The sequence below is a fragment of the Balaenoptera acutorostrata genome, chromosome 19 (genome assembly GCF_949987535.1).
Source record: "Balaenoptera acutorostrata chromosome 19, mBalAcu1.1, whole genome shotgun sequence".
Classification (NCBI taxonomy): Eukaryota; Metazoa; Chordata; class Mammalia; order Artiodactyla; family Balaenopteridae; genus Balaenoptera; species Balaenoptera acutorostrata.
The window spans coordinates 23,826,779-24,115,136 of NC_080082.1; positions in this window are offsets into that span (position 1 = coordinate 23,826,779).

Consider the following 288,358-nt stretch of genomic DNA (forward strand, 5'->3'; position numbering starts at 1 on the left):
CTAGGTTTACATTCTGGTTCTGCACTGACATAATGTTTAGTCTTAGAAATGTATAATCTTGGATAATATTTTGCACTGTGGTTGTTAATACTGCAACTCTTGGTGAATTTTGCAATTTCTGGAAAGGGCATATAGGCTCAGACCTTCACCACACAAAGCCAAATGCTTGCTAATCAATAAGCAGACAGAATAAATGAAGATGGTATAAATCTTTATTTTCTTTTCCCCTCTGATGGTTTATAGTGCCAGTTTCACTTCCAGTGGAAGCCAGAAATCTCCTTCTCTCCCAGCATATTTAGACCATTTACAGTTAATTAAAATATTGATATTTTAGGGCTTAAATATGCCTCTTTTGTTGTGGTGGTTTCTGTTTTTTTTGTTTTATTTTCTTTTTCTTTTTCCTGCCTTACTGTCAATACTTGAACATCTTTTAGAAATGCATTTTTATTTTTCTATAGTGTTCATGAGTTTATATCTTTGTATAGCTTTTTCAGTGGTTGATAAAGTTAATACATATCATGTCAAGTTTCCTGGTGTCATCATTTTACCACTTCAAGTAAAACTTATAAACCTTACCTCTGTTTAGGTTTCTTATAAAAAATTATCTTAAATATTTTTAAAAAATACATTTTGAAGCACAGCAGACAGTATTACCTGTTGTTTCAACCATCAAACATAGTTTAGAAAACTCAAGAGGAGGATAATTTTGCCAGAGATAGAATACTGAATTAACAGGTCTTTTCTTTCAGCATTAGAAAAATGTTGTGCCACTTCCTCCTGGCTTCCATTGTTTCTAATAAATCTGCTGTAGTTCAAATGGTTTTTCTCCTAAACTGTCATATCTTTCTGATTTCAAAGTTTTTTTCTTTGTCTTTATTTTTCAGAAGTTTGATTACTGTATTCTTGGTGTGGAGTTTTTGAGGTGTATGCAGTTTGGAGTTTGCTCAGCTTCTTGTATTTGTAGGTTTATATTCTTCAAAATGTTTCAGAAGTTTTTAGACATTAATTTTTTGAATACTTTTTGTAGCTCTACCCTCTTTCTTCTCTCTTTCTGAAACTTTGGGAACACGATTGTCAGATCTCTTGTTATATTTTCACTAATCCCTGAGCCTCTGTTCTTTTTCTTTTCATTTTTTTCTTTTTGTTCTTCAGATTTTGTAATTTTAGTTATTTTATCTTCCAATTTGCCAATTCTCTTTCTCTGCCCCCTTCCTTCAGCAGTTGAGCTCATTTATTGTGCTTTTAATTGTATTTATTGTTTTTCAGTTCTATAATTTCCATTTAATTCTTCTATATATTTACTTATTTTTTCTGAGATATTCTATTTTTCTGCTGAGATTTTCTAATTTTTTTTCACTTTTCAAATGTGTTCTTAATTACTTATTGAAGTATTTTTATGATGACTGTTTCTAATATTTTGTTCATCTTAGTGTTGGCCTTTAGAGATTTTTTTTTAATTTAGTTTGAGATATTCCTGGTTCTTGGAACAATTCATGATTTTCTGTTGAAACACTCACTTTTGGGGTATTATATTATGGGACTCTGGATCTTATTTAAACCTTATCTTTTAGTTGGCTTCCTCTGTTGCCACTCTGGCATGGCATGGGGGTAGGTGCCTCCTAGTTCCTAGTTCCTACAAGGTGGAAGTAGAACTCCAGGTTCCCTACTCAACCTCCTCCACCAGGAGGAGTTGATACCATGTACTTGTGTCAAGTCTCAGCCAAAACTTTTGACCTCACTTAAGTCATGTGCACAACACTATGACTGGATAACTGGCAACTCCAAATAGACAACATGGAATTTGGGAGAGGTGGTTTTCCCATGGAAGAGATCCCACAAATACACACTATTCTCTGGTGTCATCAAACTTTTAAAATTCCTAATATCCCCCAGAAAATAGGATTTTGCATGGTAAAGTATACAGGGTATGATTATTCCTCTTTTGTGGCCAGATGAGTCTTGTAATAGCCAGCAAAACTCTTTCCAGTTCATCTTTCTCACAGAGCAGTGGGTTGTTTGTTTTAACCCATGCTTCTCACTTACTGCATTTATCATCTTTTCTGTGCACTTAGAGGAAATGTCAAAAGAAGAGGAGTGTATTTGTGAATGTGTGTGTGTGTATACACACATACATGCATTTACGTACATGTGCATGGTAAGCATGGTTAAGAGAAGTGAAGTAAGCTAACATCCGGTGAGCATATATTATGTCAAATATATACCCATCTAATTTTCTACATATCTTTGCTGCACATAGTTTAGAACCAGATTGGCTAATTTTAAACAAATCTAGCCACCATCCCCACAATGGCCCATACAGTCACCTTCCCAATTCACAGCCCCTTTCATAATTTAGATCAGATTGCAATTATCCCAGGGCAATTTCATTAATAAACTAGATATATCTCTTCTCATTCCATCTACCTGAAAGTTTAAGTGCATGTGCCTTTTATTTTCATTATTTGATAATAGCTTATTTTAATATATTTTTTATGTATTGATAATTAAATTTCAGAAGTGCAGTCTTCTCCAAGACCAGCTAAAGCCAATTCATATTTAACTCACCTTCTAAAAGGGCCTTCCAAGTACAACATACCACTTTCACATAGAAACATCATTGTCATGTCCCAGTATCTTTCAAGCTATGTATAGTGCCCTCCTACTTAGTTTCTTATTCACCCCTTTTCTCCAAACCATTAACAAAAACTGTTGAGTCTACTTTGAAAACTTATTTGTATCAAAGTTTTCCTTTTCCCCACTATAGCTAACACCATAGTTCACTTAACAGAAGCACATACAAGATCTCTGAAATCTCATTCCTTTAGGAGAGTTAACTTTTCAGTTAGTTCATGGAAAGTCAAAAAAGACCAACATTCCCTTGATTTCATCAAGGGGAAAATAAGATAAATGAAGAGTCATACATTTCTACAAAGCTATCTAAGGAGAGTGGATTCAAAGAACTCTTAATGGAATAAATTCCAGAGAGGGATGAGCCCTTCATAGACCTTTGCAACAAGAAATGCAAGTTTCTTACTTGAAAGGGAATTGATGCCAGATATAATCTCAATTTCTGCAAGAAGGAATGAAGTACAGTGGACATTTGAAATATGTGGATAAATATAAAAGATTATTTCTTATTCCTTTTCTTATTTTGTTTTAAAGACAATTACTGATTTGATGCAAAAATAAATGCAGTATATTTTAAAATTTATAACACATATGAAAGAAATACATATGAGTAATAATAGCATAAAGGATGGGAGAAAGTAAATATAAGAATACCATCATAAGTTTCTTATTTAACACATGTAATAATATAAATAGTTTAACTCACATTTTACTGTGGTAACTTATGGGTGAATTTTGTAAACCCTAAGAGCAAGTACTAAAAACTATAAATAAAGCAAACAAATTTAAGGAAAAGAAGAAATATAGCTAAAAAGTCAAAATAGGAGAAAAAATGGAAAAATTAAAAATGCCAAATATTGGTGATTTCATCAAGAATAGGGGCTCTTATACATTTCTGCTGGGAATATAAAGTGATACTATAACTTGGAAAACTGCCAGTTTCTTACGAAGTTAAACACACTGCTGTACTATGGCCTAGCATCCTGACTCCCAGAATTGAACATAGTTGCCCAAAAGACTTACACGTGAACATTCATAAAAGCCTTAGCTCAAAACTAGAACAATACCAAATGCTCATCAATAGATTAATGAGTTTAAAAAATGTTGTGATATTTTCATTTACTGGAATACTGTTCAACAATAAAAATCAACACAATACATGGATAAATCTTGAAACATCACTTTGAGCAAGAGAAACCAGACACAAAAGTCTACATATGATATGATTTCTGTATGTTTTAACCACAGGCAAAATTAATCTAGGCTAATTTTTGTCCACCATCGAAACCAGAAGAGTAGCTGCCTTTTGGTGGGAGTAGCTGTAGGAGAATGACTCTCTGTTGAAAGGAAATGGATCTGGTGGAATTCTCTGAGATGATGGAAATGTTCTATATCTTTACATCCTGATTTGGGGTTTGATTAATGGGTATATACATTTATCAAATACTTATCAAAATACATTCCAAATACTTATCTAACTGTAATCTTAAGAGGTGTGCATTTTTACTGTATATAAATTGTAATTCCATAGATTTAAAAAACAAGTTAAAAAAAAAGAAAGTTTGCTTTGACTCATAGCCTTATCTCAATCCACTTCCCCCTTCAATTACTATTCTCCATCTTCTAAAGTTTCAGGACATCTATGCACGCTGTTCTCTCTCTTTGATGCTCTTAGGGCAATTCTGTACATTCCTGGTTCTTCACATTCTCTGAACTTCAGATTAATTTTCACTACTTCAGAGCATTCTCCAATCATCCAGACAGAAGCTGAATTATAGAATTCTGTATGAATTATTCAGTGAATTCATCATATTTTGAAATTATATTACACACACACACACACACACGCAGAGTCTTAACTTTTCAATTGAGTTCTACAGTAACCATATCTGTTTTGTTCTTCATCATAAAACAACTCCTTGTGCAGTGCCTGTCACCTCAGAAAGGTTCAAATGAGCCTTGAGAGCTAAGAGAACTGAAGCTCATGGACATTGAGTAACTCACTCGAAGTCACGGGCAGACAAGTCATCCTGCACGATATTTTAGACTTCTTGGTGATGAGGTTGGATGTAGACCCTTACTATGTAAATTAGGAGAAATTAAACTGAGGTTCGGATAACCAGGTTTTCAGTCCTTGCCTCCTTTTACACTGAGATAGTTGTAAGAGAAATAATATCTTATGTCCACATAAAGAATTGCACAGAAAAGTTCATAGCGACTTTATTCATAATAGCCAAAAATTGGGAAAGAAAAAAAAGGTGACCATCAACAGATTAAGGAATAAACAAACGGTGAAATATCCATACAGTGAAATGCTACTCAATAATAAAGAGGCAATGAGCTTTTAATATAGTCAAGAACATGAATGATTCTCAAAAATATTATGCCAAACAAAATAAGTCAAATATAAAAGAAAATATACTGCAAGGTGCTGTTTACATGAAACTTTAGAAAAGACCAAACAATTCTAAAGTGATAAAAAAGATCAACAGTCACTTGGGCCAGGAGTGGGTGGGGTTGACTGGGAAGGGGCACAAAGGAAACTTTTGCAGTGATGAAAATGTCCTAAAGCACAATTTTGGTGGTTACACTGTGAATACATGGTCAAAACACATAGAACTCATACTGTACTTAAATTGGATGCATTTTATTATATGCAAATTACCTGAATAGAATTGATTTTTTAAAGATGAAAGGGTTGGGTCTGTGATCTTTAAAAGCTTTCAACTCTATCATTTTGGTTCTATTACACACAGCAATAATGTGTGAAAAAGCCCTTAAAGAGTTTAAAAAATGCTGAATACATATTAAGGATAATTATTAGCAATCATGTTGGTATTCATTCAACAGTTTTGAAATGAATGTATTTATTAAAGGGAACAAAACACACTTCCCAAAGTTCAGACCTCTGCATAATTTTGGACAGATTAAGAGGAAAGATAGCTTGTGTGTTTGTGTTAGTGTAAGAGTTTGTGCACGTTCATGTTTGTTTTGGCAGACCCTGGGAATCTGGGGCATTGATATTATCTACAACGTTGGTGACTTTTTGTAACTACGAATGAATAAGAACCATCTTGCAATTTCTCTTAACATTCAAATCGTTTTCCCAATTAGAAAAGAAAAGTGTTTGACAAATTCTATTTGAGGTTTCATCAAATTTGCAATGTTTGAAGAACAGATCAAGATGTTTGATGAAAATAAACAGCAGCTGGATTTGCCCTTCCCTGCCACACACACAGTTTGTTGGGAACAGCTCATAAATCCTGCTCACCGACTCTGGGAACAGATGGCTCTTGGAGACCACATTGATGGCCAAGAACTTATCACATTACTATTGTGAAAAGCATCTTCCAGTCTTCATTTAGATGAATGATGCAGTAGTATTTCTATCTACTCCAAAGAGGTGTAAATTAAAATGAAAAGGCATTTTTTAAAAAATTGAATCTTGATGAGAATCAGAGCATCACCAGGCTCTAAGATTTCCGATCCACACCACCCTTTGAGATACTTGATTTTAATCTCCAATTTTAATTCCTTAATCTGAAACTAGACATGTTGGCCCCCATCTGTCATCCGACCTTGCAAACATCCATCATCAACCATATCACAGATGCTCGAAAAAAAAAAATGGGAGAGGAACTAGCTCTATTGAGTGCAAGATAATTTATATGCATTATTACATCCTTTTTTACATAAAGATGGAAATGCTTTGGCAATCATGACTGTATGCAAGTTTTAAGATAAGTTTCAAACTAATTTAAAACTAGTTCTGAACATTTGCTTTGCTTTGAAAGTAACTAAGGCAATCTGGTTTAATAAAATGTAATGAACTTTGGAATCCAACTGACCTGGCCTCAATTCATTCTACTTTACTAATTGTTTAACCATGAGAAAATCCCTTACCTTTCTAAACATCAAGTTATTCATCTTTATAGTAGGAGAAATAATATATTTCTTAGGGTTATGAAAATTTTATGAGCAGGCATGTATGTGAATACATAAACATGAACCTGGCATATAATTGGCATTTATTAATACTTTGTACCCTTTTGTTTGAAAGCTTGTTGCTAATCAAATCAACCAGCAAATAGCAAGTATTAATAGACTGATTTGAAATCCTAGTTAACTTGGCTAATTTCAGCAACTTAATAGAGGCTTGCACCAGAGAAAATAGTATGATTTGAGAAGTTCTGTGTGACAAAAGTCTTGGGTTCAAGAGGCAGGTTGGTGAGTAATGATGCTAAAATGATAAGTAGAGGTTAAGACTGTGAAGAGCTTTGTGTGTCATATTAAGATTTAGATTTTATATGTAATAAAGTGTTATTAATCTTCACAATGGCCTTATGAATTAGAGAAGGTATTATCCTGCTGGAATGATATTATCAAAACCAAATGCATATAGTTACTTATGCCATCTCTGTAGATTGAAGACAGTAAGGTTAACCCCTCTTACCATTACTAACAAGTATGGTGTGATACAAATGTTTCTTTATAACTCAGTGGTTAATAACATTAAACTTGTTGGAATACCTAGATTCAATTCACCACAAATAGTTTATAGACTTGAGCAAGTTACTTACCCCATTAAGCTTTTTTCAGTTTTTAATTATTATTTTTGTATCTACCTGCTATGGTTTATGTGAGTTTTAAATGCTCAGCATTGTATATCTAGAACCAAGCAAGCCCTTAAAGATTTTCAGCCACTTTACAAAGTATCATCTTGTGAAGTGGTTTTTGAAAGCAGCCTTTGAATCAGATGACTTGAGTTCAAATTTTGTAAGTTAACTCTTCAAAGCCTTAAGTTTCTTTTCATTTAAGAACAGGAAAGATTAATACAACATTTTTCATTGGATAGCTGAATTAATTAAATGAGAGATTTCATGTGAAATGCTTATCACTGTGCTTAGAAGTGAGTAAATTTTCACTACTCATGATGCCATCCTTCCCTCTATTTAAAGAATCTTTGTACTTATTCTATTGTGCAACCTTTTGCTTGAAGGTAGTTTGTTAGCACATGTTCTTTCATTTGGAACCCTCTTAATTCCACACTTTGCCTACTTAATCCTTCCTAATTCTTCAAATTTTAGCTGAAAAATAACTAAATTTTTAGGAAATATTGTCTGAAAACTTGCAGAAGCGTTGCAGCACTCTGTATTTCCCTGTCTCACGTCGAGTTACTTGTTTGTAACTTCCAGTGGAGCGATTTTATGTCCATTGTTGTCTCACAACAGCCTCAGTGCCTAGGATAGTGCCTGGTTTATACAGACAAAATGTAGTTTATTGTTTGGATACATAAATATAAAGAAAGAAATAGTCCAAATCACTGTGTAAAACATTTTATCTTACAATTTTGTCAGTTATACCTCCATAAAGTTGAAAAAAAAAAAGAGTCAAAAAGAGGTATCTGTTGATAAAATAATTAGGACTTAAAAACAGGTAACAATTAATACAATAAAAAATACAGGCATGAGACTTTGAAAGATTCAATGGCTCTGTCTCTTAGGGAAATTATTACTTTCTCTACTACGTAATTTAGTCATATTGTGTGTGTGATATGTTATTAAAATTGAAGACAATCTCATCTTTACCTTCACCAACAGGTATTAGTTGGTTGATCCATCCATCCATTTATCTATCTAAGAAAGCTTTAACTCCTTTAAATGGGCCTGACACTGGGATGAGCTTTTGAGCTACTGAGAAACATAGAATGAATGATCACAGTATATTAGAATGTCCCAGACTCTTCGCTGAAGTACGATGAGTGGTAGAGGTGAATGAAATAATTCCTCCATGATTACTTGCTATTTAATTATTTTTTAAATTCTTGAATCTTAGCTTAAAACTATGATAATCTGATGCCATTCTCCTTGGTAAGATATCAATATGCATTTTAGTATAAAATATGTTTTTAATTAACTTATCATCAACAAAGTGTTCTCAGATACCGGGATACTTTTTCCTGTGTCTTCATGTTCTCTGAGGAGACATGATGGACAATGACTGCTGTTTATTGTTTTTTTTTTTAGGAATTTTTATTTATCTGGTTGTGTCAGGTCTTAGCTGCGGCAGGCGGGCTCCTTAGTTGTGGCTCCAGGCCTCCTTAGTTGCAGCTCAGTGGCTCCTTAGTTGTGGCATGCGAACTCTTAGTTGCAGCATGCATGTGGGATCTAGTTCCCTGACCAGGGATCGAACCCAGGCCCCCTGCATTGGGGACATGGAGTCATATCCACTGCACCACCAGGGAAGTCCCGGACAATGACTGCCTTTTGAGAAGAGTTGTTCTTGTTGTACCTCAGCTATCATGCTCTCAGGTCTGATTTTGTGCACTTCTGTGTACAGCTGTTTGCTTCAATAGATCTTAAATTTAATTTAGCTCAGTTTGCCAAACAGTTATTGTGAAATAGTAAAATGAAAGGGACACAGTTCTTGCCCTGAAGGAATTTACAACACAACAGTGGAGATAAATATAGGCACAAATAAATAAATTATCTGAGCTGATCTATGCTGTCTAATAGATATATCAAACAAGAGAACACTAGCACATATGTTATTTTTTTTTCTCATGAGTTGTAAGCTACCACAAATATTTAAAAGATATAATCAAAAGATAATAGCAAACGTACAAATTAGTAAAGCAAAATTATTCATATATGAGGAAGCTTTAAAGTCCAAAAATCAATCCCTTTCAAAGTTACCATTTTCACTTATTTTCTTTCTTTTTATTTTAACCATGCCACCTTCAAACTTTCATAGCATCTTAAGTCACTTCAGAAAGTAGATGGGAAGTACCATTTGTTCCTAATGGGTTTTCAAACATAGGTGCTTTTAAAAATATAGGTCTTAGGGAATTTGTCTTTATTTCAACATAATCAAACATCAAAGATCAAAATTCTGATGTTACAGAATGATTTCATGGAGTCAGAAGCTGACTGCTTACTAACTGACATTACAATTTTGCGTTGCATTAAAAAACATAGTATAACATTCTTCTTTGTAATACATGTTCCCTGTTAATATCAATTAGGAATTGCTGTGTAACAAGGCTCTCCAAGTCTTCAGTGGCATGCGCCACTAAGGATTTATTTCTCATGCATCTTTGAGGTTCAGCTGAGGTAGCCAAGGGACATCTGACATTTACTAGTCTCACTTAAATTTCTGCACATCTGTTGAGCTGCACATGCATCTATGGGCTGACTAGTTGCTATGCTTCACACGTCTCTCATTTTCTTTTTTAGACTAGTAGGTCAGCCTTGTGATGTTCTTATGGTGTCAGTGTCCTAAGAGTAAGGGTAAGAGCAAGACCCAAAGTGAAAGCCATTTCAAGTCTCTGCTTATGTCACATCTATTAACATCTCAGTGGCCAGAGGATGTCACATGATCTGGCCCAGAGCCAGACTGGGCTGCAAAGTGATATATCAACATGACTGCATATGTGAAGTACTGAATAATTGGGATATTTAAAAAATCTGCCACATTTTTTTTCATAATAAGCTCACTGACAGATGGTTTCAGGTGGCCACAGTCCTGAAGTAACAATACAGTATAACTTATAAAATATAAAATTAAATAAAATAATAAAATTGAGACTGAAATAAAATAGTAAAGTATTTTAGATTTAGGAGGATCTCATATTATTTACACATCTATCTTCTCATTTTATAGGTAACTTACCCATCGAGGCTGTTCATTGCCAAGTATTATAGAATGATGGGCAGTCCAAAAGTAAAGGTGTGTCTCCAAATTAAACTATAATGAATTATACATCTACTCATTCTTTTTTTATTTTAACTACAATTATATACTTTTGTCTAAGCACCAAGGTTAGAGCTTTCTAATTCCGCTTCCATAAAGAAGCAAAAATAAACAAATGACAGCAAAAACAACTTTTCAAATGTGACTAACAGCTCAGTGAATTACTAAAGAGTTATGAATTCTAAGATACATTCAAAGAAAATTTTCATATCTGCTATATATTGATGTATCTGACTAATTGCTTTTGATACTTACATTGATATTGAAATTGGTCCTGTATTTATGCTAACTGGCTTGTCCCCCATACCCATTTCCACATTCCTCCCATAAAAGGCTTCATTGCGTCCCCTGGCTGCTCCAGACACTCAGCTACGATGCTAAGGAATAAAGAGTGAATACAAAGCACATGGAACCTACTCGGTGGCATTTACATTCCAGTGGGTAGGAAAAAAACCCCAAACAAACAGTGAATAAATAATTGTAAATTGTAACTAACCTACACAGGAAAAAGAAGTAGCTTGGATGGAGAAAAAAGAGAGAGAAATACTTTGAAAGGGTACTCTTAGAAGGTGAATATTAATCTGAGAAACAGAGAAAAGGAAAATGCCAATAATGTGAAGTAGAAGGAACGTTCTAGGAAATAGGAATGTCAAGGAAAAAGACCCTATGAAAGAAAGGACCTGGTTTGTTTGAGTAAACATGACCGGACTGTAATGAGTAAGCTGGTGTAGATCCAGAGCGTGTAAGTGATACAACATGACTTTGGCGAGCAAGCAAGGCAAAATGTATTCATTTATTTCTTCCTAATTCCAAGGCTTCTGAATTTTTTTTTTTTCTTTCTGTCTGAGAATCCAAGACTACCAGGAGAAAAGAACCCACTTGTCTCTTTTGCAATCATTACATAGGTTTACTTTACTACTTTGTTACCCCCAAAAGTAGGCTATTAGTCCCACCCCCTACATTGGTAGTCACTCTTTTTTTTTTTGAATTTTATTTTATTTATTTTTTATACAGCAGGTTCTTATTAGTTATCTATCTTATACATATTAGTATATACATGTCAATCCCAATCTCCCAATTCATCCCACCACCACCCTCCCACCCCCACCACTTTCCCCGCTTGGTGTCCATACGTTTGTTCTCTACATCTTTGTCTCTATTTCTGCCCTGCAAATTGGTTCATATGTACCATTTTTCTAGGTTCCACCTATATGCGTTAATATACGATATTTGTTTTTCTCTTTCTGACTTACTTCACTCTGTAGGACAGTCTCTAGAACCATTGGGGTCTCTACAAATGACCCAATTTCGTTCCTTTTTATTGCTGAGTAATACTCCATTGTATATATGTACCACATCTTCTTCTACCGTTCATCTGTCGATGGGCATTTAGGTTGCTTCCATGACCTGGCTATTGTAAATAGTGCTGCAATGAACATTGGGGTGCATGTGTCTTTTTGAATTATGGTTTCCTCTGGGTATATGCCCAGTAGTGGAATTGCTGGGTCATATGGTAATTCTATTTTTAGTTTTTTAAGGAACCTCCATACTGTTCTCCACAGTGGCTGTATCAATTTACATTCCCACCAACAGTGCAAGAGGGTTCCCTTTTCTCCACACCCTCTCCAGCATTTGTTGTTTGTAGATTTTCTGATGATGCCCATTCTAACTGGTGTGAGGTGATACCTCATTGTAGTTTTGATTTGCATTTCTGTAATAATTAGTGATGTTGAGCAGCTTTTCATGTGTTTCTTGGCCAACTGTACGTCTTCTTTGGAGAAATGTCTATTTAGGTCTTCTGCCCATTTATTGATTGGGTTGTTTGTTTTTTTAATATTGAGCTGCATGAGCTGTTTATATATTTTGGAGATTAATCCTTTGTCCGTTGATAAGTTTGCAAATATTTTCTCCCATTCTAAGAGTTGTCTTTTCATCTTGATTGTAGTTTCCTTTGCTTTGCAAATGCTTTTAAGTTTCATTAGGTCCCATTTGTTTATTTTTGTTTTTATTTCCATTTCTCTAGGAGGTGGATCAAAAAAGATCTTGCTGTGATTTATGTCAAACAGTGTTCTTCCTATGTTTTCCTCTAAGAGTTTTATAGTGTCTGGTCTTACATTTACGTCTGTAATCCATTTTGAGTTTATTTTTGTGTATGGTGTTAGGGAGTGTTCTGATTTCATTCCTTTATGTGTAGCTGTTCAGTTTTCCCGGCACCACTTATTGAAGAGACTGTCTTTTCTCCATTGTATATCCTTGCCTCCTTTGTCATAGATTAGTTGACCATAGGTGCATGGGTTTATCTCTGGGCTTTCTATCCTGTTCCATTGATCTATATTTCTGTTTTTGTGCCTGTACCATATTATCTTGATTTATGGCAGCTTTGTAGTATAGTCTGAAGTCAGGGGTTCTGATTCCTCCAGCTCCGTTTTTTTCCCTCAAGACTGCTTTGGCTATTCAGAGTCTTTTGTGTCTCCATACAAATTTTAAGATTTTTGTTCTAGTTCTGTAAAAAATGCCACTGGTAATTTGATAGGGATTGCATTGAATCTGTAGGTTGCTTTGGATAGTATAGTCATTTTCACAATATTGATTCTTCCAATCAAAGAACATGGTATATATCTCTCCATCTGTTTGTGTCATCTTTGATTTCTTTCATCAGTGTCTTATAGTTTTCTGAGTATAAGTCTTTCACCTCCTTAGGCAGGTTTATTCCTAGGTATTTTATCTTGTTGCAATGGTAAATGGGAGTGTTTCCTTAATTTCTCTTTCGGATCTTTCATTGTTAGTGTGTAGGAATGCAAGAGATTTCTGTGCATTGCTTTTGTATCCTGCAACCTTACCAAATTCATTGATTTGCTCTAGTAGTTTTCTGGTGGCATTTTTAGGATTCTCTATGTATAGTATCATATCATCTGCAAACAGTGACAGTTTTACTTCACTTTTCCTATCTGTATTCCTTTTATTTCTTTTTCTTCTCTGATTGCCATGGCTAGGACTTCTAAAACTATGTTGAATAATAGTGGTGAGAGTGGACATCCTTGTGTTGTTCCTGATCTTAGTGGAAATGCTTTCAGTTTTTCACCATTGAGAATGATGTTTGCTGTGGGTTTGTCGTATATGGCCTTTATTATGTTGAGGTAGGTTCCCTCTATGCCCACTTTCTGGAGAGTTTTTGTCATAAATGGGTGTTGAATTTTGTCAAAAGCTTTTTCTGCATCTATTGAGATGATCGTATGGTTTTTATTCTTCAATTTGTTAATATGGTGTATCACATTGATTGATTTGCATATATTGAAGAATCCTTGCATCCCTGGGATAAATCCCACTTGATCATGGTGTATGATCCTTTTAATGTGTTGTTGAGGATTTTTGCATCTATATTCATCGATTGGTCTGTAATTTTCTTTTTTTGTGGTATCTTTGTCTGGTTTTGGTATCAGCGTGATGGTGGCCTCATAGAATGAGTTTGGGAGTGTTCCTTCCTCTGCAATTCTTTGGAATAGTTTGAGAAGGATAGGTGTTAGCTCTTCTCTAAATGTTTGATAGAATCACCTGTGAAGCCATCTGGTCCGGGACTTTTGTTTGTTGGAAGATTTTGAATCACAGTTTGAATTTCATTACTTGTGATTGTTCTGCACATATTTTCTGTTTCTTCCTGGTTCAGTCTTGGAAGATTGTACCTTTCGAAGAATTTGTCCATTTCTTCCAGGTTGTCCATTTTACTGGCATAGAGTTGCTTGTAGTAGTCTCTTATGATGCTTTGTATTTCTGTGGTGTCTGTTGTAACTTCTCCTTTTTCATTTCTAATTTTATTGATTTGAGTCCTCTCTTTTTCTTGATGAGTCTGGCTAATGGTTTATCAATTTTGTTTATCTTCTCAAAGAACCAGCTTTTCGTTTTATTGATCTTTGCTATTGTTTTCTTTGTTTTTATTTCATTTATTTCTGCTCTGATATTTATGATTTCTTTCCTTTTACTAACTTTAGGTTTTGTTTGTTCTTTTTTCTCTAGTTCCTTTAATTGTAAGGTTAGATTTTTTATTTGAGATTTTTCTTGTTTCTTGAGGTAGGCTTGTATTGCTATAAACTTCCCTCTTAGAACTGCTTTTGCTGTATCCCATAGGTTTTGGATCATTGTGTTTTCATTTTCATTTGTCCCTAGGTATTTTTTGATTTCCTCTTTGATTTCTTCAGTGATCTCTTGGTTATTTAGTAACGTATTGTTTAGCCTCCATGCGTTTGTGTTTTTTACAGTTTTTTCCCTGTAATTGATTTCTAATCTCATAGTGCTATGGTCGGAAAAGATGCTTGATATGATTTCAGTTTTCTTAAATTTACTGAGGCTTGATTTGTGACCCAAGATGTGATCTATCCTGGAGAATGTGCCATGCACACTTGAGAAGAAAGTGTAATCTGCTGTTTTTGGATGGACTGTCCTATAAATATCAATTAAATCTATCTGGTCTATTGTGTCATTTAAAGCTTGTGTTTCCTTATTAATTTTCTGTCTGGATGATCTGTCCATTGGTATAAGTGAGGTGTTAAAGTCTCCCACTATTATTGTGTTACTGTTGATTTTCTCTTTTAGGGCTCTTAGCAGTTGCCTTATGTATTGAGGTGCTGCTATTTTGGGTGCATATATATTTATAATTGTTATATCTTCTTGGATTGATCCCTTGATCATTATGTAGTGTACTTCCTTGTCTCTTGTAACTTTCTTTATTTTAAAGTCTATTTTATCTGATATGAGTATTGCTACTCCAGCTTTCTTTTGATTTCCATTTGCATGGAATATCTTTTTCCATCCCCTCACTTTCAGTCTGTATATGTCCCTAGGTCTGAAGTGGGTCTCTTGTAGACAGCATATATATGGGTCTTGTTTTTGTATCCATTCAGCGAGCCTGTTTCTTTTGGTTGGAGCATTTAATCCATTCACGTTTAAGGTAATTATCGATATGTATGTTCCTATTACCATTTTCTTAACTGTTTTGGGTTTGTTCTTTTAGGTCTTTTTCTTCTCTTGTGCTTCCCGCCTAGAGAAGTTCCTTTAGCCTTTGTTGTAAAGCTTGTTTGGTGGTGAATTCTCTTAGCTCTTGCTTGTCTTTAAAGCTTTTGATTTCTCCGTCGAATCTGAATGAGATCCTTGCGGGGTAGAGTAATCTTGGTTGTAGGTTCTTCCCTTTCATCACTTTAAATATTTCACACCACTCCTTTCTGGCATGTAGAGTTTCTGCTGAGAAATCAGCTGTTAACCTTATGGGAGTTCCTTTGTATGTTATTTGTTGTTTTTCCCTTGTTACTTTCAATAATTTTTCTTTGTCTTTGATTTTTGTCAGTTTGATTAGTATGTGTCTCAGCGTGTTTCTCCTTGGGTATATCCTGCCTGGGACTCTCTGCGCTTCCTGGACTTGGGTGGCTATTTCCTTTCCCATGTTAGGGAAGTTTTTGACTATAATCTCTTCAAATATTTCTTGGGTCCTTTCTCTCTCTCTTCTCCTTCTGGGACCCCTATAATGCGAATGTTGTTGCGTTTAATGTTTTCCCAGAGGCCTCTTAGTCTGTCTTCATTTCTTTTCATTCTTTTTTCTTTATTCTGTTCCATGCCAGTGAATTCCACCATTCTGTCTTCCAGGTCACTTATCCGTTCTTCTGCCTCAGTTATTCTGCTATTGATTCCTTCTAGTGTAGTTTTCACTTCAGTTATTGTATTGTTCATCTCTGTTTGTTTGTTCTTTAATTCTTCTAGGTCTTTGCTAAACATTTCTTGCATCTTCTCGATCTTTGCCTCCATTCTTTCTCCGAGGTCCTGGATCATTCTCGCTATCATTATTCTGAATTCTTTTTCTGGAATATTGCCTATCTCCACTTCATTTAGTTGTTTTTCTGGGGTTTTATCTTGTTCCTTCATCTGGTACAAAGTCCTCTGCCTTTTCATTTTGTCTGTCTTTCTGTGAATGTGGTTTTCCTTCCACAGGCTGCAAAATTGTAGTTCTTCTTGCTTTTGCTGTCTGCCCTCTGGCATTCACCCTCTATGCTAAAGAGAAAGCATATTTTTATCTATTGCCATGTAATGGATTATCCTAAAACTTAGTAACTTAAAAAAATATATTTTCTTTTCTCAGTTTCTGTAGTTTAGTAATTTGCTTGTGGCATAGCTGGCCTCAGTGCATTAGGGTCCTCACAGGTTGCAATCAAGATGTTAGCTTGACTGGGGAAGGGTCTCATTCCATGATCATTCACATGGTTTTTGGAAGGATTCGGTTTCTCAGGAACTGCTAAAAAGAGTGCTCTGGTTCCTTGCATTTTACTGGTTAAATGTTACTTACAGTTCTTTGATACATGGGCTTCTCCATAGGGCAGCTTGCAATATGGCAGCATGCTTCATCAGAGCAAGTAAGTGAGAAGAACTAGCCAGGCAGAATGGGTGAGCCAAGATTGAAGACAGAATCTTTCATAACCTAATTTTGGAAGTGACATCTGATCACTTTTACCATATTCAGTTTATCAGAAACAAGTCACTAGATTGTTCCTACATGCAAAAGGAAGGGATTACATAAAAACATGAATATCAGAAGGTGGAAATCACTGGGAGCCATTTTAGAAGATGTTTATCATAGAAAGTTTCTCGCATACTTCTAGTATTAGACATCTGCCCCAGTTTCTTTTAAAATAAATTGAAACAAGTTAGAAGGACTTTGAAATTACAGAGACCATTAAGAATATCATGAACTAATATTTTATTTGTGTTGACCACATGTATAGCCACCCTACAAGGCTAATGAGAAATGTCTTTGCCATCTCTATCCAAATTTCAAGAGGTTTATATTATATAAATAATAAGCCATGGCACATGAGTTGGTAAATTTTTCATAGGGTCACATAGTAAGAGATCTGAACAAGAAACAAGACATAATTTAGAATATTCAAATCATATAGATGAGAAAAACACATAGATATCCCCAGAGAAATCAAATTTCCATTGTCTAGAATTTTCAAATTTGAGGCAGAACTAGTACTAGAACCCAGGTCTCTTTAAATTCCAGTGGTTTTCTTTTTGTATGATATTGCAACACTTTGTTGTGCTTTGAAGACCAAAATGGACACTGAAATCCCACAATATTCATTTTTTTCTGGGTACAGACTGAGGAAAGGCAAGGCAAATATGTGACTTAAAATTATGTGAATAAACAAACTGTTTTATTTGCTAATGTTATTCTGATATTTTTGATAGAAATTACTTTCAGTCAGAATACATTCACATTATTTATTCTGAGAAATGCATTAAAGTAAAATGAAAATTTGTGGACCCTTAAACTGGAATAATGAGCTAATTTGGTCTATGCATAAGGAAAGTAAGGTACACATTCTCAAGGTTACTGTCCCACAGACTTCAATATTTTACTGCTTAAACCAGAAGATTTCTTCATGAGGACTATTGATAAATCTGTAACAAAGCATGCCTACATACAGACACATACACACGCACACACTTTCAGGGTAGCTAAAATCACCACTATTCTAAATTATTTTTTTCATAACAAAGATGTCATATCCAAATGGGTAATTTCCACCACTTGAAAGTGATACTTGACGTGCATTTCTCAAATCATTAAACTGGTGTTTGTATAAGGTGAAGACAAGAGAAGTAAAAGTATGTGGAAAGTGCTAAGGAGAGGTTGCAAATATAGATGCATGTTAGCACATCCATTCCAGTAATCACTTTCTAAAGTGACTTAACATGTCTTTTTGGTGAATGATGGTCATGTTAAACTTTAAAGCAGGCACGGATCTCCTTATCATCAGTGAGCAAGGGGTTTGGAGTGACAGTTCAATACACGGTGTTATATTTTATTTATAATTCACAAATGGCTTTGAAAATTTGACTTTACCCTTTCTACTAGTTCCTGTCAGTTTCCAGTACAGCTGATGTCTAAAGGGCAAATTGGGTACCTCAGTAAAAAATAACAGTTTGCCTTCCTTGAAACAGAGATTTCTGAAAGCAGGGGCAATGAACCTTTGAAATGAGGCCCTGAGGAATGAAACTTTGATGGAAAAGAATGTTTTCTTTCCAGGCCCATTCCCACACTTTTTGCATGTTGACCACTGCCTCCCTGGCACTTTGGACCTACTATGCCTGTATTACATTTTGTTATAGAAAACTTGATTTTAGAATTCTGACCATTCAAGAGAATGATTAAATATACATTTCCTAAAAAAAAAAAAAAAAAAAAAAAAAATAACAGTTTGCTACATCCACCTTTGATGATGTCCCCAGCTTATCAGACAAATATGGACCTTCTTGCTTCTAAAGGTCAAATCATAGAGCTCTATGTCTTGCAGTTGGATATGAATGATGCCTTTATTTTAAGACCTTAATTAACTCTTAATCCATACTTTTTTTTTTAGCTTTTTTTTCCTTCTTCCCAAACTTCTAAAATTTGGACACATCCAATTCCAGCCAAATTTCATAAATACTGCATTGAGTTTTGGGAAAATAGGGACAGCAGTTTAACACGATGAGGGGCCTGGCAGGAAACAGAAGGCACACTCAAGAGAAATAACCAAGGGAGCTGAATGAAAGGAGTATATGCAAAGGCAAAGACAGAGTTAATGGAAACCAACAAGATGATGAAACACATATAGGCAAGCAGCAGGAGGTGTTTCTTAGCGCTTCTAGACCTAAAGGTGTAGGGGAGGGATTGTGTCATGGATTGAACTGTGTCCCTCCAAAAAGTATAAATTGAAGTCCTAACCTCCAGTACCACAGAACATGACCTAATTTGGAAATAGTGTCCTGGCAGATGTAATTAGTTAAGTTGAGGTCAGGTTGGAGGTAGGGTGAGCCCCTAATCCACTGTGAGTGCTGTCCTTATAAAAAGATGACCATGTGGAGACAGAGAGACATGAGGGGGCAGGCTACAGGGAGAACATCACATGACGAGGAAGGCAGAGATTGGAGTGATGCATCCATAAGCTAAGGGATAGCTTGTAATGACAGGGGGTATGAAGAAAGGATTCTTTCCTTCAGGTTTCAGAGGGACCATGGTCCTGCTGATACCATGATTTCAGACTTCTAGCCTCCAGAACTGCGAAACAATACACTTTTGTTTTAAATAGCCCAAATTATGGTATTTTGTTATGGCAGCCCTAGGAAACTAATATAGTTTGGTTACTGTAACTCAGTTACGGTGTACCTCTGGGAGATAGGGAGGCTTCTGATAGGAACAGTGGTCTTTGATAGAGGAACACATGGTCTAGCGGGGCAGGAGGAGGGATAATAAATATTCTGACCCATCTCTTCATCGTTTTCTCATGTCCTGTCCATGCCTTGCATTGGCTGGATCTAATAGGAAGCTGGGAACAAGGATATCTGGTTAATGTAGACTAACAGGTCAGCCTCCCAGGTCCCAGATAAGGGTGGAGAAGGATGGAAAAGGGTCTGGAGAAAGTAAGATTAAGAGTATGAAAAGTAGATGGCTCCTAAATGGAACAATGTTATCAATATTACCCTCCAAAAATAAATAAACAAACAAAACCCTTGAATACTTTAGCATTGTTTCAGTATTATACACATTGCTTTCCTTAAATTATGTGTTTTAAGACAAACTGTATGTGAGCCACTGCTTTGGGTGCTGAAATGCAAAGATAAACCAGAAGATCAAGGCCTTTGTCACCATGAAAGTTATATTCTAGAGAGAAATGGCCACTAGACAAATAATTATACCAACAATTAATTAAAATTATTATCAGTGCCATAAAAGAGGAATTCAGAGAATTATGAAGATTTGTGCATGGGTCTGTAGATTTAAGAATCTGTAACACTGCCTACACAGGTTGCTTCAACATGACATCCGGAGTCGATGGTCCTGGCCCAGAACTATAATACATACACACACACACACACACACACACACACACACATACACACATACACACTCTCTCTCTGTCTCTCTGTCTCTCTCTCTCTCAGGAAAGACAGGAACAGAGTCAGGGAAATTAAAGATCAACGGGACCTAAACACCACAGGAAGAAAATAACACATATCATACACAGACACATTTCTTTCTTTTAACCAAGTGCGATTGACACATTCATCAATTCTATGAGGAAATTATAAGTTCATTTCGGAACCACACTCAGTAATGTTGGGTAGCTTGCGCTGCATTGTAATGTTGAGGTATAGAAGTTGAAGAGAGAGATTTCCCTAGTTCTCACACTAGTGTGTGAGTGTAATTATTCCAGCTTTTGTATCTCTGGCTCAAAAAATCTGGCCTGGATTTACTGCCCCCAATTCTGTTCCTTCTAAAACTGTTGATTTTAAGTTTCTTGTTGCTGGGCGAATTTTAGCATTTCTGAGTATACCCCGTTACAGAAGCACAAAGTAGGCACTCAGCTAATGATAGTGGACTCCGAATCTGAAAAAGGAATATACAAGAAACTACATAGAAAATAAGAAAAATACATGTTTTTGCTTTTGCCAACAGCTGTTCCCCTTTCCATCTAGATTTCAAGAACTAATTTAATGCCCCTTGGCAGATAATACATGATAAAATAAAGCCAACAGTCAAGAAAAAAGTTCACCATGATAATGTGGTATAATAAAAAGAAAGCCAATTACATAACTAGAAGAAAAGGTATAAATATGCCAACTTGAACAGTAACCAGTGTAAGTAATGTATAGCTTCAGTAACAATATAAATAAGGCAAAATCGATATTGCTGAAATCAGCATGTATTATAAAAATAATCAGATTTTATTACTAATCCTAATAACTACTATGCATTTATTTGGAATTTTAGTGCACTGTGTTTAATGAAATATCAGAGATTTCATGAATTTTATGAAGTACTCCATCATGTTAATATTACATCCCTTTCATATAATTTGAAATAATTACCAAATATATCCAAACTACATTTATGTGAGTAAATCCATCACCTTTGTGAGGCTGAAGGCTTTGCCACATTTTCTACCACTTTTGAAATGTCAACTTTCTGATTTAATTTGTTTATTCATTGGAAAAAATATCTTAGGACATGAAAAGTGAAACAGACAGTTTATCCTGTCCTTTTGATGACTGTATTCTATGCAGCTCATTTACTTGCAAAGCATTCCCCATAGTCATTTTTCTTTTCCTTGACCACTAATCCCACTTTAGGGCAGATTCTTTCTTGCAATCATCCAAAGTACTTCAGTAATCTCCTAACTTCATTTCCTGTGTTCAGGAACTTGGTACTAAAATCCAGGCTTCATATGGTCACCAGATTTATCTTTGACAATGTCAGTACATATTCAAATACTATAAAAGACATCTCACCACCTGGAGAATGGTATCTAATCCCATTAGAATGCAGTCAAGAATATAAAGTTCTTACAATCACCTTAGCAAAGCTTCAGTCAAGGCCAAACACCTGTGGTAAGACTGTCCAGTATTGTGTTGAAACCCTAAGCCTGCCTCTTAGTTGCTTTTTGATCTTTTCAAATATCCTCGTTTCATAAAATGTATAGAATTCCTGTTTTTATTGTTGTGAAGATTAAAGGAGACAAACATGGTAAGCGTCCAATAAATGTTTGTTTCTGTTATCCTTCAAGCATTTTTATCTTCAGGCTTCTATTCATGGTGTTTTATCCAGTTTCACTATCATCTGTATTCCTTCCTGCCACAATTTTATGCTCTATTTAAGACTCGGATCTGGTTCTTTCCAGTCAAAGAAAAATGTCCCGGTATTAACGCTCTGATTCATTCTCTGAATTTTTTTCTAAAATTTTGTTCATGCTGTTAGTTCCCAAATATGCTTGTGTAGCAGCAGCTCTTAAGGAGGTGGTTTACTTTTCTTTAACAAAGCTTTGTGTTGCTTCATGTGTCATGGAGAGGAATTATTGGGGATTAAAAATTTTTATGTAAATTATATATATGTATATATATATTTGGGAAAATTAACTAATATCTCTGGTCTCAGTTTCCTTTTCTGTGAGAAGGGGATACTAGACAGCTCTAAGGCTATGCACAAGGATGGAAAAAGAGGGCAAGCTCTGTGAAGTGGCACTGTCTGTACTTGGCTAGGTGACTATTCAGCAAGTTCTCTTTTTTTGCCTCTGTTCATGACACAACTATCATTTTTTAAAAACTTTAAATCTCTATTGATTCACTATTCCCTCACCTACCTATTGTGTGGCAAATGTGTCTTAAACAAAGCAAAAGATCTAGAAATGATACCACAGAGACACTTAACCCCCCCATGGTTGACAGGGCTGCCCACTGAGTTCAAGTTATAACTGACACTTCTTTTTCCATTTTCTGTTAGGGAATTTCTATCCACATGGGGACATTAGAAAGTGATGGATTTTAAACTCTGCCTCCCAGGAACCTGGGTTATGTGTTCCACATCCATCATTCACAGACTATTAGTACTCAGAGTCTTCAATGGTAGAATGAAGTACATGAGACCTGCTATTAAATTATTTCTGATAATATAAAAGGTAAAGTGGGGAATGGAAGAAAGCTTAAAATATATAGTGATCTCTGGGTACATAATCCAGTGACAACTTTTTTAAAGTACGACTTGGTATAATGGGCCTATATTCATCATGTTAATTTTAACTGACAGAAGAATGACTGAAAAGATATGCAGGGATGCCATCAAAGTTCATAAAATTTAACATTATTTCTGAAGTGGTTATTTTTTATTTTATTATTATTATTTTTAAAATTTTTATTGGAGTATAGTTGATTTACAATGTCATGTTAGTTTCAGGTGTACAGCATAGTGAATCAGTTATACATATACATATGTCCACTCTTTTTTAGATTCTTTCCCCATATAGGTTATTACAGAGTATTGAGTAGAGTTCCCTGTGCTACTCAGTAGGTCCTTATTAGCTTTAAGCGGTTATTTTTTAGAAAAATAAGTGACTAATTTTGCATTTTAACAAGTTGATAAATATGTATAACTTATTTTTGGCAACTGAAGAAAAATTTATGACATTCTCTGATGTGGTTCTAAATGTACATGGAGTAAATATTTAAGAAAAATTATATTAAAAATGGAGGGTAAAGAGACTTAAAGGAAGGTAAGGTTTATATGCTTTGTGCAAATTGGTAAAATGATGATACCATAGACTGTGATAAAATATGTGTGTGTATATATGTGTATATAATGTAATATTTACATTCAGCAACCACTAAAAAATCTGTACAAAGAGAGAAAAACTCAAAGACTATAGAGAAATCAAAATGGACGTCTAAAAATTTTCCAGTAACCCATAAGAAAACAGGAAAAAGAAAAGAGAAAAATAAAAGAGAGAGCCAATAGAGTCTAAAAATAAAATGGCCCTCCATATCAATAATTAAATGAAAATGGTCTAAATACACCAATTAAAAGACAAAGATGGGCACAGTGGATTAAAACACAAAACCCAACTATCTGCTATGTTCAAAAAACTTACTTCATATATAACGTGATAGGCAGTCTGAAACTTAATGGATGAAAGGAGACATATCATCCAAACTTTAATCCGATCAAAACAGGAGTAGGTATATTAATATCTAATAAGGTAGACTTCAGAGCCAGAAAATTTACCAGGGACAGAGAATGACATTATATAATGATAAATGGGTCAGTCCATCAAAAAGAGCAATTCTGGGACTTCCGTGGTAGCGCAGTGGTTAAGACTCTGTGCTCCCAGTGCAGGGGGCCTGGGTTTGATCCCTGATCCAGGAACTAGATCCCACATGCATGCTACAACTAAGAGTTCACATGCCACAACTAACCAGCCGGCAAGCCGCAACTAAGGAGCCTGCCTTCCACAACTGAGACCCAACACAACCAAACAACCAAACAAACAAATAAATAAATAAATAAATAAAAGGCATAGCAATTCTAAATGTGTATGCAGCAAACGACAGAGCAGCAAAATAGGTGAAGGAAAAGTGGATAGAACTGGAAGGAGAAATAGACAAACCCACAATTATAATTTGAGATTTAAATAGCCCTAACTCAATTAATAAAACAACTAGACAGAAAAGCTGCAAAGTTGTAAAAGAAGGACGTCATCAACCAACAGGATCTAATTGACATTTGTAAAACACTCCACTCAACGGATTCTTTTCAAGTTCCAACAGAACTTATTATGAATCATAAAATAAATCACAACAAATTTAAAAGAATTGAATCATGCAGTGTATGTTCTTGAATCACAATAAAGATAACAGGAAAATATTCAAACATTTGGAAACTAAATTTTAAATGATTCCTTCATGAAAGTAATAATCTTAAAGGAAACTTAAAAAGTATATTGGACTGAATGACATTGAAAATACAACATTAAAATCTGTGGGACATAGCTAAAGCACTGCTGACAAGGAATTTTATAGTATTATATTCATGCGTTAGGAAAGAGGAAAAGTTTCAAATAAATAATCTAACCCTCACCTTAAGATACAAAAAAAAAAAAAAAGAAAATCAAATAAACCCAAAGGCAAATAGAGGAAAATATAATAAAGATAAGATCCAAAATCAATGATGTTGAAAGCAGAAAATCAGTAGAGAAAATGAATAAAACAAAGAGCTGATTCTTTGGAAAAAATTAACAAAATTTCAAATCTTGAACAAGTGTGATAAAGAGAAAAAAAAAAGAGAATATACAAATTACCAATATCTGGAATAACAGGGATCAGTAGTGACTGATCCTGCAGACCACAGAAGGATGAGGAATACTCTGTAAACTCACATAAATTTCATCTTAGATGAAATGGACCAATTTCTTAAAAGATACAAACTATCATAACTCACTCAATATGAAATGAATAATTTAAATAGCCCTCAATCTATTAAGGAAATTGAATTTAAAATGAAAATTTCCCAAAGTATAGAAATCACACCAAGGAGGTTTCACTAGAGAATTCTAACAAATGTTAAAGAAAAATTAATACCAATTCAGAAAGTGGAAGAGTGCAATTCCCAATTCATTTTACAAAGCTAGTGTCACTTTAATAAAAAACAAAAACAAACAAAAAAAAAACACAGTACAAAATAAGAAAATTATAGACCAATGTCCCTTAATAATATAGATGGAAAAATGTTTAAGTAATTATTAGAAAATAGAGTTTAGAAATATGTGAAAAGAATTATACACAATAATTGTGGGACTTATTTCTGTGATACAAATCCAGTTTAGCATTCAAAAATTAAACAAAGTAATCCACCGTGTTAACAGACTAAAAAAGAAAAATCACATGATTATGGTAAACAGTGTAGCAAAAACCATTTTACGAAATTCAACACCGTTCATAATATAAAGCTCAGAAAATTAGATAGAGGGGCACTTCCTCAGTTTGATAAAGAGCATCTGCAGAATGCTGCAACTAACATTATACCTAATGATGTTCAGGAATAAGGCAATGATAAGCACTGTTATTTAGCATAGTGCTGGAAGTTCTAGCCAGTGCAATAAATAAGAAATGGGAATAAAAGTTATGCGAATTAGAAAGGAAGAAATAATTCTTACTGTATTTGCGGATGACATGACTGTGTGCATAGAAAATCCCAGGGAACCTTCAAAAAAATTTTTTGGGAATAGTAAGTAATGTCAGTAAGGTAACAGGATACAAGATAAATATACATATATCAATTGTATTTCTATAGCAATGAAGATGTATATACCAGAATTAAAAATACAGTACTATTTATAATCACTCAAAAAATGAAATAATTGAGATGTAAATATAGCAAAATGTGTATGGGACTTTGTTGTTGAAAACTATAAAATGCTAATGAAAGAAATTAGAGAAGATTTAATTAAATAGGTATACTATATTAATGAGTTGGAAGACACAATGCAGTAAAGATGTCATTGCTCCCCAAACTGATTCACAGGTTAAGTGCAATTCCTACCAACATTCCAGCAAAATGTTTGTAGACATAGATTTATTATTTAAAATTTATATGAAAAAGCGAAGGAACTCAAATGGATAAAACAATTTCGAAAAAGAAAAAGTGGGAGGAATCAGTCTACCTGATTTAAATACTTATTATATAATTATAGTAGTCAAGAATATGTGGTATAATTAGAAGGAAAGACACATAGATCAATGGAATGGAATAGAGAACCAAGAAATAGACCTACCCAGATTTGCCCATCAGATTTTTGCAAAAGCAATTCAGTGGAGGAAAGATAGACTGTCAACAAAATGATGCTAGAGCAGTTGGGCCACCCATAGGCAAAATAATGAACCTCAGTGTAAATCTCACATCTTGTACAAAAAGTAACTCAAAATGATTATGTTCTTACTGTAAAAATATTAACTCTATTTTGAAAAGTAGGACAAAGTCTTAAGTATCTAGGGCTAGGCAAAGATTTCAGTCCATGTCTCCTAAAGGTCTTATATCCAAAATATAAAAAGAACTCTTAAAACTCGGAAATAAGAGAGCAAACAACCCAATTTAAAAACTGGGAAAAGGGCTTCCCTGGTGGCGCAGTGGTTGAGAATCTGCCTGCCAATTCAGGGGACACGGGTTCGAGCCCTGGTCTGGGAGGATCCCACATGCCGCAGAGCAACTGGGTCCGTGAGCCACAATTACTGAGCTTGCACGTCTGGAGCCTGTGCTCCGCAACAAGAGAGGCCACGATAGTGAGAGACCCGCACACTGCGATGAAGAGTGGCCCCCGCTTGCCGCAACTAGAGAAAGCCCTCACACAGAAATGAAGACCCAACACAGCCATAAATAAATAAATAAATAAATTTTAAAACTGGGAAAACAATATGAACATATATTTCATTAAGGAAGATATACAGATGGCAAATAAGCATAGCAAAAATGTTCAACATCATGTGTCATTGGAGAATTTCAAATTAAAACAATGAGATGCCACTTTACACCTATTAGCATGGCTATTATCCAAAAAACTGACAACAGCAAGTGCTGGTGGGGGGTATTAAGCAGAAGGAATCCGCATTCATTGCTGGTGGGATGCAGCCACTTTGGAAGACAGTTTGGCCATTTCTTACAAAGCTAAACATAGTCTTAGCATATGACTCAGCAACCATGCTTACTGGTATTTACTGAAATTAGTTGAAAACTTATGTCCACACAAAAATTGCACACAAATGTTTATAGTTGTTTTATTCATAAGTACCCTAAACTAGAAAAAACAATCAAGATATTCTTCAGTAGGTGAACAGATAAACTCTGGAACTGTGGAACATCCAACCAGTGGAATATTATTCAGTAATAAAAAGAAATGAGCTCTCAAGCTATGAAAACACATGGAGGAACCTAAAATAAATATTGCTAAGTAAAAGAAACCAGTCTAAAAACACTGTATAATGTATGATACCACTGTATGACATTCTGGAAAAGGCAAAACAGTAAAAATATCAGTGGTCGCCAGGGTTTGGTGGAAGTGAGGGATGAATAATTGGAGCACAGGGGATTTGTTGGGGGACCGTGAAACTCTGTACGATCCTGTGCTGGTGGATACATGCCATTATATGTTTGTTTAAACCTATAGAATGTATAACACAAAGAGTGAACCCTAATGTAAACTATGTACTTTACTTAATGTATTGAAATTGGCTCATCAATTTTAACAAATATATCACACAAATGCAAGATTTTAGTCACAGGGGAAACTGTGGGGGAGGAGGTATATGAGAACTTTGTCCTATCTGCTCAATTATTCTGTAAACTCCTCTAAATATTAAATATTATTAATTGAAATAAAATGCAAGTCACATTAGTCAGCTTTGCCTTCCTGAGAAACAGTGCATGAAAGGTAATAGAGAATTGCAGGGTAAATCTTCCCCATAGAAAGAACTAGACTGCAGTAAGAAAGAATCAATATTAGGCAAAGGGGGAGAAGGAGGAGTGGATTTTGAACTAAAGATATTAAATACTTGTCAGGGGCTCTCTGTTACTTTGATAACTTGTAACAAATGATAATACAAGTGTAGAAGACCTCCTTATTTTAGATATTAACTAAAAATTAATTAACTTCTCTGACTAGCTCATAAACAATGACTACATATAAGCAATTGATTTAAGAACTAGGAGAAAAAAGACCATATATGCTGGTGGTGCAGTTTAAAGGCTAGAAGACTTGTATGCTAGTCAGGAGATTTAGGGTCTAGCATCATGTTCATCTATGAGATCTTAAGTCATTTAAAGTTTTGGGACTATAAAATAAAAGGTTGATATAGAATTTATATTTTGCAAATGTTTCACCATAAAGATGTTTTTATTACCTTTTTACCAACTCATGTTTTACTTTTTCCTAGCAAGTGAACTGTATTTTAAATCAATGTCTATTTTTCTCCATTCTTATTTTTTAAAAGCATGCACATATATCATTCAGAACATTTAATTACCATGAGATAGATAACCAGAGTTTCCATATTGAATTGATAGAATTTCTTCCCCCAAATTTGAAAGATGCTATTTTATTTAACCCATGTAACTATATTGTGATTCTCCCCTAGGCTTTAAAAAATACTGACAATTTATCCTGGGAATTGCATTTACTTTATTGGATTTTTATGAAGATTAATGAACAGTTGCTAACTTTGCAAACAGTTTAACCAGTCACTGAAGCCAACAGGAATTTTAAATATTGAGAATTTTGTTATCATCATCATAATCATTACCATCACCACCACCACCACCACCGTAGTCCTTCTCCTCCTCCTCATCATCACCATCATTTTTTATTTTTCTCTCATTCTGTTTCATGAACAGTTAAACATAGAGAAAGTTTCACATAACTACATGTACTGCTTTGTCTCTGATAAAACCAGATCACCGTTTTTCTACACTTAATGTTTACTTACTTTAAGACTAAGCTTAAAAAGTCACCACCTTTGAATAATGTTGTCCTGCCCCTCCTAAATACTCCCAGAGCACTCCAAGTTTTTCTTTCTCATATCTGTTGATGAAAAATTAGTCAATCTAAGAAAGAAATGAAAACTTTTATTTGAGCTAAATTTGAGGATATAATCCGGGAAGAGCATCTTAGAAACTCAGAACTGTTCTGCTTATTAGAAGTCAAAACACAGTTATATAAGTTTTTTGAGACGTCAAATGACATATTATTGACAGTTTACATAATCCAGATCTAAGCGTCATTGTGGTGGGTCATGTGACCCCTTATAAGATCAAGAGGGGATGTTATCTTTTAAGGCATTGTCTTGTTGTTGCTAGGAGGATGTTGCTCTTTAGGGTTGAACAGATATTCCTGCCAATGGGGGAGGTCTGGTCGATGCATAATGAGGATACACAATGCAGAGTGGGGGGAGGGGGAGGCCAAAGGGCAGAGAAGAATTTTTATGTTTACATTTTTCTTGTCTTGCCATAAAATATGAATTTTATTTCACGTATCTTTCAATGGTTTAGTTCAAGAAATACATGCGAGTACTAACTGTCAAGCTTGTGCTAGTCGCTGAGACAGCAGGGTATATATATCACCCTATATATCGTTATAATCATATATAGACTTTCAAGAGTTTGTGGTCCAATATTAATATCTCATCCACACGAGTACTTTGTTAACTCCAAATGATCTGTTCTAGAAACTGGAATTAGAATATTACTTTTTGTTTCTGTATCTCACTGTCTTCCTCCTGTATTTACTATTTAGTAGGTCCTCACAAATGCTTGTTTATTGACAGAGGAATGGAAGATGTACTACTGTCTTTCCTTTATAAACACCTTTCTTTAAAGAAATTAAGAGAAAGTAATTTCTTATACCCAGAGTGTCAGAAAATTATGCCTCTCCCTTATACATCTATTCCAGAAAGTAACATCCTGGGTATCATCTTACAGTGAATGTCTTCAACTCCTTGCTGAAGAGGTTTTGCCATTTGTTTCTATTTCCTCTGTTTTTGCTATTAAAAGTACAGCCTCTGGAGTCTGCTTGAGATTAGCAGGGGCTCCTTGTCCACCTTTTGATTGTGAAATAAATGTAGCTTTTGTTTCCAGTCTTGCCTTGTCTGATTTCCTCTTGTGTTTTTCTCCTCTTGGCTTTTTAAATTAAAGTGCTAGTCCCTGGGGTTGTACCTCTTGCCTGAAGCTGTCATCCTGTCCAAAGATAACAACACTATTTACCATCACAAAAAAAGAGAAAATAACATGAGAATGAGAGAATGTTTGACCTATTAGTGATAGTGTCTTTTCATTATAAAATAATAAACTGTTTAAATGATAGATTGAGCCAGAGATTTTACAGTTTTTAAACCCATTTCCACATCTTTGCTTTCAGTTCATTTTGCTGAGGTTTCAAGAATAAAAGGACATTTTAATCAACACAAAGAGATTAACTCTTGGTTAAAATGGAAGTTCCATACTGACCCCCCAAAAAAAGTCTGTGTATGGTTGGAGCAATATTGTTTAAGAAAAAATAGTTTAAAATAAAAAAACAGGTGACAAAAATGGATCAGTTTATTTTTAGACTCTGTTTTGTCAAAGCTCTAATATATTAAAGGGCATATTTTATGAACTGTGACAATATATAGAAACTAACTGTAATTGAAGACTCTCGGGGTAAAAACTAAATGAATACCTATTTATAGAAAAAAACTAAATGAATACCTATTTATAGAAAATAAAATAAAATTTTACCAATTACATTCCTTTTTTTTTTTTAATTGGATGCAGAAGTGTGCTAGGTATATTTAGAAATATTTTAATTGCAAACAAAGTGCCAAAGACATTTTTACATGTAGTCATTTTCAATAGCTACATGCTTCTTTTGTTTAATTCTACACTCCAGATATTTCTGAATGCATAACAAGTCACATTGCCAAATGATAGGCTTAGAGGATAGAGCTATAATCTATATTATACATTAGGATATTAATGTCTAAGAATATATATTACAATTGAGACAATGGAAGCATAGGGAGATACTAACAGGCTGATTATGAAGAAAGAGAACTCACAACCTGAACGATTTTATTTTGTCCTTCAGGAAGCAGAGAAATACTTAGAAAGAATATCTTTGTCTCTGAAACCACTCTCATCTCTGCATTATGTCTCTACTCTAGTCAAGGTCAATATTGGGTTTACTTGACAATAGTTTTACTTAACAACATTAAGGAACATGGTAACAATACAATGGTATACTTAACAAAAGTTTGATTACTGGGTATTTAGAATTAGGGAAGACAAAACCAGGATACTTTTAAAGTGAAAAGTTTTAGGATTGATGAGCATTAACAATTATGTAGGGAGGAAAACAAAAATCTATAATATTCCAGGCAAGGATGAATGATCATGCTAGGCTCCTGCAATAGCTAGTAGAAGTAAAAGGTATCTCCAAAATTGGTAATAAATTAGCATTATCAGGAACTATGAAGCAATATGCAAGTGATGCTTCTTTAATGGACACAGTTTTAGTTATTTGTCCCAACACCTAACATTAGGCAAAACACCTGGACGATATTATCATTGGCTGAAGATTGGCCCTAACAAAAGAATATACACAAAACATGACCCTGAACACGAATGGTGAGGTGTGTGTGCGTGTGTCCCTGAGTTGGGGGAAAATGGAAGAACATTATTTCTCCACATCTAATTCAACAGTAAATTGAGAAACAGAGAAACACAGAGCCATTTTTCCTATTGCCAAAATAGCACCAGCCTTGAAGACATTAAACTTTCTAAACAGACTCATTTAAACCCGGCATCAGCATAGCCGCCACCACCACCATCTCCAACAAAAACTATTTGTGCCACAGTTTTATATATATGTTCACACTGTGTTGATGCATGTTAATCAAGAGAATTCTGTGTCCCTCAGAATCCTGTCATAGGACAGTCATGCTGAAAGTGACAAATGGGAGACCAGGAGGTATGGCATCGGGGCTGGTATCACATAAAATCTGGCTTCGAAGGTAGAAACCTGGTCTTCAGTCCTGTCTTTGTTGCATGTTAGTTCTGCTGAAGTTGGGAAATCCATTTAATCTACTTGGGATGTAGAAGTCCTTATAAAATGGAGATGATAATAACCAATCTCACCAGACTATCTGAAGGATGACATGAGATAAAGTATGTAGGTTATAGTATGTTAGGCCTGGTGAGTTTCCATACACTTTAGATAGTGTAAATATTATTTTGCTGGTGGGATTTATGGCCAGGCAAGTCATTGGTCATTCTCTACTCTCCCGCACTGTTCCCGCCCTCTATTCACACACACCCACAACAGAAATACAAGGTAACATCAGCACTTCAAGGTACAGTTAGCACGGCAATGTGGAGGAAGACCTGCCTTTGCTAGGTGTCCTTATGATGTATGGAAATCTGCCTACTCTCATTCTAGCCTTCTCAGACACCCACAGCCAGCACCTAATCAGAACCAACTCTAGGCAGTACAGACTTATTCATGACCTCATTCTTATACACTCTGGGATACTCTCAAAATGCATTTATGTTTATGCCTTGATGGTATATCCTTGGAATTCTTTCTCTCCATTCCTCCCTCATAAATGGTGTTGGTCATAACAGCAGCAAATCAAGGGCTGATATTCTATATGGAAATAACCAGAATATAATGCAGGGTCCTATAGTGTTTATATCATGTGTTTTGAATCAATTTTGATATATGTAGATTTCAAGGCAGTGTTCTATCACTACCTGTCTTCAAAAAAATAAGAGAATCAAGTGGGAAGTGCTAGTCTAAACACCTACTTTGGGTCACAATGGTGGAAGGCATTTGCTTTCTTGCCTTTTCACTTTTTCAACCCAAATTCAGCCAGTTGGGAGTCTGTCTCTCTGTCTGTCCTTTTTTTTCCCTTCCCCCAGTGCTCAGTGAAACTAGCATGATATCTTAGGCTTTTAACTCTTTTCTGTCTTGGTCTTTTACACTAAATATGGATATTGTCTTAGGATGAATAGCTGTTTGGCAACACAGTTAGCCACATAGAACTTCTAACATGGCCCAAAAAACCCCTAACAATGCCACCCAACTCATCATCATTTTATTACTTCAATGGGATTAGTGTCTAGTAGGTTAAATTGAGAAATGAACTGTTATTATTATGTTTTATTATTTATTATGTTTTATAAATTCTAAGATGAGCATGCAAGGTGTTATGGAAATATAATTTGGATATCTGTGTCATATTGGATGGTGCTGGTTATAGATGGCTATCTTAAGAGGTATTATTTAAATTCCATTTTGACGGATAAATTTAAAAAAACCTACAAGGAGAAAGAGTGGGAAGAAACTCATTCTAGACACATAGCATGATACTTCCTGCTTGAATGACCTTAGGCATGTTTCCTAACTTACCTGGGCTTTATTCACACAGAAAATAGAACTAATTCATACTATTTTACTTAGATTTGAATGGAATATAAAGTTTCTGTTTCTGTGAATGAAGTCTGGGATTGAATCAAAAATGTCCCATGCCTTTTCTCCCTTAATTTTGGAACAACTTGTTTTTTGCCTTATGTCTTATCATTGACCATTGCTAATCCCTATATTATTATCTACTTTAGACTCTTAAATCATATGCCAGCATATTTTCTCCAGGACAAGAGAGAGACATTTAAAGCTAGATTTAAGGAACTGTAACTGGGAATTAACTAAGAGTAATAGATATAAGCCAAATGTCTATAATAATTTCATTGCTGAGATTTGGAATTTAATATGCTCAAAAATTTCTCAAAGACATCGAATAGCCAACATTTCCAGAGACAAATCCAGTTTTTTACTTCTTTCTACATTCAGTGAAAGCTGTGGCCTGGTACTTTCCTTAGATCATAATTTAGATGTCAATCTTTACTACTCTAAAATAGTGGCCCCGGAGTTTTAGCTCTACTTAAAACCAGCTTCCAAATATAATAAAAAATAGCTATGAAATCAGAAACCTCTTAATAATTCTACTGGCTCACAGCAGAACCACTTGAAAAGTCACTCAATATAGGAAAGAAATAAAATGTGCAAGGTTTAGAAGGGAATGTCAAAAATGAAGTTGAAATGGTTGGAAATTTTGTTTTATACCACTTCCTCCTTAACCCTTTAGTGACATTTCAATGAAAAGTTGTGTTTGAAGCTCTAAATTATATTCCATTGAATATTGCAACTAACTTTCAGAATATTCCTCTTAAGTGAGTGAATTTTTACAGATTCATGGCGATGACTTAGAACAGAGGTCTGCTCACACAAGTGTGGCCAATTAGATACAACATGGCTCTTCCCATTGTGAATCTTGAGCTTTGGGGAGTGACCTAGTTTCACCTCCTCATTTTAATCACAAAAAATGTTGATATGGTACCTCTATAAAGCCAATACTGTATCCTGCACTATCCTGTCATTTTCAGAAGGTGATCATCTTGAAAGTGGGGAGAAGATGGAGGCTATGAGTCATGGAACGTGGACACTTAATCCCTCCTAAAGTTAGGGACATACCAAATGGAACTGAATCAAAGTCTAGCACCCTTTCCCTTCACAATTAGATAATTTTAACACAAACAAGTAATGTCAGTTGAGGTCAATATTAAATGAAGACTGTGCTTGTCTTATGATATATTTTATAAGAAATGCACACTAATGAATTGGCTGCATTTAAAGTGACTCTTTGTTCTTCATAGTTCTTAATTTGTTTATTAGCATTAAAATTATATGCTTTGTTATTTTCAGTGGAAGAAATATCTAAAATTTATATCAGGATTCCATGCTTTCTTACGTTTTATAAGAGCAGAAGAAAGAATCTAGATTTGGGATTAGAAAACTTTGTGTAAGTCCTGGCTTCCATTTGACAAGTTTAGTGGCCTTGGGCAAATTATTAGTTTCCGTCAATTTCATTATTAAAATGTATAGAGCAGAAGTGACTATTTTCCCAGAATTTTCCTTCCATTGATAAAAATAAATACCATTAATAAAGATATTGTATTTATATTTTTGTCAAATTATGACAATTATTTGTTACACTATTCTTTAGTAAGTTCATGGGCTGAGAATCTACTGAGGCACAATTGTCAGTTTTTTCCAAGTGTTGTTTAACTGCAAATATGATGGCCTCTTCTTTGAGTTTTCTTGTGATTTTTGGGGGGGGGGGGTTGTCATTGTTTGCTTCTTTATTTATTTATTTAGGATTGATTTTGTTCTGCCTCCTTCTTTATGTTCATGTTGCCTGGTGTCTTGTTGCTGAGTCCATTGTTTCTGTTTTTAAAAGTCTTTTCCCCTTCTTTTAATGTCCTGCTTATTGAAAATTCAGAAATTTTTTTAGATGTTTATCAAATAGGACTAATTACCTCCTAGGTAAAATCCTGGATGTGTTTCTTGTTAGCAATTGATGAACTTTTCTGTATCTGTAGCTGTTTGGACAAATCATAGATCTTGATTTTGGATTTTTTTTGCTCCTTCAGCATCTAAAATTGGCCAGTAGAATTGAATACCAGAGATTATGAACATGAATAAGACATAGTTCTTATCTCCAAAAGTTCACAGTCCAGTAAGGGAGAAAGACAATTACATTTAGTTAATAAGGACTACAACAGAGTAAGTGCTCAAGGCTCTGGGTCCTCAGACCAGGGACATTTAACACCTAGAGATGTTACAGAGAGGGATTTGGTTGAAGCAATATCTAAGCTGATATCTGATGGAAGAGAAGGGATTAATCTAAAGGAGAAAGAGGAAAGTCCTCTTAGGTGGAGGGAACAAGGTAGAAGCACAGTTCTTCCTGTACAACAAGCTGCTTAAGGTGAGTAGAGGGCACAGTGCAAGAAAAGGTCATTTTGGTAGTGGGCTGAAAGTAAACTGGGTACATAAACCAGATTTATATACTGAAGGAGCTTGTAGAATACAGTTAAAAATGTGTTCTCATCATAAGGATAATCAGCTAGGTAAATTATCTTCAGGTAAGCGAAGAGTTCTTGTTTTTACCCTGCCCCCACTTCAGTCTGCATTGTTGAAGGAGCTCATGTTGATCTTTCGTTAATAAAGTAATAATTGAGAATGTTGATGAGGCTGAAGTTTGTGTGTGTGTATGTGTGTGTGTGTGGTGAAAGTAGTGAAAATAGTCCACGAGCAGTTAATGGATCAATGACATAGTGAGTGGTGCAAAGAAGGCTTGAAAACATTACATTAATTTAGCAAAAGACATACTCTGTCAAGGTTTTGGTTAAAAAGGGATATATTTAGTCCATGGTTTTGAGAACTTCTTGGGCACAGAGTACCTGTCTGTTGTTTTTCTTTTGGAATGACCTTTTTGTGGCAAGAGAATGTATGAATATGCTATCTTGTATGTCCTCTGTATTAGTATCACTGATGATGTCAGTACCAGTCATGGTCTGGATGAATTAACATAGGGCTAGAGTCACTATTAACCGTGGAAGCTTAAACCCTCAATGGATCTCTCTGTTCCTTGATATTTCCACAAAGAGCCTCAACCATCCAGAGGGAGGAGATAGATTTCATGAACAGGGGATAAAGGACAGATACTATATTCTCAACGAGTGGGACTATAGGTTATTTCTAAAGTAATTATGGAAGGTTATCTTGGTAGACCCGTGTGAACTATCACTTCAAACATTCATGGCATACAAGTATGGCAAATAAAACAAAGATCAGAAGAGCTTGGCATGGGAAAGGGGAGGATTCAAATCAAGGGTTTTTAAGTTTTTTAGAATAAGCAAAAGAAGGCAGATTTTTTCTTTTCTCTTGCAACATTGCTTTTGCATGCAAGACTTTTCCAACAAAGTTATTGTTATCCCTATATTCAAACTGGGGTTTGGTTGCTAAATTGTGATTGACACTTTTGGCAGGGGGTTGGGGATTACATTTTAAGCTACACTGGTGATGAGATATAATAGAGATAGGATCCTAAGATAATGCAGTTTAACTAATGGATTTATCGTGTACTGTAGATACACTTTTTAAAGAGAGAAAATAAAATCTGTAGCTATTAATACCAGCTAGATTGAAGTTACTGCGTGATGGAAATCAATTTTGTGAACTGTAAGTGGTTGAGATCATTACTGAAAGGTTTTTTAAAGTTTACAGTTTGATGAATTATAGTATGTACTTTCAAATAAAAACATTAAAAAAATATTGAGCACTTACAATTTTTATTTTAGAAGTTGCTTTTAGAGGATATGCACACACATGCATGCGTGCACGGCACAATACTTCTCCTCAAAGATGAGTTTGGGACAGGAAGTATAAATATATGACATGTTAAATAAAAATACTTAAGTAATGCAAAGATAACACAAACATTTATTAGATAGCTTGCAAAAACAAGTGACATATAAAATAATGTCACACAGAAGGACATCATCTGAACCCAGAAGAGAAATTCATTGTAAATTGCCTTGACATGATAAAGATTTAAATATTTATAGGCTTAAACTGACTGCAAACCTGTGCTCAAGAGGTTTCTAGAGGATTATTACATTCTTTGTAATTATCTGTTAATTTATTAATCTTTCCACTGGATTTTTTCTCCTTGGGGGCAGGAATTGTATCTTAATATCTCTTAATGTCCAGATTCCTAACATTGTACTTGGCATCTAAAAGGCCCTAAATAGATGGTTTCTTAAATGAATGAATGAATGACTGTCTTTATGCAGGCAGGGAAAGGTGGATCATATTATAGCAATAACTAATTGCCTTTGTCCAAGACCATGCAAAATATGATATCAATAATACAGAGGCCTGGGTAAGGCGCTTGCTTGGTAGTCCTCTCTCAAAAAGAAGTGAGAGAGGGACAGTCCAGGTGAGGATAATGACGTGAAGAAGGCATGGCTCTGAAAAAGCCTGGTGTAAATATTGTGGCTTAAAGAAGTACTAGATAGCATAGTTCCCCTGACTCTATATGAGTAAAACACAGAATATTTTGGAGCTGTGGAATATCTCAGATTCTTGTATAGTGCAGGTTGTAGAGAATCCTAATCTGTTTAGCAGATCAGGATCTATGGTTATTAATGGCATCAGGAAACAAACAGATTTCAAAGTCTCCATCATGAAAGTGATGGTCCTTAAGTCAAGATAAGTCTGTGTTGAAGCAAAGATCATTTCCAGGAGAGCCAAGGGCATCCTTGTGTGTTAAAAAGAGCACTAGATTAAGAGTGAGGAGATTTGACTTCTAGGTTTGATTCTGCCTCTAGCAAGCTGCGTGACTCTGTTTCCTTGTTTGTAGAACGGGAGGTGGCAGGTCCCACAATCCCTTGTAGCTATATTGTAAATTGCTCTATGACTCTGTGAACTAAGGGGCTTCCTACTGTCGTGGGAACAAAGGGAAGCAGAAGTGCAGGAGATGGATGCCTTGTCTACCTTCTCCTGGAGGCACTTTCATGTATCAAACTGTGGGTAGAAACAACTGGCAGGTGAAAGTATGGTCAACTGGTTAACAGCATTGATTTTGGACTACAAAGAATCTAGGCTCTGGGCTCAAATACTGCAGCCACCTTCGAAGATGTCAAATCGTCTGTAAAGTGAAGATTTAAAAAAAAAAAAAAATCTACCTCTCAGGGCTGTCTGAGGGTGGAATGGGTCGATAATACCACTTACTCTCCCCTGAGATGAGCACTCTTCTCTCATCCTGCTTCTCCCTAATCATGTCCTGATAGTTTCTAGGATGGAACAATATCTACTTTTAATCCTAAAATATGGAAGGAAAATATTGCAAAACGTGTGGGGTGGGGAACACAGAGTCTGTTTGGAAGCCGTTATACTAGGAACGTAGAAGATGGGGCTGAGTCCTTGATGCAAGTTTTGGTATTCCCTCATATGCTTTTGTCTATCAAAGAGCTGCAAGAGGGAACAGACAGGGCAGAAAAAGATGACTTTCTGATGATGCTGGGGAAAAAACAAAAACAAACAAACCCAAAATTATAACCATACACTTCTTTGTTATTATCGATAAAGAAGTGTGGAGTCACCTCTTATGGTCTGTTTCTTCCATCTCTATTCAAAGTTATTCTGATGACCTTCCCTACTTAATTAACCCCGAACCATCTCCTCTTACAAATTAGAACAAAATTCAAATTCCTCCCCATAACTGGAAAGGCTTTGCCTAATGTGCCTCTGGTTTCTTCTTGGTCCCGTCTCTATCATGTTTCTCTTTGCTACCCCACTTGAGCCTCACCGATCTCTGAAGCTCTTCCTCTAATATGCTAAGCCAGATCTTATCTCAGGGTGCTTGTTGTACCTCCAGCCTGGAAGACCTACCTCAGACCTCCACTTGATAGATTCCTGCTTATCATTCAACTTGCAGCTCAAGTGCTGTTCTGCCTAGATGCCTTCCCTGGCTCTCTTCTCTAAAGCAGTCCCACATTCAGGACATTCTCTATGTTCATGAACCTGTTGTGTTTAATTCACAGCACTTTCCATTTTTTGAAATCGATTTGGCTGATTGATTCATTGGCTTGTTCCCTGACTAGTGTACTTTCTGTCTTTCCCACCAGATGGCGAACTCTCTGAAGACCGGAGCCTGTCTATTTGGTTCACTGCCATAGCAGGCATGTCTAGAACACTGCTTGGCACGCGGTATGTATTCAATTAATATTTGCTGAATACATACGTGGATGGATGGATGGATGGATAGAGGTTCACTTCAGCACTATGCTATTTTATTTCAGAGGTGAGAAACTCATCCCTCTTCAGCCTTGTCTTTGTCCCACTTAGCCACATCTGGGAAACAGAAAGTAAATGAGTCTGTTTCCTTAAAAGTGGTTTTTTGCACTTGTCTGCAAAATAACATTATTTGTGGAGCTTTTAAAACACAGATGCCAGTGCTTCATCCACCAATTAAATAAAAATCTCTGTGGGTGGGGCTTGAGCATTGGTACAAACAAACAAAATCAGCAAACACAATAAGCTCCATGGGTGTTTCTAATGAACAGCTAGATTTGACAACTACTGGCATACCTTACTCATCCCCAGGGGAACTGTAATCCGCTTTTAGATTCTATGAAATGACATTTGGAAACAAAATTTTAAAGTTTGCAATTTGTATTACCTGGGAATCTACAAAGAAGTATAGTCTGGAAAAGACACTATTCTTAACTAAAGAAAGAGAGAAATTTTCAGTAAAGAGGGTCTGAAGTCTGACCTCAGTTGGATTAGATTGTCCACTTTAGATATCCTGTCCTTGATTTTGTTTGCACCATTCATTAAACCTCTGGGTCTTTTGCAGGTAGCCTTTGTCCTATGATCTAGGTACTGTTTATTCTGCTTCCTTCTTTCTCTAAGGATTGTTAGGAGTTCTCTTACTAAGCAATGGTACAGTAGAAGAGGTCCTTGGATGACAGTGGCGTTGTGCTCTAACATATTTCAGGCAGATAAACATGGATATGATTTGAATGAGAGTTATGTAACATTGTTTTTTTTAATAGTAATCTTTTATTTATTTATTTATATTTATTTATATTTATTTTTGGCTGTGTTGGGTCTTCGTTTCTGTGCGAGGGCTTCCTCTAGTTGCGGCAAGCGGGGGCCACTCTTCATCGCCGTGCGCGGGCCTCTTCACTATCGCGGCCTCTCTTGTTGCGGAACACAGGCTCCAGACGCGCAGGCTCAGTAGTTGTGGCTCACGGACCTAGTTGCTCCGCGGCATGTGGGATCCTCCCAGACCAGGGCTCGAACCCGTGTCCCCTGCATTGGCAGGCAGATTCTCAACCACTGCGCCACCAGGGAAGCCCTGTAACATTGTTGAAAGAGCCTAGGTGTTTAAAGCAGCTATGGCAGAGACTAATGAGAGAATAAAGTACAATTGAATTTTGACATCAATTTATGCAGACGTCGAAAGGTATGCTTTTATTATCTCAATATCAGGTTCTTCCTCAAAGTTCCCAAGCACATGAATCCTGTTTTACATGAATGTATAGGCATTGCTTTATATTGACTTCTGAAGACAGAATCAGTTACATTTACATATTAGTCAATCCTGATGCAGTGGGACACTGTAATTACTGAACATTTGGAATCCAAATTTTGCTGACTAGAATTCTGAAATGACGATTTATTAGAACAGCGTAACGATTCCAAATGATTTCCTCAGGAGAAACCTCCCATTATTAATTATTAGCAAAAGTTGCTCCCTAAGAGCTCCCCAAAGGAGGTTGGAAAGAAAAATAAATAAATAAATAATTGCACAAAGAAGCAGAGAAAGATATATTGATGTAATTGTATTTAATGTACTATGCATCATGACCAAAGAGTGCTTTTTATATCTCTTATTTTAAAAAAAGAAAGAAAAACACTAATTTAATTTTAAATATCTGTGAGAAAAACTCTAAAGCAAAAACTGCAAACAGATATTGCCAGGCATGAGACCTTGTCTCTTTTGTGACATGAACCTGTTTAGATGCTCACTTTCTTCATGCCCCTGCCATGACTTTTCCCCAGTGGTTCTTCAACCATGCTACTTAAAATTAGATAGATATGATTAATTTGTCTCTGCCCTGGTCTGAAAAAAGCATACTGCATAGGGGCTTTGATCTGATCACACAGGGAGGTCTCCTTATGGTCCAGCCATACTGGGTTGGAATCAGAGCAAAGGCTCGTATGATTATATGTGTCATTGTTAATTGAGCACTAATGTCAGTATTGATTAGGAACAAAGCAACATGTGGCACTGCAGCCAGGGCTAATTTTCTCATTAACTGTAATAACATTAAGAGGCACCTATGATACCCAAATCACTGTGTAACTTCATGGAAAGGAGCATATTGTTTTTTTATGTGGTTATGTTCCTTCAAAGGGCTGGAAAAATTACTAGAACTCCATCTGGTATTGTTAAATAGTCATTTGAATATAATTAGTTTAGGATCATGCCTTTTGCAGAAGGACACCTGCGACTAGCACGATTCAGATCATAGTGATTTGTACCTTGTCCTCTCGCTGGTGATCATACGCTGGTTTTCTCTTGGCATTTGAGGTTGTCATGCATATGAGTCTCCCCCACCCACAATTCACCCCTCAAAGCTTTTGTGAGAGATTTCTAAGCCTTTCTCTTCCAACTGTACCTATCCCTGCCACTCACCTTCACCCTTAATACCAATGGCAGAGATGAGCTGTCAGCTGCTTTGAAGCATTGTCCTGCAAGCCTGTGATTTGGCAGATCTGAAGGAAGTGGTCTTTCTGATGACAACAATGCATGATGCAAGCTCCTAAATACAGGGATGTGCCATGGCTCTCAGGTAAAAGCCGCTTCCCGTGGACCAACTTAGGGTGATTGTGATGAGCTCTCTATAAAGTGCTTTTGTGTTGAATCATCTAGTTTGGGTTATAAAAATGAAAACAAATATCACATCCAGTTCTGAACTCAGCTTGAAGTCACAGCAATGAAATGAATAGGTTCTGGGGTGGGAGGTGGGAGGGAGGAAGCAGGTGGGAAGAAGGACTTAAAGATCCATTGTTCTGGAGGGAAAAAGATGTCAAGAAAGATTTTGTCTGCGAAGGGACATACATAAAAGTAGATGATTTTGAATATTGTCTTTAAATGCTCGAGTCCTAAAAATGGAAAAAGAAAAGCTTTCTAGTAACTCGGTTTGGGTCATGATGAGAAGTAGACACTCTTTCTAAAGGGACAAGTTAGGTTGGCTGGAAGCTTGGGGTGAGGTTTAGCGGTGAGTAGCGTGAACCATGATGAGTCAGAAAAGGAGGTAGGAACGCATAACTGTGCTGAGTTTCTAAGCCTGCAGAAGTGGTTTTAAGAATCACTGCCTACCTTCATCCTCAAAAGGAAGGAGAGGAATTAGACATGAAAAAAATAGCAGGTAGTCTATAGATTACTAGTTTCTGCTTGTCTGAAGTAATGTAAGAAAATGAGTATCAAGTGGAGTCATCGGAATTAGAGAAGAGAAGAGACTGAAAAAGAAAGGAGAGGAAAAAAACAACAAAAAGTTCCCCAGCTTAACCTGAAATGGAATAGCTCCCCATATGCACTCTCCCATTTAACCTTTTTTCAGTATCTCCAGCCCCATGCATTTGAATGATGCTACTTTGGCCACCATGCACCCTGCACAATGTGTTCCATTCACCACATTCCAGGGAGAACTAGTCAATTTTGACTCTGTCTTCAGAACTCAGAGATGAGGTCTGGGCTACAGTCATCAGTAGGTGTACGGATGCAATTCGATGACCCCAGTTTGAGTAAGAATTTTAGAGGGTGAAATTGAAAGGAGGAATCACGTTGAACTCTGTGAAAGGCAAAGATTTAAAGGATGTGTGTGAGGAGATGACCTGGAAAGGAGTCAGAGATGGAGAAGGCAGGGATGCAGGAGAAAAACCAGAAAGGGGGTGTACAAAGGGCAGAAATTAATAGTCAACTCAATACTGAGACTATGGAGAGGTTAAATACATGGAGGACTGACAGATATTAAGTGTATTTTATCACAAGGTATCATTATGGATTTCTTGTTTTGGACTTTATCTCTGTAAAAAGAGAAATGGACTCTTTTCAAAATGGAGAAATTCATAAAAGTGAATAAAAATGTAGAACTTGAGTGCAGTTAACACAACATATAATTTCATCAGTACTCAAAAGGTTTTTTGACACATGACATTGAACTAGGATGTTTAAATGTGTGCCTTTTTGGTGTTATGTCATTAATAACAATGATATGACAATTATGACTAATTGTCATATTTTATTTGGCATAAAATTGATATTGAGAGAATTTCTACTTACTGAGGATATCCCAGATGGTGGGCTTTGTATAGGCACCACTCAGTACAAGCATAGAGACTAATGGCTAACAGTGAGGGATCTGGAGATGGACTGCCCTGGTGTGAACCCTGAATTTACCAAACACTGTGTTACCTTGGGATGTTCTCTAAAGAATGGCGAGAAAAGGAAAGTCTGGTAAAACAAATAGAAAGGGAGCAAGCGATGATGAAGTATTTTCCTCACAGAGGTTTTGCAAGGATTGAGGCACATGATGCATGGAAAATACTTAAAACAGTTTTTGACACGTAGTAAACAGTATATGTTGGCTCTCATTGTTATGATTATTCAATTATTTTAACAATTCCATAAAAATTATCTCACTATTCAACATTCTATAGAGAAGAAAATTGGAAGAAAAAGATACTCAGGTAAGGTGCAATCATGGCAGGATTAGACTCCTAATCTCTCTGACTCTGAAATCCACGCTTTTTCCAATACACTGGAAGATTCCAGACTGTGTTCTGAGATTCCCTGTTTGTCAGAGAATGAACTGTAAGGGTCCTTTGTATGTGGGATTCAAGAGGAGGTAAGTGGGAGAATTCAAGAGAATTGTGAGAATGAGACTTTTGTTTCGCTTATTTGAAACTTTTATTTTCTCTGTTATGTAAATTTGGTTCCTATGTAAGATTTCCTATGAAAAGCACTCTGCTGCTAAGAATAATAATAACAGTATGATTTTGGAAACATTCAGAATAAGCTGTACACACAGAGTACTTTCTCATCTCCCACCATAATAATCCAGAGTTCAATTTAACCATTTTGACAATTTATCAATGAGTTGTTGAATAGTGTCAAGGTTCTCAAATTAAAAAGGATAGAAGACCTTCTATAGTTTCATAATCTGGGCTACTTTATGCCTTTTCTGAAGGAAGAATGCAACTCTCAGCTTTTAAATGTCTTGTTTTTAGGTAAATTCTGTGTCCTAGTTTAGACCCTGGTGGTCAACACAAAGCAAACCTTTGTGAAAATTCAGTCAAACAGTGGCTTCCATTGATTTCTCCCTGTTACCACTTAACCAGTCTGGAAATGGTATTGAGTTGTTTTTGCAAAGCTTCTGAGGAGAAAAAAAAAATAGAATTAGACTAGGAATATTCTTTTAGTTTCAATACCTGTTCACAAGAAGTGAGAAACTGTTACACAGACTATTATATTGTTCCTTGTTCTCTGGAGCATAATATTCCTTTCCCAGTAAGACTTTTTGTGATATATTTTATGTACAAGGTCTTCTGCTACCCAGTGAGGCAGTTATTTTAATCCCTATTTTGCAAGGACAGAAAGTTTATGTAGCGTACACCCCAAATCAAAAGGCTAATATGTGGGAGACATGGCATTCCAAACCAGATCTTTCACATCTTAAGGTCATTGCTAAGAATCTCTGCACTGTTCAAACACTCCTTTCCAGAACTCTCTGCTTTTCCCTATGTGACAGTGCATACATTTCAAACACCCAGAAAGCTCAGTATACTTATCCATTCCCTTAATTTGAAGTGTTAACTGTTGAGAATGTTTGTTCATACAAGTGAGTTTATATTTTAAGCCTCTCTCTCTCTAAATCCCAAGTGTTTATGGTGCCTTGGGTGATGTGAGGGGCAACAAAAGCTACGATGAGATATGCTGCATATTCCCAGCTCTGTGTAGCTGCTTTGCTTGCGTTAAGATTCTATATCCATGTTAAAAACAATCAAACAGCAACCAAAAACATAGAACCTTAATGTGTATCTGATGTATCTTCCTCAAATTCTGTAACCCACGAAAAGCACATTAGAAAGACATATAAGTAAAGGGGCCATCACAAAAATACTGTGATGGAGATAATAGAAATATTTAAAAGCTTTGTTGAAATAGGGAAAAAATGAGTGGATATGCAAGAAGGCTCTGCAGAGGAGGTGCCATCTGAAACAGGTCTTAAGTTGTAGCAAGTATTTACCAGAAGAGAAGAAAAGAGAGGGGATTCCAGATGGAAGTGTAGGGGAGGAAAATTCTTTTCCTCTAAACTTCTTGATTCTTTTGGCTGGTCAAATGATTAATAATTGACATAAGACAGATTAACAGGGGAAAATTAATTACGTACATATGGGTGTCCCATAAAAATATGGAACCCAAGGGCAAGTGGGGCAACTGAGACTTATATACCATCGTGAGCTAAGGAACCGGGATAGGGACCTGGGGCTTCAAATGGGAAGGGGACAATTCACAGGACAATAAGAAGAGCAGATGTTTGGTAATTAGAAGTTTGTCCTGTCATGCAGGTAGGTCATTCAGATAAAAGTTACCTCTGGTGATAGCTCTCTCTCTGAACCAGGGCCCTTATCTAAATTATTTTAAGTAGTTAAGGGGGAGGTAAAAGTTTTTCTAGTCTGTGGGGCCTTAATTGCCTTCAGTTCAGAACAATCTACATGCAAAAGCAGCATATCTTGGGGTCACATATTCTGCTCCTTTTCAGAAGGAACAGCATGTATAAAACCAAGGAGGTATGTGTTGGCATATTTTGCTGAGGAACACATGAGAAATTCTGGAAGGAGAGCATCATGTGCCTGGAGGGAAGTATTAGGAGATAAAGCTGAAAACTCAGCTTGGAATCAGATCTTGAAGAGCCTTTAAATGCCAGGCTAAAACGTTTGCACTTCATTCTGTAGGACGTAGACAACCATCCTAGGGTTTCAAGTATGAGATGCCATGATTAGATTGATCTGAGAAGATAAATCTGGCTCTGTGTGGAGGAAAGACCAGAATAAAAAGAGACAAGAAGGAAGAGAAAAATAATGAAGTTCTCCTCTTGAGAGCAAAGTGCCATATTTATTGGGTGAAATATTGATTTATCTCCTTGAGCCCTATCTTACAGCTCTCAACACGCCTCATTTTAGTTTAAATGTGAGTGCTGCATTGCAAGTGAACGGCTTTTAGGTAGCTTGTTAGGTGTCTTAATGAAATAAAACCTAATTTATAAGAACAAACAATCCTTAAAATACTTGAACATGCAAGCATTTTGATGAGCCTGATGGATAAAATCATAAACATAATTTTCGTACAGGAAACAAAAATTATTATCCATAGAGGAGTTTCACAAGCATGCTGTTTCACACTTTAAGGATTGATCTGTGTGGGAGACCTAATATAATTTAGCAACAAGGCAAAGTTATCTGTGCAGTACTATGAATCAAGGCTTCTCCTAAGTTAGTAGCCAAAGATGGGCAAGAGTGTCAAGAGAAGACTTCATATTTATAAATTAGAGGACCCATTATAAATCTTACAACTGTGGCTCTAAAATAGAAGGAAACTTTAAGGAATCCACCTACTGTGAGAAGGTACAAGAATATTTTTGCTGTGGACCAACAAGAAGAAGTACGGGTATTACCACCTCTCCAAGGCAGAGTCTTTGTCTGATCCACTGTCTCCTGTTGCTTTATACTTTGTGGGTCTGTGGCTTTATTAGCTTAGCTTTTTTCTTCCTTCTAATGTTGTTTATATACTGCAGTGGAAATTTTGCTCTGTTCAACACAAGTGTCACTAAAATCATCCAGTGGCATACTGATAGCTTTCATATGTCATATTTCATGCCTGGCATGAAATATCCCGTTTCTTCAGTGTTGACCCCTTTAACTGTCCAGTCCATCTGCTCTGTCCATTTTAAGCTCTTGACATCTCTGGCTTGGACTTCCTAGATGGCCTCTCACATCCATTCTCATCCTCTCTAATTGCTTTTCCTTGCCATAAAGAAAAATGGTGACTTCAAAATGCAAAGCTAACTGTTTAAAATTATTAGATGACATCTCATTGCTCATGTAATAAAGACAAAACCCCTTACCTTGGGCTTCCTTATGGTGCAATATATCTCCCTCATCTCATTTTGGACCATTTTATGCCTTCTCTATGATCCAGTTACAGGGATCCTCCAGTCACAGGGCCTTTGCATATCTCGTTTTCTGCCTTAAGTATTCTTTCTTATTTGCCTAGGCAAATCTTGTTCATCCTTGGCATATCAGATGAAATGGTATTTTTTCACTAAAAGCCCTCTATAATCTCCTGCAGTTGTTCAAAGCTTCCCTTTACAGCTTATCCTGATCATATGTGCCTCTTCTTCGATGTAACAAATTGTAATTTCTTGAAGTTTACAAGAAATGTCTTATTTCCCACTAGACTACATTATTTTGGAAATGTCTGTTTTTCCTACTAGACTATAAGTTTTACCAAGGCAGAGAGGAGGGTATATTTCTGCTCTCTCATTATTTTTTCCCATTTACCTACTCAGGGACTAGCACAGTGACTGACAAATTCAACACTCACTAAATTATCTTTGATTTTTTTTAATGAATGAAAGAATGAATGCTGGGCTACTGGATATGAAGTCTTGACTGTACTCTGCGTTTATAACTTACCAATTGTGTGACTTTGATTAAGTAAATGATTTTCTCTGATTTTCACTATCCTTAGATGTAAAATGAGAATATAATACAAGTATTTAGTGTAAAAGACTGCTAAAGAAACAGAGGAAATGAAGCAGGAGTGGAAGGAAAAGCAACAACCTAGCACCTGCAACACAGTAATTACTCAAGATCACAGCTTGGGTTCCCCAGAAGCAGATGATGAGATGTAGTTTGGGGTGCAAGGTGTTTCTTACAGATCATTACATGCAAAAAGAAGATGAGGAAGCAGAACTGGGCCGAGGGAGAAGTTGAATTACAATGCAAACCTGGTAAAACCTCGGCCAACCCAGTCCTGTTCTGCAACAAACTAAAATGGCTTGATCTTTATACCCTGCCCCTCTCAGTCCCTGGATGCAGGCAGCCCAGGAAGGGAGTGAGTTCAGTGAAGCAGCTCCCTGGAGCTGAGGTTGGCCCTGAAGGAGCTGACCATACTCCCGGCTGCTTGCAGGAAGGTCTGTCCAGCGCACATACACGTTTCCACTTCCACTCAGTGCTTTTTATTCATGGGGCAGTCACTCAGACAATCAGTCACTCTTCCATAAAGTGCCCACACGGACCCCCACAGCCCCTGCATTTTACAGGGGTTCAAAACGAGCAGTCAAGAACACTGATATTAAACCTTTCCTGATCCATGACACAAGCACACAGGAGACGCAGAAGGAAATGATGGATGCTGAGAAGAGGGAATTAGAGAGAGAAGTGCCAATTAATCTCGGGCTGGAGATCACAAAGCATAGCAGGAAGTGAGTAGGTCTCTTTTTGAGGTGACTGGGAAGTAAACTTGATTGTACCACTTCAAGTGATTATTTGCATTTACCAAGCACTTTTTACTTGTCTGTGTTTCTGAAATTTGAATAATGTGTACATGAACTTGTTTAAAAGGAAGAAAAAAAAAAACAACACATGCTGATTTAAATTAATTTTACTATAAAGTTATTTATATAATAAACATAAAACTAGTTAAGAAAATTCATAGGCTTATAGCTAATAAAAAACTACAAGCCACAAATTTATAATTAAATACAAAAAAAACTACACATTAATAAAATTCACATTAACAAGCATGACTTTTTCTTGACAAGAGAGATTGGCTGAAATAAAGTCCCTGCTTGCCATATGATTGCTACTGTGTCACAGGTTCTTTTGCAATTGAAATGTCAATTCTACCATGTATGCTGGGGGAATCAAAACTATGATCATTTTTCTCTGTTCAAATTATTATAAAACCATTGTCTCTATAGTGTGGTGTGATGTAATTTGACCTTCATTAGGCATGTGTATATCACTCATGTAGTAGAATTGACACAATTCTTCATTACTAACTAACAATTAAAATGGTGCTATTTGTTACTGACAATTTTATAAGCAGGAATACAAATATGAGTGCTGAAATCTTATGGAAATATTTTTAAATAAAATGGTCATTCAGATTTATCCATAAGACAGACATTAATATTTTCTAAGTTATTTTTTTAAATGAAAATAATGTTATTGTTGTTTTTTTTTTTAGTATTTGCTTTAGATTTTATGGTATTTGGTGCTACCAGGTTCTAACATCTATTTTCCCTTTCATCATTGTTCCAGAATCATACTTTTCAACTGGGCACTTTACTGCCCACATAATAGGGTATATTTTCCAATGTTTCTTGAAGCTAGATGAGGCCATGTGCCACCAAGAGAGATATCATTGAAGGCTTTATGGCCATCAAGGATATCCAAAAAGAAGACGATGTATCCTTCTTTTCCTTTTTTTCTCTACTCTGCCACCTGGCATATGGATCTGATGGTTGGAGTAGTGAAAACTATCGCTGGAGTACTGGAAACTATCTTGGATTTTGAGGTCAATAGGCATACAGTAGGAATATTGGGGTAGAAAGCTGGGATTTTCATGAACTCTCATGACCATGGAGCTGCCACATTAAGTCTTGGCTTTTATTTCCATGAAAGATAAATATAATTTTATTTTTCAAGTATCTGTAAGGCTTGATCCTGATGCAAAATTATGTTATAGACTTGTTCAGATTTCATCATATTATCCATAAAGTTCCTCAAACCATCTAGCCTCCTTACTTATTCATATGGAAAATAGGCAAGAACCTATTGTATAGAGCCAGGATCAAAAGCCAGGCTCAGCCATCTATAAGCTGTGTGACCTTGAGGAATTCGCTTAATTTCTCTAAGCATTAGTCTCCCAATATGTAAAATGGGCATTAAAAATATAATAGTGGTATTGCTGGGATTAAACACCATCATGCACATAAAGTGGTTATCAGACCAGGTGACATAAATAAAGTAAATAATGACTTGAAATTGATGATGGTGGTGATGATCTCTGCATAAACAGGGGCAGTTACCTCTCATCACACTTCCCATCCAACCCAAATGGACAAAATGTGAAAGAAACAAGGGTGACGATCTTTCTAAAGAATTCTAAAGAGAAACCTGAAAAACTCTATACATAGCTCAAGAATAAGCAGTTTGAGGCTTCATTGAATTTCAATACAAAACTATAATCTTTCCAGTTGTACAAGAGAGGATGCAAACTCTTCATTCAGACTGTGACTTTTTGCAAATAATTCTCCCCCTGAGAACACGTGTGTTATGAAGCCATCCAATACATATGTTGCTGATGGCCTGGCATGTCCCTATCAAGCACATGAGCCCCTCTCACTGCACCTTGAGGAATTTAGCATATGGTTCTCAACATCTCAGGATTGTCCAGAGTGCAATTCAGCATGAATCTCTGTTAAAATGCAACCGATTAAACATTTCATGGCATAATATTGCATCTAATGGAATTAGGATGTTATTTTATTTTATGGATTTGCATCTGTCCCTGATCAACATATGCCCATCTCTTCCTGCCCCCCTTGAAAACCTTGTCAGACATTCCCGCTGATATAGCAGGTTTTGGAAGACAGACTTCATTAGATTTCTGATACACACCTGGAAGAGAAAACACATTGCAAAAATCTTTTGAATTTCAGCACTTTTCTGGTGTGGTAGCAAATGAATATTATGGCATAGACTCAAAGTATTTACAACTTAACGTGTAGAGATGAGATGATTCTAGTTATGACCTCAAAACATGCATGTGACAAATTAATCTCTTCTATGGTTATAAAAATGTTAAATAGGTGAAGAGAGCTAGAGTTTTTACGTGTCTTAATGTGCCAGATGCATTGCTAAGTGATTTACAAATAGAACATTGCTTCTTTTACTATTTAAAATAATGTGAGAGAGGCATTATTTTGCCAGCTTTGTAAGAAAGGTTCTTCAAGGCTCATTGCTAGTAATTGACTGCGATCTCACACCTAGTAAGTGATGCAGGCAGAATTTATTTCATGTATACCATGCTCTAAGTAGCATTTGAAAGATAGATAAGCAAGACGATTAAACTGACGTTTCATATTTCATACATTATAATGCAAAATTGTTATTAAAGTAATAGGTAGGTAGCTCTGAAAGACCAGTCATGTTGTAATTAATTGTTTATTAAACATTTTCTGAGGCGTTTTTATAGGTGATTCCCAAAACAATGCTCTGGTGATGTCATCATCACCTTCAGGTTATGGATGAAGAAACTAAGATGACATCTTTGTGGTACTCAGTACATCTATTAGCAAATCAGTCAACCTTCAATAAGTTTCAGGACTAAGTATTCCTCAGGCAAGGAAACTGATCTCATTAGCTATTGCAGGAGAGGCTTTTGCTGTCTCTTGTCCTCTTATGCCTCTGCCATCACCACGAAAAACATATGCCCCAGGTAGACCATAGTCCCAGAAAGATGAAGCAGCACTACAGCCAAACTTCGTCCAGATCAAATGACCCTCACGTGACTTCCTGGCCCCATCTAGATTCTAGCAGAAAAGTGAGTAGAAAGAAAGGATAGTGTTTTAAGCCACTGTAATAAATATATATTTGTGTGTATGGGTATGTGTAGATTTCTGGCACTGGGCTAAAATTTTCTATATTCAAAGGAATCTTAATATTTTGTGGGGAGAGGACACAGCATCTAGTATTACCTCTTTCAAGAGGAAACGCCTTTCTGGAAATAGAGATGAATCTAGTCTTATGAGAAAAAATATCACATCCTAAAGCCAAGGCATTGAGTTGTCAAAAGGAGCCTTGAGAAATTGTTTATTGTTCCATTTGCTAAGGGGAAAGCCAAAGGCCACAGACCTCAGGCTATGACGATCATTTCATTTAAAACAGTGTAATCACTTTTTCTTACAAAATATGTTTAATCCCATTGTGAGCCAACTAAAATCAAAAGTTGTTTTGTTATTGTAGTGCCTAATTACCTCCTCTCTTTTGCTTTTTGTGTTTTAAAAATACATGCTTATACACATACCCGAAATAATAATACAAAAAGAAAGCCTTATCCTTTGTAACAGTCAAAAAGCCTCGATGAAACATAGTGGTATTTTAAAAGTCTCCTGCAAGCTTTTGTTGTTGTTAAAAGGCTTCAAGAAAATAGTATTTTTAATTTTTTTTCCTCAGCAAAAGAGTTGAAATGATTCAGACAGTTGTTATGTGCTGAGTGCCTTTTTTGGCTTGGTCCCTTTTCTTTGTGCTGGCACAGGGGTAGAGACTTTTCCGTGTTCTGTGCCTCTTTGTTTTGTGATTTTGTGTGTAGGGCTTGTCAACAACAGTAATCCAAGTCTTGGATTTTACTACTTCAAGGGATCAGAGCTGATGTAGTACACGCGGCAAAGAAAATTTGACATATGTGCATGTTTGGATCAGTGGTTGTGAATGTCCAGCCATTGAACACCCCACGCACAGAGAGTAAGACCTTTATAAATTCCTTTAGATTGATTGATTGGTTTTTATGTTTGTTAGGCTACTCTTTCTCAGACATTGCTTACGTGTCACTGGAAGATCTTGTAAAACTGCTGAATTAGATTCAACAGTTCGGGGATGGTGCCTGAGGGTCTGCATTTCTAACACTCTTAGATGATATCACTGCCTGTCCACAGACCACACTCAATAGCATGGCTTTAGGCCACACCTGACATTGAGAATTCAAGAGTCACTTACATCTTAGCATTTCTGCCTGGTGCTGCTGTTAACCTGCTATTTTATTTATCCAAGAAATATTTACTGGACTGCTACTATATACCAAGAACAATGCAGCTGCAGAAATGGAGTAGTGAAACAAAATCCTTATCCTCTCAACACTTATATTCTTTTGAGGACCAGGGAGAGAGAAAACAAAAAGTGTATTAGGCAAAATGATGCCCACATCCTAATCCTTGGAACCTGTGAATATGTTAAGTTTATGGCAAAGGGGAATTATGACTATATGCGGAATTAAATCTGTTAATCAGCTGACCTTGAGATTGGGAGACCATCCTGGATTATCTGGGCAGGCCCAGTGTAATCTCAAGGGTCCTTAAATGTGGAATAAAGGAGGCAAAATTGTCAAAGTCAGAGCGATGATGTGAGAAAGTCTCGACCAGACATTACTGGCTTTGAAAATGGAAGGGGGTCATGAGCTAAGGAATGCAGGCAGCCTTGAGAAGTTGGGAAGAGTAAGGAAACACATTTTCCCTAGAGCCTCCAGAAAAAGATTCTAGCCTTGCCAACACACCTTGATTTTAGCATGAAACCTATGTTAGGTTTCTGACATACAGAGTTATAAATTTGTGTCTTTTGAGCTGCTAAGTGGAAATTTGTTACAGCAGCCATAAAAAAACTAATACAACAAGCAAACAACAAATTAAATAATATATTCTTTGGTGATGTTTTATAAGGGGAAAAAAAAACAGTAAAGCAGGATAGAGGAGAAGGAAGTTTGAGAGCTGCAATTTTATATAAGTCTCTCTAGAAAGTCATAATAAATAATATATTCTCTGATGATAAATAGAATGAGGGAAAAAGAGTTAATCAGGGTAAAGTGGAAGAAAGTGGATATATATATGAAGATGGCTGTAATTTTATATGGGGTTTTGGGGAAGTCATCTTTAATAGGATGACATTTGGGATGAAATTTCAAAGATGCCTGGTAGCGCCTGGAGAGGCTCTATCCAGGTGGGTGGAACAATGCACCTCAAGTGCGGGAGGTGGAAGCAGACTTTTCAAGTTTAAGAACTAGGAAAGTGACCAGGCAGACAGGGTGGAATTAACTAAGGGAAGATTGGTAGGTAGGAGGTGAGGTCAAAGAAGCAGGGAGGGGGCAGGACATGTATCCTGAGGCCATTTTAAGGCTTTGGGCTGTGGAATATGGGGAAACATTAGAGAGCTTTTAGGAATAGAGTGATATATTCTGTACTAAGATTTAAAAGGATTACTTTGGACAGTTTGTTAAAAATAAATTGCAGGGAATATACTTGGAGAAAAAAGAAAATCAGTTAAGACGTCATTGTAGTGATCCAGGTGAGAGATAAGAGTGGTGAGCTCTCATCTAAGCATCCAAGTGGTGGCTGGGTGAGCGCTCAGAATCAGGATGCAATTCACAGGTAAAATATTTAGGACTTTTATATGAATTTTGAAGAGAGAGAGAGAGAAAAATTTTTCTGGAACACTCTAAGAATTGCCATTTACAGAGTTGGAACATTCAGGATGACCAGGTTTGGGGTCTGGGCTAATCATTAATTTTGTTTAAACTTGCGAAGTTTAAAATGTCTATGTAATATCCGAGTGAAGGTGTTTGAGAGATAGTTGGATATATCCTTCTAGATTTCAGGGGAGATGCTGGTGCTAGAGAAAGAAATTTGGGCATGATTAGTATAGTTTTCTTGTTATTGTTTATTTGGTTTTTCAGATAAAAGATTGGTGAGATCAGCTAGCAGCAGAGAGTGAATATAGCTAGAGAAGGGAAGGGGAAGGGGGGGTGCTGGCAGAGAGGAAAGGGAAGGGAAGGGAGGAAGTCTGAGGACGGAGGTAATGCGGTGGAGAAAAGTGCTATTTTCGCTAACACTGTTAAATTTTCTTCCACTGCACTCAGGAACACTAAATTTTTCCTGTCTCCCATATAGTTAATATGTATCACTTGACTAAATTCAGCCAGTGAAATACAACTGGAAGTGTCTTATGCCATTTACCATGTGGACCATAAAACCCCAGTGTGGTCTTCCAGATTTTCTCCTTCCATGTTGACCATTCTGACTCATTGGACCATGATGTACATGGCATGAAACTTTTATGTTTTGAGATATTCTTTTTATTTTTACAGCAGTCAGCTTACATTAAATAATACACTGTCCTTATAGGCCTTGGAGATGTCTAATAAGCACAGAAGGAAAGGTTAAAAGATTTCAGGGGAAGGAGACCACTGCTTACGCAAAAGGGAAGGCTGATGAAAGGGCAGCATAGGGATGTCTATATGCTTGAATCTTGGAGTAAAAGAGACATGGAGACCTAAGTCTGGAGGGTTAAGAAGGTGCCAGATTGTGGAAGAGCTTTGGATGCCAAAAGAAGAAAGGCATTTGGGGACCTATCCAGTTTTTGTTCAGGGAAGCACAAAGATTAGAGCTAAAGTTTAGCTCTGATGCCAAGATTAGCTTGGCATCAGCTTGAGAGAGAGATCAAAGGAAGTAAGAGGAATAAAGAACCAAGCCATCGGAATAACTAAAGAGAAAGTTAACAAATCAGGTGATGAGTTGTGGGAATGATAAAAAATAGCTGACATTTATTGAATGTTTATCCTGTGCCTGGCTTGGTCCTCAGCACTTTAAAAGTACTAATTCGTCTTCACAGCATACCAGTGAGGCTAATGCTAGTACTTCTGACTTTATAGTGTATTTTAAGTACGATATTCTGAAAGTTCCCATGAGGTGGAACTGCAAAATTTAAGCATCAGTAATTGACTCTGACAACTTTTACAAAATTTCATTTAAAAAACTCATTGATGCTTACTTGATTTTGTGATATATATGTATGTACACATTTAATATTGTATGTTAATGTGGCATAATATATGATATATTCATATAATATATAATTAAGCTCCCATAATTCATCTTGTAATTACTTATTTCATTTAATTTTCCTACAAATATGTCCCCATTTCAAACTTACAGGTGAGAAAAACGAAAAGTTTAGAGAAGTTAAGAAACTTGTCTAAAGGTACACAGTGAGACAGGGCCAGGGTGGGAGTTATCTGAAACCAAGTTTTCTTACACCATATTCAGTGCTCTTTTAACTACATACGAAGAGACTTAAGAACAAGAGAACAGTGAGAAATGGGGGTTGGTGGCATACATTGGTATGGTTAAAATAGATTTAAAAAAATATTTTATATGATAAAATATTTTATATATTTAAAATGAATATTTCAATTTTATAATTTTAGTTTTGTGTTCTTATTAAAGAGAAATGTGTTTACATTTGTTTGTGTATGTCCTTGAGTTGCTTAAGGCAAATAGTCTAATGATATTTAAAAATACCTATCAACCAAAGTAAATAAATACCTATATTTTCCACACTGTGCTTTAATAAATCTTACAAAGTCCCATTCTGCTCCTTCCTCAGAAAAAGGTGATACTTAGGGGAAGTGTCCAGCCATTAAGATCATGGCCTAAGTTATATCATCACAAGCAATTTAGTTTAAGCCAATGGTCATTAAATTTATACAGTAGGGCAGATTCCAGTTACTAGAATAATATCAGTCACCTGTAAAGTTGCAAATGATGTGCTTTCTTGGATGGAAGACAACTGGAGAGGTATTAAATACCGGGTGTGGGAAAGTGCACGTAACATATTTGGCAATTCCACAATGTTTACAGAGCAACACTGTTATACTGTTATTAGCTGTTGAAATTTCTAATTGTGCAATGTATTTCCTTGCAAAGCTATTGTCGACTTCGTTGACATCCAAAGGAATTACTACTCATGTGAACTTCGTCATGTCTGAAAAGGCACAAATAATTCTTCAGATCCTCTGGGAAAGTACAATTTCCCTTCTGTCTCAGAAACTTACATTTCTATAAGTGAAGTGGCTTAACAGCTTCATAGGCCTTCTTTTATTACACTGATGTTTTCATTTTAAAGTTTTGCCTAAAAGGACAAAAAAAATATAGAATCGAAGGAATATTGGCCAGGAACCTTATGTTTCAACCACGAAGCTTCTGTCTAGAAGTTTTTCTCTTTTAGAAACAAGAAACTAGGCTAACAGAGATTTTTGTAGGCTTGTCCGGTTTATTTCAAGACCAATATCCTCTTTTGAAAATAGGGGTCCATATGCCTTTATTCTCAGTCCTTAACTATGGCCACATAGACATCCATGACGAACCATCTTCTCTTTTCTTTTCATTTCTATACTTTAGCATGTCTTCAATTATTTTGTCTTCACGCGCACGCGCGTGTATGTGTGTGTGGTAGGAGACTCTTCCCGTGTAGTCATCCTGGAGGCCAAGGATGACAACTTATCCTATTTCTGTTTCTCTACTACAATACCAATCATGCATGCAACTCCTCTTAATTAATACACTCCCTCCTTCCTCATGGGTTCTTGAAGTCCTCAAACTTAACCTCAATTTGCATAGTCAGCAGCACACACTGTCACTGATCACAGACTTAGTTCTTTCCTGATTATAATAACACTTTGTACTTTACTTCCCAAATTACCTCTCCTCCCAAGCTTGTCACCATTCCTTTCCTTCCCATGCATTTTTGTCTGTTCATTGATCTTGGTTTGATTTTGTTCTTTGTAGCTGGTGCCCTGCCCATGATTTGTTTCCCCTTTTCTTGTAGTTTGTTACTAGAACTCAGCCCCTTTTCCTCCTCCACATTTAGCCCACTGTACCATTTCCATGGGTGGTATTGCAACTCAATTTGCATTAATACCAGGTATGGCTCCCAGGTACTATTTGTTGGCAAGAGAAAATAAAATACTTACTAATAAAACATATATTGAGCACGTGCTTTTTGTCAAGCACCTATAATTTAGTAGCAACAGTTTCTCTACTTGTCTTTAATTGAAAATTCCCTGTTCAGCTCTCAAAACCATATGTCATCAAGTTCAGATAAACACTAACTTCCTAAAAACATGCCTTTTCATTTATGCATTTTAGCCAATGATACATGAAATGTGTCAATATAAATGAGTGCACCTAGGGGCATCGGCATATTTCCTCTTGGTTTAAACTTGACACACTAAAATTTGGCAATGTCTTGGCAATGATCTCACCTAATTTTGACACAAGGCTTATTATGTGTTCAATACAGTTATGGATGTACAGATTATGGGGGCTTATGAAAAATCGATGTAAACAAATTGACTCTACACAGTAGAAAACCCTCTTTTTCACTACATGAGTTATTCTGTAATGCATATGCATGTACAAAGACATCTAAAGTTTTTTTTTTCCCAGCCCCACTTTTCAAGGCGCTCAACCGTTACACTCTGAGACAGCTAAGCTCCTGGCTTCTTTGGTCTACACAGGTATCATATTTGTAACCGTTAATATGCAGACAGGAGGTGATTAAATGCAGGTATGATAGAATGTGACACCCCATAATAAATGAGAATGAAAAAATGAATTTGTAACCATAAATCATGTATTAAAATTTATGTCACAGGCTTACATTGATGAAGACAAGGTAGAAATAAGATATGAGATAGACCTATTTTAAAAAATTATAATTAAAGGCATTTAAATTTTATGATATTTTTTCAAATCTTTATCTTAGGTAGAAAGTTTGACTTCTTGCCCCTGAAGGTAGAATGTTCAAAACCTATGGTTTAGAATAAGACATTGGACAGTTACCAGTTTCATTATAATGCAGATTTTTAACTTTAGCATTTTAAATATGAATGCTCTTATGCATCCAAGACAATGAGCTACTACCGTTTTCTCAGAAAAGGAGAAATAAAAAGATACAAAATTACTGAAGTTTAGTCTTAACCACATACTTTACTTAAAAAGAATTTGACTCTACAATTGGCTGCCCTGTTGTGTAAAGTTTTACAATTTCATAAAACTTTAAACTTTAAGAGAAGAACCTCACAAATTAAATGATATGAACTTTGATTAGAAACATTAAATGAACAACTGAAAATTTCCAGGAATCCAAAATACAGCCCCAAACCCCATTTAGAAAGCAAAGACATCCAGGGCATCATTATAAAATATCAAGAGTTGTATTGCAATAAACTAGCCATAATTTGAATTTCAGATGGATGATGTTCCTTCAAATGTATCCCCTGAATTCAAGTTCTAAACATGACGTTTATCCCCTGTGTGACTTTCGGAGTAATTTTCCTCAACCCTTTTTTTTTTTTTTTTTTAATTTCTGCTTTACTTTTTTTTTTTTTTTTTTTTTTTTATTTATTTTTGGCTGTGCTGGGTCTTCGGTTCGTGCGAGGGCTTTCTCTAGTTGCGGCAAGTGGGGGCCACTCTTCATCGCGGTGCGCGGGCCTTTCACTATCGCGGCCCCTCCCGTTGCGGGGCACAGGCTCCAGACGCGCAGGCTCAGCAGCTGTGGCTCACGGGCCCAGCCGCTCCGTGGCATGTGGGATCTTCCCAGACCAGGGCTCGAACCCGTGTCTCCTGCATTAGCAGGCAGATTCTCAACCACTGCGCCACCAGGGAAGCCCCTCCTCAACCCTTTTTTTATTTGAAAAATATAAGGTAAAAATGTTATTCTCACAAAGCGTTGCTGGGAATTAAACACCTAAAGCTGTTGTCTGGCTAGTTATAGATGCTCAAAAACAAACAAGCAAACAAAAAATGATTGTTACTTGTCATGAAACGTCTAATCCTTACCATCTTCAGTTACTTTTGGTGCTAATGATTACATATAAGTGTATATGTGTATGTGTGTGTGTGTGTGTGTGTGTGTGTGTATATATATATATATAATTTTTTTTAATTAATTAATTTATTTTTGGCTGTGTTAGGTCTTCGTTTCTGTGTGCGGGCTTTCTCTAGTTGGGGCAAGTGGGGGCCACTCTTCATCGCGGTGCGCGGGCCTCTCACTATAGTGGCCTCTCTCGTTGCGGAGCACAGGCTCCAGACGCGCAGGCTCAGTAGTTGTGGCGCACAGGCCTAGTTGCTCCGCGGCATGTGGGATCCCCCCAGACCAGGGCTCGAACCCGTGTCCCTTGCATTGGCAGGCAGATTCTCAACCACTGCGCCACCAGGGAAGCCCCCTATATATATATAATTTTTTGTCACTTTTATTTTTACATGGGACAAAATTATATTGACTTAGGGAGATGAAGAAAACTTTAAAAATAATTCAGAACTGTGGGCTCATGCTCTAGACTTGTGTGAAACTATGGGTGAGTACACATGCCTGGGGAGGTCTGTAAATTAAAAAAAAAAAAAAAAAGAAGAAGGGATCCTTGCTCTACTGTTTTTACATTTACACTTTGAAAAACATGATGCTAAAGGTGATATTAGTTGAGCAAAACAACATAATTTCAGCTTCTCTGGAAGCTAGTTGACAATAAGTAGTCCCTTGAGGCAAGATTCTACGTAGCAGCATTGTTCACTACAATATTTGTTCAAAATTGAGGAGTGATTTGTAAGATCTGTCCCTTCAGGGAAAAAAACGGGGGGTTATGTATGCCATATAGCTAATGCAGAATGAAAAACAACAACAAAAACACCCCCAAAACCCTCAAACCAGAGAAATGGACATATCACCACCTTCCATTTTTCCTTTGAGTGAAAGATTCATTTTGTAGCGTGTAAGTAATCCCCAGCGCAATCTAGCTGAAATATAATAGGGGAAAAAGAAAGAAGAGTAAATTTTCACAGGAAGAGCTTTGGCGTCTTAGTGAGCATTTATTATTTCTTCGGCATATTGAGTTCTCTTGAGTTTAATCAAAGAACTTCCTTAGACAGCTGTTCTAAGTCCTGTGTTAGATGGTAAAGAGGCTGTGTCCAACAGTGTTTCCTGAACATCTGTATCCCACACCCCTCAGTCACCTTGTTGTTATTGTTATTATTATTATTCCTAGGTTTCAGAAGAGAAACCAAGGGTCAGGTAACTTCAATGATTTTCCCATAGTATAACCTCTCATAATGAGCAGAACTTGGTCCAAAAGCTCATGAATGTGTTGCAAGGACACAGGGGAAGCAGTTAAGACTTATTTTAAGGACACAGGAGCCAAATGAAGAGGCACAGAAAATGTTTGTCCTCAGGGCCCCTTAGAGAACGTTATTTAAGATACCATAGCAAAATTACATTGTTCCAGTCGCTCAGGAGAGGTCATGCCATGGAATGGGTAAGAGTAGAGACTCTGGGATAAGACTGCCTGTGTTTAAATCTCAGCTCATTCATGTATCGGTTCTTTAAACTCGAGGAGGATGTTCAATCTGCTTATACTTCTGTTTCACTGCACGTAAAATTAGAATGGTGAGATGCGTATTTCATAGGTATGTGATAAAACTACATTAATGTATTCAGGACAGCGCCTGGCTATTGCAAATCTTCCACAACTGTTAGCTGTTGGTAGTATTGTTATTTGAGTTTCCCTGTCACAACTATCTTATGGTTTTGGCTTATTCATGGTTTCTACTCCCTTACAGCTTTTGCTTACTCCCTTCACCCCATATGTCTCTCAGCTGCTGTGGACACAAAAATATCTCTCTGTATGCCTCCTATTCAAATTTCTCAAGAAAGTGAGTATGATTGGATTGGTTAGCCACTCTCCAGTATTACTATCCCTTTAGAGCAGACCATTTCTGTAAAACTACACTGGAGGCTCAGGTACTGATCCAAGTTAATCAGCTCCCACCAGAATTGTGTTGTCTTACGGAATAAAATATGGCAAAATATAGGTAAGTAAAGCCAGCAGTAGGGTTTTTTTTTTCATTAATATATAGCTTGAACTTTAATATTTCTCCATTTTATTTTATTTTATTTTTTATTTATTTATTTTTTTAACATCTTTATTGGAGTATAATTGCTTTACAATGGTGTGTGAGTTTCTGCTTTATAACAAAGCGAATCAGTTATACATAATATTTCTCCATTTTATTCTGCCTCCTTTACCCTTACCCTATGGAGAACACTGCAATTAATATTCTCTCCTGATGCACATCAGAAAGGTGCCAAACAGACCACTCATACTTCAAACCCAAGATTAAATGGAAAACTAGTAATATAAAGAAGAAACCATGTTAAACCAGCAGGCACTACTTTTGCAAAGCGAGTAGTGGGATGCATACTTGCAGATTAGTGATTGGATTTATCCCACATGGTTTTTATCTGGAGCAGAGACTGGAGTGATGCTGATTGCGTGTATCAGGTATGTTAAAGCATTTGGCTAGACCAGAGCAGTGTAGATGCTTGTGATAGCAAAACAAAAATGTGTCTAATTTCTCTTTACAAATGAGATGGGATTTTCCAAATCTCCTTGCAAACATCATGGTTGTATAGTCTCAATCTGGCCTGTAAATTAAATGCAACTCCTAGCAAGCCTCAGCTGCCTACCTCCTCACAGATGCCAAGAACTTGCAGTTCTCAGTCTCACGGTCCTTTACCTTCAGCCTCCTGAGTCACTCTGAAGGTGTCATGCAAAATAATTATGCATATGTCCCGCCTACCATGTATGTCTTTTTTCACTCTCTAGTAATACTGATTTTCTTCTTTTTTTTCTACTTATACTTAAAGGAATTGAATGACCAAGTGCATAAATTAGAAAAAAATTGATAACAATAGCCAAGGGTAAAGCCATATGTTTCCATTAGGAGCATTTTCAAAGCAACAGTAAATTTTTATTAAAGTGACTTAAGCAAAAAGTGATTTTTTTAATGATTTAATAAGAAGTGTCTTGGTAGATGATTGCTGACAGAAGTCGAGTGGTTTATTGACATTCGGGCTGGCAATTCTGATTCTCTCGGTGTTCCCTTATGTGTGTACTTCACATAGTCACCATATGATGTTGTAGTTGATGTTCAAAGCTAAAAACACTGAGGGGATGTTTCAGGGATAGAAGATTGCTTTCCAGAAACCCCAAATGACTTCTCCTTACATTTCATTGGCCAGGACTGTGCCCCCATGGTCTCTCTCATATTGATGAGGGAAACTGGGAAAGTTAAAATTTCTGCTGGGACTTAGTATGTCATTTTCTTGTACCAAATAGGTTTTTGTTTTCAAGAAAGAAGATAATAATGGTGAGTGATTAGGCAACCGACAATGTATATTATATCATGATGGTAGAATTTTGTGTAAGAAAAACTTGGATTTGGTACGAGTTTACTGTATAGTAGATGGTCAGATGTGCAGTGACAACTGAAAACATGCCAAAACTTTGGAGAAGACATTCATTTTGATGTCTGAATCATACAATGAAAACTGTGTTTTAAAGGTTAGGCTTGCACGAATCTATACATGTGATAAAATTGTATTTTAAAATGTGTGTGTGTGTGCACACATGTACATATGAACACACCTGTCTTGTGCCGAAACTCAATTGGTAGAAGTTGCCTGGATCAATATATTCATGGGTGTTCTGAGGCTCTCTTTAGGCTCAGAGAGAAAGGGTATTGTGATCCAATATTGATGAAAATCATTGGTGAGGGAGTGATGAGAGATAGATATATGTATTATGTCTGTGTAATTAAGGGGTTTTTACCTCTTATTTAACTGGAACTCTATTGGCCATGCACGGACTCAATACTTATAGCAATTTGACCATCTGAGTACCACTATGGAAAATACAATGCAACGCAATACAACCTAGTACAATGCAATACAATTATCTTGCTCTGGATTTATCTCCTTGGTTTTGAAAATACTGAACATTTTCTCTTCAGACACATATTCAAGAAAAGCTGCTTTTTTGTGGACCTGATAGAGAAGGAGCTGGCAACATCAGCAGATAAACCTTGCAACATGTAGCCCTGGAAATGGTTTGGGAGAACATACCCTGGTACTCTAAGGAGAGGAGAGAAAGAAGGAATTAATGTAATAACTTGAGTAACTCGCAAATGCAGCTGCTCAAAATCCTACCTTAAAATTTGGAAAGATGCTCACCAAATGCTTCTCCCTTTGTTCTGCTGATGTTGCAGTTCCAAAGGTCTATTCTCTGATGTTTCCACTGAATCTGTTCACTGAGGTTGTCACTGGGTTTGTCAGTATTACTGCAACAAGTGCTTCCTGCAAGGAAGGGACATGCAAAAACGACCACAAAGCTTGGATATTTTATGCTGCTGCTATTTACTTCCATTTGAGGAGATTAACATTTATTTGGCACCCAAGGGGTCTTAGTCTATTTGGGCTGCTATAGCAGACCAAACATATAAACATATGTTGTATGTTTATAAACAACATATATGTTATAAGCAACATAAATTTATTTCTTACAGTTCTGGGCGCTGGGATATTCAAGATCAAGGTGCCAGCAGATTCAGTGGTGAGGGCCAGCATTCTGACTCATAGATGGCCACCTACTTGCTGTGTCCTCACATAGCAGAAGGAGGGAGTTCTCTGCGGTCTCTTTTATAAGGGCAGTAGTCCCATTCATTGAAGCCTCCACTTTCATAACCTAATCACCCCCTGAAGGCTCTAGCTCCTGATGCCATCACATTGGGGATTAGGTTTCATCATAGGAGTTTTGGAGAGATACAAACATTTAGTCCATAGCACAAGGCATTCTAGGTTTCTGCACACTTTATACAGTCTCACAGGTATTATATCCTCAATTCAGGATTTCAGTCCAGAGCTCTGGAATCCAAAGCATGTTCTGTTTCTATTTGACATGACATTTCAAAAGTACACTGAACACACACACACACATACATACACACACATTAATTTAACTATATCTAGGCAGGTTTTATCCTCTTCTTATAGTTGAACTCCTTGATGACAGAGAAGAGCTCTCTTCTTGTTTTTATGTCTCAAAATGCCTAACAATATGCTCAATAAATGAACAGTCTCAACAAATAATTCAGTTCTCATGTGTTCCAGTGTGTGATATAAAAGAGTATGTTACGTGAGTATGTTCAGTTTGTGAATGTTCATGGTACTATGTACTTATGGGCTGTGTATATCAAGTATGTTTATTAAACATCAGTAAATAATTTTAAAGTACTCACTTTCTGAAGTCATTTGCATATTAACAATAAGCATTTGAGCCCAGGAAGCCTGCTGGGCTCCCAGACCCATCCCCTGTCCTCCAAAGCCCCCTCCAGGTCTCGTGGGTCCTTGGGGGCATAGGAAGGAGGCAGAGGGGAGAACAGGAGAGGCAGGTAGGAGGAGCCCTCCAGGAGGAGCGGGAGAGGAGTGGAGGGCGATTGCCCCACCCACTTGGGCCTGGGGAGCCTGCTGAGCTCCCAGGCTGGTCCCCTGCCCTCCAGAGCCCACTCCAGGCCACGGAGGTCCTTGGGGGCATAGGAGGGAGGCTGGGGAGATCAGGAGAGGCAGGTGGGAGGGGTCCTCCCAGACCAGAGGAGCAGGAGAGGAGAAGAGGGCATTTGCCCTGCCCACTCAAGCCCAGGAAGCCTGCTGGGCTCCCAGATGAGGTCCCCTGCCCTCTGAGACCAGGGGTGGGGGGCACGTCTGGGCCCTTTCTGTTCCTTGAGCCTAAGCCCCACCCCCCCACAGCCCCCAGGGCCTTTTCCAGCCCTGTGGGTCCTGAGCATTGGCCCCGCCCACTGCCCAAACCTCACAGTTGCTTAGGCCCCACCCTCCACAGCCAAAGCCTTCTCCCCCCCCCCCTTTTTTTTTGGTCCTTTTCCCTCTTATTTTACTCTTGTGGTACTGATGCACCTTCCAGTTGTTGATTCATCTATATTTTTATTTTTATATTCTTCCCAACATATCTGTTAGATTCCTAGTCTAATTTTATTTTTTACTTTGTTGTTGTTCTTTTTTTTTTTTCTTGCTGCCCCAGGCAGCTTGCGGGATCTTAGTTCACAAATCCGGGGTCAGGCCAAAGCTCCTTTGGTGGGAGCTCTGAGTCCAAACCACTGGACTAACAGAGAACCACAGACCCAAGGGAATATTCATTGGAGTGAGGTCTCATGGAATTCCTCCTCTCAGCACCAAGACCCAGCTCTAACCAGTAGCCTACAAACTCCAGTGTTGGAAGCCTCAGGCAAAACAAGACAGGAACACAATCCCACTCATTAAAAAAAAAAAAAAAGCAAAAAAAAAAATGTCACAGATGAAGTAGCAAGGTAAAAACCTACAAGACCAAATAAATGAAGGGGAAATAGGCAATCTACCTGAAAAAGAATTAAGAGTAATGATAGTAAAGATGATCCAGAATCTTGGAAATAGAATGGATGCACGGATTGAGAAGATACAAGAAATGTTTAACAAAGATCTAGAAGAACTAAAGAACAAACAAACAGAGATGAACAACATAATAACTGAAATGAAAAAATACACTGGAAGGAATCAATAACAATAACAAAGGCAGAAGAACGAATAAGTGAACTGGAAGACAAAATGGTGGAAATAACTGCCAAGGAGCAGAATAAAGAAAAAAGAATGAAAAGAATTGAAGACGATCTCAGAGACCTCTGGGACAACACTAAACACACCAACATTCGAAATATAGGGGTCCCAGAAAAAGAAGAGAAAAAGAGAGAGTCTGAGAAAATATTTGAATAGATATAGTTGAAAACTTCCCTAACATGGGAAAGGAAATAGTCACCCAAGTCCAGGAAGCACAGAGAGTCCCATACAGGGTAAACCCTAGGAAAAACACACCAAGACACATATTAATCAAACTAACAAAAATTAAGTTCAAAGAAAAAATATTAAAAGCAGCAAGGGAAAAACAAAAAATAACATACAAATGTATCCCCATAAAGTTATCAGCTGACTTTTCAGCAGGAACTCTGCAAGCCAGAAGGGAGTGGCAGGATATACTTAAAGTGATGAAAGAAAAATCCCTACAACCAAGATTACTTTACCCAGCAAGGATCTCATTCAGATTCAATGGAGAAGTCAAAAGCTTTTCAGACAAGCAAAAACTAAGAGAATTCAGCACCACCAAACCAGCTTTACAACAAATGCTAAAGAAACTTCTCTAGGCAGGAAACACAAGAGAATAAAAAGACCCACAAAAACAAACCCAAAACAATTAAGAAACTGGTAATGGGAACATATTGATAATAACCTTGAATGTAAATGGATTAAATGCCCCAACCAAAAGACACAGACTGGCTGAATGGATACAAAAATAAGACCCATATATATGCTGTCTATAAGAGACCCACTTCAGACCTAGGGACACATACAGACTGAAAGGGAAGGGATGGAAAAAGATATTCCATGCAATTGGAAGTCAAAAGAAAGCTGGAGTAGCAATACTTGTATCTGATAAAATAGACTTTAAAATAAATACTGTTACAAGAGAGAAGGAGGAACACTACATAATGATCAAAGGATCAATTCAAGAAGAAGATATAACAATTATAAACATATATGCACCCAACATAGGAGCACCTCAATACATAAGGCAAATGCTAACAACCGTGTGTTACGACAGTAGCACAATAATAGTAGGGACTTTAACACCCCACTTACATCAATGGACAGATCATCCAAACAGAAAATATATAGGGAAACACAAGATTTCAATGACACAATAGATCAGATAGATCTAATTGATATTTATAGAAAATTCCACCCAAAAGTGGCATAATACACTTTCTTCTCAAGTGCACATGGAACATTCTCCAGGATACATCACATCTTGGGTCTGAAGCCTCAGAAAATTTAAGAAAAATAAAATAATATCAAGCATCTTTTCTGACCACAATGCTATGAGACTGGAAAGCAATTACAGGAAAAAAACTGTAAAAAACACAAATACATGGAGGATAAACAGGGTGCTACTAAATAACCAAGAGATCACTGAAGGAATCAAAGAAGAAATAAAAAAATACATAGAAACAAATGACAATGAAAACACAATGACCCATAACCTATGGGACGCAGCAAAAGCAGTTCTAAGAGGGAAGTTTATAGCAATACAGTCTCACCTCAAGAAACAAGAAAAATTTCAAATAAACAATCTAACCCTACACTTAAAACAACTAGAGAAAGAAGAACAAAGAAAACCCAAAGTCAGTAGAAGGAAAGAAATCATAAAGATCAGAGCAGAAATAAATAGAAATGAAGAAAACAATAGCAAAATCAATAAAACTAAAAGCTGGTTCTTTGAGAAGATAAACAAAATTGGTAAACCTTTAGCCAGACTCATCAAGAAAAAAAGGGAGAGGATGCCAATCAATAAAATTAGAAATGAAAAAGGAGAAATCATAACTGACACTGCAGAAATACAAAGGATTATAAGAGGCTACTACAAACAGCTATATGCCAATAAAATAGACAACCACGAAGAAATGGACAAATTCTTGGAAAGGTACAATTTTCCAAGACTGAACCAGGAAGAAATAGAAAGTATAAACAGACAAATCACAAGCACTGAAATTGAAACTGTGATTAAAAATCTTCCAACAAACAAAAGCCCAGGACCAGATGGCTTCACAGGCGAATTCTATCAAACATTTAGAGAAGAGCTAACACTGATCCTTCTCAAACTCTTCCAAAATATAGCAGAGGGAAGAACACTCCCAAATTCATTCTACGAAGCCACCATCACGCTGATACCAAAACCAAAGATACTACAAAAAAATAAAATTACAGACCAGTAACACTGATGAACATAGATGCAAAAATCCTGAACAAAATACTAGCAAACAGAATCCAGCAGCACATTAAAGGGATCATACACCATGATCAAGTGGGATTTATCCCAGGGATGCAAGGATTCTTCAATATACGCAAATCAATCAATGTGATACACCACATTAACAAATTAAGGAATAAAAACCATATGATCATCTCAATAGATGCAGAAAAAGCTTTTGACAAAATTCAACACCCATTTATGATAAAAACTCTACAGAAAAATGGCATAGAGGGAACCTACGTCAACATAATGAAGGCCATATATGACAATCCCACAGCAAGCATCATAAGCAATGGTGAAAAACTGAAAGCATTTCCACTAAGATCAGGAACAAGACAGGGATATCCACTCTCACCACCCTTAAATCAACATAGTTCTGGAAGTCCTAGCCACAGCAATCAGAGAAGAAAAATAAAAGGAAAACAAATTGGAAAAGAAGAAGTAAAACTGTCACTGTTTGCCGATGACATGATACTATACATAGAAAATCCTAAAGATGCCACCAGAAAACTACTAGAACTAATCAATGAATTTGGTAAGGTTGCAGGATACAAAATTAATGCACAGAAATCTCTGGCATTCCTATACACCAACACCGAAAAATCAGAAAGGGAAATTAAGGAAACACTTCAATTTACCATTGCAACAAAAGAATAAAATACCTAGGAATAAACCTGCCTAAGGAGGTGAAAGACTTGTACTCAGAAAACTATAAAACACTGATGAAAGAAATCAAAGAGGACATAAACAGATGGAGATATATACCATGTTCTTGGATTGGAAGAATCAACATTGTGAAAATGACTATACTACCCAAAGCAATCTACAGATTCAGTGCAATCCCTATCACACTACTAATGACATTCTTCACAGAATTAGAACAAAAAAATTTTACAATTCCTATGGAAACACAAAAGACCCCGAATAGCCAAAGCAATCCTGAGAAAGAAAAACGGAGCTCGAGGAATCAGGCTTTCCAACTTCAACCTATATACCACAAAGCTACAGTAATCAAGACAGTATGGTACTGGCACAAAAACAAATATCAGTGGTACAGGATAGAATGCCCAGAGATAAACCCACGCACATATGGGCACCTAATTTATGACAAAGGAGGCAAGAACATACAATGGAGAAAAGACAGCCTCTTCAATAAGTGGTGCTGGGAAAACTGGACAGCTACATGTAAAGGAATGAAATTAGAACACTACCTAACACCATGCACAGAAATAAACTCCAAATGGATTAAAGACTTAAATGTAAGACCAGACACTATAAAACTCTTAGAGGAAAACATAGGAAAAACACTCTTTGACATAAACCACAGCAAGATCTTTTTTGACCCACCTCCTAGAGTAACAGAAATAAAAACAAAAATAAACAAATAGGACAATTAAACTTGAAAGCTTTTGCACAGCAAAGGAAACCATAAACAAAACAAAAAGACAATTCTCAGGATGGGTGAAAATATTTGCAAATGAAACAACAGACAAAGGATTAATCTCCAAAATATACAAACAGCTCATGGAGCTCAATATCATATTTCACCAAGAAAGATATACAGATGGCCAAGAGGCACATGAAAAGATGTTCAGCATCACTAATTATTATAGAAATGGAAATCAGAACTGCAATGAGGTATCACCTCACACTGGTCAGACTGGCCATTATCAAAAAATCTACAAACAGTAAATGCTGGAAAGGGTGTGGTGAAAAGGGAACCCTCCTGCCCTGTTGGTGGGAATGTAAATTGATACAACCACTATGGAAAACAGTATGGAGGTTCCTTAAAAGACTAGAAATAGAACTACCATATGACCCAGAAATCCCACTACTGGGCATATACCCTGAGAAAACCATAATTCAAAAAGAGACATGTACCACAATGTTCATTGCAGCACTATTTACAATAGCCAGGACATGGAAGCAACCTAAGTGTCCATCAACAGATGAATGGATAAAGAAGACGTGGCACATATGTACAATGGAATATTACTCAACTATAAAAAGAAACAAAATTGAGTTATTTGTAGTGAGGTGGATGGACCTAGAGTCTGTCATACAGAGTGAAGTAAGTCAGAAAGAGAAAAACAAATGCCGTATGCTAATGCATATATATGGACTCTAAAAAAAAAAAAAAAAAGTACTGATGAGCCTAATTGCAGGGCAGGAATAAAGAGGTAGACATAGAAAATGGACTTGAGGACGTAGGGTGGGAGGGCGAAGCTGGGGCGAAGTGAGAGTAGCATCGACATATATACACTACTGAATGTAAAATAGTTGGCTGGTGGGAATCAGCAGCATAGCACAGGGAGATTGGCTTGGTGCTTTGTGATGACCTAGAGGGGTGGGATAGGGTGGAGGTGAGGGAGGCTCAAGAGGGAGGGGATATGGGAACATGTATATGCATATGGCTGATTTGCTTTGTTGTGCAACAGACAGTAACACAGTATTGTGAAGCAATTATACTCCAATAAAGATCTATTTAAAAAAAAAGACATGCAAAAAAAATAAAAAATAAACATACAACACACCACACAAAAAGACCAATTACAGGTTAAGAAACAAACGTCATATCTGCAATGACATGTGCAGAGAAAATGACGTTAACTATGGAGTTCTTAAAATAACAAGCTATGAAGCATAACCAAATCTGTAAAGTTAAGGGAAATTTACATTCTATAAAAACTGTTGAAGTTGTTTTTACCATAAATATCTATGAATATCTTCAGTAAGACTGATATAAATGTGTCAATTTGTCTATTTTGGATTTATATGCCACATATTGCCTTGGAGAACTTGAAACAGTTTACACTGGTAACAGTGCATCTCTGAGAATTCTAAATGTACTTACCTTGTACATTAAATCAGCAGATTTCAAATTTTTTTTGATCATGACCCTTAGTAAGAAAATATTTTATACCCAAGGCCAACACACACACATACACACACACACACCAACACAGACACACATGCAACAAAAGCAGTTGTTTTACAAAAAGAATAATGATTACTGTGTTACATTATTTTAATTTTCTCTCTTCTATTTGTTGTACTTCTATTTTATTTGTTTCACTTCTTTTCTCTTTAATTCTTTTCTCCATTTTATAAGACTGTGTCTCCAAAACTACAAAACTAATTTCATGGCTCACAGAATCAAGTGTTGGCAAACATTTTTCTCTAAAGGGCCAGAGTAGATAGTATAGACTTTGTGAGCCATACGAGTCTTTGTCATAACTACTCAATTTTGCTGCAACTATTCAACTCTGCCATTGTAGCGTGAAAACAGCCATAAGTAATATGTGAACAACTGAGCATGTTTGTGTTCCAATAAATCTTTATTTACAAAAGCAGGCTTTTGCTCAGATTTGGCCCAGAAACATTAATTTTTCCACTGTGGGATCATAATGACTAAGGGATCATAGGCTCAGTTTGAAAAATATTTCTTAAAAAGTAGCTATTCTCAAACATTTGATCCCAGGACCTCTTTAGCCTCCTAAAATTATTGAAGCAAACAGATTTTTATGTGGGTTATATCCCTCAGTATTTATCATATTAGAAATCAAAACTGAGAAATTTAAATATACATTTATTTATTTATTTACTTAAAATATATTTCATGTTAATGTAAATGCTATGTTTATGAAAAAATAATTGTTTCAGAAAACAAAGAAAATGATAAGAGTGGTATGCTTTTACATTTCAACAAATCTCTTTAATATCTGGATTTAAAGAACAGAACTGAATTCTCATTTCTATTTTTGCACTCAATCTGGTGAAGCACAGCACATTATTTTGATTAAATTATATGAAGAGAATCCAGACTCACACTGATATGTATTGAAAAAGGGAGGGGTATTTTAACAGCCTTATCAGATAATTATGGATATTCTTTTTTGATATTATACCAAAACTTCATAAATGGTAGTTTCTTAAATGTTAGTTGTAAGAAAGAATCTGAAAACCATATTAACAAATACATGTTAATATCATCATTGATTTCTCCAGAAAAGTCTCTAATTATTGGGAAGCTTTCAAACTCATGGTAGTAGATACACATTTTTCAAAGTATAATGTTTGCTTGAAACTTTAATTTTTTCTCTGGTAACACATACTGTCAATTATTTTCATTGAAGCGACAGGATCATTTCATTCATTTCTGGGGAAAGATCTGCCTAATACCCAAGTCTGAATACCATAATTTATTTATGTGTAGTAAAGAATTTAACGTTGCCCTAAAAGAAGTCTGACCTGTGTTCTCAGGTTCTTGCCCTAAAAGAGGTCTGACCTATGTTCTCAGGTTCTTGCCCTAAAAGAGGTCTGACCTATGTTCTCAGGTCTGACCTATGTTCTCAGGTTCCAAGCTCTTAGACTGTCATGCCTATATGAGTGTTATTGTTTACCTTGGGACCTTGGACCATGCCAGATAATAACAATGTGATATAGGGTTGGGGCTTTGGGTCATACCATATGAACCTGATCTTCACAGGGCTGGAGATTGAGTTTATCCATGTGGGCAGCCAACCAGGTATGTATGACCAATAAAGACTAGACACTAAGGAAAGAGTGAGTTTCCCCGGTGGGAAATAGTCCATGCATATTGCCACACATTGATACCAGAAAGTAATGCTGTCCATTACTCCACGGGGAGAAAACACTGGAAGCTTTGTGCATGAAATTTTCCTGGGCTCTGCTATATGCATCTCTTCTCTTGGCTGATTTTAATCTGTATCCTTTAGTTCTAACAAACTGTAACCATGGATATAACATCTTTCAGTGTGTTCTTTGAGTCCTTCCAGCAAATTATTGAACCTAAGGGTGGTCTTGGGGACCTCTGAACTTCAAATTTGTCTCAGAAGCTGGGTGGTCTTGTAAACACTGTTCTCTCTAACTTCACGATTTGTTAGTGATTCTTTCAAATGAAAACAGTGTTCCATGACAAAGACAGCTAGTTCAGTTCACAGACAGTTGCACAAGAGTTTTTCCTTGGGGCAATCATCATACTTCAGGATGCAGCAGAAATACCTTACATATGACACAAATGCTATTCTTACGGGAAACTGGCTTTTTTAACTTGCAGATGAATGGCAATGAAGAATATATTGACAACTAGTGTAGTTTAATGTTACCACCTTTATGCTGTTTCCCATAGTGTTATGCACCACTGCTCTTGCACCATCAGTGCAAGTGTCAATGCAGTAAAATGAGAGAACATCTTAAATGTATTACAAATATAATTATGAACTCACAGACCCTCTAAAGTGATGTCAGGGACTCCCAAGGATCTGTGTACCTTACTTTGAAAACTATTTCTATAAAAATAATGCTACATATATCATATTATGTATATTCCAAGAATTTTCTACTTAATAGACAGGATTTCACTTAGTTACAAGAGAGAAGCTTAATTGGAAGTACTTCCACTGATTTCATGTTTCTGAAATGCTTCACTCTTGGCTTGGGTCTTTCATTACCTTTCATTTTAATGTTTTTCATTTCCTGGAATTTCTTGCTTGCCTCAAGAGTTTGCACCTCTGCTTGCAATGTTCTTCTCTTACTTTCCACAACTCTGATTGTTCATTCATTCATATATGATCTCACTTTGATACCCACTTATTCCTCCTCTAACACACTTCACATGCCTATATTCCTCTCATTCTTCATTTCTCCTCTTTATCCTTTAAGTCACTTCTTTAAATACCTTCCCCTCAAAGAGACCTTCTGTGATTATCCTATTCCCTTTTTCTTTTATTTATTGATGTATTCCCCATTATAGCCTAGCATAATGCCTGGTAGTTAGGGTACATAAAATCCCATGAGCTGAAAAAAAACTGATGATTGAATATAAAGAACCTGATAAATTCAGTTGTCAGCTATCATTTCACAGCTAGGTGAAATGTTCTAAGATCCAGCACATCACCCTTTGACTGAAGCTGTATGTCTTTACTTATTTATGCATAGATAGATAGATAAATATATAGATGATAGATAGATAGCTGATACATACTGAATACATACACCCCTGGATAGCACAAAGTGAGCACCATTACAGACTTGCTGAATGTATGCATAAAGAAATCAGCCATCTGTTAAAGGATATTCAACTTTATGCTTCAGCAAAGTCATCAAACATGCTTTCAGAACATTCACAGGTGTTTCTTGATTTTCTGTCTTATAGAATTGCATTATTCTTAACACATTTTTCCCTTTAAAATACTTGAGTAACTAGGGTTCTACCTTCTTGTGTAGATTACAGACTTCCTTGACTCAGTTAGCAAAGTTCTTGCCTTCAACCCCTCTTTCTTGGAATGGGTGTGAGAGGGAGGAGGTATGGGGGATTGTGGATTGTTGGAGTTGAAGGAACAAATGAATAGGGTGATCAAACACCAGACATTATTAAATCTATGAAAACAAAAGGCAAAACCAACAGGAAGAAACACAGAGTATATAAAGGTGGAGACACCTGTGTAGATTATCTAATCCAAGTCCTTAATTTTATGGCTGGGGACACTGAGGCCCAAAGGAAAGTAAGTCCACCCAGAAAATGCTAGAACCAATTTTCCTGATGCCTAGTCAAGGCCAGTGTTTGGTATTATTGGTCTGTGTTGCACTGGATATACTAGTTGCATTTCTACGTTTATTTTTATACCTGTGTGTGATAGTTTTTTCCTGAGTCCCAGCCACCTTGGGAGGAAGCTGCAATATAGAGCTAAAGATATCTGCTTCCTGTCCTCTGCACTTCCCCCTAAACTAACTGCAGTGGAGAGAACCATTTCTGCACATGCCTGGCATGAGGCACAAGGCTGCCATGGACCCTCTATTTTTCCAGGTCCAGGAAGAAGCCAGGGAATCAGGTTTGGATGAGACGAAGGACACAAAGTGATTAATACTTGAAGTCTGGGTTCCTCTTAACACCTCCCTGTTTGCTCTTGAGTATGTCTTACCATAAAAATAAAATAGAGATCTCCTGCTACAAAGCAGTTGGAGAGAGGCAAAGTTAAGAATATAAGAATCTTGGATAAAGCTAAACAAGCTTTTCTCTACTCCAGTTTTTTTTTTTTTAATTATTTATTTCTTTTATTTATGGCTGTGTTAGGTCTTCGTTTCTGTGCGAGGGCTTTCTCTAGTTGCGGCAAGCGGGGACCACTCTTCATCGCGGTGCGCGGGCCTTTCACTGTCGCGGCCTCTCTTGTTGGGGAGCATAGGCTCCAGACGCGCAGGCTCAGTAATTGTGGCTCACGGGCCTAGTTGCTCCGCGGCATGTGGGATCTTCCCAGACCAGGGCTCGAACCCGTGTCCCCTGCATTGGCAGGCAGACTCTCAACCACTGCGCCACCAGGGAAGCCCTCTACTCCAGTTTTTGTTTGCAGTAACCCAAAGCCCCAACATCATACAGCCGAGCTAGCACGCAGATTATTTCATTCCCAGAAGAGTGCTCTTTTCACATCTCTCAAGACTCCATGATATCACAGTGTGTGATCAAAGACTGACTTGCTTCTGATGAAGAAGAGTATTCTTTAAGTTCCTTCCTACTATGTACATCTGTAAATGCTTCTGTTAGCCAGAAAAGGCAGAGCCCCACATTTTAGATAAGAATATCTTAAGTAAAATTTTATTCCCACATTGGTTTGAAATTTTTTAAATACATAAGAATATTTAAATTATAATCTACTACTTCTTGCTTTGAATGTACTTATTTTGGTTATGGGATTTACTTATGGACAAATAATACAAATAAGGAAAATACTCTGGCCTTTTTTGCAACATTTTATTTCTCTCACACTGTTCATTCTTGTTTTTTTTTCTCTTAGTTCAATTTTGAATCCTTAATTCTTATTGGTTTTACCCATTTGTGACATTTTCTGCCTACAGCACACTTTCTCAGTAGCACCTGGATACCCCAAGTTTCATCTCCTTGCAAACAAACAAAAAATCTAACACAGCTTCCAGACTCTGCTTCTTGACTGCACTATAATCTCTGGAGGAATCTCAAATTCATTTGTCTCCTCCAAGAAGAAATAATGCGTATGATCCTCAGGTCCAAGAAAAACAGTGATAGTAGCAAATGCTCCAATTGGCATGGAAAGTCTCCCTCTTTTTTTTAGTTAGAATTGGAGATTTTCAGCATAAGTATCTACAGATAGTCTTATTAAGACTAATGTGTAGAAATATGTTTTATTTTTGCCCTCTTTGTGACTATTTGATGGAGGAGGTCATCAAGAAGATATGACAGCCAGTTGAACCACAAGCTGGACCCAGGCAATTAGAGGCCCCTCTTCTTAAAATGTGTACTCTGCTTGCCTTCCCTGTTCCCAGAAGCTGCTCCAAAGACACAGCCTTGAGATAGAATTGTGGTGTTATGACTATAGTCATCTAGTACTGTAGTCATGTAGTACAAGACTGAACCCAGTTAAGGCCTCTTTATACATTTTTAATATTTGAAAGGCAGGTGCAGAAATCTACTTGTCTTGTGACTGCTCAAGACAAACCTCATAAGTAAGTTCTCCCTTGCTTATTAAACCTGCCACCAACCAGTTGAGAGTGGTCTGCCTCTTTATTCAGTCCCTGTCCTCCACATACCAGGCGGCCACTTTCAGATTATACCTGGGAAGTTCCCGAGGAGGTTTTAAAACAGTATGGCATAGTTCTGCCCAGTTACCAGATGTGAGGACCACAATAAATCAAAAGATTTTTACTAAAAGTTAAACAGTATTTTATTTTTCCCTCTGTTAGCATGTTTGTGAATTATTCTTATAAATTTGCTACTGCAGTATATAACTTATTAAGAATTTGAACGGGGTTGGTATTCCAGCCAAATCTATCTATAATTTATTACTGCATATATTCTTAAGTTTCTGTTACATGAACATTCATATCTGGTTGTTACCGCCAGAAATTGTGTGGCCAATGGGGGTGCTGTCCATGGTGCTGATGTTGAGATTCAGGGGATCGCAAGACTGCAGCAAATAGGGTAACATGTATGTGTATGTATATGTGTCACACATACATATATAAATATACATATATACATATGTGTACGTATATTCCTCTTTCACCCCCCAAGAAAGGCTGATGCAGCAGAAGGAGAGACTAGGTTATGGATAAAGAAGTGTAAAGAACATTGGCAGAGAGACATTCTGAACACCATGCTTGAAAGGTGGGGTGATATCTTCCTCGCAATTCAGCTGCAGGATTTGCTGCGAAGCAGGAGAGAGTGAAGTGGAAGAAATCATGCAGGGACAGTGGTTCAAGGTTAAATCTGTGAACAGCACCAGCAGGCTGGTGTTTCCCCTTTTTATGTATTGCCTGAAAAGTGGTCCAGAGTATTATGTAGGACAACTGAAAGCCACCTGAACTTTCTGGACAAATATATCTGTGAAGGGGTGTTGTGACAAATTGTCAAGGCAATGTTGAAAGGTTCTCTAGTTTCTAAGGACTTGTCGTTATCAAAACAGAGTGGAGTAAAGTTATATGGCCTTGCCATCTCTGTTCTTTTTCTTTGCTGAGTGAATTCAGCTTTTTTTTTCCTTTTTTTTTTTTTTTTTCCAATACTGAGCAGCTATGTCTTGTGGGCTCCATTTGGCTTCAGATCATTTCCTTCACTGTTGGCCCGTAGATGGACTATGTCACCGAACAGCTTCTAAACCAGTCATCTCTAAATGCTGCTCCACTCTGGTGGGATATAATTCTCATCATTCCTGTTAAGGTACTTTAGGGTCTCTCCAAATGTGTCTACCAATCTGAGCTCTGTGTATGATGGCTTTAGATTGCTGGAAAGGAGAGCTCCTTCAGCAGGCAGACAATTATGTAATATGCTGAAATGGAGCTTTGGGGTGGAGAGATTTCCATAACTATTGAAGTGATCAGAGAGGGAACAATAAACTGAGCTGTTTAGGCTGGATGATGGGCTGTATTGGATGATCTATTCCCTGGTCTCCCACCATGCCTGTCCCATTAGCTGTGGCCATGAAAGTATAGGGAGCCCTCAGGAGTTTTTTGGTTTTGCATTTATTGCAGCTTGTCTATATGAATTGTACTTTGTTAAGAACAAAAAGAAACAAAATGCATTCTAAATGTAAACAAGGTTTATGGTGATCGACTCTGAGTGGTAGTATTATAAGTATTTTTATGCTCACATATCGTTCACATTCAAAAATTTCTACAATAAAAGCGCATTACTCTAATAATCAAGAGTAAAATAAATAAGATGAAAGTAAAATTACACAAGATAAAACTTCATAAAAAATCTTGATTGGTATTTGAGTAAAGTTGTCATTTCGCCTCATTACCACTCCCCAAACTAATATACCCACAGAGAATACTGGTCTGTCTAACTGATTTTCAGTCATTAACAGAGGCAGTATTTCAAACTAGTGTAGGGATTTTAAGTTATGTTTTGTTGTTATAGATGTCTCTTAGCTAAATGCCTCTTTTGTTTATTTGTTTATTTGTTTATCTGTCTATTATAAATGAGAGATGTGACTCAGCTTCCCAATGATGTTTGAAAAAATAGTGTATGGAGGCATAGGGTACATTAATATCAGGGTGGCCAATGACTGCCAAGGGGCCTCAGACTCCTGTGCATATGTGCATTACCCATTGTCTTGAACTTCACTTTGTAGATCCATCTCTCTGCCTTGCTTATCAACACTGTGATTTTTAGAAAGCTTCTTAATCTAATTCCACTTCAAATTTATCATGTAAAATGGGAAAAAGTATTTGCAACACAAATAGCAAAGACTTAACACATTATAATTTATATGTATACATATATATATGTATTATACATATATATGTAATGGTTTCACTACCAGAGAAAATATGCAAAAAAAAAAATTGTGAATTAGCAATTTACAAAAAAGGTAAAGCAGAAGTTAATAAAATGAAACTAACTTCCCTGGTATTGTAGATTTGCCCGTCAAGAGTTCCCTTTGTTTTGCTGGGTAGATCACAAATTTGTTGTATTAATTAGATGATTCATTTCTATAATAGGCCTAAAATAATACCTAACATAAGAAAGTTGTTTGCTAAATGATTTATGCCTTTCAGAAGACTTTGGGAAGGGGAGATATATGGTCCAACTACTATTTCTGGGTCCAGAGATTAGGGTGTGACTCTTGAGAAGAAGAAAATAGATTGCTGGCAGGGGGCAGAAATGAGGAGGAAATGTATCATATTCTGGTTTTCAGGACAAGACCCCTGGGGGCTACTAATAATCTGAAACCAAGGCAGAAGTCCAGTTTATACAATAATTATTCACAGTATAAGTTCATCTCTTAGTACTATGTTACTAAATACTCCTGTTCTACATCCTTCTTCACTTTTCCTCCCCGCTCCCTCCCTCTCATTACCATCAATATATTTTCATTATAATTACCTTTACTTGAGTCCCTTTATGTGTGACTTGTACTGCATTAGAGCATATATATATATATATCTATCTATATGCTCTAATATAGATTATATATATCATATATATGATATATATGTATATATCAGCTAGTATTCAGAACAATCTTACAGGAAAGATATCAATATCCTGACTTACGGTAGATAATGAAATCACAGTCCAGAGTGCTTAATCAGGTTTCTTGAACTCACCCAGTAAAAAACATGGTAAAGCTGTGATTAAAAGCTTAATGTTTCTGGTGCCAAAGCAAATTATTTTAGGTTGAAGAGGAGAACCTCACATTCCTACCATAAAGCAGTGGGACTCACTGCAGAACACAGTTGTAGGTGAGAATGAATGTTTGATTACACAGCAGGCTTATTTTAGGAATGGGATGAGTCAGGGGCAGTGCCTGGGCTAGGGGTACAGAGTGATGTGGTCTCTTCCAGGACAGTAGAGATTTCAGCCTTGCACCAGCTGCAGACTCTCTCCACTTCTGGTGGAAGGTGGGATTTATATTCTCTTTCAGGAATGTCTCAAATCTTTGTATTCTTCCTTGGGCATATGTAAACTGATTCTTCAAACCTGTAAGCGAGCTGGGTAAATACTGACAGACTAGCAAGCAGAAAGCAAAGAAAAGGGGAAAATGTCAATCCCTTACATATGAAAAATAAATTGAAAAAAAATCTTTTAAGACATTCTAAAATGTTGCCATATTAGCAGCTCTCAAAACTGTGGAGTAACATTAACCTATGCACGCAGAACTGAAAGCATATTTCCTGTGGTGTCTCCCTGCTGTTCAGTGGCAGAAAGAAAGTGAAGAAAGCATCTCACAAATTTGCAGAGGGAATTATTTTTAACTTAAAAAAGTATGTTATTGATAAAATTCTAAGTTTTCTTTCATTTTTATGCATGCCCCCCCATGTACCCTCTGCTCAAGCCACAGACTATTTCTTACCATTCCCCAAACATGCCAGACTCTTTCATATTGCATGAATTTGCACATTTTTTTCTAAAAGAGATACCCTTATAACAAGTTCTGCCTACTTCAAATTTAAAAGGTGTATTAGATGTTACCTCCTCTGTCTGACCGTCCCAAACGGCTTCAGGGCATTGGACATCCTCACTTCATGTTGTTCCTACCTCTGCTACAGTGTGTATCTTTTCATCTTTACAACAGATGTATTTCAGTAAAGTTGCACTCATTAATCTGAGTTTCCTGAGCCTAAGGATTGTATCTCTTACATTCTGTCTTCTGGGGTTGACAATTAGTGTGACTCAACAAATATATACGCAAATACACATACACACAGATATGTGCTGATAAATGAATTTCAACTCCTTTCCCAGACCTTCCTTGCTTTTTATTCAGGAGAGAATCACATTTTATAAGTTTTTTATTGTGTGGTAAGCTCCTGAATAGGAAGTGTGAGGACTCCAAAGCAAGTTACGTTTTTGGTATGTTTTCCATCTCAGAAAGAGTGGACCATCTGCCATCCATGAAATGTAATAATTTCACCCTGATTCCATACTTTATTTTGATTACGCAGAGCTGTGAGTTCCAATCCTAGCTGTGGTCTTGTAAGCTGTAACAGCCTGCCTGCTTTACCTCATTGCTCTGACATCTCATATCTCCATCTATAAACTGGGAATGATTCTACTTGTGCCATAGAGATTTAGTGAGGATTAATGGGTGTTTGTCACATGGCTGGAGTTGAATATGTTACAGACAACTGTTTTGGCTATAAGGGAATAGTCAACCCTTGGTTTCACCCATAAGTCCTGGAATTGGACCTCTGCTGATGAATGCACTCAGTATATCTGGAAAAGAGCTACATCTTTTTCCACCAATTATGTGGCACAGTGGTGTAGTTGAAAGAGCACTGGACTAGGAGTCAAAGGCAGTTGCCTTATTTTGAGTGAAACTATAACTGGCAACATGTGGGGATGGGTCTTGCACAAGTCTTTGCAAATATGAGCATTCAGATTCTGGTCCAGCCTTTCCAAAAATTATATTTGTGATCTTGGGCAAATGAACTCTTTTTAATGGTTCTATTTCCCCACTTGTTAAATGAGAATCATATCTAATTCCCAGCAATTTTTTGGTCATTAAATGATAGTCTAATAATGCTGTTTACTGAATGTTTTCTGTATGTCAGGCACTGGGTTAAGCTCTGTGCATGAATCATCTCATTTAACATTACAGAAACTCTATGAAACAGATGCTATTACTATCTATTTATAAATGAGGACATTGGGCTTACTGGGATATCAGTAATACATCCAAGGAAACACAGCCAGTCTACTTGTATTCAAAGCTTATACTTGCAGCTGCTAAGCTGTATTGTTTCCCTCTAAATTTAATTTATTTAACAAACATGTAATCCAGGCTTACTAAGGGAAAGATATGGAGGTTAACAGGACAAGTAAAGTCTCTGCTTTCATGAAAGTTGCATTCTAATGAGAAAGAAACAAAATAATATAGTTTTATATAGTTAGTGATTTGGAGGAAAAAAAGAGAGCAGGATGATGTGATGGCCTGAAAAGACAAGAACAGCCCTTTAGATATCATGGTCCAGGAAGACCTTTCAGAGTTGATAACATTTACTATGAGAAGTAAATAATGAGAGAATGTATATGTTAAAGGGACTCAATAGCATCTGGGGCATAGCTCAACAAATAAATGCCGAGTGTAAGCAGAGATGAATCATTGAATCAAGCGATCTGTCTGCCAATCAGCCAGCCTACCATTAGACTCAGCCCTTCTCAGGTTTAAAAACTCCTCAGGGGATTCTAATAATCAGCCCTGTTTAAGAATCACTAATTTAAAGAAAGGTATTTCATATCTTTGAGCCTCATTTTCTTATGAAAAAGGAGGGGGAAAAATGAGCAGTCTCTAGTACAGAGTAGACCTTGCTATTCACCAAGTGGTCCTCAAACCAGCAACACCAGCATCATTTATAAAAAATTCAGACTTGTGGGTCCCATCCAAGACCTAGTGAACTAGAATCTAGATTTTGACAAGATCCGTAAGCGATTTCTAAGCACATTGAAATTTCAGAGGTACTGGGCTAGATTATGCCAAGAATTAAAGCTGCCAGATAACCAACGAGAAGGGGAAAGTAAAAAACAATTATCCTTAAACCAAGGAGGACAAGAGTGGAAAATTCCCTTACTGTCAACAGTGAATTCTCCCATGCTAAAGCCAGAATGGTTTCCACAAGTTGCTCTGAGAAACAAGCCATTTTTGGGTTCCAGAATTCATTTGAAAAGATATCTCCAAGAAAAGCTTGAGATAGATTTTATTTTCATGCTTCAAGATACTGCTTTGAACTTTAACCAAAACTTTCCCAACTTAAAGAATAAATTATGAATAAGGTCATAAATCTCATTAAAATCTAATGTTCAGCAGAGCTGCCTGGTGTGTATGCTATGGAAAATTGGATTTTACTGTAACTGGAGCCCTACGTATCATATTGCAAGTTAATTACAGAGGTTAGTTTTTCAACACGTAGTGATAGCTTATACAGGCTCACTCTCTGTGCTACCATCAGAATTTAAGTGTTCTTAAGAGACCAAATTTCATAACCGTTCACCTATTCAGGTTCATAAGACTAAACAATTCCTGGGTAAATAATAATTTACGTTTTTTTGGTAGAGATAAAATTAGTAGATTAATAAAGTCTCCAAATATATGCACACACAAAAAAGAAAGTTCTTCTTACAATATATGTTAAGTTAGTCTGACTTTTAAAATTCTCTCATATAGTACTTAGTCTTTGATTTAAAGGTTTAGAAAAATTGCTGTTATTTGGTTATACAGGTGGTCCCTTTGTGTGTCTGTACACCTTTGACCTGCAAATGGTTACTCAATCTGTATTATTTGAGTTGATGACATAATCACAATAATTTTATTGTTTACGTAGAGTACAATAAAAATGTAAAGAGCCAGGTAGCAAGCATTAACTGATTGTGCTTCTTCTGTCTGTTTCTGAAGGAAACTGAACAATGCTTTCCTCTTATAAAACAGCATCTGTAACACCACAACTATGCAGAGGTACACACACACACACACACCCCACATGCCCACACACGCCTATATTCTTTCCTCAATACAAAAGGAGTACCAAAGTGACAGAGTGCTGTATCTGTGTTTTGTTTCCTTAGCTAAATATGGTTTTGGTTCAATTAAATCAATATAGTAAAGGATAATTTAATGAAAAGAAGACACAAATTATGTTTTCTTGTTTCTCTGAAATACATTAATTCACAGGGTGCTTTATCTTGTTTAGAAGTTGTCTTAACCCAGGAGATATCACTGAATAATCTTTAATGTAGAAAAATAAACTCGGCACAGTGCAGGTATACATTTAGATAGCATTGATAAATCAAATTTAAACATCGATACTTCTTAGCATTCCTTTAAGTGTGCCCTCCTCCCAGCTAATGAAAACCAGGAGAGATTCAGAATGCCCCCCTGTTATTGATTACCGAGAGTTCTAATTTCCCTCCTGAGATTGCTCTCTGGCCAAAACTTTCATATTTTCCAACTAAAGAAAGTAATAATTATAAATTAATGATATCAATTATATTGAAATGCAATTACAACAGTTTCACTGAGAGGAAAAAAAAATCTCAGCTTTAGCAAAGCTTCTATCAACATCTTGATTCCACAAAGCCATTTGTATTCATGGCAGAAATGGACTTTGAGCTATTGGAATTGTGCACCTCGCTTTTCAAGTTCATCTCACTAGCTTTGCTCACCAGTGGTGGAAATATTAACGGGCTCTTTCTGAAGTCATAATGAGAGATAAGGCGGTTGCTGGTTTAAATAATAAATAGGCTAATTTAATATCATGACCTTAGGCAATTGTGCAAAAAAGGAGTCAGTAATGTGTGTGTGTGTGAGTGTGCATGTGTGTTTGTCTTTTTAGGATAAGAGGCAGCCAGTTTTGACATGAGAGTACAAGCATCACAGCCTCCCGTTAGCATCCCGGCTCCGCACTTTCTGGCTGTGTTCACTCTGGCAGCCCTTGCGTGGGAAACAGTGTGCAGTGCTCCAATGTTTCCAGGTCTTTCACGTGTGCATTCTAAGTGGACACTCTGAAAAGTCAAAACTATTATTTTCAAATCCAAAATTCATTTGCTGTCTTGTATCTTCAGGTACAAAGTTCCTTTAAGCATTTTCTATCTACAAAGACATTCAGCCTTATTTAGCCTCAAATCCAATTTTTAAGGATCTTCTAAAGTCGATATGAATATGTTAATTTAGCTTTATCATCATAACCACATAAGTGCATATAAATATCTGCGGGAACCACATGTAAGCATACATATTTTAACATTATCGAAAGCCTTCTGAAATTGTCGAGTTCTTAGAATTGATTATAGTTTCCAAAGAACTCTGAATTATACACAGAAAAAAATACAATCTATTAGACTCCAACATTCTCCAAACTGTATTTATTATGTTATTAGTAGTAGTTTATGTAGTTAATGTGAGACTAATAATTCTATTAAAATGGCACTATGTAGTATTATAGTATTGCAGATTATAAGTGTTTTATTTGATAGCATTTTTTCTGAATATCACATTCTCTACACCTATTTTAAAATAATTTAGATTTTTTGGATGCATCCATCATTCTAAGTTTATCTAACAACTTTCCTCATTGAAATAATCAATGCCTTTTAAAATTAAAAGATATATGAAAAATCATCCCAGAAGAACTCTTTTGCTTTGAAGCAGACCTAATGAAAATTGAGATAGGAAAACCAACTCGTGTCCTACTTACACTTTAAAGCATTATGACTGTCATAACATATATTTACACTTTAAAGTACCATAGCATATCAATTAGCAAACATGCTTATGAAAATGTCCATTTAAAGGAACATTCTTACCATGTACATGGACTTGTAAATTCCAAGACGCTGACAACATGATATGCCAGCTGCAGACAGAGAAACTGATGAAAATGCAGTAATTCTGAATTTTAATATAATATAAACCATGTCAGCAACATTTTTGAAGAGCAGCTGCCAAGATTTCAATCCAACTGAATGGATAATGTTATTTTTACATTCTGTTCTCTTCTGGCAAATCATACTTTTTCCCTTTTTTTCCTTACGATTAGCTTCAACTTATCAACAACAACAAAACTTCTGACTGAATATCATGCGATGAGTTATCACCCTGTTTAAAATGAACAACTAATGATAGTGATGAAAAATATAGACACTACAGCACTGCTAAGGAGAAAAATTGCAACAAAATATTATTTGTTATTTGAGATTTGATATATACTATTGCAGGGATAAGTCACGTTAAAAAATCTGTTTTCTGTTCAAATTTAAATTGCAATACATGGCATCTTGCTTACTAACTCAATTTCTTGTAAACCCCTGTGAAAAATAAATTTGACAGACTATTTTGTGTTGAGTCAGATTCCCTAGTGTTAAGCTAGTCTCCTGGGAATGTATAAAAATGCAAAATAAATGGACTGTGGCACCAAAGATCTGGCTAAAATGATTTGCCACAGCTATCAAGATATCAGGACGCACTGTGGCTCAGGGATTCCACAAGCCGATCTGGACATCAGCCGTTCAGCACCCTCCCTCCATCCACAATCAGAGCTGATGAGCCCTGCTAGGTGGTGATCATTTATAGTGACTTCATTATTTATAATGTCCTCACCCCATCCTCTACAGTGCTGCTGCAATGATCTTCCCAAAACATAGGCAGGTGCAACATACCCGTTTAAAGCTATTCTACAACCTTCATAGACTTTGGAAGAAAATCACAATTCCTTAGTTCTTCACAATTTGGCCCCTGACTACCTTTCATCTCATTTCTTGGTACACTCCCCTGAATTACCCATGAGCTATGCTCTTACCATAAGGACGATTTTTCAATTTCTAAAATTTACTCCTTTCTCCTGCACCTCTCTTTCTTGCACAAATCTCTCAGCTGGAAAAATCCTTCTGTATTGTAAATTTTGTCAAATGTCAGATTTTTTTTGATGGCTCAACATCCCCACAATCTGTGGGCATCCTGGCCAGGTGACCAGGTGCACCGGTGTGATAAGGCGGGTCCCTACCACAAGTTCCCCTCTTGCCCTCCCTATGATATTCAAACACACCAATGAAATTTCTTCATGCCTTTGTCTTGTGTACTCCGCCCTGATCTCCAGTAAAGGCACTTGCCCATGGCTACCCATTTGCTTGGTTGATCCTACTCCCTTGGTGCTCCTCTGTTATGGCCCCTTGCATGATATGCCATGCCTCCTTCTTCTAAGACCTGTCAGTGTGATAAATCCTTTAATTTCATCTGCTTCTCCAGGTGTAACTTCTATGGTCTTGTTGGAGTGTTCCTTAAAGACCCCACAAGGGGGACTTACTCTCCCATTTACAATGTATTGCATTGGCCAAAAAGCTTGTTCGGGTTTTTCATAAGATCAAAAAGAAAAACCCGAACGAAATTTTTGGCCAACACAATACCTTCCCTTGACCTCCTAGGCACCCTCTCCTTTAGTAAGCCTGAATAATCTTTAATGTAGAAAAATAAACTTGGCACAGTGCAGATATACATTTAGATAGCATTTAGATAGCATCTCCTGAATTCCAGGCTGGGCCCATACTGTGTTCCATAGACTCCTACTACTTCCTCTAACTATTAGGGCACTTCTCACATTCTGTTGCTCTTACCGATGACTATGTAGGAGTTTTGTGGTTAAGAACATAAGCCAGGGTTTCAACCACTTACCGGACTTATAACCTTGGAAAAATTATTTAAACTCTCTAAGTCACAGTTCCCTTATCAGAAAAAAAAAAAAAAATGAAGTTAAAACTAACTTTCTGCTTGACAGAGTTATTGGGACCAAAGATTGAGATAATCCCTGTAAAGCCCATGGCAACTGGCTTAGTGAATCATCCCATAATTTTGGGTCAAACTATGGCCTGTTTTAATGAAACTTGCAATTCTATCAAAGGATGTTTTTGTCTTTAAAAAATTACTTTAAAAAAGTAATTGAGAGATTACTTTTCCAGAAATTGGCATGAGTTGGTAAAAAGATATAATTATACGTGGTGGACATACAGACATATACACACACTCAAGCAACTGAACAAAACCACAAAACTAAGAAGGAGTTCCCATAATGACTAATATGTAAGTAATGTGACCACAAGCAAATTATTTTACTTTATGGACTTTAATATTCCAGGCTAAAAAAGTAATGGTAAATCTAGTGATAATTTAGCTACGTTTCAACTCCATCATGAGACTTGAGTCGTGAATTCAACATCAGTACAGGTCTTCCAATTATTGATTTGGAAAAACTTTAAATTTCTTCCTATTTAATTTGCAATAGTTTGTGAAAGTTAAGTACCGCTGCTCTTTTTACTTTTGCAGTGGGAACATTTGACTTAAAAGATGAGGCACTCTTACCATCCTTAAGAAGAGTATATTTGAGAAGAGTGGCAAAATCTGTTAACATTTCCTCATGTTGAGAAAAGCAATGTTTTTGGTCTGGAAACGGGCAGTTTCAAGAATCCATGGAATTGTGTACCTCAACAGCTTGCATTCTGGCTGTTTGTCTCTTCAGAAAACTGGTTTTGAATGGAATTCAAGACAACTGAGAATAACAGATTGGCTGTGTGGAAGGACATTTATTGTGCCTGTAGCACTGAGTAAGAAGGCCAATCACAAAGAGCCTTGTATGACGTTTGAGTTCTAAATGCTATTAAAGAGACCCAGACTCCTCTCTGTTTCCCCACATTAAGCCTTAAGAAATGAATCATTCCAAACTGCATTTTAAAATGCAGTAAGAGCTTCTGCTGATAGACGTTTTTCCTTTGGAGCCCACAGTCTCTAATTTCACTCTGATGTTCACTACTCACACATCAATCACTTACAAGGAACGATTTCCACAGGGCTGGCCTTGAGTCTCCTTCAGCCTGCAGGGTTGCCTCTGTGTCTATTCCAAATTCGAACCCAGCCTTTTAATTAATGAATTAGATACTAGAGGTTTTTTTAAATTGAGATATTTCCACTCAATTAACAGAATGAAGGAAGAGATCATACTGTACCTCCCTTTCTTTGTAGAATTGAAAAGTGTTGGGCATTTCCCTGGTTCAGTTGAATTTGACCTGATCAAACCCTGATTTATTATAATCATGTAGTTTGGTATCAACTGCAAATAGCTGAGGAAATAACACACATTGCTTACAAGCAAAACAAAATAGAAATATAATTTGATCACAATATCATATTTTAATATCAGTTTATGTAATTCGTGCTACAAGAAAACATAGAGGTGAAATACTGATGTGAGTTGACAGTTTCATATATTCAAATGGGGACCTAAAGCATGTAGTGTTTGCTTTAGTAAAGATGCTGTGATCTGAGCCCTGACTACCTGTTCATCCCCATCTCTGCCTTCCCTTGCATGCTGTGCTGCTGTCACAATGAGCATTTAGAGTTCTCTGAAATGCCATATTTTTAGAGTCATGAAGTCTTATTCATGTTGCTCTGCTAAAATTCACATTCTCAGTCATTTATTAGACACAGTCCTATTCAAACTCCAAAAACCAGTGTAGATGTTTCTTAATTGATGTAGAGGTCTGCCTCCCAGTAAACTTGAGAATGAGAGTCATACGTTATTTATTTCTATGATTCTAATACCCAATGTATATAGCTTGGGAAAAGTATGCATGCAATGATAAGTTTTAATGAATGAATAAATAGATGAATGAATGAATGACATTGATTGAAGAGAAAAGACAAAGACACTCAAGGACAGGAGTGGGAGAGTGGGGGGAAAAAGCAAGGGGATAGGCTGATCCCTTGTACAGAAATGTGTGAAGACATGATTAAAATAGTGTGCAAGGTTGAAATGCAGTGGGCTACAAGTTTGTATGGGTCTTGGATGCAATGAAATTGCATTCAGAATTAATGTACTAGGTTCTAGACAGTCAAAGAAGATTCTTGAGCAGATAAAAGAAATAATAAAACATTATTTTTTGATGAATTCATTTTTCTGGTTGAATAAAGCCCTTGACCCTGCAAAGAAAATCAGAGTTGTTTAATACAATCTGAAATGGGACAATAAGAAAATGACGGGGTTGATATCACATGACACTCACCTCAGGCCTGTTGCATATAGATGGTGACTCTTGCTTTGAAGTGGTAATTTATAAAATGTTAACCTTGAGACCTGGGTAAGTGAATGTCATTTGCAGGGCATAGAGGCTGCACTCTGAAACTCTGTCTCATTATGGCAAATAACAGAGCAATGAAGGAAGCACAGAAACATTCGACTACTGGAAGTCAAAGTTCACAAGCAAAATGCCTCCATGTGTTTGTCACTGTCCATTTGCATTTTATATATCATCTTATTTTTCCACTGTGCTTTAATAATCATTTTAGTTATTTACTTTTACCCATGCAAAATTCACAATTTGCATCTGCAAATATCTGCTCCTAGATACATCTGCCCACCTGCAGCATAATTAACTAACTGAAATTCTTTGACATTCTAAGATGTAAACAGTTTCCCAGCCTTGATGTTGGTGAGGCTGCAAATATTAAAAGTTGATGCTTGATTCTTTTTTTCTTTCTTCCCTTCTTCCTCCCTCCTTCCCTCCCTCTCTCCTTCCTTCCTTCCTTCCTTTCTTTCTTTCTCTTTCTTTCTTTCTTTCTTTCTTTCTTTCTTTCTTTCTTTCTTTTTCTTTCTTTTTCTTTCTTTCTTTCTTTCTTTCCTCCTTCCTTCCCTCCCTCCCTCCATTTCCCTTTCCCCTATTCCTTCCTTCCTTCCTTCCTTCCTTCCTTCCTTCCTTCCTCCCTCCCTCCCTCCCTTCCTTCCATGTGAGAAAACTTGCATAGCATCATTCATTTCCAGAAGTTGGAAACAGATGAGATGCAGGGCTAAGGGAGATGAAGGAGTTAACAGCACTAAAACTACCTTTCATGTAAAAGTCATTTCAAGATATTCAATTGCTTTAGGGCAATAATTTTGAATAGTAATTGTATTTGTTATACTGTAGGGCATTTGCTTATCTGGCAAAAAAGAATATCCAAATGCCTGTAAATTCTTGATTTGGCCAGGACCAAGTTATTATTATTTTTTTAAGTATATTATCTTTTGGGAAAAAGAAGTCTTTAGATTCACAGTGCTACATAGGTATAAGTTATTACTTTTGCCACTCGACACCCCAACATAGTGAATTTCCTGACAGAATATACTCAGTGAGTAATTATTAAGTGAATGAATGAGGAGAGCTCATCAGGTACACAAAATAACTCTTTGAGATAGGTAGAAACTTGAGTTTTCTTCTGTTAGTAAGGAAACAGTTTGAACAAGTTGCTTCTGTTTCCCTGCCCAGCATGTAACCTACTGTAACTTGAACCCAGGTAATTTTTTTCTGAGTTAAAGGCTCACTTAAGTACACTGTGCTGTATGGTTAACATAATAGATGCTGCCACCAACCCACTAATAAAGATTAACTATATTTAACAAATCCAGTCAGGTAAAATGGAAAAAAGGAAAAAACAAAGCAATACTCTGGTGGCTCAAGATTGCAAGTATTCATCTCATGTAGGTGTGAAATGTGCTGCTTCATTTCATGCTGTCTTGTTGGAATGAGAGCGCTAGCAGATGTGCCCCGCTCAGCTGTGACATGCCATGGCAGACGTTCACCTGAGTGTGCTCCAGGTGAGAACCTTCACCACCTGCAGCCTGAGTAAAAGGCAGAGCACCCGGCTGAGAATTAAAAATGCTTCTTGTGTCTGAGGGGCTTGTTGCCTACATATCAATTCAGAAGCAGATACACTAAACAGAAGCCAGGGTCTGAGAAGTAACTGTCCACATCAAAGAATCTTTTTGGACATAATGAAATTCCATAATCCACAGCCTGTTACTCAGATGCTATATTTGTAATTACTGTGCTCTTTGAAATAGATCTTCCACACAAGATATTATCTGCGTTTCTAGAATCATGGTGGTATTTATTGTAGGAAGGGTGCAAGGCCTGTAGACGTGGATTCTAGAGCTGATTACTTCTGCCATCAGTAGCCCTGTGGGTTTAGTCATATTTTAACATTTCTGAGCCATGCATCCATATCTATAAATTGACAAGAGCAAAACAAGATTATTTCTACTCATTCCGTTACTAAGATACTCTGAATCTGACTTAAGTCTTAACTAATTATTTACTGTCTCTTATCAAGGGCTTGGCACTTCCTGCAAGAGGGAAAAGGATGCTGGACACAGAAACAGTGCTAATTATGTTTCGGAATTGAAATAAATTGAATGAGCATTTTAACAAGATTAATAAGGAATTAAAGAGGTGTCACTTCTGTAAATGTTCCATTTTCTCCCTTGCCCCCACCCAGTAGACATACCAGACACACACACACACACACACACACACACACACGCACCACGGCTCAATCTGGATTATAAGAGGAATAAGCTTTAAAAGCAACAACACCTAGAAAATCATCAAATTGTCTTCTTATATTATGGTGTAAACAATTAAGTATTTATTGCACAACCTGGAGGAATACAAACAGAATCGAGACAGAGTTACTAGCCTTAAATTCCTTCCAGACCAGATATTAAACAAATGCAATGCTGTTGGAGAAGATAAGCCATGAGGGTGTTGAAATCATGTCATTTTTAGAATCAATTTCATTATGTTACAACATCAAAATAAAGGATGTCCATTGCCTTGCCGATTATAATTGTCCTTTTGTAGTTGGTTGGTATTCGGTGGGTTCTAATTTACTTGCAAATTAGTCAACGTGGTCATATTTGCCAGAAGAAAAAAATAGAGCAAATCAGAGAATTATAATTACTTGTGCAGCTTATAAGTGACTGAGCCAAACTTCAAACTGTATGCCTATAACCACTACAGACACAGTCTCAGACCCAGCTGTACCAAGAGTTAGCATATTTCACAGAGCATATCCGTCATTACCACTTTAAAACTGGTCCCAAAATACTTAAACATGAAAACATGCCATTTGCTGAAGTCGTCTGACAGAGTGCTAGTGTGACCTAGGCCATCTTTGCTTTAAAGAACGTGCTGCCATCAAAATAATTAAGCAGTCAGCCCAGCCTGTAGAGTCATCTGCCCTGGAGTGCTCCTCCTATTGTGCTTATAATAAAATCAGAATCACTTAACTAAACTCCAGCATGCTTGGACATTTTTAACTAGAGAAAATGTATAATTAGGCCAAACTTCCTAACAGCCTGTTAGATAAAAGATTTGAGAGTGTGGACCTTCTATACTGTCTTTAGTGCATCTCAATTTTTTCTTATTTACCAACTGGTGAATTTTAAAGAAGAGGAAAAAAATGAAAATGTTAATGAACCCAGCAAACACTGGACTTCTAGAATGTTGCATACATGGAAAATATATCAGTTGGTATTAAGCTGGGACACTTTGTGAAACATAATCCTTTGAATATGCATGAGTTTTGCACAGGGTGGGGGTAAAGCCTTCGTTAGAAACAATATTCCTTGAAAATTTGTCTAATTATGGTTTTAATAAACCAAGAAAGCTTAACCAATTCATTTGAATATAATGGTGAGTCTGCTGTAAAATAAAAAAAAAGGCGTTTAAAAGTGCCCTGGTTCTTTGAATTGCATAATGAATCACACATCTTTAAAGGAAAACTGTGATTTCCAGATTAAAACTAAGTCATTGTCTACTTGTTCTGAAACTATAATAAAAGGGAATTTGGAATATAATATAGAAGATTCAGGGGAAAAAGTATAGTCAGATTGAATGTTATAGGGCAAATTGATATTGAGATTGATAACTTTATTCCACCGTATTTTTAAAACTAAATATAGGTATCATGGCTGTTTTCTCAAGAGTTCCAATAGACTGTTTTAAAACCAGTACTGTAAAAATAATAATATTCTTACCACCAATAATAGTTCCTGAATTTATTCAGCATTTACTATGTGTTAGGCAATGTGCTTAGTTACATGATCACATTAAATATTATCAATGACGCTTTGAGTGGATATTCCGATTTTATAGCTTTTTAGCTTTGACAGATTAAATTTCCCATTGTATTACTGCCAGTAAATGGTGATGCCAACAAATGAGATGATTTCTGACCTGCTCAAAATGCCATGCTGCCTATCACAGCTTTATTATTAGATGATGTTTTGGGTTTTCCTGCTGGAATGAATTGATTTGGTGTTGGCTTCTACCATCAGGGAAAGCTCAACTTGTTTTTCTGACCTAATAAATCACCTTGTACAAGGGGGAATGAGTGAGATTGAGAGCCACCCAAATCCCCAACATGCCTTCAGGCCATTTGCAAACTCCTTAGGGCTCTGAGATAACTACTACTATGGTCCAGCAAATTTGTCAAATGGTAAAGGTGTATACTGCTATCCAAACTACAATCCTCCCTCCCTTTTTAAAAATTGAAGTATAGTTGATTTATAATATTGCATTAGTTTCAGATGAACAGCATAGTGATTCAGGTTTTTTTCTGATTATGTTCCATTATAGGTTATTACAAGGTATTGAATATAACTCCCTCTGCTATACAGTAAATCCTTGTTGCTTATCTATTTTATGTGTAGTAGTTTGTATCTGTTAAGCCCATACTCTTAATTTGTCCCTCACCTTCCCTTTACCCTTTGATAACCATGTTTGTTTTCTATGTCTGTGAGTCTGTTTCTGTTTTGTATATAGATTCATTTGTTTTTTTTTTTTTTAGATTCCACATATGATATAGTTTTTGTCTTTCTCTGTCTGACTTACTTAAGTATAATATTCTCTAGGTCCCTCCATGTTGCTGCAAATTGCAATATTTTATTCTTTTTTATGGCTAACATTCCATTGACAATCCCATTTTTTTTAAAGAGTGCATCAACATCGGAGAAACCTAGGTTCAGATTCTGACTCTTATAACTTACTACTAGTTTGACCTTGAACAACTTAATTAACCCCCATAATCCTCAGTTTATTACTCATCCATAGCGTAAAAATGAAAATACTGACTCCTTATGCATGTTGGGAATATTAAGTAAGGTAATTTTTGAAGTACTCAGCATCGTCTGCTACACTAAAAATGTTTTTCTTTATTATCAATCTTAATTTTTAACATTTCATCAAAATATATTAATAGTAAAGGAGGAATTTATGGAGGTGGGAATGGCTGAGGGAGTTCACAACAGTTATGGCTAATATTCATTGTCAGTGGTTTATTTTCTCCTGTAATCTCAGTGTTATACCAAACCTTTAGTATAGTTTTGCTACTTAATAATTTGTGTTAATGCTGCCTTGAAACATAAAGGAAGAGGGTTTATTTACTTTTGTAGGGGAGGGGGACAAAGTTGATAGCAGCAACTAGGAGATGAGCCAATGATTTGGTAATATCAGAAGATACTTTTTTTTTTGGCCATGCCACACGGCTTGTGGGATCTTAGATCCCTGACCAGGGATCTAACCTGTGCCCTCTGCAATGGAAGTGCAGAGTCCTAACCACTGCACTTCCCCACTGCCGCCAGGGAATTTCCCAGAATATACTTTGAAAATATGCTTTCCACATTGAGAGATCCTTAGAAATCTTGATTACCAGATAGACTTCCAATAGTAAATGGCATGGAGTTATGAGCCATTTTAATTGAATATTAAAGCAAATGAGGATTCCAGAGAGCCGAAATACAGGGGTTACCCATTCAACAGGCACCTCGGTTAAAAAGCTGTCCATACACAAACATATTAGAATTCCACAGTCAATACAGCTGAGACTCTACCTCATGCGAATAATAGAGCACAGATTGTTTCCAGATCACAGACTTCAATAGTGGGAAAGAAAAAAGGGAAGTTGGAGCAATCAAAGACTGACTTCATAATTTTGCTCAGAGTTTATTCACCCTGTTCTTTTTCTGAATAATGTTTGACCATTTGCTATTTCCCTTTTTTCCCCAGTCCTGAAATGGGGCAACAGTCCTTGATTATTTAATTTTCTGAAAAATGGCAAAGGGACATAATGACCTAGAAACCCACAGTGGGGCTGGGTAGGGTGTTGGATGCTTTTTGATAAGGCGAAGATAATTATAGAAGCTTAATAATTTGTTCAGATAGTAAATGTGGGAGATGCTCTTTGCTGACCTTGCCATTTTGTTTTGGATTTGTGAATAATGAATAATTTGTATTAGGGCATTCAAAGGGTTTAAATGTCACATCCAAGACTTTGACCCTGTCATTTTTAAGTGCCTGGTTAGATAGAATAATCATTGCTAAGGCCAGTGGGTGCTTTCCTTAAATTAAAAGGTTTTCAGAATATGTTCAAACTTGATAATTGTTTTGTGAAAAATATTTTAAGGAATTATTACTTTAATAAATGTTAAGGATGAAATTAAAATGTGTATTCTTATGTGAAATGAACGCTGTGGTAAATTTTGTCTTATAAATGTGACTTTTAATGGAGTCTTCTGTTGAAAAAAATGTGGTCATGATTACATAAATACTCTTGCAAAAGTATTGCATTTATCCATATGTGTTTCATGTCATTGGACTAATGTGTTTCCTTATTTAAAAATTTTTTATTATTCATTCGATCTACTATTGTAGAAAGGATTTGAAATGACTCACAATTAAAAAAAAAGTAGAATCAGACATTTGAAATAATGATAGAAGGGTAAAGGTGTACAGCTGGGGAGTCAGGAAACAGGACAATAATTATACCAGACACCTTTTCTGAAGATGGTTTACAGCTAAGAAATTAGCACAAAATTCATGTCAGCCAAGGCAAAAAGAGAAAAGTGGTGAGTGTTGCATTTCCCTCTTGTATTCAAGTAGAAAAAAAAAAAAAAAGAAAAGCCCAGATTTTCAAATAAGATTTTTCCATATTCTGAGCTCTCAGAGTTTATGACATGTATCCTTACTTAAGGCATATAGGAGTTAACGTTGACATCTCACCCAGATCCTCTTTATGAGGTTAGCGTGCCCATCCCAGAACCTCTTACAGCTGCATCCTTCTCTGGAGGATTTCCACTGACTGACAGAGACCACGAAGTCCAGAGAGGCGTTGGAGGTGTTATGCTAACTTCTTCCTGGGATAGTTCATGAAAAAGAATGAACTGATATAATATATAACAGCCTCTTAATGGGCAATTTTGTAGAACAATTCACACTCCAGAGTCCCTTTTGAGAGAAGCTAAGGCTAACCTTCTGCTGACACTACACGTTTACCCACCTTCTTTCCCTTGCCCAGTCCTATTTCCCTTACTTTCTCCACAGGTTTCTCTTGAGAATACTCCCTCAATAAATCATTTGCTCAAGAACCCTCCTATGAGAAGGCAAAATACATTTAAAAAATAGAAGTAAATCATTTTTAATAAAATGTTGCTTGCAAAATTGAGAGTAGCATTTTCCTCAGGTAGCTATCTCTTGACCCTTCTCTTAATAAAACCTGAGGGAATAATATTAATTCATAATTTTTTAAAGTCTTGATACAAAGTGCCCTTGATCTTTTTAAAAAAAGTTTTATTGGAGTATAGTTGATTTACAATGTTGTGTTAGTTTCAGGTGCACAGCAAAGTGAATCAGTTATACATATGCATATGTCCGCTCTTTTTTAGATTCTTTTCCCATATAGACCATTATAGAGTATTGAGTAGAGTTCCCTGTGCTATACAGTAGGTCCTTATTAGTTATCTCTTTTATATGTAGTAGTGTGTATATGTCAATCCCAATCTCCCAATTTATCCCTCCCCTCCCCTTACCCCCTGGTAACCATAAGTTTGTTTATTACATATGTAACTCCATTTTTGTTTTGTAGATAAGTTCATTTGCACCCTGTTTTTTAGATTCCACATATAAGCAATATCATATGATATTTGTCTTCCCTGTCTGACTTCACTCAGTATGACAATCTCTAGGTCCATCCATGTTGCTGCAAATGACATTATTATTATTATTTTTCTTTTTAAGGAAATGCCCTTGTTCTTGTTTCTAATCCTCGCTTAGATTTTCTCTACTTGTCTTTTTTTTATTGTGTGGCCCCCAGATGATATTTTCTGACTTTGACCAAAGAGAAGATTGATTAGTATTTGTCCAGGAGGAAGAGGCAGTTTGAATATAGAGATCCAATCAAAGTCAAAAGAACTGGGATTAGACAATTTGTTGGTCAGAGAGTTTGAGGCAAGCAGGGGATTCTGAACAGAAAATATGTGCAAGGAGATCTCTAAACCTGTGTTTAAACTCAGAAATCCCCTCCATATGGCTCAGGACTTTCAGCAAATAAAATAATCTCTGTGTATCTCATTTTCTCCATCATTAAACCAGGTGATAATAATGCTTGCCTGTGTGGATTGTAGCAAAGATTAAAATATAATATATTTAGCGTCTCTCATAGAGTAAATGATAAAATGGCTGATTAATAGATATCAGTTCAATTATTTCCTCAAAAGCCACCTCTTCAAGTAAACACATGTAATATTAAAGAACACAGGGACAATTGCAAAAAAATATTTCAGAAATGGAAGAACCTATATATAGGAGATGTGTCTTGGAAGAAGGAAAAGTAAAATTTGTGTGTGTGTGAGAGAGAGAGAGAGAGAGAGAGAGATTTGGTCTAGAATGAGTTCATAATAGTCCTTGATTATATTTGCCTATGGATTCAGAAATAACAGAAGTAACTAGTCCAATAAGGTACATTTTATTTAGTAAAAATATTTTACACATTAGAGGGAGAAAGGAAAGAGTCATGTTTTCTTCCAATAAACAGCACAAGGGACACAGTTGTGTGTTTTTTTATGGATCCCTAAAATACATGTTTACAGTCTTTAAAATTAGCTGTTTCTTAAGTAAAATTAAAACAATTCTCTTATGAGCTATTTTTAGTGAGATAGTTGTTAAGGTGTTTGTTTAGCAAATGAAACTTCTTATATCTACTTCTAAGTGCAAAGATTAGAATGAAGGAATCTGAGTAGTTTGATATCAATGGGAAAGCCGTTCATTGTCTGGCTTTCAATTTAAGCCACAGCAGTGGTCCAGACAATTGCTGTGGGTAAAAAGCACTTCATAGCCTCACCGATGCCTTATCAAGAGCTCAGAAAGAATTCTGAACACTTTCCAACATTTCCTGAAGTGTATCTCATGAAGTGCTTTTTAAAAATAGGACTCCATGATGAAATGCTTGGGAATATAGAACACTATTTATTTGTAGATTTCTGATACATATTAAAATGCATATTAGCATTTTTAAGGCTCTGAAAAAAAATCCTGTATTAAAGATAATTTTTAATTGGAGGTTGCTTTGTTTAGTTTATAGTTTGAGGTAAAAGTTACATATTACCATCAATCTCAGAATGGTAGTGATAGCAGATAACCTTCTTCATTATACACCCAAAATTTTTGAGAGTTTACCAGTTCCCAACAGGAAGAACTAAACCTGACTCATTTTAATCTCGGTATGGAATGCAGGAGCATGGATGCTGAAGGGAGCCTTCGTGGAAAGTAGAGCTTGAAGGCAAAAAAAAAAGGGGTAAATCCTGGACTCCCACAGCAGCCACAATATTTGTTAGAAGTAGGCAGCTGCTATTATAAAGGCTGGTGGTGTCTTTTACTAAAGTTCAAAAACTTGTCAACTAGTTAAACTCGTTTAATTCCCTCCCTCAGTATTTCTAAAGGCTTATTAGCTGCCTTGGCATAAGGAGAATAGATCAGGTTTTATGTCCACTATCCTCAAAATTATGCTTATGGGGATGCTTGTTACATTGGACCACTACTGCTGAGTGCTGAAACCCTCACTGTGCAACCAGGGACTCAGAGCGCCAGTGGCACTTGAGTGTCTCTGGTGGAACAGATGGGGCTCCCCAGTCAAGTGGCGAGGGTGAGACTCTCTAGTGGAAATTATGGTCTACCAAGCTCTGAAGATCTGAGCACACCTGTGAGCCTGTTCCTGAATAGCGGGCTGGAGGTGGTGATACAGTTGAATCCTTCTTTGCCTGCCATAGTGAATACCTTTCAGTGGTAATTGAAGGGAAATGTGACCATCACCCAAGAATGCTTCATGAACAAAAGGCTGAACTCTAAACGTTCTAGCTCTTTGCACTCAGCACTTGCGGTTCACATGTAAAGCCACTTCTCTGAGTGCCAGCCAGCTCAGAGAGCACCACGTCATTCCTCATTCCTGAATCAACTATCTCACAGACACAAAAGGCTCCCTCCCCGTCGCCGTACATTTCTTGGTCTCTGATGACCAACTTCTACAAGGTTAGAACCATCCTTTTACTTTGTTCTTTGTTTATCACCTAAATTTTTTTGACAGTTTTGTCTCAGGTAAGTGAAGCCAACTAAACTAATATTGAAATATCTAAGAAAAGCCATTCAACTTTTTATTTGCAAAAACAGGAAGTCTATTCCAAGGTTGTTTTCTGTCCTTGCCCATCTGTGAAGTCTTGACAACTCTTCTAGCTAAGAGAGATAAAAAAAAAAAAAACAATTTAATCTAGCATATCTATTTTTAGAACTCCCCCACATTAGAGTTTAATTATATTTAAACTAGAGTTTTCCAAACTTATTTTGGCCCTTTTAATATCCCCTCAAACTGGGTTCTGCAGAGAGTAATCTTTTAAGTGCTTGACTGCAAGGTGCATTATTTGGTATTTGCATCTTATAAAAGTATGTAGAGTAGAAAAATGAGAGCAGATAACTAAACTTTCCCATGCCTCATTTCCCCCATCTCCTAAATTGAATGAATAGAATCTGTCATATTTCTTTCTGTCTGTGACCTTGGGGAGTTTCAAGTAGAAATGACCTGTAAAAAGTTTTTATATTTTGTATATTCAGTTACTCTTTGACAGGCAAGTGAGGTCAAAGAATGATGTACTTTAACTGTAAAGCTTCCTTCAAGTCTTACTAAATCATGAATGACTGTTCAGATAGCTTTCCATCAGTATGATTTTGTCAGGGAAACTGAGGCAGAGTATTTGTATGCTTATAGTCATTAGAGAATGAATTGATACAAGAAATATGATCATCTCCAAGAATGAAACCTCACACTACAGGTCTGTGTCTCGCTTAAGAAAAAAAAAAAATCTGTTTCTCTCTGAGTTACCAGAGATTTGCAATGCAGTGTTCCTGAATTCTCCCTCCTTATTGACTCATGCAAGCTCTGCTCAGAAGCCCAGCAGTGACACATGTGTTAGAAGGAAGGGATGAGTAGGCTGGGCTGGGAGAACTATCCGGGCTATTGTTCTGACTTCTCAAGTTTTAGGAATATGCAAACAGTCCAATTCACAATCTTTAATATGGCATTATTAGATTTCTCTCTTCTTATGCCTCTATCTAAATGCTTGATCAGTCTGGGGAGAACCATGGAAAATCTGAACAGGGTCAGTTCTCTAATTTAGGTGTTTGGCAGCAAAATGATTCCAAGACTTCTCTTTGATTCAAAAAGAAGACCATAGTTTTGTTAGCTAGTAAAAATTAAACAACAATTTGAGATCCTTGTAAAGAGATTTGTGTTCAAGTCAGAGCCTGGAAGGCAGAGTGGACAGATAAGGGTGCCTGAATTGTTATGTGTAAGCCAAGGCAAATAAAACTACACAGAGAAAGAAGAGATGATTCAGAATAGGTAGCAGCTTATTTTGCAAACACCCCTTTCAACTAGGAACATTGTGTCTCATGATTAGGACATGGATCCAACCTACTGATTGTCCAGTCTTCATTAGGAATGAATCAAGTCCTGGGTGGGTGTGAAGTTTGTAGTACCTATAATTATTTACAATTTAGGCAGTCAGATATCGATTCTTATCTTCATTGTGAGTCATTTTTGTACCTGTAATCATTGCAATACGTACAATTATTAAAACAGTGTTTGTGAGTTAAGGAACTATTTATTTCTTTTCATATTAGGCTTTTGCAACTTAATTTTTTTAATGCTCTGCAAGCTATATTGTTGATAAGGAATAAAGGGTAAGGCATTTAAATGATTGATTAAAGTTGTATTACCCCCAAAGCTTTTACTTGTTATTTTTCTAGCTATTGTTTTCTTGGTTCTTTTGTATTAAGTAACACAGGTTAGTTCATGTAATCTAAACGAGAAGTACAAATCCTTCTATGTGTCTACACAAAATATAGTGATTACCATATATGTAGCTCACAGGTCATGTATTCCAGTTAATAAAATTCCTAGGAAAGTATCCGTGACTATCATGCCTTTGGACCGCTTATGTAATTGTCAGGCTCTACTCTCTTTCTCCTTGTGATGTAACCATAAGCTCTTATAATCCTCTAGTATTTAAAACATGATATTAAAGACCTGTATTTTTCAACATCTCCAAACTGAAATTCCTATTTCAGTCATCCACAATTCACCCTTTTCAATTACAACACAAATGGGAAAGGCTGAATATCAGCAGATTTGGCTCTGAAATAAAGCATGCCACTGTGATGTGGTGTCTGGTATGATAGGAGAGATCCTTGAATACCTGTTTGCCTTCCAATGGTTACTTTCCCGTTTATTCCCCAGCACCACATTGATTAAATCTAACATAGCACCTCTTGATTGAACTTGCTTTATTCTGGTCCATCCTCAGCTCCTTTGAACCGGAGTCTAAATTTGGACTTATTTCCATATATTTGGCATTACAAGTTTCTAGAGTGAGCTCTGTACATCTTCTTTCAGCTTTCTTTGGCTGAGATTTTACAAATCTACTTAGATCTTATCCTACACAGATGGGTCTTATTATAAAGGGTCTGAGCCATGAAATAGGTATTGACAAGTCTCTGGACATCTTCATACAGTCTGCTAAAGGAGCAACTCAGAAGAAAGAAGTTGCATGGTTTGGATGTCATAATAAATAGGGATACTGTGATAAACAGGGATTGCTAAGTATGAAAACAGTTTCAGTAGACATCTAAGTTCCTGCATACCCAACATTCCTCCTCATGAAAGATTTATCTTTCAACAAGTGGAATCCTGGTTCCATGAATAGAATAGAGGGATGTTTACTTTTATTTCTATGATTTATTTTTCTCTCATAAAAGAATCATGGCCTTTTTCTACTGAGTTTTCCAAGGACCTCCCGACATGGTTCTAACCTACCTCCTCACCAAAATACACCTCTATTTAATAAGAGCTTTTTATATGCTATTTTGCAATTGCATAAATAAATGTTCCTTGGCCATATCTCCCTAATGAAATGGCAGAATGTTTGAGGACAAAGACCATGGGAGGCACATTTTTATAGTTTTCTACAGCATTACATACGTAGTAAGCCCTCATCACATTATTATACAAATGAATTTGAGGGAAAACTATTTTTTTCTTTACGTTTTCAAATTAGATTGGCAATTGTCACCTAAATATACTTCCTACTGGAAAACATTACATTTTCTTTTCTTTTTCAGAAAACAGTTAGTCATTAAGGATATCAAACCCCCAAGGGCAGGAAAAAATTAATTAATCCTCACCGCATGTGGTTTGAAACAGGATTTTCTAACTGGGGGGACTAATCAAGCATATTGAATGTTCTAAATGTATTTTCTATTAAAGAGGGACTGCTCTAAGGCCAACTGCTCACACCCGTGTCTTTAGACTCATTAATTAGCTGCTGTGCAAAATTCACTCTGAAGAAATAAGTTAACTCAAGATAATCCAGAAATGAATTGTCTGTTAGGACTAGAGCCTTGAATCCTCACCACATGTCCACATTGTGAAATGATAGTAGAACTGCAAGGATAGTGTTTTGTGAAATAAAAGGGATGATATATGACTGAGAATGTGTGTTTCTTATGGTGCTGACTTCATCTACACAGATCTTACCTTCTTGATTTAATTCAATTCAATTCTTGGTTCAATCAAATTTTTCAAGTTGTTTACTTAAGTAGATGATTAAGTCATTTAAATGTAGGAACCAACTAGGCAATATGAATTTGAGTAAGTAATTCCAAAGAAAAATGCTAACTATGCCTGAGATTGCCTTTACATTTCTTGTGCAATATTTCAGTCCTTATCTTGTTTCTATCTCTTTTGCCATCATAGATTCATAATTGGATCTGCTAGTGAATATACTTTCTCATAGACATACACATGAAAACCAATTCTTGTGTCAAATCTGATTACAGTAGAATATTCAGCAGTAGTCTTTCCCTTACCATCTGGAAGAACTGGAAACTAAGGTCACTGTGCCACATGTTCATTGACAGAACTGGGGGACATTGCCCAGGGGTGAGTCCTACTGCTTATGTAACATCTCTTTTCTTTCTTCCTCCGTCTCCCATATTATTATAATCTATATTGTTTTTTGACCCTGCGACCGTACCCTAAACCGAAGTTCTCTTATCTATGAGTTTGATAACGGGGCTTTTGGTAGCTCTTATTAGAGTTCAATAAGACTGCAATGTGTGGGGGGGTGGGGGGGTAGGGTGGGTACACAGTCATGTGTTTGTGTATGTGTGTGGGTGTATACAGGTGAGGAGATCAGAGGTTGAATCTGATTCCCCCTTGTTCAGTCATTCCTGGAGTCCTCCTGTGAAAGAATCTGACTTATATCATGGAAGTTCTTGTTGGCATGTTCAGATGATACTTGGTGATAATGTAGCGTGCTCACTGATATATATGGAAACTGCAAAGCTGCCAATTGCATAGCTGCCTTTAGTAGGTTACCACCTTATAATTTGCATATTATATATCCATGAGAATAAACGTGTCAGCTAGTCTTGAAATCATCCTGTTTCCTTTCCTTGGATCACAATTTCCAACACTGGGGCCTTTTAAAAATCTTACTGTTCAAGATAACGAAAAATAAAGTCACAACGGCACATATATATGCAATACCAGATGGGACACACTTTCCAATATGGTGCTTTCTTCTCATTCTTTGTCCTCACACTGGCATTTAACTTTCCTAGACACAGAGGTGTGAATCACCATCACCATGTGCTATCTGCCTGAGAAAAGTGTGAACTGCTTTTACATACATTAACTCATCTTCAAGAGACTATACAAAGCATTATGCTAGGTGTTTTTGCATGTATTATCTCATTTATCTGGAAACCACAAAGCACTTTTTTATGCAGGATTTCCCTAATTGTAGGAAATCCTGTTGTTAAGTCTTATCCATTCATTTTACATTACATATGTCTATATCACTTAAAATCCCCTCTTAAGACCAGGAAATGCTACTATGGAAGGATGGAGAGTGCCAAATAGGAGTTGGAATGACAGAAGGACAGAAAGTATATGGGATAGAAGAAAGAGTCAGAAAACTTGAAAATAGAGAGGAGCATAGAGGTGAGTGTTTTTGGCAGTAGGAGCTATTTTTCTTCTCACTTAATTCATTTCCAAATATAGTTAGCAAACTTGAGACTGACGCACTTATCAGTATAAAATGTTTCATTCATATGGAGAACTCATGACAATTTATTCTTCATTATTGCTCATCTAAATCACTAAAAAGAGAGTATCAAAATTATCTAAGGAAATACTATATTCCACATGAATGTCAGTATAAATCCTGATTTGATAGGTAGATGGACAGATAGATAACTAGGTAGGTAGGTAGGTAGATAGATTTTTTTTTTTTATTCAAGGATTTCTTTAATGTTTATCATAGGAACATTTCAATAGCAGGTTTTCTTTATATGAAGAGAGATAATGCTCCTTTTTTGCTCCAAATTCCTCAATGGTTTCCAACTGAAAAATAGTAGTATTTAAACTTCAAAACCAGGTCTACAAAGTCCTTCATGCTCTCCTCCGTAAATTTTTATCCAGCCTCATCTCCTGGTCCTATTTGTTCCTCCAGATCTTATCTCAAACATTTGTGTCCGGCAGCACTGAATTCACTTCTCCATAACTGAACATACTAAGACCTACTTCCTACCTCCACACTTTTCAGCAGTACTCCCTATGCCTACAATTATTTTTCCTTTCTTGTTCAGTTATCCCCACCTATCCTTCAAAACTCAGTTCAAATGCTACTTCCACTTTGAATCTACTTGACACCTTCCAAAAGATTGAGGCTCTTCCTCTATGTCCCTCTTGTGCAATAGGTCTATTTTAACCAATCACCTGGTGTGCAGTGGTTTTAATATTTGCAACTCTGCCTCCCACTAAAGCTTAATTCTGAATCATGGACACTGACTTCTTATCTTTGCATTCCCAGAGTCTGCTACTGTCCCTGCGATATCGTAAGTGCCTTACGATTTTTTTGCTGTCTAAACAAATGAAGAATAGATGGATGGATTGATGGATGGATTATGACTTTAAATGTATAAAGCAAGCGAGTCTTTCTAACAAGAGAGTTTTGTAGAATGTGAGATTACTGCACTTGTTGGCAAGAATAGAAGGACCTGTGGTATAGTTATAAAATTTCAAAACTTGATCACATTGCAAAAATCATAGATTTCAACATTGTGAGACAGAGAAGAAAAGACAAAATAAGAAGTATTTTCTATGTCATAACAATTCCTTATAATAATATCTAATGCTAGATCATTCTATCACCCTACGAAAGTAAGCTATTGGACACAAATTTTCATTTTAAATTATTTTAAACTATTACTGATTTTTTTCTAAAACTGAATTGATAGCATATCTCCTCACTAGAAGTATTTTTAAAAGTGTCCTAAGAAGAGTTAAATAACATATGGCTCTTTTCTTGGAATTGGTAATCTGTCCTAAAATGTAATTAATACTGAAAATTATGAGAGGAATGTTCATTTCAAATAATGGTAATACATACTGTAATCAAGGTTTTCTTTTTTTTCCTGCATTTTTTTTCTCTCAATAAAAAATCGTTTTATTGCCTCTTTGGGAAAAAAAAGTGCTCATTTTCCCTATGATTCTTAATTAACTTGCTTTGAAAAACCTTTTTTAAAAAAAACATTTTAGCTGTTTGCAATAATTACACACAGAAAACTAATGCGAAGGTCATTCTCCAACATCTGGAAATGGAAACAGAGATTCTTGTTAATTAGGATAACTTATAGATGGAGTAAAATCTACTTTGTAAGCAGGTATTTGGTGGTATTCTGGGATCAGGGGAGGGGTGAGAGGAGAAAAATAGGACAGAGTGTTAAAAGCATGAGACAAAAAGAGATTCTAAATCTGAATGGCTTTCAAAAAAGGCAATCTTCAGAACCATGGCTGTGAACAAAGCAGAGGATGCTTTTAAAAATGCTATCCTCCCAAGTGACTCTTTCCTCCAAGAGAAATGAGCTACATCTGTAGTGATAATAATGCACATCCAGGAGGATTCGGGTCTCCTGCAGACTGTCATGCTGATATGTGGAGCATCAGTCAACACTGTTTGAGAAGATTCAAGGTAACGTTAACCTACCAGTTCTTCCTCAGTCGGTGCCTTTGTTCAAGGCCCCAGGCAAGCCCAGATTCCCAGTCACTAACAGAGGTGTTTGTCACTCCTGGGGTGCACTCTGCCTCAAGCCCAGCAGCTGTTGTTTAGTGATAGATCAGTGAAGCAAAACATTATGCAGTGATGAAAAATAGGTCTTGAGCTACCGTTCCCGTTCTTACCCCTTTGTTCTACATTAGTGACAAACCTCTGGGATTCATTTAGCTGTAATCATTTGTTACTGAGGAGCAACTGTCTTTCAGACGATGATGGAGTCACCTTTGAATCAAGTGCAAATGAGGAGAAATCATTTTCCAATATACTCTCTTAGGATTGCTGTAGATAAACCGGTGCTTGCTCAGAGCAGCTGCCCAGAATGTAGATTATATCCATCGATAAAAAATGAGAAACTTTGACTTTTTTTTTCTCTCCATAGGAAGTTAATTGGTTTATATTCTGGAATTTCTAATAAAATTTAATTCAGGAGATAAAGTATCTGAAATAAAACATAAATGTGTGAAGTTTTAAGGGGTTTTGTGTATAGTGATATCCTGATATATTTTATCACATCTTATTTAGTTTGCTTCACTTTATTTTGGGGTGAAAAATCCTGGTTAAATCTCATGCACTTCATTGAAAATAAAAGTGTTGACTGCAGTCTTCTAATTCTCTAAGATAAATCATTTGCAAATTTAATAGGACTATTTCCCCTATGCTCATGCAACCCCCTCTAAAGTCAGTGACTTTGGTACAGACTTTCAGATCTCAGTATAAGTAATTTCCATCTCAGCTTTGGAATGATGATCAATATTTTGTGATTTCTTCCACCTAATTTAATCCATTAGATTTATTGGCAATGCCAATGCCAAACATCAAATCTTTAATGAAAATGAAGATTAATATTTGGCCAAGTAACCTCAAATCAACAAATGTCTGAAGGATTTGTGTTGCCTGCATTGAACATTGATTTCTCTCTCCTGAAAAACAATCTTGCACAGTGGAGAACACTTACCTGAATCATATTCCTTTCCACATGAGTAGGAGGAAAGTGCTTTGAAAAAGGTATCAGGGAACAGGATGTCTTTGTATCTCAGCTATGCCTTTGCTAACAATGCAAGCCCAGGTTAAGAGGACATTTTACATTTCATATGCATAATCTATTTTTTCTCCCAAAACTCTCATTGAATTAGTTAGAGCAGACATTATTTTGTTTTAATTTGTTTCATTGTGTTGATTTGTGTGTGTGTGCTTGTATTAACCAATTTCAATGTACAATTTGATGAGTTCTGACAAATGTATATAGTGGTGTAATCACCACAACAGTCATATAGAGATAATTTCTGTCACCCAAACTGTCTTATCCTGTCCCTTTTGCAAAATGTCTCATCTTTCCCACCATCCCCTGGGCTCTGACAAATATTGACCTTCTTTAGATCACTATAGTTTTACCCTCTTTAAAATTTCATATAAATAGAATCATGCAGTATGTATTTTTTGTTTCTGTTTTTCTCACTTGGTATAAATACCTTTGAAATTCATCCATGTAGTTGCAGATCTCAATATTTCCTCTGCTTTTATTGCTGAGTAGTATTCCTTTGCATGGATGTACCACAATATTTTTATTCATTAACCAGGTTATGAAAATGTGGATTGTATCCAGGTTTTAGCTATTATAAAGAAAGCTGCTGTGAATATTTGAATATAAATCTTCATAGGTTTTTATAATATCTTGGGTAACTACCTAGGTGTGGAATTGCTGGGTTCTATGATAAGTGAATGTTTAAATTTGTAATGAACAGCCAAACTATATTCCAAATTTACTGTATTGGTTTTTATTCCCACCAGCAATGTATGAGAGGCTCTGTTGCTTTACCATCTTGCCAAAACTTGATATTTTAAGTCCTTTAATAGGTATATATTACTATCTCATTGTAATCTTTATTTGGATTTTACAAGTGACTAATGATACTTTTAATGTGTTAATTTGTCCTTTGATATTTTTTTTTATGAAATGTCTCTTCAGATCTTTTAGCCATTTTTTTTTTTAACAAAATCAGATCTTATGTTGTTACTGAGTTGTAAGAATTCTTGTAATTCTGGATACAAGTTCTTTATAAGATATGTGTCCTGCACTTATGTTCTCTGTTTATGGTTTGCGTTTTCATTTTCCTAACGTCTTTTGAAGAACTAAACTTTCAAATTTTGTTAAAGGCTAATGCATTACTTTTTTATACTTCATGCTTTATTTTCTTATTTTAAAATGTTTTTTTCTAATACTGACTTTTTGTCATTTTTTGCAATCTTTCTTCATGCAGCCTTACTAAACTCACTCATAAATTCTAGCAGAATTTTTAGATTCCCTAGGATTTTCTATATAAACAAGCCTGTCATTTGTGAATAATGACAGGTTTTATACTTGATTTTGAATCTTTCTGTTTTCTGTTTCTTTCTCTTATTTTGTGCTTGCTGGGACACTCAGTACAAGGTTGAATAGAAGTGATAAGAAGGGGTGCCCACTGTGTTCCTGATCATAGGTGGAAAGAATGAAGTCTTTCATTGTTAAGATGATGCTAGTTGTAGGTTTTTCATTGATTCCCTTAACCAAGTTGAAAAATTTCTCTGTTGCTCTTTTGTTGAATTATGTCAAAAACTTTTTTGCGTCTATTGAAATAATAATTTTTTAGCATATGAATATGGTGAATTACATTGATTTTTGAATACTAATCCTTCCTAGGATAAAACTCACTATAATTTATTTTTTTATGTATTACTCAATTTGGTTTGCTCAAATTTTGCTAAGGAATTGTTCTTTTATATTTATGGGGGGTATTGGTCTGAAATTTTATTTAAATTACTTCACCAAATTTTAGCATCAGAGTGACACTGGTGTCATAAAAGTGTTAAAAAAATGTATCTTCTTCTATACTCTGGAAGAGTTCGTGTAGAATTGGTACTAATATTTCTTATATATGTAGTAGGATTTGCCAATGAAGCCACCTGGGCCACAAGTTTTATTTGTGGGAAAGCTGTGAATCAGGATTTAATTTTCTTAACAGATATAGGACTATTTAGGTTATTTTGTCTTGAGTCAGTTTTGGTAGTTTGAGTCTTTTAAGAAATTTTCCATTTCATCTAAATTGTTGAATTTATTAGCATGCTGTTATTCATAGTATTCCTCTGTTATCTTTTTAATGTCTGTGGGATCTGTGGTCATGTATTTGCTTTTATTCCTGATACTGGTAATTTGTATCTTCCCTCTTTTATTGCATTGTGGTTCAGAATATGGTCTATCTTGGTTAATGTTGTATGTGCAATTGGAAAGAACATGTATTTTTCTTTTTTGAGGCTGTATGGTTTTTACACTTCAATTAGGTCAATTTGACTGATAGAGTTGGTCAATTCTTTGAGATTCTTACTGATTTTCTACTTATTTCTTTTACCAAATATTGAGAGAGAAGTATTGAGATCTCCAGTTAATGTTGTGGATTTGTCTGTCTCTCTCTTTTCAGTTCTTTCATATTTTGCTTTACTTTGAAACTCTGTAATTAGATGCATACATATTTAGGTATGTCCTGTTCTCTTGATGAATAAACTTTTTTCTTTTATCATTATGAAATGTCACTCTTTATCTGTGGTAATATCTCTTGTTTGAAATATACTTTGTCTAATATTAATACAGATACTCCAGCTTTTTCTCTTATTATTTTTATGGTATAGCCTTTTCACCCTTTTATTTTAATGTATTTGTGTTTTAAAGTGGTTTACAGTAGGTATTTTTGTAGACATCATATGGTTTGATCTTGCTTTTTAAAAATCAGATATGGTCATCTCTTTTAATTTTATTTAATTTTTTGTACCAGTGGATTTTAAATCTTTCATCTTGCTACTCATTTTTTAAACTTTGTTTCCCCTCTTCTTTGTTCCCTCTCTTCTTTGGTTTGTCTTCCTTCTCCTCTTTGTCCCTTTCTTTGTTTCCAAAAGAAGGAAGGAAAGTAAGAGCCTATTTTCCTTTCTTCTTGTGGATTAATGGAATTTTAAAAATTCCATTCTATTTCCACTACTGACTTTTTAGCTATAACTAAAAAAGCCTGAGTCTGATGAGAAAACAGGAAGGAGAACATGGGTGGACCAGATGTTGATACTAAACGAAAAAGGCAGGAGCCCATACTACAAATGGCATATGGGAGCAAAAGCCAGAAATCAGATGAAAAGCTAGCTGAAACAGAACCAGGTCAAAACAATTAAGAATGGACATTGAAGAGCAATACAGAATTTAGTGGCATGCTGGTTATGGCTAATCTGTCATGACTGGTGAATGTGGTGTCCCTGCATTCTGTGGGGCTGGACTGAAAAAGATAGCAGCAATATGGCTGATATAATAGGTTAACAACAACCATGAAAATCTGTTTAGCTAGATTAGTCTCTGAAAGATTAGAATGATTAGCGTTTTGGAGAGAATTGAAGAATGGTATTCCTTTTAAAGCTCAAGGAACCACAGGATAAAATGCTTGACAGGGCAATATTATAATAGAAAATAACACTTCTCTTAAAAGAAGTTTCCTTTTTTTCCCCTTTATACAATCTCCTTTACAACTTGAAATAGATAACCCCTTGTAGAGACATTTTGAGTGGCAGGTTTTGTGGTGCTATTGAAGATCTTAAAAAAAAAATAAGAAAGAAAGAAAAGAAAGGAAAGAAAGAAACGAAGGAAGGAAGGAATAAAAGAAAGAAACGAAAGAAAGAGAGAAAAGAAAGAAAGAAAGAAAGAAAGCAAACTAGTGCCAATTCACAATAATGTTTGGTTAGCACATAATGGCCATGCAGGTGAGCAAAGAGTGGGAGATCAATAAGATACTCTGTCATTGCAAAAACTAGGATCTAGGGTAAATTTATTTTCTTCGCTACATGGATTTCAAGTTCATTTCTCTGTAGGATGTGTTAAAAATATTCTGGTGCACTAACTTGCATTGTATGTACATCCTGAAGGGGAGAAACTTAGCAAGAAAATGAATAGTTTCCAAATTTAATAAATGACTGGTTGTGAATGGGCTGTATTTCTAAAGATGAAAATGTCAAAAATTTTAATACTCAATTACTGAAATAACAGACCATATTTCATAATTTAAAAAACCTACTTCATTCCCAAGTATTAAAAACTCACAGAAATATATATGCAGATATATATTTGTATGCACAAATTTATTTATGTATGTGTGTATAGATAATATTTTACTTAGTTTTCCATGGTTAGATGACCTCAACTATGCTGAAGTTTGTTAATTTTCTCCTATAGATTATTAAGTGAAGGAGAAAAACATTATCACCATGCTAATTAATATATGTGGAAGTGGAGTTATTGTAACATCTAAAAACTTATATTGGGGTTATTTATATTTTCATTCACTCAGTTGAAAACCATCAACATTTTGAAAGTCACTTGAAGAACTGAAAAGTTGATCAAGATACAATAATGAGTTTCCCTGGGCTTATCATCTTGGTGGAGTGCTCAGGTATGCATTCAAAGCCTTTTCTGTGAAACAAAACACATGCTATGGGATTTCACAGTTCATCCAGGGTATGGTCACTTGTAGATTGAATAAAACAAATGGTTTCCAATGCAGAGATCAGATAGAAGCAAGTCTACAAAAATTGGAAGAATTTTTTTTCTGACATCATTCAATGGGAATTACACAATACCACTTACATAGTGTGTAACCTGAAATAATTATGGAGGAAAAAAATATGCAAATCCAGATTGTAAGACATACTATAAGAAAACTGGCCCAAGATACTTTAAATAGTCAATGCCATGAGAAAAACAAACAAACAAATGATGGAGATGAGGTTATTTTAGCTTGTGTGATCCTTGATTGGATCCTGAATTAGGAAAAAAAAATTTTTTTTGGACTATTAAATTTGCATATAAATTGAATATTAAATAATAAATCAACATTAAATTTGTTTGGTGTAGTCTTAGTTTTGATTCTCCCAAGATGAGAGCTTGAGACAACTTGAATAGTTGAATAGTTGAGACAACTTGAATAGTTTATTTTAAGGGTGAGTCCAGGAAGAGAAGTGGAGTGGAGAAAGTGAGAGAGGGAAGAAGAGTCTTCATATAAATGGTGCAGCTTTAATGTAGCTGTTTACTGTAAGCATCTGGGTAACTGTTCTTCTAGAAATTCTCTGCTGAGCTGTGTAGAGTGCATTCCAGAAATGTAAGTGAAAGACAAGGGGCTAGGATATTTACCCACTGCTTCAAGACTTCTGTTGGTTGAGAGTAGCTTCCTGTGGGTGTATGTCACCTACATTTCCAAGTACATTTGCTAAAGTAAGTTCTGAAGGAGAAAAGTGTTAAGATATATGGCAAGGTGCATAAAATGGAAAGCTTTTAGTGTAAACCAGAACCACCTCTCATAGTAGTGACTGAAATGAAAACTGGATTGAAAGGTGTAATGATAATATTGTGGTAAGGTAAGATAATGCCCTTGTTTTTATGAAATAAATATTGTGTTATTTAAAGGTAGAGTGTGAAAATGTCTATCACTCAACATCAAACGGATTTTGGGTGTGTATGCACATGTGAATGTGTGTGTGTGCCTATGCATGTGGAAAGGAATGAGGGCAAAGAGAGTTAAAGCCAATGTAGTAAAGTCCTTTGCACCTTTCTATCAACTTCAATGGAAATTTAGAATTTTTTAAAATCAAAAATTGGGAAAAAAAGAAAGAATAGAATTTTAATAGATGAATTTGGAATAGGAAAGGGTACTCTTTGTTCAAGAAAGCCTAAGACTAAAAAGAGTGATAAGATGGGAACCTACAAAGTAGAAAAACATAAAGCTGGGTGTGTGGAGTGTTTGAAATGATCAGTTTGAAATGACATGAGTATTTCAAATTAATTTTGTAATTGATGACAACTACTGGGAGTTATAAAGAAGGACTGAAAAAATGTGTGTATATGATATAGGATGCCTCTCTCTCTCTCCCTCTCTCTCTATCTCCCTCCCTCCTCTCTCTGTATGTGTAGTGATGAAGGTCAGAGCTTCACTGTAGTACTGAATCAAAGTGGAGAGTACTGGAATATTAAAGACGTGAAGAATTAAAGCCCTGAACTTGGGTAGTAATAGTAGTTTAAAAACTGAGATGAATGTTAATCAGAAAATATTTTACATAAAGAATTGATGTCTTCTGTATAATTGGATTCCAAGATGGTGAGGGGAAAGGAATCTTTAGTAACTAAACTCAGCAGCATTTTAATCTTTTTGTCTCTGACCCCACTGCATAGTTGATCAAATTTTGATAAATAAAAAAATACGGTATACTTTGCATAACAAGGAAGAGCTTTACAGATTCAACAAAAATAGGAAAAAAGAGGAAAAAAGAGGAAAAGAGGAATTTCTGTGGACAGGAGAAAGTCAATGAGGTATTGAATGTTATGATGTTTTCAGGGTGATGCCCATTCCTTTCAATTTTTAGGATTGGAGTTTTTATAAAGCCTTTTGAAAGGGGAACTATGTGCAAGAATAGGAAGATGGTATTTAAACAGTATTTTAAATGGACCAAGGGTTTTGGTGGTAATCGTTAAGGATCTTATTGGATGGGGGTGGGGCACTAATGAAATGCCAAACTCCAAAGATGTAAGACACAAGCATTTTATTAATACTCACACAGCAGAGGATTCTGGGGATTGCAGGGGTGTCTCCATTAGTGGAGTCTGAGGCAAAAAGGGAATTAAGCCAAGTTCAGAGGCAAAATTATTAATGTGTCTAGGGAGAAAGGAGGACAAGACGGATCAGGTTAAAGTTTGATTGGTTTATGTGAATCACAATTGTGTAAGCAAATCTGTGGCAGTCATGACACATCATTCACACATTTATCACAGCATACTATCAGGGCTTCTTGTCAAATGAACAAACTTGGGGGTTAGGGAGCAGAGATAATCAGAAAGGGCTTGGGAGAGAGGCCAGTGGGAAGGATTTTGTGGGGCTTAAGGCACTTGTGTCAGTGTTAATTCAAATAAAGTGGAGTTTATTTAAAACGAAAATGGAGTAGCTCAGACATCACAAATAGATGGTTCTTCTCATTACAAACAGGAGTGAGCTTTTTACCATGGCAGCAAAATGTCAGTAGAGCAAAAGCAGTAAAAATAAGGGAGGTTAGTAAGAAATTACAAGGATGCAACAGGAAAGAGAAAGCATCTAACACTGAGGATGCTGCCAAATAGAACAGCTCCTTCACCATATCCCTTATTAAGTGTGATGCGCAGACTTCAGAAGGGTTTATGCCATCAAGCCCATTCTTTATTTTAGAAGGGCTCACATAGCAGCCTGTCAGCTTCCTCTGTGGAGTAGTGGTTAAGCCAGTGGGCTTTGGAGTCAATACATTTGTGTTTGAATTCTGGATCATGCACTTACTAGTGTTTGTAGTATTAAGTCATGTAACTCTATAAACCTGTGCTTACTAGAATGTAGAGTAGGAATAATAATAGTACCAAAATAGAAGGCAAACACAATTTTACTGTATTTATTCCAGAAAACAACCTATGAGGCAGATACAGTTTTGAAGGCTATTTTACATATAAGAAACTCAGACATGAAGAGTTGTTACTTTTTCAAAGTTACAAACTTGTAGTTAGCAGAGCTGGGATGTGAAACTAGGTCTGCCTTTATTTCAAATTTCACTTATTAAATTAACATATGATATAATATACTCTTTTAAATAAAGACTGTGTCAATCAGAAGGGGATTGCTTAGGAAAAGGAACAAAGAATAAAGAGGAGTCAAGGATATCAAAGTAGACAGTACCCATTCAAAGACCACAGTGGGAAGTGAGTGCCTGGGACAATGCAATGCAAATATAATTGTCCCATTTCAAGTCAATTTCCATGCAGAAGCAGCTGAACTGCGTTTTCTTAACCAGATGTCATGAAACATGAGAATAAGAACACATAACCCAATCCTTCCCTGCCCCTAATTTCTTATCCACCAAACCCCTTTCTGATCAATTTTTCTTCTTAAAAAAGCTTACCAATGGAGAGCCGTATTGAGTTTCCAAGGTAATTATATGTCAGAGCATATATAAAATAAGTATTCAGTTCCATGTATTCATCTCTTCTGAGAGTTCTTGTGAGAAACACTAAATCCTTCGACTCTGAGATACTGCTGTAATGTTTCTGAGCCAGAAACGCTTCACATCAGGCTCTGGAAAGCAGCAAAACCCACAGTTTCACCCCCTTTGGGAAGGGTTCTAGTCAGCTACACACTAATTAGATACACCCTCATTTACTCTTTAAGAGGCTATTATCCCATTTTGAAGATGAATAAATTATGGCTAAAATGGGTAAGGTTGCTCAGTGTCACACTGTGATTTGGTTAGAAGAGTTGTGCTTTGATCATATCTCTTTGGACCCCAAAGTCCATTTTATTTCTACTGCATCACAAGAGTACTTCTATGAAAATCCAGGTTCTCAAGATAACTTCGGAGAGAACATTTTCTGCTTTCTCTTTTTCACAACACCAATAATGGCAGATGGAAAGGGCTTGAGACACACTCTAATTATTTTGTCATAATTAGAGATTATTCATATGAAATCCAAATTCTAGCTGTTACGTTGTCTCTTTGCCAACTCTCTGACTTGCGCGTGAGACGGGACCAAGGCCATTTCCTCTGTAATGCTGTGTCTACATTGATGCTAACTGATTCAGTTAATTATGTAGCTACTAGTTGAACTATGACTGTGGTGAAAGGTCAGGACTTAGAGCTTTCACTCTAATTTACTCACCTTCTCACTTTCCTCCCTTCTTAGTTTCTTTCCTTTTCATGCATTCATTTCTCTTGAGCTGTCTTCCTCTGCCACCTTCATCAATGAAGTTATCTCTCAGAACAATGATTCCTTTAGGTTTTCCATGTTTTGGATTCTGACTATACTGGCATGCTCTGGGTAGAAATATAAAAGAGCCATGTAGAAAAGTGAACTTATTTACCAGTGTCAGGCACTTTCTAACTCCTGTTTTACAAGTATGAAATAAAGTAACATGCATGGACTCCCAGTTTTTAAAAAATTAATTAAAATGATTTTAGTGAGATGACTTTTCTATATTTCTTAAACACTGAATTATTTTTTCTTAAAATGAAATTCTATTTAAAATTGGAATGGAACACCCTCACTACATTCTTGTTTCCAAGTACACCCTAATATATCCATGAGTGTTTTTAACTGTTCTTTGAATAGTTCTAGTGACAGATCACTCCTAATCATATCAAGCAGTTGACTTTTTTCTTGGATGAGATTACAACTTCTTTTAGAATGTGCTGGAAATTACATCCTTGTAATTTTCAGCTATTGATCCAAATTTATGATTAGGAGCATCAGGGTAATAACCCTAATCTTTCTACTAACAAACAATCTTGAGATGCTACTCTTTGTGTTGAAAGAGTTGGAAAACTTTTACTTTTCTTTATAGGATTGTCCTTAAAGTCAGTCAGACCTCATGTCTTATTAAATCAAGTAGCTGTTAATCCACATATTCCTCATCCTGTCACTAACCTTTGGCTTTACTCCTTCCTCCCTCCCTCCTCTCTCTCTTTTCCTTTTCTTCCTCCTTCCTTCCTCCCTCCCTCCCTCCCTCCCTCCCTTCCCTCCTTCCTTCCTTCCTTCTTTCCAATTGTCCTTTCATTTCAAACGCCAATATAGGAGTATATAATTCTTTAAAATAAATACCAGTTTGTTGGATTGAGGTCATGATTTCTGCTTGCTATGATGTATATAGTTTCTAGTTAAAGGTCATTGCGTATGTGTTTTCTTTTGTTGTATGATCATAACCATCTGTCCCAAATTAGTGGCACCTGCCTGCATTCTGTCTGGTCCAGTTCTGAGTAAATCATTGCATTCTAGGAGGTAAGTCAAGGGTCTAAAGTTAAGATTCAGGATCAGTTGCCACATCTGATGAAAAATTAAAAGCCAGAAACAAGAGGTAAATACAAGCAGTGAGAGGTCTGTTAGTGGAGTGGGGAGTGGGCCAGGGGGGCTAAAGAAGTAAATCTTAAGGACTTCCATTATTAGAGCTTACTCTTACTTTTAGATAATTATTTAGAAATAACCTACATTATTCAAAAAGTACATTTAAATAAGTTAATAAATATACAATATAGACAGGCAGAAGAAATTAAAATCAACTTAAAAAAAAATCAATGATAGAAACAACTGGGGAAGCCAGGAGCAGGTGAATCCACTTACTCTCATTGATGCTGACCATGTGTGTCTGGGAGGGTCACCTGGAGTCCCAAGACCAGCAGGGGCAAGGCCATCTCTCCTGGTTTGTTATTACCTCTGGGCACACTGAGGACACGTGTGGCATCTCCTCCCTGTGGAGCCGCAGCTGTGGCAGTTGCTGCGAAGTGAGTATTCATGAACTTCTCTGCATCTCAGTGGCAGAGGCAGGCAAGAGCCCACACAGAGCGTGTTAGCCTCACTCTTATACTTCCTGCAGGAGAGCCATCACGGACTGTTCTGTTCTGTGACAGAAACTGTTATCTTTGTGTCTCTTTCTCAGTGCCTGTGGCAGTGAGGGTTCTCTAGGCCACCTCTCTTAAGTTTCTTGGAGGTGCTACAAAATGAGAGAAAAAAAAAGGCCTAACTGCTGCTTGCAGAGTAGTTTAAAGAAGGATCGCCTGCCTTCCAATTTATTACCCTGGGTTTGACTTCCAGAAAGATTGTCAAACCTCTTGGTTCCCATTTTCAGTAGCTTATTCAGTGTGAAAAGTCACAGAGGGTCCTAAATTCTCAGGAAATTGGTGATACTACTCAGAAAGATGTCAGAGAAAGTGGAGGGGCAGTGATCTTGAAAGAGATACAAAATTCACAATGTTCAACATTTACATAAAACATTCTCAAGTAACCTCCAAGCGGTTCACTTTTTCTTCTCTGATAAAAATTGGAAATAGAAGAAAGTTCCGGAGAGGAATTCACTATGGCAATAGAGATGAAAAACAAAACTTACAAAAATCAACACTGCATGTTGGCATTGCAGTTATGCCTGGGTTAGGAGCAACTATTGCAAGAACATTTTATGCCTGTATGGCTTCCTGTGATTTTTAATGTTCATGATCTGATGACTGGACTTCTCTCTGCTCCAGAATGACATTTCTCTTCTTACTGTCAATGTCTCTTCATATACCAGATGACAGTATCTCTTGGGTGCAAATAAGAGATAGTAAACGGGTATGTTTGATCTTGCAATGATGCTATTTTACAGGAAGGGTGATGTACAAAGTTTCAGGTCATGAAAGACCCTCCTTTGTTCTAATCTTTGCATCACACATGCCACCCTACATCACTCTCCTTTCTCAATGCTTCCTACAGCTGTTTCACTTACAGGTGTGAATATCACAGTAACCACTTATTTTTCTCTAATTTTACCTTGTAAAACTGGAAAATAAAGTCACCAATTTAGGCATACATTGAGCAATCGTTAGTACTTCTAAAACACTGTGATAAAAATATTTTAAAATGCTTTAAATCAAGAGTCAATTATTGTCTTCAATCTTGAGTCAGCCTGATTTTTAAAAACCTAACTGCTGAGTTCTGAAATAATGTCATTACATAAAACTACTAACAACAAAAACAGCCAAAAAAAGCATACAATTTAGTAATAGCTTCAGGATTCATATTTAATCTGTTTCTTCTGAACAAGCTGCACCAAGAAACTGCTATAAGATATTGGACAGACTTCTGCCTTCTTTGTGACAATGAGTTTGCTTTGCAGACATTCCTCTGAACACTTTGGATAGGAGTCAGTGAGTTTTGAGAAAACTGTTTTGCTCCTATCTAGTAAGAATCTGTTGTGTAACATTTGCATACCTTCCAAGTAAGACTTGCATTCCTTTGGTAGGCGCATTTGAAATTGATGAGCTTCTGAAGAAAGAAAGCAGTCTTTGTCATCATCATCACAAAGATTTCAGTGCCTGGTGAATTTTTTGTCACCTAATGAAATGTTCTGTATCTCAGCAACAGTATGGCTCAGCAGGTGTTGGACCTGAAGTTCTCTGAGAAAGAGATGTGATAAATACTTTTTCAGTGGCTTCCACTCTTTTGAAGACTAGATTAGAATGTTGGCAAAGTATGGTGCCCCTCAATGCTGAGAATGTGAATCAATCACCTGGTAATATCAAATACAGTATTTTTTTTTAATTGAAATACAGTTGATTTACAATGTTGTGTTAATTTCTGCTGCACAGCAAAGTGACTCAGATATATATATTCCTTTTTATATTCTTTTCCGTTATTGTTTATCACAGGACATTGAATATAGTTCCCTCAAACACAGTATTCTTAGAACACTGGAAATAATCAGGACAACAGAAATTCAAATTTTACAACTAGACAAAAAAGAAAAGAAAAGAACCGTTTAAGAATCTAATATGTGGCAGATACTTGCTGTACTTTCCATGTATCAGGTCACAATTATTGAAGTTGGCTTCATTAGAATTTAGGGGCCTGTTTCCACTCCAAACTTAAATGAATGGGGAGTGGAGTCAGTGAGGCTCTGAAGTTAATATTATAGCCACCCATACAGCATGTCTTTAACCAGTAACTATTAGTGTTTTCAAATAGTTCACCCTTCCCCTTATTGAGGTACAGTCACTATTTCTGTGAATTGGTTTATTTATTGATAATGGAACTTGGTGAGGTTTCCAAGATCTATGATGTAGGGTTTTTTTTCCCCCTTTCCTTTGGTAAGAATGGACTAAACATGATAGGAGGGCGAGTTCCATCACCAATGTTCTGACATTAACTAGGTGTCCTACAATATAATTCAATTCTGACACTAACTAATCATAGTTAGCACTGACCTCACAGGTTATGGGCTCAGTTTCACAAGACTGTGCCCACTTCACACACCAGCCTCAAGTTTTCTGTGACCCCAAGTCACCTGCACTCTTCCCCAGCACGGCTACAAATTCAGGGGTTCCTATAACCCCCTTCAGGTTTGACAGTTTGTTATAATGACTCACAGAACTCAGGAAACTGCTGTACTTAAGACTGGAATTTTATTATAAAGAATACAAGTGAGTAGCCAGAGAAAGAGATACACAGAGTGGCAAGGCCTGGAAAGGTCCTGGTGTCGGAGTTTCTGTCCGTATGGAGTCAGGATGCACCACCATCCCCATGTCCGTACATCAGTGTGTTCTCCAACCAGGAAGCTCTCTGAGCATCACTGTTCAGAGTTTTGTTACATAGACATGCTTGATAAATCATTGGACACATAATTGAACTCAATGGCCAATACCTCACATTGAAAGTTCAAACTCTAATTTCTTGTTAGTTTGTTTGTTTCGTCAACCAGCCCTCATCCTGAACTTTTCTAGGGGCCCTGGCAGGAGTCACCTCATTAAAATAACAAAGATACTCCTATCACACAGGAAATCCCAAAGGTTTTTATAGCTCTGTGCCAGGACAAAATGTAACAGATAGCTAGCTAGCTAGATATTATATCACAGAGGGTAATGGAATATTGTAGTAAAAATTCTTTTCCTTCTTATTCAGAAAAACCGTTTTTTAAAGTCAAGGCTGGATATGTCTATTCTTGTTCGTATGATATTCAAAAAGGAAATTTTTATCTCTATCTACATCTGTCTATCTATCTGTCCATCCATCCATCTATGGATTCCCTTAGCAAATCAAATCTTCTTTCCTTCTTAGGAATCTGTGACCCTAAATGGTCATAACTATGGTAAAGGCTCTGTTGGCATCAGCAACAGACACTATTATATATGAGGAGACAAACTTAAGACGGTTAAGTAATTTTTCAAAAATTCTATAACTGAAAACTACATGAAAATTTAGGCTTTGAAAATACAAAGCCCATGATCTTTTTAATAGTCATGCAGTCTTCCAACACAGAGTTAGCCCAGGATTTATTTATTCAAGGTTACAGTTTCTTGTAGGCCAGCTAAAAGGAGAACAAACACGAACAGGTATTAGAGTAGCTGGTCCCGTGCAGAACTGAATGTGATTCAACCTCAAAAGAAATGCAGAAGGCCACAAATGTCAAGTAAGAGAAATATGACATCTGCTCTTAAAGTATTTCTTTTGATATGTAAAAATCAAGTTAAAACAAACCTGTTATCGTATCTCAAATCATGTTTAATCTTTACAAAGGCTCTGTAATCATTAGAAATTATCGGTGTCTACTATACGTTCTTATTTGTTTCAAAATTATTAGTTGAAGGGGAGTAAATATATAATCAGGAATTCATGGGGAAAACCAGATTTTTGTAAAGATATATTATCTGCAGAGAATTCTTAATATAATACATTATTTCCCTGTTATTTAAATTCAGGCTTTTAAAATCCATTTTGCAGTTCTATTAACCTGCCAATTAATATAATAATTAACTCATTACCTTAATGGTACCATAATTATCTGTTAGCTATGATTGTATTTTAATTTTCCCAAAGTCAAAGCATAATGGTTTTATCTATGCTCCCCATATGTAATTTTCTCTCCGTGCCCTTTCCCCTGCAGGTATTAAGTAGGACATAGAGAAGTTCTATGATGAGTTATCTAATCCCTGCCACACCTAGGATAGTTATTTTACTAGAGCTATGGTGTCTCTAAAAAAAAAGCAAGAGCATTTGAAAGAAAAGCCCCAAAGGGGTTCTCTGTCTGATTATTATTTTTCCTGACCTGGGATGGAGCTCCACACTTTCTCTGGGGAGGTCTCTACCTCCCAGATAATGCTGTCTTGCAGTTTAATGAGCAGTGTCATAAAGAAGATATGATGGGTTAATGAGTTCCTGTCATTTCTCTGGGTGTATCTCTTACCTGCTTTCAGGTGTCTTAAGCATGCTTATTTGACTGGTTTGGTAATCCAGCATTGGTGTTTGGACAAGAAGGAAAAAATAATAATGTCCAAGGTTGGTTCAGCACAGCTTAACATAAAAGAAACTTCAAATAGATATTAAAAAACAAGGCCAAATAGTCAACAAAGGGTCAGCTCTGCTGTCTCAAGAAACAGTGGAGACTTTCGTAGCAACTGTTTATTGAGTGTGTGTAAATGCTAGGTGCTGAGTGATTTATTTTGATTAACCCTCTGATCTTACAATAACTCTGTAAGTTAGGTATGATTATTATCTCAGTATTACAGGTGAGACTTGGAAGGGTGATATAATTTCCCCCAAATCATAGAGCTAGGTGGTGATAGACATCTAGGCAAGAATGCAGGTTTTTAGACCTCTCAATATATTAAAACTTAGGTCCTATCATATTCACAATGAAGAGAAAACAGGTCTAAATCCAAAGTCCATATTTAAGAAATTTTTTCAAAAATCACCTTTCCTGTCTCTTCCTCCAACACACACACCCCACACACCCCCACACACACATCACACGCACACCACACACACACCCCACACACAAACACACTACACACACACCCCACACACACACCACATACACACCACAGACACCACACACATACACACCACACACACACCCCACACACATACCACGTACACACCACAAACACCACACAAACACACCACACACACACACCCCACACACACCACATACACACCACACAAACACACCACACACACACCCCACACACCACACACATCACACACACACCACACACACCACAAACACACCACACACACCCCACACACATACCACATACACACCACAAACACCACACAAACACACCACGCACACACCCCACACACATACCACATACACACCACACACACACCACACACACATCACACACACCACACACACATCACACACACCGCACACACACCACACACACACACCACAAACACACCACACACACATACCACATACACACCACAGACACCACACAAACACACCACACACACCCCACACACACACACACCACATACTCACCACACACACACACACCACACACATCACACACACACACCACACACACCACAAACACACCACACACACCCCACACACATACCACATACACACCACAAACACCACACAAACACACCACGCACACACCCCACACACATACCACATACACACCACACACACCACACACACACACATCACACACACCACACACACATCACACACACTGCACACACACCACACACACACACCACAAACACACCACACACACATACCACATACACACCAGACACCACACAAACACACCACACACACACCCCACACACACCCCACATACACACCACACACACACACACACCACACACATCACACACACACACCACACACACATCACATAACACACCACACACACATCACATACACACACCACACACACACACACTGCACGCACACACCATACACACACCACACACCACACACACAAACACACACACCACAGACACACCACACACACCACACAAACACACACATCACACAAACATGCACGTCACTCACACACACACCACAATGCATTACTTAAAAAATCAATAATTGTAGAGGAACCATTTTTCTCTTTAGTCAAGACAGAGACAGTGCTATTAGAAGAATAGATTTATTATTTGACAATTGAGTCATAAATACATAGTTGGTCCAAGGAGTTAAAGCCTGTAAGGAATAGCTAAGCTAACTTCTTTATTTTATATTTCATAGACCTAGAGACAAATTTCTATAGTGTTTGGGCCTCAGCAATAAATGCACAGATTCTGTAGCTTTGCCCTGATTAAAGTCTTGTTTGTAAAAATAAGAAAATATTATCTAGTCCAGTTGACTGAATACCAGTGAGTGTATCCACCTCATGTTTGGCCACTGCTATAGGCTACATTGTTGAAAACCTAAGGAGGTTCATCTGAGGTTGAGATGATTGTTAGAGCGAAATGCTGGAGACAGTATTTACAGGACAAATCAAGATGCCTTGATTCATCTAAGTTCCCGCTTCTTCCAGATCCAACTTGATTCCAAGTTGGTGTTTTAGGAGGAGTACTACATATAAATAACAACTATCATGCCTGTTTCCCATATCTTCTCCTCTTGAGACCTCACTCTTAGTTTCTTACAAGAGAAAACTCAAATTCAAAACTCAAATGGAAAGCATATTTTTAACCATTCTGAGCAGCAAAAGCAAACACTGTCTCTGTTAGACAGAGCTAGTGACTTCTTCCAGGAATTAAATGATGACATTCTTACTAACACCAGTGCCCAGTGACCCCAGGCATCAGTGACGGTGACAATATTGATGGGCCCCAGCTGCAGTGGTGCTTTCAAATTGCATTGGAGGCATAGCTTCTGTGTTTAGCATTGACAGTGACAAAAAATGTCATTGCAAGTAATCAGAACACAAATTAGAAACAGGTTAGCTAAAAGGAGCAGTCTGTGCTCAGAAATAGAAAATGTAGAGCTGAGACTCACACTTATGTGTATTTGACTTTAAAGCTCACAACATACTAACTGGGTACACAGAAAAGTTACCAAACTACTCTGTCCCAGTTTTTTCAGCTCTGCATTGTTGAATGCATAGGGCACTAGAGAGGATTATGAATTGTTAGCCTCTGTGCTGTGTGCTTTATGTGCTAGTTCTCCAAACATTGTAGCTGGTAGTTTTAACATTAAAGTGGTATGTCTTGGGGCTTCCCTGGTGGCGCAGTGGTTAAGAATCCGCCTGCCAATGCAGGGGACATGGGTTCAAGCCCTGGCCTGGGAAGATCCCACATGCCGCGGAGCAACTAAGCTCATGCGCCACAACTACTGAGCCTGCACTATACAGCCTGCGAGCCACAACTACTGAGCCCACGTGCCACAACTACTGAAGCCCACGTGCCTAAAGCCTGTGCTCCGCAACAATAGAAGCCACCGCACTGAAGAGTGGCCCCCACTTGTCGCAACTAGAGAAAGCCATGCACAGCAACAAAGAACCAAAGCAGCCAAAAATAAATAAATTTAAATAAATAAATTTAAAAAATACAGTATGTCTTATAGTCTTGGGATAACTAGAGAAAGGTTAGAATCTGCCCCCCCCCGCCCCCACCAGCATGGATAGGACCATAGAATACCAATCTGTGAATACACTTGAGTTGATACTTGATTCACTTTTATATAAATTGATCCTTTTCTTTTAAAATAGGGGTTTAATCCTTTGGGCTTTCCCTAGATGGCACATCTTCAATGCATTTCCTTTCCGCATTTCTTAAACGCATTTAATCAGGTCTGTGTCCTGGGTCCTCTTATGTGAGTGAACACTTCCGGTGACTCAAAGAAGATATCTCAGTGTCAGTTAGGACCAATTATGGTCTAACAGCAGTTAAGTGTAGGTTTTTTAATGAAGTGGAACTGTTTCTCCTGTGCATCAAGTGCCAAGTAAAATGGCTGTTGGCACGAAAGGATACTCAACATCACTAATCATTAGAGAAATGCAAATCAAAACTACAGTGAGGTATCACCGCACACCAGTCAGAATGGCCATCATCAAAAAATCTACAAACAATAAATGCTGGAGAGGGTGTGGAGAAAAGGGAACCCTCTTGCACTGTTGGTGGGAATGTAAATTGATACAGCCACTATGGGGAACAGTATGGAGGTTCCTTAAAAAACTACAAATAGAACTACCATGCGACCCAGCAATCCCACTACTGGGCATATAGCCTGAGAAAACCATAATTCAAAAAGAGTCATGTACCAAAATGTTCATTGCGACTCTATTTACAATAGCAAGGACTTGGAAGCAACCTAAGTGTCCATCGACAGATGAATGGATAAAGAGGATGTGGCACATATATACAATGGAATATTACTCAGCCATAAAAAGAAACGAAATTGAGTTATTTATAGTGAGGTGGATGGACCTAGACTCTGTCATACAGAGTGAAGTAAGAAAGAGAAAAACAAATACCATATGCTAACACATATATATGGAATCTAAGAAAAAAAGAAAAGGTCATGAAGAACCTAGGGGCAAGACGGGAATAAAGACACAGACCTACTAGAGAATGGACTTGAGGATATGGGGAGGGAGGAAGGGTAATCTGTGACAAAGTGAGAGAGTGGCATGGACATATATACCATGGTATATATATATACCATTTGGTAGAATATCTGTTCTACCAAACGTAAAATAGATAGCTACTGGGAAGCAGCCGCATAGCACAGGGAGATCAGCTCGGTGCTTTGTGACCACCTAGAGGGGTGGGATAGGGAGGGTGGGAGGGAGGGAGATGCAAGAGGGAAGAGATATGGGAACATATGTATATGTATAACTGATTCACTTTGTTATAAAGTAGAAACTACCACACCATTGTAAAGCAATTATACTCCAATAAAGATGTTAATAAATAAATAAATAAATAAATAAAATAAAATGGCTGTTGGCTAACCAAGTTAATGAAGTAGTCCACATTATCACCTATGTGCTGATAAAATAGGCATGTCAGGGAAAAACAGAGAGGTTTTAAATTAGTATAGAATGCCATTGATAAGTTATGTTGAATGGATGCCTTCCTTGGAATTTAGTTTCACATAAAGCAAGAGGTCATAAGATCACAAGGTCCGATAGTCTGTGAAGGTAAGTTTGTGATGGAAGCTTGCATTAGAAAGTGCTTTTGGAAACTTATCTTCTGCAAACCACAAGTTGACAGGACTTTTACATCATCTGTTAAGGGTCACTTGGAAGACAAAGTAAGGCATCAAGGAGTAGTTAAGTCAACACAAGAGTACATTTCTGCGGTTGCCCTTGAATAAAAACATAGACCATTGTGCCAACTCGTCTAAAAATGGTTATGTTCAGTATTTATCAGTGACCTCTGGGTATGTCCATGAGCTAACAGAGCTTTCCTTCAGAACACACTTCACACTTGCAAAGTCTAAATGATGTCAGAGAAGCAATACAAATATATCATAAAACGCTATCATCCTATCAGGTGAAATTACCTCTACAGGAAAGAAAAAGTACTCAAATGCAGTGATTCATCTCTGAGCTCCCTCCTCTTCCATATTAAATAATATGAGATCAAATATAAAATGTTTACTCTTTAGGGGATTGACTGTGTGTGTATGTGTAAATAGAAGTTTCAGGAGTTATCAAGTCTAATACCAAAACCATATATTCCCTCCTCTGTGTAACCTTTTACAACCCCTCTCCCCTAACTAGGGCACTAAAATACCTTCCCTTCCATGATGCACACCAGATTTGCTACATGGAATTAAGAATTATTCTCCTAGCTTCTAAAGGTGCTAAATGAAGATGTCTCTCAGCTGTCAGCACTCACTGGGGGACTGACGTAGTTTAAAAAAAACTTTCCTTGCCCGAATTCATACCTGCTTTCAGAGGCGGTCTACATGACTGATCAGTATGGGGGTATAAAGACTTCACCTTAACACTGAAGGAACACTGCAGTTCCAGGGTTCTTTACGGGTTCAGTCTACACTGCAGCTTAATGACTTCTGCCTGATCCTGTGTTTGCTTCTTCTATTCCACAGATGTAAATCCTCAAAACACTCCTTTAGTAAATATGTTGAGTATCAATCTCCAGTTTTTGGACTGCCTCCAGAGGGACTCAATCTGCAACACCTGCTTTTTGTCCCCACAGAATTTTTATAGGTATTTGTTTTTCTATGACAGACATCCACCAATTTTTATAATAGCTTATGTTTTCTTACATGTTAGCTCATTTACTTTTCCTGGTGGCCCTATGAGGTGTGGATTATTCTCATCCTATGCCAAACGAAGCTTAGAAGAAGTTAACAGCTTGTACACTGGTAGAATTAAAACCTAGGTAATATTCTATGCACAGTGAAAACCACTCATTCCCACAATAACTGACCTTATGCAAGTCCACTTCTCCCAATAGGAAAAAGACCACACCTTCTTCACCCTTTTATATTCACTGTTGAGCCCAGTGTCTGACCCCAAATTTGTAAATTTTGAGAATTTGGAAAAATGAACAACTTTGTTAATCTGTAGTTTCTTCACCTTTAAAATGGATAAATATTATAAGCGTTAGGCTAAAGCAAGATAAATTATGTAAAAGGTATAGCATTCAATTGGATTTTGGTCCATAAGTTACCCATTAGGCCAGCTAATATTATGGGAAGTATAAATTAGGCATAGTGTAGGGATTAAAAACATGAGTATTGGAATATCAGGTAAGTCTGGTTTCCAGTTAAAACTCTGAGACTTACTGCATGCCCGACTTTGGGTAGCTTTTATGATGTCTCTGAAACTAAAATTAATCAGCCATAAAGTTGTTTAATTCTCATAACAATTCCATAAGTTCATCCATGTAAAAATGATATCAGAATGCCTGATACATTACTGGCCCTTAATAAACAGAAGCTATCCTGTGAAGACACATGCACATACATGTGTTTGTGTCAAATAAATGTGCTAGGACAAAAGGGGGGTTAGAGTATGGAAGAGATGAAAAGAGCAGCTAATAGGTCTCAGGCACTAGTTGGTTTTGATAAATTATGCAATTCAACGGAAAATCCTGGCATTAGAAATAAGGAAACTAAGTTCTAAGAAGATTAAATAACTTCCTTAAGGTCACATACTTGGTAATGAAGGAGCAGCTTGTTCAAACCCAGGTCTGTTGACTATAGAGACTGGGGAGAGGAAGAGAGGAATAGAAAGTATAGAGAAATAAAAAAGGAATGAGGGGAGAAATAATAAAATTACTTATAAAATACATATGTCTGAAAATGTATCAAATGAATCCCTAAATTACTGTACAAAAGAGAATTTTGAATCTTTCATCGATCACAAGCTTCACAGAATCTTCTTCACATCAATTCTTTAATCTCTCTCCACTGAAAATGTCCATCAGTCTGTGGAATATGTTTCTTCCAGATCTCAAAGTACAAGTGTTGTGGTCTCCACTGATTGACTGCAAACACCAGAATCCAATTTGCCTGAGAGTTCTTACTTCCTCATTAAGCACATATCACCATTAAATGCTCACTGTCAAAAAGTCTCGTCAGGCTTTTAAAGCTTTCCTGCACTGCCTGTGAGGTGCTCACAATACTGGAGATTACCAATAAAGGCACTTTCACGTCTACAGGGCTAGTTGTGGCAAACAGCAGAAATGTACTTTCTGACATAATTAAGACAATTATCCATGAGATCACTTCTAGGTAATGTGAAGGTCATTCCCACTGCAGGTTATTCTTAGATACAATCCTCTATCGCCTCTATCCCTCAAGAAAAAAAAAAGCTGATGAAAAATTGTATATCAAATCTGAACTATCTTTTATTGATGTAGCCTTGTAAGAGATGATAAAAATTGGTCATTCAATAAAGAGGTCTAAGTTTGTAAATGCAGTCACCCCTCGGTATCTGTGGGGGGTTGGATACCAAAATCCTTGGATGTTCAAGCCCCTTATATAAAATGTCATAGTATTTGATTATAACCTTTGCACATCCTCCCAAATACTTTACATTAGCTCTAGGTTACTTATAATACCTAATACAATATCAGTGCTATGCAAATAGTTGCCAATGCATGGCAAAGCCGAGTTTTGCTTTTGGGAACTTTATGGAACTTAAAAAAAAAAATCTTTTCAATTTGCGATTGGTTCAATCTGTGGATGTGGAACCCGCGAATACAGAGGGCCAACTGTGTTGCTAATTGCTCTGCAATATTTCCCATTCTTATATTCTTATTCTGCACACGGTCTTTAAGGCATGCCTACCTGCTCAGGATAAGGACTAAAATGACAACTAGAATTTGGGTTGTACTTATATTAACCTGAAAGAGGATTTGTTCTGATACTTTTATCATCAAAATTAAGGAAAGTTAAATTGCCTTCACTAGGGGTTTTTCAGCAAGCCAAGAATAAGCCTTCCTAAAGAGACATACTACATTTGGTACATGGAGATTCATATTTAACCCCTAACTATTCCAAAGTATTGTACTTGAGAACACAGACAGTTGTCAAGAATTCCATAATGCTCTTACAAAAACTGAAATAGTCTATTGTATCAAGAGAGTCAAACCTATTTGATCACCCTGAACAAATTATTAGCAAAGAAATTCACTGTAGGTACACACAGGAAAGGCTCACTGAGTAAACTGATGGATATCTTCACTATCAAGCTTAAAATATAGTACAGGATTCAGAAATTCATCTTTTTATTAGGCAAGTATTTATTTTGAATCTGTAAAATAACATAGACGGTGCTACTGAAACCGCGTGTAATAATTAGTCAAATCTATTTCACCTACCTTCACTAATCAAGGACTTGCATGTCTTGCAAGAGGCATGTAGCCTAAACAATGAGATGATTGCTGGAGCTGTTTTCTAGGAACTTAGAGTCAGCTGTGTCTAGTTGGAGCTGAGCTGGTTAAGACTGGACAGGACCATTGACTCTCTAATGACATGCGCGCGAGCGGCCGATTGGGGAACTTTTGAGGTCAGAGGCGGGAAAACTCGTGGTTAGCGCGTGCATTTTGGAACATGTAGGGGCCCGTAGCTTAGTTACGCCTGCGCAGGAGGACGACGCCTGCGCAGAAGGACGACGCTTGCGCGTTTTTCCAGTTTGCGCGTGCCTCACGCTCATCATACCTCAGACCGCTGTGCTTTTTTTATTCCCCAAATACCTTGAGCCTCTTGTCTTCAGGGAGGCAAATCTGAGGTTCTGCTGTCGCTTGGCTGCCTTGTGAATAAGCCCTCTGTTTGCTGCAAACCTCGGCGTCTCCGCGTTTTGGTTGCTGCCCGTCAGGCGAAGCCAAGCTAGTGCGGTTAACACCAGCACCTGAGGAGTTCACAAGTGGTAAGGTAGGAACCGTACTCTGCTGACACTAATTCACATGCTCATATATTAATCTATTTAAAAGAAATTTTGAGTGACGACTGCTACTGTGAGCAGTCACTATCTTGGTGAGCAAGACGAAGTATTGGTGCAAATGGAGTTTACATTCTAATGAAGAAGAGTGTAAATAGATTAAACGATAAGTATCTAAAGGTGCCTTTCACATACTGGATGACGATTTTGTTTTGATAATAACGCAATTGTGACTAATACGAACTAATTATAAGTGACATCATATATGTGATAATTGCAATGCGTTATTATTATAAATGTTGGCATAGAAACACAGGTCTCCTTGGGAGTAGAGAAAAATAAGCGAAAAGAGATTGTGACATTTAACCTGAACCTTCAAGCGTGACTTTTCCAAAGAAACAAACAATTACTGCAAGAAGAAGAAACAGTAATTTTAAAGCTACCAAGTCCAGAAAAGATGAGGTATTGATAGAACTGCAAGTAGCTCAGTAAGACCTGTCCTTGTATTCACACCTTCTGGCAGACCCTTAATCCTTTTGCCCCTTTCTCCTTCTATTATGCTTACCTGGCAAATATTCCTACCTAGGATAAATTTCACGACTGCACTAAGCAGGTAAGCTTTGCTGCAGAGAAGCACAAAACTGCACTACATAATCTCACTTAAAATTTGTGGTCACACATGCCCAGTGAATACAGTATTGCTGAACAATCCAACTATACATTCCTTTTTTATTTGGTCTTCCCACTCCCCACAATTAATTCTTCACAGCTCCTCATCTCTCCTCAAGACTCATCTATACCAGTCTTTTCATCCTTACTCTTAAGTTTATGATTTAAATCATGATCTACTGAGAAAACAGAAACAAAACATGCCCGGTGGCTTTGGCAGGCTGTCTGGAGCGCGAGTGGTCTGCACTGGGGGCCAGTCCCTGGGAGTGCTGTGCCCCCGAGACCACCTTGGCTGTGGGGTTAAAGCTGGACCCGTTCTGGGTGGTGGGCAGCCCCTGGGGAGCCCTGCACCCCAGGCTCCGTTAGCAGGACTGCTGTGGCTGGAGCTGGAGCAGGGAGACCAGAGAGGGCTCCCTGCTCATTTGGCAGAAGCTCTAGGGTTAGTAAATGGATTTTCTTCTCTGTAAAGTCTAAGTGCCCTTTAAACTGCTGTTTTTTCTGTGTTGCTGGGTGGTGAGTCTTCACTTAGGCCCCTCAGCTATATTTCTCCCAGCTGCAGGTCACTGTGGCAGGGTTGGCGTTCCCATGGATATGGTGTCTCCATCCTCCCTACCCTGTGTGCAGTAGCTGTTCAGTCATCCCTCCGGTCTTCTTCAGGAGGAACTGTTCTATATGTTGGTGTACAATCGGTGTATCTGTGGGAGGAGGTGAGCTCAGGTTTTTTCTATACTGCTAACTTGCTCTTCCCCACCACCCCTTCTTTTTTTTTTTTTTTTTTAACATCTTTATTGAAGTATAATTGCCTTACAATAGTGTGTTAGCTTCTGCTTTATAACAAAGTGAATCAGTTATACATATACAATATGTTCCCATTTCTCTTCCCTCTAGCATCTCCCTCCCTCCCACCCTCCCCATCCCACCCCTCTAGGTGGTCACAAAGCACCGAGCTGATCTCCCTGTGCTATGCGGCTGCTTCCCACTAGCTATCTATTTTACATTTGGTAGTGTATATATGTCCATGCCACTCTCTTACCCTGTCACATCTCACCCCACCCCCTCCCCATATCCTCAAGTCCATTCTCTAGTAGGTCTGTGTCTTTATTCCCGTCTTGCCACTAGGTTCTTCATGGCCTTTTTTTTTTTTTTCCCCCCCTTAGATTCCGTATATATGTGTTAGCATACTGTATTTGTTTTTCTCTTTCTGACTTACTTCACTCTGGATGACAGACTCTAACTCCATCCACCTCATTACAAATACCTCCATTTCATTTCTTTTGATGGCTGAGTAATATTCCATTCCCACCACCCCTTCTATCTGTACTTTTTAGAAGTTGGCTCATATGCGCTTTTTGGAGATCTAGACTTGGCATATTTGAAAGCAGCTTTCTGGAGATATACAAATCCATATATTTGAAGGCAACTTGTTATATGCTGGACACTCGGAAAATACTGGGAAGAGAGAGTCAAACTTGCTATGTCACAGGGAAAAGTTTAGATAATGTGGTGTATGGATGACAGATCCAAAAATATCATTAGAGTCCTTGAATTCCAAATGTAATACTGTTGTCATTCCATCAGTTCTGAAAATTCTTTAGTCGTTTTGCAAGTTGAGACCAATCACCAGGTATCTAGCTGCAGCTGATCTTAGGGCTCTTTCCAATCCCACTCCTTACATTAATGACCATGAAATTAGACTTTGGAATATCAGTTTAGACTTGCACAGATTTTTCTTACCACTGTTCTATCATCCCATTGCCTATTTCCTGGACAGACACTACCATAAATAGTAGAAGGGCATTAATCAAAATTTATTAACAAGGGAAATATTTTGTTATGCTGTTCTTTATATTCTAAAAATTTATGAAACTGATATTAAAGAACAATCAGTCTCTCCTTATGCATGAGGACAGTTAATAATGTCCAGTCACCAAATATAAGGGAATGCATTTGAGAGCCCACATTTAATTACATTCTTATAAGTTACTTGACATAAACAAAAATAACAGATGGGTTTAGTTATGACTTTTACACCAAACAAATTCCATTACATATACCTACTAAAAGATTAATTATTAACTGAGAGCTACAGGAACCATGTTTATTTTAGTAATATATCTGTATTATAAGCTTACCAAATTCTCCTTTGCTCACTAATTTATTTGCATAAACTTCAGGTTATTGTCAAAGAAAAACTATTCAAACGTGCAAGCATCTAAAAAAATATATGAATAAAAGGCTCTTTTTTCTCAGTTTCTTCTCCTGAGTTGAGGTGAAGTAAAATTCAGATTTACTGAGCAAAATTAGCTCCTGGCACAGTTAGCAATGTCTAATTAGAAATCTGAATGAGATTAATTTATAGGTTGAAAATGTTATTATGCACTACTTCTCCAAAATTCTCTTTTTTAATGGCCATTCATCTTAATATTTGACTATTGGGCCACATACTTATAATTTAAATGTATGTATTACATGTAGATTGAAAAGTGCAGTTGTTCTAAGTGGACCAACTTTTGCCTAAGGAAAATCTCAGTACTTGGTGGTGTTCAAAGATCAGGAAAGGTTACTTGCAGCTGTCAATCACCAATGTATTCATACTAACTATAGTTGCAGGATTTAAAAAACTTTCTTGTTCTATTAATTTCGTCTTTTCATTTTCTTCTAAGCCACCCCATCCATGTCTGGGATTTTCAGCACAAACTGAAATTATTTTGTCATCCAGAGGACCATATATGAATAAATTAAGAATTTGATTCAACAAAATATTCCAGGGAATATGTAATGTGGGAGCACAACCTGACTTAGGACATGTTGCTTTGAAAAGAATATAGCAGGAAAATGTTCAACTGTTTTCCACTAAGCAGTTGGGTGATCTTTCGTTCTTTTTTTCCTTCCTTTTCCAAGTATATATTTATGGCTAGGTAGTTCTGTTTGTTGAGTATTGTATGAAAGAGAAAATGCATTTGATCAAGACTACACTATATACATATGTTGATACCTGGAGGATCTAGCTGATCAATACACATAGCTCATAAGAACACTTTTCTGTGAAGTGTATATGTTTGAGCTAAAGCAAGCAGATCCTGGTTATTAGGTCTATGTGCAAGTGTGTGAGATTGACCTCCCATTAGTCAGAGATTTTACTTCATCTTTAATGATTTAAACACACACACACACACACACACACACACACACACACACACACACACACACACACACACACACACACACACACAGTCTCTCTCTCTCTCTCTCTCTCTCTCTCATATACATATCTTGCCCAATAAGAACCAGAGGAGGCCGTCAATGTTAACACACTGATACTTAAATGTGAGAATTATCCCAGGTCATATTCAAAGTTTCCCACTCACTCATCATTATAATGTTCTTTCTATTAAGATGGCTCATTAATATCCACATTATTAAGGGTTTAATTTTTAGTCACATTTGTTTTCTTTTGTTGCATTTTGAGGCATTTCTCCTGGATAATATGTTTATCTAATTGGTCACAGATTATATAATATTTTCTTGATACAGTTGAATGTAAAATCATACAGTGACATATAAACCCACCATCCAGGATTCTCAGTTCTCAATATTATGCCTATGTTTTTAAAGTATCTTTTTCAGGAGTCATTTTTATAGTCTTCTGGGCTTTCTATCAACATTGATTAAATATGAGTTGATGATGAGGTCTTGTCACTAAGCTTTCATGAAAACTGTGTCTTTACTAATATGTAGGAGTACTACTGAAACTTGTTTGATTTAGCAGGATCCTATAGTTACTAAATGCAGTGGGATGGACCATTGTTTTTCAAAGGTTATACATTTAAGGCAAAGACTGATTTTTTCATGAACCCAAACAAAATTTTCTTTAAAAACTGTTATCAGTTTTGTAATTTTCACATATATGTTACCAACACACAAGTTTTGTGGGTCAATTTAAATTCTAAAACATTCCTAATGAAAAGGAATTCAGAGATACTGAAATATGTATAAATTTAAACATCTGAAGTCAATCAGCAGAAAGTTATTTTAGGTGTGGTATTGTCAGGATTGCATTCACCTTCTATTTTCATCCACAACCAAAATACCTACTCTCCAAATTCCTTTGTAAAATAATTGGATTATAGTGTAATTTCATAGCCCTGTAAAATAATTTGTTATAATGCCTCTAGTTTCTCTGTGAAATCAAAGCTTTAATTTGCTTCTTTTGTATCTTAATTTAGCTTGACTTTTTAAGGTACTGATAGTCAACGGAAAAAAGGCAGGCAACATGTTAAAATGTCATCAAAGCAACATTCTATTTTAAAACAAAGATATATATTCTAATTCCAATGACAGCGATAAAGCACTCCAGGGTGTGCTTTAATGGGCCATTAGTTTTCTTCTCTGGTGGTTGAAATTCTTTGGCCTATAGCCTTCTGCTCCCCTGAGTCTCTGGGCCTCTATTAGACCCATTAAAAACTCCCCAGAATGTGGTTTTTGTCTAATGTGATTATTATAAAAATGTCCAAGTTATGCACTTACTCCTCTATTTGCAATGGCACTGGCATTTCACTTGCTTGAATGTTGACATGGGGGTCTTCAGAAAATAAAGTGCAGATGATCAATTAGTAAAAAAGATACTTTTTTTCAGGCCCATGTCATTGGAGGCAAGGGGAAGGAAGAGAAATGTTTGAGTAATTTAAGTGAGTGTGATTTTCACACATGTCAGATGCATCGTGGTTTGAACCACGTTGGCAAAGCTCCACAAATCACAAGTTAGATATATTATCCGCAGCTTAGTTTTTCAAATGATGTTTCACTGCTTCTGCTTTGTGATGGACAGAGTCTCTTTTTTTGCTTTCTTTACTCCTTCAGTACAAACACACATTTTATTTTATAACCCTAATTAGAAAATAGATCCCTGTAATGAGAGAACTGACTAGATCCCATCACCAAAGGCGAAAGAGTCCAGGAGTGGTATGTTGTATTTCTTTTCCCGCAAAATTGCTTTGGAAGAAGCATCCTTACCATTAAAGATGGTTGTGGTGGAGATATCAGTATGGCCCCCTTTAAACAATAGAGTTCAACCCATCATACATCATGAGCAAATCAAGGTAATTGATCTACCTGCATACAATGATCAGTCTTAAGGTGATATCCAAAATAGGACACATACCCTTCCCCACATTTGATATCTGGGAACTTGGAGAAATATAAGTATCCTCCACTTCTCAAAGGTTTGCTTTATGCCACTTTGCTTTTATGAAGGACATACATAAGTATCTGTTTTTGCTAACTGAAAGAAATTTGAAGAGAATTTTTGTTTTTATGAAAAAAGGCACTTTGTTATACCTTTCTGAGCCCTGTTCAGAAACTAACACACCATTGTAAAGCAATTATACTCCAATAAAGATGTTAAAAAAAGATAATATGAATTTTAAAAATTTAATTTAATTATTTTTTATTTTTATTGAATTAAAGATTCTTCAAATTCTTTACAGTTTTCAAAAGTTTCACACACGTGATTTCATATATTCCCGTTATAACCCGTTTTTCCCCCTACCCCTGTATTTCCTCTCTCCCCTTCCCTCTCCCCACTGGGCACCACTAGTTTGTTCTCTATATTTGTGAGCCTGCTTTTGTTTTATTCACTAGCTTGTTGTATTTTTTAGAGTCCACATATAAGTTATATCATACGACATTTGTCTCTCTCTGTCTCACTTATGTAACTTAGCATAATGCCCTGTTGCTGCAGGTGGAAAAATTTCGTTCTTTGTGGCTGAGTGGTATTCCATTCCATATGTGTGTGTGCTACATCTTCTTTATCAATTCATCTGTTGGTGGACATTTAGTTTGCTGAAAGGCAATATGAATTTATACATAAAAAACATGTTGAATCTCATAAACATACTGTTGAGCAAAAGAAGTCATATACAATAAGGTATTTACTGTATGATTCCTTTTATATCAAGTTCATATACATGAAAAATTAATGTAATATTATTAGAAGTCATTATAACAGTTACCTTGGGAAAGAGGTTAGTGACTCGAAAAGAACATGAGAGCAATTCCAAGATGCTGTTAAAGTTCTGTTTCTTTTTGTTTTTTTTGAAACACAAATATGGGTTTTTTTTTGACTTTTTTTTTTTTTTTTTTTTTTTTTTTTTTGGCTGTGTTGGGTCTTCGTTTCTGTGCGAGGGCTTTCTCTAGTTGTGGCAAGCGGAGGCCACTCTTCATCGCGGTGCGTGGGCCTCTCACGATCGCGTGATATATTATGATCATTATTTTGAACTCTGTCAGGTCAATCACTTATCTTTATTTAAGATCAGTTTCTGGAGATTTCTCGTGTTCTTTTGTTTGGAACATATTCCTCTTTTTTTCATTTTCTTTGACTCTGTGTTGGTTTCTGTGCAGTAGAAAAATAGCCGCCTCTCCTTGTCTTGATAGACGTATCTCATGTAGGAGATGAACCTCATCAGTCAGCCCAGTGTGAGTGCCTGGTTATCTCTGAGATTTTTGTTACCCTCCTTCTTTGTTCTCAGTGGCTCACAGAAGTCCAAAATATGCCAAAACCCATCAGTGTACCAATGGGGAAGATCACATTCAGCACCTAGATGCAGGCTGATTGGAAACTGGACCCTGAGGTAGCAGCTGAGAAAGTATGTAGTTAAGCCTCTTCCAGGGAGAAAATGGGAGATGGATGTTTTTGCCTGTTCCTTCTGTGCTGGGCTTAGTTGTGTAGCCATGAGGTGGTGCTCCTGCATCCATTAAGAACTACTTCTTTGTTTGCTGCCATCCTGGGGAACTTGTAAATGTAAGCTCTGTTGGCTACCAGAGCCAGGCAATCTGGGTCCCATCTCTCAGGCAGCAGCTACAACTACTGGGGCATCAAATATCTGTACAAGCTCCTTCCTGGAAGATAACGGCAACTTGGAGCAGGATAGAGGGTGAAGGTGGGGCAGGTGTTTGCCAGCTTCCCTGGTTTCCTTGGAGGATCATAGCCAGCCCCTAGAAGTATGCTAAATTAGAAGCCTTGACCCCGAGGCAGCAGATTTTAAAGTATGTAGATGGACCCCTTTCAGGGAAAGGATGGGAGATAAGTGTTTTTATGTGCTCCCTCTACACTGCCTCTGCGGGGATAGCTGGTTAAAACCATTTCTTTGTGTGATCTGTCCTGTGGAATTTGTGAATATAAGTCCTGTTGGCTCTCAGAACCAAGTCATCTGGGGACTTGTTCTTCAGGTAGCTGCACAAAAGCTGGGATGCAAACTTGTGTACAAGCTCCTTTCAGGGAGATTTTGGTGACTTGGATCAGGCTGGGAGGAGATGGCAGGGAAATTGTCCACTGGTCTCTGGGGAGGATCACAGAAAACACCTAGATATGTGCTAAATTAGAAGCCTGATCCATAGGCATCAGCTTTCAAAATATGCAAAGGACCCCTTTCAGGGAAAGACTGGAGGATGGGTGATTTTGTCCACTCTCTCTGTGAGTGCCTGTTAACAACTGCTCTTCGTTTGTGGATGCAAGCCTGGTTGGCTTTTCAGAGCTGGGTGTTTGGGGTCCTATCCCTCCGCTGGGAGTCTTAAAAGTTGGGTGCTAAATATGAGGTCCAAACCCTTCATTCCACAGGGAGCAGCTGGAAGTTGCGAGTCCCCTCCTGATTATATGGCACTGTGTGTGTGTTTATGATAAGAGTGTCTTAGTCTTTTCTATCCATTTTAATATAAATATTTTCTCAGTTGCCCAATGTGTGGAGTCGCTCAGCTAGTTTCTAGATTTCTTTCAGAGATGACTGTTCTTTGTTTAGCTGTACATTCAAAGTGTCTGTGGAAGGAGGATGTTCAAGAACTTCCTGTGTCACCATCTTTATTGACCCCCACTTAGGGAAGTTTCTTAAAAGTGTAGTTTCCCAAGCCTGATCACCAGATTTTTATTGATTTATTTATTATTTTAATTATGGCAAAAACACATAGAAAAAAATTTACCATCTTAACTATTTTGAATTGTACAGTTCAGTAGTGTTAACTATATTCACAGTTGTGCAACAGATATCAAGAAATTTTTCATCTTGCAAAACTGACACTATATGTACCTATGGAACAACAATTCCTTGTCTTCCCCTCCCCTCGGCCCCTGGCAACCATTAATTATACCTTCTGTTTCTACAACTTTGACTACTTAGATACCTTATGTAAGTGGTCTGATTTATTTTACTTAGCAAAATGTCCTTAACGTTCATCCATGTTGTACCATGTGGCAGAATTTTCTCCTTTTTTAAAAGGCTGAAAAATATCCTTTATCAGTTCATCCATGGATAGACATTTGGGTTGCTTCCACCTCTTGGCTATTGTGATAATGCTGCAATGAACATGGATATGCAAGCATCTCTTTGAGATTCTGCTTTCAGTTTTTTTGTATAAATATCCAGAAGTAAGATTGCTGGATCAGATGGTAATTCTAGTTTTATTTTTTTGAGGAAACTGCACACTGTTTTCTATAATGGCTGCATTATTCTACATTCCCACCAACAATACACAGGGGTTCTAAATTCTCTGCATCCTTGCAGAGACTTGTTATTTTCTGTTCTTTTTATAGTGGCCTAGATTCTACTAAGCACAGGTGATATCTCTTTGTAGTTTTCATTCACATTTTTCTTATGATTAGTTATGTTGAGCATCTTTTCATATGCTTGATGGTAATTTTTATGTCTTCTTTGGAGAATGGTATAGTCAAATCCTTTGCCCATTTTTTAATTGGGTTACTTTTTTGTTGTTGAGTTGCAGAAATTCTTTACATATTCTGAATATTAACCCTTTCTCTGATACTGGATTTGCAAAATGTTCTCCCATCCTGGAGGTGGCCTTTTTATTCCGTAGATTATTTCCTTTGATGTGCAGAAGTTTTAAAGTTTGATATAATCCCATTTGACTATTTTTGTTTCTGTTGCCTGTGCTTTTTGTGTCATATCTAAGCCATCGTGGTCACATCCAGTGTTTCAAAGCTTTTCCTCTATGTTTTCTTCTAGGAGTTTTAAAGTTTTAGGTCTTACATTTAGGTCTTTAATCCATTTTAAGGTGATTTCTATGTATGGTGTACAGTAGGGGTCTAATTTCATTCTTTTGCATGTGGGTGTACAGTTTTCTCAGTACCGTTTATGGAAGAGATTGTTCCCCATTGCACAGTTTTTGCACCCTTGTTGAAAATCGTTTGGCCATATATGCAAAGGTTTATTTCTGGACTCTCTACTGTTCCATTGGTCTATATATCATGACCTTATGACAGTACCACCGTTATAATACTACAGGATTCTATAATTGTCTGTATTTTTTCTTTACCAGAGAGTCTTTATTTTCATATTTTTTTCCTGTGGCTATTTAGCATACTGTTGTTGCAACTTGAAGGATTCCCTTTATCATTTCTTTTAGGACTGGTCTGTTGGTGATGGACTCTCAGCTCCTGTTTATCTGAAGAAGTCTTAATTACTTCATTTTTGAAGGACAGCTTTGCCACATATAACATTTTTGGTTGACAGGTTTTATTTTTATTTTTTAGTTCTTTGAACGTATAATCTCTCTTCCTTTTAGCTTGTAAGGTTTATGATGAGAAATCCACTGATAATCATATACTGTTGATCTCTTGCATGTGACTAATCACTTTTTTTCTGCTGTTTTCAAGATTCTCTCTTTGTGACTTCAGCTTTTTATTATAGTGATTTGATTATAATGTGTCCCTGTGTGGGCTTCTTTAGGTTTTCCGTAGTTGGAGTTTGTTGAGGTTCTTGAAATTATATATACACTTTCTTCCTCAAATTTGGGACATTTTTGGCCATTATTTCTTCAAATAGGCTCTCTGCATTTCCCTCTCTCTCTCTCTCTCTCTCTCTCTCTCCCTCTCTCCCTCTCCTGAGACTTCTGTATATTGGTTGCTTGTTGGTATCTTATAAATCTCTTTGGCCCTCTACACTTCTCTTCATTCTTAATTCTTTTGCTCATCTACCTCAGTAATTTCAAATAGCCTCTCTTCAAGTTTGCTAATTCTTTTCTTTGATCAATTCTGATTTGAACTCTTTTAGTGAATTTTTCAATTCAGTTGTTGTATTCTTCAGCTCCAAACTTTGGTTCTTTTTGTAGTTTCTATATTGTTGACATTCTCATTTTGTGTTTGTATAGTTTTCCTATTTTTATCTTGTTATCTGTGTTCTCTTAGTTCGCTGAGCATCTTTAAAACAGTAACTTTGAATTCTGTATCAGGTAATGTATAGATATCTGAATCTTCAGTGTTAGTTTCTGAAGATTTATTTTGTTCCTTTGATTGGGCCATATTTTCTTGTTTCTTTGTGTACCTTGTTATCATTTGTTGAAACTTAGGTAGTTGAAAAATAGATAACCCTCCCATTCTTTTTTTTTTTTTTTTTAAATTTTTTAAAATTTATTTATTTATTTATTTATGGCTGTGTTGGGTCTTCGTCTCTGTGCCAGGGCTTTCTCTAGTTGCGGCAAGTGGGGGCCACTCTTCATCGCGGTGCGCGGGCCTCTCATTATCGCGGCCTCTCTTGTTGCGGAGCACAGGCTCCAGACGCGCAGGCTCAGTAATTGTGGCTCACGGGCCTAGTTGCTCCACGGCATGTGGGATCTTCCCAGACCAGGGCTCGAACCCGTGTCCCCTGCATTGGCAGGCAGATTCTCAACCACTGCGCCACCAGGAAAGCCCCCCCTCCCATTCTTTACTGACTGGTTTTGCACCAGGAAAGACTTTTCACCAATCATCCCACCTAGAGATCCTGGAAGCCTTTCAGACCTTTTCTAGGGATATGTCTTTTCTGATCTTGTGTGTGTATTCCCCTGCTAAATTGTTCTGCCATTTATTTTTCAGGAGTTCATAATCTTTTGCTCCTCCCAGTATCTTTCTGCAGTTATACAGTCTCTCTGGTGCTTCAGTAATCCACTATACTCACTTTTGTTCTCAGCAGCCCCCAGGAATTCAAACTATGCCAGTTTCCCTTAGTGCTCCAAATCAGGCAAGACAGAAAACAGACCCTTGGGCAGTCCCTCAAAATGCCAGAATGTTGTATGCACATTCCACTCTTTCACTCTTAAGGGAGTAGCCATGAGTTGGGAGTTTTCTTGTGATTATACCACACTACTGGCTAGAGGAAGGGCTATGGTAAGTAAATGCAATGAACTTTCTTCCCCACTTTGATGCAGTTATTCTTGATTTTGCATTGCTTTGGATACTGCAACCTCTTAACTGGTTTCTGGAGTTCTCACAAAGGTAATTTGGTCCATTTTTTAAAAGTTGGTGCCTCCATGAGGGAAAGAGAGTCTGGGGCTTCCTATTCCATCATCTTAGTGATACCACTCCTGACCACCAGATTTTGGTTCAGTATATTGGGTTGGCACCAGCATCCCAGATGATGTTGATGCAGGAGATATGAAGAACACATATTTGAAAATACTGTTTCATAACAATGGTTCTTAGTATGGATGGCATGCTGGAATCCCTGGAGATGCACTGATGCATAGGGTCCACTCCCAAACATCCTGATTTAAATGCTCTGTAGTGGAGTTCAATGTCAGAAGTTAAAACACTTCCCTGGTGACTCTAATGTGCAGCCAGTGTTGAGAACCATTGTTCTCATGCTGCTTATAGATTAATTGATTAACTCTAGGAGTCTATTAGGGCAGCTCATTTCTCCAAGGAGTTAACTTAGATATAGTTTAAACATCAGTGAGAACTCCATTTAGCATCAAAGTCTTCTTCAGTTCAGATCTCCATCCTTCTGTTATTAACTAGGGTCAAAACATTTAAAGATAAATGTCTATTCGAAAGGGGCTATAAGTCTAATACCACTAGTAAAAGAAGCTGCGACTCAAACCAATTAAAAGGTGAAGCAGTTCAGCCTAAATTGCTGAAAAGAAACAACTTACATCTCTTTCCGGATGAGTCTAGGGAAATGACAGGCAATTTTAACTCTTGGCACCACACTTAGGCTTATTAGATAACACAGTGAAGACAGGGAGTGTCAGAAGTGCTCTTTCTTTGGTGCCTTTTAGCAGATTTCCAAGTGACATTTGAATGTAACTGCAGCCCTCATACTCTTAGCAAATCCAGAGTTCTATGAGGATTTTATAAATCCTTCCAAATAGGTATTTATTTGGACATATCTTTTAACTTAGAAAATTTCAACAATATTGAAAGGAAAGGGAAGATAAGAGATTACTCATACAAGAGTGAGTTCCTTAAAAAAAGGAAGACATAATCTCTAGTTTTTACTGCCTTATCATTCTAATGAATAAATTATCCTAAATTGTCTCCCACATTGACGATGGGAGAGTGAAAGAGAGAACAAGAGCTCTCCCAAGGTTTCCAAGTATAAGCTGTTTGGGAGTTTTATGTTACTAGAAGCATCTAGAGTGCTGGAATTATCTCACGTGTAGAAGAGATTCAGTAAACATTTACCCAAATAATGAACAATATATAGATATAGATTGTTTGCAGGAATCAACCAGGACACCTCCCTTCAATTCCAAACTGTTCTTAATCCATGTGTGGCCTCCAGGACACTCCGGTCTTTAAAATTCCAACTGTCTTCCTATATATAACCTTCCCAACCACAAGCAGACTTCATAACTCCATCCCTTGGATCCAGTACCCCCACTTTTCCAGGAAGTTTTTTGGAAACAGTATAGCATAAACTATAGTCAGTGTTGCTTTGAATTTAATAAGGATAAGTAGTCTTCTTTTTCTATTTAATTTTAAGATTAAATGAAAGTTAATATAAAGTTTTGTTGGTGCGGATATCTTAGAAGCATTATTATTCAAGCATGTATTTCTGTACCTTTAACATAATGTTCCTTTTCATGGAGTTCATCCAAGATCATGTACCAGCCTTAACCAACTCATTAGTAAATTCTGAAAGACCTAGTCTTGTTCTCTTCTTCATTATGTAACACCATTACCTACACAGTTTTTCCAGAATTCCTTCCAGGTTATTTGCCTGGAAACATTGTTCTATGACTGGATTGGAAAACCTCTCTGCTGTCTGTCCCCTTCAAGAATTATTTGAAAAAGTGGGTGAGAGGTGAGATAGAGATTTTGAGCACAAAATTATTTTTAATGGTTTTCATTTCTTCATTCCTCCAAATTTTGTTTTGCTCTTCCACCCCTGCTTCTTTCTAACTAGGCTATAATTTCCCTTTTACAAAAGCCTAGGACCTAAGCTAGGTGAGAAGTCATAAATATTACTATGTAAGTAAACCTTGACCTCTGCAAAACAAACAAGCATAGTGACCCAAACTCAAGCCAAACCAAAAACCAATCAAACATAGACTTCCTTTCTCTCTGATACTTTAACAGTTTTCCTGCTTTGACCATCAAATTGCTATAACATAATTTTTTGCTTATTGACAGGTTTTAAGGATTAAAAACAGCATAAATTGAAGCAAATTATACAGCTCCCTGACTATTATTGAAACTTCAATTCATATCAAACTGACAGTTGAAACAAAGCACTTTTATATCACCCTACAAAAAATCCATCTAAAATGAACTTTCTGAATAATTGATGAGGACTTTTTGTCTTTGTTGCAACTTTCTAAGGTGTGCACACCACACTGTAGCCATATTACTCCAATGGACTGTGCAAAGCCTAATTTGCAACTGTTCCCATCAGCATTTCTGTAAGTGGTGACATTTGTTAGGAAACTCTACTAAAGCCAGAATAGATGAGGTAGTTTTAGGACATAGTCTATCTGTTTCACTTACTTTACAAAAAAGCCCATTGTTTGAACACTGTCCAATATGCTGTATAACAAATGATGAAAGTCAGTATATACGGGTCAATTTTCCTCTTCCTACAGGTTAGTAGAATTCTAAGCAAAGGCAAATGATAATTTAAGTCAGAATTTCCATAATCTTTCATACGTGAAGGTAATGTGCATTTACAATCTTTTAATGATAGTTTAGTTGTGAAGAGTAAATGCAATTGCTAGTATACTCTATGACCAGTATTTATTATACTATATACAACAAAAGAAGAAATAGCCAAAGAAATCATTTATAGTCACCTAATCTGAAAAGTGTGCCTGCAAACTCTAGCTAGTCATATGCTATTAACTTATTGTGTGAATGGTATTCCTGATTTAAAAAATATACATATATACACACATATATATAAATGAAGCAGAAACTAATAATAATCACCTATAATTATATCACCCTGCCTTAATCATAGCCCAAGGAGATTTTTTAATAATTAATAGATATAAATGTAGCAGTAGGTAATTAAATTCTATGGCTATGCTATTCCTTCTGTAACCATATCAATTATTAAATATGTTTTCACAAAATAGGGGTCATACTATATCCATAGTTTTATATTCTTAAAATTATTTTGTGAAATATTTAAAATATACAGATAGTGACTTCCCTGGCGGTCCAGTGGTTAAGACTCCACGCTGCCACTGCAGGGGGCACAGGTTCACTCCCTGGCCAGGGAACTAAGATCCCGCAGGCTGCGTGGCGTGACCAAAAGAAAAGTAAAATATACAAATATTCACTTTCTCACTAAATTGAATCTTAACATTATGCTATGTTTACTGCTGTTCCATTGTTTTAGAAAAAATATGGTAGTTGAGACACAGTTGAAGCCCCCTGGAAAAATCCTTCTGATTCTGTTACCCTCTACCAAGGTAATCACAAACATGAATTTATTGTTTATCATTCTCATGCATATTTTAATATGTAATACAATACGTATTTACATATTCCTAAACATAATATAGTCTTGTGTTGGAGGATTTGAAAGTTTAAATAAATTAAATGATACTTAATATGGCACTCTGCAACTTGCTACTCCTACCCAATATTAGGTGTGGAAATTTATCTTTGCTGATAGATGGATCTCTCATTTGGTGGTTCTTGCACTTTAGTGCGTATCAAAATCACCTGGGGACCTTGGAAAAACTACAAAGGTCTAAGTCTTATTCTGTTGCAACAAGCCTGAGTCTCTGAGTTCTTTATTACAGGTGCTGGCTAGATGATTCTGATACATACCAAAGTATGAGAACCACTATTCTAGTTTGTTTCATTTGCATTATATTGTATTTTGTTGTATAAATATACCACAATTTATTCATTCTCTTTTTACTGCACATTTTTTGTTACTATTATTTTTTGCTTTTACAAGTAAAATACCATGTGAAATGCTAAACAATGCAATATTGCCCTTTAGAGTTGTTATACCAATTTATGTTCCCACTGCTGTGACCAGCTGGTTCTGATTTGTCTGGAACTGCCCCCCTGTTAGCATAGGCATCTAGGCAGACTGGTATAGTTGATTATCCTAATGAGAGTGGATATCTTCACATACCCCAAAACATTAATATTGTCACACTTTTTTAAAACAATATTTTTTGGTCAAACAGAGGGGTGGATAAAAAATGGTAACTAATATTTGTTTTACTTTGTATTTTATTTTATTTTATTTATTTATTTTAAACATTTTATTTATTTATTTATTTATTTTTGGCTGTGTTGGGTCTTCGTTTCTGTGCGAGGGCTTTCTCTAGTTGTGGCAAGTGGGGGCCACTCTTCATCGCAGTGCGCGGGCCTCTCACTGTCGAGGCCTCTCGTTGCGGAGCACGGGCTCCAGACGCGCAGGCTCAGTAATTGTGGCTCACGGGCCTAGTTGCTCTGCGGCATGTGGGATCTTCCCAGACCAGGGCTTGAACCCGTGTCCCCTGCATTGGCTGGCAGATTCTCAACCACTGCGCCACCAGGGAAGCCCTACTTTGTATTTTATTGATTGAAAGGGTGACTGATTACTTTTTCCTTCAGATTTCCTCCTCTATGAACTATCTTTATTCTTTTTTCTAATAGGATGTTTATTCTTTCATATAGACACGAGTTTTTATGGATTTTCAGCATTAAATATTTATCAGTCACATGTGTTACAAGTACTTTATGGCAGTCTGTGCTGGCTTGCTTTTACACGTCTTTTATTTTGCACAAATTTCATTTTTGACATAATCAAAATTTTTAATCTTTAATGTTTTATGTTTTTTTTTTGTATCTAAGAATCCTTTCTGTATACTATGGTGATAACTTTAATTTACAGATTTTTTTCTGACATTTTAGAATTTTACTTTTGACATTATATCTTTAGTATATCTAGAGTCGTGAAGTTGAGCTAATTTTACTTTTCTGCATATAAATAATAAATTATTCCAGCACTATATATTAAACAGTCTGTTTTTTAATCACTGATTTATAGTATTATGTCCAAATCTAGCTTTTTATATCTTTATTGTTTCTGTATTTAGTTCATTTAGTCTATGTTGTAACCTCTATTCCTTCCCACCCCAGCTAATTTCTCTTAATTATTATAGTTTTAAATTAGGCATAATATCTGGTAGAATGAGTGATTTCAGTTGTTCTTTTTCAATAGTCTTCTTGCTGTTTGTGACCCATTGTTCTTCTGTTAAAATTTGCAATAATGCAGCTCATTCAGTTGCATTAAAATGTGATTTTGATTAAAAACACATTACATTTATAGAATAATTTAGAAAGAATTGCTGTCTTAACAAGTCAGTGTTCCCATCCATAAACGTGGTATATCTGTCCATTCAGTCAATTCTTTTACTTCTTCAGTAGTTTTTTATTTCTCCTAGAAGTTTTACATATATTCTTATATTCTGTTGCATTACGAATGAATGTTTTTCCTCTTGTGATTTTCTGATTTTTTCATACTGATGTCTACAAACACTAATTTTTTGTCTGCAGGTTATATTTTCATTATAAAGTGAAATGTCTGAATATATGTAGATAATCGTATATTCCAAAAATTGAAAGGGTTTTTAATTTTTTTTTTCTAATTTATATAGCTGTGATTTCTTTTACTTATTCTATGTCCATTCAGCAAATGTAAAATAGAAATAGTAATGAAAGCCAAACTTCCTGTGTTTTTGAATTACTGAGACTGCTTCTAAAGTTTCCCCACTGAGTAGCAGATGGGTTAGTATAAGTCTTTAATGATTTAAGAAATTTCCCTTCCACATCATATTTTTAGACTGTAAAAATGTTTGTTCTTTGTAAATCATAAGTGAGTACAGCATTTTGAAGACTTTTGAACACATGCATTGAAGTGATTGTATTTGCCTTTTAGCTGTAGTGGTGGGCAGCTTCTAAAACAGCCCCCAGTGATTTCCACCTCCTAGTATCTATGCACTGTATAAGCTCTCCGGCACAATGATGGACAAAATTTGTGAGACTTTCCATTCTTGCCATGTTTGCAATCTTAAAAAGTAAATATTTATTCTTTCACCACTGAGCATTATAATAGGTATGTTTATTGTAGACACTGTTTATAATAAGAGTATTTCAAATTTCATTCTATTCCTAGCTTGCCAAATGCATTTCCTTCATATGTTGGGATGATATGTTTTTTCAAATATTCTATTAACATCATGAATTACCTTGGTTGATTTTTTTTTAAACATTAAACTAACCTGCATTTATGCAACTAATTCTACTTGATCATGTTGTATTAAACTTTTTATATGTTGCTGGATTCATTTTACAGTTTTTATCAAAAGAATTTGGACCTATGCTTATTTCGGTGATTGGTTTGTAATTTGCTTTCTTTGTAAGGAGCTGTCCTGGTTTTGTGAGTGTGTGATTATCATAAAATGAGCCTGGAAGTGTTCCTACTTCTATATTCTGCAGGAGTTTTATGGCTTGGTATTATTATTTTTTCCTTAAATGTTTGATATAATTCTCCATTAAAGACATCTGAGCTTTTTGTTTGTTTTTGTTTTTATCACAAACAGTTATATACGTATTATAATTGAGTTGATTAAATTTTTCTCACCATTTCCAGCTCTCATGCCTTCCATTTGCATTTACTTTTATTCATATCAAAATATATCCTTCATGGGTTTTTTTTTCTCTTGAATTTCTGTGGGTAGAAAACCTTCTTGTGTGTATATGCCTGAAAATATCTTTATTTTGCACTCTCTCATGGGTCCAGCTCCTGATGCTGAAGCCGGGTTGATAAATGCAATGAACATATTGGTTTCTTTATTTTAGCCTTATCTCTGAAGTCAGGAAACTCCCATCTCAGACCATGACTTGAAGCAAATTGAGCAATTTTCTTTCTGCTTTACCCTGTAGGACCTAAACTCTCCAGTACTGCATGGTTGCAGATACAAGGAACAGAAAGACTGTATTTTTTGTTTGTTTGTTTGGTCTGGTAAAAATATACTTTACTTGAATTTGAGTGCAGTTACATTACTTTGGTTTCCTCTTTTCAAATGTCATCCATCATTGCTAAGTGTTTGGATCAGAGGGTCTGTATATGTACTCTGTTTGCTATTTTCACCCAGGAGTGGATCATGCAATTTAATACTGCACTGCAAAAACTCTGTATCTGTATGTCACTTCTACTAATTGTATCTAGGTATCACTGGTAACTAGACTGTGTCTTTTATTATAAACCTATCCACAATTGCTAGTGGCATTTGCCTATGCCAGGTACAAGACACTTATTGAATACTTACTATATACTAACCACTCTTCTAAGTATTTTGTAGCTGTTAATTCATTTAATTCTAACAAAGACCACATGAAGTAGCTACTATTGTTAATCCCTATTTAAAAGGTGAAAAGTATGGAATATGGAATATGCAGAGATTAGGTGTTTTTCCAAGGTCAAGGAGGAGTAAGTTGCCTAGCAAGTGTTGAGACCTGAGTTGTCTGACTACATCACTTAGATGTTTGAGGAATGAGGGAGGAACAAACAGGTGAACGTTCCTGATGACATCTGTCCATCCTGGCCTACCTCTTAGTCATGACTCACCTTGTCCTGTTCCACTAGTTCTGGGCTCTTGAGAGCAAGAGACATACTTTATTTGTTTCATTATTCCTAGCACTGAATTTAGAACTCTCTAGATTTGCTGCAAATGGTTATCATGGTTCAGTCAGACCTGGGTAAGGATTCTTTTCTGATAATTCACTCTATATACTGGTTAAGTGGAGACAGTGCCTTTCACTATTTTCTTAAGAAGCCTATTCATACTTATGAAACATTCTATTAAAAATATATTTTAAGAAGACTAGCCTCTGGGGATACTGTAAAGAGACAGTTGTTTTCAATCAGCATTTTAGGAAGTGTTAGGGAAAGAAGCTTTGGGAGGACTAATAACTGGAAAACTTTCATTCATATCAGAGTCTCTTTTTTAATAGATGTACAAGGAAGTGAAACATATTGCTATTTCTCCCCAGATAGTTTGGCCATTTCTCAGCATGAGCTCCATATAATTTTATATACAAGACTTCCAGATAGAAAGAAAAAAAAAGCACCCAACATGGGCAGATTTGACAAAACTTTTGTCTTAAGATGTAGTACTATTCTGGTTATTCAAAAGAAAAAGAAAAAGAGAAATAAAAACATTTAATTCTCTCCAGTGTCATCCAGAATGTGGGGACAAGTTCAAAGTGAGCATCTCCCAATTGGAAATAAAGTCTCTGGGAAATTACTGAGGGACAGCAAGAAAAACCTGTAGCAAGGAGATTTAGGATGCACATCTGTGGGAAGGTCTGTCAACATCTATTAATTTTTTAAAAAAAGAAAGAAAGGATACTTACTAGAACAGAGCAATTAGTGGCCACTTTTCCAGTTTCCCTGCTGAGAAGGCAGCCCTGTCAGCTGCCTTATTACTGCAGAAATACTCAGTCCCAATGGTCAGCACTCGTCTCGTGGGTTGCTTTTGTCTACAGATTGATATGTTGTTCGCCTTAAATGATCCAGCCCTGAGAACGCCTTGGGTTCTGAACTCTGATGCTGGCTTATCAGCGTGGGAATATACTATGGAAGAATCCCTGCTTGGAGAGGACTGTCTCATTTACAAGTGAAGCTGCACTGAGCAGCCAGATTGTGTAAAAAGAGCTGAATATTTGGACAGTGAGCTTCAAGCCGCCATGCTATCCAGGAGGCTGTGGGTATGAATTCAATTTATGCTTTCATAAATTGACTGGTTCCCACCAGGGAATTGAATAGTTCCATTCTCTCAAGTATATTCTGAAAGAGACTGAGGCTTACATCAGTTAGATGTTTGTCTGTCTCTAAGTAAGTAGAAATGTTGGTAAGAAGAGCTATGCAAAATCAAATAAATGCCTCTGCCCTGTCAATCTGGCAGATAATGGAGATACAAGCAGAATCCTGTAAACTGAACCAGTGGGAAATCTCGCCTCTTCCATCACTAGAGAATTTTATTCTGCATGATCAGTTAGTTTCCATTTAGATCAAGTTGCAACCTATGAAGAGGTTTACCCCTGAAATATTTTAACAAATGGTAATTCCATAAACCCCTAACATAACTTATGACATGACTGATAAAAACTGATAAGATATAAAATGTAAAAAGAAGACATAATCTATGAACTTTTGCCAGTGAGACACAGTAGATGAATAAGAATCACAGAGCCTTTAGAGAAGTTATATATCCTGACTGGTCCTAAAAATCAAAACCAACAAAAACTGGTTAATGAAAATTTTTCACCTATATTTGGATAACCTAGGTAATATGAATTTAACAAGAATAAATATATATAAACTTTTTCTCAAAACATACCCTCCTCCTATAGATATGTTTCTGTACCCTGCCTCCTTTTTCTGTCATAAAGCAGATGCTAAAATGGGAAGTGGTGTTCCGATGCATAATGCATGATGGTTAGCAAATCTAAATGGCCAAATTACCAATCTGGAGTACGTGAAGCCAACACTATGATTCCCCTAACCTCAGATATTGATATATGTCCATAAAAACCAAATCTAATATGGGATAGATGCAGTCAGGCTCTACTGCATCTCTGTGTTTTTGGCTGATACTAGGTTAGGTAAGAGAAAAAAAGTAGGGAAAAAAAGAGAGGGGCAAAAACAGAAGGCTTATAATCAAGTAGCTAAGAACATAGGAATTGGAAGGATGCTAAGCAAATAAATGCAATGCTTTACTGGTCAAAAAGTGCTTCAGGGAATCACTGGTCACTGGATCCTCTCAACAGCAATGTGAGATGGCTCCTGACTGGTGGCATTGCTTACACGTTATTTGTAAGGATACTGATGTTCACAGTAAGAGTGAGAGGCCCCAAGCCACATTGCAAGTGGTAATCACAGAACTAGAACCCAGGATTACTGAATCTTTATCCAAGGATAGACACATGATACCTCACAAAACATGTAGTATGTGAGGATCAAATTTATAATTTATAGGAAACATTTGTAATTACAGAAAATAAGCCCCAAAATATCAGATTATTGGAGCAGTTCACTAATATCACTTTGTTGCAATTGGAATGCATACCCCAAGAGGGGAGGGAGTTTTTTTCTACTTTGCTTAATGTGGGTGATGACTAGCATCTAGAAGTCACACGATAAATATTTTTTGAATGAACATTTAAAGAAGAAATGGTAATGCTTTCTCTTCAGCAGAAATGTTGAAGCACTGAGGAGTAATTGGTATGTAATATGGCATAGCATTAAGCCCTTAGAACAAGAATAGACAGTTTGATAAACAGACGGTGCTCTTAATTCGTAAAATTGCTTAAAATTTCTGACCCTCAGTTTCTATTATGTAAAATGCGAACAACAAAATAGTTGATCTGATTTCTGAAATGTTTTCAAGATCCAATGGAATTTTACTTGTAAAATTATTTTTATTTTCATTATTTGAAAGTTCTTTAAGGCTACAACTGTTTTAATTGTGTAAAGAATTATAAACATTACACACTTCAACCGTGAGTGATGATGTATTCAGATATTTTCTCTAAACCCAACCTTAACTTCTGAATCATATTGGGGCATCTGTTCTCCAAAATAGTACACAATTCTAAAAGTATTCCCAAATTGACCAGATAGTGAATTCTTAATGTTACACACTGTGTCTTATTTATTCTTATATCATCAGCACCTGAGATGCTTGGATGAAACTCACTAAACTGTGGATAATTATTGTGGTGGTGATGATGCTTTATCATCACACACACCCGCTTTTAGGAAAGTTACTAATCTATGATATCTAATCTTGGATGATTCAGATTCTATTTTAGGACAGCATCAAAATATTGACATTAGAATTTCTGAATGTGGACCACATGTGGTCTCTATATTTTAATTATTCATAAGCTAGTACAAACTCAAGACTGATAGTTTTTGTTTTATTTTGTCAAGTTTTCCGTATTTAGTATGGAGCTCAGAATTAGTTTCAGGCACAAGTTGTTTTATCTTAAAGCTTTTTATTACCATTTGAAAGTAATATTTTATTTTCCTTTTATTTGGGAGGAAGATGTACATTTTCATGATGAGTAAAACATGTCTGAAGCTTCTCAAGTAATTTACTCATGGTCGAGAATAAGCAGGGGTGATTAGAGCTTCAAATCAGAAAACTTCAGAGAGCCAGAAGCTATCAAAATGTGCAGCTTTAATGAACGATTTCTCACTCATTGCTGTATAGCAGTCACCACTGACACACTCTCTGGTTTTTTCCAAAGCATATATAATTGGACAAATCATCTAAACCCTCACAAGCAGGCAATTATTCAACTACATTGATGCAGAATCACTGGGTCCAACACTTCATTAGAATATGCCATAATCCCTTGTTCTTGTCTTAACCTTCTCTGTGAAAAATCTAATTCATCCAAAACTGACAGCGTCCTGTTGGTTATGCAGATAGTGGTGGTACAGGAGATGGGGTTTCAAGCTACTCTTCTATCTTCAGTCCCATGTGTAGGGCTCTTATCCAAATCTTTAAATAGAGCCTATGAGTTCTAATAATTATTCAACTAACATATATAAGCTCCCTTTGTGCTTCTTTTTGAAAATGTGCTTATCTTTTTCTCTTACAGAAGAGAGAAAGGGACATTGACAGAGAGATTGAATGGCACTGCCAACACCAGAGGAATAGCTGGGAAAGAGAGCAGGAGGGCACTTTGGTGCAAGGGAGATGATAAGAAAAGTATAAAGCTACCAGGGGGAGGATGGTCCTGCCATCTCTCTCCTCCTCTCCATTTTCGTAGTCCAACTGTCCTTTCTGTTGACCCTGTCTTTGCATTATATTGGAAAGAGCATGACGTTGGGTCATCCCCACCTGGGCTCAGGTGCCATTATCTGTCGCTGACTAGAGTATGTCCTTGACCATATTATTTAATATCTCTGAGCTCATGAAAGGTGAGAAGAATGTGCCCTGGAAGTCTGGGACAACTAGTACAGTGCCAGGCACGCAGCTGCAGCCACATAGACCACCTAATCTGATGAAGGATGTGACCCCCTGAAAAGCAATGAATCTTTCATAAACATCTTCTATTTCTAAAGGGGTATGACTTGAGAAGCATGATAGCAGGAAGTTTTGACAGAACTTGATTGTTTCATGGGGCCTGGGGTAATATACTTCTGGAAAAGCATATTCCTTTAATCCTGAGTCATGATTTCAATTTACTTTTTTCTAACATGCCAGCTTGTGATTCAGATCAAGTAAAGCTTTACAGTATTAACTAAAAATTGCTGTTTTATGCTTTTACTTAGTTTTCATGAGACCTCAGAAGCAAGATTAGGGGACCCAGTGATAACCTAGTCCCCCATTTTCTTAATAATAACAAGAATAATGACAGTTTTACATTTTAGTGAGTGCATACTATGTGGCCCATGTACTGATATCTATTAAGTATTTCATTTAATCCTCACAACACCCTGTGACCTCATTGCTGTTTTTATCCTCACTTTACAAAAAGCTTATGGAGATTAAATAATTTGGCCTAGGGTACACAGTTGCTAAATGGCTGAGTGAACAGTCAAACTCAGGCACTCTCTATATACCTAACCAGCCTTCTGTCCCAGGTAGTCTGCCAGCTGCTTGCTTCTCTCAGATGGTCAGCCCTCTGATCTTGCTCTTTGTTCTGCTGAGCAAAACTGCTGCCATGAAGCAAATCACTATCTTTCAGATCGCATAAGAGAGCTCTCAACTTGCTTCTAGTTAGACCTAGCAGTCTCACTGGCTCTTTGTAGAACAGTGGTTCTCAACCTTGGCTGCAGAGTGGAATCATGCTGGGAACTTTTATAGTGGTGTTTGGGCCCCACCCCCAGGGTTTGATTTAATTTGTCTCATCTGGGCTAAAGCAGTTTTAAAATGTCCTCAGATGATCCTCATGGGAAGCAATGTTTGGGAAGTACTGCTCTTACACACTCTTCTTTCTGACTCTGCAGCCAAGAGGAATCTTGCAGGCATGGTCCTGAATTGGAGTTATGCGGCATTTGAGTTGAGTAAGAAATATAAGTTTGGGAAGGATGAAAAGATGAGGGTGATGATGATGTTAACCAGTTACCATTTACTGACTGTTGTTCCATGCTAGTAATTTACATATATCATTAATTAGGCTACATAACCACCCACTTGTTGTGGGTGACTTCAAACCTCTGCCTTTAATTGCATGATTAAAGCCATGAAGGAGGAAAGGATGGACAGGTTTGAAGACTGATGATGATTGTTAAATGACTTAGGGACAATTTTATGCAGGGGCTTCAAAAATGGTTCGGTGGCAGGGTGAAGTGGAATAGGAGGAATGGATTTTAGTTCCAGTCTAAACTTTCTTTGGAGCAAAGTCAGTTAACAACAAAGAAATTTGCTCTTGGATGCTACGAGCCAAATGAGTTAGAGCTGGCAGCAGAGTTACTGCCAGGAGGAAAGGCAACCCATCAGCCATAAGACAGAGATCAGAACACGGAAGGACAGGTGATGGGGAATGCAAGAGAAGCCAGAGAATCAACTTTTACAAAACAGAACCTGTAGGTATCTGATGGCCAAAGAGAAGAATTTATTTTAAAAATAGAGATTATTATTATTCATTGACAAGGCAATCAGTGAGCTGTCAGGGAGTGAATAAGCTCAGGCATAGTTTATGAACATCCTCTGATGTTTATAAATGTCTCTCTATGCTTAGGTTTGCTTCTTTATTAAAACCAAACAACAACAACAAAACACTAAAAGATAAGATGAGATAGAAAGTAGAAGCTTTGGAATTTAAGGAAACGAAGAGGTCCTCATGAATTCCAGGATATACAATGATATTTGAGGGAAAACATAAATCTAGGTTAGTACTCTACCCAGAGTACTAAGAGGAGACAGTCATTTCTGGAGAAATAACAGTGGAATTACAGCTTAGAGAAAGTGTATTAGTGGGCTTTCAGAGATGGCTGTTTCAGCATAGGGCACCACATGATCACCTCTAGATGATATTGTTAAAGAAAGTGTAGTATTAAAGGTGGGAAATTTGAAAAATAATAGTCACTATGACAAAAGTATTTTGTAAATCCGTATATTGCCCTTTTCATAGTATTTTATATGTATTTTTTAAATTGATGTATAATTGACATACATTAATTTCAGGTATACAACATAATGATTCTATATTTGTATATATTGTGAAATAAATCTAATTAATATCTGTCACCATACATAGTTACAGAATTATTTTCCTTGTGATGGGAACTTTTGAGATCTACTCTCTCAGCAACTTTTAAATATGCAATATAATATTATTAACTATAGTTGCCATGCTGTGCATTACATCCCCATGACTTACTTATCAAGTAACTGGAGTTTTGTACCTTGTGACCCCTCATCCATTTGGCCCACCCTCACCCCTTACCTCTGGCAACCACCAGTCTATAACCTTGTTTTGTTTTGTTTTGTTTTTAATTATCCACAGACAGGTGAAATCATACAGTATATGTCTATCATTTTCTGACTTATTTCATTTAACATAATGCCCTCAGACTCCATCCATGTTGTTGAAAAGGCAAGATTTCATTCTTTTTAATGGCCGAATAATATTCCATTGTGTATATATACACTACATTTTCTTTATCCATTCATTTGTCGATGGACACTTAGGTTGTTTCCATATCTTGGCTATTGTAAATCATGCTGCAGTGGTATATGCAGGGTGCATATATCTTTTCAAGTTAGTGTTTTCATTTTCTTCAGATAAATACCCAAAAATGGAATTGCTAGATCATGTGGTAATTTTATTTTGAGTTTTTTGAGGAACCTCCATATGGTTTTCCATAGTGGCTGCACCCGTTTACATGCCCACCAACAGTGCACAGGGTTTCCTTTTCTCCATATCATCACCAACACTTGTTTCTTGTCTTTATAGCCTTTCTAACAGATGTGATATCTCATTGTGGTTTTGATTTGCATTTCTCTTATAATCAGTGACATTGAACATTGTTTCTTGTGTGTTTTGGCCATCTGTATGTCTTTGGGAAAAAATGTCTTCAAATTTTCTGCCATTTTTTAATTAGACATTTTTTGCTATTGAGTTGTATGAATTCTTTACATATTTTGGATGTTATTGACCCCTTATCAGATATATGATTTGCGATTATTTTTTCTCATTCAGTAAGTTGTGCTTTCATTTTGTTGATGGTTTTCTTTGCTGTACAGAAGCTTTTTAGTTCTATGTATTCCCAATTGTTTATTTTTGCTTTTATTGCCTTTATAATTATAAACTTTCAACATACTCTGAGGTAAATTGAACAGATGCCTATTTCATAGATGGAAAAAAAGCAAGTCAGTAAAGACAAATGCCAAAATACACTAGTGATGGGCATGTGAGCATTGCTGTCCTTTTTTAAGACCTGTCTTTGGCAGTGTTTAGCCTTCCAGTGGAGAATGATCCTAGATGATCTTTAGCAACGCGAGATGGCATCCATGGCAGATGAATTTATTGCAGGCTTGATACTGCCAGTACTTATTCCAAGGGCTTTTTCGAGTCTCTGCATATTTCTCAGTGTATTTTAGTGTGAAGCCTTTCAGAGTCAAACTGTAAATATGAAGCTACAAAGCTTGGATTATCTTTTGGTAAATAGAAGTCAGTATGTAATACCTACATTGAAGATTTTTAAGACCTCATAAGCAGACCTTGCAAAAAAAAAAAATGTTAGAGAAAAAGACAGGATGGGGTAACAAATAAATGATTGGAGAAAAGTACACGTATGTTAGTACTGATAGACTGACCTTAATCCAGTCCTCATTACTTCTGTTATCCCCTTGTGATTTTTATTTTTGGCATGTAACCTTCTTGGCTTTGGCTTACTGTATTATGTCCTGTGTGTTGGCAGAGTGCCAGTTGTGCATCCACAGATACTGTTGCTATAAATGAGGAGGAGCTTGACACTAAGACTGGTGTGATCAACTGCAAAGCCTGGCTAGGACATCTCTACTTCTTTCTCTACACCTTTACTGAACTCAGCAGAAGAAAACAGTCACCATACTCTGAATGAGTTCAGTACAAATGGGTTTATATTCTGCTCACATTTCCCCATTGTCTTCATTAAATTCTTCATTTTTGCCATCAAGAAATGGGGCTACAAGATGTCAGTAAATGTCTCTTTCAGATTTTGCATTTTATATTTTTATAAGTACAGATTTGACTACTAAATTTATTTTTGTGCTAAATAGTAAAAATACTAATGCAGTTGGTACATGTAAAATATACACTAATAATTTTAAGGCTCATATATTTTATTTTATTTTATTTTATTTTATTTTTTTTTTATTTTTAAAAGTATACCTAACCTTTATTTCTTTTCTTTTTTTTTTTTTTTCCACACACACACACTGTATTTTATTTTTACAAGAGATAAATAGACTGACACCAAGCATTGTACATGGATGACCACAACAAAAGCAACAATGATTGCAATTACCAAACATGAAACACACTCATACTATGTCATAATATTGACATTCAGTCCAGTAATCCTCCACTGTAACAGCTCCTTTACTTTGCAGTGAAAATTGATTTGTATATTCTTTGCCTCTGAGTCCTTGTGGGATTTTTTTTTTTTTTAATTCAGACAGAAAGTCACAAAAATTATACTCATCCTCATCAGTTCACTCAGTCCCATGTAATTAATTTTTTTTTTCATCTTGATCTTTTGTTAGCACTTTTATGAGTTCATCAGTTTTTCATTAGAGTTCTGAAAATGCTTATTCATTCAGTTCAGCAGTACAGTCAGTTACCAGAAACCTGTACTTGTCAGAGTCTTTTCCATGAATTTCTTGAAGATGAAACCCTTTTATAGGAACATACTTGCAAAATCATCAGAGTACACCCAGAACTGTCTGTAAATGACAGAAGACTTAAAAATGACCATGGTTAAAGATTTGATGAAAGTTCATAATAATGCAGTTGACAAGAAAATTAGTTATTTCTGAGATATACATTTTAAAGTAATAACTAGGATTATTACTTATAACCTTATACCAGAACATATAAGATTTTTAGAAGTTTCCTGTAATGTCTGAAACATTTATATTAACATATTTCCATACATATTTCCATACAAATACAAATATAAGATTTTTAGAAATTTCATGTAATGTCTGAAACATTTATATTAACATATTTCCATACATATTTCCATACAAATACAAATATAACATAAGGCTCATATATTTTAGATTTTATGAGTGAAGAGGGTTTCTTCTTTGAATTTGCAATAGATTGTGAAAAAAATTTAATAATCCAAAAAAATAGTTTCTGTTGAAACACTTGACCAAAGGACATCTTTAAAATTACAATGGATGCTAGTTCTTATTTGGTAGAAGTTCATAAAATGCCATCGAATTTTATGCGCTGATAGTGCCCTGGAAGAAACAGTGACTCAGACTCTTCTGGGTTTACAAACTAGTCTAGAGAGGGTCAGTGACTTGTCAGAGGTAACAAAGTCAGTAAGTGGCAGATCGATAGCTAGAACCTGTCTCCTGATTCACATTCTAGTTCATAGGCACCCTCCATGTGTTATATTATTGGATAGTTACCATAACCGAAGAAGCCAAGTATTGTTATTACCTCCACTTTACAGATAGAAATGTAAGTAAATGATTAAGTAAGTAAATGTAATGTAAGTAAATGTAATCAAAATGATTAAGTAAATTATTCAAAGTGATAGGAGTGGGATATAAAACAGGGCCCTTTTTCACTTCAAAATACATTCACTTATGTAAGACATTTACTGAGTGTCTCCTATATTCTCTGGAAAAAAAAAAGGAAATTAAAACTAAAACAGTTCTCTGGAGGTTTCCAATAACACCTCAACTGGATATAACTCAGAAACAAACCACATAGGCATGTATAAATAAAGTATTACATTATTTTTTTCTTCTTGACAAATTAATTTCTTAAATGGACATTAAATCTATTCACCCAGAAATTTCCTCAATTCTGCATTTTGCTGGAGTAGCAGTCAAACATTTATGAGTAACTCCCACTTCTGTCATTAACATGCTAGCAAGATACTTCAGCTCTCTGAACTTCAGTTGCCTCACCAGTAAAACAGGCTATTGGGTTAGGTATGTGGATTTCTAACTGTGATGTACAGAGATTTAGCATTCCTGGAAGATACTTCACGATCCAGTGTGAAGTAAAAGGGTGGCCCAGTAATTTGGGATTTTGGTCTACCTCTATAGTTTTGAGCACATTATCTACTTTATGTAGTAAAACTCAATGTAATATGTTATTGACAAAATTTGTTACAAAAATTTTGAAAGCCACATGAATTTACTCTTAGGATCATCTTGGTCATATATGACTTTTCAGTACCATCCTTCAAGCCATCCATTATATTTTCCATACTGAATATCTGTAATCCTTTGAACCAGAGACACATTTCTTGAGCAGCCCCTGTGGTCTTAGGAATATACCACTCTTTGTTTCTCTATATGAAAGTACCTCCTTTGTTAGGACAATATGAATTTTTTCCCCCAGCTTTATTGAATATTAATTGGCAAATTGAAGTTGTATCTATTAAAGATATATAACTTGTATGTATGATGTATGTGTACATTGTGAAATTATCATTGCAATCAAGCTAATTAATGTATTCATCGCTTTGCATTGTTAAATTTTTCTTTTTTCTTTCCTGTGGTGAGAATGCTTGAGATCTACACTCTTAGCAAATTTCAAGTATACAGCACAGTATTGTTAACTGTCATCACCATGATGTACACTACATCCCTAGGATTTATTCCGCTGGCATAATTGAACTTTGTGCCTTTTTACCACTGTCTTCCCACTTCCCTTCCACATTGCCCCAGGTAACCATCACTCTACTCTCTGCCTCAATGAATCTGACTAGTTTAGATTTCATATGAGGCTTTTTTTAAATGGCATACACACAGTCTGCTTTAGATTATAGAATATTAGTGGAAAGAAAAATTCTTTGGAATTAACTTAGACCTGATGTTGAATCATGATTCCACACTTTATTAGCTATGAATGTCTGTACAAGTCACCTGAACTCTCAGAGCTGCAATCGAGAAAATACAAATAATTATGTGTGATTATAAGAAATAAATAAAATAATGTATTTGAATAACTCAGTATAATTCCTTACCCATAACAGACCAATAGGATATTTTAACACTGTTTTTCTCAAAAGTAAACCGTAAAGTAATTATCAAAGAAAATATTTCTTGATAGAAAAGGCAAAATACCATATCCAATGAAGTGTCAAAGATCATTTGTTGGTAGGTATTTTCTTCATAAACTAGAAAAGCACATGTGGCACAAACTATTGGGAGACAATTTTCCATGTGTCTCTTGTGTTTAACATCTCCTGAGTATTGTCACTAACTGCCTTTTTGTTCTAGGCTGTCTGTTCAAGGATTTTGTACAGTACATAGTCTTTGAAGATATAGATAGTGTCTACCTCCAAAGCAAAGGGGAGGTTTGTTTACTCTGCATTGTAACAGAGAGTAACGTTTCCTTTCAGAGCAAAGTTTGGGCAGGCTTATTTGCAGCTCATTATAAAAGATTTGCATTCCCTAAGCTTGAGGTTCTTCAGATGTGATTCAAATCTACTCCATGCACAGCTCTACTTGGGACCCTCTGTTTTGCTTCACGGGACTTGGAGGGCAAGGAAAACTGCAGACTTGACACTCATGCTGATTGCTGTGCCATGTAATGAAGTCCTGTGTCTCTGATCCAGGGGTCTCATGTCTTCTCCCAGCATCCATAAATCTACAATAGGCTAAATTGTTAGCTTTTAAGTAAGGTAAAATCTTAGACCTTTTACTGTTCTTGGGACACCCTGGTATAATTATGATTATGTTCTTAAAAGTGAGTTAAAGAAAACAACCTAAATATCCATCAACTGATGAATGGTTAAATAAAATGTGACATATCCATATAATGGACTATTATTCAGCCATAAAAAATGAAGCAATGTTATATACTACCACATGGATGAACCATGAAAACTTTGTTGTTGAAAGAAAAGACACATTTTTTTTATAACTCTATTTATACGAAATGCCCAGAATAAGCGAATCCATAGAGCCAGAAAGTAGATTAGTGGTTGTTAATAGATTATATGAGGTGGGGAGGGGGGATTGGGACTGATGGCTAATAGGTACTGGGTTTCTCTTTGGGGTGATGGAAATATTCTGGAATTAGATGATGGTGATGGTTGTACAACATAATGAGTAGTTAAAAACCACTGAATTGTATACTTTTGAAATAGTGAATTTTATATTATGTATTCTTTTTTTAAAATTAATTTACATTTTCTTTTTTAAAAATTTATTTATTTATTTATTTATTTGGCCACACCGGGTCTTACTTGCACAGGATCTCTTAGTTGTGGCATGTGGGATCTAGTTCCCTGACCAGGGATTGAAACTGGGCCCCCTGCATTGGGAGCATGGAGTCTTAGCCACTGGACCACCAGGGAAGTCCCTATATTATGTATTCTTTATTTCGATAACAAAAATGTTGAAAAAGGGATAGGGGAAAGAGAGAGGAAGAGGAAGAGAGAAGCCTTTCCTGTTACTGAAAGACCGTGGCTTGGGACTAGCAGACATGGATTTGAATCCCAGATCTCCTTTTTACCATTAGCACCAACTTCATCACCTCTCTGCTTCATTCTCCATATTTTATAAATGTTCAATATATTACCCACACAGGCCCATTGTGGAGAATAAACAACATGTGAGAATGCCTTAATGGCCGACCCAGAGTTGATGTTCACTAATTGGTAAATATAAATATGACAGTGGCAACAATTTCTTCAGAAAAGAAATAAAAAGAAAAACCAAGCTAACCCTCTGGGATGTGCCACTGTATGCTTACAAGTACAAAGCTGGGGCTACAGTGAGTCCACTATGCTATTTATGTTTCCACAAGTAATTGGAAGTATCCTTCCTCTTGCACAGTTCTATAGTAAGAATACTACATTGTCAACAGAATTTACATGCAAATAACTTCTTAGTGTACTTTAGTGGGGAGATGTTGGATAATTAAATCATACTGAGAATATATTTCTAATAGCTTCTCTGGCTGTGGACCATGCTCATTTTTTTTTTTTTTTTTTACAATGTATAAAATGTTTATTTTATTTTTATTTTTTAATTTTTTTAACATCTTTATTGGAGTATAATTGCTTTACAATGGTGTGTTAGTTTCTGCTTTATAACAGAGTGAATCAGCTATACATATACATATATCCCCATATATCTTCCCTCTTGCATCTCCCTCCCTCCCACCCTCCCTATCCCACCCCACTAGGTGGTCACAAAGCACCGAGCTGATCTCCCTGTGCTATGCGGCTGCTTCCCACTAGATATCTGTTTTACATTTGGTAGTGTATATATGTCCATGCCGCTCTCTCACTTTGTCGCAGCTTACCCTTCCCCCTCCCCGTGTCCTCAAGTCCATTCTCTAGTAGGTCTGCGTCTTTATTCCCATTCTGTGGTATATTGTTTTGTTGTCAAGGTGACAATATAAGAAAGCCTCGTTTTATAAAAACAGTTTTCACTGCTTCCTTAAAATAATGACTTTTTTTCACTGATAAGACTAAGATTCTTTGATGGAATGTATTTCATGAAGGTTAAGCATTACTGGAAGGAAAGGATAGCAAAAAGTAGTTAGTGTTAGATGGTGGGACATTTTAATAAAGAATACCTGAAGTCATTAAGATACTGACACTGCATACATTCTCATCATTATATGAAGCTAAGCCAACTTCACCCACCTTCATTCTGAATGAAGCACATTTTTTACACAGTTGTGGAAATCCTAAATGGGCCTTACCCAATCAGTGCTTTTAAAATATTTAGACATTATTTGAGAGTATCATAAATGGTAGTTATTCTTCATGGCATTTGGGATGAGGCCATCAGAATCCACTCCTTTTTTTCCCTGTAACACCACAGAGAAGAGCAAGAAAGTGGTGAGTGAGAAAAAGATAAGAATGTGATGTGCCTGGTTAGCAAAGGTTGAGATAAAGAGCATCAACGGACTTTAAAAGATGCAGAGGGCAAGGAAGATCAACATGTGAATCAGAAGTTGTGGGGAAATAAGTCAAAAATTTTAGAAGGTGAGGAATGTATTTCTATTTTTTCTCTGGCTTTTCTCATTCAAATCCCCTTTCTCTTTTCAAGACCCCCTTTCTATTCATCCTCTGTCCTTTACCTATTCCATTTTCTCTCCTCTCAGTGCCTCCCAAGTTACCCTATGCTGTCCTTGTTTCTCTACGTATCATTTCTCACCATATAGTCTCTTCTTTCTGTTCCACAGTTATTGCTTCAAGCCAATTTCCCAAATTGGATCCAGGGGCCCAACATCTCACTTGGGAGTGTCCAGGCAGGGGCCCAAGCTGGACGCAGTCAGGAGAGAGGGGCGTGGGCAGGGACTCCATACCTTCTTCAGCTCAGTGCTGCTTGAATGCAAGCAGCCCTTGGGCCTGTAGGAAAGGTCCTTGGAGAGAGTTGTTCTGTGTCAGTTATAAATGCTGTCTAGGCCTTGGCATTTCAGTCCCTTGTGCAGTGAATGCAGATCCTGATGCAGTTCCAAATATACGGAGTTGAATGAATGCAGTTTCAAAAGAAGAAGCAGCTGCTTGGGAAAAGGCTTTGTGCCTTGGTGCATGTGTTCCAACTACACGTAAAGACTTAACTTTCTTAGCTGACGTTCCAAAGTCCTTTCACCCAGCGCACATTGTAGAAGTCTGAGAGGCAAGAATTTTTTTTTAAGGTACTACTAAAAATTTTAGTAGGTTTATATTTATTTTTAATAATTGTTTTCTATATTGCAAGTGAAAATGCTTTTGCAGTTAGGGTAGAGTATGTGTTTGTGAGGGCTATTGTAACAAAGTACCACAGATGTGGTGGCTTAAACAACAGAGAAAATTTACTTTCTCACAGTTCTGGAGGCTAGAATCCAGCATCAAGGTGTCAGCAGGATTGGTTCCTAGTGAGTCACAAGGGAATGATCTGTTTCTCCTTGGCTTGTAGATAGCTTTCTTCCTGTGTCTTCACATTGTTACCCTCTGTACATGTCTGGGTCCAAATTTCTGTTTCTTATAAGGCAAAGAGTCATTTGATTAGGGCCCACCCTAATGATCACATTAGGTCACATTCTGAGGTACTAGGGGTTAGGCTTTCAACATAGGAATTTTTGTGGGGGAAATAATTCAGCCCGTAACAGGTAGTGATATCAAATTTCATTTTAAATACATTTAAATAAATTTTTATTCAAAATTATTAAGTAAGAATTAAGTAAACATAAAGCACATTTATCCCTGTCAAAAAAACACGAAATAAGGAATAGTTCCTCTCTCTAATATTTCAAAAATCAGAAATGCAGGGGAATACAAGTAATGAAAATTTTGGACATACTGATCTAGTGAAATGTAGTATTTAAAGTTGACTCAGTGCCTGAAATAGTGCCTGGCCCACAGTAGGCAATCAATAAATATTTGTTGAATAAAGAGATCTGTTGGGGTGAGATGGGGAGAAACTAGTGAGGATAATGCTGAAATTAGGAAAAAGTGTTCTGAAATAGAAAAAAGTTGACTTCATTCAAAGACCTTCAATTCAAGCTAAAAGAGGAGTCATATCATATATTCATAAGATATGAATCCTCTTCACTGAGCTAGATATTAGCAATAAAGAGGTACAGCTTTTTAAAAAATTAAAAAGTTGTGTTTCCTGTCTTTGAAAGCTTTCCAATCTAGTGGAGGAGAAATAGGCTCTGATAGAAGTTAATGTAGTCTACTTACAGGGGACAAGCATGGAGATCACTCTTTAAAATATTTATCCCATTAAAATGCAAGACCCCTACCTCCTAGAAGCAGACACTTTATGTTGTTATAGTCCATGTTAAACACAGGATTGATAGTGAGTGACACCAGAGGGCATTTATTCCCAGAATCTCAGCCTTGCTTTATCTCTTTTGGTGAATGCCTTCTTTCTGATATAACTAGAGATGCCTCCTCATCACTGTATTTTTGTCCCTAGAATTAAATGACTTTAACAGGGCTGCAGGACACAAGAAAAGTAATACAAAAATCAATGTATGTTTATATATTTGCAATGAACAATTGACATTTAAATTACAAAAATGGTACCATTAACAATAGTAATAAACATGTGAAAATAGTCAAATACTCATTAGTAAGTAAATGCTAGTTAAGACCACAAGGATGTATTGTTACTAACTGACAAGAATGGATTAAAAAATAACAGCAGCCACCAAACAGAAACAAAAATAAAGCTGAAAATGTCAAGTGCTGGTGATGCTGCTGACCAACTTGAACTCTAATACACTGCTGGTGGGAATTCAAAATGGTATAGTCACTTTGGAAAACAATTTGAGGACTTCTTTTAAAGTCATACATATCTAATTGCCCATTGCTGGATGAATGGATAAAGAAGCTATGGTATATTTCACAATGCAATATTACTCAGCCACATACACACGAAAGAAATCCTACCATTTGCCACAACATGGGTGGATCAGGAGGTTACTAAGCTAAGTGAGATGTCAGAGAAAAGCAAGTACCATGTGATCTCACTTATATGTGGAACCTAAAAAACAAAACAAAGACAGACTCATAGATGCAGAAAGAAAGCGAGTGGTTGCAGTGGTGGAGGGGGAAGTGGATGAAGGGGATTGAAGTACAGACCTCCAGTTATGCAATAAATAAGCCAGGGGGATGTAATGTACAGCATAAGGGATGTGGTCAGTAATATTGTGGTGACATTGTATGGGGACAGATGTTTGCTAGACTTATCGTAGTGATCATTTCATAATGTATGCAAATGTAAAATCACTATGTAGTGTACAGATGGCCAAAAGGCACATGAAAAGATGCTCAACAATGCTGATTATTAGAGAAATGCAAATCAAAACTGCAGTTAGGTACCACCTCACACCAGTCAGAATAGCCATCATTAAAAAGTCAATGAATAATAAATGCTGGAGAGGGTGCAGAGAAAAGGGAGCCCTCCTACAGTGTTGGTGAGAATGTAAGTTGGTGCAGCCACTATGGAAAACAGTATGGAAGTTACTCAAAAAACTAAAAATAGTTACCATATGATTCAGCAATCCCACCCTTGGGCATATGTAGGGAAAAAACTTTAATTCAAAAAGATTCATTCACTCCAATGTTTATAGAAGCACTAGTTACAATAGCCAAGACATGGAAGCAACCTAGGTGTCCATCGACAGGTAAATGGATAAAGAAGATGTGGTATATATATACAATGGAATGCTACTCAGCCATAAAAAAGAATGAAATAATGCCATTTGCAGTGACATGGATGGGCCTAGAGATTATCATACTAAGTGCAGTAAGTCAGAAAGAGAAAGACAAATATATAATATCACTTATGTGTGGAATCTAAAATATGATACAAACAAACTTATTTACAAAACAGAAACAGACTTACATAGAAAACAAACTTACTGTTACCAAAGGGTAGAGGGGGTGGGAGGGATTAAATTACGAGTTTGGGATTAGCAGATACAAACTACTGTATATAAAATAGATAAACAACAAGGTCCTACTGTATAGCACAGGGAGCTATATTCAATACCCTGTAATGAATCATAATGGAAAAGAATATGAAAAACCTCATACTGTAGTAAGTGTCTTTTTCATGGTCTATTTAGTGCCACCTTTTTTGCATTTTTGTGCTTTTTGTTGATAATTTTGCTGTTTAAAATGCCCCAAAAGCATGATACTGTAGCATTGTCTACAGTTAGTAAGGATAAGAAAGCTGTGATACACCTTACAAAGAAAATACTTGTGTTAGATAAGCTTCACTTAAGCATGAGTTCTAATGCTGTTGGCCATAATAAGGTCAATGTTAATGAATCAACAATATGTATTAAATAAGGTATCTTTAAACAGAAACACATAAAATAAGGGTATTTACTGATTGGTCTACAGAAATGTTGTTATCAGAGCCTCACAGGAAAAATTCTCCTAGGGGCAATGGTTCAGTTTGCTAATTCAGTGTTCACACAGATGTTAAAGGACATAACTACTGCAGATAACATGAATTGACTACATTTTACTTCAAAGTGTCAATTTTTTGATAATAAAAATTCCCTGATAATAATAAAAATGTCCCTGTGGGAACTAGATATAATAACATATTGGAAGCACAAGATTTAATTAATAAATTATACCTCCAGTGAGAAGGAAGAAAAAAATGGTGCTGGTGAGTGGGGTTAGTAGCAGGGGTAAGAAAGAAAAGGCAGAAGTATTCTTTTTTGAAGAGGTAGGTAGGGAGGAAAGGGAATCACATGTGACCTGGGTAACTCATTCGAATTAGCTAATTACCTCGTTAGTTCAGTGGTTAAGAAAATGGCTAATTGTTTTTTTAGTGTTGTAGGTGTGAAAAAATCAGACTTGTGCACTTAACCAATTTTAAGTATATGCTTAAGACACCCAGTCTTAAATACATGGCATTGCGCTACTCTGGCAAAGGTGGAAATGGCAGTTTGATTCTTAAGAAAAAAATTAATTCTGTAATACACAGAGGAGCTTTCAAACATCGTCATCTTGTAGAACCAGTTAATCTTGAGGACGAATCTTTCTTATGATCTGTAATAGATTCTATAATTTATTCTGCCACACCAGAATCTGGAAATCTGAACATTTTTTTAAGCTAAGTTGTTTTTAAGGATCAAAGTTTTAAAACCATGGAAAGTGTAAATATAGACACAGAATGTGTAATTCAATTATCTTAATGTAGGAAGTGTGATATGACAAGATTTCAACATGTTTTGAATGAGTGAAATGTTATGATAGGGGTATGATCAAAGGGGACCTGGATTTCCTAGGAAAGAAAAATGGCCAAGTGGTTCAGAAATCAAAGAAGCTAAAGGAACAGTGAGGAAGAGGAGGATGTGACACCTGAGTTGACACTTGATGGATGAGGACCAGTTAGCTTGATGGAGAAATGTCAAGAGACTTCCTGGGAGATGGAACAGCTTTTGCAGAAATATAGAAAGAAAAAGAGAACTTGTCATGTTGGTAGTAATGAAGCATTGTCCAACTGGAACATAAGGTGGGAGTCGGTGATTTTTGAAAGATGATCCTACAAAGAGGCAGTGATGAGATCATAAAAGGTATTAAGGAGTTATGGGTTTAAGAATTCAACAAAAAATGAATTAAGGGATCGTCTTAATTTAATCAATACTCAATACGTACTGAGTGCTTAGAATGTGTTCAATATTGTGCTAAATCATAGCACAAAGGCAAGTTGTCACCTCGTCCTTGTGGAAAGATGCTGTTGTTAAAGGAATAAATAAAATACAGATATATGTATAGTGCTATGAATGAAAGGAGGGTTTAATGATAGAAAATATAAAGAGCCATATGCCAGACCAAAAGTTTGCCAGGCCAAAGGCCTATGAAATGACAAGGTCAAGGTTTGGTATTGTTCTAGACCTAGAATGGAGGACACCAAGCATAGAGCAAGGAGGAGGGGTACCCAACAATGTCCAAGAGATGGAAGAAAATAGATGATGCAGTTCTTTGTTGTTCTAGGATATATTCTGGCTAAGTCTCTTTGTGCAACACTATAAAATAAAAGCACTATATAAAATCAGAAAAGCATTTATATTAGCAAAAGTACCCTAGGGAATCATTTGTTCCCGTTCTACATGGTGTCAGTGTTGTTGGGAAAGATACTCTTGAGAGATGTCAAATCTTAGTCTTCCATATGGGAAAAACACTTCATGAAAATAAATTGCTATTTGTTGTAAGTGACCTCATCTTTTGTTATCTCTTCATATCTCTGAAGTGCAATATGTAACTTGTCCTGCAGGGATTGCTATGGTAAATACACGTTTTTCATTGAATACAAGAGTAAAATGATGCTTCTAGCAAGTGTTATGTTATTGGGTTGAGGGAACATTGTTTTATCTTTTTTTTTTTTTTGAACTTTGTTCTTACAGAGCCAGCTGCCCCTAGACTTCTGATTTTTCCTTTTCTCACCTGTATGCACTAACTTTTTGGGCAAGTTCCTTTCTCTCTGTATTTGAAATGAAAAGTTGGTGATATCTTTTTAACTCAAATTAATAGTGTTGAAGAGTAATCAGGATGAAGGTTACATGAAATTTCACTGGAAAAAAATTACTAAGTCTAGAGAGAAAATTTTTATTCTGTTTTCAGTAATAAGCACATTCTAGCCAAAAAAACAGAAGTGGGAATTTTTGCAAGAGACACTCCATCTGCACTCACAGAGATCTTTGAAAGGGCCCTAACCTTGACTCCAGCCCCTCCCAGTCACAGTCCAAAGGCAGTCCTGCAGGCCCAGGGATCCAGCAGGAGGTACTCCTGTCTGCATATTAGGAAATCCTGAAATGGTCCTATACTTGTCTTCAACCCCTTCAGCCACAGTCAGTTAGCAGGCTAGCCTAACCAGGGTCCTAGCAGGAGACATGCCCATCCATGCCTCTGGAGCCAGGACTGCAGACCTCAGTCTTGGCTATGGACCCTGAAATAGCCCTGGGACCCAGTTCCAACAGTCTCAGACATGATTCAGTGCCAGTCCTGCCACCACAGTGACCTGGCAGTATCCCTCCAAGGAATCTGGAGGAAGCCAAATTTGTCTGCATATCTGGTAATAAGCCAGCTGTCTGAGGACTGAACTGTGGACCCTGAAGTAGACCCTTGACCCAGTTGTACCCCTTTGAGTGGACTCAAAGGCAAGTCAGTTGAAATTCGCCAGTTAGAGGAACAAAAGGTAAAGAATGAAGAAGAGTGAAGAAAGCCTATGTGAATTATGGGACGATATTAAGCAAACTAATATTTGGATCATGGAAATCCCAGAAGGAGGACAGAGAAAGGAGCAGAAAGCTTATTTGAAGAAATAATATCTAAAAACTTCCCAAATCGTGGTAAAGATGTGGATATACAGGTACAGGAAGCTCAAAGGGCCCCATGCAAGATCAACCCAAAGAAAGTACTCCAAGACACGTTATAATCGAAATGTTAAAAGTCAAAGAGAATTATGAAAGCAGGAAAAAAAAAGCCTTATCACATGCAGAAACCTTTCAGGCCAAGAGGGAGTGGAATGATAAAAAGAGAGCAATACAATAATAATAGGGGACTTCAATGCCCAGTGCCTCACTTTCAAGATTGGAGAGATGATCCAGACAAAAAAAATCGATACGGAAACAGTGGATGTACACAACTATTGACCAAAAAAGACCTAACAGACATAAAGAACATTCCATCCAACAATATAGAGTACATATTCTTCTCAAGTGAACATGTAACATTCTCCAGGATAGATCATATGTTGGCCCACAAAGCAAGCCTGAACAAATTTAAGAAAATTAAAGTCATATCAGGTATTTATGCCAAATACAATGGCCTGAAACTAGAAATCAATAATAGCAATACTGAAAATTTCACAAACGTGGAAATTAAGCAACACACTCTTGAATAACCAGTGGTCAAAGGAGAAATTAAAAGGAAAATAAAAACATATTGTGAGACAAAGGAAAATGAAAACACAGCATCCTAAAACTTAAGGGATGCAGCAAAAGCACTTCTAAAATGGAAGTTTAACTCTATGACATAAATCACAGCAAGATCCATTTTGACCCACGTCCTAGAGAAATGGAAATAAAAACAAAAATAAACAACTGGGACCTAATGAAACTTAAAAGCTTTTGCACAGCAAAGGAAAACATAAGACGAAAAGACAACCCTCAGAATGGGAGAAAATATTTGCAAACGGAGCAACTGACAAAGGATTAATCTCCAAAATTTACAAGCAGCTCATTCAGCTCAATATCAAAAAAAGAAACAACCCAGTCCAAAAATGGGCAGAAGACCTAAATAGACATTTCTCCAAAGAAGATATACAGATCGTCAACAAACACATGAAAGGATGCTCAGCATCACTAATCATTAGAGAAATGCAAATCAAAACTACAATGAGGTATCACCTCACACCAGGCAGAATGGCCATCATCAAAAAATCTACAAACAATAAATGCTGGAGAGGGTGTGGAGAAAAGGGAACCCTCTTGCACTGTTGGTGGGAATGTAAATTGATACAGCCACTATGAAGAACAGTATGGAGGTTCCTTAAAAAACTAAAAATAGAACTACCATACGACCCAGCAATCCCACTACTGGGCATATACCCTGAGAAAACTATAATTCAAAAAGAGTCATGTACCCCAATGTTCATTGCAGCTCTAATTACAATAGCCAGGACATGGAAGCAACCTAAGTGTCCATCGACAGATGAATGGATAAAGAAGATGTGGCATGTATATACAATGGAATATTACTCAGCCATAAAAAGAAATGAAATTGAGTTATTTGTGGTGAGGTGGATGGACCTAGAGTCTGTCATACAGAGTGAAGTAAGTCAGAAAGAGAAAAACAAATACCGTATGCTAGCACATATATATAGGATCAAAAAAAAAAAAATGGTTCTGAAGTACCTAGAGGCAGGGCAGGAATAAAGATGCAGACGTAGAGAATGGACTTGAGAGCATGAGGAGGGGGAAGGGTAAGCTGGGACAAAGTGAGAGAGTGGCATGGACATATATACACTACCAAATGTAAAATAGCTAGTGGGAAGCAGCTGCATAGCACAGGGAGATCAGCTTGGTGCTTTGTGACCACCTAGAGGGGTGGGATAGGGAAGAGATATGGATTATATATATATATATATATATATATATATATATATATATATAGCTGATTCACTTTGTTTTAAAGCAGAAACTAACACCATTGTAAAGCAATTATACTCCAATAAAGATGTTTAAAAAATTTAAAAAAAAGTTTATAGAGATAAATGGCTATATTAAGAAAAAGTAGAGACCTAACATAAGCAACCTAACTTTATACCTCATGGAATTAGAAAAAGAAGAACAAACTAAGCCCAAAGTCAGCAGCAGGAAGGAAAGAATAAAGATTAGAACAGAAATAAATAGTGACTAGAAAGACAATTAAAAAGTACCAGTTAGTTTTTTAAAAAGATAAAATCGGCAAACTTTAGCTAGACTAATAAAAAGAGAGAGATGACTCAAACAAAATAATAAATGAAAGAGACATTGCAACTGACACCACAGAAATACAAAGGATCATAACATTCTACTATGAACAGTTATACAGCAACACACTGGATAACCTCAAAGAAATGGACAAAGTCCAAGAAATAGACAACTGACCAAGAATGAATCATGAAGAAATGGAAAATCTGAACAGACCAAATATGACTGAGGAGATTAAAGCAGTAATTAAACACCTCTCAGCAAAGAAAAGCTCAGAATCAGATGGTTTCTCTTGGGAATTCTACCAATCATTTAAAGAATAAATGCCAATCCTTCTCAAATTTGTCCAAAAAAACTGAAAAGGAGAAACACTCCCAAACTCATTTTACATGGCCAGCATTATTACTGTTCCAAAGCCAGATAAGGACACTACAATAACACAAAATTACAGGCCAATATCTTTGATAAATATAGAAGTAAAAATTCCCAAGAACATACTAGCAAGCCAAATTCAGCTGCATATTAAAAGGACCATAGACCATGATCAAGTGGGAATTACCCCTGAGATGCAAGGATGGTTCAGTGTACACAAATTAATGAATGTGATACACAACAGTAATAGAATAAATGATAAAAATCATGATCCTCTTAATAGGTGATGAGAAAGCATTTGACAGAATTCATCATCCTTTCATGATAACAGCTCTCAACAAATTGGGTATAGAAGGAAGAAACCTCATCCTAGTAAAGACCATATAGAACAGACTCACAGCCAATAACATATTCAATGGTAAAAGGTTGAAAGCACTTCTTCTAAGATCAGAAACAAGACAAGGGCATCTGCTCTCACCAATTCTATTCAACATAACTATTGGAAGTCCTAGCTAGAGATATTTGCCAAGTAAAAGAAAAGGCATTCAAATTGGAAAGGAAGAATTAAAATTGTATCTATTTGCAAATAACATGATTTTATATGTAGAAAACTCCAAAAACTCCACAAAAAAACCATTGTAATTAATAAACTCATTAAAGTTGCAGGATACAAAGTCAACATACAAAGTCTGTTGCATTTCTATACACTAACAACAAATTATTTGAAAGAGAAATAAAGAAAATAATTCCACTTACAACAGCATAAAAAAGAATAAAATACTGAGGAATAAATTTAGCTAAGGAGGTGAAAGATCTTCACATTGAAAGAATTCAGAGAAGACTCAAACAAATGGAAAGACACCCTATGTACATGAATTGGAAAAATTAATATTGTTAAAATGTCCATAGTAAACCAAAACCGTCTGCAGAGCCAATGCATTGAATGAAAATTCCAACGGCATTTTTTAGGGAAATAGAAAAGAAAAAAAAAAACAACCCAGGACTTCCCTGGCAGTTCAGTGGTTAAGACTCCACACTTCCACTGCAGGGGGCATGAGTTCGATCCCTGGTTGGGGATCCTGCATGCTGTGTGGAGCGGACAAAAATAAATAAATAAAAAGAAAGAAATCCTAAAATTTGTTGGAACAGTAAATGACTTTGAACAGCCAAAACAACTTTGAAAGAAGAGCAAAGTTGTAGGCATCACATTTCCTGATTGTAAACTATAATATAAAGCTATCATATTCAAAACAGTATGGTAATGGCATAAGAATAGAGATATGGACCAAGAGAACAGAATCAAAAGCCCAGCAATAACCCCATTCATATATGGTCAACAAATCTGTGACTTTCAAGTAAGCTATGTACAGAAGAGCATCTACATTCACACTGCTATATGAGGCAGTTTGGGTGATATAAGCATGAATTATTTTCTATACTTTGTAAAGTTGACCACCCTTCCTTCCTTTCTTCTTCCCTCCTTCCCTTTCTCTCTTTCTGTCTCTCTCCCTCCCTCTCCCTTCCCCTTCCCCCTCCTTCTCCCTCTCTCCCTCTTTCTTTCCTTCTTTCCAATAGTGGAAGAGATGTATGGTAGATAAAATTAGAAAAATGAAAAAGGACTCAAACCATGAACAAGAGCTAGGAGCTTTGCAGAAGGGGGTGTTCAGGCTATATAATTTGGAAGAATTTCATGATCTGGAAGGTTTTTCTAGTTATGTCTCCTGAGATGAGCCTTTAGTAAAAATGAAGAAAAAGCTTTCCAGTAGCAGAGAGCCTATGAGTGTGATGGAGTGGTCAGGAGTTTGGGCTTTGGAGGTCTCCTAGGAACCCTAGTTCTACCACTATCTTAGAAAATTTGTGTAACATCTCTGTGGTTTCTCATTTGAAAATAAAAGTAAAAAATTACAAGTATATATTGCATAAGTTATGAGAATTTTATTACCTAATTAATGCTTATTTACCTTGAAAGCTTAGCTTAAACATCATTTATTCAAACAAATCTTTGACCAGTGTGTTTTGTTTTGTGAATATATTTTTATTTTCTCTATAAATAACTCTGTCATGAGATTTCACATGCTAGTGATTATGTATTTATTGTCTTTCTAGTTAGACAGTAGAACTCTATCAAGGAAGGTTCATGCTTATCTTCATATAGGATGCTGGCCCCTAGCACAGGGCCTGGCACTTGAATCATTTGTTGCTGATGGCTATTCTCAGAAACCGTTTGGTGGGCATGCCACATTGTCAGAGGGAAGAATGACTCCCTTTCAGGCAATGCTGGCCTGAAGTCCAGGATAAATCAGTCTAAAATATGAATCTATCTGACTTTTCAGTGAAAGAGCAATAAAGCATCATCTTAAGGAAATTTATGACACCAAATGGTAGCAAAAGAAAGTCAAGTGAGGGATTGTCCAGGAACTGTGGGGAAAAAAAAAGATCCTCAACTACTTTTCCAAACAGCCTCAGAGAATTAAAAATAACAAATCAATGTGCAACACTACTGAAAGCAAAACTTGTGTCCCCATAAAGATAAATGCATTGCAAATCACACTGTCTATAAGCTGGATTCTGGTCTATGAGAAACATGTCTAATACCTCAAACTCATAAGAAAAAAAAAAAGAAGAAATGTGACGTATATCTTTTTCAGGTATGCTTTATGATGTATGGCAAGGAGGCAGTCGTATCTGTCTAAATATATCAGAGACTAGAGCTTGGTGACATTTTTCTTTTAGAGGCAATTCATTACTACTTCCCTGCAATAGGAAAGCATTGCACGATGGGCATCAGAAATGTTTTAGGGACTTGAGAGATTGATTGATGGTGCGATATTACAGCAACTAAGTATGTGCTATGAAAAAAAATAAGGTGCATAACTGTCTAATGTCTGAGGGTTATAAATACTATTAAATAAAATAAAATTTTGAGATGATAAAAAGGTTGTGATGAAGAGTAATGAGATGAAATTGAGAGATTAGAGATGCTTCTACCTGGAAACATATTGCAGCAACTGTCTTCCTGGGTGTATTAGTTTCCTAGGACTGTGATAACAAAGCACAACAAACTGAGCAGCTTAAAAGAACAGAAATTCATTTTATCACAGTTCTGGAGTCTAGAAGTCCAAAATTAAGCTGTCAGCAGGGCCACACTCTCTAGGGAAAGGCTCCAGAGTAGAATCTGTCCCAGGCCTTTTTCTTAGCTTCTCCTGTAACCAGCATCCTTGGCAGTTCTTGCCTTGCAGCTGCATAATGCCAATCTTTGCATCTATCTCGACATGACATTCTCTCTCTGTGTGTCTTCACATTATCTTCTTATAAGGACACTAGTCATATTGGATTAAGGGCCCACTATTCTTCAGTATGGCATCATCTTAGCTAATTACATCTGCAATGACTCTATTTCCAAAGAAGATCACATTCTTAGGTACTGAGGGTTAGGACATCAACATATCTTTGTGGGGGGACATAATACAGCCCATAACACTGAGTACTGAAGGTACGAGGAAAGGATAATTTAGTCCCTTCTTAGGACCAGCTCAACCTGTTCCATACAATCCTTACAAAAAATCCTGTGGGAATGTACCCGGGGGAAAACTATAGCTGGTAGTAACTGAGCCAAAGTCAGCCACTTTAAGTGGAAAAACTGGAATTCAAACACTAACTTGATCCTCTTTTTGGCATTTTCACATACTCTCTCTGGCAGAGTGGTGTTTTTCGAATCCCATGGTATAGTGTACATTTTTCCATTTCAATGTTCTATTTGATACAAGTTAATAAGAAAATGGTCTTTCTTTTTATTAGCCATTTAAAAACTTAGAAGTAGTAAAGCAGAAACATGTTTTCATTCTTTTATTTGGAAATGGATTGCAGGTCTTACTGCAAAGTTTGCTGAGGCTCAAGAGATCCATGGCATGTGGGTGCTCAACATGGCCCCAGGGTCCATAGCCAGGGTGAGATCTGCAGTGTCCACTTTAATCCTGCTTTAAATGGATGAATCTTGAATCTCTCGTAGGTGTTGTTATCTCAAATTACATTATTTCACCCATTCATTCATGTGTTCATTACACATATATTGAGTTATGTCTAGTACAATCCTAGGCACTGGTGCTTAAAAAAACTCAGAAAAAGTACCAGCCCTTTGGAGTGTGCAGTTTTAGTTGGGGAGTCAAACAATCAACGATAATCAAATGAATGGTATAATGACCCAATGATACCATGATACTATGAAGAATAAGTTGGATGATGTAATAAAAACGACTGAATACCACTATAGATAGAGTGGTTAAGGAAGCCCACTTTAAGGAAGTGACATTTTAATGATGTCACTGACATCAGAATGATGGCAAGGAGCCAGCCACAAAAGAGAAATGCTTTCCAGGAAAAGGAAAACCAAGTGCAAAAGCTTGGAGCTGAATGCAAAAAGAGATGGAAAATGAGTCAAAGATGACACCCATTGTGATTCTTTAGAATACTTGTTTTTGTATTTGTATTTTAGACACTTGACCCTGGTGGCAGCATAAAGGAGAGACTCAATTAAACTAATCTCAATAAAAAGGGAGATCATTTGGGTACTATTGCAATTGTTCTTGTGTGGGATATGAGCCCGGACTAGGACAAATTGTTTGGGTTAAGAGAAGTAAACCGACATAGCAAGAAAACAGGCTGGGCGAAATTCAGGGTCTGAAGAGGAGTCATGATTAGTGTGGTTAATGTGTGGGTGGACCCAAGGTACAGAAGGCTGCCAATCTCAGATGAATATTGCTTTCATTTTGAGACCTATTGTCTACTTAAGTTTCTGAGCCACGAATTATGGGAAAATAACATAGGACGTGGGGAAAGGGAAGTGAGAAGTCTAAAAAAAACTCTCTAGTGATGGTTTTACCGACCAAGGAAAATTGGGACATGTCATGGTAGATGGCAGAGGTCAGATGTTTTACCTTTCCTCTCACTGATGATAATTATATGTCACAATGCATATTGTAATTGTGGAAGTGCCAGGCCGAATGACCTAACAGATATTTTCAGTTTGTAATTTCTGTGCTGCAAAATTAAAGTATTAATCAACTAAAAACCTGCTATGCTGGTTAAAGGTTGATTTTGCACTGAACGACCAGAGGTAATAGGGCTGCCTTTTTCTTCTGTTTATTGATGTCCTCTGGACAGTTCCTCAAAGAGGGTCTGTGAGACCTCCTTCAGCTCAGACATTCCATTCCCTTTCTTGTGGTGGTAGTGGGTTTTCACAGGGACATTGCATCTATGTGTAGTACAGTGAGATTCTATATAGGAGGACAGTTGAAGGGAAGAGTTTTTCGATCAAAACAAACAAAACCTTAGAAAGGGAAACAAAATAGTAATTGCCTCCTCAGAATTCAAAACTATCATGCCTGGAAAACTCATGGCTCATTTTAAATAATATTTTATTTTATTTTAGTCTTTATTGAATTTGTTACAATATTGCTTGTTTTATGTTTTGGTTTTTTGGCTGCAAGGCATGTGGGATCTTAGCTCCCCGACCAGGGATCACACCTCCTGCATTGGGGACTTCGCCCCCTGCGTTGGAAGGCAAAGTCTTAACCACTGGACTGCCAGGGAAATCCCTAAAAAATATTTTAAAATACAAAGAAAAGGCATTTTCAAGAATCAATATTTTTTATGTAATAACTAGTCAAATTATTGTAAAATATCATGGTTAGGTATGCATATTTTCCTTATTTTGTATTTCTTTTATTATTCTATACTGGAACCTAGTATGTGAAATATTTCAATGTTTTAGAAAGTATTTTTCTGATGAAATATAGAAGTCAGCTTGTTATAATATCTAAAATTTATCTTGTCACATTCAACAAGTTGTGATTGATATATTAAATCAATTTATTTTCTAAGTCCAGTAATATGCAGTAAGGAAATAAGTTCAGTTAAAAGCAAAAAATTATTTATTCATAAAATCTTCATTTCCTAGATATATGTGATTATTAATATCCAAGTAAGAATATTTCTTAAAGTAACAAATACCATTTATGGGGCACTTTTTTTTTTTTTTAGAGACTTTTTTAAAAATTAATTAATTAATTAATTTATTTATGCTGTGTTGGGTCTTCGTTTCTGTGCGAGGGCTTTCTCTAGTTGCGGCAAGTGGGGGCCACGCTTCATCGCGGTGCGCAGGCCTCTCATTATCACAGACTCTCTTGTTGCGGAGCACAGGCTCCAGATGCGCAGGCTCAGTAGTTGTGGCTCACGGGCCCAGCTACTCCGCGGCATGTGGGATCCTCCCAGACCAGGGCTCGAACCCGTGTCCCCCGCATTGACAGGCAGATTCTCAACCACTGCGCCACCAGGGAAGCCCTATGGGGCACTTTTATATTAAACTCTAAGAAATGTCCCAAGGACTTTACCTGCAGGATCTCATTAAACTTTCATTTTATAAATAAAGAAATTGAGGTTCAGATGTTAATAACTATTACTAGTATTTTTGTTAACAGCAACGATTTTTGTTATTATTAATATATTATTGATTTTATAGATACTCTCAAAAAATGGTGACTCTCCAGATGTATGTTTGCTTCTCATTTCAAGATACAGAGTTTAATTCTCTTCTCTTTGAATATGAACTGGCTTTAATAACCTGCTTATCAAATAGAATGCAGCAAACATGTTTTGGAAATTCTGAGGCTAGGTCTTTAAAACAATGTGTGCTTTTCATCTTGGGATGTTCCCTCCTAGAACCCGACTTTCATGCGGTGAGAAGTCTAATCCACATGGAGAGACCAGGCGGGGCACTTTGGTTGACAACATGAGCTGACTCTCACCATAAGCTACCCAGAATGCAAGGGAAAAAGCCTCTTGGATGTTCAGCCCAGTCAAGCCTTGAGAAGGCTCCATCCAGAGCTGCCATCCAGCTAAAATTCCAAGAGAGACTCCAAAAGCACTCCCAGCTGGGAATAAACTCTTCAGAACTGTTAGAAATAATAACAAATTGTTGTACAAAGCCACTGAGTTTTAGGACTGTTTATTATGAGCAATAGATAGCCAAAACAATAAATAGAATTTATTGTGCACAGGGCTAAAACATTTATATGAATTGTTTGATTTAATTCTTATAATAGTGCTATGAGTTAGATACTATTATTATCTTCATTATACAGATGGAAAAAAAAAAAGAGGGTCATAAAAATTAGTGCTTATTTAAAAGCCAAATGGATAGTCAAATCTCCACAATCTGACCCTAGGCAATGCTCTATGCTGACATGAAAAATCATCTTTCTTATGTTACAGAGATGAGATTCCCTCCACTCCAACCTATAATTGTCATTCACCTTAGTTCTAACATGAAAGACTTTTATCCATTGTGGAGGAAATATTCCAACTTCTTTTTTTTTACTGTGTGGTGTGTACCTAACAGATAGTGAGGTTTTCCACTGCGATGGAAGTGGTACCCAGACAACAGTAGAGCCTGCATGGTTGAAAATCCAGTGGGAAGCTGATCTTAGTGGCCTAGATAATGGAATAAGGCTTGTTTGACTGAAATGAGGAGTATCAAGATAAGATAAAATATAAGAAGAAAATTAATAAGTCCAGCTATAGACTTAGAAATCTTAAGAACTAGGACATGAGAATATGGAACTTCAAAGTGAGTCATTCTCTAGGAGGTGAATCCGAGCCAGCCTTCTGAAACAAAACTTTGTTTTGTCCCAAACATAATGGGAAGCTGCATTTAAATGATTAGAAGACATATTACCGTATTTTTAAGAAAGTATCATGCTGTCCTCTTCCAAGACACCCTCCTCTTCGATTTAAATAAATTCAGTTGACTTTCCATAAGGTATTTGCCATCAGCTGCCATGCTTCTGTATGTGCACATGCAACATAAAATAAATCCTTATTTGCACAAAGATGACCAGTTTCCTTTGAGCCAGAAGGAACTTTGTGCTTCTGAATTTCTTATAATCTCCCAGGATAAGCTTAGATAAGCTTTTACTTCCTCCCAGTATATTTCAACAAGAACTCTCAAAGGTCCTATCAGACAGTCCCATAGACAGATTTCTAAGCACATCATTCCCCAAGAGGCTCAGCAAGACTCTTCCCCCAAACTCGTTATACCATTCTAAGGGGAGGAAAACACATAATAACAGAAACAAAAAGTAAGCTGGCAAAAGTTCATTTGTTAAAAAAACAAAAAGGAAGAGGAGATGAAACTGGTCCTAAATTTCATTCTCATCTCCGCCTGTGAGAAGATACACACACACACACACACATATATATATATATATATATATATATATATATATTTTGTATTTTGCACATTAGGTTAGGAGAATGATAGCTATTGTTCAGTGCTCACAGCCATGTGTACCAGTGATCAACTCTCCCCAGTTAACATTAATCCCTCTTTCACTTACGCACATATTAGAAGTGTCTGTAGAGAGTTACTTACCTCATGCCCACCTCCACCCTGGACCCCCCAAAAATGTCTGCAGATATCGCCTATGGGTTTTTCAGAAAAGAAGATTATTTTAAACCAAATTCAGGGATATATGTCAGCTACCTGCATGAGAAAAAGTCTGCTGTATAGTTCTTCTCCCCAAATGCTAAGAGCACAGTAAAAGCAGATTTCCCTTAGGGATATCTAAATTATACCTATTCATAAGTAAACAAAGAGGGGCACTGAGAAATGGTAAGTTCGCCACAGCCTCCAGAAACTCCTCATAGTTTCCCTTGCAGATAATATACCAAACTTTTTTCATTGTGTTTTGGAATTTGTAATATAATTGTTCTCAAAATTGAATTCTCATATTGTGGATTTATGATACAATTTCTTGGATAAATGTAGTCCCTGCTGTGATGGCCTATGGAGAGTTATGAAGAGTTACTTTCTATTTCTTCTTTTTATTAATGAGTAGAATATTCAGTCAGTAACCTAGACTTTGTGCTATTGCAGATTCTTCAATAATAAATACCCTGACCAAAAATATGTTTTATACTTCGCTCCAGTGTATAGCCCATAGTGACCATTGATAAACACTGATGGCTGAGCACTCAATGTGAACACAGTATGTTCATATTGTGATAGACAAAGATCTCTCTTTAGGAATGTTAAATGTATTTGTTTTGCATTCTTAAACCACATGTATTCTTTCTTTATAGATTCATAAATGCCTCTGTCTGCCAGTACATATCACGGTTATCTCTTTCCTCAGTTCCTTATTAAAGATATGCAATTAATGTTTTCTCTGCTTCACAGTTGTAAAGAAGCAGATGACCCTTGTGAATTAGTGATATCTTTCTTCATAGGCGTAGCACTCTGTACCAAGATTTCTCTTTCATCAAATATTATTAGAAACCTGAGTTAAAGAGTTGCATTTAGGGCTTCCCTGGTGGCGCAGTGGTTGAGAACCTGGCTGCCGATGCAGGGGATGCGGGTTCCAGCCCTGGTCTGGGAGGATCCCACATGCCACGGAGCAACTAGGCCCGTGAGCCACAGCTACTGAGCCTGCGCGTCTGGAGCCTGTGCTCCGCAACAAGAGAGGCCACGACAGTGAGAGGCCCGCGCACCGCGATGATGAGTGGCCCCGCTTGCCACAACTGGAGAAAGCCCTCGCACAGAAACGAAGACCCAACACAGCCAAGAATGAATAAATAAATAAATAATAATTAAAAAAAAAAAAAGAGTTGCATTTATATACGATGTTATTATGTAAGTGAAATGAGAGGGCATGGGGAAAGAGAGAAACAGACACAGATAGATGACTAGTTCATCATTTCATGTACAGTGTTATGTTTGAAATCACTTGCCATGCAAATCTGAATTTTCATTTCTCATAACCTAAGATCCATCTAGAAACAGAGCACTCATCCACTCATAAAAGGAAAGATGGCTTTTTATAGGTAGTTGTTGGATGAAACAGTGTACAAGAATGGCAAGACCCCTACCATCAACCATACAATGAAATTGGTATACAAATATATTATCATAACGTAGGTGAAATGCTGCTCAAACCTATACCTTTGTAACAATATGTCATTCTATCCAAATATCTGCAGACCCTGTCTGATGGATCGCTGGTTCTCAGAAACTCATAACGTTTCAAAATTCTTTAACATGACAGTAGCATAATCAGCCCTTTCCAGTATATACTCCTGTATTGAACCCCCCAAGATGTTCTCAGATTAATATATATTTTATGCCCTTTTGTTGTCTTGTTTTGCCAATAACATTTTGAGATACACAGAATCTTTTTAATATTTGAGATTTAAATGGAGAGGAAAATCATTAGTATAACTTTATGGCAAAGGTCAAGAAATGAATGAAAGAAGAGAATAAAATAAGACATTTAATTGGTTATATGATAAATCATCAGTCTATATCAAACCAAAATTCAACAAGGAAGGTAATTTGTGATTCTGCATCTAAGATTCCCAATTTATTTTCTACCATGTATGCTTCCTGTGTGGTCACACCTAATCTGATGTCTTTGATTCCCAAAATACACTTTATAAAAATTTACATATCCAAAATATACTTCTGCATGTATTGCAGAAGTTAATCCACAGTTTTCATCACATTCACAAAGAGAGATTTTGCAAAGAAAGCTCAATATCCTGGCGAGAGGATGTATGTCAGAACCCTTTGTGGGAAAGCCTGTTTAGGGTAATGAAAAACGTGACCTATGGTGTCAGACTTCATGTGTTTATATCCTACTTGTGGCATTCATAAAATGTGATCTCAGGCAACTTACCGCATTGTCTTTTTTTTTTCTTAAGCTCCCACTCCTTATCCATGGTGAGGTGACCAGTAGTACTGACCTTTTAGGGTTATTTGAAGAATAAATGTGTTAAAGCAGGCAAAGCTGTGATAGCCATGGCTAGCAAATAGAAAGTGTCATGTAGGTGTTTTTTTTTTGTTTTTGTTTTAAATTTATTTATTTTATTTATTTATTTTTGGCTGCATTGGGTCTTCGTTGCTGCGTGCAGGCTTTCTCTAGTTGCGGTGAGCAAGGGCTGCTCTTCATTGTGATGCGCGGGCTTCTCATTGCGGTGGCTCTCTTGTTGCAGAGCACGGGCTCTAGGCAAGCGGGCTTCAGTAGTTGTGACACATGGACTCAGTAGTTATGGCTCGCGGGCTCTAGAGCACAGGCTCAGTAGTTGTGGCGCACAGGCTTAGTAGCTCCATGGCATGTGGGATCTTCCTGGACCAGGGCTCAAACCCGTGTCCCCTGCATTGGCAGGCAGATTCTTAACCACTGTGCCACCAGGGAAGCCCTGTCATGTAGATGTTAGCTCTCATTATTTTAACCAACATCTTCTTTTTATCTAGTGTACCCCTTGAAGAACTCCTAGTATCCTTTTTATATCATTGCCAATCTCTTTTCCTACTTGTAAGAGAGAGGGGAGGTTCACCTATCACTTTCAAGAATGTGAAGGATACACAAGTAATTATACCCAAAATTTTAAAAGATCTATTTAGGAGGCTAAATGACAGTTACAGAAATTAGAAACATTTTGTGGCCAGAGACCTCAGCGTGTCAAACAAGCTCTGATTTGAATTTTAAGTTTCTTTCATACAGCTCTGTGGCCTAAACTAGTCATTGATCTAAATGAGCTTCACTTTTCTCACCAATAAGCAATTCTCTTACCATAGTATACATGAAGTCACTAATAGCTAGTATGTTGTCAATAAGTATTTATTGATTCAAAAATCATTGTTGAGCTTTTATTATGCGCCAGACACTGATAGGTTACATGAGTAAAACCTTGGACAAGCCCCTCATGGTTCTTCTACTGAGGGAACTTTTCTTCTAAATACCTCTCAGTATTAGTTTTCTATTGCTGCTGTAACAAATTATTATAAATGTGGTGGCTTAAAACAACACAAGTTTTTAATATTATAGTTCTGGATATCAGAAGCCCAACATGGGGTCTCACTGAGCTAAAATTAAGATGTTAGCCAGGCTACATTCCTTCTGGAGGCTCTAGCAGAGAATCTGGTTTCTTGCCTTTTCCACCTTCTATAGAGATCACTGCATTTCTTATCTATCTCATGTTCCCTTCTCTCCATCTTCAAAACCAGCAACTTTGCATCTCTCTGACCGTTCTTTTATTATCATATCTCCCTCTGACTGCAGCCTTTAAGGATCTTGCACTTGTGTTTGGCTCACCCAGACCACCCAAGATAATATCCCCATCTCAAGGTCCAAAACCTTAGTGACATCTGCAAAGTCCCTTTGGCCACTTAAGGTAGTGTATTCACATGTTCCAGATTAGAGTGTGGGCATGTTAGGAGAAGGTCATTATTCTGATACTCCACCTATTATTGCTCAAGTTTGTAAGCGCATTTTGTTCTGAATTCAGGAGGCCAGGAGAGTACTTAGTGCTTGGTCACCCATATGGAAAGCATCTTCATTAGGTCTGCTTAAATGCTTTATAGAGATGTCAGCTAGGCCAGGGCAAGGTATATTTTTTGCTCCAGTTTCTTCTTAACCCCCACTGTGAAAAAATTATCTCTACCATTGATGTGCTTAATTACCCACTTGAAAGGGCATTTAGGCAATGATACTCTATAATGCTTGCCATAAGGAAGGCCATCCTTTATCATTAGCATACTGCTAAGTGGTGAGCTCACAATTGTACATCTTACCTAGCAGATATTAGGAGCCCACTTTTCAGTTTTTCTAATGAGATGACTCATGAGGCGGGGATGGTGATGGGAGGAGAAAGCTGGGTTAATGTTCCTAGGGGACTAATTAGAATCAGGTGAGAGCTAGAGAAAGCAACCAAGGCGATTTCAGTCAGAACCCACGTGAAAAGCTCTAATTAACAGGAGTGATGGACTTTGCTTTAAGACCACTGGAGAACACATCATGCTCAATTTAAATTCCCTGACCTAGTGGCCAGATAATGTCAAGTCTCAATTTATTATTTTTTTAAGCGAAGGTAGAAAAATGCCCCTTTTTTGTGTGGTGCATTAACCATAAGGCTATGTGAAAACCAAGAACTCTGAAAAGATATACTAAGCAGAGTGGTAGGTCAATGACAGAAAGGTAGTCCTATTCAAGGTATTCATTTCATCGGAATAGGTAACACCCAGTGAGCGTAACAAAGATGGGCTTAGGACTGGAGGAGTTTGGGAGACAGAGGAGGATGGGGACATCGCTTATCCATTCTAACATCTGTGTCTCTCAATACGCAACCCAATTTAGGAATAATTTAGCTGAGGTGCCATCCTAAAACCACATAAGCTTTAAATTTATCACTTCAGCAAAGTTATTGTTCCTTCCAGAAAAGGTATACAAGGTATTTTAGCTGCAGGGTGCATAACTAGAGAAAGTGTTCCCTGCAGCGACTCTCTGCCTTTCTACTAAATTAACTGCACAAGAACCGACTATGTTACTGTATGACATTTAGATTTTCTAATCTGTTTAATGCCATGGTTTGCACATGATGTATTCTGATGTGCTTTTATGTTTCAGATACTAAAAAAACACATTAGAAGTGCAGTAGGGATTCTTTTACAGACAACATAACTTGTTACAAATTGCATTTTCAGAAAAATTATACCGAAAAATCCCATCTTATGATTTTTTCCCTCAAAATTACGTTTCACCTCCTGCATGTCTTCTGTCTCTTGTGTATGAGCATCTTCAGTTTGAGATACTCTTGATTCATTCTCCTTTCCTCTGTGCCCTGTGGTAAATGAATTCAAATCTATTTTTAAGGTAAAAATCGACAGCACTTGGAGATACAGTCAGCATTTATGCTAAGACTTGCACGGATGCTGTGGGAGAACTTTTGAACATATTTTTGACTCAAGTATAGATTTCAACTCTGTAATCTCTTTTTGTTCCTGGTAAAAGTGGACCCTGTCCTTTAGCACTCTGCACTCAGCACGTGTTTATAAAATGGGAAATGAGTAATAAAGTAGTTCATGTCCATTCTTCAATATTTTTAACATGCATATTTATGAAATTGTAATAAAATTAAACCTCCCAGAAAAGCTTTGTCATCCAAGCCATGTGCCCCAACGTATGTGTATGTGTGTGCTCTATATGTACGTGTTTTACATTTTACAGTGTATATGGCACACACATAGAGAAATGTGGGGTGGTTACCCTTGTTTTTGTTTACTGGCCTCTCCAGGAAAGCATATCTAGATTAAAAGTCTCATATTTTAAGGGAGGCATCCATTTTTGGGTTTTAATGATAGTCCCTTCCCTTTTAATTCTGTGGAATTTTTCTCTTGTTGTTTACTTGTATTTTTTCTTACTCCTCCCCACCCCCCATATTGTTCTCATTCTCTCCTACTGCTAAGAGATAGGGGTAATGTTCGGCTATCACTTTCGATAATTTGGAGGACACACAAATAAGTGATACAAATTAAAGGCCTAAGTAAGGGACTAGTGGACAGGTTAAAATTCAAGGAAATTCAAGGGCATTAACACATGGTACAAGTGTGTGTTTGTTTTAATAAAAGCCTGTATATCACTAAAGTGGGGATACCTTGAATAGTTAAGAGATATTTACAGGCCATTTTTCTTATCAAAACCCTGCTTTCAGCTGGAATGATATTAAGCTACTATTGAATTAGACCCTCCCTGTCTGCAACCTTAGGAAACTCTCAGGCTATGTCCATACCTATGTTTAGAGCCCAGGCTCTTGCAGCAGCTTTATAAAACAAGCTGAGTTAATTTATTAAAATGATGAATTAAACAAGTCACTGCAAATGGCCGTGCTCGATGACATTGGTGACTTGGAAGAGCACATCTGCCATGTTGGTTTCAAGGAAGAGGAGGACGGGAATGGACAAGTTTGTATTTGGTGGGCCAGGAGCTCAGTTTTTTAAGATTAAGAGAAATCAGGGTCACCCACCATTTCTGCTGGTGTTTTAAAGGTTTTTATCCATGTCATTGAATTGGAGAATATACATTTAAAAAATAAAAATGGCAGTTACATAAATGAAATACAACAACAAAAAAGGACAAGATCAGCTTTAAAGAAACTTTAAAAAAATTAAATGGTATAAGAAAACTCAATAATTGTCAGTCTTTGTAGTATAATCATTAAGAATTCAAGATCATTTCTTAGAAAAATCACAAGTTTTCAACATTTTAAATCTGTGAAAATATTGGGAAAAAAGGTTTGTCTTGACAAGGTTCTCTTCCTGACCAAACTCTATTCAGCCTCCCTTGAGCTTTTTTTTCAACTAGGCCTGGACTTTTGGACTTCTGTGTTTGTCTCTGCATTGTCCAGTTTTAGCAAGAATCCTGCTAGGTCAATTTAATCAGGATCTCACATCCTCAATATCTGATCACCCTCTGTATCTGACCAGATTCCTCATCCTCCACAGTCTTTCAGGTGATATCTGATCACCCTGGCCTGCCTTCAGCAAGAATCCTGTTAGATTGGGTTAGTCAGAATTCCCCCTTACTCCTGATGTTTCTTCTTAGTAATTTTCCATATGCTGACCTCCACTCTTGCTTTTTGGCTATAAATTACTAATTGCTCATGCTGTATTTGAGCTTGATCTTTCCTCTGCACTGTAAGACTCCATTTCAGTCGTCCCTGTCGCTACCTCTGTGATGGCCCCCCTTAAGTAAAGTCTTACAGTCTTCCACAAGCATCACGAATAATGTTTTCTTTAGCAGTCTGCAGATGTCAAACCACCTTTAGTATTTTTGTCACAGCACCTGGGGCCAAGAGGGTAGACGTGCCACATTTACGTAAACAGCAATGTTTTTTGAACTTCGAAAGTATCTAGGCTTTCTGGGTCAAGTTTCTTCCCAAGAGATTAGACTGATTTGGAAATTAACCAGAGAAAAGGATAATTAGAAACTATTTTTGAAATAGGAAGGATACACCAGTAAATAGAAATAGCACAAATTTCTTGTGGTGGTATATTTATGGAAGAATCACCTCCTGTGCTTAGTTTTAGAGTAAAAGTGGTTGACATGAGCATCAACTTACCAGATTTCTTCAAGAGGAAGAAATACTGGAATCAGTTGCATAGGGGTTCCATGATGCTAGGAATGGTATCTGTCTTGCTCACACCCAACATCAAGAATTATACCAGTGCTAGTTTCATCGGGCAGAACTTCAGCAATAACTTAGAGATATCTACTAGAATTTTGAATATTCCGAAGAGCAAAGAAAAAAAAACCTTATAATAAAAATGGATTTTTTGTTTGTGTGTGCATTTGTTGGGAGGTAATGCATACAAAGCTCAGCCTCTAGAAAGTGAAAATTTTCTGCTCGGTGTTTAGAGGTGATGTGCATGCTTATAATTATCACCATCACCAGGAAAAGGGGTCAGTAGGTCACAGATTTATTTCAAATGTGATATTCAATTAGCCATGTGGCAAGAATGCATCTGTATCATCATCGATGCCCATCACTTTACTGCTAAACATTTTCAGTAAGGTTAAGCTTCAATAAATAATAGGCATACAGTTTTTAATTCAGGATATAAGTCCAGGGGATGTAAATGCCAGAGACACTGAATCACCTGTGATTACTCAGTTTGCCAGATACTAAAGCTTTAGAATAGTAACATTCTTCCTCTGTACTGCAAGTACACATCTTGCAATGCTAATTTTCTTTGTGGTATTTCTTTGAAATGCAAGAAAGTATAGTTTGGTGATCAAAGTTCCCTAGTTCCCAGGTGTTGGGGTCAGCGAGGAGGATCCCCTGTTTGGATAAATTATTTCCCCAAGTTGAAAACATTTTAAAGGAAAATGCCTCATTTGCAACTTGTCATTTGGGGACAAAGCGCTAATCACATGAGAGATTTCTTTGAAAGAGAATGCAAATGCAGTAGAAAGTTCCTTGGGTAAGGCTTTGGAATTTTTAAGGTATTTGGAAACTATGACAGATTAAACTGTGCTAGCCTGAACATCTTACTTATCACCCTTCCTTCAATGACTAGGCATAGGTTTTCATAGCATTGATTTCAGAGAGGAATAATTATTCCCTAACAAGACGAAAAATAGTGATTCAGAATAATCAATATTATTGGGGAAAAAAAATTACCTTCTGGGTCAGTATCTTTCTCTGACTTGTTATTAGCTTTGTCACTTGGGAAAGCCAATCACTCTGAGATGTTGCTTCCTTATAGGTAATATTGGTCATACGTATTTCGTAATATTATCATGAATATTAAATGAGATAATGACTCTGGAGTCCCTTATCTGCGAGGTATTATGGTGTAGTACCTAATTGCATAAGCTCCAGGTGAGACCGCCTGGGCTTGATTTTGTGTTTCTCCAAAGACCAAATTAATGATATTCTATATACTTTAGTTTCCCCGTTGGTAAAATGGATATGATATAGGCACCTTCCTGATAAGGATGTTACGAAGATAATATTAGAAAATATATAAGTAAACAGGACCTGGTAAGTATCAATAAAGTTTAACTCATTTTACCATCCCATGCATTGTTTGTTCCCAACAAATTTTCATTACCATTTTCTTTGCTCACATTTAAAACTTCTAGTACTAAATGACTAGTACACTCAGTGTCAAAAATACGGTTTTGCTGCTTTACTTCCAGACTTGCCAACGGCATTTTAATTTATAATTTTAAGCAGTGTATTGGTCACGTATTTTCTCATTTAAGGAGAGGTGGTTTTTGCCTCTGGCTTCCCAACAGGCATTTTCTTAGCCACTGTGCAGATTTCTTTTGAAATGGCTAGTGTTGAAAACGTTGATAACCAGAGAACACAGCTCGTAGCTTGGTTTAGCCAGTGAAGCCTTCTGCCTACCTTGTCTACAAAGACAGGAAGCTTTGCAAGTGCACAATTAGTTGAATGGAAAGTGATCATTTGCATCTAAGCAGTGTCAACAGAATACGGAAATACCACCAAATTGTTTAATTTTTTTCTCCAACTACTTAAATCAGATCAGCTCTTGGAAACTGTAAAGCATTTGTGGGACAACTGGAATTTTACATTTCTGTTTATCACAGTGGCTGTCAAATCATAGACTATTTTCCTTAGGTATATCATTTGATGGTTTGGAAATAATCATTGTGGCATATTTTTAAAAAATGGACCAGTAAATTAGAGTCTTGGTAATACCAAAGTCTGTGTGATACCAAAGGCAACTCTTTTTATCAATACATTATTCTGACTTTCTGATTGGAATAGACAATTTAAGACAGTGACCTTGTTTAACATCCTGAATTGGACAGTTGGGGTAATACCACCTCACTCTGGTTCAGTTTTCTCTTCAGTAAGATGGTGGAAATAATGGTACTTACCTCAGAGAATTTTGATGAGAATTGAGGTAATGCACAATGACAGGAAGATGGCAGGAATTCACCTACCTTCATTAATAAAGGAAACTGAGACATGTTGAATTTCAATATATTGTGCAAACAATTAGGGCAGAATATTTGAAACTTTAAACCAGAATTGCTGATATCTATCCCTGAGTTGTTTACCATATCATCTTCATGCTCTCAGTCCTAGAGTCACCGTCAAGATATATATTTCAGAAAACAGGAAGGAAGGAAGGAGGGAAGGAAGGAAGGAAGAACGGGAGGGAGGGAGGAAGGAAGGGAGGAACGGAAAGAGAGAGAGAAAGAAAGAAGGAACAAGACACTTGCTGTAAATGTTCCCTTTCATACCCCACCTCCCCGGAGAGCCACACCTGGACTATAAACGGCAGGTGGGAGGAGTCCTGGATGTTTGAACTTACTTGGAGGGAAGTGTGCAGAGTCTGCTGTAAAGCAAACTCTTACTGGTTTGTTTTTCTCATGAGGGTGTCATTTATCAAATGAGGGGTCCGCTCCACTTCATTGTTCCTACTTCCAAGAGGAACAGGAGTAGGGATATAACCGTAACCTTTGTACTTATCAAGGCTTCAGGCCAAGGTTAGTGATGGGATGCTTTCAAGATAACCCCATCTTCCTCCACAAACTCTAATCAATTTTATACTCAGGCCAAATTGGATTGTTCTCTCTTCTTAGTATTCATTAATCTCTTTTCCTGTATTTATTCATTCATTCGTCATCATTCACATTCATCTCTGTGCTCTGCTCTTTATTTTTCCTCCGCTTAGACTGTTTCCTCTTGACAACCCAGAGAAATTCCAGGTTATCTTGAAAGAGCTTTTGTTAAATCCACAATATAAACTCTTTGATCACCAGCATGGAACGATGTCTTAGATGAGAACGATGGGAAGGGAGAGAAGAAGGAGAGGGAGAGAGGGAGGGAGGGAGAGAGAGATGAAAAACTGATGGAAGGAAAAAAATTATTTGTAAGATATTCTGGAATTAGATTTTTTGTTTTGAAATGCAGAGCGAGTCCACAGAGTTAGCATTTAAATCTCAGTTCTGCTACTGATTTATACTATGTGACCTTGAGTAAGTTTTGTATTACCTTGGACATCTGTTTCTGCATTTGTAGAAATAAAAAATATACCAGAATAAAAATATGCTTAATATAAACCTCTTACCATTATAGTGGCTATAGGTTTGGTGATCAATAAATTGTAGTTATTTTTATCATTACTATTAATAATAAATAAGGGTAAAAACACCTTTTGTAGTGCTTGGAATTCTTTCTGTATGCTATGTTATATCTTATACATTCAACACAGAAATACTCCTTAGCGCATGTGGAAATTAAAAAAAAAAAAAGGAAAGAAACAAGGCTAAATCATGTAATAAGAGAATCAGGGGAACATTAGTGCTTACACACATGCACTTTAAAAATATACAGTAATTGCTCCAGCTTCTCTAGGTGCTTCTGTTTTACTTCTGGGAATAAAATGTTGTGCACCTAAGTCTCTAACTGCATATAGTGCAAATTTCAGCCAATGAACAATAAAACGAATAAACCAATGATGATTCAATAATGACTGTGTTACTTTTTACGATTATATTAGTGCCACATAAATGTCAGAGCTCTGCAGAAGAGTGATGGTCATTTCTACCATGTGTCTTTTAAAATTCCCTACCTGCACTCAGAATTTAAGGGAATGGGAGGGACTCCTTTTGAGTATTAGTGTGTGTGTATGTGTGTGTGCGCGTGCATGAACCCACGCACACGGATTCTTTCAATAATATTGTTTTTAGGGTGATAGATAAATTAAAAAACAGAATAAGTCATAATTCCTGCCTTAAGGAACTTACATTAAAGAAGAGCAGAGAAACATTAAGCACATGACGATTTTTAAAATATGTGCTTATGAAAACATCAATTATAAAGGGCAGAGACTACTAAACATTTTTCAGACCATCATTTGTGATGAAGACGTAGATAATTATAGTAACAACAATAATAATGATAGTATTCATTGACTAGTTACTATGTGTCTAGTATTTTATTTTTTTACTGAACTATGTTTTATATAGGGAAAAGTGTACGTGCCATAAGTATTCAGCTTGATGATCTTTTACAAAGTGGACATATCATTGTAACCAGGATGCAGACCAAGAACCAGATCATTATCACACCCCATAAGTTCCCCATTCTTGGTTAATATGAATTGTGTTACTATGAGTATTTTAGTATGTCTCTAATGGTGACTATATTATATATATGTATGTATGTATATGCCTACCTCATTTCATAAAGATGTTCTATATTTTCCTTTAGAAGCTTTACTGTTTTATCTTTCATATTTAGATATGCAGTCCATCAGGAATTCACTTTTGAGTACGGTAAGAGGTGAGGGCAAGATATATTTTTCTTATATGGAAATCCAATTGATTAAGCACCGTTTATTGAAAATATCAAATAAGCTATGTTCAGAAATTTAAAAATTTTAAAAGAAATTTCCAGAAAATTGTTACATGCATATACACAAAAGATTAGTTATGGATGGTTGATTGTGAGAGAAGTTCAACTCTAAGTAACTCAATCATTTTAAACTCACTGAGTCACATCACTGGAAGAGGTAGAAGCAGTTTGAAAGCAGGCACAATGAGACTTGGAATTTTAAATGAATTTGTAATCACAGTTTCTCTTTTTTCTGTCATTCACTTCCCTCCTCTTTCTTTCCCTTCCCTCTAGGTGTTGGCCTTATTCTCCCTTGTTTTGAAAATGGGTATTATGTCCAGAATTTACATGTCGAAAGTCCTATTATATATTTAATCACTCATTTTGTATTTTTGATTTTTTTTAACATCTTTATTGGAGTATAATTGCTTTACAATGGTATGTTAGTTTCTGCTTTATAACAAAGTGAATCAGCTGTATGTATACATATTTCCCCATATCCCCTCCCTCTTGCGTCTCCCTCCCACCCTCCTTATCCTACCCCTCTAGGTGGTCACAAAGCACCAAGCTGATCTCCCTGTGCTATGTGGCTGCTTCCCACTAGCTACCTGTTTTACATTTGGTAGTGTATATATGTCCATGCCACTCTCTCACTTCGTCCCAGCTTACACTTCCCCCTCCCCGTGTCCTGAAGTCCATTCTCTACGTCTGCATCTTTATTCCTGTCCTGCCCCTAAGTTCTTCAGAACCTTTTTTTTTTTTTTAGATTCCATATATATGTGTTAGCATACGGTATTTGTTTTTCTGTTTGTGACTTACTTCACTCTGTATGACAGACTCTAACAATACCTCATTACAAATAACTCAATTTCGTTTCTTTTTATGGCTGAGTAATATTCCATTGTATATATGTACCACGTCTTCTTTATCCATTCCTCTGTTGATGGACATTTAGGTTGCTTCCATGTCCTGGCTGTTGTAAATAGTGCTGCAGTGAACATTGGGGTGCATGACTCTTTTTGAATTATGGTTTTCTCTGGGTATATGCCCAGGAGTGGGATTGCTGGGTCATATGGTAGTTCTATTTTTAGTTTTTTAAGGAACCTCCAAACTGTTCTCCATAGTGGCTGTATCAATTTACATTCCCACCAACAGTGCAAGAGGGTTGCCTTTTCTCCACACCTTCTCCAGCATTTATTGTTTGTAGATTTTTTCATGGTGGCCATTCTGACTGGTGTGAGGTGATACCTCTTTGTAGTTTTGATTTACATTTCTCTAATAATTAGTGATGTTGAGCTAATTGCTTCACGTGCTTTTTGGCCATCTCTGTAATTTTCTTTTATAAAAATGTTTTTACCAAGTTTTAGATATTAATGTTATGCTGGCTTCATCAAATGAATTTTGAAGTTCCTTCTCTATATTCTGAATGTTTATGTGTAATATTAGGATTATTTATTCCTTAAGTGTTTGATGGAATTCATCAATAAAAGTATCTGGGCCTGGCATTTTCTTGGGTAACATTTTTTATAGCAAATTCAGTTTCTTCAGTACGCATAGGGCTATTCAGATTTTCTGTTTCATCTTATATTAATTTTGTATGTTGTATTTCTAAAGGAATTTGTCCATTTCATCTAAGTTGTCAAACTTGACATAATTTTGTTTAACTATTGACTTATTAATATTTTTTTTTTAATTAATTTATTTATTTTTGGCTGTGTTGGGTCTTCGTTTCTGTGCGAGGGCTTTCTCTAGTTGTGGCAAGCGGGGGCCACTCTTCATCGCGGTGCGCGGGCCTCTCACTATCGTGGCCTCTCTTGTTGCGGAGCACAGGCTCCAGACGCGCAGGCTCAGTAATTGTGGCTCACGGGCCTAGTTGCTCCGCGGCATGTGGGATCTTCCCAGACCAGGGCTCGAACCCATGTCCCCTGCATTAGCAGGCAGATTCTCAACCACTGCGCCACCAGGGAAGCCCGACTTATTAATATTTTAATGTTTGAGAATCTTTAGGGATAATACCATTATTCTTGATAGGTCCAGGGTTATTTTAATTTGGTTGACCTTTTCAAAATATCAGAATATGGTTCAGGAGACAAGGAGCGACTGAGCAGAGTTTAAACATAGAACTTGGAGCCCTCTTTTCTATTTGTCCCTCTCCTTTCTGGGATTCCCTACTCTGTACAAAAGATAATACATTTTCAAATAAAATTTTTTAAAAAAATTTGTTTGGAGTTATAGTTGTTATCTGTAGGAGGTTTATTTCTCAGGGAACTTATTCTGACACATAGGAAGAGAAATTCCCAAGGGAAGATTTTGAAAAATGTGGACAAGAGAGGACTGGGGGTAGTATCTGTTGAGCACCTATCATATACAGATCTAGGAGTTTTACAAGTTAGCTGTGTAATCAGTTCAGTGTTGCTGTGTTCAGTATCCTTGTATTATTAATTAAGAAAATGAGGATCAGTGTTATGAAATAATACCCTGAGTTTTCATATTAAGATTAGTAAGGGGGTCTGTTACTGTCACAGGATCATCTGAATATGGATTCTCTTCACTTTTCAGTGAATCATGTGGCTTTTTTTAGTCTATAACCCCAGGAATGAAAATTCCTAACAGGAAAGCTGAACTACATGTAAATAAAAGTAATATCAGTCAGTGTTTATAAAATCAATAATATCAGTATAGGTAATGTTCCCTATTATTTTGCAGAAACAAAATATTACTTCTGGCTATGGACATTAAAGGATTTTTGGCTTTTTGTCCCACACTAACAATACCATATACAATACATCTCTGCCAAATATATATTATGATACTGACCCTTAATTGATTATTTTCCAAATGGCTGTTTGTTAAACAATTGTAACTTAGAAAACAAATAATTTAAAAAATACATTCAAAATTATTTATTTAGCATTTGCATGTGTCATGTAGACTATCATAATTTCTGGGATTATAAGGCAGAGAAAATAGGTACAGTCATTGTTTTTGTAGAGTTTGCTGTTTAATTAGTAAGTCAAAAATTAAACCATAGGGGCTTCCCTGGTGGCGCAGTGGTTGAGAATCTGCCTGCTAATGCAGGGGACACGGGTTCGAGCCCTGGTCTGGGAAGATCCCACATGCCACGGAGCAGCTGGGCCCGTGAGCCACAATTGCTGAGCCTGCGCGTCTGGAGCCTGTGCCCCGCGACGGGAGGGGCCGCGATAGAGAAAGGCCCGCGCACCGCGATGAAGAGCGGTCCCCGCACCGCGATGAAGAGTGGCCCCCGCTTGCCGCAACTGGAGAAAGCCCTCGCACGAACCGAAGACCCAACACAGCCAAAAATAAATAAATAAATAAATAAAATCAAGTAAAACTTAAAAAAAAAAAAAAAAAAAATTAAACCATAAAAATACAAATGGAGCAACAAGGATTTTGTATAAAGCACAGGGAATTATATTCAATATCTTGTAATAACCTATAATGGAAAATAATCTGAAAAAAAATCTATATATAACTGAATCACTTTGCTGTATACCTGAAACTAACACAATATTATAATTCAACTACACTTCAATTTTAAGAAATACAAATGGAATTGAAAAGTACATTGCATTCTCTGATAGGGTATCCTCAGATTATGTAAAAGGTGGGTAATCTTGCCTAGAAAGAGGAGTCAAAAAATGTATTTTGCTCTCCAGCTTGTTAATTCTACCAAGAAATTTAATGATGGGCTCCCACTTTTTCTTTCTCTGCATTTCCTATTTGGAGTTCATATCTGTCAACCTTTATGATAAACACACGACTGCACACACAACGTTTACTGATACAGGGAATGTTCTGATTCATAGATTTCTCCTTTCTGTCATTCTCTTCAAGAAGTGATGTTGACAGATGTGGGGCATCTGGGGTCAGGTGGGAGCCTGAGAGGTTTAGAAAACTGTGTGCTCAGTAAAAGCAGGTTCACTCAGTTCATAAAAAGGTGGAATAACATTGATGAAAACAATTTTTTTATCTTCCATTTAATTTTATTTATTTTAATTTTTTGTCAATGAAAATAAGCTTTATGACATCAAATAATAAATACACACAAAGATGTAACAGTGAAGGGAAATGAAATTATACAATATGTTGGTATATGTGCTTTTTTTTCCTTAACAGGATCATCAAACTATAAATTCTATATACTTTTATAACAGACTCTAATGTGCATGTATATATTCAGAGATCATCATCATCATCATCAGTGTCAGTCTGTCTGATAGTAAAATAATTTGCTGCTAGGACAGACAACAAATATTTCAAGGTAGATGATTGATTGATACTTTTTTTTTGCAGAAGTCATCTAGAGAACTGAAAAATTTGTCAAAGAGAGTTGGATCTTGAGAGAAGATTTTCTTCTGTGTCAGGTAAGAATCCCATTTCACAAACTTATATTTTTCTTTTTGTATCTCTATTAATTAAATCAAATTTATTTCCATTGTAAATCTTCAGTATAACACCATGGTGTCAGAAACTTAATCTCAGACTATTTTGGACTTTTTTTTTTGGCTGGAAGCTGGATGTCTGAGTCTCATTTCTGGAGGGTTGGACATAAATTTAGGGTTGGGAAGGCAGATGGCTCTTATTCTCCAGTTTGTGCACATAGATTGTCATTCAGATATGCCAGAATCTTTACTTCCTTATGTTTCAGTTTTGAATGCGTTCTTTACTACGTAAGTCTACCACTTGGAGGCACTAAAATGCTATATAGTTTCTGTGCCCTGCTGGGACATGAGCATTTCCACCTGGGTAACTTTGTTCAATTGGTGTAGCCTGGCCAAGCAGGCTTTCCCGCCCTCATGTCTCACTGTAATCTCAAGACTCCACTCAGGGAGCTGGAAAGGGGACTTTTGTGTGTGTGTGTGTGTGTCTCCATGAAGAACATATTGATGACTCTGCCCTAACCTGCTTCTCCATACTGCCTTAACAGAAAAACATTGTTTTCCACCACAATTCAGGCAAGGGGTGGAATGGAGGATGGGGAGAGGAGACTTGCTCATTATCCATTTGTTGTTTGTCCTTTTATTTATTTTCTTCCAATCATTTTTTCTATGCCTGGATGTTCATAGTTTTCCTGAGAGCAGTGGCTTTGAAAAACAAAATGTAGAAACTTATTTTTTTCCTTTCTTATTTGTTTTTTATATTTTAACTGTGAGACAGTGAGTAGAGCTAACAAAGTGCTTGAAGGAAGATAGAGAAAAGGTTACTTATGAATTATAACTGTCTTGCCCTATTTGAAAGATATTTGAATCATACATTGGACCAGGACCAGCCCAGAGGGACATTCAGCTCCAGTTCTTAAAAGAGTAAATTTTAATTTTTGGTCTCTTTCACTACACTTTAAGTGTCAACATTTTTGGTTGCAGCCATTTGGAGAAAGTCAAGGAAGTAAACCAATATGCATGTGATAACACATGGATGAAACATGGTAACTCAGAAACATTGAACTGGATGTGGTTTAACTGTGTGAACATACAAAATGAAAAATGAAAAATCTAGGACTCAGTTCATTGTTGTAGGTCATCTTTGCCGTTAACTAAGGTGTGTGACCATGGATAAATAATTCTGTCTTCCTTATCCTCATATAAAAATTATGGCTTGGTAAAAATGTACTTGGTAAAATTTTATCAACTCTACATTTTATGAAAACTTCCAAGGCCCTTGCCAACACTTAAAAAGTCTTTCAATTCCATAAACCAAAACGAAGACTTGAGGCAATCATCAAGACACAATTAAACGTACATCACTTTTATTGTTGAAAAAGGCATATTTACTGTCTAAACTACACAGATTGAATGAAGAGTATAATTACTGGCTCAATTCTACAGTGTCCTCTTGTATTGCCATTGATATTGTTTTAATACCACTGTCTGAGTTCGAGTTTCCAGAAGGGAGAGACACCTATATGTTAATTTAGTATCTAGCATGCCAAAATACAGTGTTTTATATGGGAGTGCTGAAAGAAGATTGTTTGATGCATATTTTAGATACTGATGTCTTTTATTTTGGTCTCCAGCATCAGTGCCTTCTTTTATCCTTCCTGCGCCTAAAAACAGTAAACCAGAGGAAATTCCTCACCTATAGGTTTTTGGTTATAGGATTAATAAGGGAAAATGATACGGAGAGATGACCTTCCAAAATGTTCCCTCCTTTGCACAAGATAGATTTGACTCTGCCAGTTGTTCAGATCTTTCAGCAGCCTCCCCTTCTGTCCTTATCCTCTAAGAAACATATTGATGATGAGATTAGTCAGAAACAATTGGGATTTGGCCACAGTTAATAATGTGTGGAATTACTGTTACCAAAGGATAAAAGCCCAGATTCCTCTTTCATCATTTCATGTACTTCCTTCTTGTTTCATCTGTTTGGTAAGCAGTCACCTTAGGTCCTGGACCAAAGGAGCACACTGGCCAAATTTTCTTTTCCAGAGTTTAAATGCCTGAGTGTGTATCTGAGATCAGGCTTATTCTAGGGTGAGCCAGTCTTTCCACCTCCTGCTCCTCCTTCTCCTCCTGTTTCTTATTCTCCCCCACCTATATCTAAGCATATTACTCTCACTTACTTAGACTGAGGGGAGGAAAAAGGTTCTAATTAGGCTTTGTTTCTAATCAGAGTTTCTACTCAGCCTTTTTAATTGAGGTCTGAATTAGAATATTAGCCACTTAGATATCTATGGATAAAATGAAACTTTGATTCCCATTCTGTTTATTGCATGCCTTCCTTTTTATGGGAAAGATAACTGAATTTCATGACAGGTTTTGTGTGTTTTAATTCTTGTGATGGTAACAAAAATAACTCATAAGCCATAATGTTGTGAAGTCAATAAGGTAATTTTAAAGATCTAGGTTCAACTCTTTTTCTGATATTGTGTGTGTGCACATATATACACACACAAACACATGTATGCTATATTTTTATGACCCACCAAGGGACAATCACTGTTTTAGTTACAGATGGTACAGAGGTAAGTCAAGCAGCAAAAAGCTGACTTTATTGGGTTTATATTTTACTGACAGAGAAATATGCATTTGAAAATTAATACCTTGGTAGTAATAAATTCTAGGAAGAAAATAAAGCTCTTGCTACCTACATTAATTCAAGCAAGTTATTTAACTTTGAGCCTCAGTTTTCTCATTTGTTAAAAAAAGTAACAATTGAAAATAACGTTTGGCCTGCCTTTTTTATAGGATAATGTTGGAATAAAACTGGTTGATAGCCGTAAAAAGTTATTTGATAACTACAATGTGACATTCTGTTGGGGGAGAGAAAAAGTACCTTATCCTCTCTCTCATTCACCTAAACATTATAATTGTCCAGAAATGTCAGATTGCTTGTTTTTAACCATCTGTTTCATTTCCCTCAATATGGGCTTTCCTTTGTCTCCCCTTTGAATAGGTAGCTTGTAACAAATCCCAACAAATGTTCACACAGATTTTTAATAATTTTAGCAATTCGTTTTGAAACCTTTGTGCTGCAAGCCCAGACCTTAGGACTCTTGAGTTGGCAAGTCTGGAGCAACAGAAAGGAAGAGCGTAGGATGGGCATATTGGTCAGAATGAGGCCCCGACCCAGGCCGTTGGGCCAAGTTTGAACATGGGGCAGGTCTGGCTGATGCTTAGGGATTTTTTTTTTTTTAATAAATTTATTTATTTTTGGCTGTGTTGGGTCTTCTTTGCTGTGCGCGGGCTTTCTCTAGTTGCAGTGAGTGGGGGCTACTGTTCGTCACGGTGCATGGGCTTCTCATTGCGGTGTCTTCTCTTGTTGCGGAGCACAGGTTCTAGGCACGCAGGCTAAGTAGTTGTGGCTCATGGGCTCTAGAGCGCAGGCTCAGTAGTTGTGGCACACGGGCTTAGTTGCTCCGCAGCATATGGGATCCTCCGAGACCAGGGCTCGAACCCATGTCCCCTGCATTGGCAGGAAGATTGTTAACCACTGCGCCACCAGGGAAGTCCCGATGCTTCAGGATTTTTGTGTTCAGCAGGCTTTGTGATGTTTGCTTCTGTATCAGGAAGGATATTTGGAAATCTTGAAGTTGATGATACCTTCAGTAGTGTTTGCATTTCCTAAGTGTGGGTTGTTTTCAGTGTTCTTGCATATAAAAAATTTAGAATTATTTCCAAACAAATTTCCCCACAGGTTTCCACAGACGTGGCTATGAATATTAACTAGTCATGCTTCTCTAAAAGAACATTTGGTCCTAAGCCTCTAAATGAAGCTCCCCAAGTTTTATGATGATATTGTCAATGTATCACATACTTGGACACACCTTTTAAGAAATTTCTTAGATCATGAGAATACACAAAAATATGGAATACTCCTGAAGTCATCTGGTTTTATTGTTGCTTGGAGTCATCTGTTTTTGTTGTTATTAGTAATAATAGCTATAGATATTAAGTGCTTCATATGTACCAGGAATTAAACTTATCATTGCATGTATATAATTCATGAGCCCCAAGATACATCTTCAAGGTAAATTTTGTAATAAACTTAAAAAAGTACTGAGTTAAACAAGACATGGATTTATTTTTCTCATCCATAATTAAAAGCACAGAGGTAGGCTATTCAAACCTAACACTATGGGTTCTCAGTGTCACTGGGATCAACCTTAAACTCTATTTTCCCTAAGTTATGACTCTTGTTCTCATGCTGAAGTATGGCTGTAAGAACATCAGTCATCAAGTTAATGTTTAAGGCAGGAAGAAGGAAGGAAAAAGGAAGGGCAAAAAAGTCCTGCCACTTGAGTTCCTTTTTATAAAGAGATTTTGTGGAAGTCCTACTTAATGACTTCCTATTACATCTCATTGGCCAAGCCAATCAGCCAGTGAAGTTCAAGATTGAAATGGTTTTATCTGAGCATAAAGCCACCCATAGCAACATAGGTGTTCTTTTATTATGCAGTCAGAGAAGAAGGAATGGATATTAGCAATCTCTCCTGTGGCACAATTATCCCCACTTCTCCCATAAAGAAATTCATATATCATGTGTTAATTTAATTGTTTTTCTCACCATGAACATAGCATGTATTTTCATATGTCCAGAAATCTGATCATACCATTTCTTCATACTTTCCAAGAGTACCTATTTTTTTCATGTTCTATGTTGATAGATCTTAGTCATCCTTTAAGATGTGCTCAAATACTCATTCTAAGTGTACAGAAATTCCCCATGCCTTAATGAATTAATTGTGCCTTAGTTATTATAAAATCATTGAAACTATATGCTAGTGCTTATCCTATGTTTTATAATTACTAGGTAGATACTTTTGTCTCCTTCATCATAGAGAAGCTACTTAAATTCCAGGTGTTATGTTGTACATTGTTATTAGTAGTGTTATTATTATCATATTTCTGCATCCATTTTATTATTGAATAATATTTTTTTATTGCCATGAATATCAAACCAATTTATAAGCTATGCAAACAAATCTAGTTTGCTGGCAGTAATGTATGATGCCCAATGAGTTAGTCTTCATAATTTTAATTACGCAATATTTTTCAGTGGTTTCCAATATTTAATTCACTTCTAAGAAGTAAATATTTGACTGCAATCAATATAATTCCTAGGCAGTAAGCACAGGAGTTATGCTTCCTTGTCTCTACTTTTAAAACATTATACATTGTATGTCTATAATATCTGAGTTCTGCTAGGTTCTAAGAAAACAAACCTTATAATTTAATTTTCCTTGCTTGGCTCTCCAGTATCTCTTGGCAGTCCTGATGGCCAGCTAAGCTACTTTTCCCAAAATGACTTTTTTGGTCTGGGAGGAAATGGTGTGCCCAGTTTTGTCTAGTAAGAAATGTCTCACATCAGCCACATTCCTTGTTATTTATTCTTGTTACTAGCAATTTATAGGAGCTGCTGGACACATACTCTTTGTCATTGTTTTGCTTTCATAATCAACATTGAACTTTAAAATCTGGCCTTTGTTATTTTTCCCCCTGCATGCTATTATCAATGCTTAATTATTACATATTGCTTTTGCTAATGTCAGATGTACTTTCTGTCCTTTATATGATTTAGATTTCAAAAGAAGCTTAAATCTAGCCATGTTTTCAGAGAAGAGATAACTGCCACCTCCAGGGGTGGTACAAAGGAAGATAAATGATTTTGAATGAATAAATTAATGGACTTATTTATCATCATAATTTTGTGATGTTATTTCTTAATATTATTTTCAAAAATAACTCTGCACAGCAGCCTTATTAAAGTAAGTTTAGAATATTTCCAAAGAATCAACTGACGATAATGACATATTCTCAAATATTTGCTAAGCATTTAGTCTCCTTAACTTGTAGTCATTTCCACAGATCCAGGGATAGTTACATTTTGGAAGAATTAACCTTCTGCTTTTCAAGGCTGAGTTTGGCCTTGTGTGTAATTCATAAATATTTATGACATAATGCCAGTAAACAAATATGTATGAATGTTCAGCCCTCGCTAGATACATATGAGAATCAATAACTACGAAAGCAGCATGCTTCTAATAGCATCTTGATAATATGCCCAAGGCACCTTTGCTAAAACTGTTATGCTTCTTAAAAAGTTGCTGTGCATACACTATGTTAGTAGAGTCAGCAAGACTTTGGTCTCCTTACAGTATTTAAGCTCTAAAGAGTCCCAGTAGTTAATGTAAACAAGAAAACCCAAGCAAGGGAAACTGCATGTAATTTTTGATTATAATGTGTCCTAGGAGAAGATAGCTACTGAGACCTGTCAAACTAGGATCTATTTACCACCAGTGTGTTTGCAATTTTTTGCTTGATCTTCAGTTTACAAACTTAATTCTAAGACTTAATCTTTTCTTGTGTATTTGAATACCTAATTTTCCTTGGCCAGACTACTTCATTATCTTGCTCATCTACAAAAAGAGGAAAAAAATAATAATATTCCTCTGTAATGTTTCTTCTGTTTGCCAGCTAATCTATAAGTAGAGTTGTGTGTTTTTGTTCTTTGTGTTTTCCTCTGCCCACACAGACTGAGAATGATTTCTTGCTCTGTCTGTCATGGTAATGAAATTTTGGGATTTGCTCCATACCTCTTTACAATTGGGAACCTTTCTATTCTATCTTCCTAATTTCTCAAATGCTTCTTTTTTTCCATCTATAAAGGAGTTAATGATTCTGTATTCCTTATGGGATTTGTAAAGAATAGACACGATATTATCTGTCAAGTGCTTAGAGCCATGTTGGTCACATGGTCAAATTTCCATCAATATTACTTTCTGTCTTTAGGCAAGCAAGTGTATTTGTGTCTTGGGATATGTTTGTGTAAATGGAGTTGTGTATGTTTGAGTAGGGATTCACAGGGAAAAGCTAAATAGCAATACAGATTTGGAGAAAACCTGGCTTCCCTTGGGTAGTTCTGCATTGAGTTGCATGATTTCATTCCCCATTTTCATAATTAATCACATTATCTGTAAGAGAATAAAATAGATCTTATTGGTTTTCTTACATTAGCTTATAAATAATACAGTATGACATAAATTAACTATAATAAGAGAGGGATGGAAGGAATGCCTTCCTTTGCTCATTAATTTGGGGAAAGCTGAAGCAGACTGTAAGGCAGAAGTAAGCACAGTCACATATGACATTAATATGTGTTTCAAAAGTCTAGATATTTCATCAAATTCATTTTTCTCAAATATTTTCTATTTAAAATCTTTAATGAGAAAATATGTTATTACCATTTATTCTTATCAAAGAATCACCTTTATATTTTTTGGAGTTGATTTGCATTTGATATTTTGTTTTAGGGGTATTACAATTGAGTTGCTAAAAAAGTTATACTAACTGAAAATCAGAAAAAAATAAGTTCTAGTTCCAGTTCTGTCACTAACTACGTACACCTGGGCAAAACTTGAATGGTCAAATTGCATTACCTTCTATTGTGTGGCCAGTTCAAGAGGCTTGCTATGCTAAATGTTTAAAAACAAAACAAAACAAACAAACATATAGTGATATTCCCTCACTCCCTTTAAAAATCCCGTGGTCCTTGCCACCTGCCAGGTGAAACTTATATACCTCTGCTATTTTCCTACATCTTTTCCTGTGCCTAAAATGCTCCATCCTCTCCTTTTTTCCTAGTGACTTCCTATACTTTCTTCACATTTCAGCTTAAGCCTCAGTTCCTCAGCAGCTGTCTTGACTCTTGCTGACTTACTTGACCATATAAATCTATTCCAAAGCATATATCCAGCTGAATTTTTATATTTTCTCTCTGTGTTTTTATTATTATTTTTTCACTAATAAAACAGAAGCTTTATTGAAGTCAGGGACTTTGTTTTTGCTCACTGTTGGATGCCCAGAGTCACCTAAGTAGGGGCAGTAAATAAAATTAAATAGATGGGTGCTTTCTTGAATCTTTTTTATTCATGGTATTTTTTTTAGGTAACCAACATGTTATCTGTGCTATTATTAAAACAATTAAAGAAGGGAAGCAAATATATTTATCAGGGAGCAAAGCCCAATCACCAGTAAGAGCCATCATACAGGCACTGCTGTAGAAATGGGGATGGTTTCTGAAAGGGGAGTCTATAAAGCCAGCAAGGATTACAAATTTAAAAACATGATAATAGCATGTAGAGCCAGCTCATACTGGCTTATAGAGTCAGTTGTTAAATTTTTAAGTATTTTGTGAACTGACTGTTAAACTAATCGTAGTTGGTTATATTGTGGGTGTACTTGCCAGAAGATACTACCAGGCACAGTAGGATGGTGTTAGTTGATGATTATTTCCTCTTTCTGGCCTCTGAGATCATCATTCTCATCATCATTTATGTCACTATCATCATTGCTAATCCTCATAACAAATATATATTTCAGGACAATTATGACTCTCACTTTAGAGATCGCTAATTTGAAACACAGAGAGATTAAATCACTTACCCAGGGTCAGGAAGCTAGGAGATGGCACAGTGCAAAATTGTACCTGAGGATTCTGCCTTCAAAAATAATCACACTGTCAAGGTAAAAAGACTCCTACTGGTCTAATTATCCCACACTCAGTGTTGAAGCTTCACTTCTATAACCAGAGTTTAAAGTGTTTTATTTTTCCTTAGTGTTGTTGTATATATTTCAAAGGCATTTGACTGTATTTTCTCTTGGCCCCTCACCCCAGCCAGGCCATCCATGCCTGAACTCTACCACATTTTACTTTATCCATTTGGATTTTCCTAGCCCTCAGTATGAGAAAGCTCCTTCTTGATATGAGTAAGCTATATTGTATCCCCTGGAAGTTTCAGTATTGGGGAAAAAATTAAAGCAGGAGTACTACCCCAATAAAGATTGCTTAATACCTTAGTTATTAAATATATTTTTCCCCTAGGTGGGAAAGTGTTTATTTTTAAGTATGCCTAAATAAAACCTTTAAGCAAATAAAAGAAATAATGATAACACCCATCAAGAAGTATGCTGGAAACAATCTTTCATTATTTTTCCTGTCACTCATCATTGCCAGAGGTTTCTTAAAATTTGGATTGCAGTCTGAAGGGAACATGACAAGTGCCATCATCACAAGTCAAATAAGTGGAAAGATCAATTCATTTACTGCAGAAAATTGTATAAACCAGTAATCTAAACAGAATTTTTCCTGCAACCCACTATCAATGTATTGTGAGCTAAAATGAAAATGGATTATAGAATCTCCAAAATTAAAAATAGATCTGTATACATATTTCGCAAGAGTATCTAATTGTTCCTCACCCATCTTTAATTGCTATTGAAGCAAGAGGGCATTATCTCAAAACAACGAATCAATATTATCATAATCTCCTAAAATTTTATCTCTGACTGTTGGCATTTGGAAATACATCTTCAGTTACCAGGTCTAATAATTGCTTTTTCTTTTTCAGTTTATTCAGCCCTTGAAAGATTCATGATACATTTCAGGAAAAGATTTCATAAATATGACAGTTCTTTGGAAACCAATACCATTTCATGTTAATGTACAGAATTAGCAATAAAATCGAAATATCTAGTATCTATTGATGTTTGTTGTAACACACGCATTGTATCCCTGTAGATCAATTTGCCCACACACCATTATATCTCTAGAAGTTTGAGAAGCAGATTTTTAAACCTATCTCATTATCGTATAAATACAAATTTATATCTCTTGTGACAGGGGAAGTATCATTTGAGAACACTTTAGTTATGGACAAAGGATCATTGCTGATATAAATGCACTATTTTATGCAAGGAGGGCATAAGTCCATACTTGCATCATTTCAGAAATATCTTTCTGAAATCTATATATTAGAATATTTTAAAAAATCACCAGCCTCTATACTGAGTTGCTCTTATTAAAATAACAGAAATATAAATTTGTTATCCCATACAGAGCAAACAGTACCTCTGCATATACATATATAAGGCATATATACATCTAAAGTATATACAGGTATACCTTGGAGATGTCGTGGGTTCAGTTCCAGACCAGTGCAATAAAGCAAATATTGCAATAAAGCAAATCACACCAATTATTTGGTTTCCTAGTGCATATAAAAGTTTAGTTTACACTATGCTGTAGTATATTAAGTGTGCAGTAACATCATGTCTAAAAAAACAATACGCATACCTTAGTCAAAAAATACTTTATTGCCAAAAATTGCTAGCCATCATCTGAGCCTTCAGCGAGTCATAATCTTTTTGCAATAGTAATAGCGAAGATCACTGATCACACACCATTATACCATATATAATAATCATAATAATTTTGAAATATTGCGAGAATTACCACAACATGACACAGAGACATGAAGTGAGCTAATACTGTTGGAAAAATGGTATTAATAGACTTGCTCGATGCAGGCTTGCCACAAACCTTCAATTTGTAAAAACACGCAATATCTGTGAAGCACAACAAAACAAAGTGCAGTTAAACGAGGTCTGCCTGTATATGTGTGTATACTTTATGTATGTATATAATATGCATGTATATGTATATATACATATATAGAGAGAGCAAGAGAGACAGAATGAATCAAGAAAAAAATGTCACAGAAAGATTCTTAAAAAAAAATAACAAGCATGTGTTGAGCACCTTTCATATGCCAGGCACAATGCTAATCACTTCCCAGGTGCTAGTTCCTTGAATATGCTCCAGAACTTTGATGTGGGTATTTTTCCAAATTGAGAGAGAGAGCTGCTTCAGCATCCCAGAGGTCTATTTCATAGATTATCATCCTGAAAATGAAATTATATAACATACATAAAGAACTAGTCATAATTCTATAAGCTACCAGATAAGCCAAATATTAACCTGTCCTTTTTCTACAGTATTTTCATTTATAAAATGAATTTCTGGCAAATTGTTCTGACAGTTAAATGAGATTTTGAATTGTACCTCGTGTAAATAATTTTCTGTCTTTTGTTTGTGACTGGAACTAGATTAACCTGTTGTAAAATATGTTTCACTTTCACTTTGCACAAATATATTTCTTTCTATCTAGTTCTCTCATTGATGTTCATTATATATTGATAAAACCAGAGCTGCATTTCCGCACTTAACCATGGTTGTGTATGTTGGGGGGTAGTGATAAGACATTCCCTTAAGTTGAACATTTTTAGAAAAAGATACAACTAATATTTTTTATTAGTGACCAGAATTATATTTGCTCAGTTTTGAGAAGTGGCATTACCAAGCGATTTAAACTTCATTTTGGCCCATGGCAGATCCCCTAAACCATGCCAAAAAAAATGTTTTGAGGCCCGCCTACTCACTACACTTATGTATAGATAAACACATTGTCTGCAATGACATTATTTTCTTACCATGATGGCTTCTTTTATTTGCTAACATTCCAGAAACAATATATTCATCACATATTCTATTATTTGCTTGCATTTTGCACCACTGACCAGCTTTCACATGACTAGCAAGAAAAATTTGGGGGGAAAAAAATAGATTGTCTTTCCTTGATTTTGTAAGCTACCTAATTTGTGAGTTTTTCCCTCAAAATGTATATTGTTTTCCACTAATTTGCTGTTAATTCTTATGTTAAGTGCAACAGAAATAATCATTTTCAACAAAAAGAAAAACTGCTCAGTGTTTTACTTCGAATTATACAATTTTTAAAATTTTATTTTAAATTCTTGTTTAAAATTTAAATCAGATATTTATCTGTTACTAGTAACAATCATCATTTGGATATATTTTATTTCATTTTATTTTGATTTAAATTTTCCAACTAATACTGTGCATCCTGCTGGTCAGCTTCCCACACCACACCCAGTCAAAGGGTAATCAATGGTAATAAACTGATAGGCACTTGATATATCTATTGTTTTCCAGTCCCAGCCAGTGGAGTATAAAATCATACAGTCAGAATAAGGCTCTAGGATTGCTAGCTAGGTGAAAAGGAAGATTTGAAAGAGATTAAGTTTCTCTTATTTATAATGATGGGGGGCTTCCAAAATGGCCAACCTAGGTGGCCAAAAACTGCCTTCTAGAACACAGTGTGCTCATAATTACTCTGTTGCTAAAAGAATGGAAAACAAACACATTTTTTTCTCTTCGTTATTTTCTTCTTCTTGGTGAACTGGAAACAGAATGGCAAACCAAGGGAAAAGTAAGTGATTGATGTAATTTTATAGTACAAGTGTTTAATGAAGTTGAAGATTTGCTAGGAACCTGTTAGAAATATAAATTATCAGGCCCTACTACAGACCTACTGACTCAAAATTTCTGGAGGTAGGGCCTTAGAATCTTTGTTTTAACGAAGTCTCCAGGTGAATTATTTTGCATGTCTCAGTTTGAAAAGCATTGTTATGAAGCAATGGTTCTCAAACTGTAATTCTTTGGCTAAAGAGTACTATTCTCACCAGAGAATTTGTTAGAAATGCCAGTTCCCAAACTCCACCCCATATATGACAAGCCAGAAACTCTGGGGTGGGACCAGCAAACTGTGTTCTAACAAGTCCTCCAGGGACTTCTGGTGCATGGTAAAGTGTGAGAACCACTGATGTAGTGGAGTAATATTTCACAATCTTTAGTGTACAGCAGAATCACCAGGGAAGCTAGTTAAAACTGCAAATATCTGGGCCCTTTCCCAGAGACTGTGAGTCATTACTTTGGGGGGTCTGGCCAGGGAATCTGTATTTTATTTAGGTTTTCAAGTGATTCTCATATAGGTTGTCCTTGAACCACAGTTTGAGACATGTTGATATATATCTGTAGATCGGACTGAGCCTACATAGTCAATCTACAGAACAGACTAAAGTTCTCTAGGAGTAAAGAAAAAGTTTACTTAGGCAGTGTTTATTTTTCAGAAGTTTTCAGGTGTCTAAATTAGATTAATTACCCACATTCTTCTCATTTTTCCAAATTCAGTCCTGCCAGCCCAGGAGAGATAACCCCCTGCTAGTACATTAGTATTCTGGATGCTGGGAATAATGCTGTAGATATAGTTTTTAACCTCGTTCATGACACCAGGAATATAATCATAGCATTATGAGTACACTAGTTCCAGTGCCTCTGGGAGAAAATACAATTTCTGCCTCATCAACTTTTATTGATAAAACACAGATGTATTTATATTATTCATGTGACTTTCTGAATTTGTTTTTGTCTTTTCCAACTTTTTAAACATACTCTTTATGTTCTTATGGGATAATCATTTGAGATATATTTAAACAAACACAGATTCAATTTTTTAAATTTATTTTCAGCATGTGATGGAAAAACAAAAATAACAACTACAACAGAATACTCTGTAGTTCTTTCTGACAGGTACTTGAAGACTTGTTTACTTTTCTCTATAGTGGTGGAAGGAGCATCAAGTATAGTGTGCCATTGACCCATCCCGTGTTATCCGTATAAGTCAGGCTTTAAAAATACAATTCCTTCACCTCGGTGCTTTGTGACCACCTAGGGGGTGGGATAGGGAGCGTGGGAGGGACACGAAAGAGGGAGGGGATATGGGGATATATGTATATGTATAGCTGATTCACTTTGTTATACAGCAGAAACTAACACACCATTGTAAAGCAATTATACTCCAATAAAGATGTTAAAAAAAAACAAACAAACAATCCCTGCAAGATGACTTCAGTAACAGCCTTAGGAATTCTGTTCATACAAACAGGAGAAGCATCTGCCAGTAATTAATGAATTCTCAGCCATTAAAAAATCAAAGCAGTATAGACACAAGTTGATTGTTATGAACATCTGAAATATGAATTCAATGCAAAAGTCTTCTTTTTCTTCATTGAGCAATTCCATATAGAAGCTGCCCAAGTTTTTTTGAAGAGGATCAACTTTGTAACCCGAACTCTGAAAGATATATCTAATATGAGCACTGAAATACATCACATTAATTAACTGCATGTTCACCAACTGTATGATGTTTTCAGGTTAAAAGATGCATTTCTATGCATTTGTTCTCATACACCTCTTTGATCATAGTTATTAAGAAGGAAAACTACATGTCAGAAAAACCAGGGCTGAAGCCCCTATACAGAGCGGTTAGATTGGATTAATTAATTCACTTGTAAATAGTAGATTTTAGATGCAATGTGATTCTCTGGCAGCAACCTATATACACTTTTCATGCCCATATAATATTAATGAGGCTAAAATTTTTGACATCATCTAAATTCATTCTCCAAGGAGATCTTTAAAGTCATAGGCTCCTTTATACTGATGAAGTCCTTAAGATAATTTAATCAACATCCATTACTTAATATAAATAATCATTTGAAAGAAATCAAGTCATTTATTCATGACCATTGTCCACATTGCCCAAAGTAGGACAAATCAGTCATAAAGTCATACTTATCTCCAGTCCAGTGGATTTTAAATCCTTTTTCTTAGAAAATTTTTCTAGATATCTTAGATCACTTTGCCATGAATCATTAGTCACCACATTTTTCTTATGGCTAGATATTTACTAAGTTTATTTTGCTCTAAATTATAAGAGCTAAAAGATTCATACTTGCAAGGAATTATTGTCAGTATAAACTACATCTGCATATTTCAAAAGAGAAGTAAGGTATTTCAGTGACTCCCAAATAATTTAGCTGGCTACTTACTCATTGTACTCTAGTGGTTAACTCAGTGCCATCTCTCTTAGCCTTTCAGAATGCTGACTAGAACTAATGCATTTGACTTAGGTTTAACCACGCAGACGAAAAAAGTGAGCTTGGATATTTTTGAACAATTCTGCCAGCTTAACTTATTCATATTTCTTAGCGTGAATTTATTTGCTCCATCAATTGACAAATATTAATTGATTAACTACTATGTGTCAGGCACTTATTCTATTCTCTAAGAACATAGCAACAAATAGAATATCCAAAAAAAAATTAATGTTGTTGAGATAGTTGTGAGGGAAGGGCAGAAGTAGAGAGTCAATTAGGTGGTGAAAACAATATTCTCTTCAGTTAGAACATCATTTTTCCAAAAGAGAATTTTTTTAATTTGCATGTCCTGGATAACTAACGAGGTTGGGCACCTTTTCAGATGTTTCTAGGTACAGTGAATATAGCTCTTGGTTTTCCTAGGATAGTCCTCGTTTATACCTGTTAAGTTGTACGGCTTAGCATTGGGCCCTGATTTTTTTCAAAGGTAATATTATTTATTATTGAATTAAAATAAGCTCAGATGGATTTTGAGACCTATATTTTGTACTTCAGTTTTTTGCCATGTTTTTGTTTAATAGTGTATGAGATATATGTCTCAAAAAAACAGACTTCTCTCAGTTTAGTTATGTTGAATAGCAACCAGTGACAATCAGTTTTCTTTTTCTATACCTTTCCAGTTGCAATGTAATCAACATCTCCCTTTCAAGAACATCATGTATAAAATGTATTTGGGAAATAAAGTTTATGTCTTATTGCCTTAAATCTTATGTTAAAACTATGAACAAACATATTTTACCTTCCTTAGTGGTTTGGTACCTTCCTTATCATATGTTGCAAACAATATGAAAGTACTTTTTTTCTTTTGGTGGGGGGTGGCTTGGTCAAAAGTGGTTAATTATCAGTAGTTTTGTAAATTTTAAATGACATACAAATATTTGTTTATATTATTGATGAATCACACTTTTAGAATTTATTAAAATGAATTATCTTGGACTTAATGACCTAGAAAATAAAATATATTTCTAATAAAAAGTCAGTTACCAAATTTCCATTTTATAAGAAAGGTGATGAAAGTTTAAGAGGCACATAATGTTTGTCAACATTAACTTTTCAATATTGAGATTACAGTGATATCACTGGCTATATGAAAATTAGAAGAACAAAATCTACTCAAAATTTTCAGCATCTACTTTAAGTTAGGATTTAATTTTGGAAGTCTAAACACAAAAATGACAGTTCATCACATGTACCAGCAAAAGGTTTGTTTATATATTCATCTGTGAGTCATGACCTTTTATTTAGGTCAAATGACTATTTGTCTAAGTCAGTATTGCTCATTTCCAAGTCCAGATTTTGTTGTGCATATGCATAATTAACATCTCCCTTTAAAGCACATTAGATATGATGTGTATTTGGGTAACAGAAGGTGAGAAGTCCTGGCAAAAGCCTATCTTTAAGTCTGAAACAATAGCTGTTAATGTATTAGCTCATCTGGAAAAATTTTTCTAACATTTAAATGCTCTTGGTCAGATAGGACTTCCAGAAAGGTGGAGTTAGGTCCCTGATGAATCTGCTACTTGAAAAAACAATGAAATCTTCCCATAACATTATACTGTCATCTCCTAAGGAGGAAAAATGTATCTAGAGCAGTACTGGCAATTAAAAAGTATTATTAAAATGACCTAAATTGTTATTATGATTATTATTATTATCATCATTGTCCTAATTTTCACTAGGAAAAGTCTATTATAAACGTTCTACTTATTTTGTCTCATGGACTACTTAGAAATCTATGAAGTAGCCATTATTATGATCCCTGTGTTACAGATAAGGAAGCAGAGCCATGGGTAGGGTATACAACTTAAGAAAATTAATCAGTCATGCAGTTAGCAAGCAGCTGAGTTGGATTTGAACCCAAGCAGTATACAATGTTAAGTAAATAAATTAAAATTTGTATGTATAACATGATCTCCAGAATATTCAAAAAACAGAATAAATAACTTGAACATATTAATGAAATTTGCATGGTGGGGCTATGAATGTGTATTTTTACTTATTCCTAGTTTTCTCTACAATGCCAGTTGTATTTAATAAGCCTGTGCTAATTTTATTATGAAAACAAAACACGTATTTCTAAGTGCTGCATATACCAAATGAAAATCTCATCTCCAATAAGACCCAGGAAAGACAGTCCCAGTTATAGCCATCCTGGGGCTGTTTACTGTAGAAAACATGTTAAAATATGGGTCTGCCACATGCACATTATTGAAGAGAAAGCTGGTCAGTTTTCAGGGGAAAAAAAGAATTTCATGGCAAGAAGGAAAAATTGATGTCAGAATCATTTATATATTTGTCTTGATCATGAGAGGAAAAAGAGGGGAGCAAAGAAACAGGTAACAGCGTTTTATAAAACCTGGAATCAAGAACTTATCCCCTGTACCAAATGGTGTCCTTCATGTATACCTAAATTACAGACCTCAAATACCCCCCGCTAGAAATATCCATGATAATTCAACACTGGAATGTTCAAAGGAGAACTAAATCGAAAACTTAAATTGAATAAAGTCTGCTAAGGACATCTGGTTCCTAAAAGCCGAGATTTTATCATCAGAGTATTCATGGGCAATGTCAGAGTCCAGTGCAGGTGCCTCCTGCCAAGGAGGGTGTCGCTGTGTACAGGAAGTGTACAGAGATCTGCACACACACAGACACATTTTAGATGTTTCATTTGTATCACTGCTTTTTGAGTATTCAGAATTCGAGTTTGCTTTATCAAATTTGAGTCCTACACTTTTTCTGAGAGTAAATCTCCTGGGGTCAGTTTCTCTTGTTCTTTGCCTATTCTGCTTATTTCATTCATTGACCATTTATTCAATAAGTACTTATTGAGTATTTGCTGTGTATGAAGTGGCGAAAGAGAGAAAACAATTGTTAGCCATAAGAAACAGTGTGAGACAGACAAATAATTACAAGTGATTATAGCAGTGGTAGTGCTCTGATGAAATGGAGCACGGGGAGCTATAAAAACATAGAGCAGACTGTATAACCTGGGTTTTGGACAGTTCGGAGAATATTACTGGGGAGGGTGTCAGGGTGGTTGCCTTGAGGAGATGTCACCTGAATTAAGCTTGTTGGAGGGATGAAAGTCAGCCAGCTGAAAGGATGAAGGGTCATATGGGGCAAGGTTTACCACACAAAGGGAACAGCGTGTCTATTTCTAAACAATAGAGTTCCAAAGTGGAAGGGACAGGATTCCTGATGTTTGCTAAAGTGTTATGACCCATTGGAACACACTATTTTCCATCCCGGGGAAAGGAAAGCATCGGGGCAAGATTTACAATTGGAGCTGTCAGTTTATCAGGTTGGAGCAGGTGTCAGGAGCAGCAAGAAATCAAGTCCAAAAGGAATAAAATCAGAAATAGAGAGATGAGTAAAAGCGGTAAGTAATGGCCGTGGCAAAAGGCCACTCGAGACTGCACAGCAAAACTCCAGCACAAAAATGAAATCCAGACCTTGTATTAGAGGAAGGGTTGTAAAAAACTCAAGAGCAATTAAAGATTCCTGCAGGTTGGGCATTGCTTCAGTATTGATATAAAAATAACAATTGATATCTGAAAACAGACAGCAATGTCTGGTACTAAGTGCAAAATCTACACATTCTAGGAAATAATCTTTAATATGGTAAAAACAACCAAGACAACATATTATTTGTCTTACACATGATCATATAGCAAGGCTAAGAGATCACAGATCTTTATGGAAGTCTCATTTGGGAAAAAATAATCATGGGAGTTTTGTCAAATCATACTCAATCTAGAGATAGTTTGAACTTACATCACTTGAACTTTCATCAGTTTATAATATAGAAGCTTCTCTCTACTTTTTACACATTCTATTCTCTAAAAGACCTTTATGGAAAAAAAGGAAATTTATTTTAATATGTTCATTATGAATCTAACCAGTCAGTGTCATGAAAGATGTTTACTTTTCTTATTGTAAAAGTAATACATGCTTAGTAGAAAATGCAAAAAAGCGTATAAAAATTAATATCAATCATAATTCTATCAATTAAAAAATTACAATCACAGTTAACATTACAGTAAATGTCCTTTTAGTATTTTTCCTATGCAATCAAAATGACATATACAGTATAGTTGAAACTATATAAAATGCATATCTTGCTTTTTTTTACTTGAATCTATCATAAAGGATTTTCCAAATCATTATACTATTCACAAACATAAATTTAAATGCCTGCATAATGATTCACCTTGTGATCTCACTATAAATTACTTAAACAATTCTCCAAATATTGTATGTATATTGTAGTGGAAGAAATAGATACAAATAAAATGCATTTTAAAAATACAAATCTGTGTATGCATTCCTGATATTCTTAGGATAAATTCTTAGAAGTGGAATTATTGGGTTAAAGGATATTAATATTTTAAAGTGGAAAATAGTCAGAATATGCCTAAATAAACCACATGACCTACTGGATTTTATGATTATACAAGCCAGAGGGATAAAATTTCCTAAAAGCTTGAGAGATAAAAGGAGAGGACTAAATAACCTCAATTAAATTAATTACTTGTATTTGGAAAGAGATATAGGAATTCACAAATTCCAGTTTTGTTCTTACCCTGAAATTTTATGGGAGATATGAAGCAAAAGTATATTTCACATGTTTTTTTCATATGTGTTTTGATTTGTTGTGTTTCAAATTTCTAAATTTCTTAAAATGGAACTAGAATTTGACAGAGTTCACCTTCCAGTATTCATTGATTTTGGATCTTGTGAACTTTTGAAGGAATAGATGGACCTACTAGTGGCCTGGTCATTCAATGCATGGGCTTATGTGGAAGGCATATTTTAAGTATTTGTGATCCTCTTTGAGACAGCTAAAAATCATAAATGCTGAGTATTTTAGAAATTGACATTGGTCAGTAAGTTTATTGCATAAGTAATAGGCTTTAACATTTAAGTAATATGGTTAAATGGTCAGAGTCCATTTATAAATTTAATATATTTGGTGTATTGGCTTAAAAATTAAAGCTAAGAGAAAGCAGCAATTACTTGAGTTCCAGAATCCATGCTTTGAATTTTATATGCCTTTTTTTTTTTTTTTACTTAGTCCTCACAACAATACTATGGAACTCTTTTTCTTATTTGTTTACATATGAATATACTGAACCTTAATGCATTATTGTTAGACTATTTGTGAAGAGGATATTTATGTTCAGTCACAGAGACATTCATGGAATAGCTACAGTGTACCAGACATTATGTTAAATGCTGTGGGTAAATAATGAATCCATACAAGGCTCAAAGCCTTGTTCTGAAGACAGAAATACAAAGAGTTATTTTTAAGTGCAGGCGCAAATGGCTCCACAGGAAGCCAAGAAATGCTTTCTGTGGAAAATGATGGAAGATTTAAATCTTTGTACATTAGTAGAATTTAGCCAGATTAAACTGAGAGGAAGTTGTCCACTTTGGTCTAAAAGAGTGTATTTAGAACCCAGTCTGTGTGCAACATTGTGCTAGATACTTCACAGGCCAAGGCATATTTATAACTGACACGAGCCCTGATGGTAGTAAATATTTGCCCCATTTTACAGATACAGAAATGGCACCTCAAAGAGATTCAATAATTACCTATCCTCTCAGCTCTGCCTTGAATTCAAACTCACATTGGTCAACTCCTGAAGTCTATATACTTAACAATGCAGGAAGCTGCCTGAACCACATAAAGTATATGGCAATTGTATAGTTACTACCTGCTGAAGAGTGAATGTTTGTTTCCCCCCCAAATTCATATGCTGAAACCTAATCCCCAATGTGATGGTGTTTGGAGGTGGGGAGTTTGGGAGATAAATTGTCATGAGGATGGAGCCTTCATGAATGGGATTAGAGCCCTTAAAAAAGAGTCCCCAGAGAGCTCCCTTGCCCCTTTGCCAAGTGATGACACAGGGAGAATATGGCCATCTATGAACCAAGAAGAGGGCCCTCACCAGACACCAAATCTGCTGGCACCTTGATCTTGTACTTTGCAGCCTCCAGAACTGTAGAAATAAGTTTCTGTTGTTTATAAACCCCAGTTTATGTTTTGTTATGGCAGCCTGAGTTGACTAAGACACTTACTCACTGAAGAAATATTGGCAGACTATTGGTGTAGTCTGTATGTGACATAAACTGGAAGCTATTCAGCCTCTAGTCAGCACAATGCCTGACCTGCTGTTTGTGCCACTAAATAGTCAACGCAAGAACGAAAATCAGAAGAGGTCCCGAAAAGAAGTTGTGTGTGTGTGTGTGTGTGTGTGTGTGTGTGTGTGTGTGAGAGGGGGGTATTGAGGTGTCAGGGCTGTCAGGGAAAGATTCCTTGCAAGACTGTCCCTTCATAAATGGGTAGTATGGGTGGGGACAAAATTGCCAGTCAGAATCTGTAAGGGTCATATCTATTGTTATCATCTTCTAACTTAAACTTGCATTTGTTTCAAGACAGTAATGTTCCCTGGTTAAAATACCTCTTCACTTCAACATAGCTGGGAGTCATTTTTTTTCCTTCTTCCCACCTTTAAAATAAACATGATGCCTGGAGGGTTATCAGTTGACACGTAAGCAGTGGGAAGAAAGATACGTGCTAAGGATGTAGAACAAAATAGAAAGAACTAAGCCATTGTTGATATCATTGATTCACCATACAAGCTCTAGACTTTTTACTCTAGGATTTATCATTGCAGGCAATAAATAAATCCCTTGCTTGTTTAAATCATTGTGGTAGGGTTTCATTTTCCTACTTGCTACCAAATGGAATCCCAACTGAAGTCAATTCAAATCAATGAAAGCAGAGGGGTTAGAATTGGGAAGATATTCAACTTGTCCCAAGAAACTAGAATCAGAATTGATGGCAAGAGGAATGAATGGCCTAAATTAGGTATTGAAAAAATTATGAATGTGCCTCCAAAGGCTGTTTCAGTAATGGTCTTGGTTAGGTAGCAGTATCCCATATCAGAACAGGGGCAGGTAGGAGAACCATAATTCAGGGGGACAAATTTCAGCTGTAAACTGAGAAATAGATAAAGATACAAAACAAAGGTGAAGAGTAAGCCAATCAAATAGGCTAGTAATAAAGTAGCTTTGGATTGCAGGGAGCAGTAACAGCTTCAAAGTTCAGGTAAAAGGACATTCTGGTACAGGCTTCTGCAGTTACTGAAATGAATAATACCTGCAAATTCCAAACTCCCCTAGGTCTCTTGCTCAAGATTCAAAGTTCTAAAAGACATCATCCGATGTTCTGGGCACAGACATGTGCCTCCATGCTGGATACACATTTGTAGTTTCAGGGAGAGCATGACGTGTAGAGATTTCAAAGCAAGGCATTGAAAATACCTCCCACCAAGATTAAATTCAATATTGTGGTTCCCCAAAGGGAGGCTGGAGTAGTATCGAAGAATAATTTGGATCCTGAAGGGTCAGTAAAGCAGAAAATGTCCAAGAAGTCCCCTGGTCCTGCCTCTGCAGGTTTGACCCCTTAATCATTCTTAAGTTCGTTGTTTTAGATTAAAAAGTCTGAATCCTTGTCTCAGTTCCTCTGATGATACTTTTTTTTTTTTTTTTAAGAATTTCACTTTATTTATTTATTTTTTGGCTGTGTTGGGTCTTCGTTTCTGTGTGAGGGCTTTCTCTAGTTGCGGCAAGCGGGGGCCACTCTTCATCGCGGTGCGCGGGCCTCTCACTATCGCGGCCTCTCTTGTTGCGGAGCACAGGCTCCAGACGCGCAGGCTCAGTAGTTGTGGCGCACGGGCTTAGTTGCTCCGCCGCTTGTGGGATCCTCCCAGACCAGGGCCCAAACCCATGTCCCCTGCACTGGCAGGCAGACTCTCAACCACTGCGCCACCAGGGAAGCCCCGGAAACCCCCTCTGATGATACTTTGAATGTCATAGGTCTGATAGAGGGAATGAAAAAGAAAGAATTAGTATTCTAGACTTATGGCTGAGGAACTTGGCTCCTAGACTTCAATTCTGTTACAAATAATCCCCATGCATCCATGCATGCTGACAGATAGGGCACAACACTTTAATCGCCATTGGCTATGGGCCTGATAAAAGGGGGGTAATAAAATCAAATTCTGCTGGGCTCCATTTTTTACAGGCAATATCAAGCCCTGTGAACTTTAATGCCCACTGTCTATTTAGATAGTCATGGCTCAGAGCTGGTATTAAAAGTAGCTAAAAATACTTGTTCTGAAGGGTTGAAATATATTGCAAATTACACTGGAGTATGGGCTTAGTCCAAACTAATCCTATATTGCACTGATCTTTGCAAAATCCGTTCTGTTTTCCTTGGCAGCTTCATTTCCACTCCTTCCCATTGTCTTATTCCCTTGAAGTTCCATCTTTATTGGAGTCAGGAATCAGAATCAAGTGGCAGGTTTTAGGTGTGTTTGGGTGGCTGCATGTGATAGGTTTTGCTTCTGGGTGACCAAAACAAACCTATTTTTCATTCCATTTCCTTTGCAGCCTCATTTTCATTCCAGCACTCTGTATTCCTCAGACACCATCAAGTACTCTTCCTTTGTAAAACAATGAATGTATTATTCTAGGCTGTGTTTTTTCTAGGGCTGAACAGAGAGCTGGGGTTTTTCTTGTTTCCCTACACATTAAAAAGAAAATACTATATTGTAGACACCCAAACTCTTGAGTCAAGTAATATAAAAAAAAAAATTAATCATAGGAGGGAGATAAAAGCTACATCTGGCACATTTTCACCGGGGTATTGTTTCCAAATTCTTAAGTGGGAAGGATGATTTCTGAGTGAAATGATAATGTGGAACCAAAGCCTTATCTGAAAGAAGATGCAGAATTTCTGAAGAGAGTGACATTCACTTAAACAGGGAAGTGGTTTTTGACCTTTAGAATTTAGCAAAAAGCTTGAACAACCTCAGTTCTGAGTCTTTGTGTGCAAAAAAGGCACTAATCTCAGCTCTACTTTAATAAAATTTTATCAAATATTTTGTGTGGAGTTTTACTGAAGCATCACTCCGACTGCAGACACCCAGCTGTGCCCTGTAGCATGGTCAAATACCAACTTGGCTTCAGGTTTTTATGTGCAAGTTCAAAAGAGAATATATTTTACCAACTGCCATGGAATTATATGTTCACTCAAACTCAGACTTAACTCAGTATAGATGGATGATAAAGTATAGCATTTGGTCAAGTTCCTACCTTGCTAGAACACCTTGCTCTAATTTTGACTTACAAATGTGGTGTTCTGTCTATAGCTGTGGTTCTTATATTTTTGTGCAGTTCATAATCCTCCTAGGAACTCAAAAAATACATATTCCCAGAAGATATCTTCTGAAGCAGAGTATTTTGTGGTGGCATGGGAATCTGTATTTTTTACAGAGCACTCTGAATGATTCTGAAGTAGACTGTCCTTGAACTACACTTTGAGATACCACTAATTCTTTGGATTATATTTGTAACACTAATTGGAAAAACTATTTCATGCCTTCTTATTTGTGCTTTACAATGTGTAAAGGCTTGAAGACTTCTATTATTTCAATGATTTTTGTTTAACCGTCCCATCTCTCCATTTTTATTGTCCTTATGTTTTTATCTTTTTAAACTTTTAAGCATTAAATAAAATTGTTTTACTTGTGTGCTGAGAGTTTTGATGGAGAAGAATTACTTTATTTGTTGCTGTCACCATAAAGATAGCCTGGACACTCAAGGGTTAATCCTGCTGATTGACATCCTGGGTAGCCAGCATTTTGTGTTTCATGCTGTCTAATGGCTTCTGGAATAATTGGTTGTCCTATCTCATCAGCATCAATGAAGTAAGGAGGGAGATGTACCACCTATGTTGTAAGGGCTGTTTTTTTTTTTTTTCCTCCTTGTCCTCCTCTCGATGATAAGGACACAGAGATAGAGGAGTGGGAGGAGGGGAGAATCAGGAGAGAGATTAAAAGAATATGACTAGAAAAGGATGTCTCCCTGTAGCTACTGCCATTCTATACGGAGAAATCAGATAGATTTGATCTGAAATCCCAATCTCAGTTGCCTTGAGCAAGTACCTTTATCTCCTTTCTGTTAATTAAATTGACACCAAATGTATCTATTGGTGAAGGGTTCTATAGGAAATAAATGTGTGGAAAAAGTCCAAGTATGTTTGTGTTCACCAGAATGACTTTAGGATATTTTCACATTTAGTAATTAACATTAATATTGAACAGCACTTTGGTTAGCAGTTTTTTTTCATAAGTGTTAATAACTTTAACTTTACTAGTTTGATTTTCAAATGATAACCTAACCTCATGTAGCAATATATATTTCCAATTACAGGACAAATGTAGTTTGGTAATTAGACCTCTTCTTCGGTTTTCCACTTAATTGGGTGGCTCAAAATAGTGTGAAGAAAGATTTAGAGTGAACCTTCTTGCTATAGTCTGGCTCAGTTTCTCTACCTCTTCTGTTTATATCAATGAGATTAATTAACAGATCTGTATTTAATGATATTCTGAGTATGTAAGGTAAATTAGAATTACTTATCTCCTCTCTTACACTGTCCTTCACATAAAGTCATCTTTGGCTATACACAAATTTAGTTAAAATAGACATTTTAAAGAATCAACTTTAGCCCCTTTCACTCTGTGCCATGTTGTCAATTCCTAAGAAGTATATAACCCTGAGTGAGAGAGAAAAAGCCAGTAGTTCACAGCTGAGAATCATCGCATTGTGGAGCCTCCAACTCTGTCTGCTTCAGACTCAGCTTGAGTGTCATCATCTTTGGAATACTTCTCTGATATTCTTCCCTTTCCCCCATTTCAGCCAAGCTACCAGGTAGAATCAATAGCTTATATTTTTGAGTGCTCATGGAAAGCTTCCCAAACATCTGTCAGATCATTTATCATTGTAGTTGGGCATCAAGTACTATACAAGATGATCGGGATCCAAAGGTGATTAAGAAAAAGACCATGCTCTCCATGAGCTGGTCTTATAGTGGAGACTGATGATTAATTGTATCATAGGTAACAAAGAGTCCATGGGAATGTATGAATAAACAAATGAAGTAACCTGGTGAAAGTTCCAGAATCAAATAATTCCCACTGCATCTCTTAGTAATGGAAAGCTAATATGTGTTTTCTGCTTCCTAGTTATCAGACAAGAGTACATAAGATAAACTATAACCTTATAGGACATTATCTCAGTTCTTTCAACAACTGCAAAGTGAGGAAAATAGTAGCTTATACGTTAATCTTTTGGGAAAAAACGAGACTAGGAGAGGTACTTCAGGTTTTCCATGGTCACACAGCGAGATTTAGCACAGATCTGCCTCATAGTGGAGCCTTAGGTCCTAAACAAGGCGTGAACCCTAATGCAATATAATATAGGTCTATTTGGATTTGCACAATGGCAGTTTTTGTGGGAATACATAAGAAAATCATAGAATGTATGTTGGCATCATTTGTTGTCATTATGGAAAGGAGATAAGTGGTCTGTTAAGGAGTTCATTTCCTGCAGGTTACCCTTAATGTTCTCCCTTTTAAAATAAATCACATGGTATAGGTTAAAGAGAAAGTGAGAAGAAATACATATCAGTGTACATTTTTGCTATCTATCCATTGTCTATATATGTATAAACACACACATATATATACATACACACCCATAATGGTGTATCAATAAATCAACTTAAAAAATAGAAAGAAAAAAGATAAACTCAAAATACATTATTTCTTTGTAGATTGTAATACAGTCTACACATAGGATGAACAGAAAACTAAAATGTAAATGACTTTTTTTTTAAAGTAGGAGTTATCAATTTGTATATAATAGATGTTTCCATTAATAACCTATCTCTCTGCGGTTTTCTAGATCTGAACAAATTAGCCTCTCTCCCTTGCTGAGTATTCTTTGCACTGGAAATCATATAAGATCAAGAAAGCAGTTTATCTTTTGTTCTTAACAAGGTCTTCTTTGCAAGACAACATCATTTTGGTCCTGGCCACTGCATTATTACAATAGTCAGCATATCAAGGTGCCATCTTATTTTTTTTTAATTTATTTATTTAATTTATTTATTTTTGGCTGCGTTGGGTCTTTGTTGCTGCGCGTGGGCTTTTTTTTTTCTCCTAGTTGTGGTGAGTGGGGGCCACTCCCTGCAGTGGTGCGCGGGCTTCTCACTGTGGTGGCTTCTCTTGTTGCAGAGCACGGGCTCTAGGCGCGCGGGCCTCAGTAGTTGTGGCATGAGGCCTCAGCAGTGTGGCTCGTGGGCTCCAGAGCGCAGGCTCAGCAGCCATGGCTCACGGGCTTAGTTGCTCTGTGGCATGAGGGATCTTGCCGGACCAGGGCTCGAACCCATGTCCCCTGCATTGGCAGGCGGACTGCCAACCACTGCACCACCAGGGAAGCCCCAAGGTGCCATCTTATTTTAAAATTCCACATGGTTCAGAGAAAAAACAGAAAGTTCTGGTGTTTTGAAGAGTTTGAGACCATTTTTTTTCTTTCAGTTTTATTGAGATATAATTGGCATACAGCATTGCATAAGTTTTAAGGTGTACAGCATGACTTGACACATATATTGCAAAATGGTTACCACAGTAAAGAACACTTCTTTTTCTACATGGAAGAAGGAAAGACAGAATTAATTAAGGGAGTAAGAAAGGAAAAATAAAGAAGAAAAAAATTTATGTTGGATTCCTTTACAGATGATCAAAAGCCAAAATTTGGATTTGAAATGGTATGAGTTATCTGTTGATGGATAGTTAATTACCCCCAAACTCAGTAGCCTAAAACAACAAATATTTATTATCTCATTTAGTTTCTGAAGCTCTGGAATCTTCTAGGAGTTGTTTAGCTGGGTGGTTCTAGCTAAGTATCTCTCACGAGGTTGTCCTCAAAATGTCAGCTAGGGCTGTAGTAGTATCTTAAAATGACAGTCTCTGTTGCCATTTTAACCTGAAACAGTATTTCACCAACTGTGTGAACCTGAAATATTTATTTTCTTCAGGTCTTAGAAAATAATAGATTTTGTCACTTAATAGGTTGCGAAATTAACTTCTGGAAATATTGTGAGTACTAAGTAAGATAATACATAAAAAGCAGGTAGCTCAATGCCTGGAATATAGCAAGTGTTCAGCAAATACTAGTTTTTACTATTGATATAATGAGATATACTATGAAGCAGATAGGAAAACAGTTATGGGAGCAAGGAATTTTCTATTCGTTTTAGCAAATTTATATAAGGTATCTCTCTCTTGCAGTGACAGAAATTGTGCTGGGCTTTGTGGAACGAGGCATAAATGAGATATTTGTCCTCTTTCCCTTTAATGCTCATCTTACCTGAAATATAAGCTCTAGAAAAAGAGCAGCAGTGAGGACTATTATGGAGAAGGAAAGGACAGCATGCTCTAAAAATCAACACAAGAGAATCTATCTAGTCTGGAGGCTTTAAAAAACAAAAAATTCCCAGAAGAAGAAATGTTTAAGTTGAGTGTTAAAGGACAGTAAGGCAAATTGCTGTGGGCAGAGCTTGAAACGAAGTGATATTATGGTGTTCAAAGGCCCAGGAAAAAGAAAAAACAAAAGTATGCCATGATAAAGGAGCTGAAAATGTCTAGGGATTATGGGTTAGAGAAGTCACCAGGTGATCAAGGAGACTGAACAGGCACTTCAAGTCAAAACAGAAGGTTATATGAGTGCATGAATGTGTATGGGCACTAAAGGGGATTTCTGAACGCAATTGTACACTTTTTATGACTAGCGAAAAAAGAATACAACATAAATATGGAGATAATGTAGTAGGAGATTTTACTGTACGTATGGTCAGAGGCCAAAGGGCTAACCTTGCCATGAGGCAAAATCTGTCCCTAGAAAACATCATAACTTTTTCAAAATATGTAAAAACACAAATTTCGGAGTGACAGTTACTCCTGGCCTGTGGTCAGGCAGGACCACAAGGATATACTATGTCCCTCTTCTGTACTGGGTTTTATCATAGTCAAGGGGAAGCAGGACAATCGATAGGAAGAAAACGCGAAACTCCACTTCACCATATGCCTCACTGGTAGCACACTTCAGCATCCAGGAGAAAATATATCCTCTTCTCCCTAAATTTACAAATGAAGGAACATGACAGCGGACTTTAAGAATATCGCAAGGTCATATAATTGCAAAGTGGTGCAATGTGATTCAAATCAAGGTCATCATGATTCTAAAGCTTGTGATCTTTTGCTATCCTATACTATCTCACCCATTTCAAACAACTTCTTATCCTGAAAAATGATCAACATTATACTACCTGTCCATTCTGCCACTGTCCTCCTAAGATTATATTCACCGTTGTAAAGTATTAAATAGAATAAAGGCTTTAAGAGACGGGACTACTAATACATTAACATGCAATCCCTCTGGGAAACAGTTATACCATTGTTTTAGGGTGGAACTTGTCAGTCCTAATTCCATGAGGATGCATCTTTGTGGTACTTGTGAGCAGAATATTGGATATATAACACTGTGTACTTATTCACACTTTCTTCTTGTACTTACAGACAGGTCACACCAAATCATCAAATCCAGTTTTCAGTAGATATCTCACTCAAGGTTGTATCTCTTAGTATAAATATCATACAGAAAACATTGTTGTTTAAATTACTAGATCTGAACTTAATTTTAAATAGCAAAAAATTGAAGAGAAAACAACTTTGAGACATAGTGAGTGTAAATTAGTTAAGGCGTTCCAAACGTCTACAACGTGTTAAATAATCTGTGTTATCTTATTGTAGATCCTTCATTTCTCAGAAAATATGACTCATTTTTAAATTCTTTTACAGATGTGGAAACTGAGACTTAGATAAGAGTTTAGTAGATAATATGTCCAAGATTCATATCTATAGCATGACATCTCCAAATTCCATGTAGTCTCCCCAATCTAAAACATATTCACCATCCATATAATAACAATACAAGAATAAACAAACTTCAGTTTTAAGGTATTACATATGTGAGACATTGTGCTTTTACTTAATCATCCCAGCAGTCAAACAAGGTGCATAGAATTCTCATCTCAATTTTATAGGTGAAGAAACATAAAAACAGTTTAGCAAATTTGTTCAAATACCCATAGCTAGAAGAAGACAGCAGTACATAAACTCACTTATGCCTGCCTGCAAAGCCTCAGCCTACAACTTTTCTGCTGCTCCAAAATTTGAACTGAGCATCTGACACTCTTTCAAAATTAAGATACAAATTCATGACAGCATTGTCTTCTTGAGGTCCAGAGTTGTCTTCTTCACTGGTGATTGAGGTCTAGCCTCAAAACTGATAGTGAACCCACCTACGTTTTTCATGGAAGTCTGTAGTTAGCCAAACTAGTGAGAGACTTAACTTGTTTTCCAGGGATATGCTGAGCTTTCATGCTAATGTAATTCTTCTCAAGTATGTTCTTCTGGACTCTGATACTTAAGACCAAATGTAGAGGAAACTCACAGCCACTATCCAGGCTTACTTGGCTTTGTTTGACTGCTTGGATAAGAATTTTAGCCTACCCAGTTGCTCTGACTTACACGTATTCTATCTCAAGGCCATATTAAGGCCTCTTCCCTTCTTTTCCATCAGCTAAGGACCAGATAGAAAAGCAAAATGTTAGAGTGGTCAAATCCCATGCCTGCCAAGGACTGTCCATTTTAGCAAAGAATGTTTTCTGATAAGCCACTGGAGGTTTTCCAAAGAATTAAGAGTTGTCCTTGGATTGTGCTACATTTGCTAAATATGTTGCCAGACCACCAGAAGGTAGAGGGCAAGTTTAAGCTGAGAATAGTTATGGCTGGTTTTCATGGCCAAATTGAGATTTTTTTGCTGGGAAGGATAGAGCCACTCAGCAGTGTTTGACGGAAGTGTGGGGTCCACACCATGTGATTTCCAGGCAGATGGTGGACAGGGGAGTATTTCCAGTTGAAGGATGATACATATTTGTATTTAAATGCCTATATCTTTGAAAATGTCTGACTCACAGTAGGTCCTCAGTAGAAAACGTCTTTAATTGAACACTATTCTGGAGACTCTGAAGGGGATACTGCATGGTGAGTTATCTTCAACCCTTTGTTAAATACCTGTACTTTTTGAACATGGTGAATCACAACAAATGCTTTGTAAATAGAGGACGATGGATGCATTGGAAAGAAGAATCGTCCTAAGTGCCCTTAGGAGTCCCCCTGGATATTTTAACATCGGGCTGCATTGTGATTTAACAAATAGTTTGGATTCTCTCTAATTTGTTAATAGCCATAATGCCTCTGGTTTTGTGGTTCAGGAAATAACTGTATATGTTAGCTAATTATATATATATGTGTGTGTGTGTGTGTGTATATGTGTGTGTGTGTGTGTGTGTGTGTGTGTGTGTGTGTGTGTATATAGTTTTTATATCCAGAAACACACATGTTTATGGATATACTATAAGGGAACCAGGCCATCGAACCAATCTCCCTGCTGATTACTTGAGGCCATAGATGCTTCTGGGAGTCCCTTTGTCATTAATAGATTTTGCTTACTTTAAAAAAATGTTTGCTGTCATTGAACCCAACCATTGACTTTGAGGCAGCTACTATAGCCCAGGCTTTCCCATAATAGACAGCAAAGAAGCTGTCAACTTCGGTATGTTCTTTTCAGTTTGGTTTTATCCATACACTTATTCATTTACTCATTATTTTAACACAGATTTTGATCATCTACTATAAGCTGGATTCTCATCATTCTTCACTGATGAAAAGGTAGGGTCTAACAAGAAAAGAACAGCCAAGATTGTAGAAAATTCTTTAATATCTTGAACACTATAGGCCACATAGAATGTGTTATTTGCTCCTATAATCTTTATTGTAGGAAGAGGGTCTATGGTTTCATTGATGCACACACACACGTGTGCATGGACCCCAAAATCATGTTATCCAGCCTTCTCACATTATAGCTAAGTTTAGGACTCAGACCTAACATCCTCTGTGTCTCAAATCATGGAGAGTTCTTTTTTTCATCTCCTTACATATGAAGGACTAGCTCTCTTCAAGAGATTACCTGCCTCCTTGAAACTAGTCTGCTGGTCCTATAAAGAATCACTTGCCTACGTTAGCCCACAAAATAGCCATCATTTTAAGCAAAAGCCCCAGATGAAATATATGTGTTTTATTACACTCATGAGAGAACAGAAGATCATTTACATCGATGTCTACCTAATCATGCTTGCACTTGGAATGTATTAAAAGGAAGTGATTTTGGTCTTCCACGGTAACATACCCTGGTTGTGGGATATACTGGACTGTGAATGGCAGATCAATGGTATAATACTGGCCTGTCCACACGTAAGAGCAGGGTCATGGAGACTGTCCTTAAGAAGACATGCCTTTTGAAACTCATTGCTTGTTATGACAGTTTAATTGATTTCAAGAGAAAAAGTTCACTTGCTTTAATGATACCCCAGTTCAGCTTGAGATAGAAATTTAAAAACGAATGATAGAAGAAGTAGGATGAGGAGGAGGGGGAGGGGGGAAGGAGAAGAAGAAGAAGGGGAAGAGGGAAGGGGGAAGGGAAGAAGAGGGGCAGGAGGAAGAGGAGGAGGAGAAGAAGAAGAAATGAAATGAACAATGTTTATTAAAAGAACAGTATCACACTTCTGCCCTTCTGGTTCTCAGATACTGTTTTCACCCATGGAGATAGTTGATTTTCCCACAGGAGTCTCTCAGATTTATAAATATTTCTCAATACACATTTTAAAATACATTTAAATTGCTGCATGATACTTTTTTTATGATTTAGGGAAATGTTTGTGAATGATAAATTCTTGGTGACTAAGATGACTAAAGTGTATGTGCGGTGTTTAATATTTATGGTTTATATAATGGTGAATTTATATATTTTCTCATCTTTGGGTAAACCCATTTTTAAAACATTTTATGAAAGTAGAATATACATACAGAAAAGTATACATATTATAAGGGTGCAACACCGTAAATTTTCAGTAGCTAAACACATACATACAGGCAGCATTAGCATCAAGAAACAAATGTTGCCTGCACCCCAGAATCATTCCCACTTGTGCTTGCTTCCAGTTTCTGAACCCTTCAAAAGCTACCACCATTCTGACCTCTTTTGCATTTTATAACATTAGAATCACATAATGTATTATCTTATTTTTAGTACATAGTTATTTGTGTCTGGTTTCACCTAACATTATGTTTGTGAGATTCATCTATATTTCTCTGTGTGTTTGTGAATTGTGGATTCTCATTGTCATACTTTATATTATGGCAGTTGATACAGCCATAATTAAATTCTTTTAAAGTCTTATTCAAAATAAAATACGTGGCAAATTCATTTATTTCCTATAAGTTATAACCCATATATCAGAGACTAAAATGCTCATTATGATCACTATACGCTTAAAGAGTTAACATATTTAAATTCTAGAAATAGAGTTAAACTAAAATCAGGCTCCCTACCTTTCAAGTACATCTTCTTTTGTGAAAATACAGTTTCATATTTAGATGTTACTTTTTCTACTTACCATGCAGAATTCTTAGATAAAGCAAAACTTAAAATGAATCGTGAAATACCTTTACAATCAAAACATGTTTCACTCCATTTTCAGATAAGTGAATGAAATGAGGGGAAATATTAGTTGTTTGTGCAAGGGCATCACTCAGTTAAAATAAGGCAAAAACCTAAGTTTCTTTTTCCCAGTGCTGTTCAAACTCACCTATCCTCATATTTCACATGGGAGCTGCGTGATATAATAGATTAAACTCAATGAATTTAAATTCACTGAAGGCAAATGCATTTTCCTTCTCTATATTACTCTTTCGTTACAGCACAACTGACCACATTCATTCTACATGATTAAACTGAAATCAAGTAACTTTTGGTTGATAAGTATGGTAGGCTGAATAATGGCCACCAAAATATGATTATGTCCTAATCCCCAGAGGCTGTGAAGATGTTATGTTACGTAGTATAGGGGAATTAAGGTTGAAGATGGACTTAAGGATACTAATCAGCTGACCTTGAAATAGGAAGACTACCCTGGATTGTTCAAGTAGACCCAATAATCACAATAGCCCTTATAAATGGAAGAAGGAGGCAGAAGAGGAGATGAGAATCAGAGAAAGATTTGAAGATGCTAGACTTGTGGGTTTGAAGACAGAAGAAAATGGATATTCCCCCAGGACCACTAGGAGGAACACATCCATGCTGGCACCTTGATTTTAGCCCAGTGTGACCCGCTTTTGGATTTCTGACTTCCATAAGTATAAGATAATAAATTGGTGCCACTGACTTTGTGATAATTTGTTACAACAAAATAGGTGATTTGTTACAACAAATTAATATAATAGGTGTGAGTAATTGACTAACAAAATTCTTTTTCCTGGATCCAGGAGAAAGTAAGAGTGGAGAGGATGGACAATAGATAAATCTTGTCTTTTTTTCCCTCAGAATGTAATGATTGTTTTACCTTCTTCCACAAAGCAAGTAGCAGATGATTCTTTAGCAAATTCTTTGCTTTAATTCCTGAGTAAGATGGCATTTTTATAAATGAATGCAAATCTACTTCTGTCTCAGCCAGGGAAAATGTATGCATTGCTTAAAAGTCAAATGTAGACATGGGCAAAACAAAGTTTTTTTTTCTTTGTCCTTGCCCCAAATAAGCATTTTTTGTTTTGTTTACTAAAGACATAAGATCAAGCTGATGGGGGGAGGGGTGGGAGAGGTACCCCTCTGACTCTGGGACCCCCAGGTGCCTGCTAATGTAGGATTTGCCTTCAAGGCCACTTCTCCAAAATATATCCCAGAGAGTGTGTTAAATATAGTTTCTCTACTTAAGTTTAATTATAACTGTTTTCTCGTGTTCCCATAAGAAACATTTCAGAATGTGAAAATCTGGTGCATATGGAAATAGGAAATTCATAGGGGCTTCTGGGTACCTTGCTTCACAGTAATATAAGGAGCCTGTTTCATTTTGAGTGCCGAAATTGTTCCAACAAATCTGGAGTTTTGTCCCTGAGTGAGAAATTAAAGTTAAATACTCAGAGCTGGGAATGACACTGAAACATGTAGATGGAAGTAACCAAAGAGGGAAGTGGCTCTACTCATTATTCGTAAATTGTAATAAACTAAAACGACTTTTAAAACCCAGCTACAAAAAAAAAAAAAAATGGCTTGGAATTTTGGAACCACTCCTCTCAAGGGCTGGCTGAGATTTGCAAAATGGCTTAATACCATTTTCTAATTCAAGTAGCCAAAGTAGCTCTGCTCTGTGGCAGAGCAATGGATGCTAACACCAGGAAGAGATGGCTCATTCATGTTCCTAGGGTCACTGGTCAGCACATTATCCTTGACTTATTCTCATCCCTCATTAACAGATTCACACACTATTCTGTTATTCTTCTGTCTGCATCAGCCTTTGCAAATGATATTCTAAATAGCTGTCATGCCAGACTCCAGATGAATGTGCCAGAAAGGGAAGTGTTAAGGGGAGGGATATAAAATACTTTAGAGAAATAACAAATTCCCAGTTTTGAAAATCACATGAGGCCCAGTTTCCTTTTTCCTTCCTATCAGGGAAGAACTATGTCTTCAAAAATTTAAGGAAGTGAATCAAGCAAAATTAGAATTCAGTGAGCACATACTATGTGTCAGTATTGATGCTTGGTGAATTTAAACTTAATCTTTTAACACTCTGGGTTAGCATTATTACCTAGTTTTCCCAGTGAGGATACAGTTACAGAAGACTTCACCTACTTTCTTAGTGACTGCACTAATGAACTGTAGAGCTTGACGAAGAACCGAAGAATTCCAAATCCCAAAGCATGATAACCTACCCAGGTTGTCATGCTGACTTGAATGTGTCCTATGATCTTATTACGACAACCTGTAACCTCCATCTCCTCTTGTGTTTTCTAGTTTCTGATGATTTCCTACATATTCTTCCTCCATTTATGTAATTAGATAGTATGTATTTATTTAAATATACTTTGGATCTTATCTAGCACCAATAACAGTGCCTACCACAAAGTCAGTATTTGGTGGCATTAGCTGACCAGAACAAAAGGAATCTGATTTATAAATATGAACTATCTAAGGTTTTAAGCTGTAGCTACATTGCTGTACTGACAGGGTTTGTTGCCTCTCCTCAGTCTATGACCAAACATTGTGGTTAAAAACGTGGGGCCTGAATAAAAATTAATTTTAAAAAAACCCAAAAAACGTGGGGCCTGGAATTCCATGGGTTGAGTAAGAGTCCCCTTTCTGACACTTACTAGTTGGACGACCGTAGGTGATACTCATAAAGCTCTCTGCCTCGGTTCCTCCATACATAAAATAGAGTTAATAATAGTGCCTGTCTAATAACATTGTTGTCCAGGATAAATTAATAGACATATATAATGTGCTTAGTAGGATACCTGGCCCCTGAGAAACACCCAGTTAAGCTAGAGGTCACATAAACACTGTCAAATGAACACACTTTTTCTCTATCTTTTGACATAATTTAAAACTTTCAGAATGATTGCCAGAACAGTACTTTTTTACTCTTCCTGAAACAACCTAATTGCAAGCAGCAGTCTACTACCATCAATACTGCTATGTCTCTCTCTCACGAACAAGGCTGCCCTAATACGTAACCACATCACAAACAGCAAGTCAGGAGATTAATATTCATATGTTAGCTACCATCTTATCCATCTCTCATTCAAGTTTCACTGATTATCTCATTATGTTTTTCATGACAGAAGGGTCCAATGTACCATCACACATTGCACCTTGTTGTCATGCCTTCTCAGTCGCCTTCAATCTGGAATTGTCACCAAAGAAGTTGTTACAGGTTTAGTGCCACATGGCTAGTGAATCTAACTTAAAATTCTATGCTCTGATTCCTCCTTCTTTTTAACCTTGAAAAATGGCAAACCCCAGAGGAGTTTTCCTGTTCCCCAATGTGTAGTAAAGCAGATCATGTTGCATGGAACGTGCAGGCATGGGCTTGAGTGTAGCCAAAGAGGCAGGATGAACAGGCAAGTGTTTTTTGGTGAGGCCAAGAGTGACCCAAATATTACACTGAGCATTGGAGATTTAGATCTGATCACTTTAATCAAGGTATCTGTTTATCTGTTTATAATTCTCAAAATAGCATTTGAAAAATGCACACTTCTTTGATTAATTCAGAGTAGAACCTCTTGATCCCCACAGAGGTTTGCTTAAGATCCCCCAAACTCTCTTTTTCTATAACTATATTTCCTATTCCATGTGCTTCTTTATTGCTTTCCTCATCTATCAAAGAATTAAGTTTGGAAGGGATATTACTTATCTCTTGCTTCCTAACCTTATTACTACAAACTTAACGTGTTAAAGCAACACACATTATCTCACACGGTTTTGTGGGCCAGGAATCAAGGCACAGCTTAGTCAGGTCTTCTTTTCAGTGTTTCACAAGCTTAAAAATCAGCATTTTGGCCAGGGATGCAGTCTTATCTGAGGCTGGGGTGTGAAGGGATCCATGTACAGGCTTACATCGTTTTTGACAGCATTCAGTTCCTTGTGGACTGTTGGATTGAGAGACTCAGTTTCTTGCATGTACACCCATTGACTGGAATATACCCTGATTCCTTGCCACATGGACATTCCCAGCATAGCTTCTTGCTTCCTCTAAGTGAGCAAGAGAGAGTCTGTTAGCAGCAAGGGAAAAAATTGTATATAAAATTATCATGGATTAGACATCTCATCACCTTTGTCCTATTGTATTTGTTAGAAGCAAGTCACAGACCCTGCCCGCACTATAGGGGAGGGGATTATGCAAGTCATGAGTACATGGAGGTGGAGGTCATAGGAGCTATCTTAGAGTCTGTTTGCCTTAGAAGAATCTGTTTGCCTTAGAAGGCAAGAAGAAAAGCATTTTTTGAATATAAGTACATAGAGCATTAGAAATTGATAGGATATTTGTATACATGGTAGAGGAAGATCCCATTTGAATCAGACTCTGGCATCTTGTGTATTGTTTTGTGGCTGTCTTATTTAACTAATGAGCACAATATTTATCAGTCTGTATAGCAAATCAGACTCATCAAATACTCTAGCACATGCCCCATTAATGCATGCCTGAACAGAGGAAGAAAATAAGGAAGACACCCTTTCATCTACCTGTATACAAAACAGATGATGGTATAATCCAGACTTTGGAATGAACATATCTAGGAGTTAATCCCATCTTAAGCATTTATTCTTTGGGTGATCTTATTTATACATGTGCATTATACAGATGTGGAAGTAAAAACTCAAATACTGTTAAAATAGGGAAAAAAAAAGTGCTAGGCATTATTGTTGGGAAATTTGATTATGAAATTCCTCCAATACTAAATACTAAGTGCTAGTTATTTGATGTCACTGAGACTGAGGATGGAAACTTACAGTGTGGCTTTTAGATTAAATGAATTGACTCAAGTTTTTTTTAGTACTTTTGACAATGGTTTCTTGGATTCTGGAAGACAATTACTTCAGCTCTCTAAGGAGCTTTCTAACTGCAGCTGCTAAGACATTTGTGCTGGTTTGGGACTACGTTTTGGAAGAATTTTTGAAGAGTACAACCACAATATAAAAATATATTCATTTTATTTTCTTCAATTATACAACAACAATGGGAATATGGGGCTTATTTCACTTGTACGTAGAGTAAAATTCAAGTAGGAGACCTAAGTGAAAATGGGAACAATTTTTGTTGTAAAAATATCCTGTGTCATACAAGAGGCAGATTCATCCACCATATTTAACTGCCACATTAAATTCTGAGCTTGAGAATTAGATGTGGTTAAACATGATTCTAAGACTTGGCACTAAGCAATAGATCTAGGAATTCTCCTCTGGGCAAGGAGGCAGGTCTTCTTTTCTCTCACAACACCAGGCAGAAGCAGAAGGAGAAAAGAAAAAGAAGAAGAAAAAATAGAAAGCCATACTCTGGCTTCAGTATACAAGCATAAAATCTCCTCTCCTTCTCCAAAACATATATATTCTGTAGGACATGTTCCATTTTTGTGGTTCTCCATGACAGTGAGCTGAGGGTGGCTAACGGGGTAGAAGAGAGTATTGCATTGTGGTATAGGCTATGTAGACCCAGGTTCCAGCTTTGCACCTGCTAAACTGAGTCACCTGGGGTGACGTATTGGACTTTCCTACATGTCAGTTATAACTGATGGCAAATGGGATCGAGTAAAGTACATTAAGATTAGTAAAGACAGACAGATCTCGTATGTCTTTTCCAGCAGTTGAGAACATCCGTCTAGAAAGCCATGTTGTGACAGAGTTTCAGTCTACGCAGAGATGCAGTGAGGAAGATTGCAGGGGCTAATTAATGACGTCCGCCATGGGTATTGGTGGAGCAGCAGAGCAGCATCTTGCCTGACAGACGTTTGCCATCCCAACATTTCACTCTTTTCCAGATTTAATATTCTAAATGACTATGATTCAATTTCCCTTGCTCTTGAATAAAATACTTTATTTTAGAATTTGAGAGAGAGAGGGTTTAGCTGAAGATGGGGCAATACTTGTGTATTGTCTCTTTTTTTTTTTTAACATTAACCATAAACTTCACGGCAGCAGAGAATACACTCTTTTGGTTCTATATTGTATCCACAGAGACTAGCCAAGTATTGGCACATAGTAGGTGTTTAATAAACACATTGTGGAACCACTGAATTACATAGTACTCCTGAAAAAAACACGTACTACACTCCATCTCACACTGAGTTCCCCTGAAAGAGGCAGTTGTTAAACTAGTTTGTCAGACTAGAGTGTATTTAAGACAAAGAAACCAACAAAACACAAAACATGCGTTATACAGTTGATTCATCTGGGATAAATGGCATATAAACCAATAAGGGTGAAGGAAACAGAGTCCAGGGATGTGTTTATCTTTTTAATACTATGACTGTTCTTAAGGTCTTCTGTGGAGTTTTGTAAACAACTGTCTGACAAGTTCATTCATTCATTGAGCACCCTAACTTCATAACAGAGAGTGTCTTTCCTCACCAGCTCCCAGCTCATTTTAGTCCTCTCCTCATAGCTCAGGGTCACAAAGTTGGTGCATCTGGAAGATAAGCTTATAAAAGTAGAGAAAAAGACATAGTGTAATTATGTCAGCCTGTCAAAATGTCTGGCTCAAAGGAACAAAAGACAGACTGGCCAGTTTTAATTGACCCAGAAATAGTTTGCTTTTTTTCCCCCTCTCAAAACACCCTCAAGAAAAATAATTCCTGGTTTTGGCTGCTATTTTTAAAACACTAAATAATGAGCATTTCCCACTTATTGAGGATTTGTAATATGCAGAGCTCTTGCATTTTTACTCTGACCTTCACAACCGCTCTTTCTGGAATATTCTCAAACTCAGTCTAGGTTCCTAAGTGTCTGTATTTAAAGGGGTCCTCTGGTTCTCTATATAATGTTTGGACTTCTATTATAGGGCATTATTTTTACATTAAAGACTATTAAGATCCTGTGGATGGCCACATTATAACCAGCTTTTGCCATTCACATCAGCACCTACAGGAGACTGATGTGGTCATAGGCAGACAGTGCCTGGCTTTTAACATCAAATAAATTATCTTTCACACCAAGTGTCTTTGGCATCTAGAGTGCTCACAGATATCTTCTTGATGGTACCCGTGTTTTTCTATTTGAAAACCACAGTTGTAAAGACCATTGCCTTTGGAATCAAATACGTCACAATTTTTATCTGTGTGATCTTGAACCAGTTATTTAAACTCTTTTTACCTCTGCTTCCTCATCTGTAAAATGGAGGAATTAGTAATTATCTTGTAAGATTGTAGTGAAAAATTAAATATAATAATTTTCACCTACAATGTGCAAGAGTTCCATTTTCTCCACATTCTTGCCAATGCTTGTTATATTTTGTTTTTTTGATAATAACCATCCTGACAGGGGTGAGGTAATATCTCATTGTGGCTTTGATTTGCACTTTCTCTGGTGATTAATGACATTGACCATTTCTTCAGATACCTGTTGGTCATTTGTGTGTCTTCTCTGGAGAAGTATCTATTCAAGGTCTTAGCTCATTTTTTAAAATGGGTTATTAGTTTTTTTGCTATTGAGTTGTAGGAGGTCCTTATATATTTTGGATATTATTAATTATTTGGATACTGTATAATTAACCCCTTATCAGATACATGGTTTACAAACATTTTCTCCCATTCCATAGGTTACCTTTTCAATCTGTTGATTATTTCCTTTGGTGTGCAGAGGCAGCGGTGTAGCTTTTATGGAAAACAGTATGGAGGTAACTCAGAAACATAAAATGGAACTACTATATGATCATGCAATCATACTTCGAAGTAGTTATGCAAAAGGTTTGAAATCAGAATCTCAAAGAGAGATTAGCACTTCCATATTTATCGCAGCACTATTCACAATAGCCAAAATGTGGAAACAGCCTATATATCTATTGACAGATGAATGGATAAAGAAAATATGGTATAAACATACAATGGGATACTACACAAACTTAAAAAAGAAAGTCTGCAGTATGCAGCAACATGGACGAACCTTGAAGACGTTATGCTAAGTAAAATAAACCAGTCACAGGAAGACAAATATTGGATGATTCTACTTAATATGAGCTATCTAAAATAGTCAAATTCATAGAATCAAAGAGTGGAACAGTGGTTACTAGGGGCCAGAAAGAGGGGTAAATGGGGTATTACTAATGAATGAGCATTAAGTTTCAGTTAAGGAAGATAAAGAAGCTCTAGAGGTCTGCTGTACAGCATTGTACCTATAGTCAATAATACTCTAGTGTACTTAAAATTTTAAGAGTGTAGATCACATGTTCCTATTCTTTCCACAATAAAACAAGTTTTTTTAAAAATAAATATACTAAGACATAGCATGTACTTAGATTGCTGCCTGATACAGAGTTAGCAGACATTAAATAATAACTATATCAAAATGCATTATGTCTATCAATGCAGTAGAATGCATCCTTTATGCTACATGGAAAGAACCAGCTTATGGATAGAAAATTCCAAGTGATACTGACAACTGCTTTCATGTATGAAATGATTAGCTTGTATAAAAGGCCCACTGAATTTTCATATGCAAAAATTAAGTTAGAGATAAAGAAAGAAATGCACAAATGACCTCTGACTTCCAGCCATTTACAGTCAGTAACCCTAGTGAACATGGCTGAAGACTCATGCATTTATGTTGATTTTACTTTGATAGCCTGTGCAACATCTGCGGTTTTTTAAAATAACCCTTCTGTCTTTTCATTGAGAGTGCTGTACTAATTAGTATGCAGGTTTATCACATACTTAAATAGCATCAGTGGTGAAAGCTCGTAAAATATTTATTAAGAAATATAGAAGTATTCAAAACATTAAAACATTGGGTTTGAACATTAAAATATATTTCTAGGAGCTCTTTGGCCAGGATTTTTTTTAAAGTTTTTGGAGTTTAGTACTGCGAAAATCCCTAGGCAGTAATTTTATTGTTAGAAGTCATTTAAACTAATATTTGATATTCTACAATCTCTTCATGATCCATTATGATTTGTAGGCTTTGAAAATTTTAGTGTAAACTCCATCTCATTAGCAGACACTGGTAACTGCTGCAATTCCAAAGTATACTTACAGTAATTTAGAAAATGTTCTGCAGTAACATTCACTAAAACCATTTACAACAAACATTCCTTATAACATTAAGACAAAGTATTGGCTCATGAAAATAAATTTAACCAAATGGAGAGGTTTTTGAAAATAAATGTATATATTCCAGGATTGGCTTGTGGAAATAGATTCTGAGGGTCCGTAAAATGTTGGGATAATTTTTGACCAATATTCTTCATTATTCACACTTTCTATGGATGTGTGAAAAACGGAGGAAAACAATCCAGTAACAAAGAATTATGTATAACTATTAATTTAAAAATCCCTATGCCATTTAAAAAACTCCGTATGTCATTTAAAAACTCATTATGTCATTCGCATCAAACTGGCTTAATGAAAAAGGGATTTATTGGTTAATGTAACTGAAATTTCAGCAGAAGTTCTGCCTTCCATCGTAGATAGATACAGGGGCTCAGGAAATTTTATCAAAGTAGTTTGTGACTTACTTTGATAGGCTCAAAAATCTAAATGGGCTGGTGATTGGAGAAAGGGAGGGATGGATGGTTAGGTGTATGAAAAACCAACTATGGCATAATGTTAACGTTAGAATCTTGGTGACGGGCAATTAGGTGATTATTGTAAAATAGCTTCCTCTTTTCTGTATATATGAAAAATTTCATGACAAAATGTTGTAGAAAATGTTGTTGACCTAGTTTCTCTCTCTTGGCTCTCCTTACTGTGTCAATGTGTCAAAAAAGCACCAGCCTAAATGCTTTCAGATAATTTTGGCAGAAACAGTATGAATCATTCCTGTCAGATTCAAGGAAAAAGTTTTAGTGAATTTGGTTGGCGATCATTGGATCACATACCCATATCTGAGTGAATCACTGTGGTAAGGAAGTTGCAAAAGTTCTGACTGGCTAGGAATGAATCACATGCTCCACTCCTGCATATGGGTTGAAACTCCTCTCAGAATGTAGGACTGAGAATTGGAAATGGGGACCTTATTCTAACTACCAAAACTGGGGGCTTTAGGTGGCTTAAAATTCAATTCCTGAAAAATTCAGATTTGATGTGTTAGACCATTATACTTATGATGAAACGTAATTCCTGATGTTAGAATGAAAACAACTGCCTAGTCACCAAAAATTATCTGTCCTCTTAACAGGTTATGTCATGTAATACAAATTAATATAATCTTAGGCATTTTACTTGTTTTTGGAAGGCAGTGGTGATCCTAGAAAAGCTGCAGCAGATGAAATGAAAACAAGAGTATTCCAAGATTTTTGTGTATAAACACTGGCTGTGAGAAGGAAAAAAATAAAACAAACACTGAAACACTGCTGGGTTCACTGCATTTTATGTAGCAACCAAGCATATTATTCCTAAACATCTTTATCTCTGGTCTGCTCTTCAGTGAACACTCTTCTTGAAATTTTGTTTTAGAAATAGGGCATGACTCCCAAGTACCACTCAGGTACGTAGAAAGGTTTTTTGCCAAGACTTCTAGGATGAAAATTTATATTGAAAAGTTTTAGGTGCATAATTCCTATAGTACTGGCAAAGCAGCTTTCAATCTTTGACATCAGCTACCACAACAAATAAAATATAATCTGGATTCCTGGCTCTGTGTTGTAAGATAGAGGTTCGAATCCCAGATTAACTTTGGGCAAAAACTGAAAATAAGCACCCTGATATTAATGAAAGTTGTACCTCAGATGATTATTAGAGAATCAAGCAAATGTTTGTGTGTAGATGTTATAGAACCTAGTGGGGAACCAGCTGTGCATTAAATATAGATGTAGAAATGAGTAAACATAGGCATAGAAATTGACATTATAAGCCTCAAACTATAAAGAATTAATTTAGTTGCTTCATTTATATTGGGGTTTGTGGTCGGCAAATCTTTTTCATACCTCATGTATATGCCTCTGCTTAAGACCTGTGAACAAGTCATGATAAATAACTTTAACCTCATTTTGCAAATGAGGAAACTGAAGCCTTGCAAGTTGAAGTGTCTTGCTGAATTCTACGACAGCTAGTATATAGTAGAGCTAGATTTAAACTAAAATCTCTTCGGGCATCAGGAGAGTGTGGACATAGATTGTAGATATTTCAATTAAAGAAAATCATCCCAATTTTTAATATATACGATGAATTTTCTCTGACTCCAAAAGGGAAATTAATTTTAAGAAGAACCCAAAAATGCAGTTAGTACCTTCCGTTTGTAGCTAGCACCTGGACAAAGCAAACTCTTTAATCCTATGTTATTCGTAGCCCCAGAAATGTAATATCTATTGATAATAGATTTTGCCAATTTCTTACGGTCAATTTATCACCATGATTGAAGATATTAAATGCATAAAATGAGCCCTCCAGATGATCAGAGTGAGGCCTGCACGGAGGAGGGACACACTCTATTAGTCATCTTTTTTTGACACAGTGCAGGCATCAATATCTTCAGAGTATTTGCTGCCATGCACGGCTTAGCTTCATCTGCACCGAAGCACTTATTTTCTTTCTTTATGTCAGTTTAGTTCTTAGTTCAGCTAGACTTCTTTTTTTTTTTTTCTTCCCCAGCAATAGGCATTGATGGGTTTGGTTACAGAATTTAAGTCTCAGAAGCACAGGTAGAATACTTTTTCAGTGAAACCACAAGAAAGAGAAATATCCATAGCAGTTAACAGATTTCTCCAAGTTGTACATGCAGCCTGGCTGTGACCACTCTTTGTAGTCAGGCTTAGTCACTTAAGATTTAGGATGCTACCCCCAGGCAAAACTTGAAGAAGCAGCACAGTGGTTTTTGTTCTCCTCAATTTTGCCTTTGCTCTAGCAACGCACCTCCTCAGTGGTTCCTTTTCAAATGAGCTTTAACTAAAGGCCTTTTTCTATATGCAGACAATGGAAGAGCAGATGGCACTTTTTTCAGCATATCTTAGCCAAGATTCCACTCTGGAAACAGAGGCAGTTGTTGTTCAGTAGCCCCGAAAAGAATAGGTACAGTTAATCTCTCTTGATTTAATGTCAACTATGACTTAGAAAATCCTTGAGCACAAGTTCATTTTTCGTTTTTTAAAAAAATTGATTGATTGATTGATTGCTGTGTTGGGTCTTCGTTTCTGTGCGAGGGCTCTAGTTGCGGCAAGTGGGGGCCTCTCTTCATCGCGGTGCGTGGGCCTCTCATTATCGCGGCCTCTCTTGTTTCAGAGCACAGGCTCCAGACGCGCAGGCTCAGTAATTGTGGCTCACGGGCCTAGTTGCTCCGTGGCATGTGGGATCTTCCCAGACCAGGGCGCGAACCCGCGTCCCCTGCATTGGCAGGCAGACTCTCAACCACTGCGCCACCAGGGAAGCCCCCGTTTTTCATTTCTGATAATAGTGACAACTGAGTTCTAACTTTACACCGGGTTTTTTACATTCGGTATGTCCAATGTGACTACAAATCTGCTAAGTAGACACTCTTACTATCTCCATTTTATTTTCCTCTCAATCCCATTATTTAGCTTTAAAGAGAAAGATTAAAAAGAAAACAAAAACCTAGATTCTAATTGATGCTCTTAATGATTAGGTGAACTCAGGTAAATAATTATTTTACCTCAAAATCTTTGCAGTGGGGATGTAAGACAAGAATTAGGAAGAGCCAACACATCAAACTAATACTCCTATTTCTTTCTCTCCTAGTAGTACTTAAAGACACACAGCTCTTCGGGCAGTTATTCTTACTTTATGGACCTTTATAATCTAGATAAAGTATATTTACATACCCAATATTTGGCTACCTTAGACATCTCTTCCAGATCTTACATTCTAGGTTTCAAGGTATGTCTGCCCCTTAGGTTTTCTACTAATTGAAATCTATTATTATGTATGAAACTAATTGTATCAAATATCTTTCCCCTGTTGATCACTGTGATGGGTGTTTAAAATACAAAAGTCAATAAAATAGTCTCTTGCCTCAAGTGTATATATAGTTATGACTTTCATTGGTTTAAACCACTTATTAGGACAGAAGCATGCTTAAATTTACTCTTTAAATTTATGTGAAGAGAAAAGTCTTTGATTATTTGAATTTTGAAGCATATATTTGCTCACTGAAAGGTTTTCATGAAGACAGGCAGAGCAGGCAGATCTGCTGCCCCAATAGATATTCTGGGCCTCACCCCTGAAGTCAACTTAGGTGAACGCTTTCATGCTTGCTACTACTTTTTTCCTGCTAATAGTGTTTCTCCTTAAGTACTGTGACTGCATATCTCCATTTTCTGCCCTAAGTCTTAGCTGAGGCATCAGACCCCTAAAGGATTCTGAAAGCATCCATCTGTCCCTCTGCTTCATTCCCTATTCACTGTGCCCTTAACCCTACCACCAAACTTGGTCAGTTTATAACAGAATTGCATAGAATCCAAGCTCAGAATAGTCACAGCAGTTGAGTGACAAAAGACTAAATGAGTTCATCTCTTGTTTCTCTGGCTTAAACTCAGAAGTTTTCTGGGTACACAGAATCTCAGGACTAAGATCCTGGAACTGAAACTCAACCCAAGGGCAGTGCTTAGCAAAAATATGAGGTTGCCAAAGCTTAGTTCTGGCTTAGCAAAAAGCTGTCAAGAGAAAGGTCATTTGGAAGAGTTAGGGATGAGAGACAAAAAAACCTATTTGGAGTGGGACAGATGCTTGAGAGTAGTTCAAGCAGTAGGTGATGGGAAGAAATCTAGTCAGACATACAAAATATTAAGTAGATAGCAAAAGAGACTATAGCAGCAGAAGCCAGCATGATAAGCAAAAGGAAAAGCTTTTGGTAAGTCATAATATTTATTGAGCTTGTATGCTTTCATTTTTTTTCCTACCATATGGTAAACTCCTTGAAGGCAAGAGATATAACTAATCCACTTTTAAATCTATTGATTATGACATGGAACATAGTAAATTTTTCATACATGCTTGATAAATTCACCTAAGAAATAAGGAAGGGGAGGGTGGGATGAATTGAGAGAGTAGCACTGACATATATACACTACCATGTGTAGAATAGATAGCTAGTGGGAAGCTGCTGTATAGCACAGGGACCTCAGCTTGGCGCTCTGTGATGACCTAGAGGGGTGGGATGGGGGAGTGGTGGGAGGGAGGCTCAAGAAGGAGGGGTTATGGGGATATATGTATACATATAGCTGATTCATTTTGTTGTACAGCAGAAACTAACACAACATTGTAAAGCAATTATACTCCAATAAAAAATAATAAAAAAATATAAGAGGAAAAAAAGCTAAAAAAAAAAAGAAATGAATGGTTGAATTCCGTCACTAAACCGTCTTCAAACTCCCATATTTCCTTCTTTATGCTATCTTTCAAGTCTTCACCTTTTCAATAGTTTTGTCATTTCCTTTTCCTGGAGATTATTTTATTCTTTAATTTTATGTAAAAGGGGTTATTTTTATTCAGAGAATGATAAAGAAAATTAACATAGGTTATGTATCAGGGCAACCTAAAGAAAATTAACAGATGGTCAGCGGAATATTTTAAAGTTAAAATTAACAAAGTGAATGAGAGGTTGTGAAAGATGAATGGTGGCAAATGTTTACTAAAAAGTACAGCATTATGTTATCAAAGTACTCAAGACTTGTAACTTATTACCCAACGCCGAATGTCTACTGTAAAGATGCCAAAGCATTTAGAAAATAAAACACATTGAAAGGCCAGTCTTGTCTATCTTATTTATTTGGCACATTAAAAAAAATTTATCAGCTATTTTCCAAATTCCAAAGACCATTAAATGCATTAAAAATGCATTAATGGGGACTTCCCTGGTGGTCCAGTGGTAGAGAATCCGCCTTACAATGCAGGGGGCGCTGGTTCAATCCCTGGTCTGGGAACTAGGATGCCACATGCAGTGGGGCAACTAAGCCCACCCGCCACAACTACTGAGCTCGTGCGCCTCAACTAGAGAACCTGCATGCCGCAAACTACAAAGCCCATGCACTCTGGAGCCCACGCACCACAACTAGAGAGAGAAAACCCTCATGCCACAACTAGAGAGAAGCCTGTGCGCAGCAACGAAGAGCCCCCGTGCTGCAATGAAAGATCCCGCGTGCTGCAACTAAGACCCTGTGCAGCCAAAAATAAATAAATAATAAATGAATCTTTAAAAAAATAATAAGAGAACCCACCTCATAGGGTGATGTGAAGATTGAAAGAGTATATATAATGCTTTAAAAAAAATGCATTAAGGAAGTGGCTTGGTGCAGTGACTTTGACACTTTAAAAGATGTCTTACCTGGAGCATGATAGTTAGCTTTTCTGAGCCTCGGGTTTTACAGTTTTAACTGGGGATATACAATAATTTTTCTTTAATACACACAGTAGACTTCGAAGTGGGAAGCTGCTGCATAGCACAGGGAGATCAGCTTGATGCTTTGTGACAACCTAGAGGGATGGGATAGGGAGGGTGGGAGGGAGGTTCAAGAGGGAGAGGATATGGGGAGATATATATATATATATATATATATAGCTGATTCACTTTGTTGTACAGCAGAAACTAACACAACATTGTAAAACAATTATACTCCAATAAAGATGTAAAAAAATAAAGTAAAAATAAAAGGCAAAAAAAAAAAAATTGTCTTGTCCAGTGGCTGGAAAACAGTAGAAACCCAATTACATTTTTTTCCCAGTCGTCTTCTGTGCCGTATCCATCTTCTTAGATATTCAAGAAGGTGGGTGACATCCAAGAGTTACAGATGGATGCCCTGAAGAGTGGATGGAACATTTAACATTAGCATAATGATCAGGTGTAGAGTTCAAAAGCAGACTTCCAACTCTGAGGAAGATGGTCTAGAGAATTACACAGGAATATAGTATCCTACCTTAGTATTTGAAGGAAACAATGTCCCGCTTGTGGACTGTAAGATGAGATTGGGAATAATATGACTGTATCCTAAATTTATTGTTAGTGGCACTGGGGAATTGGGTTAGAAGAGCAAGGTCAGAGTAGTGTTCATTTCATACCAAATTGCCAGACTACAGTGCACTATGATTAGGTTTCCTAGAAATAATTAGGAGCAAGCCTGGTTGCCATATAAAGGGCCAAGTAGAGGAATTTCTGAATAGGAGAATCTTCAGCAACATAGAATTAATCTGTCAATACATATAGGGTGCACACAGTTGATTCCTCTGGATTCCAGTTCAGAAGAATAAATGTTACATCTAATTAAATCTTACAATAATTCTCTGAGTATCCCCATTTTATAGCTAAAGAAACTGAGTTACACATCAGAGGGAACATAGCGGCATAAGAATTCCATCATTCCATCTAGTCATTAAGTAACCATGGTTATGTCCCTTCCTCTGTCTGGGTTTCATTATTCCCATATGTGAATGGAAGAAAAATAAAATTCACATCTCTCTAAAGTATCAGTCCTGATCATCACTAAATATAGGACTAGGAGCACATACAGAAAAGGGAGAGAGGGAAATGGATGATTCAAATTAATAATTTTATCCCTCTGTTAATTGGTTGTAAATGTAAGTTCCCTATGTAATAACAGTTTTATCATTAGAATTATGAGCACCAAAATCCTGTTCCTATTTTTGTCTTCAAGTAAATCCACACACAGACACTGGGGATTTAGTATAGACCACACAACACACGTTTTCTCTTGCCTTCTGCTAAAAATTTGCTTCATTCCTGATTTTGTCCGCAGCCTGTACCATTTATCTCAGTGACAGCAAAAGAAACTTTGGATTAGCCATTAACCAGTAAATAGTACAGCCTCCAAGGCTCTTGGCAGTGCCACCTGGAAGTACAAATAATCACAAACTCCCTAGAGTAGGAGACCATGTCCTTGGTCAGTGAGGTGAGAAGAGGACAAAGGGTAAGCAAACTGCCTAGTTTCTTTCTCATTTTATTTCTCTGCTGTTCTAATGTGAAGCCAGGTTCAGGACATATGACACATTTTAGAGATTAGTTTATAGTTAAAATTATAACAGCCAACAATAATTTAATGTTTAAATTATGCCCATATCATTAATTACTTAATTAATCCATTCAGTCATCTAAAAAAAAATTTACTGAACACCTTCTTTGTATCAAGTTTGGTCATCAGCCACGAAGGACACATAAACAAATATGGTTCCTGACTTCAAGAAGCTCATACCATAGAAGGGATACACGCAGTAAACATTTATTCTGTTTTTTTTCACAAATATTTTTAAGTGTCTAATAAAACATAGATGGTCAGTGTACAGGCTACTGAGGATTTGAAGCTCTGAACAGAACAGAGCCACATGGACTTTGGAGTAGGCATTCCTATGTAATGAAACTATAAGTTTGTGGCATATTATTAGGAGTCTGTGATGGTTTTCCATCAGTTCCTTTAGCTTGTCAAACTCATGCTCATCTCAGAGCCTTTGCTCTTGCTGTCCCCTCTATCTGGACTGCTATTTCTCAGTTCTTCACAGGGCTCTTTTCTCATATTTAGATCTCAATGCAAATCTTACCTTCTCAGAGGTCAGATTCCTGGCCACCCAATACAAAGCAAACTTTGCCTCTTCCCTCGGTTTTTCTATCTCATTACTTTGTTTCACTGTTTTCAAAGCATTTGCTATAAAAACTATCATGTTTATGTATTTGTTTGTCTGTTTGAGAGTAAGGGATTTATCTTATTGACCACTAAAATACCAATATGTAGAACAGTGACTAGCATGTAATGTGTTCCCTATAATACTTGTTGCTTGAGTGGGTGGCTTGAATAAACAAATAGTGTTATGAAGACATAGGAAAGTAGCATCTTATCTACCTGTGAAAGAAAGGAAGATCTCATGCAAAAGAGATTGTCATCTGCCATGAGAAAAAAGTTATGTTAAACCAGAAATTGGCCAAAGGAGAGGTATTTCCGGGTGAAGAAGCACAGTGTTCAAGGGCATCACATACGAAGGAGAGTGTTATACCTTCCAGGAATTCCAAGTGTGCCTGGTGTCCCCGGAGTTGTGAGTGCATGTTTGGAAGTGACAAAGGAGGCTGGATAGAAGGCAGTGGGAAGACCATGACCACACTGATTTGCTCAGAAGCCGGGACTTTATCCTGAGAAAAGAAGGGAAACTTTGAATCATTTTATTTTTATTTATTTATTTATTTTATTGGCACCACCCGGTCGCCCCATTCAGGAGCCTGGGAAGCACATACAATTTGCTTCTGCTTTTAAAAAAAATTTTTATTTTATATTGGAGCATAGTTGACTAACAATGTTGTGTTAGTTTCAGGTATACAGCAAAGTGATTCAGTTATACATATACATGTATTCTTTTTCGACTTTGAATCATTTTAAACAAGATCATTTCACAACAACTAATGTGGTAGATAGTAAAGGGAGGTATATTAGGAGAGGGTAAACATGGAAGGTGAACAGTTGATTTTAAATCTCTTTAAACTGTCCATGCAGTCAATGCCAAGGGAATGAATTAAAGCTCTAGAATGGTGGAGATGAGAAAAATGTGGATTCAAGAGTTATTAAGAATGTAGAAACAATGTCAAATGGTGACTGATTGATTGTGGGAGTGAGAGAGAATAACGATGACCACAATTCTACCTGGAGTATTGTGCAGTCAGTTGGGACATTTGAGTTCATTAACCAAGGGATTAGAATAAATGAAAGAAAGTGGGTATTGGGATTGAGGAAAAGAAATAAGTTGGTAGGAACATGCTATCTTTGCAGTGACCTTAGGTTGTTAAGCTGGCGTACATCTATCAAAACAGGCACTTTAGAGAGTTAGTTCGTATTTGAAACTGAATTTGGTGAAATTAGCATGAACATGATAATTCAGTTTACATATTGAAGAGCAAAATAGATTCTGTGGGTGGTTTACGTCCCACAGAAGTCTTTACGTCTCAAACTGTCCCTTAAGTATGATGGCAAAACATTCTTATTTTCTAAGGATGCTCTGAAGTTAATTTATCACTATTTCAGAAAAGACCTACTGGTTAGGTCAATTTACCTCTAATTCTGAAAGTCAGTAAGTAGGAATTTTATCTCTATGTCAACAATTGTCATATGGAGAATTGACTAAATATGCACCTATCAGTGGACATTATAAGGACTATGGCAACAGGCAAACCTGGGTTTAATTGTGCTTCTCTGTCACTAGATAGTCTTCTTGGAGAAGTTTTTTTTTAATTCATCTGTGCATATATATCTCTGCATGAGAGGGATAATAATGAATTTACAGGGTTGTTACGGGAATCCCTGACAGCATTTATATGGCCTGATGCAGAGTGAGATAGTCAATAATGGTTCTTAGTTAATGTCATGACCATAGTGGTGGCATTATGCGGTTCAGGCCAAAAATCTTCCATGGAATAATAAAAGTCGGCTCTTCTTCTGGCTTTTAACAACAGTATAGAACTGTATTTCTACCTGAGCCCTTATTCATCGAGAGGGAGCTTTTTGCCTTTTGCAAAGGGAATGCCAGAACGAAAGGGTTAGAATGAGTTTTATTTTCCTGTTTCTGTACTGCACAAATGGTGTAATGTTATCAGCAGAGATAATACTGCCTGTAAATAGCTCTGAGTGAATTTGTTTGGCAAAATCGCAGGAGAAGATTGACAGGATCTTAAACAGCAGTAGTCAGGGAGGCCGTGGCTGGAGTATTGACAGTGAGTGATTTCGTGAGTAATGAAGAAGGTTATATGATTAAGTTTCCCGAAGCATGCAGTGCCTGCCGTGTGCACTTGCTGCCTATCTCCACCCTTCTGCATTGCTGACTGGCCTCACTCCTTTCCAGGCAGGATCAATAGGATTAGAGGATTTGCACAGAAAGCTTGCCTGTGGCTTCTTGTTAAGGGTGTAGGGTGCCTTATAGTTCTCCTCTCTGGCGTTTGGCACCATTCCATGTATTAATCGCATACAAAGCCATCTTTTGGTTCTACTTTAGGACTGTTTTTCTTCTATTGCTTTTTTTTTTTTTGAACTTAAGAGTTAGTTTTTTTTTTTTCCTAGAAATAAGCCAATGCCCAAGACAGAATCCAATATGGCCAAATCCTACACATTCTTCTTCAAAGTGTAGCTCCTATGTCACCTCCACCAGAGGTCACAGACTTGGTTAGGGTGTCACATTGTGTTCCTAACTCTTGGTACAGTTGCCATCTGGCAAATTACCTGTCCATACTTGTTTTCCCCACTAGATCATTAGCTTCTCTGGGACAACAATTGTGTTTTATTAATCTTTGTAACCTCTCTACCTAATTATATATATCCCATAGTATATGTTCAATGAACCTTTGCTCATTTTTTTAACCACATGCTAAATATTCTAAATGCAATTATCTTAATTTGAAAAAAAGAAATATCTCAGTACCAACCCAATGGAGGTGTGAAGATAAAGTAAGCTTCAGAGAGGTTTTTTTAAAAACAGGAGCCAGAGACAGAGGTAAGCAGTAACGCTAGTATTCAAATAGGGGTCTGTGTGAGTTCAAAGCCTGTACCATTGACCATTTTCTTCTACCCTTTCTGGAAATGACACACTGCATGAATTAAGTTTAATATATTTATATATATATATTTTTAAGTCTTCTTTTTAAAATATTGAAAACAGTCCTCACTACACTCCTCTGAGATCTAATTTGCCTACCTCTGAATTAGGTACATAGCTGCTATTCTGCAGGCCTGCAAAGTTCAATGACTTGTCCAGGGTCAGGTGAACAAGCCAGACAAAGCAGTTTGAGAGAAGATGAGCGCATGTGAATCAGTCGAATCGCAACCCCTCTCTCTTCCTCCACCTGGAAAAACACCGTCTTTATATAAGCATGACCCTAGTAGCATGCAGGGATGTGTCAGAGCCCCAGATCGCATTCCCCTCTTTCCTCGCATATCCGCAGATCTTGATGTTCAGTGTACTCAGGCCCTGTGGGCCAAGTCTGGTTACTTTCACGCCGCTCCCCCAGACCCCACATGCTGCGACCCAGCTGCCTCCACTTGCTTTGGATGCTTGCTGAGCCTTCCACTGTCTTCTTAAGTGCCTGGCAGGCAACCACCGATAGAGAGACACAGAAATTATTTTCTAAACTCATACACCTGCATTAAGTCATATTAAAACTTCAGTCTTAGAGGGGGAGAAAAATACATTTAAGCATTTATAATCCAGCAGACAACCCTCATTACACATCCCAATCTATTTTATATGTTGTATTTCCTACATTTGCTCCAAGTATAAGGGTTTCTACATTGCTCTGTCCAATAATTGAGTCAGATTGATCAGTTAATTAACAATGGCAAACATTTACTATGAGACAGATTAAATGAATTGTGCAAGCAAATCCCCCTTTTTAATATTATGGGTTCATAATAAATACATAACCGAGCCTATCTCCTATGACATTGTTTTGGCTTAATGAGACAATATCTGCCATGACTCTGAAAATTCTATAAAATCCAAACTAATGTGTAAACAAGTTCTAGTATTTTTATTTTGTGAACATAAAAGCCCATAGTTAACTCATAAAAGTATTTAGAAAACAATATTTGCCACAACACAGTCTGTGTATTCATTTGTGTACCCCCAAGGCAAGGTCTACAAAATGCCTAATATTTACTTGCATGTCGTATTTGTTTGTATGTGTGCATGTTTGAATATTTGCATTTTTGCAGAGCAACAAGCAATGAATAAATAATACATAACATATAAATAAGTATACATATAATGTTCCATATTTTAAAAATAAATTAAAAATAATGAATGGCAAGTTAATATAAACATATGATGATATAGAAGGGAATCCAACCTGATAATGTGATATTTGAGCAAACATCTGCATGAATTGAGGAATATGGGCCATGGAACTATTTGGAGAAATATTCCTCATGGTAAACAGTGAAATAAGTAAAGATGGAGGTAGATATTTGGGAGAGGGCAAGAAAGAGTGAGTCTGAAATAATATTTTTTAATTTTCTCTAACATTTAAGATAATGGAATTGCCATTTAGGTCATTTAGTGTGTAGAGGGGAGAAGTCTCTTACTCTTTAGAAGTATGTGTAATTACCTGCTCTCCTCCTCCCATCCTTTCCCCATCCCTTGACATAGAAAGAGGACAAACATTGTTCTGGACTGCTTTAGTGCTGGTGGGTTTAACCAAGTGAGAAGATCTTGGTTGGTCTTTGACAGAGCAGAAGGACTGTGGCTAGAATTGAGTCTGTGTCCATTTGTAAAGCATCTAGGCCAATGAAAATATTGAATTCTGCCAGAGGTCATGGACATAGACCCAGCAGGACTATATTACGGAATTCAACTCCTGTTGAATTTTATTACTTTCACTTGTTCTGTAGAGTTGCATATAATGCATGATGTCTATCAATTCAACATACAGTTGGCCCTTGAGAAATGTGAATTGGAACTGCATGGGTCCACTTACAAACAAAATTTTTTAATAGTGAATGCTACAGTACTACTCGGTCTGTGGTTGGCTGACTCCACGGATATGGAGGAACCATGGATCTAGAGGGCCAACCATAGGTTATACATGCATTAGCCCCCGTGTTGGTCAAGGGTCAACTGTATAATCGTGTTTTGTTTTAATGAACATACATTTAATTGCTTTTAAGTAAAGTTAGTTTCAGTATTATTGTCTACTACACTGGGTAAATAGTGTCCCTCCAAAATTCATGTCCTTTTCCAAACCTCAGAGTGTGACCTTATTTTGAAATAGGTTTTTTGCACATACAGTTTAGTTAAGATGAGGTCACACTGGAGTAGGATGGGCCCTTAATCCAACAAGACTGTTTTCCTTATAAGAAGAGTAAAAGAGACACAAGCACATGTATCGGTGTGGAGTCAGAGATTGGAGTTATGTAGGTGCAAGGCAAGGAACGCTAAGGAGTGTCAGCAGCTACTGGAAGCTCGGAGAGAGGCATGGGACAGATTCTCCCTCTGACACCTAAAGAAGGAACCAAACTTACCAACACCTTGATTTTGAACTTCTTTCCTTGTGAACTGTGAAAGAATGTTTCTGTTGTGTTATGCCACCCACATCTGTGGTACTTTGTTACAGTAGCACTAAGAAACAAATACATCTATTATTGCCAGGTGTTAGGCTAGCTGCTTTCACTAGGACTATTTCATTTGATGTGTTGCCCCCACCCACGTCCAAGAGCATAAAGTTATATATATGCTGTTTATTTAACAAATGTTGGGCATCTTCCATAATCTTGGCAATCAGCTGGGTGTTAGGAATAGAGGTGTGAATGAGAGATATGAAGTAATGCCCTTATGGAGACTGATTATACAGTAAAGTTTGCCCATTCCTGTTACATACTGTAGACTGTTTGCAGGACTTTTGACCTTGGAATGTAGAAATGCATAAGACAAGAAAGAGATAGGAAAGAATTATTAAAGCCACACTATAGTATCAGAATTATATATAGTTGTTTCCTATACAAATAAATATTCATAATTAAACTAATAAACCATAACTCAAATATGGTAGGATTCCGATACAAAATTCTATGTCCCTCTCCTTAACAAGTTAAAAAAAACTTATTGCAGCAAAATGATACTCTCTATTCTGGTCTGGTCTTGGAGGTTATGGCAACATGCTTCTAGGTTTCAGGTTGTTCTTATTTCATCTCATGTGTGTACAAGTTTTAAAAGTAAAAGATAAACATTGGATCTGAGTTGACCTACGTGTACATTGAAAAATGACGTTACGTCTGCCTTCTCATGGTACTGTTTATTTGGAACCTGTGAAGTTAAGATAAATGTAGAATCATGCTTTTGTCTTGTTTATTGTGAAATCCCTGTTCTATTGGACAACATCTGTAATGGGGAGCTGTGAACTGGCCTGCAGGGCTTGGTCTTTCGTGACTACAACAGTATAAAGACTGGTGGGATACCAAGGCTCTGGCTTTTTGGTGTTAAGGTGATCTGCCTACACATTGAATCTAGTCTGCAGTAACCATATATCCCCTGTGTGGGGAAAGGAGTAGGAGAGCTGTAGCTGCTTGGTCTCTCAGTGAAGGAGATCATGATGCAGCACTGCTTTATTTTCTGTTCTGTGTCATCCTAATATCCAATCAGAGAGATTGTGTAAAATTAGTTATCTGCAGAGATAGGGAGCCATGTTCTCCAGACTCCTAGTCTAGTGTGCTTTCCTTTTCTCTACATACCCTCTTCTGGCCTTCTGGCTACTTCAGTAAAGAATTCTTATTTTCAGCCGCACTTTTCTTTCCAACTGTCCTCAGAGCCCTGAGTCTCATAATATCTCTCTGACTTCATCATCACTCTGGTAGGGATTGTCTTATCAAATGACCTTTTGGTGAATTCACTATCAAGACTATCTTAGTTGCAAACTTCATGCAGGGAAAAAAAGATTACTGCTTCAAATTCTTTTTCCTTAAGCTAATACTATACTGAAGATTTTATAGTTGCCTTAGTTTACTTTTTCCCCATTAATAATACCACATTTTGCTTTAAGAGCTGCCCCTCTGTAACACACAGCCACTTGGTTAGGTGGAGACTAACTTGCAGTGTAACCCAGTTGACATATCCCATCCCCCATTTTTAGTGATTGGTTCCACATTGAGCGCATGGTCCAATTTGGAACAATATTACGTGAGGTAGTGTTTGCTGGTGCTTCAAGAATAGGAGTTGCTCCCCTATTTTGGAGATACTGGAAAGAATGCTATGACTCACCCCAGAACCTGAAATATGGGAACACAAGGCCAGAAATTTCGTTGCTGTATTGTCAACATGCTGCTATACTATGGATAAAATCAATGGAAGAGCTGCAGAGAAAGAAATCAGAAGACCCCTAATTTAAATTAAAACAAGGGTCAGTTATATGAGCCAGAAGGTCAGTTTGCTTATTTATTTATTTGATCCATTTTTTTTTTAAATTAATTAATTATTTATTTATTTTTGGCCATGCTGGGTCTTCGTTTCTGTGCAAGGGCTTTCTCTAGTTGCAGCAAGTGGAGGCCACTCTTCATCACGGTGCGCGGGCCTCTCACTATCGCGGCCTCTCTTGTTGCAGAGCATAGGCTCCAGACGCACAGGCTCAGTAGCTGTGGCTCACGGGCCCAGCTGCTCCGTGGCATGTGGGATCTTCCCAGACCAGGGCTCAAACCCGTGTCCGCTGCATTAGCAGGCAGATTCTCACCCACTGCGCCACCAGGGAAGCCCCCATGTTTGATCCATTTTGAGTTAAAAATCTTTTGGTTGCAAATGGTATAAACCCTACAGATTGGAACGGAAAACAAGTAAAAACATTAGTTATACTTTCATATTCTTGTTCTCTAAGCTTAGCTAGGTAGGTCTCATGTTCAAATATTTATAAGTACTTTCTGTGGTATTGTTTGAAAGAAAAAATACCTGAATAAACTACTTTTGTTCTCAGAATTTTACCAATGGTTGTTCAATAAATCTTCACAGAAAGAATTGCATTGGTGTATATTTTGTTTCACTGTCTCTAAACACGTCTCTATATCTTTTGCTTTCTTTTTTTAAAAAAATCAGCTTGGGACTTCCTTGGTGGCGCAGTGGTTAAGAATCTGCCTGCCAATGCAGGGGACACGAGTTCAATCCCTGGTCTGGGAGGGTCCCACATGCCACAGAGCAACTAAGCCCATGCGCCACAACTACTGAGCCTGCACTCTAGAGCCCGCATGCCACAGCTACTGAAGCCCACACACCTAGAGCCTGTGCTCCACAACAAGAGAAGCCACCGCAATGAGAAGCCCGCGCACCACCACAACTAGAGAAAGCCTGCACACAGCAACGAGGACCAAATAAATAAATAAACCAATGAATTCTTTTAAAAAAAATATTAAAATTAAAAAATCTGCTTTATTGAAATACTATTGACATATAACATCGTATAAGTTTAAAGTGTACATGATGATTTGATACATGTATATATTGCAAAATATTTACCACAGTAGAATTAGATAATACATCTATCACATCACATAGTTACTTTTTTGTGTGTGTGTGGTGAGAACATTTAAGATTTCCTATCTTAGTAACTTTCAAGTAAATAATACAATATTGTTAACTATAGTCACCATGCTGAATATTAGATCCCCAGAATTTATTCATCTTGCAACTGGAAGTTTGTACCCTTTAATTAACATCTCATTTCCTCCACCCCCCAGCTCAGAGAGAGTCATTTTCTCCAGCTCCAGGATTTCTGTTTGGTTCTTTTTTTATGGTTTCTGTTTCTTTATTAAAGTTCTCATCTTGTTTATTCATTGTTTTCCAGATTTTGTTTAGTTATCTATCTGTGTTCTCTTGTATTTCATTGGCTTTCTTTGAGATAATTAATTTGAATTCTTTGTCAGGATATTCACTGATCTCCGTTGCTTTGGAGTCAAACTTTCTTAGTTTTCTTTGATAGTGTCATATTTGCCTGATTCTTCATGATCTGTATTGCCTTGTGTCGGTGTCTGTGGATTTAATGGAGGAAACGTCTCTTTCAGTCTTTACAGACTGGTTTCAGCAGGTAAAGACCATCTCCTCTCTGTTCCCCAGAATGATGGGATTACTCCCAGGAATTGCAATCATGCTGGTTGGAACTGGTTGCTAGACTGTTATTGGGTCTGCAGTGGGGTCCATGGTTGCCTTGTTATCAGGGGCTCAGGGAGTTTGAGACCTTGTCTGATCTCTGGGTGGATAGGACTGCCTGAGTACCTTGTTCAGTAGTTCACTTTTGTATGTGGTGTGATGAAGTGTTCTAAGCTCATTCTGTTACATAGAGCTGTCCAGTTTCCCCACCACTACTTGTTGAAGAGATTGTCTTTTACCATTGTATATTCTTGCCTGCTTTGTTGTAGACTAACTGACCATAGAGGTGTAGGCTTATTTCTGGGTTCCCTATTCTGTTCCATTGATCTATGTGTCTGTTTTTGTGCCAGTGTCGTGCTGTTTTGATTACCCAACCCAATTCTTCTGGGTTTCCTTTCCATTTTCCTGAACTAATTCCTTCAGTATTTTTTTCAACAGAGACTGTCAGTGTTAAACTTTTTATTCATTGCCTAAAAAGCATTTCATTTTACCCTCACTCTTGTGTAATTGTTTACCTGGGTGCCGAATTCCAAGTGGGAAGTTTGTTTTGCCATTAACTTGGAAAATAAAAGTCCATTGTATGTTTCCTCATTGAGAAGACAGCTGTTATTTCTAAGTTTTTATTTTTTTTTAGGTAATCTTAAAAGCAATCAGAAAAGATATATATTCACCCTTGTCTCATATATTTCAGTTTTACCATGATGTATCTTGTGATTTTTTTTTTTAATTCTGATTGGGATCTGTGCTGTTTCTACATATGAAGATTCATATATTTCATTAGCACAGAAAATTATGGAATTAAGAGCCATTGTACTTAGAATAATGCCTTTTATATCATTCTATTCACTCATCTTGTAATTCTGTTTTAGATTTATGTTGGACCCTTTCATTCTCTCCTTCATTTTGTTTAATAATAATTTTTAATTTTCCGTCCCTTTATGTTACTGTCCTATGTTGAGTATAATTTATTCAAATATATTTTATTCTACTTCTCTTCAGCAGAATCCATTCTGTGGCTTAATTTATGCATTTAAGTTTTATTTTTAATGGCTTATTTGCTTCTTTTCTTTATAGAATTTTTTTAGTTTTTATTCTTTCATTTTTAAAAGTTTAAGTCAATCTATAGTCTTTTTGTTCCTGTTAAAAATAGTTCTATTATCTGATATTCTTGAGATTCTAATCCTCCAATATGTTATGTCTGTTTATCCTCATTTGTGACATATGGTTATCTCATCTGTTTTGTAATAAGAGATTGTGTGCTCATCTATTTAGGGCTTTTTCTGTGAGAACAACCTAACTTTTTAAGAGTGAACTTCAAGTGAGGTTTACATTTGTTTTATCAGGAATCCTAAAATTATCACCAATCTATGACCATATTTTATGGTAATTTCTTAACTCCTGCATCCTGGACCATATGGGCAGTATACATTTAGCCCGTGTGAAGCATGAGCCCACTCTATTTCTCAAGTGAGAGATATGGGGTATGTTTGTGTGTGTGTGTCCATATATGTGTGTTTTCCTAGAGCCCAAGTGAAAACAGACAAGCTGCTTTGCCATCTCTCTGTATGTTAGAGGTAGTTTCCCCCAAAATTTCACTAAGTGAAGCAATTGAAATTTCTCAGCATTATGTGTAGACTTAGTTACAATTTCTTCAAACTTCCTGGTCCAGGACTTTGTCATCTTTGCTGCCACTTCCCCTCCTTCTCTCCCTCCCCCTCTTCCTCTTTTTTCTTTTTTTTTTTTTTCTTCTTCTCCTTCTCCTCCTCCTCCTCTTCCTTCTTCTTCCTCCTCTGATAGCCTACTCCCTCCAAGGGTGACCACTATGCTAATTCCTATTGTTAATGCTGTTATTTCATCTTTACTTCATACCTCCTAAAGGTTTATTTTGTTGTTGAACTATATGTATTCACATTTTTTTATCATTGCTGCATATCATTTAACTTGTCTAAGGATTTATTTCTAGAGGAATTAAGGTTAACTTAGTCTGCCATATTTCTGTGCTGTTGATTTGACACACTATTTTTCATTTAATCCTCTACAAAATCTTATGGGATAGGTAAATTGTCCCCACTTGAATCCTCAGTTTTTCAGTCTAAAAATAAGCGTGATAGTTTCTCTAAGTATCACAACTAGAAAGTGGCAAGTTTGAGACTGGGGCTCTAATCCATCAGACCACAGTGTTCAGGCTTGTACTCATATATCAGAATGTCTCCAACTGGAATGGACGAGAATCATAGGCACAGATTATTAGGTTATAAACCTAGTAATCTCTATGGACCTTTCCAGGATTATATGATACAAATGAGGACACTGATACCCAGTAAGGAGAAATTATCTACCCCATGTTCAAAATCTATTAGTTTTAGAACCCAGAATCAAATGGATTTCTTTTTATTCGAAGTACTGTGATCCCTTTCCCCAACCCCCTGCCACACACACACACACACATCTTATTTGCAGTTGACAAAGAATGGATTTGTATGAAATACAATTTAGACACTAGAGATTTATGCCACCTGCCTCTGTGGAGTCTCATGAGAAGGATTGAAAGGCATCATCACAAGTGCATGTTTCAGCTCTCAGATGTCAACACTTGAAGCTCCCAACAGACAACATAGGGGAAATTACAGGCAAGAGATGTCCTTTCTTGGAAGGTACCCATTCTGTGTCATTCCGAAAGGCCTTAAAAATATCTCTGGGTGCGGTTGGAAATATCAGTAAAAAGAGACTGGCAGTGTAGAAATTGAAAATAATAGTGTAGGCACAATACACAACCTCAAAGTGTGTGGCTCATGCTTTTCTGAGAAAAACAAATGTACTTTTACTTTACTATGGGTGGACCTATTATTCATGGTGGACACAGAGAGTCTTAGTAAAAGCTTATGAACAAAAATTGAACAGTGTCGAAACTAGAAATGCTAAAATTTTGGAAAAACAATGCAGTCAAATAGAATGTTCCTTAATAATAACATATATATTAATAATACTTTTTATAAAAATCCCACTTATTTTATTATGATTTTATTGGAACAGAAATTTAAAAAATTGTAACTATGTCACTTAATCCATAAAATGATCCAGTCAGGGGGCAGAGTAGAGATTTATAACTATATTTCTCAGATGAAGGAACTGAAGTTTATAGAGGTTAGCATAATCTCATATAGACAGCGATTGAGCCACGTCTGGAATCCAGGATTTTTAACTACCTTGTGCACAAACTGATTCTCAATTCACAAATTCAATGTTCCAGCAGACCCACAGGAAGTCTCACTTACATCTGCTAGACTACACACTCATACACCCCCCCCCCACACACACAAAATTCATTTTTTTTAAAAATTTTTATTTATTTATTTATTTATGGCTGTGTTGGGTCTTCATTTCTGTGCGAGGGCTTTCTCTAGTTGCGGCAAGTGGGGGCCACTCTTCATCGCGGTGCGCGGGCCTCTCACTGTCGTGGCCTCTCTTGTTGCGGAGCACAGGCTCCAGACGCGCAGGCTCAGTAATTGTGGCTCACGGGCCTAGTTGCTCCGCGGCATGTGGGATCTTCCCAAACCAGGGCTCAAACCCGTGTCCCCTGCATTGGCAGGCAGATTCTCAACCACTGCACCACCAGGGAAGCCCCACAAAATTCATTTATTTATTCATTCATTCATTTATTCACTCAACAAATGATTGTTGAATGCCTACTATATGTCAGATTGCTAGGTGAGTTACATATATTTGACATATATTATTCAATCCTTACTACCAATCTGGAAGTTACTATTCATATTCTCATTCTACTTCAGGGAAAACTGGAGTCAGAGAGTATTGAGTTTCTATCACAGAGCTAGAAACAGTGAGGATTCCAGATGATGCCCTAGAAAGGTAAACATTTTGAGATGTTACTCCCACTCCCTTGTAGAGAAGTTGCTTGGATTAAATGATGCAATGTGTGTTGAAGCTTCTTGTTATCATTACATCATATTTCTAAAGTGGTTCCCAGAGCTCATGGCCACACACAGGCCAGTATATACTCATAGTAAGTTCATCTCCCCTATATTCCATTAGCAGCCTGACATAATCATGCCATGGTCAAACTAAAACAGATCACATAACTTCTGCTTAACTAGCAAATTTTATTTAGGACATTTTGGCAAGTTTTAGACATGGGTCATCCGAGAAACAGTACTTGCTTTCAAGGTGCTTCTTGTGTAGTGAAGGTGATAGAGAGGTACGGCAATATTAGAAGGACAGGAAGACAGTGAGTCAGCAACTATGCTTTATTCTTTCTTGATTCTATCGAGCCTCAGCCACCATGCCCCAACCTAGCAGACAGTCAATAAATGCTTTGTAAATGATTGAATGGATAAATGCATTGCATACAGACCAAATTTGGATTCTTTTTTTTTTTTTTACATCTTCGGTGAATTGCTAATGGATTCGATGGTCTTAAGTAAATTATATTTTATCTTCATTCATCAATTGAGGTTTTGAAAATAGATGGTTTCTAATATCTTGCACAGTTTTAACTTTTGCATTTCCCTTTTGTCCTAGATTTCTGTGCTTCAGCAGTGTCAGCTCTCTCAAGTTCTCAAATATGCAAAGCTCTATCTCATCACAAAGAGTTTCCTTTGCCTGAATATTCTTCTGCCTTTTAGAACTCATTTGTATTAGCAGGGTATTTCTTCTGATGCCTACAGAGAAGAGTCCTTTTCCTCGCATTTTCTAGCTTCTAGAGGCTGTCTGCACTCCTTTGCTCATGGCTCTCTTCCCTTGTCAAAGCCAGCAATCTCATCACTGTGCTTCCATCAGTCTTCACATTGCCTTGTCTTCTTCTGCTTCTGTCATCTTGTGGACTTCTCTCCCTCTGCTTTCATTGTCACAATGCCTCTTCTGACTCCAACCTTTCTGCCTCTTATAAGAACTCTTCTGAGTACATTGCACCCATCTTGATAATCCAGGAAAATCACCCACTCTCAAGATCTTTAATTTAATTGTATTGGCAGAGTCATCTCTGCCAAGTATAGCAACATATTTACAGGTCGAGGAATTAGTATGTGACCACTTATGGGGCCATTATTCAGTGTACCACTCCATCCTTAACTACTTCCCTTCTTCATGTGAACTCCTGCTGATTTTATAGATCTCAGCCAAGGTGTCACATCAGGGAAGACGCTTTCCCTCACCTCTAGTGTCAGAGATATTGTCACGTATTCTTATAAAACTCTCTTTCTCTCATGTGTAACACTGCATAGTTTTTTATATATTGATATGTGTGAATACTTGACCAAATATCTTTCCCTCTCTGGACTTTAAGCTTCAGAAGATCAATGAATGTGTTTAGTTTTATTCACTGCAAATTCCATGCACAGTGCCTGGGACATGATAGATACTCATTAAATATTCCTTCTTTGAATGAGCAAGCCATGAACAACTGCACTCTAACTTTTTAGGAAGGTCTCATTCCCACTCTCCCAGCCCAGAGGTGAGAGGTCAGGCTTCAGTGGCACCAAAAATCCATCCATAAGCCCTTATCTAATTTTGTATAAAGGCAGTCTATGTTTTATTGTGCTTCCCTTTACTGTGCTTCAAAGATATTGCGGAGTTTTTTTTGTTTTTACAAATTGAAGGTTTGTGGCAACCATGCTAGTGTGTTGATCCATTTTTCTAACAGCATTTGCTCATTTCGTGTCTCTGTGTCACCTTTTGGTAATTCTCACAATATTTCAAGCTTTTTCATTATTATTATGTTTTTTATGGTGATCTGTGATCAGTGATCTTTGATGTTACTATTGCAAAAAGATTACTACTCGTTGAAGGCTCAGATGATGCTTAGCATTTTTTAGCAATAAAGTATTTTTAAATTAAGGTATGTACATGTTTTAGATATAATTCACACTTAACAGACTACAGTATAGTGTAAACATAACTTTTATATACACTGGGAAACCAAAAAATTTGTGACTCGCTTTATTGCGGTATTCACTTTATTTGTGGAACCAAACCTGTAATATCTCCATGGTATTCCTGTATCAGGAACTTATCAGTTCACTTCATTAAGATATGTAGTTGTTCCACTCCACATTTTCATTAAAAACATATTAACCAAGAACCCATTAAATTATTCTTCTAAAACTTTAACTTGCCCTCTGTATAGACATGAATTAAGTGAGTTAAATTAAATAAATACAGCTTCTAGCTATGGTATGTAAGTCTACAACATTAAAAATGCACATTATTCTATCTTAGCTTTTAAAAAACATGCGCTGCTTTTTACTTCTAGTTGTCCTTCTCTTTTTCCTTCTATGTGATGATGGCTGCAGCAAGTTGGGAAACAGATTCCTATAAGCATTATGCATTATTTAGTGTGAATTTACATACTGTTCTAAGTGCTTTACAAGTGTCCTATAAATACAGGGAATTATTTGACTGTCTAGGCAGAGAGGAAAAGCAAGTTTGGAAAAGGAATTTGCGGGAAGATACAGACTCTATTTCTAAAATGCAACATTTCTTCTCTTGTCCTCTGATAATTACAAATTCTGTTCTTTGTACATTGATTTGAACATTCTAAATGGATTAAAATTGTGCATCACAATCCACTTTATAAATATTAAGTGTTTTATATCACTATAATTTTTTATACTAGATATTTCACAAAGGGTTGTAGATTGCCAAAACTCTCACTAATCTACATCTTTGGACTTTGTGCTCATGTTAAATAATATAAGAAAATAGTTACATGGAAATTATCTTTCAAAAGTAGCTTACAGAAAGGCAGAAGTAGGTAAACATATTAAGACTCTTTTCTTATGGGATAAATACATTAGAGAAGAATGATGCTGGATTACAGAGGGCTTTTAATGCCACCTGGAAAGTGATTGTCTATTTTCTATCTTTTACCATCTAGAGACCCTCAATAAAACCTTATTGAGGGTCTCTAGATGGCAAAAGAAGAGTTGAGCTTTGAAAGAAGAATAACATTGGTGGTGTAGAGGAAAGTTTGAATGAAGGAAAAGAGGAAACCATTTGGGAGATCATTATAAGCATCCAAGCTTGGCCACCCAAATGATTGCTAAAATGAATTGAACCCAGCTGAATTGGATGCAAGAGTTGGTAGATTGTAGGAACAATCTGAAGTGGTGGTCGCAGTCTTGCTGATATGTATTACTGGTGTTGCTGGGTGTATAAAATTTAGATAGCAGTAAAAATAGTCTAGGAGGCCCTAAAGTGATGTGTGCTTTGGTTTAAAGCCCTCCAGGTTTCAAGTGAATAGATTTGTTTGGATAACTGTGAGAGACGATTTTCTTGTAAACACTAGGGACTGTTCAGTTTAATTGTGTTGCATCTGGTGCTGACTCTGTTTTTATTTTATTTTATTTTTTCCAAAATATTTTTCTCTTTTGTATTGTTTGCCTTGGCTAAGAACAAAGGATTCACTGTTGTTTTTCATCTTTCGTTATGTAAGTAATGTTCCCTCTGTAACTCCATTATCTATTTGTTTTCAACTATAATGATTTTAGTAGGTTTTGATTATATGCTACACTTATTTAACCCTTATAATATACTCAAATGAGGTCAGAATCATTATAATTCCAATAATAAATAATTGGAAACGGAAACTCAGGTTAAGTGACTTGCCCAGGGTCACATAATTAGTAAATAATGACATCATCTTATTTACCAAAGGTCATATTCTTTATCTGTTAAAACAAATTTTTCCCAACCTTCCTCACCTCTTTACCTCTTCATTATATTTGCCATATTTACTGACCATATATATCATTTATCTACGTTATTTAATAGATTTTTAATTAAAATTATTTTATTAATTTTTATAAAATTATTTTAATTTATATCTATGTTACTACCATGGATGTAAAATCAGCATTTTTTGCCAGAAACAGAAAGATACCATAAATGTTAATACAATAAAAGGAAAATAATGTGATTATATTCTCATGGGATATCGATGCCTATGGGAAAGCTCCGAACTTAACATCTGTTATCAAAGTGTAGGCTTGTATAAATGTAGTTTAGAAAATGTTAGACACATGTTATCATCGACATGATCTCCTAATCAAGAGTAAAATGTAATTGAAGTGGGAGTAATTCACTATATGATTTAATATCACTTAATGCTATGTTTATAAGCCAAAAGTCTCTTCTATCTAAATCGTGACTTCTGGCACCACACTTTGGAAGACATGGGAGTTTTCCATCTAACTTTCCAGTAAAGATCTTTAGGGGAGCTGAGGATTGGTCGGTTCAAATAGAGAATAGATGATGAAAACTCCATTTAGAGAAAAACATCGCTAATTCTGCCATCCAAATTGCTGACGTTTTTGTACTACCAGCCAACTTCTGGACATAGCATTCACTTTAACAGCAAATAAAATAGGCAAGGCAGTGTATGAACACTGTTCAACCAGCTCATGACAGAGTTGCAAGAATCATAAACTTTCTTCTACTCATATTTCATGTAAGTGTCAGATGTATTTTCCTTGGTAAATCTTCCTTTTTTCCCTCTAGTAAGTTTGACTCCCTTGAGTATTACAACAGCCTATGTTACAGCCTGCATTTTACTTGTTAAATCATCTGATAAATATGAAAATATTTTCTTAATTAGTCTAAAATGATTTTACATTTACAGAGAATATTCCCCAAATCTACCAATGTTTAAATCCTCAAATTTTGGTAGCGTCTCTGAATAGACTGCTCTGGATTCATCGTAAATCACATAAGACAAGGATCCTCTTATGTCCCGTAAGCTGCCTTACTGAATTAGATAATGCACTCTTGCTTTAAAATGCTTTATTTTAGGATATTTGGAGAGAATTTAAATGTCAACCCTTTTTTTAAATTTATTGAAGTATAGTTGATCTACAATGTTGTGTTAATTTCTGCCATACAGGAAAGTGATTCAGTTATACATATACGTGTATACATTCTTATTCATATTCTTTTCCATTATGGTTTATCACAGGATATTGAATATAGTTCCCTGTGCAGTACAGTAGGACCTTGTTGTTTATCCATTCTATACATAATAGTCTACATCTGCTAATCCCAAACTCCCAATCCATCCCTCCCCCACCCTACTCCCCCTTAGCAACCACAAGTCTGTTCTCTGTCTGTGAGTCTGTTTCTTTTTCCTAGAAAAGTTCACTTGTGTTATTTAAATATCAACTCTTTAACAGACTTTTAAAGGCCCTCTTACTCTCCAGTCTTCTAAGAGCGTTATGATCTGCTTGCTCCAAATTCTAGTCCCACAAGCCTTCCTGGGTTTTTGTATTTGGTTTTTTATTGCTGTGCGATTTTTAAAATTTATTTGGTCTAGAATTCATGCTACTACCCTTTTCCTATTTTACCTATCAACTCTTACTACCTGAAGGAAGCAGTCCCTGATGACATAGACTAAGTCAGGTCCCCGGTATATTTTTATACCACCCTACACATTTCCTCCACTGGGGACATTAAAACTGCAGTTGCCTAATTGTGTAACTTTTAATTAATGTTTCTCTCCTAATAGATTGTAAGCTCATACAAGCAAGACCAGGATTTTTCATTCTACCACTATATCCTTAGTGCCAGGCACAGTGTCTGGTGCATAGTTAGATGCTCATTAGATAGTTATTAGATAAAAATGAATGCACACATGGATGTAAAAATGAATGGATGGATTAATGCTTCTTTGGGGATTCATATTTAGGGAACAAAGAGCATTTTCCAGATAAGCACAATGGCTTTCATATCTAACACATCAGACATTCAATAAAGAACAGTTAAAAGGAGCATATTTGGGGAAAGGAGGTTAGACACAGGCAGCTATGTTGAAGCTGCAGTTCATTTTATTTATTTTTTATTTCTTCCTCTTTTAGGGTAACACCTGTGAACTGTTCATGCTAATTAGCATCACCTGGTGGTGATTGCTTAAGGAGAGCCTATGAATTAAGATCTTGATTGGACGACTGTTCAAGATCTTTTTTTCAAACATTTTCTTTTTCCATTGTAAACAATATGTGATTTTTTAAAATTCTCTCATTTATGGAACTTAATGATCTGCTTTATGCATTTCCTTTGAATCCTCACTAAGGACACTATCAGTCAAAATCATTTGGCAAAACGCTATGTTGGCCATGGAACAGCAAGAAAGGTTTCAAGGTAAAGGAAGGCAATCATGGGGTTTCCAGATCCTGATGCTTGTCATTACTGTGCCCTTCACCCTCCCCCGGCTCCTGCCCTACACCCCTCCCCTTACCAGTTTGCAGCGTGCTCACCCTCTTATCTCAGATACCCATGTGTTTTGGACATGAGGTGTGGAGGTGGAGGAGGGGGAATGGGAGTGCAATAGCAGGTTTGGGAGTGCAGGGGAATTGCAAAGCAAGAAAACAGATGAGAGCAGCAGGAGGCAGTGGGAAGGCCTGCTGAGAGTGGAGACTGGCAACATTTATATCCCAACCTTATGTCTCCCAGGCCAGTTTTGGCTCTGTGTTCTTCCTTACCATGCCACTGTTCCCTCTGTCTGGAATGTCCTTGTCGCTTGAAATATTCGTGCTGTCCTCTACAACCCAGCTCAAACATCACCTGAAACCCCTACATTAATCAGTCCTGCTCCTGTGTACCATTTTGTTTTAACATCAGTTTTAATGTGTGTGTTTGCATGTCTCACTACTAGTAGATTGTGAGTGCCTGTGAAATAAGGGTTTTGGTTTATTCACACACATATTCTAGGAAAGTGCCTGGCTTAGGGTAGATGCTGAATATATATTTGTTGAAAGAAAGAGAGAAAGAAAAAGAAAGAAAGAAAAGAAAGAAAGAAAGGAAGGAAGGAAGAAAAAGAAAGGAAGGAAGAGAGGGAGGGAGGGAGGAAGGAAGGAAGGAATGGAGAAGAAAGAAAATTATTTATGACATATTAAAAAAAAAAGCCAATTACAAAAACATTGAGCAGTAGAATGTGGTCTTAGAGTCAGACAAAAGTCCCAATTCTTATTACTTTAGGTTTTATGAAATTTCTGTAACTATCTAAGTCTTGGTTTTCCCACCTGTACTGTACAGGGAATCAAACACGTAGTACCTATAATAAAGCACTTCATGTGGTGTATTGGTCATATTTAGGACTCATCACCTCCTGTTCCTACCCTTTCTCCCACAAGCATGTGGACCTGAAATAATGTATATACTCATTGTTTATGACTCAGATGATACAAATTATATTTTTAATGCTTTTTTCTTTCCTCCCAAATAACACCTGCACTAAGAGATTGCACAACTTAGCATTGAAAGAAAAGCAATCCATGCATAATGCCATTTAAATTGGTGATCTATCTTGACGATTTTGATAGTCCCTTCTAAAATTGGTTCCAGATTGGAAGATACAAGGAGTCCCCTAAACTCTTGGATGAGATTTAGATGAGGTTCCTCACCCAGCAGTCAACAGGTTCTGTATTCTTTGCCTAAAAATTCCAAAACCACCCAGTTTCTTCCACTGGTAAGGAATACTACTACTAATTCTCAGCTTCCGCATTGCCACTCAGCTTCAGAAATGGAAGAATGGAAACTGGTCACACTGCCAGTGTGAACAGGAAGCTTTCTCTGTGCAGCCTCTGACTTCTGCTGCTACTCTCATGCTAGAGATCAGTAATGCCAATTTCCTGAGCCCCACTTTCCTCATCATTGTAATTGGGATAAAAATAATACCCTTGCCTACTTATAATGAGAAATAAGTACTCACAATGTAAGTCACAAGTCCTGGCACACAGTAGGTACTCAGTAAATCAAGTTTTCTCTCATCTGACCTCTGAGCCTTGCCACCATGATGTGGTCATAACCCATCTCTTCCTGTCTTTCAACCCTTTGAAAACCATTTCCCCATACACATTTAAAGAGGGTAGATGATTATTTTTAAGAATTAGAAAGGAAACACACACACTAAGGGTAAGAAAAGTCTTGAGAGTAGTTATAATAAAGCTGTTTATTCACAGATTTCATAAAGAACCCCAAATAATTCCTGCTCTTAAGGCCACCAGTGGGGCAGGTATGGGAAAATGCTGATTTTTTTTTTTTTTTCAAAATCACATAAAGATCAAGATAACAAAAGAAGATAGCAACACTCCTAAAAGATGACAAGGATAATTCTGACACTAAAACAAGTATTACTTGTTGAATATTACCTATAAAATTGAATATCTCAGTCTCAAAGGGAAATAGGCTTTCCACCTATTAACTGTGTGAGACAGAGGGGAATTGCAGTTTATTGATGGTGCCCTATTCCAGGCATTCAGTTAAGCGTTCTGATACATTAACTCATTTAATTCTTACAAAAACCTTATAAGATACATATGATCATCCACAGTTTGATAATTAAGAAACATACTTAGCTGGTTAAATATATGTCACATACAAAATGATAGGATGTGGCATCACCAGTACTTGAACCCAGTTTTTTTTTTTTTTTTATTACTTTACAGTGTGAAGCCAAACCAAACATTCAAATGTTGGGCTGCAGTGAGCCCTAAATAAATCCATCTATTTCCTAGGTGAATTATTTGAATTTTTTGAAGAAAATATTTTACTGGATATGGAAACAGCTTAATGCATTCTCAGATGAAAAAATACCAGACAATTATCATTTCTTGAATATATTCCCCCCACCTGACAAATTCTTTATAAAATAGAAAATCCTTTTATATGAAATTTCCCAAATTCAACCTCATCCCAGATTGATTTAATCTGTCCCCCCCTATATTCCTATAGTATATTTTACTCTTTTAAGACTCTTTTATAATATGAATTACCATCTAGATATTAATAAGCTATTTATCTATAAATGCTACTGTCAATTTCATTAGATTTTCAGCTTTTGGAAGGTATATTTTAGGATGAATTATACAAACCTGACATTTTTAGGTCAAAATTATGAAATAAAAATTTCAAGAGTTCATATTTACTCTATCCTACTTAATTTTATATCTATCACAGACCCTAGAATGATGCCTAATTTTTAAAGAAATCTGTTTAATGAATGCATACTCTGTGTCAGGAAATCCACCTGACATTTTAAAACAATATGCCATTTATCATCAATAAATTACCTGGTGTTTTATTGTAACAATTTTATAGATAATAACTGTGTAGCTCACAATATTCAAGTAAAAATAAAAAATATATTTTTAGATATTTATTGAAAGTCTGTTAGCTTTTGTCTTCCTCTCGCATTTATTCCATTCCACCATTGGAGCTTGCTAGATATATACTCATTGAATAAAACCAAACACTATTAAGGTGAAGCAAAAGTGGAAATTGTTTTGTGAATTTCAGTGTCATTTTTACATGTTTTTGCTGAGATCTGAGGTACAAGTGTAAATTCATACAAAATTTAGTTTCCAATATATGAGTATCAGGTAAAAATTGCCATTGTTTCTTATCCTCTAAGATAGAACATCTTGTTTTAACATTGTTTATCTTAATTTTACTCATATAGGACCTCAGCTGCGTGTTCATACATGCCTGTTTGATCAAATTTTAATCCGAATGGGTAGCATCATTCTGCCTTCTGGTCCCACAATGAAATATGTGTTTATTATGCAAGGGACATGGTCGTTGTCCTCACACATCTATTGCAACTGTTGGATCTCATGTCCCAGAAGCCTGTTTCAGAGTTAGAGGAAGGCTTCTGGTGAAAGAATTATCTAGATAGAGATATATCCTACTCTTCCTCCCCATTGCTGCACCGCATACAAAACATGACATTCTCAGCGGATCTTTCTCTTATTTCTTTTAAAATTTCATGGAGAATAGAGACAATGGAGAGAGGGGGAAGGGGAGGGAGAAAGAAAGGGAGAGGGACAGGGAGAATAGGGGAGAGGGAGAGAGAGAAAAACTGACTTTTAAGGATGGGGAGTGTCGGAACTAATAAATCATCAAATTGCATTTGCCCTCTGGATGCCTCATCCTAATCCAATGTTGAACGTTCAAACTACAAGATAGTAACCAGCTATGTAGAAATAATACGTGACAAAAGAACTATCAAAATATGAATACTAAAAATGTGCAGACTGAACATTTTCAGCCCTAATTATGCGGGTATACAAATCAGCAAAAGCAGTTATTTTGGGGACTGCATTTCATTGACTTCAGATTAGCAAAGATTTGAAAAGGCATTCATCAACTGTGACATCGTGCCTGTCTTTTTCATCCCTGAAAGACCGTTCTGTGAGACACTGTTATGATTCAAATGTCATTCACACTGGAGTAGTGGGAACAAAGCAGGATTTCCAATAGAAGGAGATCTAATTAAGAGAATAATATTTGCTTATTGTCAGTGCCTAATTAGTTTCCCCTGTATTCATGTTTATAAAGGTGGCTCTGTTATAATTGCAGTTCAACAAGAAGCAGTTATGTAATGGGTCCCATTGTAAAAAACTATAGCTGAGATACTTGAAGGTCTTCTCCCTTCCTCCTTTCCACTTACCAACACACACAGAATAGAGATATCAAATGGGTACATTTCACTCATTACCTTTTTCTTCACAGTGTAAAAGACACACACTAATAAGTTCAGTGAGGGGAAAAAGTACTATTATTTTACCATTCAATGAGTCCAACTTCTGCAGCATAAGTGTGTGAATTTGGGGGATTATTAGAAGTTCACTGTATATTTTCTTCTATTTTAAAAATGATACTTCGCCCTTGCTTTCTTTCAGTGTGCCTTTTCTGCAAAAGGCTAGTATAAATAGACTAAGATGAAAATGACATAGACAAGGGGGCAAATGCAAAAGACCAAAAAGACCCCAGTCTTAATGATACTATGTGTTAATGAGAGAGATAAATTGGGATCAAAACAATCAAATGATTTTGTGTGCTTATGTCTCAAAAGAGAATTTTGATCATGCCAATTTACTACTACTTCTCTTTAAGGAAGTATGTTCAATTCAATCAAGAACACATCAGACCCTCTACTCTGTTTGATCCCTGCAAACTCTCAATCCCTCTGTCCCACATTTCTTTAATACCTTAACCTAAAACAGTTTAGTACACCTGCAGAAGAGGATAATGTTAGGTGCTGTTACAAATAAGTCATGCAGTTTCAACGGCTTAATAAAATAGAACTTTTCTTTTTATTCGTGAAACTGTAAAATGAGGATGTTCCTGGTCACTAGATGATTTATCTCCACATGGTGATTCAGGCCCCAGGCTGATTCTAGTCCCCAGACTGAGATTTCTCTCCTAACCAAGATAGAAACAATGGACAAAAAAACCCACTTAAAATTCTGGCCCAGAAGTGACATGTATCAGTCACTTAAGCTCACTTTCCATTGGTAAGAATGAAGTCACAAGACATGTGTCTGGGAACTATAGTTCGTTGCTGGGCAACCTCCTCCCAGTGACAATTTCAGATTATGAAAAAGGAAGCACAAATTTTGTTGCAAAGCCAATTGTCTTTTCTACGTGGTTCCTGTGGAGCATGCTGCTTCATTACTCTGCCATTTCATTTGGTGAATTCTCACGCAACCTTCAAACTATGTTCAAGCATAATTTCTCTTTACGGTCATCTGTGATCTGCCCAGAAAAGATAAGAAATTGTCTCTTCCTTACATCTATAACATCTGTAAATATTTCTAGTAGAGTAGGGAAAATGTTTGTGTATAACTATTTAATTGTCTGTCTCTTATGGTCATTTCTAGTATCATTTCTACTCATTTCCACTTACTTTTCCTGACTGACTTTATTTTCCTTCATTGCTTTTCAATTATTATTTATGTTTTGATGAATTCTACATCTGTTTTTTCCAGCATAATGATTTCTCTAGATCTTAAGGCTCATAAAGTGTATTAGGGTTTTCAGAGAACAATAGAGGAGCAATGTACGTATACATATGTATCTCGAGGTTTATTATAAAGTATTGACTAACATAATTACAGAGGCTGAAAAGTCCCACTGTCTGCCATTTGCAAGCTGGAGACCCAGGAAAGTTTTTGGCATACAGTCATCCCCTCAGTACCTGTGGGGGTTGGTTCTAAGACCCCCCCTGGATACCAAAATCCATGGATGCTCAAGTCCCTTATATAAAATGAAGTAGTACAGTTGGCTCTCTATCTGCAGTTTCCTCATCTGCAAATTCAACCAACTGTGGATGGAAATCATGGGTTGAATCCATAGATGTGAAACCTACAGATGCAGGAGAGCTGACTGTAGTTGAAGTCCCGAGACCCAGAAAGCCAATGTTGTATATTCACTCTGGATCTTAAGGCCCGAGAACCAAGAACATCAAGGGCAGAAGACTGAAGTCCCAGCTCCAGCAGTCAGGCAGAGAACAACTTCAACCTTCCTCTACCTTTTTGTTCTATCAGGTCCTCAATCCACTGGGTGATGTCCACCCACATTAGGGAGAAACATCTGCTGTACTCAGTCCGCCAATTCAAATGCTAATCTTTTCCAGAAACATTCTCATAGACCCCAAGATGATGTTTAACCAGCTCTCTGGGCATCCCTTACCCAGTCAAGTGGATATATGCAATTCACCATCACACAGCACAATACCTACTTGGAGATATTTAATGTGAATGTACTGTCATCTGTTGCTGCATTTCAAACCACCCCACAACTTACTGGCATCAAACAACCATTTTAGCATGCTCATGATTTTGGAGTTCAAGACTCCAGGCAGAACACAGGAGGATATCTCATCTGTGCTCCACAGGGAGTGGGACTCTTAATTATGGTGACTGGAATTTCTAGAGGTGGCTTGGTTTAATTAACTGGGTCCATATATTTGGGCCCTCCATTCTGACTGTCAGCTGGGTTACTTGGTTCTTCTTCCTGTTATTTTTGCTGTGTTTGGAACAGCCAAGTTGACTTCTTCACCCACATATCTGATACACGCACAGGGATGCCTGGAACACTCTCTCTCTCAACCACATGGTTTAACTGATCTTTTTCTGGAGGTAAAAAGTTTCATTTTAGAGCCAAGCAAGTCCTTACTCCTTTACAGTTCCTCTGACTTATTCTCAAAACTCAACAGTTCCTTCTTTAGTTCAATTTTCTCTTGTCATATTTTAAACATAGTAAGTTTCAAGAAGCTAACTGCCATTTTTTTAATGTTTTGCCTACACATTTCTGAGTCAGATCCATGAGTCAATAAGGTACCCTTTCTCTTTTCCACATTTCCTCATGCAGCAGTGTTGCTAAATATTCTGCCCCGACGTAACAGGTATGTCCTTTTCTCTAGACTCCAATAACATTTCTCTCATTGTTCTGCAGGACCTCCTCAACAGTCTTCTTAAGGAACATCTGGCTTTCACCCACCATTTCAAAGGCCACCTGCTTGAAATTTTTATTATGGTGGCATATCACTTCCAGATAACACATTTTGTTATGGTTGACTATTGCTATGTTATAAAGTACCCCAGCTTTAGTGCATAGTGCAACAATTGTTTTCATGGGCTCATTTTGTTTTAATTAGGAATTTAGGTAGGGAACAACAGTGATGGATTTTCTCTGCTTTGCAATTACTTGGACCCTCAGCTGGGATGACTCAGTTAGCTGGAGATAACTGAGACAACTTGATAAGAGCTTCAAGCCTTTAACCATCCGACTTCAGTTCATCCTTTGTCTCAACTTATATTCTAACTAGGTAAAGATCCCCTCTCATCTCACTGTGTATACCCTGGTTTTCCTCTAGTATCTTGGACTTCATGTTTACTACTCATTTTACTGAAAGAAAAAAACCCTTCTTATTTGATCCCTTATCCTATGAAACTGAAATCTCTGTGAAGGGAGAGATCACATCACTCTTATTAACCATTATATCTCTACCACAAATTCATTGCCTGTTACATGGCAGGTACTCACTAAATGTTTAATAAATTTTGAAGCCATCGATTGCTTTTTAGTTCCCAGTGGCAAACAGAGAATGATCTCAGTGGCAGTTCATCTCAGTGACATAGATGTGTATTTGTCCAGATCTAAACATACACAGAATTTATTGAAGGTATATTAAGACTGGTTAGCCAGAGGGAAACTCAAGTCATGATTGAGAGTAAAAGGACAAAGATTTTAACCATTAAGACAGTATTCAGAATATAATCTAAAGACATTGTAAGGCCAGAGAGAATTAATCACAGTATCAAAAGGTGGGATGAAATTGACATTCCAAAAAATGAAAGCAGAACACTGGAGCAAACAGTTCAGTACTAAGGCTGTAGATAGATGCAGTGTCCCAGCTGTTTTTGCTTGGGGAGAGGACCGTCATAGATATGACAACTTAAGGGAGTTTTTAGACTATCCCCATTTAATTGCAGACACGGTGAACAGCCTAGCATTTCCAGTATCATCTCTTTCGTGCAAATATCTCTATAAATAAGTAACCGGGAAGTCATCCACTTGTCTTTGTGTGCATTCACTAGAACTCTTCTGGACTTTAAACTGGTGTTGGGATGTAGTTGGAAGTGGACAGGAGTAAGTAAATTGAAAAGAAGTCAAAGAAAGACATCAGTGAGGAAGAATAATGGATAACGATATTTAGATAAAAGTCTAAGCCATTGCTATTTTTCTAAAATTATTGAAAGGCATTTATGTTTATTAATTCAGTACTGAATTTGATGGAAAGGGTACCTGGTAGTTATAGAGTTGGACATAGGCCTGTTAGACACAGAAAATTCCTTTGTCAACTTAAATAAAAAGTAATCTGAAACCCATATTTTAAATAGTTCTCAGTGTTGGATTTTGTGTCTTTTGGTCAAATACACTAACATACATTCTAATGAATCACATGCCTTTAAATCTGAGTCCTTATATAGAAAGTCTTCCCTGATTCACCTGTGGCTTGCATACTCAGTTGAAGACCTATGTAAATGAGATCTTAGTCAGTGGCCAATCTCTGTACCATGAGGGGGATGGGCTCATTTCCGTAGGCATAGACTAAACTACTAAATCCACATGTATTATTTTATGATTATGTTCACACACATACAAATGTATTCTCATCTTCACTGTTCTAGCTCATCATTGTGTTATTTGTGATAAAAAAAAATAAATGAAATAAAGGACTTATTTGAAACTCTAGGATAACAAAGTCTTCCTAAATCAGAATCTCTTCATGTTTGCTCCAAAACCCTTACCAATCAATAAGGAGATCAAATAACCCATCACCTACACTTGCTACATAACTATAATACAGAGAATTCTACAATCCTTAAGTTATAAGAAGTAAAGAAATACATATAAAACACCAGTAGATCCAGGTCCAGAATCCACCCTGAAGCAGAATCAAATGGAGACTAAAAATAGGAGAGGGTAGCCAGTGTCCACCATGATAGCATACAGGTAAAAAACAAAACAAAACAACACAAACAAACCCCCCCAAAACACCTTAAGAAACAACAAGCAAACAATAACAGTTTCACACGAATAGGGGAAATAATGAGAACATACCTAAGAGCTAGTGATCATGGCATTTGAGACTGAAATTAAAAGAAAGCAGCTAGAAAGTGTGTGAGAATAGAAGAAAATAGTATTAGGAAGATGGAGCTTTTCAATAAAAAGATGTAGGCTTGAAAGGGGGAGGCATATTTTCAGACTTGGTGGTAAAGAGAGAGAGAGAGAGAAGGCAGAGGTCGGGGGAGAGAAAAAATCGCAAAATCAGAAGATATACTGGCCTCTTCTCCAAAGAGTGTCATTTCTTTTTTTTTTTTTAAATTAATTAATTAATTTATTTTTGGCTGTGTTGGGTCTTCGTTTCTGTGCAAGGACTTTCTCCAGTTGTGGCAAGCAGGGGCCACTCCTCATCGCAGTGCGCGGGCCACTCACTATCGCGGCCTCTCTTGTTGCGGAGCACAGGCTCCAGACGCGCGGGCTCAGTAGTTGTGGCTCACGGGCCCAGCTGCTCCGCGGCATGTGGGATCCTCCCAGACCAGGGCTCGAACCCGTGTCCCCTGCATTAGCAGGCAGATTCTCAACCACTGCACCACCAGGGAAGCCCAAGAGTGTCATTTCTTAATGGTCTGTCCTTCACTGTACCAAAAGAAAGAGGCACTCTTAAACTAAGGAACCTAGTAAGTCATCCAAACTCTTCACTCTGTTAATATAAAATCACCTATTATAATTGTCCAGGATAAACATTTAAAATTTAGTAAAAGCTGTCTAATCAGATATACTATATAAATTTAGTATAAGAAGAAAATTGAACAGTAGAAAATATTTCAGTTGATGAAAAATGTTCTTCCCCCAAATCCTCAGCCTCAAAGCAGAAGCAAACTATATCATAATATCTCAACTTGAACTAAATATCTTTCAAAATTCCTTAAAATAGAGAGTAAAACACCTTGAGTCATAGATTTACAGACTTGGAAGGGAAATGGCCAAAAAAGAGAAAAATGAAAGTTGAATAAACTTAGGGGAAAAAAAAGACAATTGAAAAATAAGGAAAAATATAAATAAAGAAAAATCACAGACAAGCCCATTTTCCAATAGAATCACCTGAAAATATCATAAAAGGAATTGAAGACAGATGAAATTAGTATAAAGCAACCAGACAGTGATGGATATAAAAGATTACTGAGGATGATTCATTCTTGAAGAAGAAAAAGAAAACTATAGATGAGAACTAATATTTAAGATAGAATCCAAGAAAAACTGAGGACTAAAAAAGCCAACCTGAATAGAAATATTTAAAAGTATATGGTGTATGTGGAAAAATTGATCTGGAATTATCAACTCTGAGACATAATCTAGCAAAAATATTAGACTCAGGGAATTCTGAGTAGCTGAGGTAATGGTGACTATAAAATATAACCTCACCCTAAAACCCCTTCATTGTCAACTTTGCAAAGTGTAGCACTACAGTAAAACCCTTAATTGTAAAAGAAAAAAATCTTAGAATGGAAGATCTGTGAGACACCACCGTAACCATGTGATTTTTGTGAAACCAATAGTAAGAAAACTTGATATCATCATCTACGTTTTTGGCGGTAAGAGCTCTTGTCAAACTTTTGAGCTCTGTTAGGAATGACACATTTTACAAAGGAAGAAACCAGCTCAGAGCTTTCAAGAATAAAGAAAACAAAAGTCTCATTCGAGATCTGGGAAATAAACTTGAGCCTTTGTAGTTACAAAGCTATTATGCATTGGTCAGGCCAGTCTAAGGACTTCACCGAGGCTTCCAGTAGGTAAGTTGTCTGCTACTCAGATGGTCTCCCACGGTAACTCACATACTCGAAAATCTTAGAGAACATAATTCCTAATTAGCCTAAGTAGCATAAACTTCTGTCCAGGCAAGAGCTTCCAAGAAAATATGACTTAACTAGTAATTACTTGTAGTGGATTTCCTTTGTCTCCCCTCTTAAATTCTGAGCTCCAAGAGGACAGAGGTGATGGTTTTCTTATCCACCCTTTACCATCACTGAGTGGAGCTCCTGTCACTGTGCATTGATTCAGTCACTAGTGATATGTGCTGAATTCTGTTAATGGATTCTCCCCTATCCCCAACAGAGTTAGGAGATACTAAGCACAGTATATAGAAATAGGCGATCTGTTTCTTCTCCTACCAATATTATTTTACACTTTTATTTTCTCCGAGTCATTTCTGTGTCAATTTTTCAGGCTTCTAGCTCAATCTAGAACTAATATACGAAGCCCATTTGGATCATGACAGCCTCTATTCTAGGTGTTTTTGTCTATAGTAACTAGAGACTATTTACAATATGAGTGTTTCATTTTTTATCCTTAACAAAATGTACTTGAAGAGAAAAAATTGCATCTCCCTATGGTATCTAGCAATACCATGCATAAACAGTATGTATTGATATACTTGAAATCTCTGGATCTTACATTTAAATCAGATTTAAGGCTCTAAAGTTTAATGACCAGGCCTTCTGAGATGCTCTTCCTGGGTTATAATCCTCAAATTTGGATTGAATAAAATTTTCCATTCCTTTCTTTAAAAAAGAATATTAATGACCAAATTATAGAGGTATTTAGCTCTGATCTTAGTAGCCAGGAAAGGTAAATAGAAAAGAAAAAGAGAACACATTTGAAGCCTATGTTCCACAAATGTTTCACATAATCGTAGCACCTCAATGAAATAGATACCGCAACTCTAATTTTCTAGATAAATCAACAGCGATTGTGAAAGTTTTAGTAATTCAGTCATTTTTTGTTTTTGAATTTTATTTATGTTTTTATACAGCAGGTTCTTACTAGTCATCAGTTTTATACACATCAGTGTATACATGTCAATCCCAATCGCCCAATTCATCACACCACCTCCCCCAAACCCCACGGCTTTTCCCCCTTGGTGTCCATACGTTTGTTCTCTATATCTGTGTCTCAATTTCTGCCCTGCAAACCGGTTCATCTGTAGCATTTTTCTACGTTCCACATATATGCGTTAATATATGATACTTGTTTTTCTCTTTCTGACTTAACTTCACTGTGTATGACAGTCTCTAGATCCATTCACGTCTCAACAAAGGACCCAATTTTGTTCCTTTTTATGGCTAATATTCCATTGTATATATGTACCACAACTTCTTTATCCATTCATCTGTCGATGGGCATTTAGGTTGCTTCCATGACCTGGCTATTGTAAATAGTGCTGCAATGAACATTGGGGTGCATGTGTCTTTTTGAATTATGGTTTTCTCTGGGTATATGCCCAGTAGTGGGATTGCTTGATCATATGGTAATTCTATTTTTAGTTTTTTAAGGAACCTCTATACTGTTCTCCATAGTGGCTATATCAATTTACATTCCCAACAGTGCAAGAGGGTTCCCTTTTCTCCACACCCTCTCCAGCATTCATTGTTTGTAGGTTTTCTGATGATGCCCATTCTAACTGGTGTGAGGTGATACCTCATTGTAGTTTTGATTTGCATTTCTCTAATAATTAGTGATGTTGAGCAGCTTTTCATGTGCTTCTTGGCCATCTGTATGTCTTTGGAGAAATGTCTATTTAGGTCTTCTGCCCATTTTTGGATTGGGTTGTTTGTTTTCTTAATATTGAGCTGCATGAGCTGTTTATATATTTTGGAGATTAATCCTTTGTCCGTTGATTCATTTGCAAATATTTTCTCCCATTCTGGGGGTTGTCTTTTCATCTTGTTTATGGTTTCCTTTGCTGTGCAAAAGCTTTGAAGTTTCATTAGGTCCCATTTGTTTATTTTTGTTTTTATTTCCATTACTCTAGGAGGTGGATCAAAAAAGATCTTGCTGTGATTTATGTCAAAGAGTGTTCTTCCTATGTTCTCCTCTAAGAGTTTTATAGTGCCCGGTCTTACATTTAGGTCTCTAATCCATTTTGAGTTTATTTTTGTGTATGGTGTTATGGAGTGTTCTAATTTCATTCTTTTACATGTAGCTGTCCAGTTTTCCCAGCACCACTTATTGAAGAGGCTGTCTTTTCTCCACTGTATATGCTTGCCTCCTTTATCAAAGATAAGGTGACCATATGTGCGTGGGTTTATCTCTGGGCTTTCTATCCTGTTCCCTTGATCTATATTTCCGTTTTTGTGCCAGTACCAAACTGTCTTGATTACTGTAGCTTTGTAATATAGTCTGAAGTCAGGGAGCCTGATTCCTCCAGCTCTGCTTTTTTCCCTCAAGACTGCTTTGGCTATTCAGGGTCTTTTGTGTCTCCATACACATTTTAAGATTTTTTTGTTCTAGTTCCATAAAAAATGCCAATTGGTAATTTGATAGGGATTGCATTGAATCTGTAGATTGCTTTGGGTAGTATAGTCATTTTCACAGTATTGATTCTTCCAATCCAAGAACATGTTATATCTCTCCATCTGTTGGTATCATCTTTAATTTCTTTCATCAGTGTCTTATAGTTTTCTGCATACAGGTCTTTTGTCTCCCTAGGTAGGTTTATTCCTATGTATTTTATTCTTTTTGTTGCAATGGTAAATGGGAGTGTTTCCTTAATTTCTCTTTCAGATCTTCCATCATTAGTGTATAGGAATGCAAGAGATTTCTGTGCATTAATTTTGTATCCTGCAACTTTACCAGATTCATTGATTAGCTCTAGTAGTTTTCTGGTGGCATCTTTAGGATTCTCTATGTATAGTGTCATGTCACCTGCGAACAGTGACAGTTTTACTTCTTCTTTTCCAATTTGGATTCCTTTTATTTCTTTTTCTTCTCTGATTGCCGTGGCTAGGACTTCCAAAGCTATGTTGAATAGTAATGGTGAGAGTGGACATCCTTCTCTTGTTCCTGATCTTAGAGGAAATGCTTTCAGTTTTTCACCATTGAGAATGATGTTTGCTGTGGGTTTGTCGTATATGGCCTTTATTATGTTGAGGTAAGTTCCCTCTATGCCTACTTTCTGGAGAGTTTTTATCATAAATGGGTGTTGAATTTTGTCAAAAGCTTTTTCTGCATCTATTGAGATGGTCATATGGTTTTTCTCCTTCAATTTGTTAACATGGTGTATCACATTGATTGATTTGCATATATTGAAGAATCCTTGCATCCCTGGGATAAATCCCACTTGATCATGATGTATGATCCTTTTAATGTGTTGTTGGATTCTGTTTACTAGTATTTTGTTGAGGATTTTTGCATCTATATTCATCAGTGATATTGGTCTGTAATTTTCTTTTTTTGTAGTATCTTTGTCTGGTTTTGGTATCAGGGTGATGGTGGCCTCATAGAATGAGTTTGGGACTGTTCCTTCCTCTGCAATTTTTTGGAAGAGTTTGAGAAGGATGGGTGTTAGCTCTTCTCTAAATGTTTGATAGAATTCACCTCTGAAGCCATCTGGTCCTGGACTTTTGTTTGTTGGTAGATTTTTAATCACAGTTTCAATTTCATTACTTGTGATTGGTCTGTTCATATTTTCTGTGTCTTCCTGGTTCTGTCTTGGAAGGTTATACCTTGCTAAGAATTTGTCCATTTCTTCCAGGTTGTCCATTTTATTGGCATAGAGTTGCTTGTAGTAGTCTCTTAGGATGTTTTGTATTTCTGCGGTGTCTGTTGTAACTTCTCCTTTTTCATTTCTAATTTTATTGATTTGAATCCTCTCCCTCTTTTTCTTGATGAGTCTGGCTAATGGTTTATCAATTTTGTTTATCTTCTCAAAGAACCAGCTTTTAGTTTTATTGATCTTTGCTATTGTTTTCTTGGTTTCTATTTCATTTATTTCTGCTCTGATCTTTATGATTTCGTTCCTCTGCTAACTTTGGGTTTTGTTTGTTCATCTTTCTCTAGTTCCTCTAAGTGTAAGTTTAGATTGTTTACTTGAGATTTTTCTTGTTTCTTGAGGTAGGCTTGTATAGTTATATACTTCCCTCTTACAAATGCTTTTGCTGCATCCCATAGGTTTTGGATCGTCGTGTTTTCATTGTCATTTGTCTCTAGGTATTTTTTGATTTCCTCTTTGATTTCTTCAGTGATCTCTTGGGTATTTAGTAACGTATTGTTTAGCCTCCATGTGTTTGTGTTTTTTACGTTTTTTTCCCTGTAATTCATTTCTAATCTCATAGCATTGTGGTCAGAAAAGATGCTTGATATGATTTCAGTTTTCTTAAATTTACTGAGGCTTGATTTGTGACCCAAGATGTGATCTATATTGGAGAATGTGCCGTGCACACTTGAGAAGAAAGTGTAACCTGCTGTTTTTGGATGGAATGTCCTATAAATATCAATTAAATCTATCTGGTCTATTGTGTCATTTAAAGCTTCTGTTTCCTTATTAATTTTCTGTCTGGATGATCTGTCCATTGGTGTAAGTGAGGTGTTAAAGTCCCCCACTATTATTGTGTTACTGTCAATTTCCTCTTTTATAGCTGTTAGCAGTTGCCTTATGTATTGAGGTGCTCCTACGTTGGGTACATATATATTTATAATTGTTATGTCTTCTTCTTGGATTGATCCCTTGATCATTATGTAGTATCCTTCCTTGTCTCTTATAACATTCTTTATTTTAAAGTCTATTTTATCTGATATGAGTATTGCTACTCCAGCTTCCTTTTGCTTTCCATTTGCATGGAATATCTTTTTCCATCCCCTCACTTTCAGTCTGTATGTGTCCCTAGGTCTGAAGTGGGTCTCTTGTAGACAGCATATATATGGGTCTTGTTTTTGTATCCATTCAGCCAGTCTATGTCTTTTGGTTGGAGCATTTAATCCATTCACGTTTAAGGTAATTATTGATATGTATGTTCCTATGACCATTTTCTTAATTGTTTTGGGTTTGTTTTGGAGGTCCTTTTCTTCTCTTGTGTTTCCCACTTAGAGAAGTTTCTTTAGCATTTGTTGTAGAGCTGGTTTGGTGGTGCTGAATTCTCTTAGCTTTTGCTTGTCTGTAAAGCTTTTGATTTCTCCATCGGATCTGAATGAGATCCTTGCCAGGGAGAGTAATCTTGGTTGTAGGTTCTTCCCTTTCATCACTTTAAGTATATCATGCCACTCCCTTCTGGCTTGTAGAGTTTCTGCTGAGAAATCAGCTGTTAACCTTTTGGGAGTTCCCTTGTATGTTATTTGTCGTTTTTCCCTTGCTGCTTTCAATAATTTTTCTTTGTCTTTAATTTTTGCCACTTTGATTACTATGTGTCTCGGTGTGTTTCTCCTTGGGTTTATCCTGCCTGGGACTCTCTGTGCTTCCTGGACTTGGGTGGCTATTTCCTTTCCCATGTTAGGGAAGTTTTCAACTCTAATCTCTTTAAATATTTTCTCAGGTCCTTTCTCTCTCTCTTCTCCTTCTGGAACCCCTATAATGCGAATGTTGTTGTGTTTAATGTTGTCCCAGAGGTCTCTTAGGCTGTCTTCATTTCTTTTCATTCTTTTTTCTTTATTCTGTTCCGCAGCAGTGAATTCCATCATTCTGTCTTGCAGGTCACTTATCCCTTCTTCTGCCTCAGTCATTCTGCTATTGATTCCTTCTAGTGTAGTCTTCATTTCAGTTACTGTATTGTTCATCTCTGTTTGTTTGTTCTTTTATTCTTCTAGGTCTTTGTTAAACATTTCTTGCATCTTCTCAATCTTTACCTCCATTCTTATTCCGAGGTCCTGGATCATCTTCATTATCATTATTCTGAATTCTTTTTCTGGAAGGTTGCCTATCTCCACTTCATTTAGTTGTTTTTCTGGGGTTTTAACTTGTTCCTTCATCTGGTACATAGCCCTCTGCCTTTTCATCTTCTCTATCTTTCTGTGAATGTGGTTCTTGTTCCACAGGCTGCAGGATTGTAGTTCTTCTTGCTTGTGCTGTCTGTCCTCTGGTGGATGAGGCTATCTAAGAGGCTTGTGTAAGTTTCCTGATGGGAGGGACTGGTTGGTAGAGCTGGGTGTTGCCCTGGTGGGCAGAGCTCAGTAAAACTTAATCCGCTTGTCTGCTGATGGGTGGGGCTGGGTTCCCTCCCTGTTGGTTGTTTGGCCTGAGGCGACCCAACATTGGAGCT